This window comes from Chelon labrosus, assembly GCF_963514085.1.
Source record: "Chelon labrosus genome assembly, chromosome: 14".
In the NCBI taxonomy this organism is placed as follows: Eukaryota; Metazoa; Chordata; class Actinopteri; order Mugiliformes; family Mugilidae; genus Chelon; species Chelon labrosus.
In genome coordinates this window covers 4,158,242-4,405,622 of record NC_140347.1, presented here as the reverse complement: position 1 = coordinate 4,405,622, position 247,381 = coordinate 4,158,242, and the positions used below count along the sequence as shown (strand labels likewise).

The following is a 247,381-nucleotide window of genomic DNA, read 5'->3' as shown; positions in this document are numbered from 1 at the left end:
TTTCCCCTGTCGAAGTCAAAGTCGTCACTGTTTTGTATATTTTTTTTTGCCAAATTTCCGCGCTACTGTGACAAGGTAATTTCCCATACATGGGATCAATAAACATGTATTATGTCTTATTTCTTTTTTCATTATTACCAACACAATACAGATTAAAATATGTTTGTGTTACATTCAGTTTTATTTTTATTTAATTTTATTGCTTAAAAAAAAAAGAAGAAAAAAAGCTACAAATCCTCTAATTACACCTGGACTGTGGTGTGTATGCATATAACCAAAAACTACAGAATATTTAAGACATCTGTAAACAATTGTTTAATCTTTTTTTTTCTTTTTTGCATCTGTGCATAGCTGCTGTTGAGTTAATATTATTCTAACGTGCACTGCTGTTGAACGGCTTAAATGACGATAAATAATATAATATAAAAGAGTCCTTCTAGCAGCTGATCTCAGAGTTTTACCTGATTAAATAAAGGAAATAAAAGACAAGAATCATATAGTTTTTACTCTCCGTGGATCTTTGGACGTCATAAAATGTTAATAAGTTACATTTATTTTCCTCTACAGGGAGACACAGCTGCTCCTGGAGGTTTATTTATCTGATATCTTTATACGACAGCTCAGTTTGTTGTATTACTATTATTTAAAATCTAATTCTTCTTCTGACAAGTGGTTGCTTTGTAGGATGATGTTTGATGGAGGGATGAGGCTCTGATGCTGGAATGATGCAGTGTTGTTTCATCTCATTTAAACCAAACTATTCTACTTTGGTCTCATCTGTCCACTAAACATTGTCCCAACAGTCTTCTGTCTTGTCCACATGATGGTTCATTTTTGCACTTCTGGTTCAATGCCAAACTGTTTTTAGTTGCATCCACTGACAACAAAGTTGAATCTAATATCTTGACCCATCTTCACTTTCCCACTATCCAGCTGGATAACAAATGTCTTTTAATTATTATATTATGTTGTTTAATTATAGACCAAAAAAAAAAAAAAAACTTGTGCTGAACCTGCTGCCACGTTGCTGACCTCCGCTTAAAACGTCCAAGCAGGTCAGACAGTGGAGTGATAACACATCTGGTGATAGTGGCTCTTTGTTAAGGAGGCTGCAAACACAGAGCGAGCTACTGAACGTCCTGATCAAATAATCTGAGAGCGCGGCGGATAAAGCCGCATCCTCTGGGGTTAAATATTAAAGAAATCAATTAGTTTGTGTCCTGAAAGAGCTGGAAACATCACAGTCACACTACTTACTACATGAAGCCAAAAATCAAACCTGCTTCTTTTCTGTGAGAAACTTAAAAATGGAGTCTGGTGGTAAACTGGCATCCTGTGTCTTACAAGAGCAACGTTCAAGACAGAAATCAAGCTGTTGGCCTCAAAATGAGCCAAATATGATGAATTCTCTAACAATACTTGATCAAAATCAGCTGGCAAACACTGACAGAATCTGTTTTAGAGGAAAAAATATTCATAAAAACCTTTCCTAAAGAGCTGAGACTGGGTTTGGAGAGCAGGCGTGTTTTGCAGTTTGCAGCGTTTAATGAAATGGTGGCAGGCAAACAAAATAATGAGCAGAATCAGATAATATTTATGTGTAAAGTTAATTTCAAGGACAAATTATAGTCCATCTGTTCAGAGGTGTTTCCAATCAATGTAATGAGACTCAGGTGTTGTTGTCTTTGATGGACCAATGAATTCTGAATTCTACCTGTGAAAATGTCAGGACATCTGTCCATGAGCTGAATGTGAAGAGTAACTGGGTCATGCAGCAAGACAACGAGAACCAAGAACACAAGTGGTTCTACAAAAGAACGGTTAAAGAAGAACAAGATGAATGTTTAGGAACGGCCAAGTCAAAGTCCTGACCTTAATCCAATAGAAATGTTGTGGAAGGACCTAAAGCAGCAGTTGATGTGAGGAAACCCACCAACATCTCAGAACTGAACTGGTTCTGTTCTGAGGAATGGGCTAAAATTCCTCTAAGCTGCTGTAGACCACTGATCAGCAGTTACCGGAAACATTTAGTTACAAGGAGGTCACAGCATTAATAAATCCACAAGTCTAATTTTTCTGTTTAATTAATTTGATTGGGTCCTGTTTGTCTACTTACAGGACTTGTGTGAAAATGTTTTGAGTCATTTTTATGAAGAAATGTAGAAAATACTGAAGGATGGAACAACTTTGAAGCAGCTTTGTTTATATCAATAAACACATAGAACAGAGTGGAGCAACGCACTCCAGAACTTAAAAGCCTTCAACTGATGTTTCCTCTAAGATAAAATACTTTGGACTGAAACACTCCCCTGACTAACAGGTAAAACGACATTTATCAGAGAAATACAGGTAAAGCTCTGCCCCCTCACCTGATTTACCTGAGACAAACCAGGAAACAGTTTATTATTGTGTGAGACTAAAGAGTCTTCAATCTTGGGTGGCCACAGTTTTTGAGGTGCAGAGATAAAAAATACATAAAAACATAGGGATTTTTGTTGGCTTTCAGATTGTGTGGGATGTATGGTTTGGGCTGCAGTCTCCTCCGAGCGAGGAGTGCGCCGACCAGTTTTCGAATTTTTCCCTGTGTGTGTGTATGTGGAAAGCGAGAGCGATTTTTCTACGATTTTTCGTGTCGCATGATTTATTTCTAAAACGACTACAGCCACAATATTCGCATTGCGCACGTGGGAAAAACACTAAATTGTAGAGAACCCTTGTCTGATGCTCTCAATGTGTTCGTTTTCTCGATAGGACTTGTAGTTTTTGATTTATGAGCATTTGTTCAGAGGGCAAATCCTAGGGTGCAGGAGAGAAGGGAGTATAACATATAGAATATCATGTGCGGCGTGTAGTCGTGGCAACGGCCCCTGACGAGCAGACTCAGCACAGGTGTACACAGAAAGTGGAGGGAAAAGGGTTCTCAGTGGATAACAGGTTCTGCCAAAACATTATGACTCCTCACACCATTACTGCAGTACTGTAGGGGGGCAGAACCTGGTGGGGTTAGCCGACGGCTAATTCGCCGCGTTGCTAGCGGGAGCTTATCACAGTCATCAAACCGGCACTGAAGTTAAAACATAATGTTGAAGTTTTACAATTTAAAGGGAAGATATTTTTAAATTAAACTGTGTCAAACTGAAAAATATATTATTCCACCACATAAAGTAGGAAACGTTTATGGCTTGCAACAACATTAATGACAGTATATATATAATTGGAGTAATGTAATATAATATGATGATTTTAATTAATTATAATGGATCATTATGATTAATAATCAATTATTATGATTTGCTTGTTCTTTCAGTAGAAGCCATTTGATTTTACTTGTTGTACAGAATGTATTTTGTGGGTAATGTGAAGCTTTCTAGTAGATGAACTGTGTTGTTTGAAGTCTGGGGATCCTAGTGAGGACACCCCTCTTGAAGGTGGGGGTGTGACGATCCCTCCCACTCTCTTCCTTATTTGATGCTGGCTTTCAGGTGGAGCTGGGAGGGGTCTGCTGCCTGTACCTGCCCTTCAGTTTGTAGAAGGGCATAAAGGACGACCCTTCTCAGTGTCTCTCTCTCTCAGCCAGGCCTACTGCATCCTCATCATCCTGTTTGGTTTGTTGTACCCTGCATGACATCAAACTCACACCCATCCAGTCACTTTGTTGCCGAGTTGAGTGATGTGATATAGTGTGATGATATACCACGCACACTTTAAACTGGACGGCGGCATCATCGGCACAGTCAAACTTTCCACAGGAATTTTCTAGATTTAGTCTAATGTTTCTGTTCCATGTGTTTATTGGGTTCTATCTTTGTCTACTTTCAGGACTTGTGTGAAAATCTGTTGATGTTCATGGACATCAACAGATTTTTTTAAGCAGCTCTGTTTATATCAATATACACAAAACACACACTGAAGCAACTCACTCCACAATGAAACACCTTTGGACTGAAACACTCCTGACTGACAGGTCAAAGTTCTACATTTATCAGAACAGTTCAGGTAAAGCTCCGCCCCCTCACCTGATTTACCTGAGACAAACCAGGAAACAGTTTATTATTGTGTGAGACTAAAGAGAGACACAGACGATCAGATTCACCTTCAGACCAAACTAACACCTTCCTCTGAGTGAGTCCAGCTACAGGAGAGAAAAGTGGAAAACTACAACACTGCTGCTTCAAGCTGCTGACTCTCCACACACTGAAGGTGAGTTTGACCAAAAACAGGACTCAAAGTCAAAGGAAGCTTCAGGGAAGTTAGTAGAAGATGGAGGAGAGCCATGACTGACTGGACTTTGTGTCTGCTGTGTTTCAGCTTCACTCAGAGACTAAATGGCTTCCAGATTAGAGGAGGATCTCTGCTGTCCAGTCTGTCAGGAGGTCTTCAGAGATCCTGTTATTCTGTCATGTAGCCACAGCTTCTGTAAAGTCTGTCTGAAGAACTGGTGGAGAGAGAAACCAACACACCAGTGTCCAGTTTGTAAGAGAAGATCTTCAAGAGATGATCCACCTTCAAACTTGGTGTTGAGGAACCTGTGTGAGTCCTTCTTACAGGAGAGAGATCAGAGATCTTCAGAGTCTCTCTGCAGTCTGCACTCTGAGAAACTCAGACTCTTCTGTCTGGACCATCAGCAGCCAGTGTGTCTCGTCTGCAGAGATTCAGAAAAACACTCCAAACACACAATCAGACCCATCGACGAAGCTGCACGACAGCACAAGAAGAACCTTCAGGAAACTCTGGAGCCCTTAAAGGAGAAGTTAAAGGTTTGTGAACAAGTTAAAGTGAAGTTTGATGAAACAGAAAAACACATCAAGGTCCAGGCCCAACACACAGAGGCAGATTAAGGAGCAGTTCAAGAAGCTTCACCAGTTTCTAGACGAGGAAGAGGAGGCCAGGATGGCTGCACTGAGGGAGGAAGAGGAGCAGAAGAGTCAGATGATGAAGGAGAAGATGGAGACTCTGAGCAGAGAGATAGCAGCTCTTTCAGACACAGTCAGAGCCACAGAGGAGGAGCTGAGAGCTGAAGACGTCTCATTCCTCAACAACTACAAGGCTGCAGTGGAAAGAGTCCAGCGCTGCCTCCTGCTGGATGATCCACAGCTGCCCTCAGGAGCTCTGATAGACCAGGCCAAACATCTGGGCAACCTGACCTTCAACATCTGGAACAACACGAAGGACATGGTCTCCTACACTCCTGTCATTCTGGATCCAAACACTGCTCATCCAAAACTGATCCTGTCTGAAGATCTGACCAGTGTGAGACGAGGAGATGAACAACATCTTCCTGATAATCCAGAGAGGTTTAATTCTTACTGTTATGTCCTGGGCTCTGAGGGCTTTAACTCAGGGACTCACAGCTGGGATGTTGAGGTTGGAGATAACCCATGGTGGATACTGGGTGTGTTAGCAGAGTCTGTCCAGAGGAAGGGACGAATACCATCTGGATTGTGGAGAATAAGGTTCTATGAAGGTAAATACTCAACATGGTCACCACCAGATCCTTTCACTGTTCTCTCAGTAGAGAAGAAGCTCCAGAGGATCAGAGTGAATCTGGACTGGAACAGAGGAAATCTGTCGTTCTCTGATCTTGATACTAACAAACACATACACACCATCACACACACTTTCACTGAGAGGATGTTTCCATTCATTTTAACTGGGGATAAACTCCCTGTGAAGATATTACCAGTGAATCACATCAGTTAGAGATAAACATTATGATTATAAATGTGTATTGGGCTGTAACAACTAATCAATGTCAGTGATCATATAAATTGTAGTGTTGTCGTCATGGAGTTGGGTCAGTACGTCACTGCAACCAATGAAAACACTTTTAATATCTGGTGGTGGAAGTAGATCATTGTGTTTAGAGTTTAAGACACGTTGAAGCTAGAGATGATAACTTTCTTTATACAAGGACCTGAAGCAAGCAGTTGATGTGAGGAAACCCACCAACATCTCAGAACTGAAGTGGTTCTGTTCTGAGGAATGGGCTAAAGACGACTGATCAGCAGTTACCAGAAACATTTAGTTACAAGAGGTCACAGCAGATACTGGAAACAAGGAGGCTCTGATATGTAATATTGGCTCATTGGGTTCTATCTTTGTCTACTTTATGGACTTGTGTGAAAATCTGTTGATGTTCATGGACATCAACAGACGTTTTTTTTTTAAGCAGCTCTGTTTATATCAATATACACAAAACACACACAGAAGCAACTCAGTCCACAATAAAACACCTTTGGACTGAAACACTCCCCTGACTAACAGGTCCAACAACATGTGTAGCTCCGCCCCCTCACGTGATTCACCTGAGACAAACCAGGAAACAGTTTATTATTGTGTGAGACTAAAGAGAGACACAGACGATTTTTAAATCTAAAATTTCAGAGAGTCGGTTAGCATCTAGCATTTAGCATTTAGCATCAGCCGTTCTGGACCGAGGGCTGCTGTTTACTGAAGAGACAACGAATGTGAGAGGAGAAGAAGAAGAAGCCTCAACAAACAGTCTGTTTATCTGCTGCAGATCGTCTGACATTCATTATTCCGTCTCCCTGAACTTTAAATAATATAATAAATAAAATAATAAACCCAACATTTCATTATTTACCTTATCAGCATTTGTGTGTCTTTACTGAACGTTGGTGTGATTTTAATAAATTAAACTCACATTCTTAACAAACCATAGCTTGAAGGAGACTCATTTTCACCATCTTATAGTTTTTAAAAGTTTTAGCATTATTTATTTGTAAAGTTTTATTCCACCACCATTCTGTATATACAGAATGTCTTTATATTTCTCAAAATATTTTTTGAACCGTTGTTATTATTTGTATATATTTTTCAAATTAGTACTTGTGGGTTTTTTTCCCCTGTGGTAATTTTTCCCTTTTTTGCCAAATTCCCACACTACTGTGACAAGGTAATTTTCCATACGTGGGATCAATAAACATGTTTTATGTCTTATGTCTTTTTTCATTATTACCAACACAATAAAGATTAAAATATGTTTGTGTTACATTCAGTTTTATTATTTTTATTTTATTTTGTCGCTAAAAAAAAAAATCTACAAATCCTCTAAATACACCTGGACTGTGGTGTGTATGCATATAACCAAGAACTACAGAATATTAATGTTCAACATACATATATTGTTAATACACAGACATCTGTATACAGTTATTCTCCTGGAGGTTTATTTATCTGATATCTTTATACGACAGCTCAGTTTGTTGTATTACTATTATTTAAAATCTCATTCTTCTTCCAACAAGTGGTTGCTTTGTAGGATGATGTTTGATGAAGGGATGAGGTTCTGATGCTGGAATGATGCAGTGTTGTTTCATCTCATTTAAACCAAACTATTCTACTTTGGTCTCACCTGTCCACTCTTTGTTGAGGAGGCTGCAAACACTGAGCGAGCTACCGAAAGTCCTGAGCAAAGAATCTGAGAGTGCGGCGGATAAAGCTGCATCCTTGGGAGATAAATATTAAAGAAATCAATCAGTTTGTGTCCTCAAAGAGCCGGAAACATCACAGTCACACTATTACATGAACCCAGAAATGGATCGAGGATTCAAACCTGCTTCTTTTCTGGGAGAAACTTAAAAATGGAGTCTGGTGGTAAATTGGCATCCTGTATCTTACAAGAGCAACATTCATGACAGAAATCAAGCTGTCGGCCTCAAAATGAGCCAAATATGATGAATTCTCCAACAATACTTGATCAAAACCAGCTGGCAAACACTAACAGAATCTGTTTTAGAGGAAAAAATATTTATAAAAACCTTTCCTAAAGAGCTGAGACTGGGTTTGGAGAACAGCTGTGTTTTGCAGTCTGCAGTGTTTAATGAAATGGTGGCAGACAAACAAAAAAATGAGCAGAATCAGATAATATTTATCTATAAAGTTAATTTCAATGCCGAATTATAGTCCATCTGTTCAGAGGTGTTTCCAATCAATGTAATGAGACTCAGGTGTTGTTGTCTTTGATGGACCAATGAATTCTGAATTCTACCAGTGAACTCTAAAAGAAAATGTCAGGACATCTTGTCCATGAGCTGAATGTGAAGAGAAACTGGGTCATGCAGCAAGACAATGAGAACCAAGAACACAAGTGGTTCTACAAAAGAACGGTTAAAGAAGAACAAGATGAATGTTTAGTAATGGCCAAGTCAAAGTCCTGACCTTAATCCAATAGAAATGTTGTGGAAGGACCTGAAGCAAGCAGTTGATGTGAGGAAACCCACCAACATCTCAGAACTGAAGTGGTTCTGTTCTGAGGAATGGGCTAAAATTCATCCAAGCTGCTGTAGACCACTGATCAGCAGTTACCAAAAACATTTAGTTACAAGGAGGTCACAGCAGATACTGGAGATAAGGAGGACATGATATGTAATATTGGCTGATTTTAGTCTAATGTTTCTGTTCAGTGTGTTTTATTGGGTTCTAGCTTTGTCTACTTTCAGGACTTGTGTGAAAATCTGTTGATGTTCATGGACATCAACAGATTTTTTAAGCAGCTCTGTTTATATCAATATACACAAAACACACACTGAAGCAACTCACTCCATAATAAAACACTTTTGGACTGAAACACTCCCCTGACTAACAGGTCCAACAACATGTGTAGCTCCGCCCCCTCACCTGATTCACCTGAGACAAACCAGGAAACAGTTTATTATTGTGTGAGACTAAAGAGAGACACAGACGATCAGATTCACCTTCAGACCAAACTAACACCTTCCTCTGAGTGAGTCCAGCTACAGGAGAGAAAAGTGGAAAACTACAACACTGCTGCTTCAAGCTGCTGACTCTCCACACACTGAAGGTGAGTTTGACCAAAAACAGGACTCAAAGTCAAAGGAAGCTTCAGGGAAGTTAGTAGAAGATGGAGGAGAGCCATGACTGACTGTACTTTGTGTCTGCTGTGTTTCAGCTTTACTCAAGAGACTAAATGGCTTCCAGATTAGAGGAGGACCTCTGCTGTCCGGTCTGTCAGGACGTCTTCAGAGATCCTGTTATTCTGTCATGTAGCCACAGCTTCTGTAAAGTCTGTCTGAAGAACTGGTGGAGACAGAAACCAACACACCAGTGTCCAGTTTGTAAGAGAAGATCTTCAAAGGAACATCCACCTTTAAACTTGGCCTTGAGGAACCTGTGTGAGTCTTTCTTACAGGAGAGAGATCAGAGATCTTCAGAGTCTCGCTGCAGTCTGCACTCTGAGAAACTCAGATTCTTCTGTCTGAACCATCAGCAGCCAGTGTGTCTCGTCTGCAGAGATTCAGAAAAACACTCCAACCACAGATTCAGTCCCATCGAAGAAGCTGCACGACAGCACAAGAAGAACCTTCAGGAAACTCTGGAGCCCTTAAAGGAGAAGTTAAAGGTTTGTGAACGAGTTAAAGTGAAGTTTAATGAAACAGAAAAACACATCAAGGTCCAGGCCCAACACACAGAGAGGCAGATTAAGGAGCAGTTCAAGAAGCTTCACCAGTTTCTAGACGAGGAAGAGAAGGCCAGGATGGCTGCACTGAGGGAGGAAGAGGAGCAGAAGAGTCAGATGATGAAGGAGAAGATGGAGACTCTGAGCAGAGAGATAGCAGCTCTTTCAGACACAGTCAGAGCCACAGAGGAGGAGCTGAGAGCTGAAGACGTCTCATTCCTGAACAACTACAAGGCTGCAGTGGAAAGAGTCCAGCGCTGCCTCCTGCTGGATGATCCACAGCTGCCCTCAGGAGCTCTGATAGACCAGGCCAAACATCTGGGAAACCTGACCTTCAACATCTGGAACAACATGAAGGACATGGTCTCCTACACTCCTGTCATTCTGGATCCAAACACTGCTCATCCAGAACTGATCCTGTCTGAAGATCTGACCAGTGTGAGACTAGGAGATAAACAACATCTTCCTGATAATCCAGAGAGGTTTGATCATCACTGGTCTGTCCTGGGCTCTGAGGGCTTTAACTCAGGGACTCACAGCTGGGATGTTGAGGTTGGAGATAACATAGACTGGGCATTGGGTGTGGTAGCAGAGTCTGACCAGAGGAAGGGATACATACGATCTGGATTGTGGGGAATAAGGTTCTTTTTAAGTAGATACTCAACATGGTCACCACCAGATCATCTCACTTATCTCTCAGTAGAGAAGAAGCTCCAGAGGATCAGAGTGAATCTGGACTGGAACATAGGAAATCTGTCGTTCTCTGATCTTGATACTAACAAACACATACACACCTTCAGACACACTTTCACTGAGAGAATGTTTCCATTCCTTAACACTGTGGATAATAAACTCCCTGTGAAGATATTACCAGTGAATCAGATCAGTTAGAGATAAACATTATGATTATAAATGTGTATTGGGCTGTAACAACTAATCATTGTCAGTGATCATATAAATTGTAGTTTTGTCGTCATGGTGTTGGGTCAGTACGTCACTGCAACCAATGAAAACACATTTAATATCTGGTGGTGGAAGTAGATCATTGTGTTTAGAGTTTGAGACACGTTGAAGCTAGAGATGATAACTTTCTTTATACAAGGACCTGAAGCAAACAGTTGATGTGAGGAAACCCACCAACATCTCAGAACTGAAGTGGTTCTGTTCTGAGGAATGGACTAAAGACGACTGATCAGCAGTTACCAGAAATGTTCAGTTGATTTCTTGACTCAAAGCTTAATTTCTGTAATGACTATGTCATCGTATCAGAAGGAGAGTCACAGTGGACGATGGTGGAAATAAAAAATGTTCTTGCACAGCTCAGGTTTAACTTTAATGATCAGAATGAAGAACCTTTCTTTAATTAAAACCAGCATTAGCAGTTTATTTTTAAATCTAAAATTTCACAGAGTTGGTTAGCATTTAGCATTTAGCATCTGGCATCAGTCGTTCTGGACCGAGGGCTGCTGTTCACTGAAGTGACACAAAATGTGAGAGGAGGAGAAGAAGAAGCCTCAACAAACAGTCTGTTTATCTGCTGCAGATCGTCTGACATTCATCATTTCGTCTCCCTGAACTTTAAATAATATAATAAATAAAATAATAAACCCAACATTTAATTATTTACCTTATCAGCATTTGTGTGTCTTTACTGAACGTTGGTGTGATTTTAATAAATTAAACTCACATTCTTAACAAACCATAGCTTTAAGGAGACTCATTTCACCACCTTATACTTTTTTAAAAGTTTTTAGCAATTATTTATTTGTAAAGTTTTATTCCACCACTCCACTGTATATACAGAATGTCTTTATATTCCTCTATATATTTTTCGAAGCATTGTTATTATTTGTATATATTTTTTTTTGCCAAATTCCCGCGCTACTGTGACAAGGTAATTTCCCATACGTGGCATCAATAAACATGTTTTATGTCTTATTTATTTTTTTCATTATTACCAACACAATACAGATTAAAATATGTTTGTGTGACATTCAGTTTTATTATTTTTATTTCATTTTATTGCTAAAAAAAGCCACAAATCCTCTAAATACACCTGGACTGTGGTGTGTATGCATATAACCAAAAACTACAGAATATTTAAGTTCATCACACATATATTTTTAATACACAGACATCTGTAAATAATTATTTTATTATATATTTTTTGCATCAGTGCATAGCTGCTGTTGAGTTAATATTATTCCAACATGCACTGCTGGTGCACGGCTTAAATGACGATTAATAATATATTATAAAAGTGTCCTTCTAGCAGCTGATCTCAGAGTTTTACCTGATTAAATAAAGGAAATAAAAGACAAGAATCATAAAGTTTTTACTCTCCGTGGATGTTTGGACGTCATAAAATGTTAATAAGTTAGATTTATTTTCCTCTACAGGGAGATACAGCTGCTCCTGGAGGTTTATTTATCTGATATCTTTATACGACAGCTCAGTTTGTTGTATTACTATTATTTAAAATCTCATTCTTCTTCTGACAAGTGGTTTCTTTGTAATTTTAACTGAACAAAACTGTTACTGTAAGAAAAATATGAAAAATATAACTGCTTTGTTTTCATGAAGGAATACAGGACGAGGATTAGAACTTTTTACCAGCTAATTAAATCTGATTCACGTTGTGGGTTCAGATTTAAGTTGCGGTTGCGTGTGCAGAAGAATCTGAAGACTTGACGTCGGTCTGACTCTGATCAAACAGAGCTTTTCTCTGTGAGGCTGCATGGAGACGATGAGCAGACGAGTGGCTCCATCTAAAGGTCAGAATACAGAAACACAGTTCTGCTCTGAAGTTTGACTGTTTATGACTGAACCACTACAGAGTTAGAAGTTTAAAGCAGAAAAGTGTTGACTGAAGACAAATGAGAATGAGAGAAATTAACAAAACTGGGACGGTGATTGAATAACTATCTGTCTTTAAATTCACTTATAAACCAGTCTGTCAATTCATTCAATTAGTCGATTTAAAAGGGAGTGAATTTTTCTGCAGTCACTTATTTTACATGATACACTTTTAATTAATTGACTTTGCTTTGTTAAAAATCAGTTTTCACCTCAAAAGTAAAGAAAATTATTCAATTCTTAAAAGCTACAAAAGAGGAAAACATCCAAGTAAGTGAATGTGTTTGAGAGGAACTGTAAATCATTTGTCTGGTAACGACATCCTGAACTAAACCACTGATCCACACACAAGGTTTGTTCATGAGGCAGACTCTGTTGAACTTGTGACGCATCTGACAGATTTAAATGAAACTAAAGACAAAACGAGAGGTATGGATGCAGAACAGCTCCTCCTCTGAACAGCTGACAGAGAGGAACAAGAGTCCAGGACTGAATATTTGAATATTTAAATTTAAGTTAAGAGAAGATTTGTCACATGTGCAGTTATACAATGAACTGTACAGTGCACAGTGAAATGTATTTTTGTACCTGCAGCCAGTAGTAAAAATTACAAAGCCAGTAATTACACATAGTACACAAAGTAAACAATATATAAATGTATAGCTGAGAAAAATAGAAAACAGAAACTTGAATCTAATCTCAAAGTTGTCAGCCTTAGAAAAGCAAAGCTAAAGTATATATATTAAATGAAACTGTCATTCATAAAGAATGTGTACAACTCACAGCACATCATATTTAAAATAGTAAACCTCAGTTAGCATGTTAGCATGCTAACGTATCAAGTTTAGTGAACAGTCTTTAGTAAACTAACACACACTCTTTACTGAATCACTTGTTAGCATTCATACTGCTAGCTTGGTAACATGCTAACAGAGAAAATAGGGCTAGAAAACTGACTAAATGACTCTGTGTCATCCAAAGGAGAGGACACAAAGAGGAGAAAGGAGAATTTAATAAAAACTGACAAAGTAGGAAACAAAAGGAGCTGCTGGAGGAAAGACACAACATGGAAAATTAAAACCAAGACAAGAACATGAGGAACTAAACAGTGAGACAAACAAGAGCAACATTACAGACGATATGACAGAAGGCAAAGGGAAAAGTAGGGTTATATATATATGTATATATATATATATATATACACCTGGGCAGAGGAGCTAACGAGACACAGGTGAAACTAATGAGGGCAGAGCCACAAGGAGAATCAATAGGCGTGTTCGACTTCATGCAGATCTGTGAAGATCTGACTTGACGTGATGCATGCTGGGTTGAACAAGTTCATTTTAACCAATCATATTCGAGGTCTATGAGCATGAACAACCCAGCATTCATTACGTCAAGTCTGATCTGCACAGATCTGCATGAAGTTGAACAAGCCTAATCACTCAAAGGAGGGAAGAAACACAGACAGGAAGTAAAGAAACACCGAAGAACTTTACAAAATAAAAGCAGGTAACACAAGAAAAATCAAACAGAAAATACTTATTAGTGTACCAGTGTCCTTCCTTCCTTCATTCCTTCCTTAGCTTAGCTTTTCGTCCATTCATTCCCTCTCTTTCCTTCCCCTTCCTTTCTTCCTTCTTTTGTTCCTTCCTTCCTCCTCCCTTCCTTCGTTTTTCGTTCCTTCCTTCATTCCTTCGTTCCTTATTTTGTAGACCCACTTGTGTTCTTGGACGCGTTGTCTTGATGTACGACCCATTTTTCTTCCTTTGTTCTTTCGTTTGTTCGTTCCTTCATCGTTCCTTCCGTCCTTCTTTCCTTCCTTCGTTCTCTTTGTCGTTCTCTTTGTTTACTTTCAGGACTTGTGTGAAAACCTTCGCTAACATGAAGAATTTGCTAAGTAGTTTCCTGGAAGTGGCTAATGCTAACACGTCATTGTTTTTGTAGTGCACCCAAATGGTGTCACCACATTTATGTGAATTTAGTGAATGGGAAAAAAAAATGATTTCCTTCTTTTTTTATTTTTAAGGGTCGAGTAAATTCCCCTGTTTGTGTTAATCACATTTTATTTACATATCTTGTGAGATAGTGGAAAAAAAGGGATGCAAGCGGAACCTTTGTGGCCGGAGATGTTGCGGTTCGGGTGGTCTTAGGTGTGTATTTCCGCCCACATCTCAGATGCGACCTGTACGCAAGAGTGAATGCTCCGCGTCTTCATTACCGCTGCATTATATCTGTTCCAACAGAACTATAGGCCTATTTGATACGTGGTCAAACACTGTGGGACCCGTAACATTTTGGTGGACATACGTGTACATACAGGGGCTTTAATTATATATATTCAGAACGTGACTTCATCATAGAAACTTTGATTGGAAGAAAAAGAGATCTAACGCAACGTGTTGGAAGATTTGGTTGAACCGGCAAATTTACACCCGGATGTGGTTCTCCAAAATGGCCGCTCCAGGTGGCTGCTGTGTCTTTATGTTTATTTGGTGTCTGCAGGAAGCTTCTGCCTCTTGTCATCTGATCTGATTATGTCATTGTCTTGACTTCCCAGGATCTCTAAAATGACGCACTCATGGAAAACAGTCGAACCAAAACTTCCCTTGAATTCTTCTTCTGCATCTTTAAAAAAGCAAGCTGTAAAAAGTGAGAAGAAGACGACGAGGGATCACTGAAACTGATCTCGTCATCGGTCGGAGGTTTTACCCACCGTCTCATTTTGCATTCAGCAGCACGATGCTCCTGTCTGCCTTCCAAATGGGAATCTGCGAGAGAAATCCCTTTAAGTCGGAAAACCCTGAGAAGTGATTGTGGGCGCGGCGGCTCGTTGCGGCGACCAGCTGCTGTGTCAGACTTCCAAATCGAGTCTTAATGTTCGAAAGCCTGAGAGTGGGTTTTCTGCCAGAGAGAGTAAAGCTGCTGTAAAGCCGTCCGCCTCGGCTCTCGTCGCCACGCTAAGCTGCTGCGACCATATGTGCAGAACCCACAAACTAAACATGAAGATGGAGGTTTGACATCAGCAGCGCCGGAGCTGTCTGTACCCTGAGTCACCTGGAAAAGCTTTGATCAGACTGGAGGACAGTCAACAGGAAGACAAACAAGTTCACACTACTTTTACATTTATGTATTCAATAAAATGAGCCAATATTACATATCAGAGGCTCCTTGTTTCCAGTATCTGCTGTGACCTCCTTGTAACTAAATGTTTCTGGTAACTGCTGATCAGTGGTCTACAGCAGCTTGGAGGAATTTTAGCCCATTCCTCAGAACAGAACCACTTCAGTTCTGAGATGTTGGTGGGTTTCCTCACATCAACTGCTTGCTTCAGGTCCTTCCACAACATTTCTATTGGATTAAGGTCAGGACTTTGACTTGGCCGTTCCTAAACATTCATCTTGTTCTTCTTTAACCGTTCTTTTGTAGAACCACTTCTGTTCTTGGTTCTCGTTGTCTTGATGCATGACCCAGTTGCTTTCCTCTTCTCTTTCCTGACGGGTTCCTCCATATGAGCTGGGTTCTGCTCAAGGTTTCTTCCTGTTAAAAGGGAGTTTTTCCTGCCATCGTCGCCTTCAGGTTGCTCTGGGGGTTTCAGGCCGGGTTTTGTAAGGCGTCTTGAGACGATTTGTATTGTTATTGACACTATATAAATAAAATTGAATTGAATTGAATTCCTTCCTGTCCTTCTTTCCTTCTTTCTTTCCTTCCTTCCTTCCTTCCTTCCTTCTTTCCTTCATTCATTCATTCCTTCCTTCCTTCCTTCCTTCCTTCACTTTCCTTCATTCATTCCTTCCATCCTTCCTTCCTTCCTTTGCGATGTTTCCTTCCTTCACTTTCCTTTCTTCCTTCCTTCACTTTCCTTCCTTCCTTCCCTCACATTCCTTCCTTCCTTCCTTCCTTCCTTCGTGTTCCTTCCTTCCTTCTTTCACTTTCTTTCTTTCCTTCCTTCCTTCACTTTCCTTCCTTCCTTCCTTCCTTCCTTTGTCGTTCTCTTTGTCTACTTTCAGGACTTGTGTGAAAACCTGCTCATGTTTAGATTAAATCTTATGCAGAAAATAAAACATTATATTTTGTTGTGGCTGATCCATGTAGGTCTTTTTGGATTTCCTGATAAAACTGTTCCACAGCTGGTTGGCCAAATGTCAGACAGAGAGGATATACATCTCTGGTGGGTCGTCCAGTTTTGGGTTTGAATCCTCCACTTCGGTATTATGCATTTGTGAGCTTTGGAGTCAATGTATTAAATACTAGCAGAGGCAGCGAGCGATGCATTGCTCCCTCGGCACAAGGATCAGCCAAGGAAAACATCCAGTCGTGGGTGGTGTCGCCTCGCGGGTCTGAAGCGAGGATATTTGTGTCGATGAGTGGACCGTGTGGTCTGAATCTGGGTCTGAGTCCAGGAGTTTCCTCGTGAGTCATCGTCACGTATTTTTCTCTGGTCAAGAGGAGTCAGATAGAAGAGCAGATGTTCAACCGAGTTTATTTATGAAATTATGACAAATAAAATCTACAGGAGATTATAAAAGCTTTAGTTGAAACCCTTAAAAGATCTAAAGAGATGCTAAATTAGTGCAAGCCGTTAAATGTTATTGTGTAATTGCTGGGTAATCTGTTATATGCCTTTAAAACCCAATTACGGATTAGGTATCCCTTTTTGTCTTTACTTAATTTAAGGTTTAACTTGGATTTGAGTATTTTCTTATAATTTAGGTCTTCTGAAGACCACTACCTGGAAGTAGGCTAATGCTAACATGTCACTGGAATGGTTCAATTCAATCTATAAGGCGTCATAGTTACAATTATTATTAGATGATCTGTTTTAGAGTTAACTTGTAGACACCAGAAACAGATCATCAGCTGTAGTGATGGTCATTTACACTCTGTGTGTTGAGGCACTAGATGGCAGCAAGCTTCCACCTGTAGCCTCACGTTGAATATAAATATACAAACTCTCTCTTCAGTCCTCTTTATCTCTCGTAATATTTGTCTCAGCTTGAAAAGAAAAAAGAAGAATAAGTTAGATTTTAAAATTTAGATTTTATGTTCTGAATGTTCTTAGAGCAGCAGGTGAATATGCTGCAGCTAAACCGAGAGGTTTATAGAGAAAAGGGAGGAGGAAGAGGAGGTCAACAATGGTCCAGTGAAGGAGGAGAAACAGAGTCAGGGTCCAGGACCAAGGATCGTTGGTTCTGACCCGTGTGGTTCTGGTTCTGATAGAAAAGAGTCAGAACACTGATGGAAGCTCCTACAATGGACACATCAGAGCTGGACCAGGAGACACAGAGGAAGAAGGTGGTTCTGGTCTGATGATTCTTAACCTGGAGAACACATGGAACCAGGATGCATTATGGGTAGAAGACAAGCTGGAGGAGACAGTGTGGTGCTTTGGTCCTTGTTCTCCTGGGAGACCTTCGGCTCGTAGCTCCTACCTCAGCATCGCTGCAGATGTCTGCTCTTTCATGGAGACAGGATTCACTCATCTCAGATGGATGACATAACTGCTCCTCTAAAGTGAAGCCAAAGCAAGTAGAGCTCCCCCTGGTGTCTGGCTGCAGTATAGGTCATAAGCTCCACCCCCTCCATGTTAGTGGGCGGGACTTGGCCCAAACTAAAACACTAAAATACACGTCAAATAAATGTTTTTAAAGGGTGGTTTCAGTCATTTTAGGTAGTTAATATAATGTTGATGAATGTTCAAGTTGGATAAGGTTCGTTTTAGTTATTTGACGCTACAGAAACAGGATGTGACATAATGGCGACCACCAGTTGCCATGCCAACCGCTCCGTAAAGTGGTCCTGTGGGACCGTGAGAGTTGTAAAAACAATCTTACAGTCCAGTGTATAATCCAACATCTCCTTGTAACTGGTGGAGGTAGAGCAGAGCGTAGTATTAATTAAATGAAAACACGAGTGAGTCTGGAGAAAGTGTGGGAGGGGCATCAATATCACGGCTCCACGTGGCTCTGCCCTCAGACCGTACTGATCAGACTCTGGCTCCAAACTTACAAGATGGCGCCGCCCGTATCCCTGGGAAAATAGCATCAGTTTGACCAATGAGAGGAAGTGGAGACGTATTGTCCATATTTATATACAGTCTATGGTTCGATCCAGCATCTGTTGGACGTTCTGGATAAACTTCATTAACTTCATAACTTAAAGCATCATATTAATAATTTTAAGTCTTAATAAGTTTAAATCACGTTGTTGAAACCTGTTGCCTGAATCTTTTAAGAACATTTATCTGGTTCCGTTTGTGGCTGATTTCTTTTACTTAAATTATTGCATTTCACTATTTAACTGAACATTTTGTGTTTTGCAGCAACAATCTGAGAGAGTCTCCTCTCCATGAGCCTCTTTATTTTTTGTGCAGCAGAGAAGGAAAAGATTCCGATGTCCATTATTCCACCATGATGTAATGAAGTCAGCTCCGTTCATGTGTGTGTTATTACTTCTGCCCTGTTGTCTACAGCGAAGCAGCTCAGCCAGCGACCGACTCTCTTTGACGCCGTCTCTTTGGTTGAGTTCAGTCTTGGAGGCCTGCAACCGCCACGCCAACCCCCCCGCCCTCTGACGTCAAACCTAGACCGACCGGTCCGATGTGAATGTACACGAAGAGGACCGCAGACAAAACACAAGGCTCACCCCTAACACGTCTTTCACCGTTCGTCCTCCTCCGTCCTCCTGACGCCAGAGTCTCCGTCTCCTTCACACAACCTGATATTAGCACTGAAAAAGACAAAGTAGGACGGAGAATGGGCGGTTGGGCACGACGCTGTCCGATCATGCATCTCGTGACACCCCTTTCAAAAATGTGTTTTCCTTGGCGTCTCCTGCCCAGCGACGTCATAGCAAGTCGTAAAACACGAAAAGCTACGGATGAAGCTACGGCAAGAATTTATTAAATGCAGGCTGACAAAGCAGAGGCAAAATGTCAAAGGAATGGGTTTATAAGCATCAAGTTGAGCAGGACACAGTGCCAACAACACAAATCAGCAAATTCACTCATTCACTACAAAGATCACATCAGGGTTTTACGAATGAAATGGCTTCAGAGAAGAATAATGTGGTTTAAATGTCCAAAACAAGGCTAATCGTGCGAGCAACAAAGTTTACAACGCTTCATATCGTCGGCTTCCACTGATAATGTGTTGTAGCTTGTCACTCTCTCACTGCTAGCCTGGATGTAGCATCAGCCTCAAGATTAATTTAAAACTCACCAATGATTCCAGTTGTGTCATTTTATTCCTTAAACTCCTCGTTGTTCGTGTTCATGAGTTTGTTCTTGAAGTTAAGCAGAGAAGAGACTTGTTAAATAATGAACAACTGTACAACAGTTCTTCATAGCCTCCCAGCTAATAGTAGCGCTTCCTAGCTTCCTAGCCTTCCAGCTAATAGTAGCGCTTCCTAGCTTCCTAGCCTTCCAGCTAATAGTTGCTCTTCCTAGCTTCCTAGCCTCACAGCTAATAGTAGTTCATCCTAGCTTCCTAGCATCCCAATTAATAGTTGCTCTTCCTGTTTCCTGGTCTCTTGCGCAGGTGCAGAGTGTATGCACCAACTGGTCATTGGCTGTAGTCTTTGTGGTGCGTTCAGGTACTACATTTTTGGTCCAGACACAGGAGACATCACAGTGGTCCTTCATTGCCGGTAGTTCTTTGCGGTTGGTTTGTTGTGTCCAGCCCTGTAGACAGAGCTAGGCTAGCTGTTTCCCCTGGTTTCCTGCTGTTATGCTAAGTTAAGCTATGTTAACAACTGTTGGCCCTGAATCATCTGGAGCTGTATTTCTTTTTGCGAACACTGCGTCTACGAATCGCCAGGGTGTCTCATGTATTCAAGCCTGCGTCACGTGGTCGCAGATGTCAGAAAATCCTCGGCTGGACCATTTCTTCGCACGGCTGGATGTGTTCTTGGCTGTTTTCACATGGCGGCCCCCCTACCCAAACACCTGAGCGTCCCCGAGCTGCAGTAACTCAACTCAGAGGACGTTTAACAGCCGTCTCAAAGTCACAGTAAAAGGATTGAAAGTTAACCTGGTGAAGTTTGCCTGATCTAACTCTGTGTTTTAACTATTTTTTTTTCTGTCTGTACAGCTGATGTCTTCATCCAGCTGCTGCACCTCCTCCCTCCTGCTTCACAAATTTAACAAGTCGGACATGAGCGACCGGTGGAAACGGTGTAACGGCCCTCAGAGGACCCTGTTGTCAGCAGCGGCAGGGTGGGTGGTCCATGCACATTTCTGCAATATGGCTGATGAACGATGGAAGATGTCTGCAGATGAGTCTGACCCGAGGGCCGCTGGAGAGTTTTAACGTGAAAGATGTTCTTAAACTTTTCGTTTTAGAGTTTTAAATGATGTTTATATATAACGTGGATAAATCACCGTTTTCATAATAATCATCATCTGGTTCTGTGATTAGTGATGATGAGTCACGATAGACCAGAGAGGAGGAGCAACCCGGACAGTCATATGGTCTGAGAAGTACTACCATACTACTGTGACACATCAGTCCTGAAATATAACTAACGTACTACTGCAATGCTTCTGAAAAGGCTAACGCTAGCTGAGGAACAGTCCATATCCTGTCAGTTAACAACTTGACCAAACATCCTGTGTAACAGAGAGAAGGAGGCTGAACATCAACTATTTGGTAACGTTATTAGACCTTTAGCTGCTAGATTATCCCATCTAACAACACGCTGTGGAGTACCTATTAAATGCCATTGATGGTGCTGAGGTGCTGCCTGTTTTTATACAGGCTATACATATCTGCAGCTCAAGGTATGTAGCACATGATCTGTCTGTTCTCAGCATATGTATTCAGGTCATTACTTTCCTCAAACATACGGCCTGTGGACCAAAACCGGCCCACCAGAGGGTCCAATCTGGTCCATGGGATGAATTTGCAGAAAGTGTGAAGATTACATAGAAGATATTTTTCAGTAAAACTGGCACCCATTCCTAATTTGTCCACAAAGAGTTTGGCTGTTTCTGAAACCCAGAAAATTTTAGGTTGCTCATAAAATGTTTTGTAAAAGGATCAGTAAATGTTAACACTGCCACAATGCACTTGCACGTCTTAGCACTAAAACAAAGAGTTCGGGGGCTTTATGTTGCCCCCCTAACTAAAGTCAGTGTCCACTTGACTCTCATCACATAACAGTCGAATTTAAAAATTCATAACCCGTGCAATCCCTACTTTAGGATTTGGGTCCATGCATCGTACTGTAAATCCTGTCTCGTCTCAATCCATTGCTGAGATATTTGTCGGACCACCTGGACGGAAATTTTGCCAGAACTGGTTCTTAGAATATTTGTTCAGTTCCTGCATTTGGTGGAAGAAATCAGGGCGGCGTTGGGGATCCAACATTTAACAAACAAGTGTCAGCAGCTGAATGCAGAAAACCTTCTGATGATGTTCACTTACTGCACTGCGACCTTCCCAGTTTCTAATTTATTGTTTTGAGACGGCAGCTGTGCGTTTAATTCCTGGTCACACCAGACAGCCGTGACGTCCACCCACCGGTCCGGCGTTTAGTTTCCGTCCTGCTGATTTATGGGATGATCGGCGCCGTGTTTCTGGGATTCACTCGCCCCGTTTAAAACCACCGACATGCAACGTCAGATCACGGCATCCACGATCCTCATCTGCTGTTGATCAGTCGTCTCTTTGAATTTTTAATGTCGGACCTGCTGGCCGCCGCCCTGCAGAGCCTCAAGGAGTCGGGTTCGATGGGACTGTGGTTGTAAACGGCTTCAGGCTGCATCTGTGAAGATATATATAAAAAGAAGAGTTAAAAAAGCCTACAGTAGCAGGAGGTGTTCTGCATAAAATCAGTTGTTTTTCGAGTCCTTTATTATCAGAAACGCTGTGATAGAAAATCATTTTGTATACGTATTTGTCTATTAACGGTGTGTCATGAAACCACATGGAGCCTTAAAGAGACCTGTGATTAGTTGATTAAAGGCAGTTTTCCATCAGCAGACAGGACAGTAACGTTAGAGGAGAACAAAGAGCGACATACAGTACTCGACTTTTATTTCTGCTAACGAGCGCTACTGTAGCGCTTTGCTGCAGGTCAGGAATTTTTATTGTTTTTCCAGACTTTTAGATCAGGGTGTCGATATGTTCATGGCCGAGGAGAGCAGCGTTTGACCGGAATCACTTTGAATGGATAGACAGAAGAAGAACTATCTGGGTGATGTAAGTGATAAACTATCCAAACCAAATATTTTCACTATTAAATAATCAGCATGATTCACCAGACGGGAGCTCTGTACGATGGTTTGTAGCTCTTCCTAGCATCCCAGCTAATGTTAGCTCTTCTTAGCTTCCTAGCTAATAATAACTCATCCTAGCCTCCCAGCTAATAGTAGCTCTTTCTAGCTTCCCATCTAATAGTAGCTCTTCCTAGCTTCCAAGCTAATAGTAGGTCTTCCTAGCTTCTCAGCTAATAATAGCTCCTCCTAGCCTACCAGCTAATAGTAGCTTTTCCTAGCTTCTCGTCTAATAGTAGCTCTTCTTAGCTTCACAGCTAATAGTAGCTCTTCCTAGCTTCCTAGCTAATAGTAGCTCTTTCTAGCGTCCTAGCTTCCCAGCTAACAGTAGCCCAGCTCATCTCCCATCTGTGCTGTAGCTAAATTAAATAACAATAATGTTTGTGTGAAAGTTTAGACTCAAGATTATTTACAAACTCACCAACTATTCCAGTTGTTTCACTTTTGTTCCTTTTTGCTCCCGTTCATGAAGAAAAACAGTGTTCGTTCCTGATGCTAAGGACAGAAAAGACTTGTTCAGTAATATAAAGCTGCTGCTACTAAAAAGGCTTCAGTAAATATGTTTTTAGCGCAAATAAATACACATACATTTAATTTTTTCAACCAGCTCTAGTAAAAATGCTGGAAACACAACGTTAGCGGCTCGAACTAAAAGCTTCAGAAAACAAACAGCCGGTGTTAAACTGGAGCTCCGGGACTCTGTGTACATGAAGAAAGTCATAAAGAAAAACCTGTGACATCTGTTTCCTTCCTCTGGTGAGCCTGAGAGGTCACACCGGGGTCATGAGCATCCTCAGAGGTCACACGGAGGGGAAACCCTGCAAAACCAGTCCGATGGTAGAAACCTAAAAACCATGTAAAACATGTTTGATCTGCTGGAATGAAGCTGTTCTATCTGAGCGTGTCTGCTCCACGTGGGGTGAACATCAGGTGATGAGAAACATGGAGGTAGAAAAACAAGATGAACCAAGATGGAATCAATGTGGACAGAGACGATGGAGACGTGGAGACATCTTGGTGGTCTTCTAAGACATTCATGACTGGACATTAACATGGAGGAGATACTTCTTCTTTTTCTTCTATTCACTGGTACAAAAACATAAATACTGAAATTAAACGTCTATTCTGAAATGACGTAGTTTAACTCAGTTATTATCAGAATCAGAATTTGGTAACATCTGGATTTCATTATGGGACGTGTTTCAACCGATACAAAGAAAAAAAAAACTCTGAATCAACTGGATAGTCCTCCGACCAATCAGAGACATTTCTACCTGTCACCACATTAAGCCCCGCCCCTTTGCTGGAGCAGAATCAGTTCCCAATGGAGAGACTCCAGGCCAACTTTCCTACCCACTGGGTTTGGTCGGGCTTCCAAGTTAGAGCAAACCTACATGTCATGAATTGTTGTTTTACTGGAAATCTTCAACAATAAATACTTAGAAAGGGCCTTTTTTGGAATTATGTTTGACATCAACAAGAAAATAATACAAGATGTTAGTGTTGCTTTTAACATTGTGTAAAAAATGTCAACATGAAACCAGCCGTACAGAAGTACAGTAACGTAACGGGAGTCAGCATGATTTAGAAGAGGCAAGCTCTGTACACTGGTTTGTAGCTCTTCCTAGCCTCCAAGCTAATAATAACTCTTCTTAGTCTCCCAGCTAACAGTAACTCTTCCTAGCTTCCCAGCTAACAGTAACTCTTCCTAGACTACCAGCTAACAGTTGCTCTTCATTATGGGACGTGTTTCCACTGATACAAAGAGAAAAAATGCCTCTGCGTCAACTGGATTGTCCTCCGACCAATCAGAGACATTTTGTTATTACGTTATATCCGTCACCACATTAAGCCCCGCTCCTTTGCTGGAGCAGAATCAGTTCCCAATGGAGAGACTTCAGGCCAAGTTTCCTTCCCAGTGGGTTTGGTCGTGCTCCAGGTTCGATCAAACCTACATATATCATGAAAATCTTCAACAATAAATACTTAGAAAGTGCCTTTTTTGGAATGTTGCTTTAAACATTGTGTAAAAAATAAATTCAGCGTCTGTAGAAACCGGCCGTACAGTAGTACAGTAACGTAACGGGAGTCTGTTTTGGTTTGTGGAGGATATTTCTTGGCACGGTGAGTTATTTAGTGGTCAGCCGACTTCGTCTTCCTCCGCCGGGAGCTTTAAAACACCGGACAGACTGACACCAAGCGGAGAAGACATTTAGCTCTGACCTGTGTGGTCCAGACATGGGACGATGTGGGTGAAAGTTGAGGATCTTAAATGGCTTTGTTGTTTTATCTACAGACAAACCGACCAACCGATCTAACAGATGGAAAATATGCAATTAATAATGATTAATTTCTTATTAACGTCAATCACTGTTTATTGTGAACATGTCAAGACTTTGTCAGATTTCCCAGAGCAGGCCACGCCTTGACTTTGAACCTACTATTTAGTTATGCTGCTTTTGAAAAACACATCAAACGCACAAACATGAAGTTAAACTCAAAAAGAAATACCACGCTGCCACAAAGCTGCTCCATCGCAGCAGCACAGGTAGAGGAGATAAGTGGATCCCACTGTTGTTCACTTCGTCCCCGACCAGCTGCAACATGCCTGGAGTGAATCCGAGCACGGCGGCGGCTCAGCACGCTTCGCTGGACCTTTAAAGAGAAAACCTGTGCAGGTGGAATAAAAGTTTGACGTCCGCACATGAAATATGTCGACATAATTGGCAATCCGCTGCACAAAACACAACAACACCCTGTCTGTGACTACACACAGCACATTATTAGTCACCGAAACCGGACCACACATAACAGTTTATCACATGTCGGCAGCGTGTTGCCTTCAATGACCTGGGGAAAAGCTCCGTCACTTCACTTTTACTGTTAAACCAGAGAACTTCTTTGGGTCAGAAGTACGTCTCCATCGCCCCCTCACCCTTCTTCTTCCTCCTCTTCTTCCTTCTGCTCTAGTATTTTAAAAGTCTGTGTTTTAAAGGCAGAGGTCAAACACTGTGAGAGCCTCTGTTGATGTCTTCTAATCCCAGATCCTCCCATTAGATCTAAAGGAGGATTAACAGATCAGCAGCACAGGTAAAAGATGTGGTGATAGGAAGAGACCGACCTGGTTCTTCTAACGGTCACTTCAGCCTCTTATCTGTGACTCATATATTTGGATAAATGTTTATCGGGTCGAACCTCAGAGCAAAACAACTTGAAACGGCTTAAGATGGTGTCAAAACCTCGGCAGAATGGATTTAATCTTTATTAAAATAAAGAAAAAGTTTTACTATTTGTTGTGATACCAGGTATTAATTTACCCTGAATGAACATATGAGCAGAAAATTCGGATGCACCGAAAATGCACTTTTGGGCAATTTTCGGCCGAAAATGACTGCGGTTGTTGCTTGCATCATCACAACATCCTGTTTCGGCCGTGTTGTTTCAGCCATAAAATTTCGGCCCGAAAATGACCCGAAAGTGCATTTTCGGTTTTTCAACCGAAAATTTTCAGAATTTTATCGCCGAAACAACACACGCAAGCAGCAACCGCAGCAATTTCCGTCTGAAAATGGTCCGAAAGTGCATTTTCGGTTTTCGGCCGAAATTTTTTGGTGCATCCTTAGCAGTTGATCAGCCATCTTGTGTTTCTTCATGTGAGTAAGATCGACGAAAAGGAGGCATCTGTGTTGGATAAGCAAATAATGCCGTAATTGCAATAGTTGTATGTACGTCTGCAGCGTTGGTCAATGGTTTTATGAGAATACATGTCCTACATTTGGTTTAAATTAGTTGCTTTTAGTTAATTTATTTAAAATAGGGATTTTGTGACAAATTTGTTGAAAACATGACGAGATACAACAAAAGATCCAAAGACCTGCAGGACCAATCAGACCGTTTTTTGGGGGCGGGGCTTTACGTAGTGATGGAACGAAGAGTAACAGTGGTCATACTGAGAATATGTGGAGCTGAATTTGTTTACAATGAAATGTCTCTGGTTGGAGGACTAATTAGTTGCATCCAGAGGTTTTTCCGCTGTACATGGACGCCAAACTAGAACAGATTTAATTCAGTATTTATTGTTTTGGCAGTAGTGGCTTCTGTTGGTGAAATTTCATTATAGTTTGGTATGCGCACAAGTGGCTTACTCAGATCAGGCATAACATTATGACCACCTTCTTAATATTGTGCAGTTCTCCCTTATGGTGACTCATGAGAAAATGGACATAGGCCTTCTGAGGGTGTCCTGTGGTGTCTGGCAACACAATGTTGTTAGTGGGGGGGCCTTTGAGGGGAGGGGCCTCTGTGGATCATCCCACAGATACTTGATCAGTTTGGAATATAGTGAATTTGGAGGCCAAGTCAACACCTTGTGCTGTTCTTCATGTTTTTTTTTGAGTTGTTCCTAAAGCATCTGGAGCTGATTGCTGCCATCAAGGAGTGTCATTGCTATGGGGTGGGGGTGCCTGGTCTGGTCTAGGTGGGTGCTACATGTCTAGGTAACATCCACATAGTCATGCTAACTCCAAAAAACATCAATAAATAGCTGTATGAAGTTCTGTTACACATCGGCCTTATCCAAATCTTTTTGCATTCTAAACCTGTTCCAGAGACTCTTTCCCAACATCATTTTCATGTATGTCGGCCTGATAGAGATCTGTCCCAAGCACGTGGCAGTATCGCCGGCCGCCATCAACAACAACACCGCAAAACATTCACAGTAACACAAAGACGGGAGGAAAGTGTCGGCCAGAAAACCCTGGGTGGTAGCAGTCGACTGTGTTTGAGGTTAAAGGCGACGCTGGAAACACTGATGACAGTCGGATGATTAAGATGGATTTCAGATTGCCCGTAGAACATGAACCCGTTCCCTCGCACCTCGCCGCTTTGTTATGTCTGTCTGTCAACACCCTGCAGCGACAGAAACCATTCATTAGAGATGATATCAGACGGCCAAAGACAAAGGCTTTTTTTTTTTAGCAGGCCGATATCCAGGTAAGATCTGTGGGAACCACCTCAAATCTGTGTCTTTGTGCCAATTGTGGTTAAAGTACAAAGCTTCGCCGCCAGCGTTATCAGACGTGCATGTCGTTTTTTTTTATCCGCAGAAGGAATGCTTTCTGTTTTTGTTGTTTTTAAAGTGTGTTGTGTTATCTGCATTCTGTGGATGTGCTTGGATGGCAAGACAACAGAAATGAAATTCAAGTCGTGTATAAAATATTATCTAATGGTCTTTGTTCAGGTCTTTGTAGCAGTTTAATCTGCAGCAGCCGCAACAGACAATAGGCTGGAAACTGATCATTCAAAATCCCAGACATGCAAACAGTCATTCAGAGACATGTATTGTGGTTATTGTAGTTTCTTTAACCATGTTCTCCTCAAGCAGATGAGAAAACACAATGCATCTCGGTGACTATAAATGCCATCTGGATTAGATTCAAATGTTTAATCGTGATTAATCGCATGATATCCAGATTAAACATAAATTATTCTTATATATATTTTTAAAGATTTAATTGCTACCAGGAAGCTCCCTGCTGAGCACGGAAGTCTCCGCTATCAGCTGCGTGTTTGATCTGGTTGTGAATCTGTTCACGTCGACAGTAAATGCAGATCATTTTCATCTTAGCGAGAGAACCACCCAGGCAGGACTGTAAAGCGGAAATTTATGGTTAAAATCTTGTTTCTTTATGCACTTATGCTCTTTCGTTTCTGCTTACTGTCTTCTTCTGGGATATCTTATCAGTTTTGACGCTACAGGAACGCATCACCACCCACTGCAGTGAATAAACTTATTTACTAAGAGATTCTGCTTGCTTTCCACAGCGTTACTGCTGTGGAGAGATCGGGCATTAGCCAAGATTTGTAGTTATTTATTTTATGTGTGCCATAAACCAAAACCACAACCGTGTCCTTGTAGCGTCAAAATGTCTGCTTCCTCTTCGTTGGCTAGTGTCAGAGCTGCCAAAAAATAAAAAATAAAATAAAAAACAAGAAGACAGCGACGACGACTTCTTCTTCTTGTTTTAGTGGCGGTTGGTTACGGTCAAAGCTGCCAAACATCAACGTAGAGGAATCTTTCCATGACAGATTTCTGTGGAATGTGCAGTATTTGACAATCACAACAACTCACAACTTTCCAAAACATTAGGTACAGGTGTTTATTTAGATAGATTCATATACGGCGTCTCAAACTAAATCAAATCATTTTTCATTAATCATCTGCACGATATGTTTAATTTTCAGGTTTGTCTTCTGTCTCTTCATGTGACTGTACTTCCTGAGCATAAACACACGCTCACTTGCCAAAACATTAGGTACAGATGTCTCTTTGGATAAATGTCAAAATATTCCGAAATAAAACCAGAAAACGTTACAGAACTTCCTGAACACAAGAACCTCTGCACAGGACTGTTAGATTACATTCACCAGTGTACCTAATAAACTGCCAAGTGAGTCTCTAACGTAAATGGGTGAAACAGTAAAAACATAAATCAGTAAAAATCAAAGCTGGTCATAGAAGGCTGCCGTCACCTGAGAAAAAAAAATGAAAAGGGAAGACTCTCTGTCTGACAGGTTAAGCCGTCATAATTGCTACCTGAGTTGTGGTTTGGCCATAATTAGCCAGGGAGGCTAAGGTACAGTGCAAAAAGACTGCAGCTGAGCGTCCACACACAACCAAACAGCGTTCAGTCACGAATCTGTGTGAGGAGTCAACAAAGCAGGGAGATGAAGGGTTTATGGATTAAACTGTGAATCTAACCGTCTTTGAGGTGAAGCCTTTACCTCAGTCATCCAGGTCAGGGTACATCCAAGAAAAACAAAGACGGCGAGACTCGTTGGGTTTCTTCGTCCACCTTCCTCCAATCACAGTCAGTTTCAGGTTGAAAGCATCAGTAGCTACTGAACGTCAGATGTTTCCCATCCACACACAAATCTTAGAAGAGTTTGTTGAGGGAGTAACTTTCATAGAAATAAAACCGCCTTCAAACTCCTTCACATCCCTGCTCTAGGGCAGCGGGGTAAAATTCGTTTTGGTTCAGGGGCCACATACAGGGGCCCAATGTGATCTAAAGCGGGCCGGACCAGTAACATTATAGTATGATAACCTATAAATAACGACAACACCAAACGTTTCCCTTTGTTTTACTGCAAAGAAGAACAAGTACATTATGAAAACTACTACATTTAATTAGATATCCTTTTACAAAACATATGTGTAGTTTTCTGACGTTTAGTTCTGGATGGTTTGTTCTGTTCGCTACTCTGACTCTCACTTTCCTCCCGTCTTTACAGGAGGGTGGGTAAACCAGCTCAAAACTATTCTAAAGTTATCACTCTTTCCATGGGAGGTGAACAGATGACGGGTCTACTGTTAAATTTGGGATGTGTGTACAGCAGCAATTGGTACGGTGGCCCAGAAGGTCAAAACAACTTCCGGAAAGGGTAGGGACATCAGTTTCTGATTGGACAGAACCCAATATAAACCAATGTGATTGGTTGTTTTGCTGCCAGTCAAGAAATGACGCTTTGTGAATGGTCAACTACACGGAAGTGTAGACACTGTGATGAGCTTTGAAAGTAGACAACATGTACTGTCTACATTGTGGAAAGAAGTATGAGTCGTTGACACATTTCTGCATGTCTTGCGAAAAAAGACAAAAAGACAAAAAGACAAGGCATTATTTATAGAGGCCGAGGGGACGCACGACAAGGACGTAGTTACCCCGTCTCCTCAGTCCTAACTCGTTCAACCGACATGTTAATGTCATGATGGGTTGAAAGCATATCAAGAATAACATTATATCTATGTCCTCTTTCAAAATATTCCTCTTTTAAAGCCATCTTGTCCTTCATTCTTACCAACGCAGTTTAAAACTCGTGCACGGACACAACGGAGTAGAAACGTTATTTAAAATTACGTTACACTGTTGGGTTCTGTCCAATCACACTTTCCATAATCTAATGTTGTTGTGTTTTAACCTTCAGGGCCACCGTAACCATAGGCCCCTACTGGCTACCAGGAAATACATGATCACTAAGCTACTTCTAGAAGCACATTAAACTTATTTTTGTCCAGGTGTTGAATTTAATATTAAAATGTATTTTGAATAGATTCTTAGTTCATTAGTGTATGGTACCAAACCATTGGAGCATGTTGGAGCCCATCTGGATCCAGTTCTCAGTGTCTTAACAGTACTCACAGTTCCTGGGATCAGACTGCTGTTAGATATAGTTTGGTAAACCCTCCTTCATCAGTGTCCCATCCATGTTCAGAAGCACCCAGCAGGTTCTCAGCAGCTTGGTGCAGGAAGTGTTTCCCAAGAACAAATCTCCGATACTGCTACTACGAGGAGCTAACTAGCAACAGTCCACAATGTGCTCGTGGTTTAACATCTATTAAGTAGAAAAGGGTCCACTGAGTGTCTAGTCTCTCCAGCAAACAAACACTAAGTCGTTCAGACAGACACGTAACTAAATCACACTAACTTAAATAAATATAGATTACTGAACTAAGTTTTAGAGGTGAATTTCTTTATCGCTCTGTTTCCTCTCGATCCCGCACACCTGGTTAAACTTGAACATCACTAATTCGCTAATCAAACAGACTGACACCTGTCCAATGGTGTGTTTAGGAATCATGTTGAACATAGGACATTGCATAGACATTGCCCAGGTCAGAATTCAAACTCTGCAAACGTCCATTAAAATTAAAGTCTCCCTGAAGGGCCCCAACCTGATAAGACAATTTTCAGTGACGTTAGGAGACCTCTGTAAGGGGCCCCCTAACTGACATGACAAACTTTAAACTACAACAGTGGCAATGTGCTTAGTTTTTAATGAGAGTAGGAGACATTTTTAAGGGCCCCCCACTTGATACGACATATATAAACTACAGTAGTGGCAACGTTCTAAATTTTTAATGATAGTAGGGACCCCCACCTGACACAACAATCTTTAAACTACAGCAGAGGCAATGTGCTAAGTTCTCAATCCCACTCTGAGACGTTTTTAATGGGCCTCCACATGTTACAACATATCTAAACTACAGCAGTGGCAACGTTCTCAATTTTTAAGGATAGTAGGGGCCCCCACTTGACACAACAAATATTAAACTACAGCAGTGGCAATGTGCTATGTTTTCAATTACAGTACAGGACCTCCCTAACTCTCCATATACATCAGGCAGATACGATGTAAAATGTGTCCCAGGCCACCTCCACATGATCCGGGGTCGGCCCAGGACAAATGTGGGGGCCTGAGCGGCTCCAGGTGGATGTTTGTCCGACAGGAAGCGTCCGAATCCCTGAACAACACAAAGCAGGTAATGGAGACGGGGACCAGGACTTATCTGGCTTCCTAAACGACTTCCTAAAGAGACAGTCTGAGACAAAGAGCCGGTGTTTGCTCTGTCAGCCTGCGTCTCAGATGGTTCAGGTACGTTTACTCTGAGCTGTTTGCAGATGGATCATCTTACACCGTCTTCATCTGATCCCCAAACGTGAAACCGGACTTTGTTTTTGTTTGTTTTTTCAGGTTCCACCCTCTGCAAGAAAGTGAAGTTACACATCACATGCCGAGAACCATTTAGCTCTTATTTCTGACTATATTTATTGCACCCAACACCATGACAAATTCCTGGTCTGTGTATTAAAATAAATCTGATTTTGATTCCAATAAGAATTAGAGTTTGTTTCCAAACACTAAAAACAACGAGGACTCTTGAGCTGAAACAGTCAGTTGTTGATTCATTTAGATTTAAGGTTTGTTAAGTTTTAATATTTGTTAGTTTTCTGTTTTTCTGTGATTGATAACTCAAACTATGCATTTGGAAATAAAGGGTTAGAAAAACTTTAAACTGCACAGGTGGCAACATTCTCAATTTCTAATGATAGTAGTGGCCCCCACCTGAAATGGCAAATATTAAAATACAGCAGGGGCAATGTGCGCTGATTTCTTTGATATAAGGAGACTTATTTAAGGGGCCCGACCCAACTGGATTGGACAAACTTTAGACAAGAGCAGTGGCAATGTGCTAAGTTTACAATCACTGTAGGGGCCACCACCTGACACAACAAACTTTAAACCACAGCAGTGGCAATGAGCTGCATTTTCAATCACAGTAGAAGACATTTTTAAGGGCCCCCCACTTGATACAACAAATCTAAACTACAGCAGTGGCAACGTTCTTAATTTTTAATCATAGTATGGGCCCCATCCTGAAATGACCCGTATTAAAATACAGCAGTGACAATGTGTTAAGATTTCTTTGATGTAAGGAGACTTATTTAAAGGGCCTGTCCCAACTGGATTGGACAAACTTTAAACCACAGCAGTGGCAATGAGCTACATTTTCAATCACGGTAGAAGACTTTTTTAAGGGCCCCCCACTTGATACAACAAATCTAAACTACAGCAGTGGCAACGTTCTTAATTTTTAATGATAGTAGGGGCCCCATCCTACTATCATTAAACACATATTAAAATACAGCAGGGTCAATGTGCTAAGATTTCTTTGATGTAAGGAGACTTATTTAAGGGACCTGTCCCGACTGGATTGGACAAACTTTAAACCACAGCAGTGGCAATGAGCTAAGTTTCTTTTCCTCTCGATGCTCCAGTCACCACTGAGATAAAATCTTTTCAGAAGCATTTTTAAGTCTTTATTTAACACAATTATAGAAAAATATACTTACAGCTTTGCCAATATATTTTACAAGATTAATCCATTTCAATGCAAATTTAAAGTTTCCATTTTTTTGGGGCCAAAAAATATAAAATTATTTCAGGTTGAAAGACAAAAAAAAAAAAAGTTTTTCCTGTTTTTCTCGGTCCATTCCACGAGTTCCTCGTCTTCACTGAATCATGTCCCAGTTAGTTTGTTCCTCGTCTCCTCATCATGAGGCTGAAGATAATCTGTGAGCAGAGTAAAGTTGTCTGTTCAGGGGACTCTGGAGTTTCCGTTCGTCTGCAGAGAAAACAGAAAAAAAAAAGAAATTAGTCTCCAACAAAGTTTCCGAGTAGATATTTCTCAACAGCTCAGGAATAACAGAATTGCTGCCTTCCAGGAACCTTTGTTACTGACTAAAACTTCAGGGATTTTAATGCTTACAGGCATGGCTCCACTTTTTTCTACTAAAGAAGATTATAAGTCCAGAAACAACTAAATTTATTTATTTTTTATTTATTTAGTCGTAAAGATAAAAGTAAGAAAGGCAAAGATAGGAGAGGCAATTGTAAAAAAGGAAAAGCAAAAAAATAGAGAGTTTGTTTTTTATATTTTAAATGAGGTTTTATTTATTTATTTAAGTTGGTTTTAATCTCTATTTCTATAAAAACACATTAGTGGTTGAAAAGAAGAAGAAGAAGCAGCATTTAGCAGAAAACACATCCTCTCTTATTTATTTTCATGGCCTGAAACACCGCGGCTTGTTTTTTTGTTTTTTTTTTTCCACAGGATTATTTTCCTTTAGATTTGTGATTTTCATCCAGGCCACAAAAGTTCCAGCTTCAGAAAGACAGAAATACGACGAAGTATCAACAGAGAGCAGGAGGAGAGAAATGAGAAATGTGACGACTTCTCTTCGTTTACATTGAAAATCTTTTTATATCTGAATATTAATCAGATGTTATTATTCAGGTTATTATATTAGCTCCAGGACGGTGTCTCACCTTCTCTTCTTGGAGGTTTAAAAGACGCTGCGTGGTGGTGATGGTGGAAGTCTGGAGACTCCAGTGCTGCAGAGCTGGGATGACTCAGACTCTGAGGGGCCACACTGGGAGTCATGCTGGGGGCCACTCCGGGGGACTGGGGCTGCCACTGGTGCCCAGGGCTCATGTAGCTGGATGGGGGAGCGGTGAACACACCGTAGGGGTTCGATGGAGGGTATGGACAAGCTGGGACGTAACCGGAGAGACCAGAGGACGACTGAGGACAAGAGGGGACGTGAAAGATTTAAAACCAACAAGAACACATTAGAACGCTAGGGGCCCCTACCTGACAAACTACAGCAGTGGCAATGTGCTAAGTTCAAATGACAGTAGCCCCCCCCCCCCCCCCCCCCCCTTTTAATGACAGTAGGGGCCCCTATCTGACACAACAAACTTTAAACTACAGCAGTGGCAATGAGCTAAGGTTTCACTGACAGTAGGGGCCCCACCTGACACAAACAATATTAAACTACAGCAGTGGCAATGTTCTCCATTTTCAATAACAGTAGGGGCCTCACCTGACACGACCAATATTAAACTACAGCAGTGACAATGTTCTGTTGGAGACTTTCCTAAAGGGCCCCCACTTTATGTCACAAATCTAAACTACAACAGTGGCAATGTGATAAGATTTCTTTGACATAGGTGGCTTATTTAAGGGGCCCGTCCCAACTGGATTGGACACACTTTAAACAGCAGTTTAAAGTGGCAATGTGCTTAAATGACAGTAGGGGCCCCCACCTGACACAGCAAACTTTTTTTTAAGGTACAACAAATCTAATGTACAGCAGTGGCAATGTTCTCAATTTTCAATAACAGTAGGGGCCCCATTTCGACAAATATTAAACTACAGCAGTGGCAATGTGTTGAGATTTTAATGACAATCACAGTAGGAGACTTTTAAAGGTACAACTGATCAAATATTGCCACAGCAGTGGCAATGTTTGAAAACTGTTTCAAGGACCCCACATCTGACAAGGCAAGCTTTAAACTACAGCAGTGGTAATGTTTAACGTTTTCACGTTTTGACAGCAGAGTCTGTTCCTACGGTCAAATTAAATGTGATTTTTATTTATTTACCTGAGGTGAGAATTTGAGGTTCAGCTCGTTGTGGGTTTTGTCTCCGGCGTTGACTCCAGGAGGAAACGGTCTGGTCCATTCGTCCACTTTAGCTGAATGTCCATCAGGTCCAGTCAGAGCTGAAAAGACAGTTTATTATGATTTAACCCAAATTTAACAGCTTAGTAGAAAGTGACACAGAATAAAAAACAAAAAAACAAAAAAAAACGTTATTATGAGGAAAACATTTGAGCCTGGGGAATAAACAAACCTTAACATGATATTGACATAATAAAACAACTTTAAAGTGATTTATTTTCCTCTGTGAGTTCAGAAAGTTAAATTAAACTAGAAAACATTTCAAAGACTGAAGTTTACAGCTGAGAGGGGTTGAAAAATTAGAAATAACAAGGCCCCAAATTAATTAAACAAACCCAAACATACGGCTATAAAGAGATCTAAAGAAATGCACTGTCTGGCCATTTCATTAGGTACACCAGTGAACTCATTCTAATGTAACAGTCCTGCAGTAAATCCAGTCTTCAAGGAGGTTCTGGTTTTCAGCTTTAGTTTCTAATAACTCACAGAGATGTTGATTATTTCCTCAGTTGCATTAGCTCCTTTAATTTGTCCCATTTTTACACGAAAATGGCAAAAATAAAAGTTTGTTCGTTGGACTTTTAAAATAATTGATACTGTTTTAATCCTAAAGCTTTTTTATGAGTTTTAGACGGAGTTTGTTTTGACGTGATGCTAAATTTAAATCCATTCATCTGCACAATGGTTAATTTGAGAAGTTAAATTATTCAATCTCTTCATGTCATTCATCTTCTTCTGCCAAAACATTAGGTACAGTCGTTCATCGGGACAAATTCACATTAAAAAGTTGAGAACTGAGCGTCAACTGAGCCACTTAGCCACAATAAAACATAAAAATACTAAAGAATAAATCTAGTCTGACTCACACTCACTGGACACTTCATTAGGTACACCAGTGAACTCATTCTAATATAACAGTCCTGCTCTAAATCCTCCTTCATGACTGATCTGAAGATTAAAATGTCTCCTTCAACTCTGCATTAACTCGTTTCACTTTTGACAAGACATATAAACATTTAAATCAGGAGGTTTTAATGTTTATATAATTAGTTGTATTCCTATAAACCAACACATAGTCTAGATCTAAGGTTTTATTTATATTTCTAAGCAGAATATAGTTATTAAGACTGAACACTATTCACTGATGTATGTATATTTTTTAATATTTTTTTATATATTAAGTTAGGTTTATTATTTTTTCCACCAACCTGGCGGCTCCATGAAGCCTCGGAGGCCCAGGATGTTGGGCCAGGTCCGGGGCAGGCCGATATGTCCGGAGGGTCCGCTGCCGGTCCTGGTCCCGGTGGGGGCCCCGGGCCCGCCGTAGGACGGGTAGACGTGTCCGTACGGCATCTGGGCCGAAGGCTGGTGCTTGATGGTCTCGAACGGATTCCCGATCTTATTCCTGAGGATGCGGCTGATGGAGCTGACGGACGGGACGTTGTACTTGTCGCACACCCCGTCCGACAGCAGCCGGTCCCGGATCTCCCAGGCGAAGATGCCCGGATCCCCCTGCTTGTAGTCCCGGATGCTCTGGACCACGGCCGGGGTGGTGACGCGGGGCTTGCTGCCTCCGATGGCCCCGGGCAGGATGGAGCCGGTCTCGTTGTAGCGGGCCAGGATCTTGGACACGCAGCCGTGGGAGACCCGCAGCTGGCGGCTGATGTCGCAGGGCCGCATCCCGAGCTGCGCCAGCTCCACGATCCGCAGCCGCAGCGCGTTGGGCAGCGGGCGGCCGTTGACGAACACCCCGCCCAGCTGGTTCACCTCCCCGTAGCTCTGCTCTGCTCACACCGGAGGAGGAACCGGAGGAACCGTAGAGGAGAGACGGAACCGGAGGAGAAAGAGGAGGAGGAAAAGGATTTGAGTTTTTATATTAAAACAGAAAAATTATTAGGAGGCAGAATTTATTTAATTAAAACAGCATCAGGTTTTGATCTTTATTTTATTTAATTAATCTTCTGTTTTACTTTATGTTTTTAATATTTATAGTTAGTTAAATTATAAGGATAATTCAGGTGTTATTATTTAAATCATCACATAATTTGAACAATTTAATAAATTTGTAAATTAATTATTTTTTTAGATCATGAAGCTGATTTGCTTAAAAAATAATAATCGAATTAAATTAAAAGTAAATTTTTCTCTTTTTAAAGTTTTAGTTCCTCTTAATGTTTTTTTTTTATTTATTTGATTATAATTAAAAATGTGAGATTTAATTATTAAATGAGAAGATACTGTGTTTAAAGGCCTGTTAATGGGACTTAAACTTATAATAATAATAAATAGAATAAAGTTTTTTATTTAAACTATAATTATTTTTCTGGAGCAGCTGATGCTATTTTACTTTTTAAACATTATTCTTTCTAGACATGAAGGACATTTGTGGATTTAATTCACCTTTTTTTTCTTTTATTTTCTGTCCTTAAATAAAAACTAAACCTGAGTTAAAATCAGTTTCAGGTTTTTCTGGCTCCATTAAAGTTTCATGATGAGGCTGAATTTAACTTTATTTAAATGTTTTTAGGATCTATAAGATGTTTGTGGTTTAAAGTCTGATGTCATGAAGTCATGATGGGAATTATATTATTTAAATGAATTTAATCTTATTTATTTATTTATTATTTCTTGTCTGATAATTATCTGATATATTTTATTTATATTCCAGTAAATAAACATTATTTTCACTGATTAACTGTTTATTTAAACAGGAGAAGCGTCATCGTGCTGAGTTGTTTTATTTCATTTAAAAATGTTTGAATTTATCTTTTTTTACTTTAAATCAAATGTGATCGTCTCTGTTTCAATAAAATATAAATCATCAGTTTTAAAGTTTAGATCTTAAACTAAATATCTTCTAGTTTGTGTTTGAGGTAACTCATCAGATAAAATGTTCTATTTCCATACACTCACTGGCCAAAACATTAGGTACACCAGGTAAATGTAGAAGCTCCTATTTCCTGATGCGTCAACAAAGAAACTTTTCCTCCATTAAACACAAAATAAATCAATTCTAAAATAAATCTCCTTCCACTTGGACATGAACCCACCTGCCAAAACATTATGTACAGACGTGCACACTAAAATGGAAAGAGTTGTCAGCGGAGACACTTTAACACAATAAAACCTAAAACCATCCTGGCCACTTTATTAGGTACACTAGTGAACTCATACTAATCTAAATCCTCCTCAGTGACCGATCTGATGTTTAAACCTGGATCATCATGTTGTAGCCTCTGACCACTCTGCCATAATATTAGGAACACGCGTCAGTTCATAGTTCTACAGAATGAGAACAGATGAATCTACGTCTCTGTCAGATGTTAGAGACTAAACCATGAAGACCAGATACAGATCAGGACTGTTGTCACCGGTGTACCTAATGAAGTGGCCACTGAGTGTAAATCCACTCAGCTGTTCAGTGGAAAAGTCAACAAACTCACCCATCAGCTGCCGTCCACAGCGTCTCTCACCTCCACCATCCAAGCGACCGACTGCAGCGATCTGAGGGCAACATGGACTCCTCCTCCTCCTCCTCCTCCTCCTCCTCCTCTTGGTGGATCATCATTTCCTGTTTGCAGAGCAGGAGGTCAACCTGATGCTCAGATGAACGAGCGTCCCTGAAGGCCTCATAGCTGTGTTGACAATGAACGCATCCTGAGACTCTGACTTTTTAATGTCACCATCACAGTTAACTCAGGGATTTTTATTTTTTATTTGAATTTAAATTGTTCTATAGCTGCTCAGACAAAAACTATGATGGTATGAATATTTTTTTATTTTTATTTATTTTTACTTAACACCAAATGTATTAATGGAAACAAGCTTCGGTAATTAAATTAAAGTATTAATAAGGAAAAATAAAAATGTTGTTGTTGTTTTTCTGCAGTTTTTCATTTTGTTCAATGATTTAAATAAAGTTTGGATTCGAGAGAAGAGAGAACAGGAGAAACTGTGGCCCCTGGAGGTCTGAGGCCCCTGAGCTGATTATACATCCAGTCATAATAACAATAGATAAATATCAGATCAGTGACCAACACTCTCATCTAATTATTTCACATTAAAAATGAATAAATGGACAGAATTAAATCGACTCGTCTACGTTTTATTATTAAATATTAAATATTCATTAATAATTCAGTTAATATGGAGGCACCTTATTAATGCCTCCTATGTTTATAATATATATTTATATCTGTCTTTAATTCCATTTTTCATATGCTAATTGTGTACATTTTTGATTGTACTATTTTATTTTACGTTACTGGATTTTTATTTTTATTTTTTTTATCTTATTTTACAAGAATTTTACTCATATTTTATTTTATTTTATAATTTATTTATTTCATTTTTTATTTTATTATATTTTATTTCTCAAGATTAGAACTTAAATATTATTATTTTTATTTATTTTACTAGATTTTTACTTCGATTTTATTTTATTTCATTGATGTTCTCAATAGCGTTTTTTATGTGTGAATCAAACTTTTAGGGGAAATTATGTTTTTCTTTTTTTATTTATTTATTTGTAATTAAATAATTAAAGTGTCTCATTCATTTATTTCATATCAGTCTTTTTTATTTCTTGCAGGTTGATTTTTAATACAGTGGCGCCTCCTGCTGGACGGTTTCCTGCATTACAGCTGTTTCTTTTTCTTTTTAAGTTTATTTTTATTTTTTTCTAATAAAGACTCAATAATCAGTTTTTCATTTGGTGCTTTTATTTTCAGATAATTAACATTAAGACTCTACACTCACCTGCCACTTCATTAGGTACACTAGTGAATGTATTTGACCCTTTATGTCACTTATCTTATATAGGTAGTGATAGTTTAATCTAATCCTCACCTGCCAAAACATTAGGTACAGGTGTTTGTTTGGAGTTAATTCAGCGTCAACGAAGAAACTTTTTCACAATAAAACATTTAAGAAACTCAGGAATAAATCTCCGTCTAGTGTCGCCACTTCATTAGGAACATGACCACTCTGATGTTCAGTTTAAAGCTGGTGATTATGAATTTATATCTATTTCTCTGGTGTACCTAATGTTTTGGCTAATGAGTGTAAGTCAGAGTAGAAGGAGATTTAATCTTAATGTTTGTTTCTAGTTTTCTAGGTTTTATTGGTGCTTCGTCGAAACAATTAATAAAAAGTAAAACATTAAAAGTCTGATTTGATGATTGATGTGATGTAAATCTGGTGCTACAGGGGCCCCTGGAGGTCTGGGGCCCCTGGAGGTCTGGGGCCCCTGGAGGTCTGGGTCCCTGAGATGTTATCTGTTGGTTCTATGGTCAGCTGCAGTTCCTCTGTCAGACAGCAGGGGGCAGTCTGAGCTCAGAGTTGAACACAGAGACACTTCTTTAAATCTACTCTGCTTTTATTCTAAGGGACACGACTTCATCTACTGAGCATGCGCAGAAGGAGCTTTCTTATCTCAGTCTGGTGTCTCAGAAAAAGATAATTCAGTAATAATAATAAAAATAATAATACAGTCTGAGTTGTTTTATATTCTTTAATATTAATATTGTTTTTGAATAGTTCAGGGTAATTTATTCTTTTATTTCTTGTAGTGTTTATATATCTTCAGACTGTATTTACTGAATTTCAATATCTTCCCTTTTTCTACTTAAGTAGTTGTTTAAAAAATGTAATAGTATTTAAATATATTAACAATGCAGTTGATATTATATTTGAGAAATTAGGAAAATTAAGGAATTTATTCTAATGTTTTATTTTAAATTATTTCGGTAACATCTAAAAGTCAGTAAAAAATAAATAAACAAATATTTAAATAAATAAATGTTTAAGTTGATTCAAGTTAAACTAGTTCGTGCATGATTATTACATTTTTAAAAATGTAATTTATTGTTTGCATACACTATCAAAGCACATTATTTTTACATTTAATTATCTTCATATTGTGTTTCAACACAATTGTTATATATTTTTTAGTATTTTTTCTAATTTATTTGGTTTTATTATTATAAATTATTTCAATAATTAATTTACTATGATATTCTTTTACATTTATTAAATTAATATTTGTGTAAAAGAAACAACAATTGAGTTAAAACGATAATTTACTGTATGAATGTAGATTAAATAAACTGGAGGTGATTCAGTAGAGTCAGGTTAAACTGGTGTGTGTGTGTGTGTGTGTGTGTGTGTGTGTGTGTGGTCGTGAATATAGAGGAGCGTCTATTGAACACCATGACAACTCCCTGCAGCCTTACATGTATTCCCAGCAGTGTGTGTGTGTGTGTTCGGGGGATAAATGTGGAGGCGCTGGCTCTTTGTGGCCGTCGGCTCGTGGTGTGTTTGTTTGCAGAGCTCGACCACCCAGCAGGATCCAACACAACCCACCAGGAAAATAAAAAACAGAACCTCAGAAAAGAGGAAACAGCATTTATCTCATTTAGTCTTTTAAATGTCACAGTCTTTTATATAATTTACAACAAAAACTGATCATTTCAGGTTTAATTTAAGGTAAATAAGATATTTAGCTTCTCAAACTCAAACTGTATGTTGGGAATCTTTACCAACGTCAGAAATAAAGTCCTGCCTTCATTTAGTTTGACTAATGTCAAGGTTACGAAATTAAAACCTCCTGTGATTTACGTCTATCTGAGTCTGGAGGAGGTTTACTTATAATCATGAGAAAAGTCTACAGGGAGGAGGTCGGGGTAGATGGATGGGTGGGTAGTTTTTGATGGGCCTGGTCCAGGCTAAATGAAATGTCTAAAGGTTGAATTTTACCTTTCAAGAGGTAAGAACCAAAGTGGAACACCAGGGTTGTAGAGACCAGGATCCATAGAGACCAGGGTCGTAGAGACCAGGGTCTTAGAGACCAGAGTCGTAGAGACCAGGGTTGTAGACACCAGGGTCGTAGAGACCAGGATCTATAGAGACCAGGGTCGTAGAGACCAGGGTCCATAGAGACCAGGGTCCATAGAGACCAGGGTCGTAGACACCAGGGTCGTAGAGACCAGGGTTGTAGAGACCAGGGTTGTAGACACCAGGGTCGTAGAGACCAGGATCCATAGAGACCAGGGTCGTAGAGACCAGGATCCATAGAGACCAGGGTTATAGAGACCAGGGGTTATAGAGACCAGGGTCCATAGAAACCAGGGTCCATAGAGACCAGGGTCACAGAGACCAGAGTCGTAGAGACTAGGGTTGTAGACACCAGGGTCGTAGAGACCAGGATCCATAGAGACCAGGGTCGTAGAGACCAGGATCCATAGAGACCAGGGTCGTAGAGACCAGGGTCTTAGAGACCAGAGTCGTAGAGACCAGGATCCATAGAGACCAGGGTCGTAGAGACCAGGGTCTTAGAGACCAGAGTCGTAGAGACCAGGATCCATAGAGACCAGGGTCCATAGAGACCAGGGTTATAGAGACCAGGGTCCATAGAAACCAGAGTCATAGAGACCAGGGTCCATAGAGACCAGGGTCACAGAGACCACAGTCCATGGAGACCAGGGTTAAAGAAACCAGGGTCCATAGCAACCAGGGTCCATGGAGACCAGCGTCATGGAGACTAGTGTCTATGGAGACCAGGGTCCATGGAGACCAGGGTCTATAGAGACCAGGATCATAGAGACCAGGGTCAGGAACATGGACCTGATGGTCCTGGAACTGGTCCTGGTTTATTTGGTCTTTCTAGACTCGATTCAATAGAAACAGAAATAATTCACACTTTTTTTAATTCTTCTTCTATGGTTTTGTTCATTACAGGGCATCGCCCTCTAGAGGGTAAAACTATTTACTACTTTACGTCCACACTTCAGATTCTACTTACTTTCCACAGCGTTACTGCAGCTTTGATCACTTCCTGATTTCACCAAACTACGGTTTAGGTCATAATAACAGAACATGCAAACGTTAAACTGTATGTTAAACAAATTAATTTGCGTTAATTTTGACAGACGTGGTATTTTTCCTTACTTCCTGACGGTCGTTTTGGAGCCGTTGTGTTGCTCATACAGCGACCAAAAACAAAAACTACTCACTGCTGAGAATAAACGAATTAATATCACAAGCAAAATAACAAAAATAACAGCGCCCTCTAGTGGCCAAGTTAATTATGAACGGTGGAGGACGGGGTGGATGGACGGGTGGATAAGAACAGGGGACTGATTGTTCCTCATTTAAAAACAATACTCAGCATCATTTCTATTCAGTTTGTCATTGAGGTCATTTTTACAAAACACTTATTTTTAACAATCTTTTCAAACTGAGACAAAATTTGTTTCTCCAGCTGCTGATGCCAGGACCAGTTGTGTTTGAACGGTAGGAAGGCACAACAGAGTTTTATTTTAAATGAACTTTGTATATGTCGTCCTGTGACTGGCTTCAAAAATATCTGAGAGGTTCAGAGAAAAAAACAAACAAAAAAAACACATTTATGATAAGAATATGACTTTAAATAAACTGTCAAATAGCTGGACATATCTGTGGTTTAGATTCTGACCTGTGGATGTTTTCCAGCGGTCATAGATCACAGTCAGTGTGTTTGATGAGTCCATCAGCTGCTGAGGAAACACAGACGCTCTTCATCTGCTGCTTCTCTTCATCCCAACAACAAACACAGGAGACACTGACCAACTTCTTTGATCCTTAAACAATCATCTTAAATTGAACGATTTCTCAATGGACTCTGGTGTGGAGCCACACGATGCTGCTGCTGCTGCTAAGTGACCGTTTCATGTGAGTCAATTTAAACGTGAATAAGACACTGAGGCAGCATATTCTTTTTAGTTTCAGTTATTTATTTAAAATAAAATATATCATTTTTAAAGGGTATGGACTTCTATAGAGTTTTTTTTTATACAGTTTCACTAATTTAAGTTTCAGGATTTATTATCTTGGAATATTTTCACACTATTGCTGACAAATAAACATTTTTACTGACATGAAATGAAGAATATATAACTAATAAACACATAAATAAAGTTGAAGAATATATTGAACCGGAATAAATAAAATAAACTAAATAAAGATTCTTTAAGAACGTGTGTTTGTTTCCTGCTGATGGATCCAGTTTCAGTAAATATCAGTGAAATACAGGAAATGTCCGTTTGATTTAATTTATATTCTGTATTTATTTCTGTTTGATGCTTTAGATGAAATCAAACTCTTGTGCCAGTAAATAAAAATGATGTAGTCTAATATTCAGGTTATCTTCGTTTATTGTTCTGTTAATGGTTTGATCTAATCTGTCAATAATAATAATAATAATTATAATAATATTAAATCCTCTGCTGATCTCATGAATGTATCTGGGTTTTATTTCTTGGGTCAACAGGAAGCAGAGGATCAGTTTCTTTCTTTCTAATCCTCCATCATTAAACATTCATCTCCTCCTGAACCTCCAACATCTTAAAGCTGCTCCGGTTCTTTTTTTTTTTTTTTTTTCACACCATCAACCACTTGACTCTCGGGACCCGCCTCCGTCCTTTTCATCCGCTCACACACAAACCGGGAGGCCGTTAAAAGGCAGAGGATGTCCTCCCTCGTGTAGGTTTCATGCGGTCAAACCCTCTCCTCCTCCTCCTCCTCCTCCTCCTCCTCCTCCTCCTCTCCGGGCTGTCGCTCCCTTTAACGGCATTCATGGACCCCAACCCTCCGCTGCCTGCTCCTCTTTAACGGGCCACAGCTGCCGAACCAGCGCCGGTTACAAACCTGGAACTTCTTCTTCTTCTCTCCTCCTCCTCCTTTTCCTCTCTGCGTCATGTCTTTTGGCACCAGCGTAAAAACGGGATTCTCCGTACGAGACATCCTGGATCTCCCCGACTCCACCGGGAGATGCGGCTCCGGGACGGAGGAGATCGAGGAGGATGACACCGAGGAGGCCTCCGCCGGAGGTTCTCCAGGCTCGGGGAAGACGCGGAAGATGGAGTTTTCTGGCGGGAGTTTGTGCGAGCGCAGCGGCGGCGGCGGCGGGAGCCTGAGCAGGTGGAACCGCGCCTCCGGTAACCTGCATTTCTCATGTGAGGTCACTTTGATTTAAAAATTAAAATAGATCAGCTGCCAGAGCGTTTACACTCTCTGTTAATCTCGTTTCCTCGTGCGTAAAATCAGAAAAAGTATTCATCTGATAAAACATCTGCACCAGATTTCTTTCTTCTTCTTAAGAAGTTCATAAAATATAAACTCAGATTATTATTATTTAATCTATTTTCTGCCTCAACAACAACACAACCCTGTGTGTAACTGGTCCTGACTCATCCTCTGTTTAGTTTATTCTTATTTATTTGACATTTATTGAAGGAAACTTGAATTATTTGTCATTTTACAAACTGATTTCTGTAGGAACGAACTGAGTCTGAAGGAGGTTTAGTTCCATGGAGAGTAATCAGATTACTTCTGACTTGGTCCCGCAGTACACGGTCTGTCCATGGAGGCCCGGTCCGACCCCAAATCCCCCGAGCTCTCCACGGATGAGTCCCCGGACGCAGAGAAGCAGCAGCCGAGCCGCGGCAGGAAGCGGCGCGTCCTCTTCTCCAAGGCGCAGACCTTCGAGCTGGAGCGTCGCTTCCGGCAGCAGCGCTATCTGTCCGCCCCGGAGCGGGAGCACCTGGCCGGCCTCATCCGCCTCACCCCGAACCAGGTGAAGATCTGGTTCCAGAACCACCGCTACAAGATGAAGCGAGCCCGCAGCGAGCGCAGCCTGGACGCGCTGCAGCTGCTGCCGGCGGCGGCGGCGCGCCACGTCGCCATCCCGGTCCTGGTGCGGGACGGGAAGCCCTGCGAGCGGATCACGGTGCACGACCTGGAGGCGACGCTCCGGTCCGGCCTGAGCCTCCCTCTGTGCGCCTACTCCCCGCTGCTGCACCCCGCATACGGCCCGGAGCACCCGGGCCTGGCGCAGCAGCCGGGGGCGCAGCAGTTGGCGCACGTGTACCACTGGAGCTGGTGAAGGCCGGGAGTCCGGATGAAGACTGGTTTTAATCCACTGAGATCTAAGATCATTAAAGAGACGATTTAAAAAGAAGAAGAAAAAAATCGGTTTTCATTTTGAATCTTCATGAGAACACAAAGGTTTTGTTCTCAGTCTCTGACGCGCAACTCGTCTAAAACTAAACAGAAATCAAACCAAATGTTTTTTTGTTCTCGTTGATGTGTTTTGCTGCAGAATCGTCACTTTTACCGCGAGATTCAGTTTCCACGTGTTTTATATATAAAAAAAACTATTTATGAGTTGATTTGGAATAAACTGTGAGATATTTATGATGGGAAATAAAATCTGGAGAGTGTTTTCAGACTGATGCGCTTTTTATTTATTTCTGAGGAACCTGCTGATGTTGAACAGAAACGATTCATCTCAAAAACCCTGAAGAATAAAAGACTGAGTTTGTTTGTGTTGATAAAATTAATGTTTTAATATTTTATAATGACATTTAAAAGCAGAACTGAGAATAAACGCGTCTTAACTAAAGGGACATTTACGATCTTCCTTAAATGCTACATTATTTGAATGGAGTTTGGTTTATTTCGTTAAAGACGCTTTGTAATAAAACACATTTCACGCTGTGGTGATTTTATTAAGATTATTATTTCTGAGCAGTCCGAGGATCACAAGCTGCATTTAATTCAGCGGTTCTCAAACTGGGGATTAGGGCCCCCCGAGGGGCCCCGAGATAAATGTGATGGGTCACAAAACGATTAAAAAAAGAACAGAAAGAAGATTTTAATCTGCGTCCCTTTGACATGTTATGTTGTATTATCACTGGCTCACGTCTCTAAAATGAAACAGATCTGAGATAATTCAGAGACAAACTACAGGAGCCGCTGAGACAAAGAGTTTGAGTTCTTTAAAATAAATTAAAGCTGCATGAGACGATGAACGCTTTAAATCCTCCAGAGGTTTGCAGCTGATCTGATGTGAGGACTAAAGACTCGGAGGACGCAAAGAGTCTCAGCGTGGAGGTTCATGATTTAGTCTTGATAACAGCAACAGATTTACAGCTGTTTGACTTGATTCAAATTATTCAGATTAGAAGAAAAAGGACCGGACGGAAAGATGATCAGCACCGCTAATGTCTGAAGAAGCTATTTGCTTAGCTTAACATAAAGAATGGAAACCAGGAGAAACAGCTAGCCTAGAGCTGCTACTAAGAGCTACTATTAGTTGGGAGGATAGGAAGGTAGGAAGAGCTACTGTTAGCTAGGAAGCTAGGAAGAGCTACTATTAGCTAGGAAGCTAGGAAGAGCTACTGTTAGCTAGGAAGCTAGGAGGAGCTACTGTTAGCTAGGAAGCTAGGAATTAAAACATGATCATTAAGTTGTGTTGTTAGCGACAGATTCAGAGAGATCTTCTTCTTCCTGATGGATTTCCTTATTAAGAATCAACAGACGACTTCATTCAGAGAAAGAACAACAGCCCCCAGGTCAGAGGTCAGCTCATCTCAGAGGCATGATGTCCAGGAGGAGGAGGAGGAGGAGGAGGAGGTGGTGGTGAGATGGTTATAATGTGTCACCTGCTGCTATTAAACCACAGAAGAAGAAGTAGTCCACTGTTTGTTTCAGTTCTTTACTCTGAGATAAACTCTGGTCAAGACGTCAGCAGCATCTAAAACATCCCTCTGCCTCCACCGTATCCTACCCATAATGCATCATGGTCCCATGTGTTCTCCGGGTTAAGATCCAATCCTTCCATCAGAGGTCAGAGGTCAGCATGGACCCAGCAGTGTTCCGACTCTTTTCTATTAGAACCAATGATCCTTGATCCAGGACCCTGACTCTGGTTCTCCTCCTTTACTGGACCATCGTTGACCTCCTCTTCCTCTTCTGTCTCCTCCTCCTCTTCCCGTTCTCTTCCTCCTCCTCTCTTCATTCTCCTTCTCTACCTCCTCTTTCCCCCTCTCCACTTTCTCTCCTCCTTCCTTCTTCTTCTTTTTGTTGTCCTCCCCCTCCTCTCCTTATCTTCTTCCTTGTTTCTCCTCCTCTTCTTTTCATTTTTATCCTCCGCTTTATTCTTCTCATCTTCCCTTCTTTCTCCTCTTCCTCCCCTTCTCTTCATTCTCCTCCTCCTCCTCTTCATTCTCTTCATTCTCCTTCTCTTCCTCCTTCTTTCTCCTCTTCCTCCCTTTCTCTTCATTCTCCTTCTCTTCCTCCTTCTTTCTCCTCTTCCTCCCTTTCTCTTCATTCTCCTCCTCTCATCTTCATTCTCCTCCTCCTCCTCCTCTCTTCATTCTCCTCCTCCTCCTCTCTTCATTCTCCTCCTCTTCCTTCTTCCTCCTCCTCTCTCCTTCTAGTCTGAGTCTGACTCCCAGTTTGTGATAAATAAACCCTGTTGGTGTTTCTTCTATTTTTATTTCTAGTCTTCCTGCTCATTTAAACATATCTGGGATTATTTTATTTTATTTTATTTTACTAGAGTCCATTTAACTAACCGTAGTAAAATAAACTCCGCTGCAGTTCCTCCAACAACCAGCAGGTGGCAGCAGACGCTTGATCTTTACCTCAGTCTGGAAACATTAGACTTTAAAACAGTTTGTTCTTGTGACACAAAGAAATGTTGGGACTCATCTATTATCAATAGAAACAGAAGGATTTAAACTAAAATTATATTCTACTTTGTTTTATTCTTTATAAAATAAATGCTGCTGGCACCTGACGAACAAACTACATTTAATTATTTTATATCAAAACACTGACCATGTTTTACAGGAAGACATTATTAAAGCAGAGACTGTTCATCGCCCCCTACTGGTCGAATAAATATCGTCTTAGAGAGGATGAGAGATAGAAGGAAGAAAAAGAAATAATGAAAAGATGAAAGATAGAAGGAAAGGAAAAGAAATGATTAAAGAAGGTAAGAAAGGATGAGAAAGGACAAGAGAGAAGGAAAGAATTAAGAAAGAAAGAAAGAGAGATCAAAAGAAAGATAAAAAGAAAAAGAACAGATAAAAGAAGTAAAGAAAGGATGAAAAATGACATAAGATAGAAAGAAAGAAAGGATAGAGAAAGAGGTCAAAAGAAAGATAACAGGAAAGAAAAGGAAAAAGAAAGGATGAAAAGGACATAGCATTTTATATATTTTTTTTTAAAGGTAAAGCTCCACATGCTTTGGCTTCACTTTATGAGGAGGAGTTGTCATGGCGTCTACTTTATATACAGTCTGTGTCTGAAAGTAGATTCAAACAAGAAAGAACAAACATCACATAATGAAATAAAACTCACCTCATGTTCTCCAGCTCATGTGAAGTGAAGCGATGAACTCGACCTCATGGTGGCGCCAAAGAGTCACACCTCTTTATATTCATCTGTCCTTGTGAGGACGTTCCTGGACCTGGACCTGGACCTGGACCTGGTCTCAGAGGTGAGGCAGCCGGACTCAGATCAGTTCCGGTTCTGTCAATAAAACACAAAGAACTGAAAGAAAGTAAAGAAAATAAAACCTAACATTAATCCTCTTCTCCTCTGGCCACTTCATTAGGTACACTAGTGAACTCATTCATGCTTCTTTAACTGAAGATGAACTGACACGTGTTCCTAATGTTTTGACACTAAACTATTTAACAGAAAGTATTTTAATAAACAACTTGTCTCTTCTTCTTCCTCATCTCCCTCCTCTTTTTCCTCCTTCTGCTCCTCCTCCTTCTCTCTTCTTTCTCATCAGCTTCCTCTTCCTCTCCAAACCCCCTTCTTCCTCCTTCTCCCCTTCCTCCTCCTGATCCCCCTCCTTTCTCCTCCTTCTCTCTTCTTTTTCCTCCTCTTCTTCCCCACCTCCTTCCTCCTCATCTCTTCATCTCCATCCTCTTCTTCCTCTTTCCTCCTTCTCCTCCTGCGCCACCTCCTCCTATTCATATTTCTTCTTCCCGTTCATCCCTTCCTCTTCCTCATCTCACTCCTTTTCTTTCTCCTCCTCCAATTCTTCCTCATCTCTTCACCTCCCTCCTCTTTTTTCACATTCTCCTCCTTCTCACCTTCCTTCTCCTCCTGCACCTCCTCCTCCTTCTCCTCTTTGCACCTCCTCCTCCTCCTCCTAGGAGCCAGGTGGTCTGACCCCCCCCCCCCCCCCCCCCCCCCCGCCTTGGAGTGTTCCTCCTTTTCAAGAGGCGTTCAGGGCCCCCAGCTGCTTGCCTAATGCTCCTCCAGAGAGGCGAGGATTAAACTGAGGGAGACGCAGGGAGAGGAAATGAAAGGAGGAACGATGAGGCAGGAGAATACGACAAATAGAGGCTGTAGTTTAAGTGGCCGCCTCCTCCTCCTCCTCCCCCACCTCCAGCCTCAGTCAGAGACGAGTCGACCGCCACAGGTGGTTTGGATCGAAGCAAGAGACGACTGGAGGAGAAAAAAAAGAGAGAGAGTGAAAGAGTAGTGAACGTTTAATTAGTTTCATCATTAAAAAAAAAAGAAGAAGAAGAAGAAGTCGTGATGTTGAGTCCTGGTGTCTCTGGCTCAGTCTGGAGTTTTATTTTATTAGACAAATACAGGTCCATCCACTAACATAGAGGGGGCGGAGCTTATATGATGTAACTGCAGCCTCCAGCCACCAGGGGGAGCTCCTCATGCTTCACCTTTAGAGGAGGAGCTGTCATGGCGTCTACTTTATATACAGTCTGAACGTAGAAGATTCAAACAAATAGTTTCCAGTCAGACTGAGGAGGAGAGGAGGAGGAGGAGGAGGAGCAAGGAGGAGGAGGAGGAGGAGGAGTCCCGTAGAAACGTTTTCTTTTTCTTCGTCCATGTGACGAAAATGTTATCCTCCATATTCACCTTGTTCACCGATCAGCCATAACATTACGACCTCTGGTAGTAATTCGCCAGAACCAAAGGACTTCCTCCTCCTCCTCGCTTCCTCATCTTCACACCCCCTTCATTCTCCTTCTTCCTCTTCTCTCCTTCTACCTCCTCCTACACCTTCTCCTTCCTCATGCCCTCTACATCCTCCTCTTCCTCTTTCTCTTTCTCCTCCTACTTCTCCTTTTCATTTTCCTCTTCTTCCTTATCTCCCTCCTTTTTCCTTCTTCTCCCCTTCCTCCTCTTCCTGCTCATCTTTATCCCCCCTTTTCCTTCCTCCTGCACCTCCTCCTCCTATTTATTTCCTCCTCTTCTTCCTCCTCCTCCTATTTATTTCCTCCTCCTCCTCCTCGGAGTGTTCCAGTGATTTAAGTTTTTATTGACCTTGTTCCATTTCCAATGTTCAGGTTTTGAGTCACAAACCAAAACAACGTCGCTCCTGCTGCTGCCAGGAGGAGGCGCCACATTTACAAACTCAAAATGTTTATTTTCCTGGAGGAGCTCGGGGTGGATGGACGGGTCGCTTCATGTCTCAAAACAGACAGTTGAAGATCTTTTTTTTTTCAAACTTGATGACAAAGGTGACAAAAAGGACCTGGAAGAGGAACAAAGACAAACTTTCACCTCCACGAATATTTTAAGGACAAACTTGTTCTGGAGTCTCTCCAATCAGATCGCTTGTGGGCGGGGCTTAACGTGGTGATGGACAGAATAGTAACTAGTCATATTTGTTGTCTCAGCTCATAATGTGTCTCATAATGAAATAACTGTTTAAAAAAAGATGAAACGTATCTGAGGAACAAGTTAGAAACCTTCAACCAACAGTCACATTTAATCTTCTAGAAATGTTCTAAATAAATTCATCTCAACATAAACTGTCTATGACTACTGTTACAACTTTAAGCCCCGCCCCGAAAACGATCTGATTGGCCCAGCAGATCTTGCTGGAGCAGAATCAGTTCCCAACAGAGAGACTCCAGAACGAAACATTTTGTGGCGGGGTCAGTGGGTCTGGCGTCCAGGCTAGGACTGACCCGTCCATCAACCCTGAGCTCCTCCAGAGACGTCTGAAACCAGATCAGTGGATTCTGAAGACGCCTCAAATATTTTAATGTAAAACATTTAAAAGTGTTGAAACTTGAAGCAGCTTAACATTTAATATTTATCAGAACTTTATGGATAAAATATAAATATTTTACAATTAACATTTTTATTCCTATAGACTTAAACATTAAAATGATCTAAAGGTTTCTGAGGATATAACATTTTTAAAAAGTCTATTTAAAGTCAACTATAAAACCAATAAATATCACATTAACTCATTAAAAAACGAACACAGACACATTTTTCATTTGCTTTATCTCCAAACTGTCGTAAATCTTTGTGAACGAATGATTATTCTAAGAATTTATTCCCTTTAAACTATTTAAGAGCCGGACCACGCAGCAGGTCAACAACGTGACATATGAGGTCTATGAATATAAACCTGGAGGATGGTCACCTCTCACCACCATCGTAGCTCTGAGCCAGTCCTCCCTCCATCAGAAGCTTCTCTCTGCTCAGACTTTATTGTTCATTAGTGAGAAACAGAAAAAAACTTCTATGTTCATTTATCTCTGAGTTTAGATCTGAATCTAAATCAAGATTCAGATCAGAAAAAAGTTCCTGTTATTTATGTTTAATTCAAAGAAATCAGGAAAAAAGGTCTAAATAATTAAGAAATAAATAATTAGAAATTAATAACTTGTATTAAGGTTTAAAACGAGAATAAATTCAATTAAATAACAAAAAGCTATAAATCTGTATGTAGAACACATTCAGCTCATTACTTATTAAAGGTTTAGAGCTTTAATTAACTTTTTAAGTAATAACATCTGAAAATAATATTAAAATAGAAATGATTTTTCTTTTTTTAAATAAATTAATAAAACGTATTTTTCGATTTTTTTTGAAAAACTGCAACAAGCAAAAAATAAATAAATCAAAAAGTTCATAAAATTAAAATTTGAAGTGGAAAAAAAATACTTTGGATTTTTTGAAAATAATAAAAATTGATAAGATAAAAAATATCTCAGTTTTTTTTTGTTATGAAATTTTAAAAAGCAACACGATAAAAAAAACATTACAAATAAAAAAGTGAGATAAATAAAATTTTTGAAATTAATATGAATTTTAGAAATTAAGATAAAACTATAAGAGTAAATATATATTGAAGTTAAAGGAAATAACTCAATTTAATCAACTTAAATTAAAATGAATGATAGAAATATTTCAGGTTAATGTGATTAAATAATTATTCTAACTCTTGGATTTAAAGATGAAGTCAGTCTCCTCCTCCTCCTCCTCCTCTAACTCTGACAGGCTCTAAACAGAAGTAGTTTTCTCTCCTCACCTCTCTCGTGCCTCCTCTCCTCTCCTCGCCCCGCCCCCTCCATCCCTCCATCCCTCAATGTGGCTCCAGCGGATAAGGGACTCCGGTCTCCTCCTGCAGCCGACCAGCTGGACTTCTTCCCAGCGACGCGCACGGAGCCAGGAGCCGCCGGGAGGGAGGGAGGGGGACGCAGGCAGAGACCCGAGGACCACATCCATCCAGCCAGAGGACCAGAGAGGACCAGAGAGGACCAGAGGGCACCGGGGGTGACCGCACCATGTCCTTGAGCCCCAAGCACTCCACCCCCTTCTCGGTCACAGACATCTTGAGCCCCATGGAGGACAGCTACCGCAGGTTCGGAGGGATGGAGGGACCCCCGCTGGGCTCCTACCGGCAGCCGCAGGTCTCCCAGCCGGTACGCAGCTCCATCACCATCCGCCTCAGCAGCAGCAGCAGCAGCAGCAGCCGCCTCACCTCCACCACCATCACCACCACCACCACCATCACCACCTGTCCTCCTCCTCCTCTTCATCCTCATCGTCCTCTTCTTCCTCAGCAGCGGCGGCGGCGGCGGCAGCAGCGGCGGCTCTGGGACCCGGAGGCCCCTACCATGTGCCCCACGGGGTGCCACAGTTCTCCGGGCCGTCGGCGGCTTCTGCAACAGCGGCATCGGTAACGTCGGTGAGCTGCCGTCCTACCAGGAGACGGTGAGGAGCGGAGGACCGGCGGCGTGGTACGGCAGCCCGGAGCCCAGGTACCCGAGCAGTAAGTCACCTCAGACCCTTTAAACTTTATTCTGTTTTAAAGGCCGAGATTTAATCTGGAGATGTTAGATTAACTTTTAAAGTTTCTATTTCTGCTGAAACACTTTTAAATTTACGCTTATTTTAAATGTTAAAAGGTGGAATTTATTACTTTAATAATGCTTTCGTGGTTTTTAAAACGTTTAGAAACGAATCTGAATTTTAAAGACGTTTCTTGCTGCAAATTTAAAATTTTATATTATTGTTTTTAATCATAAATTGGTTTTAAAGGCCTTAAATTAGATTTGAAGGAGATTAATCCTTAAAAACTAAATTAAAATGAAGTTTCCTTCAGATGGAAACTGTTAATTTATTTATAATACTCTTAATTAACGATTATTTTAAATAAAAAATAATTTATTAACGTTTTATTTTTATTTTATTTGGTCTCGGAACTAATCCGCATTTTAAAAACTTCAGACATTTAATTTTATTTATTGTTTAATTTTAGCCAGAAGTAAATTTTCCGTGTCTCCAAGTCTCCAAGGTTCATGGGCCCCTCCGCCGGGATGAACATGCCCGGGATGGTGGGCGGCCTGTCCGGGATGGACCCCGAGCCAAGTCCGTGGTGTCGCTGCACGCGGCGCCGCGCAGGAAGCGGAGGGTCCTGTTCTCCCAGGCCCAGGTCTACGAGCTGGAGCGGCGCTTCAAGCAGCAGAAGTACCTGTCCGCCCCGGAGAGGGAGCACCTGGCCGGGCTCATCCACCTCAGCCCCACCAGGTCAAGATCTGGTTCCAGAACCACCGCTACAAGCTGAAGCGACAGGCCAAGGACAAGCCGCCGCCGCCGCAGCAGCAGGACGGACGGGAGCAGGAGGAGCAGGAGGAGGAGCAGGAGCAGGAGGAGGAGGACTGTGCGCGACGAGCCGCCGCTCCTCCTCCGTGTCTCCGGTTCTCTCAAGAACGGTAAAAGCTGCAGGAGCGACTCCACCGGGACCCGACAGAGCGGCGCGGGTGAGGCCATGGACCGTGACCCCCCTCCAGCTCCAGCAGCAGCAGCAGGTGAGTCACATCTCATCCGCCGAGGAGCTGGAGGACATGTCCCCGAGTCCTCCTCTGGGGCTGCACGCTCACATCAACATGACGCAGACGGACGCGGCGCTCATCGAGTACACCAACAGCATGATGGGCTCCAACCTGCTGTACGGCAGGACTTGGTAGGGCTACCCGGACATGAGGGAGGAGGAGGAGGGAGGGAGACTCGGGCCTGAAGGAGACTCGGGCCCGAGGGCCACCAGACCCCGGACCCCCACGGATCTTTACTTTAGAAAAGGCCGCAGGACAAAACCAGTTCTGGTTCCTTTACGGACACGAGGAGCAAAAATAAACTGAATCTGAGCCAAGAACCAGGACTGACTGGATGAAGATGATGATGATGATGATGTTTTTTGGGTTAAATGATGTGGTCGCTGCTGCTGGAGGCTCGAGGAGCTTCCACTAAATTATTTCAGACTGATCTGGTTTCACTTGTTCCAGCTGATGATTTTAATTTGTTTCCTTTTATTGAATAAATGATATTTTCATTTTGGATTTTCATCTTTTTATCATCACAGGATCAAGTGTTTGTTTTGGGACAGTTTGAGGGAACTAAGGGCAATAAAATAATAATAAAAGAACTTTTTAAGAACCAAAAATATTCACTCAGATTTCTAAATTAATATTCTGACAAAACAAATTAACCAAACTAAAAAGATCCTGATTCTTTTTAATTTAATAGTTTTATCTAAATCAGTTTTATTTAGAAGAATAATTTCCTTGCAGACACATTTATGACCGATATATTTTATTTTATTTGGGGTGAGACCTGAAGGAAAAATATTTAAAATTATTTTTTTTTTTTTTTTAAAGAAATATTTTAGTGAATTTCAGAAATTAAATCTGATATAAAAATAGACATTTTAACCTTTAAATTCACCAAAATATTCACTAAAAATTCCAAATTAATATTCTGCAAGAAAATTAAAAACTAAAAAGATTAACAAAGCTACCGTTTTTTTTTTATTTAAATAATTTTATCTCATTTATTTAGAAGAATTTATTTTCTGTTAAACAAACATAATATCAATATATCTATGACTATCATTTTATTTTATTTATTTTTTATTAGTGACACTTGATGAAAATGTCACAGGATGAATTGTTTTTAAAATTAACTGTTTTTGGGAACAACTGTGTGACTTAATATGGACATAAAAATAGAGACGTTTTAATTTTTAAAATGTTCCAAGAAGTAAATACGCTGCATTTTTTAAACTGAAACCATCTGAGTTTGAACAAATAATTTCCGTCCAGACAAATTAATACCAACATCAACGACTAATCTTTTATTTCATTTCATTTCATTTCTTTTTTTTTGGAGACTCCTCTCAAAGTAAACACAGCCGACGCTCGTGGTAAAAATCACAGGTTACACATCTGACGCTGAAGAACAAAAAAGGAAGTAGACAAGAAAATAAAAATAAAAATAAAGAAGAAGAAGAAGAAGAAGACGTCACATCATGACACGGTTTCCTCTAAAAATGTGTCGCCCCCCGTCCCATAAAATCCCAAAGTCCACCTTGTGCTTTGAGCTTTCAGTTCCAGTTGTACCTCCTGGACGGAGGAGGAGGGGGGTACCCTCGGCCCCCGCCGGACGGGTAGCTCTGAAACACAAGAGGAAGAAAAAGAAACATAAGAAAACGAGAAGAAGAAAACTTGGAAGAATTTAATTCAGTTGCTGCACACGTTTAAGATTCTGTAGAAAGTGTTTGGAGAAAACTGAGAACGTAATCCAGATTAAATCAGAATAAAAACAGAGACTTTTCATGGATCCGTTTAATTCTCAGCTTTGTTACAAACAATGTGAATGAAATGTTTTTATATTTTAACAGTGAATCTAATCTGAGTTTAATCTGAAGAGAACAGGACGAGATTATATTACTGGAGACGGAAAAATAAAAGATACTGACGTGAATTAAATCTCCTTAAAAGTTTAATCAGATGGTTTTTAATTCAAACGTCTGGAGAGAAAATGATTAACTGAACGACTGGTTAAATAATAATATTTGTTGTTTCTCGTCTTCAGTTTTAATTTAAAGGTTTTTAAGACGTTTGAGGATAAAAAATATCAGAACAGAGAAATGGATCCAGGAACTAGACGATACCGGACACAGACCAAGATAAAGATTTAATAAAAACAGGATAAATGACTCGATAATTAATTTAAAATAAAAAGTGACTTTATGCTAAATTAATTATCTTTTGTTCACTAATTAATTATAAAGAAGAAATTAATCAAATCAAAATGTGAAACGACTTTTTAGACCGGGATCAGTGTTAATGATTTATTTAGTTTTTATTCTTAAGAGATAAAAGAAAACAGTGATTTTAGTTTTTAATCATTTTAAATCTGTTGCTCATTTAAAGTTTTTAAACCGTTTTTAAAGAATAAACGACAAAGAATAAACGTTTTAACAATCAGACGTAAAAGAAGAAAAATAATTTGAAAACATTTTCATTCATTAAACGGTTTATTCATTTAAATTATGAATGAAACAAAAAGTGATTTTTTGTTAAATGTTTGAGTCTTTGTCGGTTTATTTTATTTCAGACTGATTCTATTATTCAGTCGTTTAAAGAGGAAACTTCTATTTTCAAACCTAAACTGATGATTGATTCTATTTAAAGCTGAAAGTGTTTGTGTTTCATTTAAAGATGAATCTGATCTTAAAGAATAAACGTCAACGTTCTCCCGTCTGTGTCTGAGACGCTGAGAGGACCTGGTCCTCCTCTAACCTGGAGCGTCCCGGTCTCTACCTGGTGCTGCTGGTGTCCTCGGTTGTCTCTACGATGATCTTGCCAGTCGTCTCTGCGTTGATCGTAGCGTTGCTGGTAGCCGCCGGGCCCCGGTGCCTGTCCCTGTCCCTGTCCCTGGACCTGTCCCTGGACCTGTCCCTGGACCGGTGCCTGTCCCTGGACCTGTCCCTGGACCTGTCCCTGGACCTGTCCCTGGACCTGTCCCTGTCCCGGCCCTGTCCCCGGCCCTCCACGGCTCATGTTCTGCTGGTACGCCGACTGCTGCGTCTGCATGGCCCGGTCCCAGCCGTGACCCCCTCTGCCTCCACCTCCTCCTCCTCCTCCTCCTCCTCCACCTCCTCCACCTCCTCCACCTCCTCCTCCGTACGACTGCTGCTGCCTGGAGATAAAATAAACGTGTCAGAGTTTCTGAGTGAAGACGACCTGGTTCAGACTGATCTCCACCTCCACACTGGATCATTAATGAGCTGCTCCACCTGCTTTAAAGGGCTGAACTTTATTAAACCTTTAATTAAAGCTTCATTTATTAAACTTTTCATCTTTTAAACTGAAGAATTAAATTAGAACGTAAAGAAGTGATTCAATAATCTGAAAACACGTTGACGTCACATCATTGATGCTGGAAACGAATCGTTTATAAAAACTATTTTAGTTTTATTTGAGCTTTTTCCTCCAGTAGATCTAAACAGACCCCCCCCCCCCCCCCCAAATCGTCTGTTGTTTAGAGTCCTCTCTAAAAACGTCCTCTTCCTCAGAGACGAGGACCATCAAACCCGTCCACGTCCACATGTCTGTCCCATCGGCCTCGTCCTGCAAGGAGCCGACGGGACGGACGCCGCTGTGACGAGGAACAATGATCCCATCCCTCATTACTGAACCAGATCACACTCTGACCACTGGAACCCATAGGACTCATCCACCACACGGCCTCCACTGATTCAGATCGACTCATGGAGGAGACGTGTTCAGAACTTCTTCTCAACTACATATTTGTTTGCAGCAGAACCAGGACGGTAGGGAGGCTTTGGACCGGTCCACTCACCTCGGAAACTGGGGCTGGTGGAAGGACGGAGGTCCGGCCTGGTAACTGTTCTGCCTGGAATCTGGAAAAAAAATAAAAATAGACAACGGTTAAAGGGGTTCCTGCGTTTACCTCGGAGGTTTAAAGACGAAGATGTTTCACCTGATAAAAAAAAAACCTGTAAATGTTTGAGTGTTTAGGAGACGGGACGCAGACGGTTTGACATTAACTGTGGATCCTAATTAACCTGAGCAACTAATTCACTCCGTCATGGTACAGAACGAATCGGCCGTCATGAGGAAATCAAGATTTAGTTATTTATTTATTTTTTGTGTGTGGAGGGAAGAAGGAGAAGAGGAGGAGGAGGGAGATGGGGAGGAGGAGGAGGAGGAGGAGGAGGAGGAGGAGGAGGAGGAGGAGGAGGAGGCCACATTTGCATGTTTTTGTTCAGAGAATGAAATAAGCATTCAGGCCGAGGCAGCTTTGTGGACGGCTCAAGTACCGCGGCTCCATCGCTGCAGGCCCTTCACAAAGACACACTTAAAGAAAAAAAAATAAAACCCCGGCTTCTTCCAGAGTCGCCGTTGCCAAGGCGATGACCAGCTGCGAGCCGCGGTGGACTTGTTTGTTTATAGGGGGCAGGCCCGCTGAGTGGGTGCTCGGGGGGGCGGGGGGGTGAAGGGCGCCGTGAAAAGGACCCGAAGGCTGAAACATGGAAGGAGTCGGAGTAAAATAAAATTATATAAATATAAAAAAATAATATAAATAAAAAGTTCAGCGCTCTCTGGATGAAGTGGAAATGATGGACGAGTATCGGCCACTTTATTAGGTACGCTAGCATAAGCATCCTAATACAAGTCCTGCTCTAGGTCTCGTCTTCATAAAGGTTCTGGTTTGTAGCATTAGCATTTAGCATTAGCATTGTGTAGAACTACTGAACTGACAGGTGTTCCTAATCAGGCATGCAAACTGGTCAGGGGTCAAAAAGGTGAGAAGAGTGTGAAGAGGGAAATGGCCACGAACACCCCCCCCCTTGGTAAACAGAGATTTACAAAGACAACAGACTACAAATTCACTAATTTTTACCAAAAAAAAAACTTTTGAGCCATTGAGCCTGAACAGCTCAATGGCTGTTTTTCCTCGGGCCTGAAGGGCATATTTCACTGCCGGGCCTTTATTTTACTCAAGCACATCGCGGTCCAGGCCTTTATTGGAAGGAGGCCAGAATTAGAGGCAGGCCTTAATTTCTATTTGAGCAAAACGAACTACGAGTAGAATGAATAAAAACAAGATTTTGTGTCTATTTGAACCTATAAAATACTAGGTTCATTTATTGAAAACGTACCGTTACCATAACATGGTATGCATACAGAATATTAACAACAAATGAGCGGCGCGACGCGGTCGGAGCGCACTGAGGACAGTGAGTCCGCTGCCGGTCGGCAGTCGCGCCGGGAGCGAGTGGGACCCGTCCCTCCCCGCACGGAGAGAGGGCGCAGTGAGCACTGATTCCACGACCCCAGGGACCCCAAGTGAGATGCGGGGGGTCGCTGTAAAGCTCGCGGCCGGAGCCGACGAGCCACCTTCGCCCCGAGCACTTCCAGGTCGACCCAGAGCCGGTCGCGGCGCACCGCCACGGAGGAAATGCGCCCGGCGGGGGCCGGCCGACGCCGGGGAGAGGTCCCGCTGAGGGGATCCTCCCACACCGTGCCGCCGAAACCCTGACCCGCCGAGATGACCGGCCTTTATTTACCTCCGCTGACAGCGAGACCGGCAAATGTTGGAGACCCGGCCGCTAATGGAATACAGGCCAATATTAGAGGATTTACGGTATATAGAACATTATATTATTATATTATTAAAATATATTAAAATAAAAGTCAACGAGTAGGCTACCCCCCCCCCCCCCCCCCCAAATATTTTCTCCTCGGATTTGCACGAATCACATAAGTCACCCAATTTGGATTGAAAACGGCGAATTTCGCCGAAAGGTGAGGAGTTTGCATGCCTGCTAATATTATGGCATTTTCCTCAGTATGCTATAGCCTTGATAAAACCCTCTGTGTCACTTATTTTACACGTTTAACTGATATTTCAGGTTAAACAGGTCTCTGTTGAGTGTCCAGTACCATGCCAAAACATTAGGTACTGGTGTTTATTTTGATAAAGTCACATTAAAAAACAAACAAACAAACAAAAAATAGAAGATGGAAATCAAGTGTCAAAGAAAAAACTTTTAGAGAATAAAATGGGGACGCACCAAAGATATCCGGCCGAAAACCAAAAATGCACTTTTGGACCATTTGCCTCGTGCCTATGGCACGAGGCCACTCCTCCCATAGCTTGCTATGGGAGGAGTGGCCTCGTGTCATAGGCACTCGGCAAATGGTCCAAAAGTGCATTTTCGGTTTTTGGCCAAAGATTTTCGGTGCATCCCTAGAATAAAACATAAAAACAATCAAGAGTGAATCTTCTTCTGGTCTTGCCACTTCATTAGGTACACTAGTCTTCATGAAGGTTCAGTTTCTAAATGTTGATTCAACTGTTTTTTCATTTTTTTCCAAAATACGCATCATCTCCTCACACCACAAACTCCATCCTCCACTATGATCATCCAGCTGAATTACTGGTTGTTAAGTTTGAAAATATGTTGAGCGTTAGTTTGAAATGGGACACCACCCACCTACCTACCCACTAGGGATGAGCGATATGGACTAAAAAAAATTTATCCCGATAATTTCTGGTATTTATCACGGTAACGATAAAAATGACGATAAATAAACACCAATTCAGCCTAATCTTTTTGACTATAATGCATCGGCAAGTTTTATCTGAGTTGTTGTTGTTTTTTTTTTTACCAGACTCTTAGGATGAAGTCAACGCTGCTTCTGCATCCTTGCCCATTTTCTGGCATTGTTCATATTCTGGTTTGTGCTTGTGTTTGAGGTGGCGGAACAAATTAGTGGTGTTACTGTCCTTTTTATGCACTATTTGTTTGCATTTTGTAATTTGCTGCTCCGCATCAGACTTTTTAAAACCAAACCAGTTCCAGATAATGGAGGTGGAGCCTCATTTAGGAACGAGCTCCTCACTACCCGACGTATCCATAGACATATATACATAGACCCCTCATTGAGCGCTGGACCGTACGTCAGCGTCGCCGCCATATTGGATCTGTCCCGCAAACTAATACGAGTCAATGGAATGAACTTTATTAAGCGTCTTCTACAAAGTACTATAAGCATTTGCACATTCACACAGAACGTAAGGAACCAAAAACAACGTCTGTAACATTAACTACTCAGAATGTAATCAGACGTTGTTTTTGGTTCGTATCAGTTTCCTCAATATATACGTTCGTGCGTGAATATGTAATGAGAGGCTTAACTTACAGCACTTTGTAGAAGACTCTTAATAAAGTTCACTCCATTCACTCATATTGGTTCTAGGGACAGAGCTGCCTCCTCCAATATGGACGTATCGCAACAACGGGCCAACCCGCTCAATGAGGCGTCTATGTATATAAGTCTATGGGCGTATCTGCTCCGCCTTCCGCCATCGTCAATTTGTCAATATTCCACACGTGTTGGGCTGCGAGTGTGTCGAGCACATATATACGTCATCTATGGGAATTTATCGTTTTTATCGCGGGATGACATATTCTTACCGTGGCGAATGTTTTTGACGATATATCGTAAACGATAAAATATCGCACATCCCTGGATTTACTTCTACACTCTGACACACAGCAGCAACGATCTGATTGGTCCAGCAGATCTTTGCAGGAGCAGAATCCAGATCAACTTTACCAAACTAAACCTTTGTAGGAGAGACTGGTTTCATGTTCTATGTTAGAAAGGTTTAAAGGTTCCTCTTAGAACATAGAAGCATTGAGACTAATCTGGCTGAGACTCAGATTATGTTTCATATCAACCAAAAAACTCAAAACTCTACATTGCAAATTAAATAAATAAATAATCTGGGAATAAATAATAACTGCAGGTTTACTGATCATGCTTTAGGACGTTGGACCATCTGATGACTGATATAAATAAGAAACCTTGATCCAGGACGATAAGAAGACGCAGATAAACTCTTCAACAACAGGAACGTCATTAAATAAAACTGAAATAATCTGCATTGGTCCATAAACTGAATCAAAGTCAAGTGGGGAAATATTTCAGCAGTTTCCCACTGACCGCTGCAAAAACACACAATTAGCCGCCAGCAGGCCGACTGCTGTTGGCACATTATCATTTTGTTTTTGTCATTCAGTTTTCATGTTTGATTATCTCCTCCGCCAACAAACCTTAAGTGGACCACCCAGCCGGGCTCCAATTATAACTCCACAACACTCTGGTCTTCTTTTTCTCTCGGCCCGGCGACGACTCAAAGGAGAGAATTACAAGTGGACACCTGTCAATCTCCTTAATTAACAATGATCTGAAAGTGTATAGACCTCCAGTCTGTGTCGGACAAAAGCCAACAAAGGATTACGCTTTAAATCCTCAGGACACGCTGTGTCCACTGTATTAATGCCCTGGATTACAACAGCGCTAAACAACTAAACGTCTCTCTCCACCTACGTTTCAATTAGTTGGGCGACTATTTGACTCAGATCCCGACCAGAAGGCTCAGCTCTCTCATCACAGAGGCAGGACAGTAACTTTTCTATCGGCCGGACAAAGCGGAGGCTTCACGGGACCAGAAAACCTCCAAACAAAAGACGTCCACGGGGACATGGCCTGAATCAGAATAAGAGTCTGATATATATGAACCATCAGCTGAGACGGGATCATTGTCTTTGTTCAATGCTCAAACGTACAGAGGTTTGTTGCTTTTGTTCTAAAGTAAAAGAATCAATCAATCAGTTGTGAGTCTGTAATTATACTGTACTTGAAGTCAGTGATTTGGAGAATCAGTAACTTTGATAGTAAGTTATAATTAGGGACGTCCTGAAAGGTATCAGGGACAATAACATTTTAAACATGATCAAATCTGAATTGGGCGCTTCAGTGAAGCAGCAAGAAGAAGACGACGACAAAGAAGAAGAAGATGATGAAGACAACAAAGAAGACGAAGACGATGACAAAGAAGAAGAAGACGACGACGACAAAAGAAGATGAATAAGACGACAAAGAAGACGAAGAAGAAGACCAAGACGACAAAGAAGACGATGAAGAAGACGACGACGACGACGACAAAGAAGAAGAAGACGACAAAGAAGACGACAAAGAAGACGATGATGACCGAAGAAGAAGGAGGAAGAATAAGACGACAAAGAAGAATAAGACTAAGTAGGAGGAGGAGGAAGATGAAGACGAAGATGATGACGACAAACCAATGAAGGTGAAAAACACAAGGAAGACGAAAAAGCTGAAGACAACGACAAAGAAGAATTAGAAGAAGAAGGAGGGGGAGGAGGAAGACGAAGATGATGAAAACGATGAAGACAAAGCAAAGAAGGTAAAAAAGACAAAGACTAGATCTGCCATAAAACAGAACCACGTCACTGTAGCACCACAAATTCTTCTTCTGTTTTAAATGTGGTTGGCCAACGTCAAATCTGACAAGAGCTGAAGAAGAATAATCCAGAGTGTAACTATGTCTGCTGTTTTAATGAAGGTAGTCCTCTGTTAGTCAGTAACTAGTGTGATGTGGATGTTTGATGAGGTGGTAGTAGTTGATCATCTAAACAGAATCCATGGAGTCCACTCAGTCAAAGGCTGCACCCAAACAACAACAACAACAAACACTGAACGTTTAAAAGAAGAGAAAAGTTTCCTGGAGACAGCGTTAAGGAGAAACATCTTCCAGAGAGGGTTAGGGAGTTTATGGCAGCGTTGGACGACCAGAACATTTCTGGAGTAGAGAACACAAGGTACCAGCTACCCTCTCCACACTACATTAACTCTGACAGAAAGATTTATTGGACTGAATCCAGTCGACTCTAGGAGAAGACAAGGAAGACAAGGAGAGACTTTAGGAAGCTACAGGAGACCAACTCTAGGAGAAGACAAGGAAGACAAGGAGAGACTTTAGGAAGACACAGGAGACCAACTCTAGGAGAAGACAAGGAAGACAAGGAGAGACTTTAGGAAGCTACAGGAGACCAACTCCAGGACATTTAGGATCAGATCAGGATTCAAACAGATCTATGTGCAGCTCAGGTCAGAGTTTCTAGAAGCCTCAAAGAAAAAGCTCTTATCACCAAGGCCATGAGAATCTGGTGACTTCTCTTGGTGACCAGCCAGCGAGAGCATCTATTATGTTCAGTTGTTACTCTGAAGAGGAGGTGGGAGATGGAGGGGGGAGTCTGGGGGGAGGGCTTACCCGTTACCGTTACTTTTCTGCCCTGGTTAAAATTTGGTGTCACTGTGTGTCAGGGCGATAATGGCCACCAGCAGAGACTCCCCCGGCGGGTTATTAAACACCAGCTGGTTGGACCGCGGAGCACAAAGCCCTGCAGCGTGTTGGGGAGGCGGCGCGTTGACACATCACGGCAGGAGGTAGCGGCGCCGTCAAAGGGGGAAGTTAACTTTGGTTTCAAGCCTCTTCAGAGCGCATCACACACCCAATCAAACCCGGATGCTTTTATCAGGGAGGGGGCTACTGTGTCCAGCGGAGCCACTCGACAGTCTCATTACCGGGCCTGGTCTCCCACAACGCTAATCAGCAACCCCCCCCAAACCCTCACCCACCCTCACCCACCCACCCATACACAAAAGCCCAGAGGACCAAAGCCTGCAGTGATTACTGGCCGAGCAGGGGATTGGATCTGAGAAAGTGTTATCTGGACAAAAGCGAGCGTCTGGCCTCCTGATGCAGAACAAGAACTACTTGTCTGACAATCACATTCCTGGAGTCGCTCCACATTCAGACCAGAGAACCTGAACCCCCCCAAGACCCCAGAGTCCTTCATGTTGACCCCAAACATCAAAGATCATAACTGAGCTTCGTCATTGCTTTGCACCAGGATTATAGATTTAGACAGTGGACCTACACCAATCAGCCACATCATTATGACCACTGACAGGAGAAGTGAATAACATTGACTTCATCTTGTGACAGTTCAGTGTTCTGCTGGGAAACTTCTGGACCTGGCATTCATTGGTGAGGGTGTTACTTAGACATGTAGCACCCACCTAGACCAGACCAGGCACCCCCACCCCATAGCAATGACACTCCTTGATGGCAGCAGCCATCCCCAGCAGGATGCAGCCACAAAAACACGAAGAACAGCACAAGGCAGAGGTTGCGCTAGACTTTTTCGTTGTCTGTCATTTTGACTGACAGGGTCATAAAAGTCCCGTCATAATCTGTAAGTCTTGTTAATTTTGAGATCCTGTTCGTGACGCCAGGTGTTAGGGAGGAATTTGTGTTGATGCCGATGAAGAAGAAGTAGTACCAGAGTCCTGTATGTCTTATGCTGAAGGAGTTTATTTAGGCTCGATCGTGGAGAACCGAAGCTTCGTCATCACAACATAAGTGCATGAGTCCACCTCAATTCTAAGGGACAAACAGTAAAGCTCAGATTCTTATACTAGAAAGGTGGGCCGAGGCAAAAAAGGGGAGATGTGTTAACATCCAATTGGCTATAGTGCATAAACATGAAGATAAGGATTCACACCAGCTAGGAAATACAAAGTGTCTTCCAGGGACGGAGGACGTTATCATCTAACTCTACAGCTATGTCTGTAATGCAAAGTATCCTCCAGAGAGTGAGATTGAAGACGCCAAAGAGGGACCTTGATATTGGCATGTTCCTCGGAGAGAAAATAGGGCAGATAACTGACACCAGCAGTAATCTAACATTAACCACACAAACTATCCATAGGGAAGAGAAATTATTCACTAACAAGTCTGGGCTGAAGACCGTGACTGCTAGCGTTAACAGCTCTTAGATGGTACCGTAGGGTTGAAGTGCTTCAGTGATATGCAAATTACATTTTGGTAGCCGTTAGCCAAGTTTTGATGTGTGCATCAATTAATAAGGTCACTCGCCACCAAGTGGTCAGGGGTGTGAATTGCAGTCTGTCAAAATGACGGATGGCCTTCAGATTTTTCCGTCACAGTTTTTCAAAAAAAAACGGTCAATGACGGAAAATATTCGGTTAACGCGACCCCTGGCACAAGGTGTTGACCTGGCCTCCAAATTCACTAGATCCCGAACTGATCAAGTATCTGTGGGATGATCCACAGAGGCCCCTCCCCTCAAAGACCCCCCACTAACAACATCCTGTTGCCAGACACCACAGGACACCCTCAGAAGGCCCATGTCCATTCTCTGATGAGTCACCACAAGGGAGAAAATATTAAGGTGGTCATAATGTTATGCCTGATCGGGAGGCCACAACAGTCTCTTGGGTTGTATCCTCAGCTACGTTCACGTCTCTCTGTGTTGGACAGTTTCATCTTTGACTGGTTTCGTTCTATGTAAAATAAAAAAGTCTATAAATAAAAAGTCGATGGTTCAACGGCTTCAGGCAAAGATCAGTGAAAATCTAATGTCATATAAACGCTCCGACTCATTTCTGTTCCAGGTACTTGAGCTGATAAAATAAAAATCATCCTCTTCAGAGCTCCAGTGATTCTCTTTTATTAAAACTATTAAATAGTAAAAAAATAAATAAAACTGAACCAGAGTCCTGGATTAATAATTACCAACTCTAACATCAAGAACGAGCGGCGGGGGCCAGGGGAAGGTACCGCTGCAATCCAGGAGCCCCCCCTCCACCCTCCACCCTCCACCCACCTCCCATCATTTGCATCAAGTGCCACCAGAATAGCAGCGACTCCCCCGCAGGTTATCAGTGGGCAGATGAGATTATTCATCTACTTGCAAATTGGCACATCAAAGTCAAACTGGAGAAGAGCCGGCAGAGAGGGCCCGGGGTCGGGGGCCGGGGTCGGGGCCCCGAGCACGGGCCGTGATTAGGAGCCGGGGGGGGGGGGGGAATCTGCCTCGATACACGACGAGGCGTTCAAGAACAGAAGAGAAACGTTTAAATCTGGATTATTTGTTTCAGCGACTGTTCTCGACTGAAATAAAGACGGATCAAAACATGATTTCACTACACTGAGAAACTAAATACTCGTTCATCAGAGCCTTGATTTGTTCTTAATTTTTAGAAGTTGACTCGGGAGAAGCACAGATGTTCTACAGCTCTACACCGTCCTGGGACCAGAGCTGGAGGAGGATGATGGAAAACTTATCAGTATTATTAACAGTACATGACAACGCCTGCTCACCACACTGGAGTCCAGTGTAGAGGAGGTGGAGAAGAAGAAGAAGGAGGACGAGGAGAAGAAGAACAAGGAGAAGGAGAAGGATGAGGAGAAGAAGGAGGAGAAGGACGAGGAGAAGAAGGAGGAGAAGGACGAGGAGAAGAAGAAGAAGAAGGACGCGGAGGAGAAGAAGAAGGACGAGGAGGACGACGACGAGAAGGACAAGGAGGAGGAGGAGAAGAAGGACGAGGAGGAGGACGACGAGAAGGACAAGGAGGGGGAGGAGAAGAAGGACGAGAAGAAGAAGGACGAGGAGGAGGAGAAGGACGAGGAGAAGAAGGACGAGGAGAAGAAGGGGGAAGAGGAGGAGGAGTCAAACGTACTGATAACCAGCTCGAGTATCAGCTGTAACTGGTCTGAAACACATTTCCTCGTCCTCGTTGATTCAAATCTGATTTAATATATAAACCTGATCTCAAACTATTCAACCGTGTTTATTATGTTTTAACTGAAGGTTGAACTGAAACTCAGTAGATGTGTTTAACTCTATCAGCACAAATAAAACGTTAAAAGAACCACTGTCAAATGTTAAAGTATTTTATACCAAACAGAAGAGATCAGGGAATGTTTCTGTGAAGCACTAAAATCATTTTCACCTTCTCATATTCTGGGTTTGAGGAAGCAAACAAACCCTCAGGTACATGAGAGCCTCGCCGTGACCTCGTGACCTCGGGGAGCGGCCATCTTTGAGAGAATACTGTGGTTGAATTAAACGGAGCTGTTTTATTGTGGTCTTCTATGAGCAGGTTCATTGTTCAGCTCAAGGTGACGACGGCTTCGACTTTCAACAATTCACTCCGTTTGTCAAAGTTCATTGACGACCTTGGAGGCAGCGGACGACGGCAGCAGCGTGTTTTTATTAAGTCAGACTGTGTTAACTTATTGTCTACATTTAAAGGAGTTTGACAGAGGAGAGCGTCTCAGCTCCTTAAACTGTGTCTGACACCAGAATCAACGTAACACTGGAAACTTTGTGAAGGAGAAGAACCGTCGAGGCTTTTCTTCCTTTCTTCGTCTGAATAGAACACCTTTATATTTTTCTGGCCTTGATTCACACCAACGACTGTGGTTTGAACTCGGAGCTTATTATGCTGCTCTGGGGGAAATGTTCAGTTATGTTGTAAAATGCAAACACCAACAGCTCACCTGTAAACCGGTTTACTGCCAGGGTTTAAAATTCAAGATGATCTCCATTTGAAATATCTAGAAATCTCGTTTTGGGGATTAATAAAGTTGTGATTCTGTGTCTGTGACGAAGGCTAAAAAGGTTCAGATCTAGTGGTTGAAGCTGGTGTTGCATCTGTTTTATATGAACGGAGGCAGAAAGCTGCATTCATCCAACGAGGATAATTAGAAAGACAGAGAGAAGAAGGTATATGAGGAAAGAAAAGGACGATAAAATAAAGATAAAGCCAGGTGCTGATCAGGTGTCTTACGTTGGAAAGGCTGGTGGCTGCTACGTGGAGGACGGTAGTTTCCTTGGTGGTAGTTTCCCGGTGGTGGGGTGTTGCTGTACTGTCCTCCATGTTGGTTTCTGTTCATGCTGTGACTGGAGGGAGACGAGAAATAAAACTAAATCATCATCATGGTCACAAATATAAATATAAACATATACACAGCTTTTTAAACCTCCAGGTGATCTCTGGTTACCTTTGCCCTGTCTGTATTAATCAGACCGGTATTCTACATGACAATAAATAAATAAATCGATTTTTCAGAACTGGGCTTTTTTCCAACTGTAGCGTTCTCCCATTGAAACATATGGGATATTCGCCAAGTTTTCCATTTCTAAATCTGCTCCTCTTTCTACACAAACCAACGAGCCAACAACGTGAGAGGACAGTGGCAGAGAGCATAGACTCTATATAAATATGGACAATACGTCTCCACTTCCTCTCATTGGTCAAAACTGACTCTATTTTCCCGGCTACACGGGCGGCGCCATCTTGCGACTTTGAAGCCCGAGTCTGATCAGTACGGTCTGGGGGCGGAGCCACGTGGAGCCGTGATTATTGATGCCCCGCCCACTTTTCCTCCAGACTCACTAACATTTTAATTAATACTACGCTCTGCTCTACCTCCACTAGTTACAATGAAATGTTGGATTATACACTGTACGGGACCTCTTTACGGAGGCGGTTGGCATGGCAACGATGTCACATCCGGTTTCTATAGCATCGAATTACCAAAACTAAACTTATACAAAAAAAACTGACACTTGAACATTCATCAACATTATATTAACTACCTAAAACGACTGAAAATATCCTTGAAAAAAATAAAATAAATTGTCGTGTATTTTAGTGTTTTAGTTTGGCCCAAGTCCCGCCCACTAACATGGAGGGGGTGGAGCTTATGACCTATACTGCAGCAAGATACCAGGGGGAGCTCTACTTGATTTGGCTTCACTTCAGAGGAGAAGTTCCATGGATCATCTTTATACAGTCTATGTTTGAGATGCATGTTCAATTAATAAGCCCCAAAACAAACATAGAGGGAGGATGTGTTTGTCAAAAAAAAATCTAACGCTGCTGCATGAAAACAGGAATATCAGTAGAATATAAATGTTCGTTAAACAGCTCAGCAGGAACCGGTGTTTCTCTAGATTATCTTTCAGTGGACAAAGAAGACGGTTTCCTCCAACTACAGGTAAATATCTGGTTGTTAACCTACAATAGTCATGTTTCATGTTTCTGTTTCTGAGAAGCATTCAGCTTTTTTTATTGGTACATTTCTTTTTCACAAGGGTACCTAATGAACTGATGAGTGTGTCTGTATGGATATCTTAGTGTAACAATCCTCTGCAGTGTCTAAAACACATCCTTAAAAAGAGATTACTTTCATCCCTGGTTGTCTTCTGCCCCTGCAGCGAGTCAGGACAGTGTTTTAAAACGAGGAATGTGTTTAAATGTTTGTGCGTCCCCATTAACCAGCCGTCCTTGATTATGATCTAAGCTCTCTTCTCCACGCCTCGATATTATCATTAAGGAAATGTGAATAATTGAACATCTGGCTCGGTCCGACTGCAGCGTGTTTGGGAATTAATTATGCGCAGATTTGAAGGAACACAATGAATTTCTGTTTTTTTCCTTCTTTCCTACAAAAACCAAACTCGTTAATTCAGTGATTCAGGCAGTTATGAGCTGTGATGGGGCCACATGGGCAGCTGCTGAGAGGATGGAGGGAGGGAGGGAGGAGGGAAACCTGGAGACAACCTTAAACTAGTCATTTAATGGTCACAGCCATCTACACCTCGACCGTCAGAGCCTCTGAAGGTTTCACCTTCCTTTACACTGAGACACAAATACACAATCAGTGGCCAGTTTATTAGGTACACTAGAGAAAACTGTGAAAAGATAGAAGATGAATAAAAGACGACGAAAGAAAGTCAGAAAGAGAGAGGAAGGAAGAAAATATGAAACAAAGGAATGAAAGGATGAAAGAAAGAAAATACACATTGACTAGTGTACCTAATAAAGTGGCCAGTGAGTATATTGGTTATTATTTTTCCAGTCCAATTAAATAATAAATATCACATGTTGCCATATGCTAGCCGTTAGCATCTGCATTAGCATCTGCTCTAGAGAGTCTTTGTTCTGAAACCCAACGACGTCTCTGAACTCTCTGCTGCTTTATATTTATTTATTTATTTATTTCAATCAGGTCCATGTTTCCAGATGTTTCCAAACCAGAACTCTGACGCTCAGACTCACCCCAGAGCCCTGAATCCAGACTGGTCCAGGTGAGCCTGGTTCCTGTTGGGGTTGAAGCCCAGCTGAGGTCTCCATTGTTGACGGTTCCCTCTCTCATAGTCCTCTGGTTTCAAGACCTTATTGGGCATCCTGATAAAATAAAGTAAAATTAAATTAAAAACAGTTTATTGTGTGAGAATAATTTACTTTTATTGACGAGGAGTTTAGACTCTGACATGACTGAACATAAAACCTCATGTAATCTGAACAGATCTATCAATTTAAAGAAACAGCAAAACGAGCATCTTAAAGGGTTATGGACCAATATTACTCTGTCATCATCGAAATAGTTAATGTAAACAGCTACTGAAATTACTAACACAAATAAATGTTAAGATAGTGATTGAAAATTATATAAAAAAATAAACAATGAAAGGAAAGGACAGGATGAACGAGAGAAAGAAAGAAAGAAAAATGGATGAAAGAAGCAAAGAAAGGATGAAAAAGGGAAAGAAAAAAGAAAAGGCATGAGAAACAAAGGAAGTTTCAACATGAACTGACCATTGGAGTCATGAAGGAGGATTTAGTTCAGGTTATATTAGAACAGAAACAGAACATCGTACCAAATCTTTTCATCGTCTTTATAAAACAACACCAGTGAATCCTCGTCTTTCTGTTTCTAGGAGTGATTTATTTACAGACTCATGACTTTTATCAACTGACTGGACGTCTGAGAGTAAAGAAGGAGGTTTCATTATATCGTCCCACATTTTATTAAAATACCAAACGATGGCCGACAGTAAAAACCAGTCGTGTCCTTCGCTAAGAACAAGGGCAGAAGAAAAAAAGAAGAAGAAGTCTCACTTTGCTCCAGACAGGAGGACGGCCTTGAACACAAAACCATCTGCATACAGAGGATCTTTGTACTTCACGCTGTGGAAGAAGAAGAAAAATATTTTAATCTCAGGTTTCATTAGATCACAGCTTTTATTTTTAGCAGGTTAAAACATAGACCATATATAAATATGGACGACACGTCTCCACTTCCTGTCTTTGGTCAAACTGACTCTATTTTAACACTTTATCATGTATCAATATTATATTAACTACCTAAAATGACTAAAACACACCTCAAATAAATTTTCAAGGATAGTTTCAGTGTTTTAGTTTGGCCCAAGTCCCGCCCACTAACATGGAGGGGGTGGAGCTTATGACCTATTCTGCAGCCAGACACCAGGGGGAGCTCTACTTGATCTGGCTTCACTTTAGAGGAGCTGTTCTGTCATCCATCTTTATATAGTCTATTGTTCATACCAAATGACAGAACCCATCTTTGATAAAACTTGATATGTAGTTCAGTGTTTCAGTTTGGAGGGGGCGGGGCTTAAATGACACCCAAACTCCTCCTCCTCCCTTTACTGAGTGTGTACGTGGATGTCAGACTCACCCCACGGCGCTGTTCTGTGAGATGTCACGCAGCGTGGGGATGGGCGACTTCACCGTCCTGGAGGATCAGAGAGAAAGTGAATAAAACAAAAACCGGCCGTCACCACTGGACGGTCCCTCCTCTGTTGGAGTTAGAGCGTTTAGAAACGGGACGAGATGTACGTAAGTGAGAGCGAAGCAGGCGTTTCTTACTTATCTGGTAGAATAGGGTCGTCATCAAGATTTAATGTACCTTGGATTCCATGGCACAGCTCTGCAGGGATCTCAGTGCCCTGATGGGAAACACAGCAGCAGTTTGTATCTAGACGGTGACTAGTCGTCTACATCTAACAAAATAACAGAACTACTTATTCGCGTTCGTCCTGATATCACAAAGAAAACATTAACCAAACCGCCATAAATTCATGTTGCACAGAGGATTTACATGCTTCTCCTCGTTAGCGTAAGAGCTCGTCTACATAGTCGCTGGTTTCATCTTTATAACACTGTCTAGACGCCCTTGTACCAGCAGAATCCAAGGAGACGTAAGTGTGAACCACTGGATGAAACAGGAAATACATTTATAACGTCCACATTAATGCATCGTCTCATCGGTGGAGCTCTTTAGGCTGCTAAGATGAGCAACTATTAGCTGAGAGGCTAGGAAGCTAATAGGAAGAGCAACTATTAGCTGGGGGGCTAGGAAGCTAGGAAGAGCTACCTTTAGCTGTGAGTGTGGGAGGTTAGGAAGAGCCACTGCTAGCTGGAAGGCTAGGAAGCTAGGAAGAGCTGCTATTAGTTGGGAGGCTAGTAAGCTAGGAAGAGCAACTATTAGCTGGGAGGCTAGGAAGAGCAACTATTAGCTGGGAGGCTAGGAAGCTAGGAAGAGCTACCTTTAGCTGTGAGTGTGGGAGGTTAGGAAGAGCCACTGCTAGCTGGAAGGCTAGGAAGCTAGGAAGAGCTGCTATTAGTTGGGAGGCTAGTAAGCTAGGAAGAGCAACTATTAGCTGGGAGGCTAGGAAGAGCAACTATTAGCTGGGAGGCTAGGAAGCTAGGAAGAGCTACCTTTAGCTGTGAGTGTGGGAGGTTAGGAAGAGCCACTGCTAGCTGGAAGGCTAGGAAGCTAGGAAGAGCTGCTATTAGTTGGGAGGCTAGTAAGCTAGGAAGAGCAACTATTAGCTGGGAGGCTAGGAAGAGCAACTATTAGCTTGGAGGCTAGGAAGCTAGGAAGAGCTACCTTTAGCTGTGAGTGTGGGAGGTTAGGAAGAGCCACTGCTAGCTGGAAGGCTAGGAAGCTAGGAAGAGCTGCTATTAGCTGGGGGACTAGTAAGCTAGGAAGAGCCATTATTAGCTGGGAAGCTAGGAAAAGCTACTGCTAGCTGGAGGGCTTGGAAGCTAGAAAGAGCAATTATTAGCTGGGAGGCTAGGAATCTATCATAACTCCTTTATTCATTGTAAATCACTGAACGTTTAGAAAAGATGAAGATGAAAACAGAGAGCTCCTCAAACTCTGATTCTCTAAAAGTGATCAACCAACCAGAGTGAACTCTCTGACGATTCTTTCACTTAAATCTCTTTTCCATGTAAACTTTCACAGAGACTTTTCTCTCTGAGTACAGTAACGTATCTGGTCTCACACTCATCAAGAAGAATTCACCCAGCGAACACAACATGAGCCTCGACAACAACAACAACAATCGCTTTGGTTTGCAAATGAATAATCAAGCAGACGACACCTGCACAGCCTCAGCTCACATCTGCAGCTCAGTGACGCAGCGCAACATTAAAGCCTGTTATTATAGACACACAGCAGCTGACTGGGTGGGTGTGTGTGTGTGTGTGTGTGTGTGTGTGTGTTACACTACAGCTACAAGTCAATGAGGAGCTCACTGCCTCGTCTTCTGTCTGATGTACAGTGAAACGTCGGTTCTGTGTTCGTTACCTCGTGAGATTCTGAGCGGTAGAGCTCGAGGATGAAGTCGCAGAGCGGGTGAGACTTCCCGAGGAACAACACGTCGCTTCCCAGACTGTTTCTTTTCACTGAAACGAGGAAAATAAAAAGAGAAATGAGGGTGTTAAGAGTTTTATCTAGAAATAAAAATAAAGCTCAGGTTTTTCTGTTTCATTTAAAAGATGGAGAACAAAGTTACACTAGTGTTTTATAGATTATAATCTGCAATATGAAAAAATAACTCATGAATTATACGGGATCTGCACTCAGTGGCCAGTTCATTAGGTACACTAGTGAACGTTACACACTGCACAAGAAGTTTGTTCTTGCAGCTTGTTCTCGACTCATCAGCAGGGCAGAACTTATTTCTCGTGTTGTGTCCGGCAACTATTCTGCGATTGGTCAGAAATGGGAAGTGGGCGTGGTTAATGTGGAAAAGCGAATATTGTCAGTGTGACCGCTAATCTCTCCTGGGTAGAGATCGTACTGTGTACATCTGAAAATAAAAATAAAAGTGCCTCTCGTTGTCCGTCTCCCACAATGCTTAGCGTGTGTGATGTATGCTGTAGTGGGCGGGGCCTATGAGGACTTCCCCGGAGTTCAGAACTTGAGTTTCTCGTGAAGTATAAATGACCAGAACAGAACAGAACGAACTTTGTTCTTGTTCTCTCGGCCTCCAGGAGCGAGAACAAACGTCTCAACACGCTGACTCACCTTCCTCGGACGTGAGGTCGGGGTAGACGTCAGCCAGCGCCGCCCTCAACCGACGTTCATCCACGAAAGGCAGCAAAGCAACACCTTGAAAGAGGAACATGAGGAGGTTTAGCTCTAGACGTTCACGTCCAGCCCTGAGGAACACTTTTGACTTTTTAACATCAAACTATAAAAAAAACAAAGCAAAGCTACAAAGGTTTTCAGATCCAAAGAATTAACTGTTTTAAATCACGTTCCCATAATAATAAAGGCCGTTTAAAGGGACAGACTCACCCTGCCAGGCGTATTTCTTGCCATTGAGATCGATGGCGAAGTCGTCGGGGTAGAAATCGATGATGGAGGATTCCTGAATGAAAGGAAACGAAGAAACTATAAGAAGACACGAGGCAGCAGCAGCAGCAGCTGATATATTATATGTTAGATAACTTTAGTCTTCTCTCTAGTGGAGGTTCATCTGTTACTGAGCCTCTTCCTGATCTCTACAACGTACCGGGCTGCTCATGAGGTTCCTCCACGTCAGGGGCAGGAAGTTCCCGCTGGCAGCAGGAAACACTCCCATCAGCTGCTCCAGAGGCTTGAACTGCACAGAACAGACGATAACACGAGTCACTTACAAACGTTTAGACTGAGACGCTGCTGTAATGATTATTATTCACATAGAGACGTGAGAACAAGGCTTTAGACCAATAACCTGCTGATGTTAACAGGTGTGTGATCCTACGTGTCGTTTATCTTTGCTGCTTATTTTTATTCTCATGAAATCTCTTTTAGATTTGTTTAGAGTTTCAATCTTTTAATTCAACAGATTTCTTGTTCTCCTTGTTTGTGTCGTCAGTAAAGTGAGGATTTTATTTAACTGTACGGTCTAAAGTGTTTTTACTGAAAATATGACAACGAACATCTTGAATAAAGATGTTGGGACTAAAAACTGAATCCTTCAAAGTCAGAACTGATCTGAAATCTGTTCCCATTTTTAGATGAGCTCCGTCTGGACGAAGAGTTACGACAGACAAACAGACGAGAAGGTTTTTATTATTTATTTTTTCTTACCGGTTTCGTGTCCTTCTCAAAATCTGTGAACATTTCTTTGATGTCCTTGAAGTCGGAGGCGAACGGAGCGTAGTGGAACGGGAAGTACCACTTCCAGGAGGCGCAGCCCTGAAACCAAACAAAACAAGAAAACAACCAGAAACTTTAAGAATAAGAATAAGAAAACCTTTATTTGTCCCACAATGGGGAAATTGAACTTTACATGTGGAGGAAAAAGGAGTTTAAAATAACGCCACGTCTGAGACAATATGGAGGTCGTATGTGTGCTAGTATCTTTGACTTTCAGACATTTAAATAGTTTAACATATACATATAACACAAAATATACAATATATGGTTACTTTTATAGATTTTAGATTTTATATTGTTAGACATCTGGATGAAAAGAAGAATCTCATTGTGGAGGGAACATGTTCGTATTCTGGGCCTGTGACAATAAACTCTTTGAATAAGTTTAACAGAATAAAAGCGGAAACAGACACAAAGAGATGATTTAATACAGGATGTGTTTACATTAGACTCAAGGCCGAGTCACGACTGAAGATCTAAAGAGTTATTGTTGAGGTTTAATGCTCTCGCTAGAGGAACGAATGAATCTCTAATAAAAGAATGAAAACGACCAGAGACGCAGCAGATTTCCTTCAAGCCTGAGAACAACGGTTATAAAACTAAACGTCAGAGAAAAACAGAAACTCGTCAAATCTGAGGCTGAAACCAGAGACGGCTTCAATGAACCAGATCAATCACTTGGTAGCACGATAAAATGGGACTTTATCTTTGTGTTTTCTAGTCACCTTAAAGTATTTTCCTTTTGTCTTTTTTCTATAAAAGTTCAACAAAATGAACAAGTAACATTTAGAGGAGACACTTGGGTTGGTTCTGATTTTATATTACGTTTCAATTAATTCTTCACTAAAACTCAGATATGCTAAGTTGTCAGCACAGTTTATTTTTACATAAGATAAGACTTTATTGATGGAGATATAGTCGTTAAAACGGACAGGAAAATACGGAGAAAAACAGAAAATGATCAGATCTGAGACTAAAACTAGAATCAGATGATAAACCAGTAGAATTATCTCAGAGGTAGATTTATTTTCTGATCCGTCTCTTTCCTCTACAGAACATTCCTACTACGTATAATTAAACCGTCTGACTCGCCGGCGCCCCAAAACGAAGGCAAAGAAAATGTGAAAACGTAAAAAGCTTTTCTTTGCCCTTTTTCTGTAAAAGTTCGGCGGCGACACGAAGCTTAAACTTCAATCTGACGAGACGAACCAACGCGGCGGCGCTGACATTTAAAAACCCGAATCCTCATCAGACTGGTGTGAAACACTCTCAGCTCTACGGAGTTTAATCCTCCACATTCAAACCGTGTGTGTGTTTGATTCTCACAGTCTCTAACTTCCTCACCGCTGGAGGCTTTTAGCTCTGGGAGGAGACACTTCCACCTAAAACATCCTCATCTCTCTCTCTCTGCGTTTACGGGTGAAATAATAAAATAAAAGTCCAACCCTGCAGACCTGGCGTTTGGACCACTTATCCTTCCTGAGCAAACACGCCTCACACCAGAGAGCGACCTTCACTCCCCGCCAACAAACCCAGCGCTCCTCACGCCGCGGCCCGTCTCCGCTTTAAAGCGGCGCCGCTGCGTTATTAGAAGATGCTCATTCACATGATAATACGGGGCCGTTACCATGACAAAGGGACGGCCGGGGCGACGATCGCCGCGTTCAAACGCCTCGCGCAGATCATTTATGGTAATGCGGCGAAATGTTTTGTCTCCGGGAGAATTTCATTTGTGGCCGAGGCCGGCGGGGTCAAAGACCAGCGAACCACCGCGGATAAAAATACACCGAGCGCCCCGCGACAGGTGAACGGAAGAAATAAAAAACATAGAAGAAGCTCTATTTGATTTGATCATATCATAAATTTGATTGTTTTCTGAACAAATCAGGACTCAGATTAACAAATACTCATTAACTCATGAGCTGAGTCAAGTCATTAGAACAGAAAAAACAACTAATCAACTATTTTATGACAGAATGTTTGTTCTTCATCAGTTTCTCTAAACAATAGTTTTTTTTTTTTTACACTGAAACTGAATATTTGGATCATTAATTTATATAAAATGAAAGTATTTTATAAAAGTCTTTTATACATTTTTTTAAGATATTAACTAAAAAAAAAAAAAAAAAAACTAATCCTGCCTTCAGCCACTCACTCGTCTTAAGTTTCAGACGAAAGATAAAACGACATTAATCACATTAATTTCAGTAACGATCATTTGGAAAGATTTAGAACAATTAAGGATCTTCATTTCTTTCTTTAAAAAAAATAAATAAATAAATAAAAAAATCGTACGAACCAACAATCTCAAAATAAACGAAACAATAACAGCTTTTCAATTATTAATATTATTCGTTTCAATCAGAAATATCCAGGGGAGATTCAAATTGAATTTTTTTAATTCATCTGAGCCTCAGTAAAGAAATAATAAAGAAAAACTTCACATAAAGTTATTCCTCAGGCTGTGTACGCTGACACCAGTTAAGATAATATAATATTAGACTTTACTGAATCCTAAGGGGAAAATTTTGTTTAGTAGGGATGCACCAAAAATTTTTGCCCGAAAACCGAAAGACAAAATTTTTGGTGCATCCCTACTAAACTAAATTTTGGGCAGAAAATTTGTCGCCGAAACAACGTGGCCGAAAACAGGATGTTGTGATGATGCAAGCAACAACCGCAGCAATTTTCAGCCGAAAATGGCCCAAAAGTGCATTTTCCGTTTTCGGCCAAAAATTTTTGGTGCATCCCAATAGTTTAGATTTAAATGTAAAAAAAAAAAAAAAAGTACATAAATCATTTCCATGTGCTGCATCAAGCTGAACTAACTACGGTTGAAGTGTTGGAAGGAGAATATAAAAGATGGACCTGATGAATATCATGAACACTGCACAAGAATTAAAAAAAAAACAAAAAAAAGCAAAATTGTTAATGAATCTAACTGTCTCTGAGGCATTCCTAATATTGTGTCCGCCACGTTAAGTAAACCGTGACACTGAACTCTCATAAACCTGTTTTTTCTTGGTGTTCCTAATAAACTGACGTCAGTGTTTCTAAAAGTTTTGAAGGAAAACAGGAAACAAAGGAACAAACTGTTGCTGCAGGTGGAACTAAAAGAATCCGTCTTTATTTCTATTCACTTTCTCATCTATTGATTAAAACATGTTGCGGCGTTGTCGTCTGCTGAAAGGAACAATTTTAAAAAGAGCGTAGTATTGATTGACGAGCAGGTAATAAAGACTAAACGCAGCCTTCATCAGAGCACCGACCAGTAAAAACAAAGGAAGTGAAAACTCTTCAGAGCTCTGGATGAGACCGGCTCCGTCTGGCCCGGCCGCCGGCTGAGGTGTGCGTGATCATAACTCTGCGGCGGCGTGAATGTGTGGCGGCGGAGAGCAGACACGTCCCCCCGTCCGCCGAGGGCCCGCTAATGAATTCATTCAGAGCGGCCCCCGGGGATCGGCCGTGGATTGGCGAGCGAGCGGAGTCGACGGCGAGCGTGCATACGCAGAGAGAACAATCAGCTCTGACAAATCCCCACCACCTCCACCACCACCACCCCCTCCTCCAAGGCTCTTCATGAAGACGGAGGATTATTTCATTCTGACATAAAGATCAATATTTTACATCAGAGCAGCATCAACAGGTCTTCACTGTTAAAGAAAGACACTGACGAACCATGAAGACGCCTTCTAAAGCTCTCTGGCCATTTCATTAGGTACACTAGTCAATGTATTCTCAATCTAAGGTGATTTGTGTTGAGTTACGTGTTGAGTTACGACCATCACGGCTTTGAGGACACATTGAGTAGACAATAGGTGAGGTGAGCTGGTGATTACCTGGTAGTAGTAGCGCAGCACCCAGCAGAGACCCTCCACGTACGACCGAACCACCTTCTTCCTGAAGTCCTCGTCCGTCACGTCCACGTCAAACTTGGTCTTGTAGTATCTCTGCTTCCAGCCGTCCTCCCACAACCTGCAGAGGACACGGCCATGGTTACACGATAGTCTGGTTTATAGTCAGGCTTCATTTCTACGCCTCCGATTTGACGTCTGGACGTAAACCTGATGGGCAACTACCCAGAAATGTAACCACTCGGGACGTCCAGATCTTTAAATATTGATCCTGATCTGATTGCTCTCCTGTGTCTTCCTAAAGTCTTCCCTTGTCTTCTCCCAGAGAAGACCCTGATACCGTTCAGGACGTCCCTAATTGACAATGACAATGTAATAGCATTTAAACAGGAGACGTGATTAGTAACATGATTCTGGTTCCTTGTCTTCTTCTTCTTTGATTTTTGGCAGCTTTGACACCAGCTAACTACCGTTAAAACAGAAGAAGAAGAAGTTTTGACGCCACAGGGACGTCAAGCCAACGAGGGTAAATTTTGACTGATCATAAGATAAGTTTGGGTTTAAGTTTGGTTTCAGGGTCCCGGGTCAACACATCGCTGCTAGTCTACTCCTAAAAACCAGCCTCAGTTTCTCTTTCTGTCTGAATCACCTCCAATGATCAAAAACACTTTAAAAGCTCCTCAGTTAACAATACGTCACCTTATTCTTGGCAGTAAACTGCCTTGACCTAGAAAACTAAACCCCCTGTTGATTACTGGATGATATAATCAGGTATTTATAGTATGAATAAACCTAAACATTAAATCAAATGGTTGTCAGGATGTCTGTTCATCTATAGGCTGAAATAAAATAAAATAAATAACTAAAACCTGCAGGGAGAGCTTAACAGCTTTGACTTGTTGGTAGATTTGTGGCGGCGATGCAGCTCTGCACACATAATCAAGGCCGTCCAGCATCTGCGTGGCGGATCCTCGGAGCGGCCCGCTGGGAGCGCCGGCTCCTGAGAGGAAAGCCTCCATGAATACCAATTTAGCCCGACGGATTTAGCGGCTCTGACGAGTGCGTCACAGAGGAATTTACTCCGACGCTCCTGCTTTCCATATTAATCACGTGCGGAGGGAAGTGGGAGCTGTTCAGCAGAAGGAGTGTGTGTGCTACAGCTATGTCTGTACTTGTGGGGTCCAAACACTTCAAGTCCACTGTGTTAGTTGGGTCTGACGACACGGTGTGGAATAAATGTGACTTGTGTTGAGGGTTGGGGGGTAGTGTAAGGGTCAGGTAAGGCCTTCTCTTAAGCTTTTTGACCAGGCAGCACCTCAGCACCATCAGTAGTATTTAATAGTACTTCACAGCGTGCATTTCTCTGAATCCATCTCCGTGTACAGAAGCTAAAGGTCTAATAACTTAAGATAAGAAAAACCTTTATTCGTCCCACAATGGGGAAATTGCAGTTTGCAACAGCATGCAGAAATGATATAATAATAGATATATTGCACATATTAGGAGTGCTCGTTGTGGAGCCTAACAGCAGCAGGAAGGAAAGACCTTCTGTATCTTTCCTTCACACATCGAGGGTGAAGCAGTCTGTCACTGAAGCTGCTCCTCAGTCCCGTCAGGTCACCGTGCAGGGGGTGGGACTCATTGTCCAGCACGGAGGACAGTCATATATTACTATTCATCAAATAGTTGATGTTCAGCCTCCTTCTCTCCGTTACCACAGGACGTTTGGTGAAGTTGTTAACTGACTGCTGTCCAGAGGATTTGAACAGTTCCTCTGCTAGCATTAGCATTAGCCTTTTCAGATGCATTGCAGTTGTACTTCCATGTTGTTATTGTCACATGTCTGTTTGTATCTAGGCCATGTGGAGAAACCCACAGTCCAATGTTCCACGAGTTACAAACCTTGTAGGTACCAATTAAAGGACCAGTGTGTAGGACTTTCTGCCATCTAGTGGTGAGGCTGCAGACTGCAACCATCCAAATGTACAAGAACCACCACTTTAAAACTGTACAAAACCCTGGTTTGGTGTATATATATATATATATATATATATATATATCTACTCTTATCCTATATTTTATGTGTACAGATTGAGATTTATTATTTATTTATAAGTTGTTTCTGTACAAGAGAGCAAAGTTGTCAGAGTCAAATTCCTTAAAGCTGATTCTGATTCTGATTTAAAGTAAAAAACATAAGAGGCCCTCGTGAGCAGGAGCTTGGTTTGTCCAATCATAGAAACAGCACCTGACTCATTGGACAACACTCCAGAAAGAGGCACTGTCAAAGAAATACTTGATAAACAAAATTAAACCCCCACCCGCCCAGCTTGTGAAGGCGTACCTGACGTTGTCTTCAGGCTCCGGCTCGCTGTCGCTGTCATCGGCCTTCCTCTTCATTCCTCTGCCGTCTGTGCCGTCACTGGGTCCTGCAGACGACTGAGCAGGGCCACGGAAACCCAAGACAAAGACAAAACAAACGTACCAATTAAAATAATACTTTTACCGCCGATATGTCAGTGACATCCAGCTGTGTCGTTGAGCTTTGACCACTCTGAGAACCAACAGACCACAACTACAGCAACACTGAGACATGAAGCTGAAGACCTCAGACTGATAGAAGTCAATAAAGAGTCAACAATGTTGGATTTATTTTATAGTTTGTTTCCTGTTTTCACTTAAAAACTGGACAAATATACCGTCAACAAATGTTACTGTAAATGGTTTGAAGTCATTGAGTTTGTTGCAGTATGTAAATAAACCTAAATAAGTATTTTTTTGAAGCAGCTTCAGACATCTAAGCGCCCCAGAACAACTCCTGCGAGGATTATACTTAATGCCACTACCAACTATTTTCTTCTGTAACAGCCTGAACGTCTACAATGACCAATAAAAACCTCACAAAGCTGAAAGCTGCAACGTTTCATCATCCAGATTCAGATTTAAAGTACCTGCTGATCGCTACACATTTTAATTCCTACTTGACTTTAAATTTCACATCACGTCATATTAATTAGAAAACCAATTAAAGGACATTTTAATCTTTGAATGCTACCACCGTCCTGCTACATGTCACAAAGCAGACGAGTTATAAAACCTTTAATTTCTGATGCGTCGGCCGTGTAGCTGCCATCTATACGCCGCGTCTGAAGGACCCCGCGGCACCGAGGGAAAATAATCACCGCCGTAGCTACTTAGCCTTCCCTTAAACCGCAGCCTTTGTGCTCTTCTCATTCATGTGCTAATCTATGGCCGCCTATTGTTGGTCCATAAAATTTCCAGCGCGGCAAGAGCAGGAAATTCACCGGCTCGAAAGAGACACTTTAGACGGAAGCAAGACCGTGAACCTCGATCACAGAACTATCAAGCGTTTTACGCTTTAAGTGACGTTTACATGACATAATATTATTTGCCCCCAGAGAAACATTCAAGATTTTATCGTTTGATATCATTCTTAAATATTAGGGATGCACCACAAAATTTTCGGCCGAAAATCGAAAATGGCCCAAAAGTGCGATACAAGTTTTGGACTTTTTGGACGGACGAAAGGTTTCGGACTTTTTGGACGGACGAAAAGTTTCGGACTTTTTGGACGGACGAAAAGTTTCGGACTTTTCCGACGGAAGAAAGGACTTTTTTTTTATATTCATGTGTTTGTGTTTACAGTTAAATGAATCAGAGACGACTTACGTTCCCTCCGTTCCTCATCATGGCCTTCAGTGACTGAGCTGCATCCTGGAGGAAAAACGTTAAAATAAAAAGACGGTTCATCGAGTCTCTAATGAGCGTTTATCACCATCAACATATCCTCCCCGTCTGAACCCCAAAACCTGACGCCTGGATATTAGTAAAGACTCATCATGGGCACCTTGTTGTGCTGCATCCTCATGTCGTAGGCCTGGTGCCGGGCGTTCTGGACGGCCTCCGGTCGGTCCCTCCGTCCCAGAGCCTGAGGGGCGAACTGACCCGTGGTGAGGTAGGCCGGGCCCTGCTGCTCCGCCTGAAACCAACACAGGATCAAAAACAAAACAAAAAAAACACTGAGACAACAAGAGGTCACTGGTTCTAAACTGAGAAAGTAAATCCATTGTTTCAGTGTGGGAGAAATATTTCAAAAGAATCCTCCTCCTCCTCCTCCATGTGATCCACTCACCTTCATCCTCTTTCGTTTCTCTTTATTTCTCCTCTTGAAGTTTTCCTAAAGAACGAAAATGTGACATATGATTATTTTATTCCTCATCTATCCGCCCTGACCCATCAAAGACCTCGGCTCCTTTACAGAGATTAAACTCAAAGCAGTGAAGTCTTACGTCGTCCTCTTTGCGTTTCTTGAAGATGTTGTCCTCGGCCACGCCCACCGCCTGCATGATCATCTCCACCCGCTCCAGGTTGACGTAGCCGTTCTCCGTCAGGTAGCCCTACGGAGAAACAAATAAAAATAACTACCCGTCCCAGAATGCTCCACCTCCAGGAAAATGTTTAAACCACAGTCTGTATATAAATATGGACACGGTCAGCGCCATACTACAACTTTGGAGCCAGAGTCTTTGCCGTGATATCGATGCCCCGCCCACATTTCCTCCAGACTCACTCTAGTTTTAGTTTAATTAATACTACGCCCCGCTCTACCTCCACCATCTTGAATTTCCCTTGGGATTAATAAAGTATCTATCTATCTATCTATCTGCTATAAGGAGATGATGGATTATACTCTGGATTTACACTATATTACCAAAAGTATTCGCTCACCCATTCAAATGATCAGAATCAGGTGTTCTAATCACTTGGCCTGGCCCCAGGTGTATAAATTCAAGCACTCAGGCATGCAGACTGTGAAACAAGACATTTGTGAAAGAATGGGCCGCTCTCAGGAGCTCAGTGAATTCCAGCGTGGAACTGTCATAGGATGCCACTAGTGCAACAAATCCAGTCGTGAAATTTCCTCGCTCCTAAATATTCCACAGTCAACTGTCAGCTCTATTATAACAAAATGGAAGCGTTTGGGAAAAACAGCAACTCAGCCACGAAGTGGTAGGCCACGTAAAGTGACGGAGAGGGGTCAGCGGATGCTGAAGCGCATAGTGCAAAGAGGTCGCCGACTTTCTGCACAGTCAATTGCTACAGAGCTACAAACTTCATGTGACCTTCAGATTAGCCCAAGTACAGTACGCAGAGAGCTTCATGGAATGGGTTTCCATGGCCGAGCAGCTGCAGCCAAGCCACACATCACCAAGTGCAATGCAAGGCGTCGGATGCAATGGTGTAAAGCACGCCGCCACTGGCCTCTAGAGCAGTGGAGACGCGTTCTCTGGAGTGATGAATCACGCTTTTCCATCTGGCAATCTGATGGACGAGTCTGGGTTTGGAGGTTGCCAGGAGAACGGTACATTTCAGATTGCATTGTGCCAACTGTGAAATTTGGTGGAGGAGGAATTATGGTATGGGGTTGTTTTTCAGGAGCTGGGCTTGGCCCCTTAGTTCCAGTGAAAGGAACATTGAATGCTTCAGGATACCAAAACATTTTGGACAATTCCATGCTCCCAACCTTGTGGGAACAGTTTGGAGCGGGCCCCTTCCTCTTCCAACATGACTGTGCACCAGTGCACAAAGCAAGGTCCATAAAGACGTGGATGACAGAGTCTGGTGTGGATGAACTTGACTGGCCTGCACAGAGTCCTGACCTGAACCCGATAGAACACCTTTGGGATGAATTAGAGCGGAGACTGAGAGCCAGGCCTTCTCGACCAACATCAGTGTGTGACCTCACCAATGCGCTTTTGGAAGAATGGTCAAAAATTCCTATAAACACTCTCCTCAACCTTGTGGACAGTCTTCCCAGAAGAGTTGAAGCTGTAATAGCTGCAAAAGGTGGACCGACATCATATTGAATTCTATGAGTTAGGAATGGGATGGCACTTCAGTTCATAGAATGAGTAAAGGCAGGTGAGCGAATACTTTTGGTAATATAGTGTATATATATTTATTTTCTTTACAACTCTCACGGTCGACGGGAGCAGTTGGCATGGCAACTGTTGGACGCCATTGTATCACATCCTGTTTCTATAGCATCAAATAACTAAAACAAAACCTATCCAAAAAACTGACCAACGTTATATTAACTACCTAAAACGACAGAAACCATTCTTGAAAAAAAATTATTTGTCATGTATTTTAGTGTTTTATTTCAGCCCAAGTCCCGCCCACGAACATGGAGGGGGTGGAGCTTATGACCTATACTGCAGCCAGACACCAGGGGGAGCTCTACTTGATTTGGCTTCACCACCATCTTCCACCGTCCATCTTTATACAGTTTATAGTCGAGATAAATGACGATACTCACTCCGGTTTTGTGGACGACGTCTTTGTAGATTCGGACCAGTCGATCGATGGCTCCCTCTCTGAGAGGAAACAAGACGATGATCAGTGAGTCAAAGATTCAGTTTGACATTTTACACATGAAAATTTAAACCCCAACTCCCCACCAGGCTTTAAGAACTGAAGACTCAGTTAAAGTCCAGTTCTCCTTGTTTTTATCTTGTTGTTTTTATGGATAAATACAAACGAGTGTTTCACGGTGATAGAAGAAGACCGAGGGGGCGGGATCTAACCTGATTTCTAAAGACGGAAGATGAGGCAGGAAGTCGTTCCCGACGAAGAAGCACATGAAGACCCAGTCGTCCACGCTCCTCTCAAAGTCAAAGGGGAACGGCAGACTGGCCATGGTCAGCTCTCTGGCCAGGTACTGAAAGAAGTCAGAGACGAGGAGACGATGGGTTTAGGAATGAAGGCACAGCTGGTATCTGACCAGACTGTGGTCCCGTAGAGACCAAATAAGACTGACTATCCATCTATAAGGAACATCTACTGAGTCATTTATCTTTGTTTGACCAGGTATCTTGAATTAAATTAGATTTCAGGCCAGTCACTGTCATTTTAAGAGACCACAGAGGAGTCAGGTTGTGCCAAATATTTCTGTAGAAACCACAATAATTTCAGCAGGTTTTCTAAACTTCTCTAAAGGTCTAGAACAAAGTCTGAATATTCAAGCTTATTCAAGTTTAACAGCGTGAACATAAACGACCGACCTCCCGCAGAACACAGAGTCTGATGAATATGAACTCCTGCTCAGACACCGGCACCTTGTCGGCAAACTCGTCGTGCTGGAAGTAAAGAAGATAAACGGTGTTTGAGTTTGTGACGCAGCAGCACACAGAAAGAATAAAACCCAGCTTCAGTAAAATGATTGGCTCCTCACCTGTCCCTGCTTCTCTCGGGCCATCCCCTGACAGTCCTTGATGTCGTGGCCCATCTGTCCACAGAGGGCGCAGGGCCGCGGCTTGTTGGGTTTGAACTCCTCCCTGATGATGGTGAAGTTCGGCTCGTGCGTGGCCAGGCCCAGCATGATCAGGTCGGCTGAGACGGGAACAAAAAAAAGAGGGGGATTTAAAACCCTGAGGTGGCTCAACGGGTCGGGGGTGGAGGAGGTCAAAGGTCAAAGACTCACCGTCGGCTCCACACAGGCAGTGGTGAGTGTTGGGGTCGTGGTTGGGCTGAGCTGTTACAGAGAATCAGACGAGTGAGAACTTCACAGCTTTACACATCTCATATTAGTCTGCAGTTGTGCACCGATCGGCCATAACATTACGACCGCCGAACACAGGTGAATAACTTTTTGTCCTGCTTCTAACATCAACTCTGAGCAATGAACCTAACCAGCATGACTTTGGAGGGTGGGAGGAACCTGGAGTACCTGGAGAGAACCCACGCAGACACAGGGAGAACATGCAGACTACACACAGAAAGGAACCAGAACCTAGAACCTTCTGGCTGTGAGGCATCAGTGCTAACCACCACTAAACACCACTGTACCGCTCAGGCCTGAGTGTGGCCGTCGTACCTCTCTGTCTCCGGATGAAGTCCATGATCTTGTGTTCACCTTCACCTGGAACGCTGGCGTCAGACAAGAACACCTGAGTAGAAACACAAACTAAACATCAGCACAAGACCCAAAAACTAAAAACGTCAAGCGTCGAACCAGAAACAGTTAAACTCACGATGATGTTCTTCCATCCTGGATCGTTGCTGAGTCTTTCTGACACGTAGTAGCGCAGGCAGCGGGCCAGGTTGTCCATGAACTCTGTTCCCTACACGGACAACGGCAAATCGTTTCAATCGGGTCGTTTCAAGTGGATTAAAATGAGCTAAAGTCACAGGAAAGCAGCTCTTACTGGAGTGATGCAGTTGCTGTCAAACCTCTCTTTGATCTCATCAGGTGGGAGATAACCTCCTGTAGAAGGAAACGACGAGAGAGGATGAGCATTTAATAGAAAACAGGACAGGTTATACATCAGATACAAGTGTGGCCCTGTCTCATTAATGACAGACCACCATTTAAATACACAGTGTAACGTGAAGGACGTGACCTCTCTGGATGACCTCCTCCCTCATCCGGTTCTTCTCCTCCGTCAGCTCCACTCCTTCCTTGGAGGCTCGAAACCGACGGGAGCGCTGCTGGTTCATCTTGGCGCGAGGAGCCTGAACAGAGTTGGACGAGTTGTTGTTGTTGTTTCATATTTTTGCCTCTTTCCATCACAACCCAGAACACACTGATGAAAGCAGCTTACCACGCCGTCGATGGCCATGTAGAGGACTCTCCTGGGACGCACGATGTTGAACAAGCGGTCGATGTACTCGAAAATGGCGACCATCATCTCGTCTTCGTTTTTGGGAGCAGGTCTGTGGGAGACAATATATTAGAGACATGATCTGAGCTGTGAATGAAGACTAAACAGAAGTGGGCTGAATCAAAGTCTCAGGCGTCCTCACTTGTCTTCTGGATGTGTACAGGGGTGAATGATCCCGTTCATGTCCAAGTACAAATTGTCAAACTCCACCTCGTTGGGGTTCGGCCTCATCGTGTCGACGGGAATACGGACTCCATTACACTCTTTACCCTGTGGAGACAAGAAAACGCAAACACATCAGATAAACAACCCAAGAAGACACTGAGACGGCACCAGGTAACAGCTTTAGTTCTTTTTCTGAAAGCATGGAGTCAATATAATAAAATAAAAACAAATGGAGCGATAAATACATAACTTAAAGAGTCTGTGTTTAGTCCTTTAGTAGTGCTGGATGTTTTGGGCCAAACTGAAATATGTGAATCACTATTTACGATTTTTTTCATATTCATGACCCCCAGGGGATGAATACTAACGACTGCAGTGATTCCTCTGACCCAGGCTGAGATGGTACAGACGTCATAGTGTGATTAGTAGCAGTGTTAATGTTGTGTGGTTGTTGAAACGGCGTCAGAACGGTGGTGATTCAACTGCAGGATCGTTTCAGAAGATGTTGTTAAACTGGATTAAATTAAACACTAAACTGTCGTCTCTGTAGAGCATCTACTACCGCTGCCTCCATCCATCCCGAAGCCGGGGCACAGGAGAGTAAGACTCAGGACATCCAGACTAAAGAACCCCTTCTGTCCCACTGCCATTAGACTCAAAGCTCATTTAAGACGACGTAACCTACGTCTGTATCCGAGCCACTCGTACGTGTACTTCATCCGTCTGTCTCACTCTGTAACAACTCCACCCAAACACTAGTCAGAGCTGTGTCCTTTTCTTCAGTCGGGTTAATTTTTTGCCTCTACTTCCTGCTTCACTTTCAACAATGGCGACTGAAACGTTTGCCAAAGTCGAGTCGTACAAATGTTTGTTTCTCTCTGAACCTCCTCAGTTAAGATAAAGTGCTTTACATCTCATTACACAACGAAATTACACGGTTGGATGGAGGGTTAGTCCTGAACCTCCATGCGCCTAGCACCTAGGTTTTTTTTGATGATGATGATGATGATGATGATGGGAGGAAACCAGAGTTGCGCGGGGAAAACCCACGCAAACACAGGAGAACATGTAAACTCCACACAGGAAGGCCGGGAGAATCAAACCCCTCCACCCCCCGGATTAAAAGCGTTCTTGTGTTGAGGTACTAGAGCTAGCTACCGGTAAACCATGTGTTCCATCTTTATTGATCCAAAACTATTTGAAAACTGCGGAGATGGAGAAACAGCTGGAAATACTAAAGAGGAAACATGCTACTACCAAGAGAACCAATCACAGCTCTGTCTAGGGGAACGTTGAACACTCATTGCCGACATCTGCAGATACAGCTCGTGTAGTTTTTGTTTATTATGCATTTGCCACATGCTGCTTTTTAAACATGTCTTTACATTTATTATTATTATTTATCTATTTTATACTTGATTGTGGACCGCGAAGGAAGAATATCACTGTTTCTTTACTGTGCACATGAGAATAAACACTCCGAACTTGAAGTGTGTCTGTTATTTAGTCTAGGCCACTGACTACTATGTCAAAATATTAGGAACATGTTAATTTAATAGTTCCACAAAAGAAAATCTCCATCTCTCAGTTATTATAAACTAAACTAGAACCTCAATAGAGACTAGCTGTAGAGCAGGACTGTTCTATTAGAACACATTAAACAGTGTACCTAATGAAGTGGCAGAGTGACTTTATTAAAACACTCAGGAATCACAAACAGTTGATTCTAATGAGCAGCTCTCAACAATGGCGGCTCCCTGAAGAGCTACACTGAGCTTCATAACACCGGTCTGAACCGTTAACGGGTTTAAAAGCCGCTGAACCCCGTTATAAACGTTAACGTTTAACGGTGCAGTTACCGACCTGAAGAAACGGAAAACTCGCGCCATTTTGTTTACAGTCTCACGAGAAGTAAACACAGGTAAACAAACTTCTGCTGCTTTCAGAGTCGTTCTGATACGAGCTTTAACAAAAAACGACCTTTAAAAAAACAAAGACGAGGATTTAACGGCTCCGTAGACTCTCAATCTACCGGTGACAGGAGTTAAATAAAAATAAGTTAGAAGACTAACGTGCGTTTAAAGCTTCCAGCTAATTTAAAACACAGCGGCACAGGCTGCTAGCTAACATGCTAACCACTTACCTTCTCCTCAACACAATGCACAATGATAGACGGATATTTCCGGCTCAGCCAACGGAAAAACGCCGGGACTCCCATCTCCGGTGAATAATCGCTTCTCTGTCAGCTTGTAAAAAAAAAATCTGAACTGGTAGGAAACGGTTAAAAATAGCTAAAACACGAGATCTGGTTGTTGATGAATGCAACACCCTGGCTACATGCTGTTCGCCATGGTAGTTATGTACCTTTTCCGGTTTATGACGGGGATTACTTCCGGGGTCGGTGGGAGAGCAGCGGCAGCCCACAGCGACACCAACGGCCAGAGGCGGAACTGCAGGCAGCAACCGGTAACGGCCATGGACTCGATGAATTTTAATTTTCATAAACAAATAAATTACTGAATTCTTTCATTTAGTAAGATTAGAATTATATATTAAAGGTCCTTAATTGTACATTTTTCTTTTTCAAATGATTCCAGACGCCATAGTTCGCCTGTCCAGTCTCAGGATATGCAGTTTTAATTTACCTCTTTATTATTATTACTTTATTACAGGTTATTATTTTATAATTTCATTTAAATATTTGCAGTTTTCAAACAAAAATAAGAAAGAATGGAATGGAATAAACTGCTTTATTTATCAGAGTACAGCATATTTTAAATTGCACTGAATATATAAAAAAACTACTGAACATTATTTTAATTATTATTATTATTAGTAGTAGTAGTAGTATTTGTATAATAATAATAATAATAATAATAATAATAATAATAACTACAAAGATTTGATGATCTAATGGCCCGGGGAAGAAAAACCTAAAATCGCTTAAAAATAAAAAATAAACTTCAAAATAACACAATAAATCTAATGTCTTCTTTCAGATTTAACTGGTATATTTTTTAAAATGAGTTAGTCCAAAATTAGTTGTTATCTGATTACAGTTACTTATAATAATAAGAAGAAGAATAACACATCTCATAATGTTGAATAATAATAATATTGAAGAATATTTCAAATTTTAGATTAAGGATTTTTAAAAAATAGCATAAAACATACAATTAAAAACAGGTACAATCAATAGAAAGAATAAAAAGAAAAATATTCAGATTAATCCAAATAATGAGACGTCAACAGTTACAGTTAAAATGTGTAGGCTACTCTTATTTATTTCTGTGTTTTCAGTTAAATGCTGCAGACGCTCCGTGGCGTCCATGTTGGCTCTGATTCCCTCTGGTTGATCTTCTCCTTTAATGGAGACTCTGGGAGCAGATGCCCTCTCGCTTCCCAGACCTGCAGGAACACATTTAAGGTGAATTAGATTTTTTTTTCTCCCCTCCTCTCCTCTCTGGGTTCATGCAGGAGGGAGGGAGGGAGGGAGGCAGAGAAAGGGGCCATTAGCCTCCCCTCTTCAGTCAGGGCGGGTCTGACATCAACACTGCAGTATTATTACTGCAAAGAGCCGCTGATGGAAAACACTTGGCCCGCTCCGATGAGCCATTTCCATAAACATTTACGCTGGAGTTGCAGGTATAATAGGACGACGCCGTCGGCCCAGAGGAGATGAAGGGAAATCTGATGCAAATAGCAGACGACAGACGGAGGTGTTACAGCTCAGGAATGTGACATGAAAACACATCGTGGCCCAACAGAGGAGCGCGGGCTGGATGCACACTCATTTAAATAAAAAAATACTGGGAATCGTTTCACACAAACAAAGAAAATAGATGCAAAAATACAGCAATGAGATGGTGAAGTGACAAAGAGACTCAAAGAATTATGAAATATGTAAAAAAGACTGAAAACAACCTCAGAGAGACACACACCAGTTCACCAGAGATTAAAACTCAACACAAAGACAAAAGAACGGGAACAAAGAGACTCAAAAACAACCACAGAGAGACATTTAAAGACCACGACAAGGTGCAATAAATGCGCAGAAACATGCAGAAGGAGCAGAAATAAATGCACAGCCGCTGCAAACAGAACCAAAACGACCAGAACCAGATGTTAAACACCAATAAGAAGAAGCAGAATGAGCAAAGAAGTTAATGAAACCAGGCGGATTCTTTGTCTCTGCCTCAGAACTTGATATTTCTCCACCGAGCAGACGACTGGAAGAGGGAGAGCGCCCTCAGCTGGTGGAGCATCGGTATCAGGACCAGACCTGAAACCACTGGGCAGCCTTCAGCTCCAGGTTTATCAGATGTCTGATGAACGAAGCTGCTGAATATTATTTCATATTGTTCCCAACCAAATGCACTCTACAAATATCTCTGCAAATATCTATGAGTTACATTGTTAGAGAGGGAAAGCAATGTGTCATTCCTCTTTTGCATCACTACAAAATCACGTAGGCTCAAAAGGAACGGGCCCAAGCCACCAATTTAAATGGATGGTTTGCTTTTCTGATTGGAAAGTCAATCAACTGATCACAACTATAAAGAGACCAGAGAAGGAAGAAAACCACCAACCTATGAAACACAGCCATAAAAAGAAGTAAAAGGAACACAAACAGAGAGTCGGAGAGGTAGAAGACCTGCAAAGATCAGCAAAAACGTGCAAAACATCCGCAAAGAGATGCACACCGACCAAAGTCAGACACCAGAGAAACAAAAACAGATGCAAATGAGGAGTCTAAAGAAGATATGAAACAAAAAAAATGTGCAAGAGACTTAAAACAACCACAGGAAGACATAAGAAGATCAAAACAAGGTGCAAATAAATGCAAAATGACAGAGAAGAGACGCAAAATGAGCATAAATAAATGTGAAACCACCACAAACAGACACAAAAAGACCAGATGTAGATGCAAAAACAAGAAGTAAAGGTGCAGAACCTGTGCACAAGACCTAATCTGTCTGGTTTTTGTCTTTAAATTAAGAGTTAGCAAAGAATTTAATGTTGTTGTAGGGCATGATGCAACGAAATTGCATGATACCCATCACAGACCATAATAAATGTTAATAATATATATACTGAGGAGCTGAGAGCCGCTGCACTCCCGCACGCCGCCTCCGTCTCGTTGTCGCGCACTTGTTTGAAAGTGAGTTTTGTTAATGAGCAACGTTCCCGAGACGAACGCGACGACGGTGAACCTCTCACTAAGGGATTCATCGTTTCTCACTCAAACACCCAAACTACATTTCATCCCCTTTAATCTCCGCCGCCGCCTCCGCGCCCAGCAGCTTCCAGTCAGATCCACGCTCCGGGCGCTCGGCCTCAGAAAGTATTTCACACATCATGACACGAATCATCTGATTACCGGGATAAAGGAGACGTCTCTCTCCCCGCCGCGTTCCCCCCAATTCAAATGACACTGTAGTTCTGAGCCAACAAAGGCGCCGGCTAAACGCGTTAGCGCTCTTTTGATTAGCTGATCCCTCCGGCCTGCACATGAAAAGCCCAGCAGGAATTCACATGGTATAATGGAGCAATTTGTGTCTCCAAGGTTGTGATGTGTCCTCTGCAGCTTTCAGAATGTCTTCACATCTGAGCCTCTTTGAGTCGCTTTCTGTTCATTGTGCCGCGGGAATAAAGACCTGCCTGGTTTGTTTTTTTATCTCTTATAAAACGCTCCGAGGCTTCTTTTACTTCTTTTACTTCTCATTTGTTCCTCTTTTAATTCAGAATTGAACCAAACGCTGTGACGTTTCTTTCAGGTGTCACAGAGGAGGACGTTGTGGTCGCTGCCGTTTTAACTTTGTTGAAAGAAGAAGAAAAACTCTTTAGTCAACGTGTTTGGGACCATTACTGTGTGACATAAGAAGCTAAAGAAGGTATTTGACCAACTTGACCAGCCGTTGCAGCTGTATTGTAATAACACGACATCTGCATCAGCTGGATGGTCCTCCAACCAATCAGAGACGTTTAAACTAACTCAGATGACGTGGATCTGTCCATCTCCGCATAAAGCCACGCCCCCAAATAATCTGACTGGCCCGGCAGATCATTGCAGGAGCAGAATCAACGGAGAGACTCCAGATAAACTTTCCACCGCAAAAGATTTGTGGGCGAGAAGAGTTTCACAGGTTAACAAGCTAGCTGTGTTGTTTCTGGAGGAGCTGGAAGAGAGCCAAACGGAGACAAAAGTGCTCCATGTCCGAGCATCCTCCGTCTTGGCCGTCTTGGACTGCTATGGACTGTATGCTGATTTCTTAGATGGAAATCATTAGTAAGTGTTAGCTGTTAGTAGCTATGGTAGCTAGTTACTGAAGAGTTGTCGTGCCGTCCATCTTTATGTACAGTCTGTGTTTTTACAACATCAGCTGAACATCAGATTGGGTCACAAAGGAGGATTTAAGCTTTAAGACATTTGTTCTCTCTCCTGGGGCTGCAAGAACAAGAACAAAGTTCGTTTTGGCCAGGTAATAATTTAAACTCAAGTGCCGAAGTCCTCATAGGCTCCTCCCACTGCAGAATACATCACAGGTGCTAAGCATTGCGGGAGACGGACGACGAAAGACACTTTTCTTATTATTTTCGGATGTCGGCCGGTCGTCATGACGACCGTGTCGGACCACGCCGTTCATTCAGCATCCACCCACACACAGTATGATCTCTACCCAGGAGAGATTAGAGGTCACACTGAGAATATTAGCATCTGGGAGCTAACAGTTGACCACGCCCCCTTTTCATTTCTGACCAATCACAGAATAGCGGTCGGACACATGCGAGAAAAAAGTTCTGCCCTGTTGATGTGTCGAGAACAAGCTGCTTTGGATTAGATTGGATTAGAATACATTCACTAGTGTACCTAATTAATTGGCCACTGAGTGCACCTTTTTAATAGGTAAAATGTAGTATAATAGAGTATATACCGCGTTAGCTTGGATCAGGAAATCGTTTTCTCGTGTTAAACGAGTTAAAATCACTATTATGATCATTACATCGACTTTCACTGTCTCTCAGTCACAAAACAGAATCAGGACCAGGATTAAGACCAGGACCGGTGTTGAATGTGCAGCTAATTGAAACGGACGCCGGTCCGCTTTGACAACGCTCTCGCTGGAGGTAAAACGGTTTAATTGAGCTAAATTTCTCTCAATTGCGTCGCTCACTTAAAAGCTGGAGCGACGGCCAGAGAGAGATGGCAGCGAGCCCAGAGATGAGCGCTGGTGAGGAGCCCTTACCTGCACATTAGAGGAGACGCCATTTTAATAACAACACCCCCCCACCACCACCCTCCTCCTGCCAGCGACTCACTGGAGTGGGACTCAATTATTGTTAATGGAAGTTCACCACGTTTTCTAAAAGAGAACCGTCCTCTGCTGCAGGACTGATCTATGAGCCGAGTCTGAAGCTGCATCTTATGGCTCTGTCGACACTTTCATGTCACTTTCAGCTCTACAGGGGAAAACTCCCCGACAATGAACCTTGTTAATTCTGGACATTGATTGCTTTTTGTTTTTTTGCAGAGTTTCAGTTTTATTGGGATCATCAGAAGCTGTCTGAGACCCAAAGGTCTGGTTAAATGATTTGTTCCTTAACACTCTTTTATAGTACCGCAGGACATAGACGCCTAACCTACGTACGTAGCTTACGCTGGTGTGAGACATTTATAGTTGTGCGCTCATCAGTCTGGATCGCTCTGTAACGACTCCACCCAAACACCGTGTCGTGCTGTGTCCGTAACATGACCAATCACAGCTGTCGTGGTCTACATCGTGTCGCGTAGTTACATTTCTGGGGAGGTGCACATCAGCTACAACGTTTAAGGCGGTTTAGGCTTTTGCGTCAATTTGTCGTTGTAGCTACGGCGACTGTCCAGACCCCTACATAGACCATAACGCTGTAGCCTGACGTTCACCTCCCCAGAAATGTAACTACGCGTCATGGCGACGTAGACCACAACAGCTGTGATTGGTTCATTTGGTAGTAGCATGTTTCTGCTTTAGTATTTCTCGGCTGCTTCTCCATCTCCGCAATTTTCTAATTGATTGTTTTGGATCAATAAAGATGGAACACATGGAGGAAAGATTAACTGAGGAGGTTCAGAGATACAAACCTTTGTACGAGTCGTGTTTGGCGAAATTTCAGCGAAAGTTTCAGTCTGCATTGTTGAAAGTGAAGACTGACAAGTGCACAAGTATAAATGACTCACACCGCCGTAGGCTACGTACATAGGTTGCATCATCAGTGTCCTTCAGAAGTATAAACTCTGCTTAACCTCCCCAGAAACCTAACTCTATCTTCTCTGCTGCAGTCCTCGGTTCATTGCTTCATTTATCAGCCTCCCAGCTGTATTCTCGCTGTCTGGTCGGGTGTAGGTTTAAATAGGAGCGCTTTAAACCTCTAGTGGACACTAGAGGAACTGCAGATAGCTTTATTTTCGTGGAGGGTATTGCTCTGGACATCTGCATAAAAAACTAATTATAACAATATCCCGAACTAAAACTGTAATCAGTGAGACATAACAAAAAAATAAAAAAATCCCTAAATTTGATTTGCCGGATCCAAAAAAATCTGTTCTGCCGTTGATATTTATGACGAATTAGTTTTTTTCAGACTCAGGAAACAGCTGAAGCTCGTATCTTTGTCAGTCAGGAATAAATAAATACACCAGACAGCAAATGACTGGGCTGCTTTATCTACGCTCTGTAGTCTGTAGCTTTTGGCAGCCTTTTCCAAAATGGCCACCTTAATAAATTTACTTTCTAGTATCTTACGTTGTGAAATATTTGTTACAGTAAGAATATAATTTATGTTGTTACTGATATATCAACATGAAAGTTCACTTTATTGATGCGACCTATAACATAATCTCACTTATGTTATAGGTTTGAGTAAAACTGTGTTTAAAAGTTGTGTATCATGAGGCTGAGAACATGAGCTTTTGTACCAGAACAACCACCGACAGCTCATATTATTGTTATTATCATGCAGTGAAATTTGTGCAGAAAAGTCCAAAGAAAGAAGGAGGAGGAGGAGGAGGAGGAAGTTTCAGATCCACGATGGAGAAGAATGTGTAGGAGGACGTAATGAGGAGGGAGCTGACAGGAAACTGAATTTATTTCATGACCCTGATCAGAAAAACATCCAGAGCTCGTTTCATGGATTTATCCTTGGAGACGACACAGTGAATCGCCTCCGATGTCCTTTTCTTTTCCTCCGTCTTTATCTGTTGGTATTGTTCAAAATAAAAAAAAACGTTTTGTGTGCATGACCTTGAGAACAGAGAGGAGGAAATGGCCCTCAAGACTAAACGCTTAATAAAACGCTTCAGACGATGATTTGATGTTTGTTTGTTGTGGCTCATTCTGCTGTGACCGGTTGTTGTGTTTGTTCAGCTGCTGGTTGTTACGAGAAACTAAAATCATGTCCATCAGCTGGACTGGTTGGCACACAGTCTCTGACATGCGTCTTCATCTTCTCCGTCTTCTGGACTCGTGCTGCCCCCTGGTGGAGAACAGAAACCCCCTGAGGCTGGATTCATCCCAGGACCCCTCGGGTCTAAAACCCTGAGCAGCTTGAAGTGGATCTGATGATCTGATGACGTGACTCTGTTTGATCAAGAGCTTAAAGACAAACGTCCTCAGACACTGATTCAACGCTTTGTGGCCAATTGTCACAGATCAGTAGCAGGATGGAGAGGTGAACAGTGAAAGTAAACATCTCAATTAAGAGATTTTTAAAGGGGTTTGAAATCTGGAGGAAGTTTTAAATATGATGAATGTGTTTTTTGATCAACTGGCTTTATGTGATTAACGTGATTAAGTGAGTTTTACAGTGAAGGACGGAACAAATGAATTAAATAAATACTGTAGATGCTGCACATGTTATGTTTTAGGTTATTTTAAGGATGTTGTTTCATCACAGTCATTTATTTAGTTGCTCTTAATTATTATTCATAACTTTAAGCCTTGATATGATTTAATGCAGCTAATCAGATTATACCTGCTGCCCCCTGGTGGATTTATCCACGCTCTGCAGTCAGTAGCTTTTGGCAGCCTTTTCCAAAATGGCCACCTTCATGAATTTACTTTCTAGTTTGTGAAATCTTTGTTACACTGAGAACATAATGTATGTTGTTACTAATATTTCAACATGAATATTCACCTTATTGAAGTGACCTATAAAGACACAGCGCCGACTAGTGTCTGGTGGCGTTTTTACCGACAGAGTCAGGAACGAGTATAAACAACTCGTACCGGTGTAGGCTACGTATGTAGGTTACGGCGTCTACGTCACTCAGAAGTATAAACTCTGCTTAACCTGACGTGAACCTATCCCAGTAATGTAACTAAGCAACGAGACAACGCAGACTGCAGCAGCTGTGATTGGTCTGCAGTCAGTCGCTTTGGCAGCCTTTTCTAAAATGGCCGCCTTTACGAGTTTACTTTCTAGTTTCTTATCATGTGAAATATTTGTTACAGTGAGAATATAATTTATGTTGTCATAAAAGTTAATTTCATTGACGCAACCTATAATAACACCTCACTTATGTTTGAGTAAAATTGTGATACAGAAGGTATATATGTTCATTTAGCTCAGTTGTTACTACAATAGATGCCCCAATGCCATGAACTTTTAATTTAAACAGATTATTTAAAAGACTGAAATATCAGTTTAACATGTGCGTTAATTTATTTCATATTAGTGGATTTTTTATATATTTATCTGTGATAATGTTCCAGAGGTATATTATTAATTCATAGTTTCTATAGTAAATTAGCACAGATTTCACTCAATGAGACTCAAAAGCAACCATTTTGGAAATGGCTGCCAAAAGCCACTGACTGCAGAGTATGGATAAATCCACCAGGGGGCAGAAGACAAGGGTCAACTTGTAGTACAACATTTTTTTGGAGGTTTTATTGATCAGGAACAAAAGATTATACGTTAGAAGTCACAGGAATAACTGGGACATTTGTGTCGAAGAGAAACTTTCACTCGTTATCAGAAGTTAAACTGTGTCTCTACAGGAGCCGCAAAATAAAAAGAAATATTCAAAAACATTTGTTGAGAAACTTGTTACAACTTCCTTCTTTAGCGACGGCGGCGGCAGCGTCTGGGAGGTTTTGATCTGTGATTGTTCGAGCCTCCGCCTCACGCTGCCACATTCAAACAGAGCTGAGCGCCATTAGCCGGAGGATCTTTATGCTGCTACATGAAAGATCAATGCCACCGATCAGCCGCCACAGCTCCCCAGGGGGGAGGCAGGGAGGGAGGCAGGGAGGAGGGGAGGGGAGGTCATAGCTTCTCTTGTCTCCCCCAAACGAGGGTCTGTTTTGCAGCCGACTTCAAAATGACTTCCCGACTGGTGTCGTTAGGATGGAGGCGGATTAACTGGGCTCATTACTCAGACACATGGAGAACATCAAAGATGGAGGCGACAGGGAGGAGAAGTCACTAATGAGAGGAGGAGTCACTAATGGGAGGAGGGGTCACGTAAGAGAGGAGGAGTCACTAATGGGAGGAGGAGTCACTAATGAGAGAGGAGGAGTCACTTACCTCCTCCACTGCTGCAGGAGGAGGTTCACCTGAGAGGAGGAAGTGAAAAGATAAAAGGTGGGGTTCAAAGATGAGATGATAACACGATGAGAGGATGAAAGGATCGATGAGATGATGAGAGGATGAGAGAATGAGATGAGAGGATGAGAGGATGAAAGGATGAGAGAATGAGATGAGAGGATGAGAGGATGAGAGGATGAGATGAGAAGATGAAAGGATCGATGAGATGATGAGAGGATGAGAGGATGAGATGATGAGAGGATGAGAGGATGAGATGATAAGAGAATGAGATGAGAGGATGAGAGGATGAAAGGATGAGATGATGAGGGAAGGGGAGGGTGAGAGGATGAAAGGATCAATGAAAGAATGAGAGGATGAAAGGATGAGAAGATGAAAGGATCAATGAGAGGATGAGAGGATGAAAGGATCGATGAGAGGATGAGATGATGAGAGGATGAGATGATAAGAGAATGAGATGAGAGGATGAGAGGATGAAAGGATGAAAGGATGAGATGATGAGAGGATGAGAGGTTTGATGAGAGGATTGATGAGATGATGAGATGATGAAAGGATGAGAGGTTTGATGAGAGGATGAGATGATGAGAGGATGAAAGGATTGATGAGAGGATGAGATGATGAGAGGATGAAAGGATTGATGATAGGATGAGATGATGAGAGGAAGAGAGGATTGATGAGAGATTGAGATGGTGAGAGGATGAGAGGATTGATGAGAGATTGAGATGATGAGATGATGAGAGGATTGATGAGAGGATGAGAGGTTTGATGATAGGATGAGATGATGAGAGGATGAGAGGTTTGATGAGAGGATGAGATGAGAGGATTGATGAGATGGGAGTTTAAAGGGAGTTTTTCCTTGCCACCGTTGCCTTCAGGCTTGCTCTGGGGGTTTCAGGCCGGGTTTTGTAAAGCGTCTTGAGACGATTTGTATTGTTATTGACGCTACATAAATAAAATTGAATTGAACTGAATTGAATAGATGATGAGAGGATTGATGAGAGATTGAGATGATGAGAGGATGAAAGGATTGGTGAGAGATTGAGATGATGAGAGGATGAGAGGATGAGATGATTGATGAGAGGATGAGATGATGAGAGGATGAGATGATGAGAGGATTGATGAGAGGATGAGATGATGAGAGGATGAAAGGATGAGAGGATGAGAGGATCAAAGTTAATTATCTTTAGTTCATCTCAGGTTAGAACTCATCAGATCTAAGACTCTAGGAAATGATTGTGCTCCAGAGTTGACATTTCTTTCTTTCTTGTCCTTCTTTCTTTCTCGGTTGTGCTCTTTTTCTTTCCTTCATCCTACTTTTTATCATCTTTCTTTCTTTCTTTCTTTCTTTCTTATTTTTCTTTCTTTTTTGTTGTCATCTCTTTGTTCATCTCTTCTTCCTTCCTTCCTTCCTTCATATAATCTGATGTTGTGTTTTCAGTGCCTCATGTTTTTTATTCCAGTGACTCTAAAGGACGGTGTTTCATGTCCGTCAGCTGTTTGTCAGGCGGCGGTCTGTAATTGGTGCCTCCATCACAGCGGGAGGCGACGGCAGGAACATGATGAATAAAGGAGGAGGAGGAGGAGGAGGAGGAGGAGGTGTGGTGTCGCTGGAGAAACGACACGGAGCCGTTTAATCGCCTCGGCCGCATTAAGAAGCGTTTAAGGGACAGAAAAGAGTCTCTACATGAAACGATGGGTTTCACATCCACAACATCCAGATCTGCTGCCGCCTGCTCCTCTCATTTAGCAGGAGCCCCCTCCTTCCTCCTCCTCCTCCTCCTCCTCCTCCTCCTTCCTCCTCAGGGGGATACAGGGCAGACCACCAACACTCCCCGGCCTCCATGCTGCGTCCACACGGCAAAACAAAGACTCAAAGCTGCAGCAGGGAACGCTTTGTACCCCGCTGCCCCGCTGACCACCACCACCATCATCATCATCATCATCATCATCATCATCATCATCATCATCATCATCCCTCCATCATCAGTGCTGCTTCATTTCACTTCCTGTCTTCTTCCTGTCTTTGTTTCTTTCTTTCCATTTCAGTCATAAATCTAGTATCTTCTTACTTTCTATTACTATAGATTTTATAATAGTACTATAATACTAGTGGTACTACTGATACTAGTGGTACTAGAGGTGTGTGTGTATAATGATGTTTTATCAGGACTGTACCTGTATGGGGGCGTGTCTCCCTCCTCTCATCGTTCCTCTCATCATTCCCCTCATCGTTCCTCAGGCTGGGCCCGGGGCCCAACCACCAGCTCGGGGAACCCCGTCCTGTGGTCCATCTCCCTGGTGAACGTCAGGTCCGGGGCGTCCCCCACCACCACCTCGGCCGTGGTGAACACCTCCAGGTCTCCGAGGACGTGGCCCCCCACCGTCCGGCCCTCGCCGTCCGACAGGCTGATGTGCAGGTGGGCGTGTCTGTTGAGCGTCCCGACCAGGGACACGATCTCAAACCGACCGTTGAGCCTCATCACCTGAGAGACGACACCCAGGGATCAGAGATCACACTTTAGTTAGGACGTCTACTTATTCTCTCATCTTCTCTTTCTTTCTTTCATCCATTCTTAATTTCCTTCTTTCCTTCTGTTATCTTTTCTTTTCGTTCATTGTTTATTTCTTTGGTCACTTTCATCCCTTCTTTCTTTCTTTTGTAATCTTTCCCTATCTTTCTCTATTCTCCATTTCTTGCATTCATTCTTTCTTTTATATCCTTCTTTTCTTTCCTTCATCCTTTCTTTCTCTCCTCCTGTTATCTTTTCATTTTGTTCATTGTTTATTTCTTTGGTTCTTTCTTCCCCTTTATCTTTTCTTTCTCTTTCCTTCTTTCTTTCTTTGACATATCTCCCCTCTTTCTTTCATAATTTCTTTCTTTTATGTCATCTTTCTGTCTTTTTCCATTTCTTGCATTTATTCTTTCTTTCTCTTTCTTTTGGTCGTTCTTTATTGTCATTTCATTTTTTCTTTCTTTCTTTCTTGCATTCATTCTTTCTTTTTCTTCCGTTCTTTCTTTTTTCTTTTAATTTCTTTCCTTCATTCTTTCAATCTTTGTTTCTCCTTTTGTTCTTTGTTTCTCCTTTCTTCCTTCCTTCTTTCTTTCAATTTCTTTCTTTCTTCTTTCTTTCTTTCTTTCTCCATTTCTTTTATTTTTCCTTTCTTCCTTTCTTTTCCTTTCTTTCTTTCTTTCTTTCCTCCTTTCCTCTAAAGACCACATAGACAGAGCTCTCTCTCTCTTCATCTTCACTCCACCTCGTTGGTGTTGGTCGCCGTGGCGTTGGCCAGCCTCAGCGTTGCCGTGGTGACGCTGCCCACACAGGTGATGATGAAGGGGGCCCTGAGCCTCCTCTCCTCCACGAAGGCCAGCAGAGACCCCAGCAGCTCCTGGCCCGGACCGAACCGGACCGCATGGACGCGCAGGGACGACCCGGCTTCCAGTGAACTCTGGGAAATAAAAAATGGTCAGGAGACAAACGTAAAGGACATGATTCTGAGATGTTAAAATCTCTGATGTTTTATTTTTAAAAAGAAACAGTGAAGTGAATAAAGAATAAACACTGCAGCGCTTTTATATCTAGACTTTAGTTCTGTCTGATTCAGCTTCAGTTTGTTTTTAACATTTATTTCAGATTCTGGTCTTTTCTTCTTTTGTCCTCTCTTTCCTTTTGAGGTTTACTCCTCTCTTTCTTTCTTTCTTTCTTTCTTCAACATTTATTTCTTTCATCCTTTCTTTAATTATTTATCTGTTTTCTTTCTTTCTTTCTTTCTTTCTTTGTCTCCTGTCTTTGTTTCCTTCATCCCTTCTTCCTTTCTTTCATACTTCCATATTTTATTTCTTTAATTCTCTTTCCTTTCATCGTTCATTGTTTTGGTTCTTTTTTTTGTCCTCTCTGTCTTTTTTTCCTTCATCCCGTCATCCTTTCTTTCTTTAATTTTCTCTTTCCTTTCATCGTATATTTCTTTGGTTCTTTCTTTCTATTTTTATTTTCTTTCTTTCTCTTTTTTGTCATCACTCTCTTTCTTTCCTTCATTTCTCTTTCTTTAATCATTTTGTCCTATCTTTATTTTTTTGTCCTCTGTCTTTGTTTCCTTCATCCCTTCTTCTTTTCTTTCATTCTTCCATAATTTATTTCTTTAATTCTCTCTTTCCTTTTGTCGTTTATGCTTTGGTTCTTTCTTTCTTTCTATATTCACCTATTTTCTTTTTCTTTCTTGTCATCTTTCTCTTTCTTTACTTAATCCCCTCCTTATTTCTTTAATTCTCTCATTCCTTTCATCATTTATTTCTATAGTTGTTTCTTTCCTCCATCTCTTCTTTCTTTTTCTTTCTTTTTCTCTAAAGGCAGTGATTTATCTAGATGATTATTTTGGAGGATGGAATTTTTGGTTCTGTTAAACTTGTGCTATGTTGAATTAAACTTTCTGTTATTTATCCTAAAATAATCTGGTACATGTTTCTTCTAGTTGTGAAGCCGTGAACACGACGTGGATCTGTGTAAAAAGGAAGGAGACACAAATGTGTTTTAGTCCAGAACGGACAAAGATCTGTCTTTTCTTTTTTTGTTCTGTGTGTGTGTGTGTGTGTGTGTGTGTGTGTGTGTGGTCCATTCAGATCTTTAACAGGATCACGGTGCTTAACCAAACACCAGCCTGACCTCTGACCTCTGCAGGGAGGAGGGGAGGAGTTACACACACACAGCTAAACTCTGAGACCTGGCTGTTAGACGACGATGAACATTATGGAACAAGATGTAAAGTCTCTGAATGTGAAGAGAAACTGGGTCATGCATCAAGACAACGAGAACCAAGAACACAAGTGGTTCTACAAAAGAACGGTTAAAGAAGAACAAGATGAATGTTTAGGAACGGCCAAGTCAAAGTCCTGACCTTAATCCAATAGAAATGTTGTGGAAGGACCTGAAGCAAGCAGTTGATGTGAGGAAACCCACCAACATCTCAGAACTGAAGTGGTTCTGTTCTGAGGAATGGGCTAAAATTCCTCCAAGCTGCTGTAGACCACTGATCAGCAGTTACCGGAAACCGGATACTAAAAACTAGGGTTAACTTTAAATTTTCTTCTGGTTTAGGTTTTGAAGTTGTTTAAGTCTCAAAGAAGTTTGTTTTTGTCACAGCTGCAGGAAGCAAATGCATAAGTATGTAAATGAGGCTGTAAACACTGCTGCTGCTGCTGCCGGTCATATTTTATCCTGTATAAATGGTAATATTATAATATTAAAGCTGATTAGTGTTAGATAATAATAAATCTGTAAAAAAAAAACTCATCTTTATAATAATTAACAGTTGTATATAATGTAGTTAAACGAGTGGTAATGATCCCAAATAGAAAAGAAACTATAAGAAGAAGAAGAAAAATGTACTGTCTTGCAGAAAAAATGCAGCTTTTTAACAATAAAACATTCAGCTGTTCAGCAGTTACCAGAAACGTTTGACAGTTGATGTTAATGCTGCACAAGGAGGTCACAGCAGATACTGGAAACAAGGGTTCACTTAGTTTTGCACTTTACAGATATGTAATATTGGCTCATTTTCCTGAATAAATAAATTCACAAGTCTAATATTTCAGTTTCATGTGTTTGATTAGGTTTTCTTTGAGTCATTTTTATGCAGAAATCTCTTAAATAAGATCTATATGCACATTGTGACTTAGCTTTTGTTAAATGATGGAGAATATTTGATGCACTCTGATTGTGTGAAAACAAAGCTTCATGTGTTCATGGTATAATCGTTTAGGACAATAAAAAACGTCCTGAACCTTAAACTGAGAGAGGATCCGTCTCCACCCGCTCGGCCTCAAGCAGCTGCTCAAGGTTTCTTCCCTTTATAAGAGTATTTTTTTTCCTTTCAATGCAGCTCTAGAGGTTTTAATCACTGAGTTCTGTGAAACATCTTAAGATGAAACTGAACTTTTTGATCTACTCATATTTTTAAATTAAGTTCATTAGTGAAGTGACAAAAACTAGAAACAAGAGAGAAAGAGTCAAATCTTTTGGACTAAAGACGGTTTAACGTTTAACAAATGCCTGTTTTTATAAACGCAGCACAAATTAAAACTAAAGAAGGTTTAAGGTCTCTGGGCTGAGTTGATTTTTAGATCCAGTTGAAGATCTGCTGCAGCTCAGGAAAGACTTTGTTTAACATTATTATTTTTATCAGTTCTTTGTGGAAATATAGGAATAAGAAGTTTTTATCTTCAAATGTTATCAAAGTCAAGTAAAAACTGAAGTGATTTAAAGTGAACTCACCATTCTGGCCCAGTCTGTGGCTCCTGAGGGACCAAACTCCAGGTAAACATTCAACGTCAACGCATGCGGGGTCGTCACAGTTTGGGTGAAACTGCGCATGCTCAGCAGACCATAAAGAATTGACGACTTCCTTCTTCTTCTTCTTCTTTGTTTATTGGCAGATTACATCTCTTTGGTGCATACCGCCACCAACTGTACAGGAGTGTGCAAAGGGACTTGGCATACTATCATGGTACTCTATGGTTGAAGAGGAAACGTTATATTTAAAAAAAAAAAAAAAAAAAAAGGATCCTAGATCCTTTTAATTAAACCTGTGTCATTCAGAAAAATGAATAAGGATTTGATCCTGTCTCTTTGCATTCCTTCTTCCTTAAGGATGTTCTCAATCCCATTTTCAGCCTCTCTTTCTTTCCATTGCTGCCTGTGTTCTGTGTATTTTTTGCACTTAAATAAAATATGGTCTACATCTTCTATAACATGACATTCAGAACATAAACCATTACTCTTCCCAATTAATCTTAGTGTACCATTAAGACCCGTGTGACCCAATCTTAGTCTACTATACACCACCTCTTCCCTTCTGTTGATACATACTGTTATTCTTTTCCTCCATACATGTTTTTGAATTGTGTGATAATGCCTTGCATTGTACTCTACCTCCCATTCATTTTGCCATTTCAGTATACCTTCTGATTTAATTTTAGATTTGGCTTCTCCCTTCCCCATTGAAATATTGATTCCTATATGTTCGTTTTTCAGCCCATCCTTAGCTATTTTGTCAGCCACTTCATTCCCCTTTATCCCAACATGTGCTGGAACCCAACAAAACTGAACCAATATTCCAAGGTTCTTTGACGACTTCCTCCTGAGGTTTCTGTATTCGTGGTGTTTGACTGCCACCTGCTGGTGGATCCAGAGCTCTGCAGCGGGAGTTCATTCATTTAAATTAAAATGGATTTAATAGAAAATAAGAGACGGATAAGCTCTACATTTATGAACATTTATATCAATCTAATAAGTTAGATACTGTGTATGTGTTTTTAATCATATAATATGTGATTATTAGAAATAAAAAAAATAATTTTGCTAAAATGAACTCACCCCAGTTAAAATAATGTTTAGTCTCCTGCTTCTTTACTTATAATAATTATTTATTTATGTCTTTAACTGTAATAAAAATTGATCAAACAAAACTTTTACTCCCAAAACATGCACAGAAGGTTTTAGTCAAATAAGGATCCTGAGATACATGCACAGTGAGGTACAAAATTATAATAAGAGAAAAAGAAATAGAAATAGACAAATAATATAAATATAACAATAAACCATGCTTTTGGGCAGTTAAATGGATGGCAATAAAAACAAGCACATTTTAGGTGAGTTAAAACAGTAATCTCGTCTTAAATATTATTGACTTCTTAGTAACTTCTTAGTTTCTTCCTGTAGATGGCGCTGTAGTTTAGTAAATGGATTCAGTTCCATCACATTTCAGCATCCAGGATGTTCACAGACTCACCAACACCTTCAGCTGTTAGTTTGACATTAGATTAAAGTTGTAACTTCTTTAATTTTCTTTGAGAATCTTTGAATATAATCATCATAATGTTCAAAGGTCACACGTCTCTGGACTGATGCATTAATTTCATCCACTGCCTTTGCTGTTTCAGACTCTGGCTACTGTAAAGAAGCATCTTGAGACAACTTAAATAGTTTCTGACGCCATGTATATAAATTTAATTGTCTTTATTCTTTCCATCTGGCCTCAAGCAGTTGGATCCCGCCACATTAGCTGCTCAAAGTTTCTTCCTGTTAAAAGGAAGTTTTTCTCTTACAAGTTACATTTCAAGTGTTTTCAAGCCTACATAAAAAATAAATAAATAAATTGAACTGTCTCTACCCGTCCAGCCTCAAGCAGTTGGGTCCCTACCATATGAACTGCTCAAGGTTTCTTTCTCTTAAAAGGGAAATTTTACTGTCATCTCAGTTTTTAATCTCAGTGTTGAAATGTATGAGTTCTATACAGAATAAAGAAACATTTTGAGACAATTTAAATTGGTTTTGACACATAAAATTAAAAAAATCAACAAAATTATCTTTTTTTATCTGCCTGGCCTCAAGCAGTTGGGTCACTCCATATGAAATGCACAATCTTTCATTCTCTTAAAAGAGAGTTTTGCTCGCCACTTCTGACCTTAGTGCTGCTCTGCAGGTCTAAAGAACTGTTTTGAGAATATTTAAATAGTTTTTGATGCTACATAAATAAAACTAAATTTAACCTGTCCACCCTCAAGCAGATACTCTGCTCAAGGTTTCCTCCTGGCCACCATCATCTTAATGTTTACTCTCATAGCTTCAGACTCTGGGTTCTGTAAAGAAGCATCTTGAAAAAAATTCAATAGCTTTTGACGCTACAAATATGAAATGAGTTTTTTTAATTCCTTCCGACCTCAAGCAGTTGGGACACCCACATGAAGTGCTCAAGGTTTCTTCCTTTTTAAAGGAAGTTTTTCTGCTACCATCACCTTAGCGCTGCTTTAAAGTGTCTTGAATTGTTTTTGACGCTACGTCAATAAAACTTAATTGTACTATCTCTACCCGTCCGGCCTCAAGCAGTTGGGTCTCTCCATATGAACGGCTCACGGTTTCTTTCATTTAAAATGAGATTTTTTTTCTTGACACCATCATCTTAGTGCTTACTCTCAGGGTTTCAGACACGGTTTTGACACTATAAAAATAAAAATTAATTTAATTTTCTCGCCTCAAGCAGTTGGGTTCTGCTCAATGTTTCTTCCTGTTAAAAGGGAGATTTTTCTTGGTGCTCGCTCTGGAGGTTTCAGTTTCTGGGTTCTGTACGGTGAAACAGTCTGGATTATATTTGATGCCGTATAAATAAAACTGAATGGAACATTCCAGCGCTGCAAACACAAAAACGAGAGCTGCAGACTACTTGTGGCAGCGATTCAGACTTTTACGATCCAAATGCCTTCACCATGAATCTTTAATAACAAAACAAAAAAACTCTCTTGATTCAATTCAAACACCTCGCTGTGATTGCTGAATCGATATCATGTGAAGCGTTTCTTTTCCAAAGTGGGGGGTTAACGAAGCAGAGTTCAGCCTCGTCCCACATCCACTCAGGCATTTCTCTGTGTTTTTCTGTGTAATAATGAGCAGATTAAATCAGGGTTGTGTTGTGTCGGGTGGGGGTGGGGTGGGGGTGGGGTGGGAGGGCCCCTGGGATCCAACGAGGCCACGCTCCGACGATTATTTCTAGTAGAGGTGCTCGCACGTATTCCCCCCTGTAAAGGCCTGATTACTATCGGGTTACAGCGTCCATGACAACAACCTGCAGCTTAAAGCAACAGGACGTCACAGTGACAGTGGAGTCATTTCTCTACGACTACTTCTAAGCTTTAAACTCTATTTCTAGCGCCTTCCAAACAAATCTTTAACACTGACTCATCAGGATCATCTCTGAAGAAACCACCTCCAAAAAATATCCATCGCCCCGTCTCAAAGCTCATGTTTATTCCCTGAATCATTGTTCCTACCAGACCCAGTATTGACTGTGTAGTTCCAGTTATAAGTTATAGCCATAAACATGAATATACAGTTATTCACCTTCTTCCAGTCTTCAACAGTCCATTCGCGGTGTTTCATGGTCCAGACAAGCCTCTTTTCTTATTCTGACGTCTTAGTGATGTCTTTCTTGCTGCAATTCGACCTGCCAAACCTGCAAGTCAAAGTATCAAACCAAGGGTAGAACTCATAGTTGCTGACCTGAAGTTTGCCCGACTGGGTCAGGCTAGCTAGCTCCTTTCCTCACAATATCCAGCTTTTCCTTCAAAGACCGCCATGAAAATGTCTTTCTAAGAAGATCTGCAACCAAATCGATAGCCTCTCCTCCTTCCTCTACGGTGGCTTCAACAAATAGCTATCAGAACGTTAGCGTTGTGCAGCTAGCTTAGCTTAAACAGACCAGCTCTCTGGCGCTACGGTAGGCCACAGAGAAGGACTAAGAATACCAACTAGAAATGTGATTGGTTAAAGGAACAGCGTCATTACAATGTGTTTCAGTTTTAATTGTGAAGGCCCAGGCAGATTTCTTTGACTACAGCAACACATGATGGCTGAAATATGATTGGATAAAAGCTCTAATGCTAAGCTACACTGCAGCTGAGAGACAGACAAGACATAACATGAAAAGAATAAACTATTGGGAATAATTTAATATAATTAATGGAAAATATTATAAATGTAAGTGATTTTGATAATGTTTAGGCCAACAGAGAAGGATTTACTGGCCCTGATGAACCACCACAGCCTTTGTACCACTTCAAACTATTTATTGACATTGACTGGTTGAATTTTCAATAAAACACTGTAAAAATATTGGGGGTGTCCTCAAACTTATGGCCGGTAGTGTATGTTCATATCTCAGAGTGGTATCAGGAGTCTTGTTATTCAGATCATAATGAACGGGGTCGCCCTCCGTTAGCAGCAGGGGCTGCTGGGAGCTGCTGGTGTCGTGGAACGTTGCCGGAGTCACCAGCAGCTCTCCTCCACTTCTTCTCCATCGGACACAAGCTGACCCCCCCCCCCAATGCCAACACACACCCTTTAAAAACACACGCCGGTCCAGCTTCGCCTTTGTCTGCAGTGTCCACATGCATCTGTCATGCATGGCAGCATTGGCAGTGACAGTCTGCTATTGTTGCCCCCCCCACCCCTCCAAACCAAACCTCCTCCCGTTGCCCCCCACCCCTCAAACCTCCCCCCGTTCAGCAGGAGACGCAGCCACAGTTTGGGGTAATTGCTGGTCCTAATTAGTTCACACACACACACACACACACTCGTAAACACGTACATTTGCCAAAAACACTGATTAAATATCCAAATCCAATTAAAGGGAAGCTTCACAAAACAACAATGACAAGTTGAGTTTTGTTTTGGAGCCATTGTTCACGTCTAAGCCGACACAGAAGGTTTGAGGTTTAATTCTACAGTTTTAACAATGACGGACGCGGGAGGACACCGGCGTGCTGGGGTCGGGTTTGTAGTTCTAAACAGGTCAGAGGATGTTTGTTGTGGCATCATTTTGACTTTCTAACGTTAAATAGAGACATGTTCAAATTAAGAGGACGTTCACCTGCCTCCAGGTGAGGTCAGAGAAACAACAGCTGATGTTTCATCCAAGTAGCTTCTTCATTTCACTGGAGGGGAGCTGGGTGGGCGGAGTCCACCTGAAACACGTTAGCCACGTTAGCCTGGAAACAACAACAACCTCCACCGCTCACTGTTCCTTTGAAGAGGAAAGTTTATCTGGAGTCTCTCTGTTGGGAACTGATTCTGCTCCCATAAAGATCTACTGGGCCAATCAGATCGTTTGGGGGCGGGGCTTAATGTGGTGATGGACATGCTTTGATTTAAAATTACCTGAAACCACTAGCAGTCTGAGGGGCCATGAAACCCTAACAGTAGGTCTTGCTAGCCTCTCAGCTAACAGCAGATCTTCCTAGCATCCCAGCAAAGAGTAGCTCTTTCTAGCTTCCTAGCCTAACAGTTATCAGTAGCTCTTCCTAGCCTCCCAGCTAACAGTAGCTCTTCCTAGCTTCCTAGCCTCTCAGTGAATAGTAGCTCTTCCTAGCCTCCCAGTTATCAGTAGCTCTTTCTAGCATCCCAGCTAACATTAGCTCTTCCTAGCCTCCTAGCCTCTCAGTCAATAGTGGCTCTTCCTAGCTCCCAGCTAACAGTAGCTCTTCCTAGCTTCCTAGCCTCCCAGCTAACAGTAGCTCTTCCTAGCTTACTAGCATCCCAGCTAATAGTAGCTCTTCCTTTCTCCTCTTTTGATTAACAAATACAAACTACTGCCACCTGCTCCTCGTCATATGTTCAGACCTTGTAAATTATTGAGAGGAAGACGTCCAGATGAGGTTTCATTAAAGAGTTTCTTAACGTTCATTTTATTTATTGTCTCTGTTGTGTTTTGCGAATGAGTTGTGTGGAGGGTTTCTGCTGACAAGGAAAGACTGAACTCTGATTAGATCAGAAATAATTAATCTGAACACGTGTGAAGCCTCAAAGGTCGTCGTCCCGTTCGCCCTCCAAACACACAGAGTCCATGAGGAAGTTGGAGCTAATTCAACGAGCTCATTAGCAGCTCTTGGCCGCCGCTCGTCCCCCTGCTGCTCCTCGTTAATTCAGCTCGTCCTGGCACAGCTCGTCCTCGGTCGTTAACTTTTCATCATCGTGCTGAATCACATCGGAGTGATCTAATTAAAAGGAGCGACGCTTTAACTGCAAGGTCACGCCATGAAACGCTGCTCTGCTCTCACGCTGTTGGACAGACACACAGAAATGTTGTTAAAGTCAGAACGAGGAGACGCTGATGATCTGTCTCCACGGTGTGTTTGAGGGATTCTGTTGGGTCGACACTCAGCAGCATGTTGGAATGACATGTATGAACACGTATGAGCCTCCGGCAGCTGCATGTGTCAGGTGGCTCCTGGGAAACGCAACAACAACAACAACAACAACACAATGCATCCATAGACCCTCGATTCAGAAACTTACAAACTCCCCAAGAGACTTGACTAGAGAAAGAAAAACACAAGTTACTACAGGACGGACAGACGGGACATGTGCAGAATAAACCGAGATCAACCAGAATCACCACCAGATCGAGAGCTGTGCCCTTCTGATTAAAACCACAGATCTGATAGATTTGTACGCTGCATTAATTTTAATTTGTCTGTAAATAAATTCTGTGACGCCATGCTAACCTTGTTTTTAAATAATCAGCACTATGTTTTGGATACGTTTAGGGATGTCTTGGAAAGTGAGGACATTTCCGGAGAAGGGGTTGATCTTTTAGACTGGGGACAAATTTTGGCGTTTTGTCTTTTGGGAAATTATAATGAGAAAGTTATTTTTGCAAAGTTAAGTCAAAATTTTTGAGTCAAATTATCAAAAACTGCCTGGTAACTAGGATTATCCTGGAAAACAAAGATATTTTATCTTAGTTAGATTTCAGTTTTTACAGTGTATTTTTCATTATATAGCTTTTAAAGACATTTTGGAAAGTTCATTTTCTATAATTTTCATAGTGGTGATCTTTTAGATTCAGGACAAAGTTTAGACGTTTTGTCTTTTGGTAAACTGTTAGGTCAAAGTTTTTGAGTCAAATGCTCAAAAACCGGTTGTAAGTAGGATTATCTTGTAAAACAAAAATATTTTATCTTAGTTAGATTTCAGTTTTTACAGTGTATTTTCTTTTATTATACATCAAGTAAAGACATTTTGGAAAGTTTAATTTTTCCAAAATTTTCAGTAAGTGATTATTTTTTTGGTAGTTTTGGGCACTTTCGCAAAGTGAAGTTTAAGGACGTCTTGGAAAGTGAGGACATTTCTGGAGAAGGGGTTGATCTTTTAGACTCAGGATGCAAGTTAATTTTAAAGTTAAAATAAAGAACAATTGTGGAGGTTGAATATTAAGAATCAATTGCTAAAGGTTTTATAAGAGGCACAAATATTATATTATTAATATAAAGAGAGTCAAATGTTGCGCTAAAACTGTCTTGTAGTAGGATTATCTTGGTAGACTGAAAATAAGCCTTGATTTAAGATATTTCATCTTAGTTAGATTTCAGTTTTTACACTGTAATTTTTTAAAAACATAAAGTAAAGACATTCTGGAAAGTTCCTTTTCCAAAATGTTTTTTGCCAAGTGAAGACATTTTGGAGAATTGGTGATCTTTAGACTCAGGACAGAGATGTTGTTGGGGAGTGACTTTTAGGAAGATTTAAATGAAAGAACATTTCTGGAGGTTGAATATATAAAATGATTCAGTTTATTGGTGATGTTTTTAAAAAAGGGCGGAGATGTTTTAGATTGTGTGTGCAGCGTTTCACCATCATCACGCGTCCTTGATGTGAATTTATCGCGTCGGTTCTTCACGCATCACGTGGCCCTGGGTTCTTTTGAAGAGGTCCCGGGGCGGCTGGACGGACCTCAGTTCTGATTAAAGACCAGGATTAAGGAGCGCTGACCTTTTTGTTATCAGGGTTTCATCCTCCACACCTCCTGGAATCAATAGAGAAGCTCTGCAGGCTTTCACACGTCCATCTACTCTCACAGATCAATCCTCTCCAGCCCTCAGCAGGAGCACCGGCGGCTTTTAGGGTGGAATTATGTAGTAGTGCTTCGCCTGCTGCCGCTGCTGTCGGCTTAGAGGAAGTAATGTGTCGACTTCAGGGCTTCTCTCGTCACATCCTAAATTGCTGCTCGCACTGATGCCACTATTAGCGCTACCCTCGGCAAAGACTCGAGCCATTAAAGCTTGCACAAGATTGGCTAAGATAATAGAGGCGCTGTGAGCCTGTTAGAGCTCAGTGTGGTTCAACCGCCTCCACTGCAGGTGAACCGAGCGCTGGAGAGCCAACACTGTAAAAAATATCCATCCTAGAGGCTCGTGAAGGATTGTACTGAAGGAAATGATGAGAGCAGGTAGACAGTAAAAGACATGAAGGACATGATGCCAGGGTGATCTATGACCATGATGAGACTTTGGTTTAATGTTAATGTTGATGAATCCACTGAACAACCATGGTGTGATGGACAAAGACATTTCAAAACATCATGTGGACAAGACAGAAGACTATTGGGACAATGTTTAGTGGACAGATGAGACCAAAGTAGAATAGTTTGGTTTAAATGAGATGAAACAACACTGAACTCCAGCATCAGAACCTCATCCCTCCATCAAACATGGGGGTGCTAATGTCCTGGTTTGGGCCTGTTTTGCTGCATCTGCACCAGGATGTCGTGAACATCATTGATGGACCAATGAATTCTGAATTCTACCAGTGAACTCTAAAAGAAAATGTCAGAACATCTGTCCAAGAGCTGAATGTGAAGAGAAACTTTGTCATGCAGCAAGACAACGAGTCCAAGAACACAAGTGGTTCTACAAAAGAACGGTTAAAGAAGAACAAGATGAATGTTTAGGAACGGCCAAGTCAAAGTCCTGACCTTAATCCAATAGAAATGTTGTGGAAGGACCTGAAGCAAGCAGTTGATGTGAGGAAACCCACCAACATCACAGAACTGAAGTGGTTCTGTTCTGAGGAATGGGCTAAAATTCCTCCAAGCTGCTGTAGACCACTGATCAGCAGTTACCAGAAACATTTAGTGACAAGGAGGTCACAGCAGATACTGGAAACAAGGAGGACATGATATGTAATATTGGCTGACTGGGTTCTATCTTTGTCTACTTTCAGGACTTGTGTGAAAATCTGTTGATGTTCATGGACATCAACAGATTTTTTAAGCAGCTCTGTTTATATCAATATACACAAAACACAAAATGAAGCAACTCACTCCACAATAAAACACCATTGGACTGAAACACTCCCCTGACTAACAGGTCAAAGTTTAACATTTATGAGAACAGTTCAGGTAAAGCTCCGCCCCCTCACCTGATTCACCTGAGACAAACCAGGAAACAGTTTATTATTGTGTGAGACTAAAGAGAGACACAGACGATCAGATTCACCTTCAGACCAAACTAACACCTTCCTCTGAGTGAGTCCAGCTACAGGAGAGAAAAGTGGAAAACTACAACACTGCTGCTTCAAGCTGCTGACTCTCCACACACTGAAGGTGAGTTTGACCAAAAACAGGACTCAAAGTCAAAGGAAGCTTCAGGGAAGTTAGTAGAAGATGGAGGAGAGCCATGACTGACTGGACTTTGTGTCTGCTGTGTTTCAGCTTCACTCAGACTAAATGGCTTCCAGATCAGAGGAGGATCTCTGCTGTCCGGTCTGTCAGGAGGTCTTCAGGGATCCTGTTGTTCTGTCATGTAGCCACAGCTTCTGTAAAGTCTGTCTGAAGAACTGGTGGAGACAGAAACCAACACACGAGTGTCCGGTTTGTAAGAGAAGATCTTCAAAGGAAAAACCACCTTCAAACTTGGCCTTGAGGAACCTGTGTGAGTCCTTCTTACAGGAGAGAGATCAGAGATCTTCAGAGTCTCTCTGCAGTCTGCACTCTGAGAAACTCAAACTCTTCTGTCTGGACCATCAGCAGCCAGTGTGTCTCGTCTGCAGAGATTCAGAAAAACACTCCAAGCACACATTCAGTCCCATCGATGAAGCTGCACGACAGCACAAGAAGAACCTTCAGGAAACTCTGGAGCCCTTAAAGGAGAAGTTAAAGGTTTGTGAAGAAGTTAAAGTGAAGTTTGATGAAACAGAAAAACACATCAAGGTCCAGGCCCGACACACAGAGAGGCAGATTAAGGAGCAGTTCAAGAAGCTTCACCAGTTTTTAACAGAGGAAGAGGAGGCCAGGATGGCTGCACTGAGGGAGGAAGAGGAGCAGAAGAGTCAGATGATGAAGGAGAAGATGGAGACTCTGAGCAGAGAGATAGCAGGTCTTTCAGACACAGTCAGAGCCACAGAGGAGGAGCTGAGAGCTGAAGACGTCTCATTCCTCAACAACTACAAGGCTGCAGTGAAAACAGTCCAGCGCTGCCCCCTGCTGGATGATCCACAGCTGCCCTCAGGAGCTCTGATAGACCAGGCCAAACATCTGGGCAACCTGACCTTCAACATCTGCAAGGACATGGTCTCTTACACTCCTGTCATTCTGGATCCAAATACTGCTGGAACAGCACTGATCCTGTCTGAAGATCTGACCAGTGTGAGACGAGGAGATGAACAACATCTTCCTGATAATCCAGAGAGGTATGATTCTTACAGTTCTGTCCTGGGCTCTGACGGCTTTAACTCAGGGACTCACAGCTGGGATGTTGAGGTTGGAGATAACACAGGATGGTTACTGGGTGTGTTAGCAGAGTCTGTCCAGAGGAAGGGAAAGATCATGTCTGGATTTTGGGGAATGGGGTTCAATAAAGGTGAATATTCAGCATGGTTCCCACCAGCTCCTCCCACTTATCTCTCAGTAAAGAAGAAGCTCCAGAGGATCAGAGTGAATCTGGACTGGAACAGAGGAAATCTGTCGTTCTCTGATCTTGATACTAACAAAACACATACACACCTTCAAACACACTTTCACTAAGAGGATGTTTCCATTCATTTTAACTGGGGATAAACTCCCTGTGAAGATATTACCAGTGAATCAGATCAGTTATAGATAAACATTATGATTATAAATGTGTATTGGGCTGTAACAAATAATCAATGTCAGTGATCATATAAATTGTAGTTTTGTCGTCATGGTGTTGGGTCAGTACGTCACTGCAACCAATGAAAACACATTTAATATCTGGTGGTGGAAGTAGATCATTGTGTTTAGAGTTTAAGACACGCTGAAGCTAGAGATGATAGCTTTCTTCATACAAAGCCCTGAAGCAAGCAGTTGATGTGAGGAAACCCACCAACATCTCAGAACTGAAGTGGTTCTGTTCTGAGGAATGGACTAAAATTCCTCCAAGCTGCTGTAGACGACTGATCAGCTGTTACCAGAAACATTTAGTTACAAGGAGGTCACAGTATTAATAAATCCACAAGTCTAATATTTCTGTTTAATTCATTTGATTGGGTCCTCTTTGTCTACTTACAGGACTTGTGTGAAAATGTTTTGAGTCATTTTTATGAATAAATGTATAAAATACTGAAGGATAGAACAACTTTGAAGCTTTGTTTATATCAATAAACACATTGAACAGAGTGGAGCAACTCACTCCAATTCTGTTGGTGCATCTTAATGTAGTTGGATTGAATCAACTTAATTTATTCTGGTTGATTCAATGTATTTACTAGGATTGAGTCCAACTTAATTTACTTGGGTTGGGTAAACTTAAGTTATTTGGGGTAGAACAACTTATTTATATAGGTTAGGTCCTACTTAGTATAATAGGTTTGGGCAAACTAAAATTATACTATTAAATGAAGTTAATCCAACCCAAGTAAAACAAGTTTGCTCAATAGAATTGCTTAATGCTGAAAGAAAGCCATTTAATCATATGGAAATACTTTCCATGAACAAGTTCAGTCAGAGAATTAAGTGTAGTGTAAATACTAAAAAAACATAAACAATAAAAATACAGTTACAGTGAACAGTAACTGTTTGGTGTCAAGGGTGAAAACAAATGGGTGATATTGCAATCAAATTGTATTTCCCAAAAGAGTCAACAATCAATTGGCAGTTGGCTTGCAAACATAAACATTTCACTCTTTTGTGAAAAGCTGACAACAAAATACAGCAAACTGCTTCTAGACAGGTGCTAATAGACAGATCACTGTACTTTGTTCTTTTTACATTTTTATAAAAGGCCGTCTGAAAACACAGTCCAATATCTGAACTCGAAGATGCTCCTGAGAAACACAGCTCTTTGTACTCAAATACCCCTTCAACATTTGCACAACATATTTTACATTTTTTTCAATGAACAGTCACCGAAACTCAACATCAACAAAGTCTACAGCATGCTGTTAAGGTTGTAACCATACCACAGCAGAGACTGGCATAAAACTGTCATCCAGCACTTATACCCCCTCCAGAATGATTCCAACGTCCTCAGGAGCATCACTGGGCTCTGCACCACTGTGTCGAATGACAACGATTCCAAAGAATGTCTCTGCCATGGCCTCTGGAATGCTCTGGTCATCGCTCTGTGACAAAACAATTTAAAAGAGCAATTATTTTTCACCACTGTGCCTTACTTTCCATTTTTTAGAGTATCATTGCAGAACAGCTATCACAAATTTAATTCACATAATCAAATGACCTTTTGATATCGAATTGTTTCACCAAGCCATTGTGCATGACTTCAACATCTAAGCCTGTCTGTTGTTCTCTTCAGTTCAGTGGTTGTTATTCCATCATTACTACTGTTGGGCCTGGACACAGTGGATACAGTCTGCGCATTGCACCTGTCATTCAGTAGTGAATTTATCTCATCCCTGTACTCACTGAAATTCAACTTGCTAATGAATTCAGGGTAGCTTGGGTTTAGACTCTGTGCAAGGGAGGAAATAAATTGCTCTACACAGGGGTTCTCCATTGTTATGTGGGATGGAGGTGTCAAAACAACAACAACAATGCAATGGGGTTAGCAATGCTATGCTACGTAGCTATGTAGCTTCTAAGGCTAGAAAGGTAGCTATGGCACCATCTAGTGGCTCTAGTGGGCACAACAAATTTGGTAACAGTAAATTCAGGTTAACAAATTTGCTTACCAAAAACTCAACATGCGTTAACTGAAATGCAGACAGTAACAGTTAGAGGCGTGATTCTTAAAGTTAACTTAGGCTGAAACACGTGTTAGTAATTAAGTATATAAGTATATAACGTATGTGTTTCACAGGGCTGGTAGCACACTGTGGCTCTATCTCAGACTCTTTATCTCACTTAGGCTGAAATGCATGGCAGTGACAGTCGGGCACAAGTTCTTTTTGTCACAGATGGCACGCTGTGGTTTAATTCAAGGGGGGAGCACTTAAATTAACAGGAAACAGCTTGACTGGATTGCATTGAATATGTGGTATTCAAATGCTGAACAGAAATTCCTACAATTAAGAAGATTAGGTTCAACTTGAGTTAGCTAGCAGCAAAAGAAACTCTTAGTGTAACACTATGGGACTGAAGACAGTAGTTAGTCTAGGGGCGGCTGTGGCTCAGTAGGTAGAGCGGGTTGTCCACGAACCAGAGGGTTAGCGGTTCGATCCCCGGAATGTGCCACATGCCGAAGTGTCCTTGAGCAAGACACTGAACCCCCAGTTGCTCCCAGTGCGTGGCACTGGTGTGTGAATGTGTGTGTGCTTGTGTGAACGAATGGGTAGATGCGTCCATGACTGTAAAGCGCTTTGAGTGCCAATTGGTAGAAAAGCGCTATATAAAAGCAAGGCCATTTACCATTTACCATTTATTAATTACGAATTATTAATAAATTATCAATTTATGAACACACTGATTATCACCACACTGCACCTGTTTTTAAGTACAACTGGACATCTACTCCTGTGGTAGACTAGTGGGATTGAATAGGAATACTTAAATGTAGAAGTTGTTCAATTTTTTTTTTTTTTTTTTTTGGCTTTGGCCAAAATTATGATGAAATTAATATTGCACAATGAATATGAATAATTGCCAACAGTACTCTGCCACACACGGGGCACCATTTATGTTGGGCCTGTGTACTAAGGCACTCAATATTGGGGTTTGGCTATCACGAATAATTAATAATTATCAAAATAATTATTTATTACTAAATTATCGGATCTGAATTACTAGACCACTCTTCGAAGAAGGGAAAAGATAGCCAATCTATCAAATCAGTCTCCTAAAATATACTAAATTGTCAATTTGGAATTCTGATTAATAATTAACTTAATAACTATAACCAAGATTACCACGTTAACAACTAGTCAAAATGGCTGCTAGGGCCTTGAGGCTTTGAACAAAGAGAAAACAAGATGGCTGCTGAGTAGGGACACTCAGACCATGTGCTGGCTGAGTTCCTGTGTGGAATGTGATAAGAGTTTTATGAGGTGCCAGGTTAGAGGAAAGATGGGATGGTTAGTTTAGCATGCAAGAGACCCTGAGTCTACATGTTGCATAATGTAAACTATCTAAACATCAACTTAACAATACTCTAAACTCACAACTGAACGATCACAACAACTAAATAAAAACAAATATCACCTCAAGTCAAATCTTAAGAGTTCAATGCTTAGCTTAGCTTAGCTTTGCTTGACTAGGCCCAGGTCATACTACCAGTTTTGGTGGAAAAGTCCATTTCCACCACGGTGTGTTACTCTTTTAGCTGGCGGTTCCTGATGCAAGGGCCGAGCTGGGAAAAGTTGGTCTTTGTGTGAGTTCCTGATGGCAGACTTTGGAGGGAAACCGACCGCTCCTTGAAATCCTTTGTAGTGGCTTGTTAGCAGCTCGGTGCTACTCGAGTAACCGGGTAATGATTTCTGGAAAGAGATATTGTTGTTAAGTTTTTAAAATTTTGGTGCTTTGAGCACCACAAGCCATCTTGTTACATTATATTGGAGAGAAGAGGTAATTTAAACGTGAACAAAAATAAACATTGAACATGTGCGTTTCCCTTCAGCCGAGTGCAACGTCTCTTCTCTGGGGGTCTTTTACTTCAGTAAAATTACCCATTTAACAAAATAAAAATGCAAAAAAGTACAAACTGACAAAACAACGTTACCATAACGGCGGTAAATATAATTCGTTACTTCCATCCCAAATAATTAGCCATAGCCATACACACATTGTCTTTAGAGTTTAAGACATGTTGAAGCGAGAGATGATAACTTTCTTTATAAAAGGACCTGAAGCAAGCAGTTGATGTGAGGAAACCCACCAACATCTCAGAAATGAAGTGGTTCTGTTCTGAGGAATGGGCTAAAATTCCTCCAAGCTGCTGTAGAACACTGATCAGCAGTTACTGGAAACATTTAGTTACAAGGAGGTCACAGAATATACTGGAAACGAGGAGGCTTTGATATGAAATATTGGCTGACTGGGTTCTATCTTTGTCTACTTTCAGGACTTGTGTGAAAATCTGTTGATGTTCACGGACATCAAAAGATTTTTTAAGCAGCTCTGTTTATATCAATATACACAAAACACACAATGAAGTAACTCACTCTGCAATAAAACACCATTGGACTGAAACACTCCTGACTGACAGGTCAAAGTTCAACATTTATGAGAACAGTTCAGGTAAAGCTCCGCCCCCTCACCTGATTTAACTGAGACAAATCAGGAAACAGTTTACTATTGTGTGAGACTAAAGAGAAGCACAGACGATCAGATTTACCTTCAGACCAAACTAACACCTTCCTCTGAGTGAGTCCAGCTACAGGAGAGAAAAGTGGAAAACTACAACACTGCTGCTTCAAGCTGCTGACTCTCCACACACTGAAGGTGAGTTTGACCAAAAACAGGACTCAAAGTCAAAGTAAGCTTCAGGGAAGTCAGTAGAAGATGGAGGAGAGACATGACTGACTGGACTTTGTGTCTGCTGTGTTTCAGCTTCACTCAGAGACTAAATGGCTTCCAGATCAGAGGAGGACCTCTGCTGTCCGGTCTGTCAGGACGTCTTCAGGGATCCTGTTATTCTGTCATGTAGCCACAGCTTCTGTAAAGTCTGTCTGAAGAACTGGTGGAGACAGAAACCAACACATGAGTGTCCGGTTTGTAAGAGAAGATCTTCAAAGGAAACACCACCTTTAAACTTGGCCTTGAGGAACCTGTGTGAGTCCTTCTTACAGGAGAGAGATCAGAGATCTTCAGAGGCTCGCTGCAGTCTGCACTCTGAGAAACTCAGACTCTTCTGTCTGGACCATCAGCAGCCAGTGTGTCTCGTCTGCAGAGATTCAGAAAAACACTCCAACCACAGATTCAGACCCATCGATGAAGCTGCACGACAGCACAAGAAGAACCTTCAGGAAACTCTGGAGCCCTTAAAGGAGAAGTTAAAGGTTTGTGAACAAGTTAAAGTGAAGTTTGATGAAACAGAAAAACACATCAAGGTCCAGGCCCGACACACAGAGAGGCAGATTAAGGAGCAGTTCAAGAAGCTTCACCAGTTTTTAACAGAGGAAGAGGAGGCCAGGATGGCTGCACTGAGGGAGGAAGAGGAGCAGAAGAGTCAGATGATGAAGGAGAAGATGGAGACTCTGAGCAGAGAGATAGCAGCTCTTTCAGACACAGTCAGAGCCACAGAGGAGGAGCTGAGAGCTGAAGACGTCTCATTCCTGAACAACTGCAAGGCTGCAGTGGAAAGAGTCCAGCGCTGCCCCCTGCTGGATGATCCACAGCTGCCCTCAGGAGCTCTGATAGACCAGGCCAAACATCTGGGCAACCTGACCTTCAACATCTGGAACAAGATGAAGGACATGGTCTCCTACACTCCTGTCATTCTGGATCCAAATACTGCTCATCCAAAACTGATCCTGTCTGAAGATCTGACCAGTGTGAGCAGAGGAGATAAACAACATTTTCCTGATAATCCAGAGAGGATTGATTCTTACAGGTCTGTCCTGGGCTCTGAGGGCATTAACTCAGGGACTCACAGCTGGGATGTTGAGGTTGGAGATACCACAGGATGGTTATTGGGTGTGTTAGCAGAGTCTGTCCAGAGGAAGGGAGATATAGAGTCTGGATTGTGGGGAATATTGTTCAATGGAGTTAAACACTCAACATGGTCACCACCAGATCCTCCCACTGATCTCTCAGTAGAGAAGAAGTTCCAGAGGATCAGAGTGAATCTGGACTGGAACAGAGGAAATCTGTCGTTCTCTGATCTTGATACTAACAAACACATACACACCTTCACACACACTTTCACTGAGAGGATGTTTCCATACATTAGATCTATGGATAATCTCCCAGTGAAGATATTACCAGTGAATCAGATCAGTTAGAGATAAACATTATGATTATAAATGTGTATTGGGCTGTAACAACTAATCAGTGTCAGTGATCATATAAATTGTAGTTTTGTCGTCATGGTGTTGGGTCAGTACGTCACTGCAACCAATGAAAACACATTTAATATCTGGTGGTGGAAGTAGATCATTGTGTTTAGAGTTTAAGACACGTTGAAGCTAGAGATGATAACTTTCTTTATACAAGGACCTGAAGCAAGCAGTTGATGTGAGGAAACCCATCAACATCTCAGAACTGAAGTGGTTCTGTTCTGAGGAATGGACTAAAATTCCTTAAAGCTGCTGTAGACCACTGATCAGCAGTTACCAGAAACATTTAGTTACAAGGAGGTCACAGCATTAATAACTCTACAAGTCTAATATTTCTGTTTAATTCATTTGATTGGGTCCTCTTTGTCTACTTACAGGACTTGTGTGAAAATGTTTTGACTCATTTTTATGAAGAAATGTATAAAATACTGAAGGATAGAACAACTTTGAAGCAGCTTTGTTTATATCTATAAACACATAGGACAGAGTGGAGCAACTCACTCCACAGCGTAAATGCCTTCAACTGATGTTTCCTCTAAGATTAAACACTGTGGCCTGAAACACTCCCCTGACTAACAGGTCAAAGTTCAACATTTATGAGAAGAGTTCGGGTAAAGTTCTCTCTCACCTGATTAACCTGAGACAAACCAGGAAACAGTTTATTATTGTGTGAGACTAAAGAGAGACACAGACGATCAGATTCACCTCCACACCAAACTAACACCTTCCTCTGAGTGAGTCTGTTAGTGAATAATTTCTCTTCCCTATGGATAGTTTGTGTAGTTAATGTTAGATTACTGCTGGGGTCAGTTATCTGCCCTATTTTCTCTCTGAGGAACATGCCAAGGCCATGGTCCCTATTTGGCGTCTTCAATCTCACTCTCTGGCTGTCTACAGACACAGCTGTAGAGTTAGATGATAACGTCCTCCGTTCCTGGAAGACACTTTGTATTTCCTAGCTGGTGTGAATCCTTATCTTCATGTTTATGTACTATAGCCAATTGGATGTTAACACATGTCCCCTTTGCTGCCTCGGCCCACCTTTCTAGTATAAGAATCCGAGCTTTACTCTTTGTCCCTTAGAACTGAGGTGGACTCATGCACTTATGTTGTGATGACGAATCTTCTGTTCTCCTCATATACGAGCCTAAATAAACTCCTTCAGCATAAGACATACAGGACTCTGGTACTACTTCTTCTTCATCAGCATACCCAGCGATCCTTAACAGGAATAAGCGGTTACTGATGGATAAATGAATGAATTAAATGGTTTTATTTAAGCATTAAACAATTCTGTTGGTCCATCTTAATGTACTTGGGTTGAATCAACTTAATTTATTATGGTTGATTCAATGTTTTTACTAGGATTGTGTCCAACTTAATTTACTTGGGTTGGGTAACTTAAGTAATTTGAGGCAGAACAACTTATTTATATATTTATATTTGTATACTCTGTATTGTCAAAGGTTGCATCTTTGTTCCACTTACTTCAGTTTTTATCTCTGTGTAAGACCGACGTCTGCAAGCAATGTTTCAGAGAGTGTGCTGGTTCGATCCAGGGCCCCGGCGGGAATCGTATATTTCACATATTTATGAGAATTAAAGCATGTAAAAGATACCAAACTGTAAAGGTACAACTTCATTGTTATTCTGTGCTGTCTTCAATTTGGAAGTACATGCCAGGTTTGTTTACAAATGCTATGCAGTGAGTAGGTAAATTAAAAAATTAAAAAAGTTTTAAGGCCTCATCTTTTCCAAAAATTTACCGTTAACGGGAATTTACCTTAATGAAGATAAAGGTAAATTTACATACCGTGTATTCCCTCACCAGCTTCTCTGGATATTCGTTCAAGTAGACACAAAGGCCTTTGAGGATGAACTCCCGTCGGACGTCAATGCTGTCAGTCTGCAGATCAGAGACTATCTTTATGATATACCTCCTCATATATGATACAATTACTTTTAAAGCATGACACGATCAAAGGAAATGATTATTTACTGCAATATCCATGTGTATGTTACTATTTGAACTCATGGAATCCAGCAGTATTATAACTATTGAAAACTGCTTGATGCCTCAAAAATCAGACATGATGCCTGAGAACTTTAAGGCCAGGGATTATCTTGAGTAATCGGGTCATGATTTCTGGAAAGAGACATTGTTGTTGAGTTTTTAAAATTTTGGCGCTTTGAGCACCACAAGCTGAGTGCCATGTTGTTCCATTATAATGGAGAGAAGACAGACATCTGTATGGCTGATATATCCAACACTCTGCAACTCACACCAAAACTATCTAGATGGATAAATAGAACAAGAGATAAGCTGAAAACTATGGAGTTTTGGTTTTGGGGTGAACTGAGATGAAGGAAACTGGCTTTTCAGTTCTGGAGAGAGAGGTAATTTAAACGTGAACAAACGGAAACATTAAACATGAGTGTTTGCCGTCAGCCGAGTGCAACGTCTCTTCTCTGGGGCTCTTTTACTTCGGTAAAATTACCCATTTAAAGAAATGAAAACTCAAAAAAGTACAAATTGACAAAACAACGTTACCATAACGACGGTAAATATAATTCGTTACTTCCACCCCTGATAATTAGCCATAGCCATACACACATACACACATACACACATACAAACAAAGTTTAACACACGTTGAAGCTAGAGATGATAACTTTCTTTATACAAGGACCTGAAGCAAGCAGTTGATGTGAGGAAACCCACCAACATCTCAGAACTGAAGTGGTTCTGTTCTGAGGAATGGGCTAAAATTCCTCCAGGCTGCTGTAGACCACTGATCAGCAGTTACCAGAAACATTTAGTTACAAGGAGGTCACAGCATTTATAAATCCACAAGTCTAATATTTCTGTTTAATTCATTTGATTGGGTCCTCTTTGTCTACTTACAGGACTTGTGTGAAATGTTTTGAGTAATTTTTATGAATAAATGTATAAAATACTGAAGGATGGAACAACTTTGAAGCAGCTTTGTTTATATCAATAAACACATAGAACAGAGTGGAGCAACTCACTCCACAACTTCAACCTAAGTTTCCTCTAAGATTAAACACTGTTGATTGAAACACTCCCCTGACTAACAGGTCCAACTATATTTATGAGAAGAGTTCAGGTAAAGCTCCGCCCCCTCACCTGATTTACCTGAGACAAACCAGGAAACAGTTTATTACTGTGTGAGACTAAAGAGAGACACAGACGATCAGATTCACCTTCAGACCAAACTAACACCTTCCTCTGAGTGAGTCCAGCTACAGGAGAGAAAAGTGTAAAACTACAACACTGCTGCTTCAAGCTGCTGACTCTCCACACACTGAAGGTGAGTTTGACCAAAAACAGGACTCAAAGTCAAAGGAAGCTTCAGGGAAGTTAGTAGAAGATGGAGGAGAGCCATGACTGACTGGACTTTGTGTCTGCTGTGTTTCAGCTTCACTCAGAGACTAAATGGCTTCCAGATCAGAGGAGGATCTCTGCTGTCCGGTCTGTCAGGAGGTCTTCAGAGATCCTGTTGTTCTGTCATGTAGCCACAGCTTCTGTAAAGTCTGTCTGAAGAACTGGTGGAGACAGAAACCAACACACCAGTGTCCAGTTTGTAAGAGAAGATCTTCAAAGGAAGATCCACCTTTAAACTTGGTGTTGAGGAACCTGTGTGAGTCCTTCTTACAGGAGAGAGATCAGAGATCTTCAGAGGCTCTCTGCAGTCTGCACTCTGAGAAACTCAAACTCTTCTGTCTGGACCATCAGCAGCCAGTGTGTGTCGTCTGCAGAGATTCAGAAAAACACTCCAAGCACACATTCAGACCCATCGATGAAGCTGCACGACAGCACAAGAAGAACCTTCAGGAAACTCTGGAGCCCTTAAAGGAGAAGTTAAAGGTTTGTGAACAAGTTAAAGTGAAGTTTGATGAAACAGAAAAACACATCAAGGTCCAGGCCCGACACACAGAGAGGCAGATTAAGGAGCAGTTCAAGAAGCTTCACCAGTTTCTAGACGAAGAAGAGGAGGCCAGGATGGCTGCACTGAGGGAGGAAGAGGAGCAGAAGAGTCAGATAATGAAGGAGAAGATGGAGACTCTGAGCAGAGAGATAGCAGCTCTTTCAGACACAGTCAGAGCCACAGAGGAGGAGCTGAGAGCTGAAGACGTCTCATTCCTGAACAACTACAAGGCTGCAGTGGAAAGAGTCCAGCGCTGCCCCCTGCGATTTTACTTTTGGAAACATCAGTTACAGGTATGTAAGTTGTGGAGTGAGTTGCTCCACTCTGTTCAATGTGTTTATAGATATAAACAAAGCTGCTTCAAAGTTGTTCCATCCTTCAGTATTTTATGCATTTCTTCATAAAAATGACTTAAAACATTTTCACACAAATTCTGTAAGTTGACAAAGAGGACCCAATCAAATGAATTAAACAGAAATATTAGACTAGTGGATTTATAAATGCTGTGACCTCCTTGTAACTAAATGTTTCTGGTAACTGCTGATCAGTGGTCTACAGCAGCTTGGAGGAATTTTAGTCCATTCCTCAGAACAGAACCACTTCAGTTCTGAGATGTTGGTGGGTTTCCTCACATCAACTGCTTGCTTCAGGTCCTTGTATAAAGAAAGTTATCATCTCTAGCTTCAACGTAAGAGGAATAAGAGGAAATCTGTCGTTCTCTGATCTTGATACTAACAAACACATACACACCATCACACACACTTTTACTGAGAGGATGTTTCCATTCATTGACACTGAGGATGATAAACTCCCAGTGAAGATATTACCAGTGAATCAGATCAGTTAGAGATAAACATTATGATTATAAATGTGTATTGGGCTGTAACAACTAATCAATGTCAGTGATCATATAAATTGTAGTTTTGTCGTCATGGTGTTGGGTCAGTACGTCACTGCAACCAATGAAAACACATTTAATATCTGGTGGTGGAAGTAGATCATTGTGTTTAGAGTTTAAGACACGTTGAAGCTAGAGATGATAACTTTCTTTATACAAGGACCTGAAGCAAGCAGTTGATGTCACATACCTGCAGTGTCCACTCCTTCAAGTTTGTAGTTCTGGGTTGCAGTGTGATGGTGGGTTTTTTAAGGGAAGTATTTTTTCTTTTTGATTATTATATTTTATTTTTGTGCATGGTGGCGACCCCCACCCTCACTCCATCCTCTGTGCTTTCCCTGATGCCTGGCTTAAGCTAATCCCATTATCAGTGAGGCGGCCTGACGCTGATGTGGCCTGCTAACTGACCAGCTGCTCCGAGTCTGGCCACCGCCAACACACATATGTACACTGAAAAAAATGTCAGTCGGCTAAAGTCACAAAGCTGGAAACATTCAAATGTTTTGAACTTTAGAGTTTTGTCTATAATTTTAAGAAAACGTCTGACTTCATGTCTCTATATTTCCTGACAGCTCGTATTAGCATGCGTTGCCACACATGCTAGCAGTCAGCAGCAAGCACAAAATCGCTGCAGCCTTTTCTGGGGGTGTTTAGGCTTCAGTTTTGTGAAGGAGGCAGGAAGTGTTGATCTTTATATTTACAGCTTTAACTTTGCGCTAACACAGCAATTTTGCTAGTTATTCTTTTTTAAAATGGAACCAGCCGTTTTATGCTAAGGTTATAATGTCATACTAATTTTAATGTTATAATAAAACAAGCTAACGCCTGCTGGATGCTAAACAAGTTGTTTTTCTGGCCATCTTTACTTCCACTGCTCACATTTCTTTCATGGTAGAGAGTTGTTCTGTACTCTCTCCATTGAGAACTGATTCTACTCCAGCAATCAGATCATGTGGGCGGGACTTTATGTAGTGATGTACAGAACAGTAGTCATGCATGCTAATTTAGCTGTTTTTTGAAATCTTAGAATCAGATTTTGCATATAGTGAGCCACCCACTGGCTCTGCTGCCTGATAGCCAGCACGCTAGCCCAGACGATGTAACAGAAACTGAATTGTTGTGAAGTTCTATCTACGACGCAACAGTCTAATGCAGAGAGAGTCACCCGGAGTGTCGCTAATCCAGACTCCCAAACAATGTGAGAGATAAAAGAAAGCAAGTAGAAGACAGTTGCTGCCACCTGGAGGCAATGGCGTGGATAACGAGCTGAGACAAAATCAACTTTTATTTGCAGGTTAAATCCTATGAGAGTTTGGTTTACGATGTCCGGTGGCTGTCGGGACAGAGATTTTAATCTCAGCTTTTTCTTTTCCCCAAACACTTCCTAAACTGGTGCTGTAGAAAATAATCCACATCATTCTTGGTGATTTCAAAGACTTCTTCAAATTCTAGCAACAGTATCTGGCAAATATCCAGTTTTCTCACAAACCCACTCAGCACCATTTAATTTTCAGTATCTTCAGCCACTTTTGATTGATTGGTTTTCACTCAGAGTTACTGTTAAAATCCATCCTGGTATCATCTAACAGTGGACCAGTAAGTATTTTGTGGTTTTGGTCGATGATGTCACGCTGTGTAATCTCAGTTAAAGGAACACCCACACTGCTGTCCTAAACCAGAACCTTAAAACTATTGTTTCTGTGATTTAATGCTGTCAAAAAAGAGCTTAAAATGTGTTGCTAGGCACAAAAACAAAAAACTCTGCAGGTAATATTAGCTTTTCCTGGCTTCCCCGTATCCCAGCTAACACTAGCTGTTCATAAATTCCTGGCCACTCATCTAATAGTAGCACTTCATAGCCCTCCAGCTATCAGTAGCTTTTCTTAGCCTCCCAGCTAAGAGCGGCTCTTCCTAGCTTCCTTGCCTACCAGCTATCAGTAGCACCTCCTAACTTGCCAGCTAACAGTAGCTCTTCCTAGCCTCCAAGCTAGTAGTAGCTTTTCCTTGCCTCCCAGCTAATAGTAGCTCTTCTTAGCCTCCCAGCTAATAGAAGCTCTTCCTAGCCTCCCAGCTAACATGATCTCTTCCTAGCCTCCCAGCTATAGCCTCCCAGCAGTCAGTAGCTTTCCCTAGCATCCCAGCTAATAGTATCTCTTCATAGCCACTCAGCTAACAGTAGCTCTTCCTGGCCTCGTAGCTATCAGTAGCTCTTCCTAGCTTACTAGCCTTGCAGCTAACAGTAGCTCTTGCTGTCTTCTATTTGTTAGTGAAATAGTGCTACACAGTTGAAACAACATCTCTCTTTGTGATTATAAACCAACGCTCAACACCAGAACATCCATGTAGACCAGATTTGGATCAGACATAATGACCTGACTGAACAATAATTGGTAATAATTGAGTTTTCTGGTGCAGCGTCAGGTGATGTCGACCGTCCTCTGGGTTCAGCTCTGAACCAACACTGATTAATAATTTATGGATGGCTCCATTATTCCACTTTACTCAGTTCAAAGGATGAACATTTGCATCCAATTTGTTCTCTCCGCTATAAAGACAAGCTGCTTCTTTTTTTTTTTGCATCAGTATTTCTCTCATAAATGGAATTTGGGACGGTCTGTCCTCACATCAGTGGATAAAGAAGATTAAAGTGGGAGCATCCTGCGTTCCCTCCCTCCCTGCCTCCTCCTTCTCCTCCTCCTCACCCCTCCTCCCTTTACCTCCCCCCTCCTTCCATCTCCAGCTCGGCCTCGGGGCTTTGATGTGTCTTCCCCGATGCTTCTGAGGAATAAAGTGGAGTCGTGCGTGTGTGTGTGTGTGTGTGTGTGTGTGTGGGGGGGGGGGTTCTGAAGAGGGTTTTATTCTGTTGACCAAACAGAAACAAACACTTTCAGTGTCTACACTGTAAAAAAATGAAATCTAACCAAGATGAAATGTCTTAAATCAAAGCAGAATCTGCTCATTGTATATATAATAAACTGTTTATTTTCAATAGTCACCTTCCATAAATGTTCTTTATCTTGACTTTATTTCTCATTTCATTTTTTTCTAAAAAGCACTCCTCAAAGACAAGCTGAACAGGTCTCTAAAAATGTCCCCACTTTCCAAGATGTCTTAAAATGTCCTCACTGTGCAAAAAATGCTCAAAAACTACCAAAAATAAAAATAAAAATATCTCTTTCTGAAAATGTTTACACTTTGGAAAATTACTTTATATTAAAGAAATTAAAAGAAAATACACTGTAAAAACTGAAATCGAACTAAGATGGAATATATTAAATCAAAGCTTGTTTTTCTGTGTATTTTATTCCTAAATGATCTTAATAATAAGCTTTTGTAACTTGTTATTGTAGTAAGTTGATGGTTAAAATGATTCTTAAGAGTTTAGATAAACAGACATATGCACGACTACTTTGATAAATTTAGAATTTCTTATTTCAAACATCTTAACACAATAAAAACAGATCAACACTAAATTTAATTCATTGTTTTATTGTGAGTACTGACTGTAAAGTCTGAACTATTGACACTGACTAAACTGTTGTGCTCATATTTTCCTCGAATCGACACAAATCTACTTGTTTTTAGTCTAAAAACACTAGTTTTCAGATATCTGTGGGTTCTCTGAGAATAGATAATACATTTGTTGACTATTTTACATATAAAACGTTTTTTTCTTGTTTTGTAAAGGTGAGCTTTTACAGTGTATGTATGGCATTAACCTGGTTCAGACTTCCTTTCTGTAAATGTTTATATGCTGATATAAAGAAAATGATTTTTTTTTAAGTATTTGCATGTGTGTTGTTAAAATGTGAGGCTACACTGATAAACATTTTATTCTCTGCATATAGTGGCTAAACATTGAGGATATTTGGGCTTCGATACGGAGCCAGAACAAGATGTGATGATTTTGTTTTGCTGGAAATAAAAAACAAATTTTCATTCATAAACTAAATTCTGTTTTTCTTTTTTTTCCCAACTCGTCATATCAGGTAAATCCCGTCCGATAACAACACTTAAAATAAAAAGCGCAGCTCATTCTTTGTCGCTGAACAAAGACTTCACTCCACAGAGTGACAGAAAAGAAAAGGAAACTTCTTCCAAAAATAAGAAAAAATTGACGACGACAACAAAGCAACAGGAGGCGAGTGGGGAAACGTACCATTAGCTCCCCGCTGAAAGGAGGCCGAGCGGCGTTAAATGTCACTGCATACATCTGGTTTCTGTGCTTACAAATGACTATTGATTCCGCTCCCTCGGCCCAAACTCCTTCATTTATTTACAGTTTTTTTTGTTTGTTTGTTTTTTTGGTTTGCAGGCTGGTTATAGTGCGATAACGCTTCCAACGACGGGCACAGACTAAAAGACGCTGCTGGCTGGCTCGCCGTTTTTCTCTGTTGAATCCCTGCACATCGCCAGTATCTGGGCAGATATGTACAGTCTCCCTGCCTGTCTCATTTCAATTGGCCTCCATCTGTTTTGTCCCTCCATGAAAAGGTCTATTATGATCCTCTGCTCTTTGTACAAATGGACTATAAGCGGATAGGGACCCCTCCACCCTCCACCCTCCTCACTCCACCCTCCCTGAAACGTTAGCCGTGGATTCCAAGGAGCTTGTCCTGCCGCTGCGTTAATTATCCAGCGCCGGCGGAGGATCTTAATTCTAACGAGTTTTAAAATGTCCAGATTTTCTGCTAAAAAAAGAAAGAAGAAGAAGAAGCTGAGAGGGATGGATGGATGGAGGGAGGGAGGGTTAGCGGGCTCTTTATTAACCCTACAGTGACTAGCTAATGTGATTGAAGTGGAACCACCTGGCAGGGGGAACTGTATAGTCAGCTGCCAGCGAAGGCCAGCGAATGGGGAGGACCAGGTGCTGCGCTCCAGCCTCTTAATTGTTGCCATGTAATAGCTTGCTTCAGTGCACAGTACGGCTTGGGGCTAGGATTAAAAAAAAAAAAAAGCTGTTGCTGCTAGGAAGCACACAGAAGTCCATTTTCTTTTGCAGCCCACCACCCCCACTGCACCCCTAATGCAAGACACACATACAGACAGAGAGACAGTCCTTCAGTTGTAATGAAAGAAAAAGGGAAGGGACTCTGGGACTGTGGGATGAAAGGAGGCCAGGAGTGCTGCTGTTATTTGGTCTAGGCGGCTGGAGGAGGCTATCGGAGGTGAACAGGCGCAGCGTCTCTATCTGCTCCTGGACTATGGCAAGAAGCTTAAAAGCTTCTGGATGAAGCACAATATCTGAGTCCTGAGTCCAGAGAGAGAGACAGCAGTGGACCGAACCGCTGAGAGGGGACACTGGACGAGTTATTCTGGACATCCGATCAGCTGAAAGAGAGATTAAATGTCCGGTGACCACAAAAATAAATCATGTCTAAAAAAATGTCCCTTTAGATTCTTTGGTGTAGAAGGTTGTTTTTTTTTGTCTTCTTGTGCGTTTGTTGGATCGTTGTGTAGAAGTAAAGGATCAATCCGTGGCAGCGAGGACTCGTTGAGAACAGAGAGGCACCAAAGCTACGAAATATTCTCCTTCATCATCAGAGATGTTTGTTTCTTCAGCAGTGACCTGGTTCCTCTGAGGATGGAAGCTTCCGGGGTTCAGGTCTAATCTGAGTCTTTGTCTCTAAAATAAATCAGATCTTATCATGTGAGAGTCTTTCCATCTTGTTCCAACATCTGGATGATGTCTCCAAGTCAACACCCAGCTGTTGATGGTTCTGATCCAGCGGTAGGTAGAGATCCATTAGAGACAGCAGCTGGTACAATATTCTACTGACCACATGATGGCGCTGCTGATTTACAGACACACAAACTGAGATCAGATCTCAAGTGCTGGCTGGGGACGCATGTGGAGACACATTTATATTAAGACCAGGTGGAGACACATTTATATTAAGACCAGGTGGAGACACAGGGACTCAGAGATGGACCAGGTTGGATGTTAACAAGGCTTTATCTTTACAAAAACGCCTGTAGCAACAGTTTGCTAAACACTTGTTGTGTTGTTGATGTCATAGATTTGAGGGCGGAGCTGGTGCTTTTTCTTTTATTTCACGTGTCTCTGTTATTTTGTCCCCTCATTCCCTTTCCAGGGGTTAAACCCACATCACCCGCTCTCCATGTCAACATAAAAACAAGTATCCGCCTCTGATTTCATCCTTCAGCTGACGTCCCGTTCGTCTCGTTTGTCTGTGACCGAGCTCCGACGGGCTCCAGACCAAACATAATCTCCTCAAGTGTGACTGTGGCCGCAGATGGAGCCGATGCCGTGATGAGGATCAGTGGAAGGAGGCTGAGTGCTGCTGCGTTCAGGGACCTCCAGACTCCCCGCTGCGCAGGCTGCCAGGTAACCGTCCACAGGGCCTGACCGCCTGATCTCCTCCGGGGCCCCGGGGCCGGGAGGAGCCAACAGGCAGCAGGAGCACGGCTGGGACTTTCAGCAGCAGCAGCAGCAGCAGCAGGAGTGTTGTTATTATGAACAGCAGCAATAGAGGGTTGATGAGTTGCATGAAATCAAGACTTTAATGATGAAATGATAAATTAAGAAAAGCACATTTGGCAAAGTGTCACATGTAGAAAATCTGGAACCAGAGACTATTTGGTATTTTTGTGTAAGATAAATAAAAAAATCTGCATAATCAACTAAAAAAACTGAATAAATATTTTGTATATTAGCGTCAGTTGGGACCAGATTGAACTGGAGAACTGGGTTAGTACTGAGTCATGTTGCTTTGAGGCAATCAAGATGGAAATCAAACCTACAAATAATAAATAAATGTACACAATGAGGAAGGAGGGAGTGACTGTGTGCTAACAGGAGGTGGAATCGGGTTTCAAAGGGCGATGTTTTATTGTAATTTAACGAACACTTGGAGCGCTACTGTATTTTTGCTTTTCAATGAACAGTGCAGATTATAAGTCTTTGCACCGATCAGAATTTTCCACATTTCTACCAAAAAAAAAACAAACAAACAAAAAAGCTAATTTCTCCAAGACGCAGACGACTGTTCAGCAGTTACTGAAAACGTTTAGTTGGGGTTCACATATTTTAACATCTCACTGATATTAAAAAATTATTATGTTCCTTAAATAAGTGAATGCACAAGTATAATATTGAGGAAACCCACCAACATCTCAGAACTGAAGCAGTGGGCTAAAATTCCTCCAAGCTGCTGTAGATGACAGATCAGCAGTTACCGGAAAAGTTTAGTTACGGGTAACTGCTGCACAAGGACGTCACTCCAGATATTGAAAACCGGGGTTCAGATAACAAATTATTACTTGTCTTAAATAAATGAGTGCACAAGTATAATATTTCTGTCTTATGTGTTTGAGTGGGTGAATATACGCTGATGTTTTGAATCATTTTTACGTAGAAAGTTTGGAATTAAGCAAAAAAACTTTTAATCTGTACTGTATACAAGGCGTGCAAGCATGAAGAAATGTCATCGACTTACATTCACTAATCTACATTTTGCTCTGGAACACAGTCAAGACTTTAACGCGGAAACATTTGTGGAGATAAATCTCCAATCTGCAGAAACCGTTGGTGCTTTTCGAATCACTCCTGTCATGTCGCGCCGAATAAGGAATCAATTTGTGTCTGTGTACGACACACATGGAAGCATTTAATCAGAAAGTGCACGAAGGAAGAAATAAAAGGAAGAGCAGCAAAGGACAAAATGAAATTGGACTTCAAATCCTCTGCCACGACCTTTGAGCCGTGCGTCAGTCACACTGTCGGCGTTTACAAATGGCTGAATGGAATATTTGCGGCTTTAATACTCTGCGAGTCCGCTTCATCCTGCCGGTGCTCAGCTGCCTTTGAGGGGGAATGTATCTATAAAATGTCTCAGGGAGCCGTCTCTCCATTTGACAGCCCTTCGGGAGAGAACAAAGGCTCAGCGCTAATGCAGCCCAGATCAACCGCCTGCTTTTCTATTGAGCAAGGTGCCAAGATGCGCAGGCTTTTAAAGCTGGAGCGCCCCGACGCCGGGCCGCAAGGGACCGCCTTCAAAGCCTAATGCAAAGTGAGTCATCCACCACCCGTCTCATAATAAGTCCCCCTTTAATACGGCTCCCTTTGGTTAATTGTTTGCTATTGTGTTTTACCCATCTGAGCCTGTGTCAACAATCAAAAAAATTAGTTGGGGAAAAGGGTGGTTTGGTGATTGGGGATGACCTAAAAGCACAGCAGCCTGGAAAAATGTGGGGCGGCGCAGGGGTCGAGCAGCCATCTGTGACCACCACACCCCCCTACCATCACCACCACCACCCCCTGCACCTCGCCAAACCCTAGCAGGTCCCATATGGTCCGCCGGGTTCTGCCGGGTGTCACCCTCTTGTTGCTATTTTGTTGTTGTTATTTATTTACAGAGGCAGTCAGACGAGGCGAGGGCTTCCAGGGCCGGGGGGCCGGGGGTGCCGGGGGGGCCGGGGAGCAGACAGGGCGTTGTTGGAGGAGAGTGTTTTGAGGTTTTGGCACCGATGGCGGCATCCAGCAGAGCGGCGGTCCAGCCAGCGGACAGAGGGCGAGCGAGGCCGGGGCCATCTGTGGGACAGACACGGTGGACGTCCCCCAGATTGTGTGCTCCTGTTTGAGACGGTGCCAGAGCGGTCGATTTCATCTCGACCGGATGTTTTGTCAAACGTCTGTTCACACCTTCGATCCGCCCCAAAAAACCTGGAACCAAAGATAATGGCCTGTAGTTATCAAACTAATAGAAGTACAACATATTAATCACCCATGCTTCATAGTTGGGATGTCCCGAGTCTGATACCAGTCCTTTGACATTAGGTATAGGCCGATCCAGAGTCCAGATCTGATCCTAAATGTCCTAGAGTTGGTCTCCTGTAGCTTCCTAAAGTCTTTCCTTGTCTTCTCCTAGAGTTGGTCTCCTGTAGCTTCCTAAAGTCTTTCCTTGTCTTCTCCTAGAGTTGGTCTCCTGTAGCTTCCTAAAGTCTTTCCTTGTCTTCCTTGTCTTCTCCTAGAGTGGACTGGATTCAGTCCAATAAATCTTTCTGTCAAAGTTAATGTAGTGTGGAGAGGGTAGCTGGTACCTTGTGTTCTCTACTCCAGAAATGTTCTGGTCATCCAACGCTGCCATAAACTCCCTAATCCTCTCTGGAAGATGTTTCTCCTTGACGCTGTCTCCAGGAAACTTTTCTCTTCTTTTAAACGTTCAGTGTTTGTTGTTGTTGTTTGGGTACAGCCTTTGACTGAGTGGACTCCATGGATTCTGACGGCTGACTCACTTCCCCAGTCAAACGTGTCCTGGGTGCGTTCACACCTGGACACTTGAGATCAGATCGCCAAGGACAGACGTTAATAGAAGGTCTGAAGGGGTCCTTGTTGTTGTCGTTGTGTAAATATAATTTCTAAAAAGATGCTCTGTGTCTGGGTTTTACTACAGCAGAAATGCCGACAAAAGGGAGCTGACCAACCTTTGTGTCACAGGTGTCTCTGCACACATTCACCCCCGCCCCCCAAACAAAAAAACAACCCAATGCCGCATTAAACAGTCCCTCAGCATCAGCAGCAGCAGCAGCAGCATAAAAGTGAGCGTAACTTCATGAGAGCAGAATGCTGATGTAGAGTGAGAGAATGTCCCAGAGGTTCAATTACCGAGCCACCACAGGTCCTCTCAGCCTTCATTAGCCGCCTGCTGGAGCAGACAATCCTTCCACAGGCCCCGGTTGTTGGTTGTCGTATTGTGCTCCGAACCTCGGGGAGATGCCTTTTCCCCTCCTCTCCGCTCTCTAATGATCGCACCAAAAGCTTTCTCAGAACTCGGAGAGGTGACGGCGTGTGCTGTTATGTGGTTTGTTAATGCAGCGGGGACGGCCCTCGTCTTCCCGACGCTCCAGCACGCACCGTTCCTGCCGTTCCCACCTGAGCCATTAACTCGGTGCCCGGGTGTCGGCATGCCCAGACAGGGTGGAGGCTGATCAGCGCTCAGCAGGAAGCAGAAAGGTCACCCACGCATAAGATTCACCACAAACTCAGTCTATACGACCGGTAATTCTGCGACACCAAACCGTGCGACTATCAGTTTTGTTTGGCAGTAGAGTGATGTACATTTCTGCCTCTTGCAGAGCTTCTAATTCGTGCATTTAACAGGTGATCCAACCTGCTTCTGCTTTGGCCAAGAGAACAGTAGGAGATGAGGACATTGTGGACATTATTAAAAATATGCAGGCTGCATGAAGGACTAGCATCTGAGCTACTGTAAATCTGGGCCCAGACGTTGGGAAATTAAAAGCTAAAATTTTGATCCTGAGCTTTGAAAGATGTTTCGTTGAGATGATTATAATAATATGGAATGATTTCTCAGAATATCTTTTTAAAAGTAGTCAATAAACATTTGACTGACTCATGAGTCCACGTTCTCTTTCTCTCTCCGTTTAGGCCACACCCCCCTGAATGCCAAATCAAGGCCAAAAAAATAAAATAAGAGCTGACATATTAAAATATAAATAAAAATGAAAATAAATAATTTATTCAAAAAGAATTTTGGCCCTGATATGACGCAGCTACTAAAATTCTTACATTTAAAATTCTTTTTTTAAAAGGGGAACTACTGTTTTTTACAACCTGGACCTTATTTCCAGCATAAAATACAACATATATGTCATTTGCACTTGTTCAGGAGATGTTTAGATCAGCGTATATCCATATAGTGGGAGTGACTGGGGCACCGAAACGCAGCCTCTAAATAACGCATTATCTGCCACGAAACTCGTTAATTTCACTAATATTTTATTATGATACGCTAGTGCTATTACCCGTTGAGTCCGTAGTTACCTTTTATCATCATCACCTGCGACGGTCGGCTTGTTTATCTGTAATAATCGGAAAAATATTCAGCCATGTTGCCAAACACTAGCAGTAGCTGCCTTTCGGTGCCCCAATCACTCCCACTATATGGATATACGCTTATCTGATTATCTCCTGAACGAGTTATATGGGTGAGTAAATGATCGTATTTTATAGCAAAAATAAGGTCCAGGTTGTAAAAACAGTAGTTCCCCTTTAACCCTAACTCCAACTCCAATGTCGCACTTTTAACAACATCGTCATTTCGCTCTTTTTTTTTTATTCTTTTCTCATCCGTCTTCCTCCAGAATATGAAACAAGAAACACTTTCCCCGTCATCACCGAACATCATCCAGGGGAAATGTGGCGCTGACAATCACATTTAGCAGCAATCAGGCCTCATCTCTGTTACAGCACCGTCTTAATTTCCCAAACCCTAGATGCAGATGAAAATTCAATCTGCTCACTTATTCGTGTAATGGAGATGGAATTTAGATTACGCCGCATCTCAGCCCCCCCTGAGCCATCTGGGACCAGACTGAGGCTTGTGAGCTTTTAGTCGCCTAAATTTGTTTCTGCACCACAGACTCTTCAAAAGAGAGAAACTTTAACGGCATTCTGGGATAGTTAGCGGAATAATAGCGTACATGCTAAAACTTCCCCGGCTGGTTGTCTAAATTTCTTGTAAACTGTACACAGCATATAAATACAAGCTGAACATGTTCCTTTTAAAGCTAATATGCCAAAGCTAGCTACGGTGGTAAACCTGTTAACTACAGATAAAAATTCGGCCTCTGTGTTTTCTTTGTCTGGAATCTGAAAGTATAGATTTTGCTAACTTAGCAGGCTAATGAGCGGCTAACTTAATGTATGAAACATGGAGACATGATGTAAAGATGAGGCCATTGGGAATGTCAATAGGAGGCTAGGAAGTGCTACTATTAGCTGGGAGGCTATGAAGCTAGAAAGAGCTACTGTTAGCAGGGAGGCTAGGAAGAACTACTATTAGCTGGGAGGCTAGAAAGAGTTACTGTTAGCAGGGAGGCTAGGAAGAGCTACTGTTAGCTGGGAGGCTCAGTGCTCATCTACAGCATTGAGGAAACACCTTAAACCCTAAAACGTCTTGGACGGGTTAAAAGCACAGAACTAGTTCCTTGTAAACAGATTTGATTCTGATTTGATCGTGCATAAACTTCTTCACCTCATCCAAGGAGTCTTTTGATTCCTTTGAATATGTCGATGCAGCTCTGTCGTTGTTTTAATGTGTAAAAACAAATAAAAATGGGTAGGAAAAAAACACTGTGATAAAACATAGGTAGTGGTTTCATCAAGACTCTGAGGTGGAGTCACACTGGTCCAAAGGATCTCTGCTGTCAACCTGGGACAATGACAGACATCGGTAATTGAAACATTACAGCCCCCCCAGTGCTGTAGCTGGAGGCTCTGGGCTCTTTGGAGACAGCATGTGATTGTGGGAGTGGGTGGTTGGGGAGTTGAAGAGGGCACAGTGCAGACCTGAATCAATAAGGGTCAGGGAGAAAAGGCCGTCTGAAGCCCCCCCATAAACTGACAGAGGTTTCAAAAGGTTTGGACGGTGGCAGCTGAGGCCAGATTAACCCCCTCCAACACCACAGTCAAACAACTTGTTTCATTGCCTAACGGAGCTGGGGGCAAAGGGATTACTGCGATGGCAGACCATGACGAGAAGTCCCTCACCTCAAAGATGCTGCAAGGACACGACACGTCCCGGCTCTTGACAGGTCATTATCTTCCCCCAGCGTTAGAGACAATCATCACATGGAGGAGGTGCTTCCTGTAACCTTGAGTCTCCAACACTTTCATCTGTAAACAAGAGCGGAGAAGAGAAGAGCCGCCAAGAAAAAGAAGGAGATTCCACCAGGGGCGGTTTGAAGTGGTTACCAAGCGGGTCAAGCACGCTCAAGGAACCGCCGCCGCCTTCAGAAGCAGAAACGTCCTTGAATTCAAGAAACGAGACATTCCTCTGATGGGTAAAGTAGCGGGGGACTCACACTCCACTGGCTCTTGAGCGACGGTTGCTTAATTAGCCCCCATCAGCGGCGGCTGACCTTCCTGTAACATGCTCGAGAGGCCTGCGGTCACGCCGACCCCCCCTCAGAGAGATAATTGGCCTGTAAATATGAAGCCGTTCACAGGGGGCTCCGTGTGGTGCAGCTGTAGCGACACACTCACTTCCTGCCGGAGTCGTTACACCTGGTTGTTGACGGCAGAATCTAAACATTAGTTAGATATATGAACATGTGGACCCGTCCTCTGCTTTAACAACGTTTTAAGAAATCGTTTTTGGAAAGATGCCGTGCTAAAGCCGTCGCTAGCAAAATAACACTCAACAAATGTCTGTGATTCAGAGCATAGTCTGTATATAAATATGGACTACACCTTCTGTCATTGACCAAACTGATGCTATTTTCCCATCTTGTGAGTTTGGAGCCAGAGTCTGATCAGTACAGTCTGAGGGTGGAGCCACATGGAACCGTGATATCAATGCCCCGCCCACACTTCCTCCAGACTCACTCATGTTTTAGTTTAATTAATACTACGCTCTGCTCTACCTCCACCAGTTACAAGGAAATGTTGGATTATACACTGGACTTGTTTTTTTTGTTCAACTGTCATGGTCCCACAGGACCACTTTACGGTATTTTAGTGTTTTAGTTTGGCCCAAGCCCCGCCCACTAACATGGAGGAGGTGGAATTTATTACCTGTACTGCAGCCAGACACCAGGGGGAGCTCTACTTGCTTTGGCTTCACTTTAGAGGAGCTGTTCCACCGTCCATCTTTATACCGTCTATGATTTAGATAAAAACTACAAATATCTCAACAACAACATGATGATCTAGAATGAATAAACTGTAGATCAGCTGATCCGCATCACTGATGGTTTGTAGCTTTTGCTAGCTTCTTAGCATCTCAGCTAATAGTAGCTCTTCCTGTTTTACCATTTAAATGACACCGCTGGTATTAAGAGTTATTTCCTCATCAGCTGATGGTTGGCTGTTGTCTTTGTGTTGCGTTCAAGTGCAACTTTTTGATCTCAACGTCATCACAGTTGGCTGGTAGTTCTTCTTTTAATCCTTTTATGACTTTCTGATAATAACAGATCTTTAATTTCTTAGTTTTCTCTCATTGAATGCATCTCTCTCCTTTTAAATCAGAGCCGTCTGTGGCGTTTTATTCCTCTGGAAGCTTCAGGAGGAGTTCAGTTATAACAACCTCGACCAGTTCAGCTGCTACAAACAAAAAAAACCCCAAAGCCTCGTCACACAATCACACATTTTACAACCAGTACAGTATCACAGCATTTTATACCAATTATATAAAAAGCCTTAATGACGACTTTACAAATGGCCGTTTTCAGAAAATTGACCCACTCCAAAGAAAATGATTGCTGGCATTAAACCGACACACATTACGGGAATGCTTTTATGTTCTGAGTCATGCTAAGAGCTCCGCAAAAAAAATAAAAAAAAGGCCTCAATTTTCAGCTCTGAACCATCTGTGTTTTAAAAATAACGACAGATAAACTTCAATTAGCAGAACAGTTTTCCCCAAATGCCTGAATGTAACTGCAGTAATTGGCTTTAAAACGAAGCCGGGTCCCTGATCTCTGAAGGATTGGAGCTTTGTCGGTTTGGTTTCACCAAAAATGTCATGTTTTGTTTGTGTTTTGGAACCATTTCTGTAATCCTGTTTGGTTTTCTCTGTGTTTGCTGTTTTCATTTGTGAACGGTTTCTTCCCTGTCTGTGTTTTCCATGTGACTGGTTTCTCCTCCCTCCAAATTTTCTAAGTTTCTGCATAAAATTGAGTCAAAACAGCAGAATTTCAAACAAATACTGAAAGTAGACAAAGATAGAACCCAATCCAACACATGAAAGAGAAAGATTATGACAGAAGACTATTGGGACAATGTTTAGTGGACAGATGAGACCAAAGTAGAGTAGTTTGGTTTAAATGAGATGAAACAACACTGAACTCCAGCATCAGAACCTCATCCCTCCATCAAACATGGGGGTGCTAATGTCCTGGTTTGGGCCTGTTCTGCTGCATCTGGACCAGGACATTCTTGAACCTCATTGATGGACCAATGAATTCTGAATTCTACCAGTGAATTCTAAAAGAAAATGTCAGGACATCTGTCCATGAGCTGAATGTGAAGAGAAACTGGGTCATGCAGCAAGACAACGAGCCCAAGAACACAAGTGGTTCTACAAAAGAACGGTTAAAGAAGAACAAGATGAATGTTTAGGAACGGCCAAGTCAAAGTCCTGACCTTAATCCAATAGAAATGTTGTGGAAGGACCTGAAGCAAGCAGTTGATGTGAGGAAACCCACCAACATCTCAGAACTGAAGTGGTTCTGCTCTGAGGAATGGGCTAAAATTCCTCTAAGCTGCTGTAGACCACTGATCGGCAGTTACCGGAAACCGGATACTAAAAACTAGGGTTCACTTCGTTTTTACAAATAATTCATTTTCTTGTGGTTTAGGTTTTTGGCTGTGCAGTTGTTTAAGTCACAGAACAGTTGAATAAAGGTCATCGGAGGTCAAAGCAGCTCCTTGTTGTCACGGCTGCAGGAAGCAAATGCATAATTATGTAAATGAGGCTGGAAACACTGCTGCTGCTGCTGCCGGTCATATGGTATCACATATAAATGATAATATTATAATATTAAAGCTGATTAGAGTAACACAAAGATAAAAGAAACTATGACAAGAAAAAATTTTGAAATTTTACATGAATCATTTTACACGTTTGAATTTAACCTGAGTTTTGTTCACTCCCTTTGTTTCATCGAGGTTAAACATGTGTCCATCAGAGTTAAATGTGTCAACAATTAAAATGTAGATTGATTAGATAAAATCATAATGAAGTTACAATGCATGAGTTCAAATCCCTCCACTAACCTGCTGATGACTGCAGCTCATGAAGAGCCAGCAGAAAGGAAAGAGGCCGGGGGTGAAGAGGGGGGTCGCTGCCTATTCTTGGCCCCAGTTTGGGCGGGGCCGGGGGCTGGTGACCGGTTGCCAGGGCCGACGGTGACAGGGGCAGCCTGTTGGGCCGAGGGTCCGTCTGGTGGTCGGGCCTGGACCGTCCTCCGAGTAGCTGGCACGCGACGGAGCAGCAGCCTGGCCGACCCGTGACGAATCCCTGAAAGAGACCTCCTCTAGGCCGAGCAGAGGAACACCTGAGCCACGGAGCAGAGGGAGGTGCTGGGGCGGAGGGAGGGGCCCACAGGGTGTGATGACAAAGACTCCAAGGTAACATTCAAGGCTGTGACACGGTTTATTCTTGATGTGTTTTAAGTTGGGTCCAAATCTGTCCACTGTGTCTTCTACTCTAGACCTGTCCTCGCAACGGACACAAAGATTTTATTATTATATTATATTTATGGGCTGAGGATAAAAAAAGGAAGTAGTCTCCACAGTGACCACTGGTTCAGGTCTCTCTGGTCCAGGAAGTAGTCTCCATGGTGAAGCCTGGTCCAAGAAGTAGTCTCGATGGTGAAGCCTGGTCCAGGTCTCTTTGGTCCATGATGTAGCCTCCATGGTGAACACTGGTCCAGGTCTCTCTGGTCCATGATGTAGCCTCCATGGTGACCACTGGTCCCAGTCTCCCTGGTCCAGGAAGTAGTCTCCATGGTGACCACTGGTCCAGGGCTCTCTGACCCAGGAAGTAGTCTCTATAGTGACCACAGGTCCAGGTCTCTCTGGTCCAGGAAGTAGTCTCTATAGTGACCACTGGTCCAGGTCTCTCTGGTCCAGGAAGTAGTCTCTATAGTGACCACAGGTCCAGGTCTCTCTGGTCCAGGAAGTAGTCTCTATGGTGACCACTGGTCCAGGTCTCTCTAGTCCAGGTCTTTCTGGTCCAGGAAGTAGTCTAATGCATTATTTATTAAAACCTTTTATATATTTATTTTCCAGTCTGTGAATATCTGCTGTTGAGACTTTCAAAGTAAATGTCTATTCTTGTTACTGACCCTGTGTCAGATTCTCTTGCGGGCCACACCCCCTCTATTTTTTTATTCATCTTTTTCTACCCGGTGCTATTTGATGGTCCATATTTGTGATGAAGTGGTAAAGCGTCCCGTGTTGTTTTCGTGGCTGACCGTGAAGCGTTTAGCGTCTCTGCTGAACCAGAATCACATTCCCAGCGCTCATTAGAAATTCATTCTGAACAGCTTGTTATTATCTTTGGCCCCTGGATGTGTGAATAGATTTACAAGCATTAGGGCCGGGGCCATTGTGTGGGGCATGTGTGGAGGAGGTCCTGGACCCCTTTGTGATGGCCAGGGCCCTCAAATCAGCTGTCCCCTCTGTCCCTCCCTCCCTCCCTCCCCTCGGCCCCACCCATTACCTCCACCCTCTGAACAAAAGCCTGCAGCAGATCACCCTGAGGATTCTAGGAATTACAGAACACACCGAGCTTTCAGCTGCAGCACATGATAAAAAACAGATGAAGCTCTGCTCAGGTTCCACCACAGCCACGTTTTCAGCCAGACTGAGATCTGATGTAGACACATGTGGACACACATTTTAATACCAAGTGTGAACACAGGACCTCAGACATGGACCAGGTCAGCAGTGGCCTCCAGTTGTTTTTAAACTAATTTCCAGTAACATGTTTTTTCTCTGTCTTTGTTTGTACAATGAGTCCAGTGGGACATGTGACATCATTTCCAAGGACAGGGTCTGCAGATGACTGCTGGTCGGCTTTAGGGACCAGGATACAGCTGGCCGTGATACCCATCTCCCCTCTGATTAGCAGAGCTCAAGTAAAACCTTAATCGCCTTGTTGAGTTGAAAGGCTCTTAAAGTGGGAAAGCTAATTAACTGCAGCCAGCAGCACAGACAGGGAGAGGAGGCTGATGAAATCTGTCCTCTCTCTTTGGTTTGGCATCTAAATTCATCATCTGGATACAAACAGAAGTATGTGGAACATGTGAAGGCACATAATGATGCTGCTAACAAGATGGCTGGAAATGGTTTGATTTCATTAATCTGCTCTAGGAGAACTAGTCACAGTGTCTTGTGTCTTCATGTAACCCAGACTGACTTTGTTCATGGAGAGTCTCTCTGATTGGTTGATCAGTTCAAAGAGCACACAGAAGACTTTTCTCTTTCTTTATCTTCATCTCAACATGATGGAATTAATAAACTATAGACCAGATGACTCAAGAGAGAACAGCTCTACCATGGTTTGTAGCTCTTCCCAGCTAACAGTATCTCTTACTAGCTTCTTAACATCCCAGCTAACAGTAGCTCCTACTAGCTTTCTAGCCTCCCGGCTAACAGCAGCTCTTCAGAGCCTCCGAGCTAACAGTAGCTTTTTCTAGAGTTCCAGCTAATAGTAGCTCTTCCTAGCCTCTTGGGTAATAGTAGCTCTTCCTAGACTCTCAGGTAATAGTAGCTCTTCCTAGCCTCCCAGCTAATAGAAGCTCTTCCTACCCTCCCAGCTAACAGTAGCTCTTCCTAGCATCCTTGCTAACAGTAGCTCTTCCTAGCCTCCCAGTTTATAGTAGCTCTTCCTAGCCTCCAAACTCATAATAGCTCTTCCTAGCCTCTCAGCTAATAGTAGCTCTTCCTAGCATCCTCGCTAACAGTAGCTCTTCCTAGCCTCTCAGCTAACAGTAGCTCTTGCTAGCCTCTCAGCTAACAGTGGTAGTAAACGAAAGTAGTTTCTTCTGTTTTCTTTGGATAGAGAAGAAGACTCTTCTGTCCTCTCCAGAGTTCAGGGACACAGGGACGAGTCAGAGGACAGTTGAAGACAAACCCTTTAACTTTAAGTCGACACCCACGCGTCTCTGCAGCTGAAGCCTGAGCAGGCAGCAAACACTTGATGTGCACTTAAAACACAATGTTCCCGTGTTTGTGTCGGCCTCTTGTTCCTGTCGACGCCACGCTCTCCTGCCTCTGACACCAACACCTGGCGGCCCGGAAAATAACCCCGAGGTTTGTTTGACTTGCCCCGGCCTACGCACACAGGCCCTGTTTACTCTGTCTGCTCCACACTCCCCTTTCTCCTTCTGCCTCTTTGTTTGAGAGCGATGGTGATAAGAGGAGGCGCGTGCAGGGGCAGGAGCAGCTGAGAGAGGTCAGCCATGATGGAGGGAGGAGGTGGAGGAGGTGGAGGAGGAAAGACGGCAGGTGACGGAAGACAGGCAGCTGGAGTGATGTCACTACACGTCTGTACTGGTGATAGAAAGAAGAAGAAGAAGCTTTTATACGTCAGTCATGATAGAAGGATGGACGGATGATAGATAGATGGGACACGTTGCAGGTAACGTCAGATACTGGTGGTGTCCCATGCCTCCTGTCCCGTCCTAACAGCGTTACAGACTCATTACATCTCATTAAACCCAACTAATCCAATCACATGGTGTCACTTTCCCGAGCTGAGGACGTGTGGACGTGTCCTGATAAAGTCTGGACATAGTTTCATGTCTTTACTGAACCGGTTGGTGTTTGTGGGCGGGGCTAAACGATGCTGTCAGTCATTAGATTAGATCCATGTGGACAGCAACGCTTGAGACGTGGAGATGTCTTGATCGTCTTCTAAGACTAAGACTTTCAGGACTGGAGGAGGACATGGAGGACAATATATTACTTCTCCTCAATGTTCTACTATCTATTTGGTCTTTTTTTCATCTTTCTTATTTGTCTTCCTACTCTTCATCTTTTTCTTTTTATCATTCTTCTTCCTCTTCCATCTTCTCCTCTTCCTTCACCTCCTTCTCCTCATTTTCCTCCTTTCTTTATCCCTTCTTTTTCTTCTCCTCCTTCATCTTATTTTTGTCCTCGTCCTCTCCTTTCTCCATCTAATCTTCCTACTACTCCTTCTTCTCTACCTTCTTCTTCACCATCTTGTTCTTCACTTTCTTCCTCGCCGTCTTCTTCTTCTCCATCTTCTTCTTCACCTTCTTGCTCTTCTTCTGTGCCTTCTTCACTGTCTTCTTCATCTCCTTTCTCCTTCTTCTTCTCCTGTTCTATTTCCAGTAGATGCGCTCTAGGTATTGATGTATTTTATTGGAGATGTTTCAGAATAAAAGCCTCAGATCATCTGACAGCTGCTCTCTCTCTCTCTCTCTCTCTCCATCTCCTATGTTCTCTCCATTTCACTGGAAACGCTCCATTATAGAGACAGTGTGTGTTATTGTTTGTGTGTTATTGTGCGTTATTGTGTGTGTTATCTGTAGCTCTTATCTCCAGCTGCTCTACACCTGTCAGAGCCACACAAGGAGAAAGACCAGCTGATGTTGGTGTGTATGTGTGCAGGTAAAGGTGAGAACATCCAGTTTATTTGTGTTGCTGCTTCAGTTTTATTGTTCTGCACCAAGAAATCTTCTCAATGCAACAACTGTAACAAGAGTAAAACGGTGCAAAAATAGTAGAAGACCAGAAAACAAACATAGCGCTCTCAGATGAACAGCTGTTGATGACGTACAGCTGATCTGTAAGGGTTAATAATTATTAGAATAACTGAGTAAGAGTCAGACAAGTAGAATAAAGAGCAGCTGATTGAGAAGAAGAGTCCGAGAAGGAGGAGGAGGAGGAGGGAGAGGAGGGAGAGGAGGGTGAGGAGGAGGAGATGAACTGTAGGAATGTCTTTCACATGCAGAAATGTTTTGTGTGTGTTGACCTGCCGCTGACCTCTGACCTTTTAATCCTCCTCTACTGTGTGGATGTTCTAGCAGGTTCTCCTCTGGTTTCATTCCTTCTCCAGAAAGTGTCCAGTCATTCATTGAGAACTGACTCATCATCGTCTCTAACATCCTCCTGGTGTTCAAATCTGAAGCATCATGTCCTCAGACACACTGACAGGTTTGTAGCTCTAGAGTCTGATAATGATTCACATGGTCTGAAGACTTTTTAATAATCCATCATTAGTCAAATAAAAGTGGCACCATTTTAAATACTAGATTAAAACCATGTTTTAACGGATTAAATCTTATTTGTTTAAAAATGTTTTTATTCTCTGTTTAAAATGGGAACAAACATCTTCAGGCTGGAAAAAGGTTGATCTGTTAACTGAAACATTTTGAGTCTTTGAGGTTGTTTTGTGTCTTTGTGGTTGTTTTGTGTCTCTTTGAGGTTGTTTTGAGTCTTTGTGGTTGTTATGAGTCTTTGAGGTTGTTTTGTGTATCTTTGAGGTTGTTATGAGTCTTTGAGGTTGTTTTGAGTCTTTGTGGTTGTTATGAGTCTTTGAGGTTGTTTTGTGTCTTTGTGGTTGTTATGAGTCTTTGAGGTTGTTTTGTGTCTTTGTGGTTGTTATGAGTCTTTGAGGTTGTTTTGAGTCTTTGTGGTTGTTATGAGTCTTTGAGGTTGTTTTGTGTCTCTTTGAGGTTGTTATGAGTCTTTGAGGTTGTTTTGTGTCTCTTTGAGGTTGTTATGAGTCTTTGAGGTGTTTTGTGTCCTTATGTCGTTGTTTTGTGTCTCTTTGAGGTTGTTTTGTGTCTCTTTGAGGTTGTTTTGAGTCTTAATGGTTGTTTTGTGTCCTTGTGTGGTTGTTTTGTGTCTCTTTGAGGTTGTTTTGAGTCTTTGTGGTTGTTTTGTGTCTCTTTGAGGTTGTTTTGAGTCTCTGAGGTTTTTTGAGTCTTTTTGGTTGTTTTGTGTCCTTATGTGGTTGTTTTGTGTCTCTTTGAGGTTGTTTTGAGTCTTTTTGGTTGTTTTGTGTCCTTGTGTAGTTGTTTTGTGTCTCTTTGAGGTTGTTATGAGTCTTTGAGGTTGTTTTGTGTCTCTTTGAGGTTGTTTTGAGTCTTAATGGTTGTTTTGTGTCCTTGTGTGGTTGTTTTTTGTCTCTTTGAGGTTGTTTTGAGTCTTTGTGGTTGTTTTGTGTGTCTCTGAGATTGTTTTGAGTCTTTGTGGTTGTTTTGTGTCTCTTTGAGTTTGTTTATGGTTGACTGGAGTTCCCTGTTATGTATTTTCATTGTAATGTGTCTTTCTGTTTGTTTTGAGTTGGACAAACCCAACCAGCTGATGAAACCATGAACCATGAGAACATGGAGTTTATACTGATACTGACAGTATTAACAACAAAACGACAAAACTGTGGCAAATATTTGTTTTTCTATTTTGAATTTGTTGTGAATCATTGAAAGAGTTTTTAAGAATATCTATTGTATTATTGAATATATCTTGTTAAGAATATCTGTAACGTTGACTGTTTACAACCACACATAGACACCAGCTGAAACAGTCTGTGTCTTTTTGTGGTGACTTTGCGTCACCTGTGGACGTTTGGAGTCTCTTAGTTGTTGTTTGGGGTCTCATTGTTGGTGGTTTGTATCTTTTTGTGGTTGTTTTATTCTGGACAAACCAAATCAGCTGATGAAATTGCTGCTAATTAGTTTTATCTGAATCATTTAAAAACTTTTGTTTCAGACAATATTTACATTTTCTTTTACAGCCCTAAAGTCTGGGTGAGAATTTAATAAGATAAAATACAGGTAGAGCGTCAAGATACTAAAACTGTGAATCTTATTTATTTCTCTTTTAAGACCTCCAGGAAACATCAGGACAAGACATCGACAAAAAAATCTGTTTCTCAGTTTGGTATTTTTTATTATTTTTTGGACATTTAGCAAAATACTGCAGAAACATCCAGAGCAGTATAAGAGCTAAGAGAAGAAGAATAAATAAAAACATGATTGCATTCAGTTCTTATGATCAAACTGGTCGATTGCTATAAAGGTCACACCAAAACACGCCGTCCTCTTCATAAATAAAACTATTTGGCTACAACACGGCACAGGTCGGAGCACACGGAGCAATAACTTACACAAATAATTTAATAAATACATAAATAAATAGAAAAAAAACCAACAGAGATTAGATATACTGTGTACTGATAATACAGGAGGCTCACATACCCAGCCAGTGAGAAATAAGAAAAAACAATCAGATCCGTTGAGTTTAAGGCAGTTTTACAGCAGAGTCTCTAATGAAAAGGCATTTACCGGCTACTCTAGTGTCACTCTCTTCTGTTTGCAGGCGACAGCTACTGATCCACAGATCCACAAAGCTACGTTAAAGCTAATCAGAGTGATGGGGTAAGGTCTGCTCAGGCCCGGGGGCGCCGGTGGCTACGGGCCGCCCCCTCTCTTAGGTCTAGGAGCTAATAGCACTTGTGCAGAGATGCTAGAAAAATAAAATGAACAGTCTAAACGCTTCTTAAAAGTGACGCCACAGATCCTTTTAGTGGAGGGAGGGAAGGCCGGGGGTTCACACACACACACACACCCAGAACCTGCTGAAGTGTCCTGGAGCAAGGCACCGAGTCCCTGCCAGCATCCTGAGGAGTTACACTGCAAAAATCTGCTTCATCTGAAAAACATTTGTGCTTTTTCTTCCAGATTAAAACAAAAAATGAGCAAATTATTTCATAAACGTGACAAAAAATTTGATTTTAAATCTTGAAATGTTTAAAATTGAGTGAATTTTGTTTTCATGAAGTGGATATTTTTGCAGTGTAACGTTCAAACCCCCTCCCACCCCTCCTCCCCTCCCCCAGGAACAAAGCTGGACTGTGAATCTCGTCGTGGAGCCCTAAGGTCCGGATCAGCAGGCGGGGCGCAGCGGCATCTGCAGCAGGATCACCTGCCGGTTCTCGGACGGGTGGCATTTGTTGATGTGTCTGGTGAGTCCCGGGGAGCTGTAGGAGACGGCGGGGCAGTATTTGCAGGGGTAGACCTGCGAGGAGTGCAGCAGGCGGATGTGCCGCTCCTGGCTGCACCTGCTAGTGAAGCTCTCCCCGCAGACGGGACACAGGTGGCAGGTGGAGGAGCTCAGGTTGAGGGGCGTCGCGCTCTGCTCGCAGCCCGGAGGAGGAGGAGGAGGAGCCGCCGCCTCCTCCACCACCGCCTCCTCCTCCTCTCCCTCCGCCGGCTTCGGGGAGCCGTGCTGTGCCGCCAGGTGTTTCCGCAGGTACGCTTGTCGCTTAAACCTTTTCCCACACTGGTGGCAGTCATACAGTCCGTCCTCTGAGCCGGACTCGGACGGCTCGGGGCTGGGTGTGTCTCTGTCACTAGAATCCTTCGCCTCCTCCGCCGCCGTCTTCCCGGACCCTGCCCCCTTGTCGCTCTCCAAATGCTGCGCTCCGCCCTGGGGCTTCGGTTTGTGCCACCGCCGGTGTGAGGCGAGGTTGGCCGGGCAGCTGAACACCTTGTCGCACTCGGGACACCTGTACTCGACCCGGACTATCCTGGAGCACTTGTGCTGCGCCAGAGCAAACGGGTCCGCGTACGCCTCCCGGCACAGCTGGCACACAAACTCCCCCAGCGGGACGTCGCCCCCGGCCGGCTGCGGCCTGAGAGGCTTCTGGTCCACCGGCGCCTCTTTAATTTTGAGCCCGAGAACCGGAGACGTGGTGACATCATCCTCAAAGTGCAGTTTCCGGATGGCTTTGGTCCTCTTGGAGGGCGGCTTGCTTTTGCGCTCCGCGTCGCCGGACGAGCGTTTGGTGCCGGCGGCGGGGAGCGTCCCGGAGGAAGCGGCGCTGGCGTCGGTGCGGCTGCTGTTGCTGGAGCCGATTTTCAGGTCCACGGGGGCGAAGAGGTGGTCCAGGGCGGTGAGCGAGGCAGGTGTGGGAAAGGACTCCGCGGAGACCGGGGACCCGAGGTTGAACCGCCTCTCGAAGTAGGAGCGGTCGTGGTCCTGGCTGACGGGGCGGGTGGGGCTGTACAGAGCCTGGTACACCGCCTCCGGGTTCCCGAACTGAACCGGTCTGGCGTGGCGCTCCGGAGCTGTGGCCGCCGCCCCGCAGGTGGGCGTCGGCGTCTGTGAGCGCACCGGGATGGAGGAGAGACGCGCGGAGCAGGAAGAAGAAGAAGAAGAAGAGGAGGAGGAGGAGGAGGAAGAGGGAGCATCAGGCGCTGCTTGCTCCGTCTCCTCATCGTCGGAGCGCACCCGGTAGGACACCGGGTTGGCCTTCTTGTTCCTTTTCACCAAAAATCCTCTGGGCATGTTGGCGCTGGACGGAGAGCTGAAGGCACTGTGGACGAGACAAGAGTCCTGGAGGACAGGGACATCTGACTCCGCGTCTTTGTGTCTTAGTTCCTGCTGCCGCTGATCCCGCTCTCTCCTCCCGAGGTGATTTCACCACAACAACATAGCTGCACTCTTTTTAAGGCGACAGGATGACATTGTTCCCGTCCCCCCCGCTCGTTGCCTTTTCCCCCGACCAATCAGAAGGAGCCGAGGTCCCCTGTGGATTTGGGGGAGTGGGTGTGGGAGGATGGAGAGGAGCTGGTGGAGGGGGAGGAGGAGGAGGGAGGATTTGCAGATTGCAAAGCAGATGTACCTGAGGGGTTTTATTGTATTTCACCCCCTCCTCCTCCCTCCTCCTCCCTACACAGACTCTCTCTCTGTCCACACACACTCTCTCCCCCCTCCTCTCCCCTCTCTCCCTCCTCGTCTCGACCCGGGCACACGCCAGGAGCCTCCTGCTTTTACGGTCTGATGAGTTTGTATAGAAATCTACACGTGCCTCGGCTTTACGTGTCTCCTTTGGGTGGAGGAGTAGGGTGGGTGTTGGGTGGTGGGTGGGGGCTCCGATTTGTCCAAAAAGGAGACATCCGTCCACATAACGGCCTAAAGTAGAAACTGTTTTTATTAAACCTGAATCCAGATCCAGATTTAAATCAGTTTTACGCGCCGAGCTTTGAGGTTTAAATCAGCTCAGACATCAGACCGATTAACTAAATATATATAATATCTGAATGATAAAATAATAAATGTGACAGATAAATACCTCCGCGGCCCTGCAGCCTGAGCGCTGCTGCCGTGACAGTTAACTCTCTGAACATATGAACCCGTCATTTCACGCATACATAATTAATAGCGAGAGGAGGGTTTCCTGCTTTGCATCACAATGGCCGCGCTTGTGCAAGCTGTAGACCCGCCGTGATTGAAAAGGAAATTGCACAGTTGAGGAAGGAGGGAAGGAGGAGGGGAAGAAGAAGAAGGAGAAGGAGAAGAACCCCCCCCCCCCCAAAAAAAAAAAGCAATCGGGCCCCTTGGATACCGACGACGCGTGCTGCTGTGCGTAATCAGTGCGCTCTTTTCTGCGTCTCCAAATGGAGCAAACCGAGATTATCAGACGGTTAAACACATCAAACCCAGAGTCCTGCGGGTCAAACGTGACCCGGTCAGTCACGGACACGAGCCGGTCCTCCACCGTGATGCATGCCGGGATGAAAACCAAACAAAAACCAGAAACTAGAGCAGGAATGAATCTGAGAGTGGAGGTTAAAGAAGAAGCAGCAGGTTTTACATTAATAACCTCAATTAATCTGGAACAACATCCCAGATCTGTAGATTTGATCTTTTAGAGATTAAAAATATCATTTATATGGTGTAAATTAATTCAATGTTAAGAATTAAACTAGAGTAAACATGTCTTCAGGAGGTCTGACTGAGTTTGAGTCGACAAATAAAATAAAACACAAATAAAACTGACTTTAATATCAACATGTTGGTGCAGCAGCTGGGCGCTGAGCAGACAGATATGACGACATCAGCTCTGCAGATGTAAAGAATTATAAATGATAAAATCTAATGTTTTTTTGTCGCACATGTCTGAATGTTTAAATTAGAACTGAGGGCACATCAGTAACAAGTCATTTTGATTTATTACCCAGAACCAAACTAAACCCTGACATGAGCAAAATCTGTTTATATTCAACAAATCTCAAAATAAATGAGTTATAAATCCTAAAAGTCTTGTTTCCTTCATATAAATGAACCAGTTTCTTGTGTTTTCTCGGTTTATTTTTAGTTTTTTGATGCTGCTGCTATTTTTTTCTTGACTATTTTTCAAGCCGTACACATCAGAGATTAAAAATGAAACAGTTTCAGTTTAAATAAATGACCTATCAACATCATAAGGACCCAGCAGCCGCGTCCTGCTCTGTTCTCTATCTGCCTCCATATCTGGACACCAGCAGTGTTTTCTCATCCTGCAGACATATGTCATAGTGTGAGTGTGCGGTTATTTTCCCGACAGGCCTCAGCTCAGCCTCATTAGCATACAGCTGTATAGTGACACCCTCCTCCTCCTCCTCCTCCTCACCCCTCCTTTACATCCACTTTCATCTGCCTCCATACGGGCCTTGTGATTGGTCACGCTGCTGCAGAGTCACAGTTACAGTTGGCTCATTGTGGAGGAGAAAGAGACTGAAATGTATAAGTATGTCAGGACATGAAGGGTAAGTTTTCTGAGAATTTAATTATTTAATTTAAAATAAATGAGCTCTGTGTTTTTAGTTTGATAATTAATATAAATAAAAACCTAGCTCAGTCACATGTCAGGCGTCAGGTTTAGTGCAGATTAAAAACCTGATGATGATAATAAATAATAAATTCAGAAGTGTGGAGGTTTAGTTTTAGGTTCATATTTTCACAAACAGAGCTGCTGATGAGTTCTACTAATCATCCAGTAATAAACTATTTTATTTAACTAAAAGCAGAGTGTGTGTTTTTAGCTTTGAGGCGTCACAGCTGTCCCGGGCTGGCGAACATGGGCAGGAGGCTTCTGTTGTAGGTCAGATATTTGACGGCGCTGCTCCTCACAGACGCTCCGCTCTCTGCATCCAGAAAACTGGAAACGCCCGAGTCGTCGTCGTCCTGCAGAGAGACACAGGGGTGGAGAATGAGACCTGATGAAGAGTGAATGTAAGGTAGAGAGAAAGATGAAGAGTGAAAGACAGAAAGAAAGAAGGAAAGAGAGAAAGACCAAGAAAAGACAAAGAGGGAAAGAACAAGAGAGAGAAAAGAGAATAATAGAAAAACTGAACAAAAAGACAGAAAGAAATAGAAATACAGTAGGAAAGGAAGAGAAGACACCAGGAGACAGAAATATATAAAAACAGAAGGAAAGGAAAGGATGAAAGAAAGAAAGAAAAAAGACAATGACAGAAATAGAGAAAGAGAAAGTCAGAAAGAATGGCTGAAAGGGAAAGAATAAGACAGACTGATAAAATATGAACAGAAATGGAAAGAAAGGAAGAGGAAAAGGCAAAGGAAAAAGGAGAGAAAGGCAAAGAGACAGACAGACAGAAACAGAGAAAGAAATAAAGAAAAAGACAGAACGGTAGAAAACCCGAATAAAAAAAGAAAGGAAAAAACTCAGAGTGACATAAAGAGAGAAAGCCATAGAAAGAGAGACAAGAAAGACAAAAAAAGAGAGAAAGAGTGACTGAAGGGAAGGAAGGAGGGAAGACAGAAAGATGGAGATAGAAGAAAGAATGAATGAGAGAGAGAAAAAAGTATAGGAAAACAGAAGGAAAGGCTGAAAGAAAGAAAGAAAGAAAGAAAGAAAACAGAGAAAGCATAGACAGAAAGAGTGTCTGGAAGAGAAAGAACAAGACAGAAGAAAAAAGATAGAAAGAGAAGACAAAAAGAAAGAAACCATGAATGAAAAGAAAGAAACACAGAGCGACATAAATAGAGAAAGACATAAAAGAGAGAAGATGGAAAGAAAGAAAAATAGAAAGACAAAAAAGAAAGACTGAAGGGAAAGAAAGAAAGAAAGAACAAACCTTGCGTCTGGTGGAGGTGATCTGCTGAAGTTCCTGCTGAAAGTCTGAGAATCTGTCGTGGAAAATGGCCAAACACCAGCTCTGTCTGAAGAAACTGTAGGAGACAACGTTCATTCATTCATTCATTCATTCATTCATTCATTCTTCCTTTATAAACCACATGACCCTCCACAGCCTTCATCAGTCTGCAGGAGAAGCTTCTACACAGAAACATATCAGTTTTACATTAGAACGTATTCAAAAGTGTTCCTAATAAACTGGCAACGTGAGTGTACGTTGTAAATTTTAAATTCTAATTTGTAAAAGCAGCTGTCATAATGTAGTAGAAGTACTACACTCATGTAGGACAGTAGTAGAGTAAATGTACTCGGTCACCACTGGAACTTTGACACGAAGCCTTTAAAGGACCCCCTCGACACGGGGCAGGGTTAAAGGACCCCCTCCACACGGGCCAGGATTAAAGGACCCCCTCCACACAGGGCAGGGTTAAAGGACCCCCTCCACACGGGGCAGGGTTAAAGGACCCCCTCCACACGGGCCAGGATTAAAGGACCCCCTCCACACAGGGCAGGGTTAAAGGACCCCCTCCACACGGGGCAGGGTTAAAGGACCCCCCTCCACACGGGCCAGGGTTAAAGGACCCCCCAGCTGCCACACAACAGATCAATTATTTTAACGGCTCCTGATGCGCCGTCAGCCACAATGACTTTACGAGGCGGCCCCGAGTGAGCGCCACGACGAGGAACCGGCCTCTGCGGCAGGGGAAGGCCCCGGCTTTGTCCTCGTCCCGTACCACAAAGACAGATTGGGGGGAGCTGCATAAACAGATTAGGAGACGGGGGGGGGGGACAATAGACGTCCATGTCTGGGGGGTCATTTGTGTTGAAACCTCAGAAGCAGGTCACCCGCTGTTTGACAAACAACACACAAATCACAAAGTCACACCGGCAAACGCACGGACGGCGGCGGGACACGAGGAGGAGGAGGAGGAGGAGGAGGAGGAGGTGGTCTTTGGCCGGTTTGCTCGTCTTCTGAGTCATTTTTTATTTTGGCGGAGTCGTCTTCCGCTACCTGCGGCGTCTCTGAAAACGTCTTCATCTCTAAAGTCGCTGCTGAAAGTGTCTGGTTTCTATTCAGACGTCGACCGCCTGCTGTCTGCCTCATTTCAAACCCAAATCTGATTTCCACAACTGGAAAACAACATCTATTCTTGTCGGACGAGGGCCGGACAAAATAATGGAAACACCATAAAACACAACAGCAATGTTTTTTTTATTTGTTGTTGTCGTCGAACCAAAAGCAGACATCACGCTCCAAACTGATCATTTCTTCCTCCGGTGGAAGTTGTTTGTTTCCTGATGCTAATACGACTTCGGTAAAAGATATTATTAAAGGAAAAAGTTTCTCCTTCCTCTGTTATTTGCGCCGCTTTCTTTTCTGATGAGGACTCGTTTGCCGGCGCCGGGGTTTGATTATGTTTCCTGGGAAGGACAGGAGGAGGAGGAGGAGGAATAAAAGTGTAGCACGACGAGGACGCGCCGCTCGCTTCCAAAAACATTGTTATAACCAGAGATTGTAATCAAGCCTCAAGGACGGTCAAACTCGTGTCTAGCAGCACAATTATGACCCAGTTTCCTCTTCAGGGAAAAGATTATAACAAACATTTCAAGAGCACTCACTTTTATTTTGACCTCCACATGAAGTGGTTTAGATCATCTGAGTCCGATCGACTCTGTTGTCGCTCTGAATGTACTTTCACTTTAAAGTTTTACTTCATCTCATCATTAACAATCTGATCTCAACTTTAAGTCTTGATCTAAATGTGTCTCCACCTGGTCTTAATATAAATGTGTCTCCACCTGGTCTTAATATGAATGTGTCTCCACATGCGTCCCCAGCCAGCACTTGAGATCTGGTCTCAGTTTGTGTGTCTGTAAATCAGCAGCGCCATCATGTGGTCAGTAGAATATTGTACCAGCTGCTGTCTCTAATGGATCTCTACCTACCACTGGATCAGAACCATCAACAGCTGGTTGTTGACTTGGAGACATGATCCAGATGTTGGAACCAGATGGAAAGACTCTCACATGATAAGATCTGATTTATTTATGAGAAGGAAGGAAGAAAGGAAGGAAAAGAAGGAAGAAAGGGAGGATGAAGGAAGTACTGAGGGAAGTAGGGAGGGAAAGAAAGATGGAACAATGGAAGGAAAGAAGGGAAGAAAGAAAACTAGGAAGGGAGGGAAGGATGGAAGGAAGGAAGGACGGAAAAGAAGGAAGAGATTGAAAGGAGGGAGGAAAGAGGGAAGTAAAACAGAAAGGAAGGAGGCAAGAAAGGAAACAAGGAAGGAAGAAATGAAGGAGGGGGAAAAAAAGGAAAGAAGGGAGGGAGGAAGAAAGGAAGTTAGGAGGGAAGGGGGCAAGGAAGGAAACCAGGAAGGAGGAAATGAAGGAGGGGAAGGAAAGACGGAAAGAAGGGAGAGAGGTAGGAAGGATAGAATGAAGGAAGGAAGGAAGCAGGCAAGAAAGAAAACAAAGAAGGAAGGGAGGACTGAGGGAAGTAGAAAGGGCAAGAAAGATGGAATGATGGAAGGAAGGAAGGAAGGAAGAAGGTAAGAAAGGAAACAAGGAAGGAAGGGAGGGGAAAAGAAAGAAAACTCAGAAGGAAGGAAATGAAACAAGACAGGAAGGAGGAAAAGAATGAAGAGAAGGAAGGGAGGAAGGAAGAAAGAAAAGAAGGAGGCAAGAAAGGAAAGAAGGAAAGAAGGAAACCAGGGAGGGAGGAAGGAATGATGGAATGATGAAAGGAAGCAAACAAGGAAGGAAGGAGGAATTGAAAGGAAAGACGGAAAGAAGGGAGGGATTAAGGAAGGAAGGGAGGAAAATGGGATGAAGGAGGGAAGCACGGGAGGGAGGAGGACAAGAAGGGAGGGAGGAAAGAGGGAAGGAAGGAACCAAACACCGATCCGTTTTTAGTCAACAGTCATTGTTCAGATTCGTTCCTTAGTTGAGTCAGTTAATGAGCTGTAAGCAAGCAGGATTTAAAGTGTGGTCGTAGTAGATGATTTTAGCCTGAGAAGGAGCAGCAAGAAGAACGTCTCTTAAGCTATGAGTTCAGTTTCAGTGTTCTGCAACAAATACGTCTGCATTTTACCTTCCTGGTGAACGAGGAGTCAGGAGCTTGTCTCAACTCTAACAGAACATATAAACAGATTTCTAAAGACATAATGCATACGACCAAAAAAATCAGTTGTTGCAGGTTTAAAGTTGTTTGACAAACTAGAAATGAGATAATCAACTCGTGGATCTTCTTCCCTGAACATATAAACAGAGAGGAGACATTAACTGTCCCGTGTCCCACCTGTACAGGTCGTGGATGAGGCCCTGGTGGTAGCGGTCTGACAGCTGGCCCAGCAGCTGCTGGTGTTTCCCGTACAGGCTCAGGTAATTGGAGACGGGGAGGGGCTTCAGGGACAAACAGGTGAGAGTCTCCACAAGCTCCAAGCCGTCCAGATGCAAACAGAAGTAGTTTCCCGTCTCCACTCGTCCCGTCACGATCCCGCTGTCCCGTAACTTGACACGGAAGAAACACGAGTTAATGAGATGACTCATTTAAATAATACGATTCTACACTAGGTTATGATCACTGTAGCGGCGGATTAATCCACATCTGGTTCTGTAGTGGTTGTAGACGGACTGAGTCACAACTAACTGCAAAAGTAATTGATTAAGAAAATTTTCATTTGTATTAAGAAAATGACAAGAAATCCAAAATCTAGACTCATATTTATTCATTAATAATCCTACTATACATTGGTGTTTGGTGTCATTGTTAATCAAGTGTCCCTGCAGGACAGTTGACCTGTTCAAAGTGGATCCTGGACATAAAATGTCCTAAATAAAGCTGTTTAAAGCAGACAGAGGATTAACTCACAGGTTTAACAGGAGGACCCGTCAGGCTGGCAGCAGATGGTTTGGTAACATGGAGGTAGTTATATCCTCCAGGAAGCTTCGCACCTGAGGGAGGAGCAACAACACGATGTCACATCAACACAGAGATTTCAGAACCAGGAGCGTTTGGTTCTGGTTGGTTTGTTCTGGTGTGAACACAATCTTTGTTCAGGAGCAAATGAAGTTCCTTCTAAAGACAGAACCAGGTAGTTCAGAGGAGTCTCATGACCAATCACAGAGCTGTTTGCTAGAACGTAGAGTTGAGACGAACTGAACCAAGGTTAAAAACAACTTTAAATTACTTCACATCCATCAGCAGATCTCAGGTGTGCCTATATTTTCATTTCGGTTCTCTCCTCTGTGTCCTCCCTCCTGCTTCTATCTGCCAGTATTTTTTATTTATTTATTTATTTTTTTTCCCATTATGCTTTTGTGAAACATTTTCCCAATCTTTCACCCGCCTACCCAGCCACCCACCCACCGCCCCGCGTTATTGTGGCGCGCACTCAAACCGCAGCCGGGCCGTAACAATGGCGCATTGTGCAGCGGCGCATTCACAGAGCGCCCAAGGCCACTCCACGGGTTACAGAAACACAACAGCCACTCTGCTTCGCCCTTCTCCCCGACATGAAACACACGTGAACTTTTCAACGTTCAGGGAGAGCAGAGATGCCACATCGCCGTCTGTTATCCGAGTTCATTGCCTCGGCTCCGTTTTACCCCAACGCCGTGGGTGGACGCCAGCGTGTTGTGGTGTTTTCTGCTCCTGTCCCGCTCATTTAATAGGGTGACACCTTTAAATGTCTTGTTTTGGATAAACAACAAATATCAAAACCACCAGTGATGATCTTGCTAATGTTCTTCTGGAGAAAACCTGGATCCTGGATTTAATCTGGATGTTCCTTTTGATTCGTACCAACACCTGAACCAAAACCCATGGCAATGGTAGAGGGGTTGTCCCTGAGCTTTCATCAGTGGACAGGGGTCAACATGGACACCCTGACTGGTCTGCAGCTACACAGTGTCATACCAAACACCTTTAAAACATTATTTCCACCAACACTGAACTGGTCAAACTTCCCCTGCCAGCAGAAAGTCCATTATTTGCCAACTGGATCATTTTGTGGGTGGGGCTTAACGTGGTGATGGACAGTAGAGTAACAGTAATCATAAACATCATCTGAGAAGATGTGGAGTTTAACAGCTAAATGAAAGTGATTGGTTGGAGGACTATCCAGTTGATATTGTAGTTTTAAAGGACCAGTGTGTATTGTTTAGTGACATCTAGTGGTGAGGATGTAGACTGCAACCAGCAGGAGGCCCCTGCAGAAAACACCCTAGAAATTCTTACTGTCAGGTAGTTATAGGCTAATGAAACAGAATTATGAATATTGTAGTCCTTTAGCAGGCTTTTATACGTTAGGCCTTTAAATGTAAAAATGTAGGAACAGAGGTTGGACTGTCTGGGAAGTTGGTTTAGTTTATAACGACATGTCTCTGATTGGTTGGAGGACTATCCAGATGATGTAGAGGTATTTTACTCATTTATCAGTTGAAACTCGCCTCATAATAAAATCCAGATGCTGAAACAACAGACTCTGATTGGTTGGAGGACTGTCCAGATGATGGAGATGTCCTTTTTTTTACTCTTTAGCGGTTGAGTTTAGCTACGACCGGCTAAATGCTTGGTAGAAAATCAAATAGTTTACTCTCAGATGTTTTGGAGGCGTTCCAACACATCCTGACACATGCTGGGATTTCTTTAAAAGTAAAGTTTAAGATTGGATGTTGAGAAAGTTCCCTCCACTCTAATTATCTCACACAGAAGATCAGACCAATCGTAGTTGTATGAAAGTGAGGAAATGTGGTGTTTGTAACGACATTAATTAATCATTTACTACGAGGTGAACTAACTACACCTCAGCTTGAGTCAGACCTTGAATCTTGGGCTGTTGGTACAGCGGCACGGGGAGTTCGATTCCCGGCGGAGCCTCGTCCTCAGGCTCCAGCGTCGGATCGAAGAGGGGAAGCAACGCCGCCGCCAGCTCCCGACCCACTTCCTTGGAGTTGAAGCTGGCGTGCGACCACTCGTCCGTGTGGTAGCGGGGAGAGAAACCAGTGAGAGGCCCGGCGGCGAAAATGGCCGAGTCGCTGGTTTGGAAGGTGGCGTTTATGATGAGTCTGTTGTCAAAGGGCAGGAAGGAGTTGTTGATGCTCTGGAGGGCGTCGTAGTCGACTCCTTTACCGGAGAGGTTGATGAACACCTGGATGGAGAAGACATGAAAATAAAAACACTTCTGGTCGATTTGTTTCTGCTCCAGAACCAACACTAACTACACGAGCCACAGACAGGAAGCAGTTAGCTTAGCTTAGCATGAAAACAAGAAGACGTTTGCTTGTGCACAGAATTAGTTTTACCTGGGGACGTCATAAATAATTAAACTCTACTTCCTGCTTCATTTTATTCCTCTACACAGCTTTAGTTACTTTTTCAGATTCTGATTAATTATAAATAAAAACTTGCTAAATAAAACAACAGAACAACTGTCAAATCCTCTTCTGTCCAACACAATGAAATGATGGAAATGGGAATAGTTTGGTCAAAAAAAAAAAAACCCGTTTTGCTTCCAGGAAGGAAATTAACATCCAACCAGCAGCCAGGAGCTGGTGAAATCATCCGGTCGAGCTTTTCCAGCTCCACCAGAAACCTTGGCCAGTCACCCACCATTGTTTGGACATCAGTTTGTGAAAAAGAGACAGCTGGCCGCGGTTTGACTGTTTAATTTATCGACTTACTCCACACTGCAGACGGAGAGGCTCGGCGGCGCTGGTGAATGACACCGAGGTGAGAGGGTCTGGCCGTCCGCCATCGTTCATCTGGGCCAGCACGCAGTCCTGGTGGACCTGGACGCCGGCCGTCTCCATGGCCGTCGCCACGGCTCTATGTACGCCCGGGTCCGAGAAGCAGGGGACGCAGGGAGGCTCGGGGGGAGGGAGGACGAGATGGATGCGAGACCCGCTGATGCCGAGGCCGAGCAGAGTCTGGACGGTGGTGTAGACGTCGATGCTGTTCCCGTAGACAATGGCATTATCTGGACGGATACAGAGAAGAAACTATCACAGAGTCTAAAACACAGACTTACAGAGTTACTGTAGGGGGACAAGTGTCCAGGATTCACATGTCGTCCCTTGCAGCAATCACTTCTATGATCAGACTGAGACTGAAAATTTGAGACGACGATGGTGCTGGATAAAAAATTTCAGGGCAATTGATATTTACGAGGACTAAAATGATCAGATCAGTGTCAGACTTCAACCGAGACCTCATGGTGTTTTATATTTTAGATCTGACATAAACCAGAAACACGTCCCTGTAGCATCAAAACATGAAAACATGTTCTTCCTCTTCTGTTTTAATTGGCTTTGGCGGTTGGCGTCAATGCTGCCAGAAGAAGAAGAAGAAGTAGAAGACAAAGACGAAGAAGAAGATGAAGAAGACAAAGAAAAACACGAAGACGAAGAACACGAAGAAGACAAAGAAGAAGAAGATGATGAAGAACATGAAGAAGATGAAGAAGACAAAGAAGACAAAGAAAAAGAACTAAACTTGTCTTCCGTGTGGAAAATATTTCTGGACTCAGATCGGACGGTACTGAACACTAAGAGATCGGTATGTGATCGGGACATCCTGAGCTAAAAGACACTATTAAAAACATATTGTCCTCAAGTTAAAACAGCAACAGTATCCACGACAGACAAATATATGAAACATTACACACAAATAAACTACCACAGTCATAAGTCCAGCTGATAAATGGAACCACTGTTGTATTCACTTTGTCTTATATTAGAATATTAAAAACACAAAAAAGGCTCCACAACTCAGGAACTGAAGAATGAACTCATGTAAACCCACCACTCTTGAAAATAATTCTGATATTCAGATATTTTCCAGTCACCAACAGCTCGATCTGCTCAGGCTTTTTTTTTTCTTTTTGTTTTTTAAGAGGCCCTCATCTTTCATGAACAATGAAGCACAGACGTAGGAAGACAAATAAGAAAATCAAAGCGGCTGAATGTCAGCATCCAGATGAGTGACTCCATGCTTTGATGCAAACTCTTCACCTCAGAGGAAACTCTCCATGTTCAGCAGAACGTACAAGATCCTACATACGGTGGTTATATGACATCAGTCAGTCAGGGGCTCAGAGGTCGACTCGTTCTGCTCAGATCGGCCGATACTCAATATTAAAAGACTGGGACAGAACAACTTGAATTAGGCGTCCCTATTCACAACTCTAAACCATGAACAGCTAACAAGAGTGAAGTCAGAGGACAGATCAGTGGGACCTCTGTCCATGGTGCTGAAGTAGAATGAGTTCTACTTCAGATGGGACGTCCAGGCCAAACTACTAAACCTGTGTTGTGGAGAGTTGCTCTAGAATCTCTCCGTTGGGAATTCATTCTGCTCCAGCAAATATCTGATGAGCCAATCAGATCGTCTGGGGTGCGTGGCTTAATGTGGTGATGGACAGAAGAGTAGCAGTAGTCGTACATTGGTGGGAGGAGCATCCAGTTGATGAAGAGGTATTTTATTCTCTGTATTTATTGAAACACGCCTCGTAATAAAATCTAAATGATAAAAAGTAAGTGTTGCGACACTAAGTTAGTATTTATGATCAAAAGAAGAAAAATTATCCCGAGCCGATAACGCCGAGACAGAACAGATTACGACTGATTTCATCTCAAATTTACATACGCTTTCTACTTTCTTTGGCTGTTGTTATTAAAATATGGAAATAAACACGGTATCAGCCGACGTCTGCCACCGCCGCAATTTGCATTTATTAATGGTTTTCCTTTATGGCTGGGATCAGCTAATTAGTATGTATAAAAGCCTCACTCCAGATCACTGCACAATTCCTTCAGAGAGCAGATTAATTTTGCTTAATGACACTGTGTGTTTGAAAAGCCTGGCTCTCAGAAAAGTGATATGATAATGGAAAATGGATGGAAGGGGCCGACCTGATTCGCCGAGATGAAAGATGTCTCTGCGGCTAATTAGCTTCTAATTACGCCGGGGCACTTGAGCGGTGACTGGCTGAGTAATGACATACTGCTACAGATTAATTTTAGGTGCTGGCCGGGTGAGTGAGTGGGTGAGTGGGTGGTGGGGGAGGTTTTTCACTTACCCTGCAGCTCCAGAAAGTTGGCAGTCAGCCAGCGGCGAGCGGAGACGCAGTCGTGGAGGTCGTTGAGGGTGAAGAGGTTGGACGGGACGGGGCCTGTGTATCTGGGGCGCGAGGGCCGAGGCTGCAACGGGATGTCTGCGACAGGAAGGCTCAGGTCCACACCGCTGGGACACGGCACCTACAGCACAGTCATGGTGCACATTAAGAGTCAATATTTAGCTCGTAGAATAGTTGAAACCTACAAGGAGACGGAGAAGACACCAACACAGACTGGTTGTCTCAGTCTTCTTCCATCTAAAATCACACGTACAGTCATAGAGGAGGAGAAGAAGTAAGAAGAGCAAGAAGAAGAACACGTAGGAGGATCAGAAGAAGTAAGAAGAGCAAGAAGAAGAACACGTAGGAGGAGAAGAAGATGTAAGAAGAGCAAGAAGAAGAACACGTAGGAGGAGAAGAAGATGTAAGAAGAGCAAGAAGAAGAAGATGTAGGAGGAGAAGAAGAAAAAGTAAGAAGAGCAAGAAGAAGAACATGTAGGAGGAGAAGAAGAGCAAGAAGAAGAACACATAGGAGGAGAAGAAGTAAGAAGAGTAAGAAGAAGAACACGTAGGAGAAGAAAAAGTAAGAAGAGCAAGAAGAAGAACACGTAGGAGGAGAAGAAGAAAAGAAGACGAAGAACAGAGAAAAAGAAGTACAGACAAGAGCAAGAAGGAGGCGAGAAGAATAACTTTATTGACAACTCTGAATGTTTCCATGGAGACCGAATCAAATGATGTGATCAGGAGGTTCTGGTGATGGAACGGAAATAGAACAGCCTGAAACGTTCTCACCTGGTGCTGGAGACCCGTACAGAGGACGAGGTGGTCGTAGGACACCTTCTGTCCTCCAGACACCCGGATGTATTTGGACTTCCTGTTGATGGCCACCATCTTCCCTGTCACAACACCGACACTGGACAACAGAGGGATCTGAGCCAAGTCTCTGCTGCTGTACGCATGACTGCAGAGAAGAAGAGAAGAAGACACAAGAAGGAACTAAAACCTCTGGTGGAACATAATATTAATTAGTAACGTAAGGCTAAGATGGTTACAGCTGATCATGGACATACAGATATCTTTGATGCTCAGAGGATGAATCTCTGGTGATTATTATGAACAACGTGATGCAAAAATCTGTGACTTTAACAGAAATGTCTCTAATATATGTTCAAATTCCTATAAAAATTTAATTTATATCTTCATGTTCAACCTCATGATGAATCCCAAAAACTCAGGTGATGTTTCTGTAGTTTCCTTTACGAGCTCAAACCTTTAAAAAACTACTAAATGAATCTGACTCCCATGAGCCTCGGCTTTAAAGGCCACATGCTAAGACGCTAAACTTGGTTGGTCGTAAGGATAACAAACTTCATACGTGTTAGCATGTTGCCTGTTACCTAGCCTGCTAGCAGCTCTCCAAGGCTGCTAGCATGTCTGCACCAGCATGCTAACAAGCTAGATGCTAACTCTGCAGACAGTTGGTGTCATTAAAGTCAAACAGAGAAAAAAATGATTTTCTGTAAAGTAAAATATTCCATTTCTTGTTGAAGCATTGTTTAAAACCCGTGTAGAGATATGAAACTGTATCTCAGTGTCTAACGATATGTTGACACGTGTTTGTGGAGACAGATGCCACTACTGGAGCTTCCGTTGTCACGCCTGACGTCGCTCCGCTCGTTCACCTTGTGGACAGAAATCCGACGTCCTCGTGGTTGTGGTCGCCGGGGAAACCGTGCGTCGATACGAGGGTCAGGTTGTTGAACCTCAGGTGAGGGCTGCAGGAGAGAACAAACAACAATGAAAGGCATGAGTGCTTCTCCACATAACACAGCAGAGCGCAGCGTGACGGGAATGTTTTCACTTCTGCAGCAGATACGTTCTTCAGCCAGAGATGTGTAAAAAGAAAAAAAAGGTTTAGATATTAGCCGTTGCTGCTGCTGCTGGTAATAAATTTCACACTGAAAATAAAAGAAAAAACCCAGAGATGTACGATCAAGGACCAGAGATACGAGGTTGACATTTCATCTGGGGGAATTTATTAGTGATAAAACCTCAGACCAGACTAGTTATTGCCTCTGGAAGGTGATTTCATTCACTCTGGGTAATTAGTGGAACGTCTACACAGACACTAACATCAGAATAAAGCTCGGTCAGAACAGACTGGACGGATCAGGACGAGTTTTCAGTCAGGAGTAGAGGTTCTGGTGGTGGTAACCATGGTAACCTTTACTAATCAACACCAGGTGTTGATAGAGGTGGAAAAACAAAGATGGACCAAGATGGAGTCCATGTGGACAGAGACGATGGAGACGTGGAGACATCTTGGTCGTCTTTCTAAGACTCCACACATTCAGGACTGGAGATAAAAATAAACTTCTTCTTCTTCTGTTCTATTTCCAGTAGATTTGACGCTACAGCAGCAGAACCACTTTGTTAATGAAGTGACTGATGGACATGCAGCACAGGACTAATCCACCAAAATACTGTTCTGGTCAGAAGAGTCCTGTAACTCTCTGTGTGGATTTGATTATGAGGCGAGTTTAAACCAATACAGAGAAGTAAACACCTCAACACCAGCTGGACAGTCCTCCAACCAATCAGAGACTTGTAAACTAATTTAACTCCACTGGCGCTCAGATGACGTGTATGACTACTGCTACTCTTCTGTCCATCACATAGACTGTATATAAATATGGACAACACGTCTCCACTTCCTCTCATTGGTCAAAATGACAATATTTTCCCGGGATATGGGCGGGGCCAGAGTCAATGTTATATTAACTACCTAAAATGACTAAAACCTTCCTTGATATAAAATAGTATTTTAGTGTTTTAGTTTGGCCCAAACCCCGCCCACTAACATGGAGGGGGTGGGGCTTATGACCTATACTGCAGCCAGACACCAGGGGGAGCTCTACTTATACAGTCTAAGGTCCATCACCACATTAAGCCCAGAAAGCAGATCTTTGCTGGAGCCCAATCATTTCCCAACGGATAGACTCCAGATCAACTTTCCTCCAATAAAAATCCGTAGATGGGGAAGTTCATCTGGCTTCCTGGTTAGTAAAACACTGTAAGTTAAATCATCTGAGGACACATGTTGGTAGTTTCAGCAGCTCAGGGGTTAATAACTGAAATATAATGACACATGCACTAAACACAAAACACTCTCCACGTTTGAAATAGTCTCAGATGTGATTTCTCCAGCCTCCCGATGGTCCGTGAGCATAAAACCCCGTCAACACACCTCCTGCCTCTTTACTGTCGACACCATAAACCATCTCTTGTGATGCAAATGCCCTCTTTTGTTGCGTCCTCGGGGACATCACACGGCAGATAACGGCAGCTCCAGCTCCTACGCCCACCGTGTACCTCGCAGCGTTGGGCCTTATCACACCGGCGCTCTGATCACCTCCTGCCCCGCTCTTATCTCGGCCTCCCGCTAAATTAACGCCCACCGGCGGCACATCTGCAGCACCAGACACCGAGAAGGCAGCTGAACCGTTTTATATGACTCACTGCTTGTATGACGCAGTCCAGCAGATACATTTAGCTTAACTCAACAGCTCTATTTCTGATATAAAACACAAACGTTAAGATGTGTACAGCAGTTACCGGCAACTAAACATTTCCAGTAACTGCTGACCAGTCGTCTACAGAAGCTTGGAGGAATTTTAGTCCATTATTCAGTTCTGAGATGAACTGCTTACAATTTTTGTCTCCAAACTGCCTGAAAATAAGGATATGAAATAAAAACTTGTGACGAGTTTCCTTTTTTTCCTTTTTTCAGTGATATAATAGGAAAAAATCTAATTTCAGAAGCTGAAAGCAGTGACATGTAGACATGTTTGCTTGGTAAATAATTTAAATAACACATTAAGACCACTGTTGAATGTTTAAAGGACTAATTGTCTATTACTTAGTTGTATTTAGTTGTAAAATGAAAATTTCCAGGATTTCATCAACACAAACTATTGTTTACAGCCCTATCATATTATAAATCATTAGCAGTTCCTTCTATTTCTCAATGTAATCAGTGTTTTGATCCTTGATCCTGACGTGAACATGTAAATCAGTGACAATCGCGACAACAATCAGACAATGACCGCCGTCAAACTTTCCTGTTAATCTGTGCCAGGAGATGGATTCATGTGGCAGCGCCGAGGCATTAAGGCCCATTATTGGGCGTCTGGACGTGACAGAATCAGCAGCTCTGGATTTTCTCCGTTATCAGCTGGTGACAGACGGCCGGGGGTGACCCTGAAGCCTGACCGCTGCAGAGCTCTTTATCTGTCTGACCCCGTCCCAGGCAGTAATGGAGTTGGGGAGGGAGGAGGGTGGTGGTGGGCTGGATTCAATGAGCACAAGGAAATCTGTGCAGGGGTGGAGGGGCGAGATGGAGGGGGTTGGACATTTGGGCAGGGCTGATAAGGGGAGGCCCCAGCCGGACGAAACTGACCCATCTTTCACCCTCTGAAAGTGGCGCCCGCCTCGCCATTAGTTCAGCGGACACTAACTGCCTCATTAGTGACAGCAAACACAGATCGCTGCAGCAGATCTCTGACGGGGGGGGGGGGGGACAGTGGAGTGGTTAATTAGTGGGGGCCAGCGCTGGCCCTGCTGAATGCCAGGCCTCAGACAGCTGCATGCGTCCGCCGCTGTGCCAGCCTTACCAGCCTCACCAGCTCTGAGACCTCATTCACACTAAACAACGACCCCGGTTGCCTGGCAGCTATCAGCCCCGGCTCTGAATCAGCAGCTTCTTCTTCCTCTTATTTGCTGGAGCAGTTAATCTCACAGAGAAAGGAAGACGCGCAAGATGTGTGACCCAGAGTCAAGTGACATTTCCAGAGGTTGGATTCCAGGAATAAAAGCCGATAAAGGAATGAAAGAGGAGCTTCAGTGTGATGCTCCTCTCCTCAAGGTTCAGGCTTCTACAGACACATCGTTCTGTGAAGAACATGAATAGTTTTCATCATAACAGACGCCTGCTGGTGTCTATTCCAGCTCCTACAGGATGCTCTGAGCGTCAACCTGCTCACCTGTGTTCACTGCTACCTGTCCTTCTTCTACCTGTCGACTGATTCAGACACAGTATTGAACTTCTGGTCGGGAACCACTTCAGTTCTTCTGTGTCTCTCTTTAGTCTCACACTGTAATAAACTGTTTCCTGGTTTGTTTCAGGTAAAGCTCCGCTCCCTCACCTGATTTACCTGAACTCTTCTGAAAAATGTTGAACTTTGACCTGTTAGTCAGGAGTGTTTCGGTCCAAAGGTGTTTAATTGTGGAGTGAGTTGCTTCATTGTGTGTTTTGTGTATATTGATATAAACAGAGCTGCTTAAAAAATCTGTTGATATCCATGAACATCAACAGATTTTCACACAAGTCCTGAAAGTAGACAAAGATAGAACCCAAGAAACACATGGAACAGAAACATTAGACTAAAATGAGCCAATATTACATATCATTTCCTCCTTATCTCCAGTATCCGCTGTGACCTCCTTGTCACTAAATGTTTCTGGTAACCGCTGATCAGTGGTCTACAGCAGCTTGGAGGAATTTTAGCCCATTCCTCAGAACAGAACCACTTCAGTTCTGAGATGTTGGTGGGTTTCCTCACATCAATTGCTTGCTTCAGGTCCTTCCACAACATTTCTATTAAGGTCAGGACTTTGACTTGGCTGTTCCTAAACATTCATCTTGTTCTTCTTTAACCGTTCTTTTGTAGAACCATTTGTGTTCTTGGTTCTCGTTGTCTTGCTGCATGACCCAGTTTCTCTTCACATTCAGCTCATGGACAGATGTCCTGACATTTTCTTTTAGAGATCACTAAATCATTACACTGTGTTGTGAAGATCAGTCTGAGATGAACCTTGAGATTTTTCAACTAAACGAGGCCCTGAACTTTACTTTAGCAAATCATCACTTTGTAATATTGGTACATTTTCTTGAATAAACCAATATTCTCTGTTTTTTTGGAACATTTGAACTGTCCACTACAAAGAGAGGGACCGTACTTATAAATTCTTAAAGGCTCAACATTTGACTAAAACAACGGAGGAAAGTGTTTTAAATGAAACGTTGCTGAAACAGGAAGTAGCACATTCAGTGACTGAGACAGTCTCTGTGCTCCTGGTAATGAAGGGACACGTCACTCCCTGAGACTCACTGAGGCGCCTTTAATTGTCTTTTGTCTTAATTAAATTCATTGACAGTCAGAAAAGCGAGCCTCGTCCTTCGGTCTAATCACCACAAAGTGTCTGATTAAAAGTAAATCTTGGGACGGGAGCAGGTGGAAACACTGATGCTGCCACGTTTAATCTGCTGTGGGCTCTGTCCTTGATGGGAACTTGGGAGATGAGGAGGTGCGTACACAACACACAGATGGTGAGAGGGTTTGTGTGTGAAGGGGGGTTAAATGGGGCAAATTTTTGCCCCGAGGGCAGCTAAAAGATAATCCAGCCGTGGAGAGAGAGGAAAAACATGGATTGTAACTGACGACATGAACTCATCAAAAAGATCAGAAGAACGGTACGACAGCATATAGATATATTTATACATTTATATGTATAGAGAGTGTGTTGACTCACCAGAAACAAAGCACCTCAAGGAAAGATAAAGCTACGTCTGACGCTCCCACCACCACGATCCTGGCATTAATCGTGACCTTTGGCTCCATGGTTAACTTTCGGCTGATGAGGCTGAGAGCAAACGGAGCCTGAGACAAACAGAGAGGAGGTCTGGTTTGAGTCATTCGTCCCTAATACAGTTAGAAACAGCACAGCAAATGTCCCCTTACTCGTTAGGACACTAGAAGAATTTACACAGCATCAATCTTTCAGGATGCTCTCATAGTCTGTGAGGAGAGGCCTTGTTAAAATCTCAAATCTGGAAGATCTGAGGCTAGATTCTTCTAAAACACGTCTAGGAGTCTGAGCAGGAAGAGTTTAACATGATTTATTTTGCTAGACTGTAGGAATGATGTGTTCAGAGGATGGTTCTAGATGTTTGATCTTTGCTTTCATTTAGACGTTTTTATTCTGCATTAAATTCAGGATGGTTTTATTTTAAAGACTTTCCTCATTTTAATTGAGGTTTTAATTGTATTTCATTGTTTTATTATTATATTATTATTATTATTATATCATTACTATGTGCTTAACACAGATAAAAATCTACATCATAAAAACAGGCAATAAAACAAAGTTAATTAAAACAATAAAACACATGAAAAATACAATTAAAACCAGTGAAGTCTCTCAGATAAAAGTGTGTTTTTAAATGGAGCTTTAAAGGAGGCCACAGAGTCTCTTTCCTCGGGGCCTGACTCCAAAAAGCCTGTCCCCTTTTGTTTTTAGCCAGGGCCCCTGGAACAGACAGTAGACCTCTGCCTGAGGATCTGAAGGTATGCTAAGAGCTTTAAAAGTCATCAGTAAGATCTTTAAATCAACTGGAAGGAGACAAACGGACATTATTTTATGTACAATTCATGTACAACACATGGTTTCTAGGAGACTTGGGTTGAAAAGCACGTTTAATGTAATAAGTCTTTTATATGTTCTTTGTATTTTTTGCACATTTTCTATCGTTCAACCAAGACAAATTCCTTAAGTGTGTGTGCGTGTGCATACTTGGTAATAAATATCAGATTATAATTTTCTTTGATGGAAACACGAGGATCAAACGTGTGATCCCCGTGTGAAAAGCTCTCTGGAAGCCTCTTCCACTGCGAACACAAAAGCGTCCGGCGGGAATTAGTCGAACACGGCGTTCTTAATTTCCCCAACTCCTCCAAAGCCAATCGTCTCCGGTCCTCTCGCCGTGATCCGCGGCGGCTAATGTCTCCTTTATTTCCTATAATTAGGCAGATTGGCCCCACAATGCACCTTGTTGGGTGAAAACAGCATCGAGAGAAACGGGAGGGGAAACCCAAGGGTGGAATTAACCTTTGTGTGATATTCAAATAATTTCCAACGAGGGCCGGCGTGCCCAACATCTGTCACATCCAGAAATGTTCTGGCTCTGGGTTTGACTCTGGCAGGACTATAAAGGAGGGAGTAGTGTATGATGAATGTGCTCTGCATGGTGAGATTTTAGCGTCTATGTTTGGTGAGTGACGACAGCTGTGACATGCTTATTTAAATTATGAATAGACAGGCTTTACGAGACAATTGGGAAATATATTTGCGCCTAATTGGACATCAAGAAGCCTCAAAGAGTCGACCAGGTAAGGAGAAACTCACAGGGCTACAGTGTAATCCTATAGATGCTTGTACTTTAGCACTTCACAGATATGTAATATTGGCTCATTTTCATATTAAGTCTAATATTTCTGTGTCATGTGTCTGCTTGGGTTCTATCTTTGTCTACATTCAGGACTTGTGTGATAATCAGCTGATGTTTTGAGTCATGTTTATGAAGAACGGTAGAAAATTCTGAAGGAAGAAAAACCTTTTGTGTTCTATGATTACAAGCTAATGTCAAAGCAGGAAAACGAGCTAATATTACATATCTGTGAGGTTCTAAAGCACAAGCATGTCTAGGATTACGACTGGCTAATGTTAATGTTGATGAATCTACTGAACAACCACAATGTGATAGACAAAGACACTGCTCTCCAGAAAGAACATTTCTAAACATGATGTGGACAAGACAGAAGACTATTGGGACAATGTAGGAAGGAAGGAAGGAATGAAACTGGGTCATGGATCAAGACAACGGGAACCAAGAACACAAGTGGTTCTACAAAAGAACGGTTAAAGAAGAACAAGATGAATGTTTAGGAACGGCCAAGTCAAAGTCCTGACCTTAATCCAATAGAAATGTTGTGGAAGGACCTGAAGCAAGCAGTTGATGTGAGGAAACCCACCAACATCTCAGAACTGAAGTGGTTCTGTTCTGAGGAATGGACTAAAATTCCTCCAAGCTGCTGTAGACCACTGATCAGCAGTTACCAGAAACATTTAGTTACAAGGAGGTCACAGCAGATACTGGAAACAAGGAGGACATGATATGTAATATTGGCTCATTTTAGTCTAATATTTCTGTTCCATGTGTTTTATTGGTTTCTATCTTTGTCTACTTTCAGGATTTGTGTGAAAATCTATTGATGTTCATGAACATCAACAGATTTTTTAAGCAGCTCTGTTTTTATCAATATACACAAAACACACACTGAAGCAACTCACTCCACAATAAAACTCCTTTGGACTGAAACACTCCCCTGACTAACAGGTCAAATTTCAACATTTCTGAGAACAGTTCAGGTAAAGCTCCGCCCCCTCACCTGATTTACCTGAGACAAACCAGGAAACAGTTTATTATTGTGTGAGACTAAAGAGAGACACAGACGATCAGATTCACCTTCAGACCAAACTAACACCTTCCTCTGAGTGAGTCCAGCTACAGGAGAGAAAAGTGGAAAACTACAACACTGCTGCTTCAAGCTGCTGACTCTCCACACACTGAAGGTGAGTTTGACCAAAAACAGGACTCAAACTCAAAGGAAGCTTCAGGGAAGTTAGTAGAAGATGGAGGAGAGCCATGACTGACTGGACTTTGTGTCTGCTGTGTTTCAGCTTCACTCAGAGACTAAATGGCTTCCAGATTAGAGGAGGATCTCTGCTGTCCGGTCTGTTGCGATGTCTTCAGAGATCCTGTTGTTCTGACATGTAGCCACAGCTTCTGTAAAGTCTGTCTGAAGAACTGGTGGAGAGAGAACCCAACACACCAGTGTCCAGTTTGTAAGAGAAGATCTTCAAGAGATGATCCACCTTTAAACTTGGCCTTGAGGAACCTGTGTGAGTCCTTCTTACAGGAGAGAGATCAGAGATCTTCAGAGGCTCGCTGCAATCTGCACTCTGAGAAACTCAGACTCTTCTGTCTGGACCATCAGCAGCCAGTGTGTGTCGTCTGCAGAGATTCAGAAAAACACTCCAACCACACAATCAGACCCATCGATGAAGCTGCACGACAGAACAAGAAGAACCTTCAGGAAACTCTGGAGCCCTTAAAGGAGAAGTTAAAGGTTTGTGAACAAGTTAAAGTGGAGTTTGATCAAACAGTAAAACACATCAAGGTCCAGGCCCGACACACAGAGAGGCAGATTAAGGAGCAGTTCAAGAAGCTTCACCAGTTTCTAGAAGAGGAAGAGGAGGCCAGGGTGGCTGCACTGAGGGAGGAAGAGGAGCAGAAGAGTCAGATGATGAAGGAGAAGATGGAGACTCTGAGCAGAGGGATAGCAGCTCTTTCAGACACAGTCAGAGCCACAGAGGAGGAGCTGAGAGCTGAAGACGTCTCATTCCTGAACAACTACAAGGCTGCAGTGGAAAGAGTCCAGCGCTGCCCCCTGCTGGATGATCCACAGCTGCCCTCAGGAGCTCTGATAGACCAGGCCAAACATCTGGGCAACCTGACCTTCAACATCTGGAACAACATGAAGGACATGGTCTCCTACACTCCTGTCATTCTGGATCCAAACACTGCTTATCCAAAATTGATCCTGTCTGAAGATCTGACCAGTGTGAGACGAGGAGATGAACAACATCTTCCTGATAATCCAGAGAGGTTTGATTATAACTGGTCTGTCCTGGGCTCTGAGGGCTTTAACTCAGGGACTCACAGCTGGGATGTTGATGTTGGAGATAACACAGGATGGACACTGGGTGTGGTAGCAGAGTCTGTCCAGAGGAAAGTAAACATAGAGTCTGGATTGTGGGGAATAGGCTTGAGTCGAGGTAAATACTCAGTATGTTTACCACCAGCTCCTCCCACTTATCTCTCAGTAAAGAAGAAGCTCCAGAGGATCAGAGTGAATCTGGACTGGAACAGAGGAAATCTGTCGTTCTCTGATCTTGATACTAACAAACAAATACACACCTTCAAACGCACTTTCACTGAGAGGATGTTTCCATACATTCACACTATGAACAAACTCCCAGTGAAGATATTACCAGTGAAACAGATCAGTTAGAGATAAACATTATGATTATAAATGTGTATTGGGCTGTAACAACTAATCAATGTCAGTGATCATATAAATTGTAGTTTTGTCGTCATGGTGTTGGGTCAGTACGTCACTGCAACCAATGAAAACACATTTAATATCTGGTGGTGGAAGTAGATCATTGTGTTTAGAGTTTAAGACACGTTGAAGCTAGAGATGATAACTTTCTTTATACAAGGACCTGAAGCAAACAGTTGATGTGAGGAAACCCACCAACATCTCAGAGCTGAAGTGTTTCTGTTCTGAGGAATGGACTAAAGACGACTGATCAGCAGTTACCAGAAATGTTCAGTTGATGTTATTGCTGATCAGATGTTGAAGTGTGTAAGGAGGGACAGTGAGTTCAAGAAACTCTTTTGGAAATAACTAATCGTCATTAACTCTGAGTAGAATCTGTCAGTAGATACTCGGCCTAGCTGTGTCTAGTCGTAGCTGTAGATGCTGCAAATCATATAAATATTTATCACACCTCTGGATGTAACTAAGACTGATTTTATCAATTCTTCTGAAGATTTTAAACGATCTTGTCATGTAGATGTTAGACATTTGTGGAACGTGACGTAAATGTTCCTCGGTGTGTTTAAACTAAATGTCTCCACGGCTCCGTCTGAACAATGCAGAAATTAAGCAGACGGAGGTAATGAGGTGAACAAAGCTGTCGTCTCATCTGCATGTCAGGTGGAGCAGGTGCAGCTGCTCTTATCGCTCTGGACGTGCCTCACCTTTCCCCCTTCGATTAATCGTCCCCGTTCTTATCTGAACGGTAGCACGGAAATCATGACTGCTGCCGCGTTGTTGGGCCTCGAGTCTAAATATTTGAAGTACGAGATGTGAGAATAAATCACAGCCACGTTAAGATCACACTGGTTTCCCAGGATTAAGGCAGAGTTGAGCTGAGAGCTGAGGAGAAAGATCATGACCTGATTAGTCCCTAAAACTAACGGGCCGTCCACACGGAGACGCTTTTTGATTTAAACGCAGATGTTTTGCATCGTTTTGGCCGATCGTCCACACGAATCCTGTAAACGCATTGCCTATTATGGTTACTAGGGCAAAATATCATTTCTCCTTCAGTTTGGTTTCTTCAAAAGCCGATTTGTAAACAGCACTCAAGCCTTATGCACATGCTCCGCCTCTTCCTCTCCATTTTTGGTGAATTTCTGAAACTGAAACTGCGCCACCTATAGGCCTGGAATATGAAGTAGCGTCTTGAGTCGTGTTGAGACGGATCCGTGTGGATGCAGATATTCTTGAAACGATGCCAGGCAAAACGGAGGGTGAAAAGATCGTTATCGTATGTGTGGACATGGCCTAACTCCTTGTTAACACAGCACTAGTTTAACCTCAAGCAACTCTTATCTTATTCCTGTGAAGTGAATCACTTACAGGACATTCAGGCCAGACTGGAGCAGGATTAATTTTAGCTGGAGACGTCATGTGGTTTATAAATAACCTGTGTTTCATTCATATTTTTGTTTATTTTTCGTTTGATTGCATGCTACCGTTGTTAAAACTACAGATTGATTTTGTTGCTGTGAAAAACTTTGTAAAGCTGATTTGAAGAAGTTCTATATACACTATATTACCAAAAGTATTCGCTCACCCATTCAAATGATCAGAATCAGGTGTTCTAATCACTTGGCCTGGCCCCAGGTGTATAAATTCAAGCACTCAGGCATGCAGACTGTGAAACAAGACATTTGTGAAAGAATGGGCCGCTCTCAGGAGCTCAGTGAATTCCAGCGTGGAACTGTCATAGGATGCCACTTGTGCAACAAATCCAGTCGTGAAATTTCCTCGCTCCTAAATATTCCACAGTCAACTGTCAGCTCTATTATAACAAAATGGAAGCGTTTGGGAAAAACAGCAACTCAGCCACGAAGTGGTAGGCCACGTAAAGTGACGGAGAGGGGTCAGCGGATGCTGAAGCGCATAGTGCAAAGAGGTCGCCGACTTTCTGCACAGTCAATTGCTACAGAGCTACAAACTTCATGTGACCTTCAGATTAGCCCAAGTACAGTACGCAGAGAGCTTCATGGAATGGGTTTCCATGGCCGAGCAGCTGCAGCCAAGCCACACATCACCAAGTGCAATGCAAGGAGTCGGATGCAATGGTGTAAAGCACGCCGCCACTGGCCTCTAGAGCAGTGGAGACGCGTTCTCTGGAGTGATGAATCACGCTTTTCCATCTGGCAATCTGATGGACGAGTCTGGGTTTGGAGGTTGCCAGGAGAACGGTACATTTCAGATTGCATTGTGCCAACTGTGAAATTTGGTGGAGGAGGAATTATGGTATGGGGTTGTTTTTCAGGAGCTGGGCTTGGCCCCTTAGTTCCAGTGAAAGGAACATTGAATGCTTCAGGATACCAAAACATTTTGGACAATTCCATGCTCCCAACCTTGTGGGAACAGTTTGGAGCGGGCCCCTTCCTCTTCCAACATGACTGTGCACCAGTGCACAAAGCAAGGTCCATAAAGACGTGGATGACAGAGTCTGGTGTGGATGAACTTGACTGGCCTGCACAGAGTCCTGACCTGAACCCGATAGAACACCTTTGGGATGAATTAGAGCGGAGACTGAGAGCCAGGCCTTCTCGACCAACATCAGTGTGTGACCTCACCAATGCGCTTTTGGAAGAATGGTCAAAAATTCCTATAAACACTCTCCTCAACCTTGTGGACAGTCTTCCCAGAAGAGTTGAAGCTGTAATAGCTGCAAAAGGTGGACCGACATCATATTGAATTCTATGAGTTAGGAATGGGATGGCACTTCAGTTCATAGAATGAGTAAAGGCAGGTGAGCGAATACTTTTGGTAATATAGTGTATATATACATATACATATATTTATGTGTGTGTTCATTTAAGGCTGAACTTAAGGTCTTAAACTTTTGATCAGCTGATGAACAGCCCATTTCAGTTTAATGGTTGTTTGCAATAAATTGCTTACTCAAATTTTTTTCTTGTCTCACTCCCATTTCTTCTTTTTGCATTTTGAAGCACTACTTAGAACCTTCTTAAGATCCAACAGTGCAAAATGTAAATTCTTGCAATTTTTCAACTGGTCTTAAAATTTTGATCAGGAGTGTATTTACTTCTATTTTTATTTCTTGTAGATTTGTACATATGTAAATCTTGTGTATATATATTTTTCTTCATGATTTATTTATTTAATGAGGGTTTTTCGTGACCAAACACATAAATAATTAAACTATAATAATTTACAGACTTTATCTCTGGTTCTGACGTCTCTGCTACTTTCTGCTTCTAGATAATTATAAACATTTCTGTGAGGGAGCTGTACTCACTCCCTCACCTGTCAGGTCAGCCCTTTCTTTATTTGAATATTTACTTTTATTTAGTATCTTTTTATTTAGTTAATATTTGTTAACTAAATATGGAGCTGTTTAGTTTAATACATTGACTTGGTTAATATGTTTTCTCCAGGGTTTATTTCATTGGTGTTTTGATTTTAACCATTTTCTCTTTTGGAGGTGTTCCGGTCAAGGTGGTGTTCAAGAAGCGCACTTGAACACCACATAGACACCAGGTGCTTCCAATACAGACCGGACCATCTAGGATTTGGAGGGGGAGAAAATGGGATTGCTTTCTTTTGTATTTTCTTTTTGCTAAGTCTAATATATATTTAAGATTAAAATATTTGTTTTGAAGTTAATGTATTTTTAAAAGGGTTTCATTTAAAAACTTGTTTACATTTGTAGTTTCTATGTTTGGTTGTTTTCATTTCTACCTTTGTCCCTTGATGGTTTAGTCTACACTTAAGAGAATAGGCGCGTTCGACTTCATGCAGATCTGTGCAGATCTGACTTGACGTGATGCATGCTGGGTTGTTATGCTCATAGATCTCGAATATGATTGGTTAAAATGAACTTGTTCTACCCAGCATGCATCACGTCAAGTCAGATCTGCACAGATCTGCATGAAGTCGAACGCGCCTGATGTGTTAAGTTAGCTGGGGGCCCTTTTCTTGTGGGGCTGGGCTTGGAACCAGATGGCTTCTGCTGCCAGGTTATATTTTTTTTGGTTGTTAATAAAGTGATGAGAGCTCTGAGTTCTGTGGCTTGGTCATCATTTTTGAAACACCTTATGCTTCTTCTGAAGGCTACTCTCATTCTGGGTGGGGGTGAAAACATCAATCCCTAACAATTTCATACCGTATACACACTTACTTTGCAGAGTTGTGTTGATGTGATGTGATGAGACTGTGTCGACCCTGGGGAGAAGCATTTATAATCAGCTGCACCTTTTACTGATGGGATGAACACATGAATGAATGCGCTACATGCACTTTGTAGCCTGACGTCTGTCCAGACTTTTTGGCTGAAGGCTGTGTTGCAAACAAAACTCTTTAACCCCCAAATCGTAGATTTTTCTGTTCCATGTGTTTATTGGGTTCTATCTTTGTCTACTTTCAGGACTTGTGTGAAAATCTGTTGATGTTCATGGACATCAACAGATTTTTTAAGCAGCTCTGTTTATATCAATATACACAAAACACACACTGAAGCAACTCACTCCACAATAAAACTCCTTTGGACTGAAACACTCCCCTGACTAACAGGTCAAAGTTCAACTTTTATGAGAGGAGTTCTGGTAAAGCTCCGCCCCCTCACGTGATTCACCTGAGACAAACCAGGAAACAGTTTATCATTGTGTGAGACTTAAGAGAGACACAGACGATCAGATTCACCTTCAGACCAAACTAACACCTTCCTCTGAGTGAGTCCAGCTACAGGAGAGAAAAGTGGAGAACTACAACACTGCTGCTTCAAGCTGCTGACTCTCCACACACTGAAGGTGAGTTTGACCAAAAACAGGACTCAAAGTCAAAGGAAGCTTCAGGGAAGTTAGTAGAAGATGGAGGAGAGCCATGACTGACTGGACTTTGTGTCTGCTGTGTTTCAGCTTCACTCAGAGACTAAATGGCTTCCAGATCAGAGGAGGATCTCTGCTGTCCGGTCTGTCAGGAGGTCTTCAGAGATCCTGTTATTCTGTCATGTAGCCACAGCTTCTGTAAAGTCTGTCTGAGGAACTGGTGGAGACAGAAACCAACACACCAGTGTCCAGTTTGTAAGAGAAGATCTTCAAAGGATGATCCACCTTCAAACTTGGTATTGAGGAACCTGTGTGAGTCCTTCTTACAGGAGAGAGATCAGAGATCTTCAGAGGCTCTCTGCAGTCTGCACTCTGAGAAACTCAAACTCTTCTGTCTGGACCATCAGCAGCCAGTGTGTCTCGTTTGCAGAGATTCAGAAAAACACTCCAAGCACACATTCAGACCCATTGATGAAGCTGCACGACAACACAAGAAGAACCTTCAGGAAACTCTGGAGCCCTTAAAGGACAAGTTAAAGGTTTGTGAACAAGTTAAAGTGGAGTTTGATGAAACAGAAAAACACATCAAGGTCCAGGCCCGACACACAGAGAGGCAGATTAAGGAGCAGTTCAAGAAGCTTCACCAGTTTCTAGACGAGGAAGAGGAGGCCATGATGGCTGCACTGAGGGAGGAAGAAGAGCAGAAGAGTCACATGATGAAGGAGAAGATGGAGACTCTGAGCAGAGAGATAGCAGCTCTTTCAGACACAGTCAGAGCCACAGAGGAGGAGCTGAGAGCTGAAGACGTCTCATTCCTGAACAACTACAAGGCTGCAGTGGAAAGAGTCCAGCGCTGCCTCCTGCTGGATGATCCACAGCTGCCCTCAGGAGCTCTGATAGACCAGGCCAAACATCTGGGCAACCTGACCTTCAACATCTGGGATAACATGGAGTACATGGTCTCCTACACTCCTGTCATTCTGGATCCAAACACTGCTGGAACAGATATGATCCTGTCTGAAGATCTGACCAGTGTGAGACGAGGAGATAAACAACATCTTCCTGATAATCCAGAGAGGTTTGATTCTTACAGTTCTGTCCTGGGATCTGGAGGCTTTAACTCAGGGACTCACAGTTGGGATGTTGAGGTTGGAGATAACACAGGATGGTTACTGGGTGTGGTAGCAGAGTCTGTCCAGAGGAAGGGACTCATACGATCTGGACTGTGGGGAATAGGGTTCAATGAAGGTAAATACTCAACATGGTCACCACCAGATCCTTCCACTGATCTCTCAGTAGAGAAGAAGCTCCAGAGGATCAGAGTGAATCTGGACCGGAATAGAGGAAATCTGTCGTTCTCTGATCTTAATACTAACAAACACATACACACCATCACACACACTTTCACTGAGAGGATGTTTCCATACATTGAAACTTGGGATAAACTCCAAGTGAAGATATTACCAGTGAAACAGATCAGTTAGAGATAAACATTATGATTATAAATGTGTATTGGGCTGTAACAACTAATCAATGTCAGTGATCATATAAATTGTAGTGTTGTCGTCATGGTGTTGGGTCAGTACGTCACTGCAACCAATAAAAACACATTTAATATCTGGTGGTGGAAGTAGATCATTGTGTTTAGAGTTTAAGACACGTTGAAGCTGGAGATGATAACTTTCTTTATACAAGGACCTGAAGCAAGCAGTTGATGTGAGGAAACCCACCAACATCTCAGAACTGAAGTGGTTCTGTTCTGAGGACGACTGATCAGCAGTTACCAGAAATGTTCAGTTGATGTTATTGCTGATCAGATGTTGAAGTGTGTAAGGAGGGACAGTGAGTTCAAGAAACTCTTTTGGAAATAACTAATTGTCATTAACTCTGAGTAGAATCTGTCAGTAGATACTCGGCCTAGCTGTGTCTAGTCGTAGTTTTAGATGCTGCAAATCGTATAAATATTTATCACACGTCTGGATGTAACTAATCCTGATTTTATTTATTCTTCTGAAGATTTTAAACGATCTTGTCATGTAGATGTTATATGTTAGACATTTGTGGATGTAAATGTTCCTCGGTGTGTTCAAATTAAATACCTCCACGGCTGGATTCATTTTAGCTGGAGACGTCATGTGGTTTATAAACATTCATACTTTTGAGTTGTTTTTTATTTTATAGTTTTTGTTTGATTGCATGCTCCTGTTGTTAAAACTGCAGATTTGTTTTTGTTGCTGTGAAAAACTTTGTAAAGCTGATTTGAAAAAGTTCTATAAAAAATAAGTTTTAATAAAATGAACAAATACCGTGAATATATATATATATGTGTGTTTATTTAAGGCCTCAAGCATGCAGGAAGTGAAACACAGCAGTAGAGTTTTCTTTATCTGAATCTAATCAAACTGTTCAGCCTTTAATTTTGATTTAAATTTTATTATTTATTTATTCATCAATATACAGGATTAGATGTAACAATCCCTTGTGCCAAAATCCCGGCAAAACACATTTAGAGGCCCTGTTCAACTGAGAAACCCTGATAAACCTATAGTCATGTGATATGACGCTTAACCTTCAATATAAATTAACTAAGTAAATGCTGCTATTGTATGGTCCGCTCAGCAGCAGACGCTAACTCAAACCTTGTGAAATATAAGCTAACCAAATACTGCTGGCTAGCTTAACCTACAATCTAAATAAACTAAGTAAATGCTGCTGGCTTGTATGGCCACAGAGCAGCAGAGGATCATGCAAACCTTGTGAAATATAAGCTAAGCTAACGCTGCTGGCTTGTATGGCCCGCTCAGCAGCTAACCATAGCTACCAAGCAACATGAAGACATCAGGAACCTGGCCATAACAACAGCAGTATGCAGCATGTCATTGGGGTTTTCAAGTGGGCACCTCCCTTCACTGATGTTTCGTTAAGTTAGGCTCACGACACCTCGAGAAGGCTTAACAGTGAATTCCAGCGTCCTGGTGTCACCCCCCTCCACGCTGCCACTGCACAACCCTGCTTTCCTCACCGTTCAATGTCTATCAACAACTAATATTTCAATCATTAGCCTAGTCCTTTTATGAACCACGAGCCAAACAAACAAATCTACCGTGATTCACCCGGTTGATGCGGACTGAACCACCTAACAAACAAACAAATCACGTAACAAACAAACAAATCTACCGCGATTCGCCCCGTTGATGCGGACTGAACGACGAACCAAACCGACCACATCTAACATGATTTGCAAGCATGCTAATGTTACACAGCCATCCTTACCTTTAGCTAGCTCCCCAGCTAGCATGCTTTCTACGTACCCATAGCCACTCGCTCATAGGGCTGAACGATTTTGGAAAATAATCTAATTGCGATTTTTCATGCCAATATTGCGATTGCGATGCGATATGCGATTTTAAAGGTCTTTGTCTTCTGTATTATTAAGCAAAGACAAGCAATACATCATATAGTATGGCCAACACTGTATTAGATTAAAAAGAAACGGTTCTTTCCTGGAAGCCAGACCTGTTATGATGACATGAGGTGATGCAAGAATTGATGACTGACATTTTTATTTGACTAATTCAATCACAATAGTATTTTGAACATACACAATAGTATACTGTCACGTGACCAGAGTGCAGCCTCTGTGATTAGACAATCTCGTTTGCTCACACGTTTTACACGCGCATGTCACGCGCATGCCACGTTGTAGCGGGTTTGACTCGTTTTAATGTTGGGGTGCCAGTCAGAGTCAAGTCTGACAACGTAAAATAAAACAGAACAAAAAAATAATTAGTCAACCCACACAAAATAATAACCACAATTATGATCATCAGTGCCAAAACAAACAAACAAAAAAGGGTGCGCCTTAGTCCGTCTCTTAATTTCAGTTCAGTCCGGTTGGAAAAGTCTGTTTCAGTGTTCCGCAAAATCACAGTTCAGTCCAGTACCTGCGCCCCCACAAAACAACAACTCAAAACACCGCTCCGGGTTTTACCGCGGGCTCCGACACAAAATAAGGAAATAACTCAAAATAACGAGCGCCTCTCGTCGCGGTGCAGCAAACGGCACATACAAAACAAAAATGCACACGAGTACTCACGGTACCGAAGTTTTTTAACGTAGTCAGTCAGTCAGTCAGAGTCGGACTTGCTCCACTGGAACGGTATCGGCGGGGGCTCACCGGTGACTTGCACTCATCATAAATGTCCTTCCTGGAGGACGGATTCAAACTACGCGGGAATCGGTGGATTATCTCCATTGGAGTAGGAGATGAATGTGGGTGGATGACGGAGGAAGCCATGAATGGAGGTGTGTTTTTGTGATTATGACTTTGCGGGCGCTACAACGTGAGCATGGTAGGCTATAATCGCAGCCGTAATCGCAGCCTTTGCGGTTAGAAAATTGCACTTGATCATATCGCGATATTATCGCAAATGCAATATATCGTTCAGCCCTACTCGCTCACTCTCTCTGCTGCCCGAGACTTGTTACATACCACAGTCCTTTGACTTTTTCCTCGTATGTCCAGCTCGCTCAGAAGAGCAATCGCCGACTTTGCCACAAATCCACGGCAACCCACTTCTAACGGGCAGAGATAAGCCTTCCATCCATTCTGCTCTGCGTCTGCTGCTATTTCTGCATACTTAGCTCTCTTGCGCTCGTTAGCCTCCTCAACTCTATCTTCCCACAAAATAGTCAGCTCTATGAAATAGACTACTTTCTCTGGCTCAGACCACAACAGCAGATCTGGCCGTAGTTGGGTGCTAGCTATCTCGGCTGGAATAACTAGATGTCCATTTAAATCTGCCCTCATCTCCCAGGCTCCTCCCACTCTTAGCTGTCCCGTGTTATGCCTGATGCCTGCTGGTCTAGCCTTTTCTCCCTCCCGTACAAACTTAATGAGTCTATTCTCCCTGTTAACAGCCATGGAATTTACATTCACCCGTTTTTTCTCTATTGCAACTCCTAAACATTTTAGTACCTGGTTGTGACACCAGGTGTAATGTCCTTGGGAAAGACTCACCTTACAACCTGTCAGAATATGGCTAAGCGTGCAAACACAAGTGCACAGTGGGCAGGCAGCATCCTCACCTACCCACTGGTTTAGGTTCTGGGGAGTTGGCAGCACATCATAAGTAGCCCCTATCATAAATCTAATTCTGCTAGCCTCCATGCTCCAAAGCTCTCTCCACTTCAACTTCCTTTTATTCACACTCTCCCAGTTCACCCATTGACCCTGCTTAGCCTGCGACACTGCCTTAGTGCATCTAACTGCTTCCTCTTGCTTCTGTACCTCTTCCACTACCATCTTTCTCCTTTCTACTGCTGATGCCTTTCTCCACAGAGGTTTCCCTGCACACAGCCCTAAGCCTCCACGCCCTTGCTGTACATTGCCTATGATATCCCTATGCCTAAGAGCTGCCTGTGCTTGCTGCACTGCCTCTTTTGGGTTCCACTTCCTCCCTGTCTTAACAGTGGGCGCTGCACTCCTAACCACTGGATCCTTTGACTGAGTAAGAGTCATTTCCAGTCTAACTTTAGCACACTTAAACTCCTCTGTTAAGCTGGTAACTGGGAGCTCCAATATGCCTTTCCCATACAAGGCTGTGTCACTTAAGCAGCGTGGGATACCAAGCCACTTTCTGATAGATAAATTAATCATCCTTTCTAACTTTTCTACCTTTGAAAGGGCAACCTCATACACTGTTAGCGGCCACATTAGCCGGGGCAGTAAACCAAATTGCAAGCACCATAATTTTAACTTCCCCGGTAGCCCTGACCGGTCTATGCTTGAAATACCTTGAACCGTTTCCTGCCTCAACCCTTCAAACTGCGCCTTATCACTGAGACTTGCATCATACCATCTTCCCAAACTCTTCACTGGCTTCTCCAGCACTGTGGGAACCACCTCATCATTTATAACAAACTTCTTATCTACTACCTTTCCTTTAACAATTGAAATACTCCTAGATTTAATAGGCTTCACTTTCAACCTAGCCCACTGCAGGTTGCTGTTTAGCTTATCCAGCAATCTTCTGGTACAAGGAGCGGTTGACGTAGTTGTCATGTCATCCATGTAGGCCCTAATTGGGGGGAGGCAAAGCCAGGGCATATTTTTGTTTATTATTCATTTGATTGCATGCAACCGTTGTTAAAACTACAGATTGGTTTCGTTGCTGTGAAAAACTTTGTAAAGCTGATTTGAAGAAGTTATTTATATATATATATATATATATATGTGTGTGTGTGTGTGTGTGTGTTCATTTAAGGCCTCAGCCATGCAGGAAGTAAAACACAGCAGTAGAGTTTTCTTTATCTGAATCTGACCAAACTGTTCAGCCTTTAATTATGATTTAAACTTTATTATTTATTTATAGATAGATAGATGAATAGATGGATAGATATACAGTATATTTAAGTTATATAATATTTTCCAGCTGTACAACTACTCCCTCATATTCACATCAATGCTTTTCCATCCATATTATTGAACCTCATCATTTATCCTTCCTTTATTTATAGTGTATACACTCCTGATCAAAATTTTAAGACCAGTTGAATAATTGCAAGAATTTACATTTTGCACTGTTGAATCTTAAGAAGGTTCTAAGTAGTGCTTCAAAATGCAAAAAGAAGAAATGGGAGTGAGACAAGAAAAAAAAATGAGTAAGCAATTTATTGCAAACAACCATTAAACTCAAATAGGCTGTTCATCAGCTGATCAAAAGTTTAAGACCACATCTCAAAAAAACGAGAATGAGTAGCTGCGCCAGTCGTGTTAATCACCTCAAAAATTCGTTTCTGCATGCTTGATGCTAGTGTTTCCAGGAGGCTAGTGGGAATGTTGCTCCAAGTGGTGAAGATGGCTTCACGGAGGGCATCCACTGTCTGGAACTGGCGTCCATTTTTGTAAACTTCCCTTGCCATCCAACCCCAAATGTTCTCAATTGGATTTAGATCAGGGGAACACGCAGGATGGTTCAAAGGAGTGATGTTATTTCTCTGGAAGAAGTCCTTTGTCAGGCGGGCATTGTGAACTGCAGCGTTGTCCTGTTGAAAAACCCAGTCATTACTACACAGACGATGGCCTTCAGTCATGAGGGATGCCCCCTGCAACATCTCCACATAGCCAGCTGCTGTTTGACGCCCCTGCACAACCTGAAGCTCCATTGTTCCATTGAAGGAAAAAGCCCCCCAGATCATGACGGCGCCCCCTCCACTGTGCCGTGTAGAAAACATCTCAGGTGGGATCTCCTTGTCATGCCAGTAACGTTGGAAGCCATCAGAACCATCAAGGTTAAAATTTTTCTCATCAGAGAATAAAACTTTCTTCCACCTTTCAATGTCCCATGTTTGGTGCTCTTGTGCAAACTCCAAACGGGCAATTTTGTGCCGTTGAAGGAGACGAGGTCTTTGAAGGCATTTTTTTGTTCTTAAAACCCTTCTCTCGCAGATGCCGTCTAATGGTTATGGGACTGCAGTTGGCACCAATGACAAGCTTAATTTGGGCCAAGGATCATCCCGTGTCTTGACGGACAGCCAATTGGATCCTCCGGCTCAGGGCCGGTGAAATTTTTTTGGGTCCACCCCTTGACCTTTTTTTCCCCATAACCCTCAGGATCTTTTAAGAAGTTTAAAATGACTGTCTTACTGCGTCCAACCTCAGCAGCAATGGCACACTGCGAGAGGCCTTGCTGATGCAGCTAAACAATCCAACCGTGTTCAAAGAGAGAAAGCTTTTTTGCCTTTGCCATCAGGAGGTCATGACAGTGTGGGTACCTGACAGAAAATGACACTGAATCCACATTTTTGCGAAGATTTGGGCTTTTAAAGGCTGTGGTCTTAAACTATTGATCAGCTGATGAACAGCCTATTTCAGTTTAATTTTTATTTTTTTTTTTTTCTTGTCTCACTCCCATTTCTTCTTTTTGCATTTTGAAGCTCCTCCTTGAACCGTCACCTTATCGTGGTGGAGGAGTTTGAGTGTCCTAATGACCCTAGGAGCTATGCTGTCCGGGGCAATTTGCCCCTGGTAGGGTCTCCCAAGGCAGACTGGTCTTAGGCGAAGGGCCAGACAAAGAACGGTTCAGATGACCTTTCATGAAGAAGACCAAGAGGAGAACGTGTACCCGGCCCGGAGGGTTACCGGGGCCCCACCCTGGAGCCAGGCCTGGGGCTGGGGCTCGTGGGCGAGCGCCTGGTGTCCGGGCTTTCGCCCATGGGGTCCGGCCGGGCCCAGCCCGAACGGGAGACATGGGCTCACCTCCCTGTAGGCCCACCACCCGCAGGAGGAATATGAAAGGTCCGGTGCAATGGGGATCGGGCAGCAGACCAAGGCGGGGGCCTTGGCGGTCTGATCCTCGGTTATGGAAGCTGGCTTTCGGAACATGGAACGTCACCTCTCTGGCGGGGAAGGAACCGGAGCTTGTGGAAGAGGTTGAGCGCTATCGACTAGATATAGTCGGCCTCACCTCGACACATAGCGTCGGCTCTGGAACCCAAGTCCTCGAGAGGGGTTGGACCCTCTTCTTTGCTGGAGTTGCTCCGGGTGAGAGGCGGAAGGCCGGGGTGGGCTTTTTGCTTGCCCCTGGACTATCGGCCTGTACGTTGGGATTCTCCCGGGTGGACGAAAGGGTTGCTTCCCTGCGCCTTCGGGTCGGGGAACGGGTCCTGACTGTTGTCTGCGCATATGCGCCAAACAGCAGTTCAGAGTACCCGCCCTTTTTGGAGTCCCTAGGACGGACGCTGGATGGCGCCCCGACTGGGGACTCCATTGTCGTGCTGGGAGACTTCAACGCTCATGTGGGCAATGACAGCGTGACCTGGAGGGGCGTGATTGGGAGGAACGGCCTGCCTGATCTGAACCCGAGTGGTGTTCAGTTATTGGACTTCTGTGCGAGTCGCAGTTTGTCCATAACTAACACCATGTTCGAACATAAGGTTGTTCATCGGTGCTCTTGGCACCATGACGGCCTAGGTCGTAGGTCGATGATTGACTTTGTAGTCGTATCATCTGACCTGCGACCGTATGTTCTGGACACTCGGGTAAAGAGAGGAGCAGAGCTGTCAACTGATCACCACCTGGTGGTGAGTTGGATCAGATGGCAGGGGAAGACGCCTCGCAGACCTGGTAGGCCCAAACGAGTAGTGAGGGTCTGCTGGGAACGCCTGGTGGAGGAACCTGTCAACATGGTCTTCAACTCCCACCTCCGGCAGAGCTTCAACCGCGTCCCGGGGGTGGTGGGGGACATTGAGTCCGAATGGGCCATGTTCCGCTCCGCCATTGTGGAGGCGGCTGTTGCAAGTTGCGGCTGCAAGGTCGCTGGTGCTGGTCGCGGCGGTAACCCCCGAACCTGCTGGTGGACACCGGAGGTGAGGGGAGCCGTCAGGCTGAAGAAGGAGGTCTACAGGGCATGGCTTGTCTGTGGGTCTCCTGAAGCAGCTGACCGGTACCGGATGGCCAGGCGGTCTGCGGCGAGGGCAGTCGCTGAGGCAAAAAGTCGGGCGTGGGAGGAGTTCGGTGAGGCTATGGAAGAAGACTATCGATCGGCTCCGAAGAGATTCTGGCAAACCGTCCGGCGCCTCAGGGGTGGTAGGCGGCAACACGCTCACACTGTTCTCAGTGGGGGTGGTGAGCTGCTGACATCAACTGAGGATATAGTCGGGCGGTGGAAGGAATACTTTGAGGAGCTCCTCAATCCCACCAACACGTATTCCATAGAGGAAACGGAGCCGGAGGGCCTGGGGTTGGACCATCCAATCTCTGGGGCAGAAGTCGCCGAGGTAGTAAAACAACTCCGCGGCGGTGGAGCTCCGGGAGCGGATGAGATCCGCCCTGGGTATCTCAAGGCTCTGGATGTTGTAGGGCTGTCTTGGTTGACACGCCTCTGCAACATTGCGTGGACATCGGGGGCAGTACCTCTGGAGTGGCAGACCGGGGTGGTGGTCCCCATTTTTAAAAAGGGGGACCAGAGGGTGTGTTCCAACTATAGGGGGATCACACTCCTCAGCCTCCCTGGCAAGGTCTATGCCAGGGTGCTGGAAAAGAGGGTCCGGTCGATGGTTGAACCTCAGATCGAGGAGGAACAATGCGGTTTTCGTCCCGGACGTGGAACCATGGACCAGCTCTTTACCCTCACTAGGGTGCTGGAGGGGAAATGGGAGTTTGCCCAACCAGTCCACATGTGTTTTGTGGATCTGGAGAAGGCTTACGACCGTGTCCCCAGGAGCATCCTGTGGGGGGTGCTCCGGGAGTATGGGGTGGATGGCTCCTTACTAAGGGCCATTCAGTCCCTGTACCAAAGGAGTGCGAGTTTGGTCCGTGTAGCCGGTAGTAAGTCGGACCTGTTCCCAGTGAGGATTGGACTCCGCCAGGGCTGCCCTTTGTCACCGGTTCTGTTCATAACTTTTATGGACAGAATTTCTAGGCGCAGCCGGGTGGGGGAGGGTGTTGTGTTCGGTGATCGGAGGATCCCGTCCCTGCTTTTTGCGGATGACGTGGTCCTCTTAGCTTCATCGAACAGCGACCTCCAGCTCCTGCTGGGGCGGTTCGCAGCCGAGTGTGAAGCGGCTGGGATGAAGATCAGCACCTCCAAGTCTGAGGCCATGGTCCTCAGTCGGAAAAGGGTGGATTGCCCACTCCGGGTCGGGGAGGAGGTCCTGCTTCAAGTGGAGGAGTTCAAGTATCTCGGGGTCTTGTTCACGAGTGAGGGTAAAAGGGAGCGAGAGATCGACAGGCGGATCGGAGCGGCATCTGCAGTGATGCGGATGCTTAACCGGTCGGTCGTGGTGAAGAGAGAGCTAAGCCGAAAGGCGAAGCTCTCAATTTACCGGTCGATCTACGTTCCAATCCTCACCTATGGTCATGAACTTTGGGTAATGACCGAAAGAACAAGATCACGAATACAAGCGGCCGAAATGAGTTTCCTTCGTAGGGTGGCCGGGCTCAGCCTTAGAGATAGGGTTAGGAGCTCGGACATACGGGAGGAGCTCAGAGTAGAACCGCTGCTCCTCCACGTCGAGAGGAGTCAGTTGAGGTGGCTAGGGCATCTGGTAAGGATGCCTCCCGGACGCCTCCCGGGAGAGGTGTTTCGGGCATGTCCCACCGGTAGGAGACCTCGAGGCCGACCCAGGACACGATGGAGGGATTATATCTCTCGTCTGGCCTGGGAACGCCTGGGGGTTCCTCCGGAGGAGCTGGCGGAAGTGGCTGGGGAGAGGGCTGTCTGGGCTTCCCTGCTGAAGCTGTTGCCCCCGCGACCCGGACCCGGATAAGCGGAAGACGACGACGACGACGCATTTTGAAGCACTACTTAGAACCTTCTTAAGATCCAACAGTGCAAAATGTAAATTCTTGCAATTTTTCAAAATTTTGATCAGGAGTGTATTTACTTCTATTTTTATTTCTTGTAGATTTGTACATATGTAAATCTTGTGTATATATAATTTTCTTCATGATTTATTTATTTAATGAGTGGTTTTCGTGACCAAACAGATAAATAATTAAACTATAATCATTTACAGACTTTATCTCTGGTTCTGACGTCTCTGCTACTTCCTGCTTCTAGATGATTATAAACCTTTTATACCGTATACACACTTTCTGACAGCTGTAGTTACTTTGCAGAGTCGTGTTAATAATAAAAAACATGAAGTGATGAGACTGTGTCGACCCTGGGGAGAAGCATTTATAATCAGCTGCACGTTTTACTGATGGGATGAACACATGAATGAATGAACTACATGCACTTTGTAGCCTGACGTCTGTCCAGACTTTTTGGCTGAAGGCTGTGTTGAAAATAAAACTCTTTAACCCCCAAACCTTAGATTTTTCTGTTCCATGTGTTTATTGGGTTCTATCTTTGTCTACTTTCAGGATTTGTGTGAAAATCTGTTGATGTTCATGGACATCAACAGATTTTTTAAGCAGCTCTGTTTATATCAATATACACAAAACACACACTGAAGCAACTCACTCCACAATAAAACACCTTTGGACTGAAACACTCCCCTGACTAACAGGTCCAACAACATGTGTAGCTCCGCCCCCTCACGTGATTTACCTGAGACAAACCAGGAAACAGTTTATCACTGTGTGAGACTAAAGAGAGACACAGACGATCAGATTCACCTTCAGACCAAACTAACACCTTCCTCTGAGTGAGTCCAGCTACAGGAGAGAAAAGTGGAAAACTACAACACTGCTGCTTCAAGCTGCTGACTCTCCACACACTGAAGGTGAGTTTAACCAAAAACAGGACTCAAAGTCAAAGGAAGCTTCAGGGAAGTTAGTAGAAGATGGAGGAGAGCCATGACTGACTGGACTTTGTGTCTGCTGTGTTTCAGCTTCACTCAGAGACTAAATGGCTTCCAGATTAGAGGAGGATCTCTGCTGTCCGGTCTGTCAGGAGGTCTTCAGAGATCCTGTTGTTCTGTCATGTAGCCACAGCTGCTGTAAAGTCTGTCTGGAGAACTGGTGGAGAGAGAAACCAACACACCAGTGTCCAGTTTGTAAGAGAAGATCTTCAAAGGAAAAACCACCTTTAAACTTGGCCTTGAAGAACCTGTGTGAGTCCTTCTTAAACGAGAGAGATCAGAGATCTCCAGAGTCTCGCTGCAGTCTGCACTCTAAGAAACTCAGACTCTTCTGTCTGGACCATCAGCAGCCAGTGTGTGTCGTCTGCAGAGATTCAAAAAAACACTCCAACCACAGATTCAGACCCATTGATGAAGCTGCACGACAGCACAAGAAGAACCTTCAGGAAACTCTGGAGCCCTTAAAGGACAAGTTAAAGGTTTGTGAACAAGTTAAAATGAAGTTTGATGAAACAGAAAAACACATCAAGGTCCAGGCCGAACACACAGAGAGGCAGATTAAGGAGCAGTTCAAGAAGCTTCACCAGTTTCTAGACGAGGAAGAGGAGGCCAGGCTGGCTGCACTGAGGGAGGAAGAGGAGCAGAAGAGTCAGATGATGAAGGAGAAGATGGAGACTCTGAGCAGAGAGATAGCAGCTCTTTCAGACACAGTCAGAGCCACAGAGGAGGAGCTGAGAGCTGAAGACGTCTCATTCCTGAACAACTACAAGGCTGCAGTGGAAAGAGTCCAGCGCTGCCCCCTGCTGGATGATCCACAGCTGCCCTCAGGAGCTCTGATACACCAGGCCAAACATCTGGGCAACCTGACCTTCAACATCTGGAACAAGATGAAGGACATGGTCTCCTACACTCCTGTCATTCTGGATCCAAACACTGCTGATCCAGAACTGATCCTGTCTGAAGATCTGACCAGTGTGAGACGAGGAGATGAACAACATCTTCCTCATAATCCAGAGAGGTTTGGTTATCACTGGTCTGTCCTGGGCTCTGAGGGCTTTAACTCAGGGACTCACAGCTGGGATGTTGAGGTTGGAGATAGCACAGGATGGGGACTGGGTGTGTCAGCAGAGTCTGAACAGAGGAAGAAAGACACAGGATCTGGATCGTGGGGAATATGGTTCAGTGAAGGTAAATACTCAGCATATTCACCACGAGATCCTTTCACTTATCTCTCAGTAAAGAAGAAGCTCCAGAGGATCAGAGTGAATCTGGACTGGAACAGAGGAAAACTGTCGTTCTCTGATCTTGATACTAACAAACACATACACACCTTCAAACGCACTTTCACTGAGAGGATCTTTCCATTCATTAACAATGGGGATAATAAACTCCCAGTGAAGATATTACCAGTGAATCAGATCAGTTAGAGATAAACATTATGATTAGAAATGTGTATTGGGCTGTAACAACTAATCAATGTCAGTGATCATATAAACTGTAGTGTTGTCGTCATGGTGTTGGGTCAGTACGTCACTGCAACCAATGAAAACACATTTAATATCTGGTGGTGGAAGTAGATCATTGTGTTTAGAGTTTAAGACACGTTGAAGCTAGAGATGATAACTTTCTTTATACAAGGACCTGAAGCAAGCAGTTGATGTGAGGAAACCCACCAACATCTCAGAACTGAAGTGGTTCTGTTCTGAGGAACGGACTAAAGACGACTGATCAGCAGTTACCAGAAATGTTCAGTTGATGTTATTGCTGATCAGATGTTGAAGTGTGTAAGGAGGGACAGTGAGTTCAAGAAACTCTTTTGGAAATAACTAATTGTCATTAACTCTCAGTAGAATCTGTCAGTAGATACTCGGTTTTTGTTTGATTTCATGCTCCTGTTGATAAAACTGCAGATTTGTTTTGTTGCTGTGAAAAACTTTGTAAAGCTGATTTGAAAAAGTTCTATAAAAAATAAGATTATTATTAATAAAATGAACAAATACCGTGAATATATGTTTATTTAAGGCCTCAGCCATGCAGGAAGTAAAACACAGCAGTAGAGTTTTCTTTATCTGAATCTGACCAAACTGTTCAGCCTTTAATTTTGATTTAAACTTTATTATTTATTTTTAGACAGATAGATGAATAGATGGATAGATAGACAGTATATTTAAGTTATATAATATTTTCCAGCTGTACAACTACTCCCTCATATTCATATCAATGCTTTTCCATCCATATTATTGAACCTCATCATTTATCTTTCCTTTATTTATAGTGTATATTTACTTCTATTTTTATTTCTTGTAGATTTGTACATATGTAAATCTTGTGTATATATATTTTTCTTCATGATTTATTTATTTAATGAGTGTATTATGTGACCAAACAGATAAATAATTAAACTATAATCATTTACAGACTTTATCTCTGGTTCTGACGTCTCTGCTACTTCCTGCTTCTAGATGATTATAAACCTTTTATACCGTATACACACTTTCTGACAGCTGTAGTTACTTTGCAGAGTCGTGTTAATAATAAAAACATGATGTGATGAGACTGTGTCGACCCTGGAGAGAAGCATTTATAATCAGCTGCACCTTTTACTGATGGGATGAACACATGAATGAATGCTCTACATGAACTTTGTAGCCTGACGTCTGTCCAGACGTTTTGACTGAAGGCTGTGTTGAAAATAAAACTCTTTAAACCCTAAATTGTAGAGATGCTGACTCACACTGGATTAGTTTCATCACAGGACCTCTGTGTTAGGAGAATATTTGATTGTTTTTATAGTTTGAGGTGTGATTAAGATCACAGACGACCTCTGATATTATTAGAAATAACTAGAGGTCCTCAGGTAGAACTAGTCCCATGTGAGTGGCGTTTAAGGCAGTTCATTGATTCATTCATTCATTCATTCATTCATTCATCTTCTATAACCAGGGGGCTGGAGCCTATCTCAGCTGTCATTGGTCTAGAGGTGGGGTCCCTCTAGCCCTGGACAGGTCTCCAGTCTATCACAGGGCTAACACAGAGAGACAGACAACCATTCACACTCACACCTACGGCCAATTTACATTCACCAATGAACCTAACCAGCATGTCTCTGGACGGTGGGAGGAAGCTGTAAAATCTTTGTTGTTCTCTCATTCCATCATCCTGAGTCTTTACTGCTTCAGTAGAGGGGTCTTTACACCCCTACCAGCTCTTCCCCTTTGAAACAGCGGCATCTAGAGGTCACGCCGCCACCCCGCCCCTGACACTGATCCACATTTTCCCCCGTCACCCACCTGATCGTCCGTGAGCCGCCTGGACGGGGCGTTGACACCGAGCTCCTCCAGCGGGTAGACGACCTGGCGCCGTGGGCGGACGGGGACGGCGCAGTTGAGGAGGACGTCCAGGTGGCGGACGCAGGAATTCTGGGTGCAGAAGAAGAGGGGACACCGGCCGGTGAGCTCAGAGTCTCCTTTAGAGGTTAAACAGCATCGGGGAGAGGAGTGGGGGGGCAACTGGAAGGATGTGCAGTGATAATGAGCTCTGGTGAAGAGGTCACATGGTGTAACGTTTACTCCACTGCTTGTGTTTGTGGAAGGTAATTAGCAGAGGAAGAGGAGGCCTCTACACGCTGAGGAGATGTCTTGTTACGGAGCAGAGAGGTGTCGACACCTGCTGCCGGCCCCTGGGACAACAGCCTGCCAGGGGCCACACTACGAAAGAGGACCGACACCCATCTCTGTGATTGTCTCCAACGTCTGAGACACTGATTAAAACGTGGTGAATCAGAGGAAATCATTTCTTACAGCGTGTGACCTGAGACTCATTACACTAATGACAATGTGTATCTGAGGGCTGGAAGGGGCCAGCCTGGTGGTGAAGGGCCAGTGAGGGCCCCCCTCCAACCCTCCAACCCCCTCGGACGTGTCCCTGTGCTCTCACCTCCTGGCTGTGGTAGGGGGGGTAGAGGCGGTGGTAGAGGCAGGACTTGTGAGCCAGCCGGAGCGCCTCTTTAAACAAGTGTCTGGCGGAGGGCTGGAAGGAGGTCTGGAGGAGGAAGTGGAGGACCCGGGCGTGCTCCTCGTAGCGATGGTGACTGAAGTAGACGAAGCTCTCGATGTTGTAGCGGGCGCGGATGTACTCGACGTCCTGACGGCAGATTCAGTCAGTGACACACCAAGAAGAATGTTTCATTTTCATAAAATTACTGCTGCAACGCTGTGATGTCCTCCGAGTCTAAATAAGGGAATGATGCAGGTGTGACTTTGCCTCAGCTGATCTCTCACCTGTTCATCTCTGATGATGAGGATCCCCACAACCTGACCGTCCACCTGGGCGACGAAGGCCTGCAGCGGGACCCCGTCCTGAGACACAAGACAGATTTAAAATAATAAATCTAAACACGTGTGTGGTGAAGTGAAGGCGAGCGGAGAGCGGCCGTGAATCCACATGAAGTGGCTGCATTCTGTTTTGAGGAGTAATTATGGGTGTTGGAGCGGCGGCGCTGACAGCTGGGGTGTCAGTCAGAGAGGAGGATCCGTTCAGCTCAGCTCTCACCAATCTGTTCCCTGGCATACGCGCCATGTTCCTTGTTATTCCAAGACGGTCGTCGCCCGCCAGCTCCAGTCACGCTCGACGGCCCGTGAAGATAATCATCTCGTTTTTTTAAAGCTGAACGCAGCAACGAGACACTTTGATATTTGATTTGTTTAAACACTTCTTTATAGGACGGTGTCTGTTATTTCAGCAATGGCAGCCAAATTATTATGTGGGGTTTTAGTGTAGCAGCTGACTGACTCATTGTCTGAAGTTTAATTTGGCTGCAAGAGACCTGTGTTTAGTTTTTAGTTTGGAAAGAAATTTACTGTCCCTGTGTCTCCACCTGGTCTTAATATAAATGTGTCTCCACATGCGTCCCCAGCCAGCACTTGAGATCTGATCTCAGTTTGTGTGTCTGTCAATCAGCAGCGCCATCATGTGGTCAGTAGAATATTGTACCAGCTGCTGTCTCTAATGGATCTCTACCTACCGCTGGATCAGAACCATCAACAGCTGGTTGTTGACTTGGAGACATGATCCAGATGTTGGAACCAGATGGAAAGACTCTCACATGTTAAGATCTGATTTGTTTTAGAGAAGGAAGGAAGGAAGGAAAGAAGGGAGGATGAAGGACGGAAAAGAAGGATGGGATTGAAGGGGGGGGGGGATAGAATGATGGAAGGAAAGAAAGAAAACAAGAAAGGAGGGAGGGTGGAAAGAGGGAAGGGAGGAAGTAAGAAAGAAAGGAAGGAGGCAAGAAAGGAAACAAGGAAGGAAGAAAGGGAGGAAGAACTGAGTGAAGTAGGGAGGGAAATAAAGATGGAACGATGGACGGAAAGAAGGAAGAAGGTAAGAGAGGAAACAAGAAAGAAAGGAGGAAAGAAAGAAAACTAGGAAGGGAGGGAACGAGGGAAGGAAGGAAAACAAGAAAGGAAGGAGGAAGAGAAAGAAGAGATGGAAGGGAGGGAGGAAGTAAAAAATAAAGGAAGGAGGGAAGAAAGGAAACAAGGAAGGAAGGAAGGAAGAAATGAAGGAGGGAAAAGGAAAGAAGGGAGGGAGGAAGAAAGGAAGGAAGGAGAGAAGGGGGCAAGGCAGTGTTCACACCTGGACTCTAGAGACCAGATCAGTGTTCACACCTGGACCTGTTTAACCTGGACTCTAGAGACCAGATCAACCAGGACAGGTGTTAATGGAAGGTCTGAGCCTGTGAGTGTGGTGACTGACCGGGTCACTGCGGGTCTCGTAGAACTGGTCCAGGTCCTGTAGCAGGGACTCGCTGTGACTCAGATCCTTCACCAGGTCACAGACAGCAGGTCGGTCTGTAGCTGAGGACAGTCTCACCTCCGGGCTCCTGCAGCGGGACAGAATACTGGTCCATAACACTGGAGACCCAACGTCAACACATGAGCAGGTAGAGGTTTTAGTCTTTAAGTGAAACGGAGATTTGTGGACCTCCTAGTGGTGTGGGACAGTATTGTAGGGTCTAATTTGAAGACTGTAGGGAACACAAACTACTAAACACCAGCAGAATAAAGCAGACCTTGTGAGAAGAAATAAAAGAAATAAAACTTAAACATATGGAAACTACTAGAAACTCCACCGACCCATACTGATGCTGTGTGTCTGTTAACAGGACGACCTACTTGAGTCCAGCTCGGTGACAGACGTAGAGCTCTTGGGGTGACGTGCTGGTGGGACCCAGAGGCGTCCTGACAAAGTTCTTCAACAAGGGGAACTCAGGAGACAGAGTAGGAACTGAGATGATGCAGACGTCCCGGTCCTGAGAGACACGAGGACACACACCAACATCGTCACGTTGATCTACTTTAAGGATCGACCGGTCACTGATCATTGTGGGACGTTACTCATCACCAGATGATTTCCTAAAACATCCTCCAGCTCTAGATACGTCTTCTGCTTTGTGACGTCCCAGACGCTGGACTGGACGGGTCCTACCTGAGTGAGTCCCACCAACTGGCCCCTTGCTAAGCTACGTATGAACATGTGCCAATCAGAGACAGTCGTCCCTCAAAGTGAAGGGACACTTGTTCTCTAATGGAATTGATGGAGACAAAACACACTATAGTGACTTTATTTAACCTCTTATTGTTAGAATAGAATCACTTTCAGACCCAGTGATCAGTGGAGCCTCCTGTGATCAGAGCGTCCCTTCAGACAAATCATTTTTTATTTGATTCCTGGTATAAATCTTGAACTAAACTATTTATTTCATGTCTTGCACTTATTTACCGTCAGTTATCTGCCAGAGAGTGAGAAGATGATACTCACGGGGAAAAGTTTGAACATGTATGGGATGAAGTCCACTGATCTGGAAGAGAAGAGGAGGAGGAAGAGGAGGAGGAGGAGGAGGAGGAGGAGAGGGGAAGTTAAGTGAAAACACGTGTCTGTGCCAAAGCTGCTGATCACCGCGGTGAAACAACTGGCCGACCAATCTGCCCGCCGCTCCCAGCTCGACTTCTCGCCTTCAGCTCTCTGTCACTTTAGGCGGCGCTCTCATTAATAACGTGCTCACTCTCGGCAGGAAGCGCCTCGGCTCCGCGCTCGGGAACAGCTGGGAGGTGAGGGCGGCGGGAGGAGGGGGGAGGAGGGGGGAGGGAGGAGCTCAGCGGGAGCCAACTAACAGTCAGTCTCCCGGCTTTAACGCAGCATATGACTGATGCAGCTCTGGACGGCTGCCACCGGAGCTGCAGCAGCCACCGCCTCCGAGGGACGAACATGTTTCAGCTGAGAACATGGAACTGGTTTAATTTATTAATGGAGGTGGAAGATGGATGGAGTTAGAGGAGGATACAACATGAGATTAAACAGTAGGAGACGGAAAATAAGTTTTAGAGGAGGGAGGAAGGGAGGAAGGAAGGAAGGAAGGAAGGAAGAGAAGGAAGAGAAGGAATGAAGGAAGGAAAGAAGGAGGAGAGGAGGAAGGAAGGACGGAAAAAAATAAGGAAGGGAGGAAGAGAAGGAAGGAAGGAAGGAAGAAAATATGGAAAGAAAGGAGGAAAGAAGGAACAAAGGAGGAAGGAAGGAAGGAAGGAAGAAAGAAAGGAAAGAGGAAGGAAGAGAAGGAAGGAAGGAAGGAAGGAAGGAAAAGGGAAAGAAGGAACAAAGGAGGAAGGAAGGAAGAGAAAGAATGATGGAAGGAAGGAAGGAAGGAAGGAAGGAAAGAGGGAGAGGAGGAGAGGAGGAAGGAAAAAATATAGAAAAGGAAGGGAGGTAGGTAGGAAGGAAGAGAAAGAAGGAAGAGAAGGAAGGAAGAGAAGGAAGAGAAGGAATGAAGGAAGGAAAGAAGGAGGAGAGGAGGAAGGAAGGACGGAAAAAAATAAGGAAGGGAGGAAGAGAAGGAAGGAAGGAAGGAAGGAAATATGGAAAGAAAGAAAGGAGGAAAGAAGGAACAAAGGAGGAAGGAAGGAAGAAAGAAAGGAAGGAGGAAGGAAGAGAAAGAAGGAAGGAAGGAAGGAAAAAAGAAAGAAGGAACAAAGGAGGAAGGAAGGAAGAGAAGGAATGATAGAAGGAAGGAAGGAAAGAGGGAGAGGAGGAGAGGAGGAAGGAAAAAAGATAGAAAAGGAAGGGAGGTAGGTAGGAAGGAAGAGAAAGAAGGAAGGAAAAAAGGAAACAAGGAAGGGAGGAAGGAAGGAAGGAAGAAAAGAAGGAAGGAATGAAGGAAGGAAAGAAGGAGGATAGGAGGAGAGGAGGAAGGAAGGAAGGAAAAAAATAAGGAAGGGAGGAAGAGAAGGAAGGAAGGAAGGAAGAAAATATGGAAAGAAAGGAGGAAAGAAGGAACAAAGGAGGAAGGAAGGAAGGAAGGAAGAAAGAAAGGAAAGAGGAAGGAAGAGAAGGAAGGAAGGAAGGAAGGAAGGAAAAGGGAAAGAAGGAACAAAGGAGGAAGGAAGGAAGAGAAAGAATGATGGAAGGAAGGAAGGAAGGAAGGAAAGAGGGAGAGGAGGAGAGGAGGAAGGAAAAAATATAGAAAAGGAAGGGAGGTAGGTAGGAAGGAAGAGAAAGAAGGAAGGAAAAAAGGAAACAAGGAAGGGAGGAAGGAAGGAAGGAAGAGAAAGAAGGAAGGAACAATGGGAAGAAGGTAACAAACACAGAATGTATTTCTATAACATATCATCTATAATATAATCATCACATCATCAGACTCTCACCTGGTTTCATAGTTCTTGTCGATAACAAACAGCTGAACACAGAACACGTTGGATCCAGTCAGCTTCAAATCCTCCTGACGACAATAAACACCAGAGGAGAAGGAGAGGCGACACTCACTGGCCAGTTTATTAGGTACACCAGAGAAAGCATTCACATATATCAGTCCTGCTCTAGATCTAGATGTTGACTCGACTGTGTTTTCAATGTGGAGGCTGTGGTTTGTTGGTTTGTTGAATATTCATTTACAGTTTGAACAAAAACATGTATCACCTCCACAGAGTTTAACACCACAGCCTCCATCCTCTACAGTGATCGTCACCACCTTTCTGACGCTGTTTCAACATCAACTCAACCTCTGTTTTGCACCAACATGTCCCCACATGTCTTCATGTGTCTGGTGTGAGGTCAGCTCAGTTACCTGCACCAAAGAGGAGTTTTGGGTTTGTTCCAGTTCTTCTTCTTCTTCATCTCCTCCTGAATCAGACTGAGCAGCAGGTTCATGTGGGTGAACTTCACACAAACCTTCAAACTCACTGAGCTCAAAGCTGCTTTGAAGACGCTTCACGTCAACGTCAGCGGTGACACTGACGAAGCCGACGACGGCTCCATCGGCCTGTTGAGGAAACAAACTGGACGGTCAGAAGTTACAGTGTACACGGTGCTGCTTGAAAGGTTTTGCGTCATAACAACGACTCAAAACATCAGCGGCTTTTCACACAAGTCCTGAAAGTGGATGAAGATAGAACCCAAACAAACAAATGAAGTACTGTGACCTCCTGGTAACTAGATGTTTCTGGTAACTGCTGATCAGTGGTCTACAGCAGCTTGGAGGAATTTTAGCCCATTCCTCAGAACAGAACCACTTCAGTTCTGAGATGCTGGTGGGTTTCCTCACATCAACTGCTTGCTTCAGGTCCTTCCACAACATTTCTATTGGATTAAGGTCAGGACTTTGACTTGGCCGTTCCTAAACATTCATCTTGTTCTTCTTTAACCGTTCTTTTGTAGAACCACTTGTGTTCTTGGTTCTCGTCGTCTTGCTGCATGACCCAGTTTCTCTTTTAGAGATCACCAAATCTTTACACTGTGTCATGAAGATCAGACTGAGACAAACGACTGGAAACACTTCTGAACAGATGGACTCTGATTTGGCTTTGAAAATAGCTTGTAATACTAGTGCACCTCACAAATATGAAATATTGGCTCATTTTCTTTAATATATTTCTGTTTCATGTGTCTGACTGGGTTCTCTTTGTCTGCTTTCAGGACTTGTGTGATGATCCATTGACGTTTTGAGTCATTTTTATTCAGAACTGTAGAGAAACAACAACTAAAGCGATATTTAATCTGAGGATCCACGTCTAAGTGTCTGGCGTGCTCAAAGCCCTCGGGGACGATGTCGGATTGTTTGTTCTCGGAGCGCTGAACATAATCGGACTAAAAAGCCAGAAATGCTTCAGATGTCTGGACACAATATGTTCAGTGAGAGCATGTCTTGGCCCGGCGTCAGCTCGTATCTGCCATATGCTGCTGAGAACACATGTCGGGCCGGCTGGTGGAGAGAGGGGAGAGGAGGCCTGTCGTCTCTCAGGGTCCCGGGGGAAACGGGCCCACGGCGAGGTCTCTGGTGACCGGTCAAAGCGCCACCGGGCGCCGGATCTTACATTTATACAGGAGCAGCAGGAGCCTAAACGATGTAGGTTATTATATGTGCAGCGTTTTTAACACGGATGTGATTAATGAGTCCTCAGAGAGTTGATCATCACAGTGTCAACATGAAGGAGGAGGAGGAACCAGAGTAACAGGAACCAAAGAGACACTGAACTGTCCCAAACTGAAATTAATTAGTTGTGTGTGTTTTTCAGAAACGACACCAAAACACGTTTACTCTTCCCAAGACAGTGTGTGTGAATCAGGACTGATCAGTTTAAGACATCATGTCCTCGTAGTATCTACCTGTGAGTAGCTGGATGATTTCTGTCTTGTTTTTATGAGCACAGGTGTCAAACACACGGCTCGGGGGCCAAAACTGGCCTGTGAAAGGGCCCAATCAGGCCCGCAGGAAGAATTTGCAAAGTTCCAAACTTACATTGAAGACATTAACTGCAGTTTTTCCCAGTAAAAGTAACTGCTATTCAAAGGGTCACACAGATTTAGTAAGAGTTGTGGACATAACACAAAACTGAGACCTGGAGCTAAACAGAAATTGCACCTTTTCTTAAAAAATGTCCAGTTGTCCATTAAACGTAAACACTTCCATAACGTTCTTCTTTGCACTAAACCAAAGGGAAACATCTGGAGTTGTCATTATTTTTAACACTCTGTTGTGTTACTGGTCTGACCTCCTTGAGATCAAACTGGTCTGTACGTGGCCCCTGAACTAAACTCAGTTTAAAATCACCGCTGCTCTAGAGGAGCTGATCTGTTTAGCTAGTGCTGCTGGGTTTTAATTAAATATCGATCTTCATTTCAAAGATCTGACATCGATTCATAAAATGCTTGGGTCGTTTTTAGTCGACTGAGAGGAAGACCCAGAACACGTCTGGAGCTCTGACTCTGAGAGCAGTGACAGGACTGAAATATGATCGGGTTTAAAAAGTCCGAGGACAGAAAAGAGCTGGACAACAGCAAGTAGACATGAAAGGTGACGGACTAGAGGGAGGACATGGAGGAGACACCACTAATTAGCTTTAGTTTGAAGTAAAACTTGTTCTGAAGCTGATGAAAGTACTTATATTTTGGGCGGTGTTGTGTGTTGTGTGTGTTGTGGTGTCAGTCGACTGGAGCAACACCGTCTCCTCGTCTCTTTTCTCTTCCAGGTATCTGTCTAATGAACAGCTGATCTGTTTAAACCTGTCTAGAAGTAAACTGGTCAGCTTCACAACGTGGTCCTGTGCGTTATTTCTGGGACTGAACCTCATCACCTTCATCAGCCCACACAACCCGGACGGTTGGATGAACTTTGCTTCAAACAAAAAAGCTTAAAGTCTGAACGAACCTCACAAACAGCCGCGTGATGGTCGTCCTTCCTCGTCTCGATGAGCTCTGACAGGAAGTACGGCCGGTCGATGATGGACAGCAGCTTCGTCTGCTCCTCAAATATGGGCATGACGTCGTCGTGATCTTCAACCCTGGAAAACACCAACAACCAACACACTGTGGTGGTCAGGCTGCACCTTAAAGGGCTGCTTCTGTTCTTCTTCTGTTTTAATAGCGGTTGGGAAACCAGCCTCGAGGCGCGTTACTGCCACCAGCTGGATATGAATTTGTGTAAAACTGAGATTAGATCTTCAAGCGCTGGCTGGAGACACATGTTAACGTCAGGTCTGAACACAGTCACTAGAAGATGGATGGCCACTTGTGTTCAGGTTGTTGAATAGATGTTAATACGAGGTCTGAGCAGAGCTTCAGTGCTTATAATCTCTAACCCTTTCCCTTTCGTGTTCACATCTTCCAAGGACAGTTTTATCCAGATCTTCTATAAGAAATGATCTGAATAATCACCTGGCCGGGCGAATGTGAAGCGGTGGACTGTGCTCATCTCTGCAGCAGATCAACGCCAGGCATGGAGGCCCGGCGTCGCTCACACACTGCATCGGCTCAAAGATCTCCTCCAGGGCCGGCTCTGTAAACACAATAGAATTCAGTGTGAGGGTCTTCAGAATGACTTTATTCAATTACGCTGAATTTGGAGACAATTTATTTATTTATTTTTACCTAAAGAACCAGCGTATGGGCTGAGCAGGCAGACGTACTCAAGCTCAGCGACGGCATTAAAGACAGCTCTGTGAAGAAGGAGAATAAAGTATTATATATATATATATATATACTGCGGCTGCTTCTAACCATTTTAACCATCGTAGTGTTCAAGCTGAACCCTGGGTTGCCGTTCAGTCGCCGTTCCAACAGTTAAACCCTGACAGTTTAGTGTCGTTTCACTTTAAAATGAGACCACACAGCTTCACCTCTTCATACCTCATTGTCTCCTTTACACACGCTGAAGCAAAATCTGTCTCCGCCACGAAAAGGTGGAGAAACAGCGTGTTCAGAGGCTGCAGAGAGAAGACGGCGCAGGTGTCAGTTCATTCTCATCTCAACATCACACTTATCCACGTGGTACAAACAGTGTTCATCTAAAATATAAACAGCACCAGCGACTCTTTGTAGCATCGTCTGGATTAGAGGAAGTTACAGACTGTGCATTTCTCAGCGCCGTAGTGTTTCTGCAGGAACGGTTCCCAGTGAGCCGGATCCACCAAGCCTCCGATGGGGTGGTCGAAGAAGGAGGCGTGAGCCAGGATGTCGTCTTTTTCATTGGCCAGAGTCACAGCCAGGTTGGCTTTCTCTCTGAAGAAGGTCCAGGGCAGCAGAGAGAATCATGTTTACGTGACATTAAAGCTCAGCGACGTCTTAAACAAAGGTTTTGGAAGAATACAACAACTGATTCCTCAAAGCTGGTAGTCTGGCATTTGGTCAATGTGTAAAAAATGAAACTTAAATGTCCACAAAAGTATTTCAAACGACTCTTGGCATAAATGTTCTGGTCATTATGTTTACATCTATAAGTGTTTGAAATTAAATCCAGATCCAAACAAGGATTGGATTATTATTTTTGACACAATCAAAACTTGAACAAGGGCAGCACAGTGGTGTGATGGTTAGCACCGATGCCTCACAGCTAGAAGGTTCTGGGTTCTAATCCAGGCCGACTGGTTCCTTTCTGTGTGTAGTTTGCATGTTCTCCTTGTGTCTGCGTGGGTTCTCTCCAGGTTCTCCAGCTTCCTCCCACCATCCAAAGACATGCTGGTCAGGTTCATTGGTGATTCTAAATTGGCCGTAGGTGTGAGTGTCTCTCTGTGTTAGTCCTGAGATAGACTGGAGACCTGTCCAGGGTGGACCCCCACCTCTAGACCAATTGTCCAATTGTTCCTGTGAAGGGTTGGGTCGGGGGGGGGTCTCCTAGAGCTTATCCCAGCTGTCATCGGGGGAGAGGTGGGGTCCACCCTGGACATGTCTCCAGTCTATCACAGGACTAACACAGAGACACAGACAACCATTCACACTCACATGCACAGGAAGCTGGAGAACCTGGAGAGAACCCACGCAGACACCGGGAGAACATGCAAACTCCACACAGAAAGGAACCAGCCAGCCATGATGGATTAGAACCCAGAACCTTCTGGCTGTGAGGCATCAGTGCTAACCACCACACCACTGTGCTGCTCTTTATCTTTTTATCTCATCTTTTAATGTCCTATACTTGTAGTTTGTTAATGCTTTTGATGTCTGCTATGTATTTTAAACCCTGTTCTACTTGTACAGTGACCTTGGCTGTTTTGAAAGGCTCCTTTAAATAAAACATATTATTATTATTACTATTATTAATAACAGCTGGGATAAGCTCCAGCTTGTGCAACTGAAATCCACTTTAAGACGTTAATGCAAAACACAACTGTTGTTTTTTCCCAGTCAAGTAAACAATGAATACTTTTTAAAGAATTAGATTACATTAGATTAAAATGAACCAATCCATTTAGTGTATACAGGAAGTGTGTACACCCTGCATAAATATGACTAAATTACAATAAGAAATGTAGTAAATGCAGTAAAAATATAACACATTATTATCACTATGTCCAGTGTCAGCAGTTAATGAATAACCTGATCAAACTTTCTTTAGTTCTGGTGTGTTTATCATTATTTATGTTGTTTTCAATCTTCACTAAGAGTTTAAATAATGATGGCATGTCAGTAATCAGTGTATTTCTGACTGGACTCTACAGTTAAGACATTTAAATAAAAAAAAAGAAGGTGTTTTTTTCTTACAGAAGGTGAATCACATTGACCTTCCCAAACACGCTCCTAGCTGAGGGGCTAATGAGGCTAATGAGGCTAATGAGGCCGTCGATCCCCTCAGCGTCCGCAGATTCACTCCTCCTCACGGCCACCGTCTCCTCTTGGCCGCTGGCTGAAGCTATGGTCCTCATCTTCACCTGGACTGATTTTAATGGAGGCACAAGGAACCATGTCAACCAACAACAACAACAACAATGATGTAGCTAACGTTAGCCAGCGAAAACAGAAATTAAAAACACAAGAGAAACCGTTTATAACGCGAGCTAGAACAATTAACACTCACCTTTCAAATATTTACTGATAATAAACTACACAGTTAGGTGTGTATTATTATTTTCTATCAAATGTGGTTGAACTTTAAGGATAAATTATCAGTCAGCAGCCAAATATAAAAAAAAGAAAACAGAAAAACTGCCAACTTTTGACGCCGTCTTCTTCTAGCTGGCCAGCTAGAAAGCGTTGCCATAGTAACAGAACGCCACCGGACTGCGAGGGGTTAACGGGCGAGTCGCAAGGCATTCTGGGTACTGTCATGGCGGCGCGCGCTGGATGAAACCAAAACGTTTCGCTGCCTTTTTGACGTCCAGTTGTTAAATTGTTAAGAATATATATATATAAAAGTTTAATAAAAGTAGTATTCGGTTTAACAAGGCAACAAAATGGCGTCCACCGCGGCGGGCAAGCAGCGGATACCGAAGGTGGCCAAGGTAAGCAGACAAAACAGGATATAAGGAGCCATGATGAGCAGACGGCGGCTAAGCTAATGCTAACAGTTAGCGCTGAAGTTTTACGGCAGCAAACTTGTGAAGGAGGCTCCTGGGAGCGCTCGTGTTTGGTTTCCAGCTAAATAAAAATCACATCTATGGCTATAAACTCGAATAAATGCGTAATTAAAAGTAGTATTTTAGATTTTAGCCGAAAGGAAAACCCCTATTATGCTAGCAGCTAGCTTTCTTGTCTAAACTTGTCTTCACCGTGCTGTGCTTTGTTTTGGTTTTCTGTGTTTACACTTTATAACTTATGTCCAATCAATCTTAATAAATATCCAAGGTTAACATGATAATATAACACATTTCTGATGTGATCACAGGCTTTCATACCCAACTATATATTCACACCTGTTCCACTGTGTGTAAACCTTCACACATGGATGGATGATGGACATAACGTATAAACCATCTCTTTGTGTGTTTCAGGTGAAGAACAAAGCTCCTGCTGAGGTTCAGATCACCGCTGAGCAGCTGCTGAGGGAAGCCAAAGAGAGGGAGCTCGAACTTCTGCCGCCGCCGCCGAAGCAGAAGATCACTGATCAGGAGGAGCTGAACGACTACAAACTGAAGAAGAGGAAGGTGAGTGTTTACCTCCGACTGTCTCCACCAGACACTCAGCGTTCAGTTAAATAAACACTTTAATGACTCATGTTGAAGCTCGGTTACCAGCAGCTGTAACTGTTGTTTCTTTCAGGGGTTTGAGGACAACATCAGGAAGAATCGTACGGTCATCAGCAACTGGATTAAATACGCACAATGGGAGGAAAGCCTGAACGAGGTCCAGAGGTAAATGTTTGAGTTTGAGGTAAAGAAAGTGATAAGTGTGCTGGCTCTTTCCCCCCTCACCACCTCACCTCCCTCTGCTCTCAGGGCTCGCTCCATCTACGAGCGAGCGCTGGACGTCGACCACCGCAACATCACCCTGTGGCTGAAGTACGCCGAGATGGAGATGAAGAGTCGCCAGGTGAACCACGCCCGCAACATCTGGGACAGAGCCATCACCATCCTGCCACGCGTCAACCAGTTCTGGTACGGGCCCCCCAGAGAGATCATGATCCGTTCTACGTTCTTTTCCGCGTCATGATTTCACCTTTTTATTAATGTTTTAATGATTGTTGGTCCCTTCTACTTACAGGTACAAGTACACCTACATGGAGGAGATGCTGGGGAACGTGGCCGGCTGCCGGCAGGCGTTTGAGCGCTGGATGGAGTGGGAGCCTGACGAGCAGGCCTGGCACTCCTACATCAACTTTGAGCTCCGCTACAAGGAAGTGGACAAGGCCCGCACCATCTATGAGCGATATATCCTTCTGTTGGTGTTCTGTTGAGCGACGTAGAAGGAGCACCGGTGCACAGGATGAGCTGTTAGTGTGGCATCATCAGAGTACCAACAATCCTTGACTGTCCTAATCTGAAAAGGTTTGATTAGAACCAGAAAAGACAGTTTTAATTGGACATAAAATGGAAAATTAAGCAAATTTCTTATTTAACTCAAGGTACCAGAGATGTAGCCTAGCGTAGTTGACGCTGCTGCGAACTGTTTCACTGCTACAACCAGAGGAAGTGATTAAAAATGATGAAAGGCTGATTTTCAGAAATAAAAAGATGCTTCAGCTGAAATGTTTCATGTCTGGATCAAGGAGCTTTGTCTGCGGCTCTAATCGATAACTTCTGTGAAGTTGACCGTGACTTGAAAGAGCAACAGCATCTGACATAAGTTGACTATTTAGGTTAGAAGTTCATTGCCTTATATTATAATTAGCAATCAATAAACATGATCTCGCTCCTTCATGTCCAACAGCGCCTTGAGATCTTTCATTCCAACCATAAAACAGCTTTTTTTATACTTTACAAATTCAGTTTTAATAATAAAATAACCACAGTAAATGAATATGTAATGATCCAGTCCAGTGCAGTCGTGTTTCAGCTCTAACAGACGCATCGGTAGCCGTGACTTCGTCCGTGTCAGGGTCTGTAGTTTGGTCAGACAATGTTTTGTCGGTTCCTTGACTTCCCTCTGCACTCGTCATCGTTCACCCCGAGGTCAAGAACTGGATCAAGTACGCTCGCTTCGAGGAGAAGCACGGCTACATCGCCCACAGCAGGAAGGTGTACGAGAGGGCGGTCGAGTTCTTCGGAGAGGAGTATGTGGACGAAAACCTCTTCGTGGCGTTCGCCAGGTTTGAGGAGACGCAGAAGGAGGCGAGTGGCCCTGATACTTAATCCTTTAAATTTAAATGAGATACTAGAACGCTTTTCTATATACTGATGTACAGTCACTGACCGTCCCTTCCTTCTACAGTTTGAGCGAGTTCGGGTCATCTATAAGTACGCTCTGGACAGGATCCCTAAACACCAGGCCCAGGAGCTCTTCAAGAACTACACCATGTTCGAGAAGAAGTTCGGAGACCGGAGGGGGATCGAGGACGTGATCGTCAGCAAGCGACGGTTCCAGTACGAAGAGGAAGTCAAAGTAAGAACCGTGGAGGAGCAAACGCTGATCATTTCCCAAACATAACAGGAGTGTTTTATAGTCCGACTGACTCTGAATTCTTCTCCTTCTTCGCTACCGTCCAGGCAAACCCACACAACTACGACGCCTGGTTCGATTACCTGCGCCTGGTGGAGAGCGACGCCGACCCCGACACGGTGAGGGAGGTCTACGAGAGAGCCATCGCCAACATCCCGCCCATCCAGGAGAAGAGGCACTGGAGACGATACATCTACCTGTGGATCAACTACTCCCTGTACGAGGAGCTGGAGGTCAAGGTCGGTCCGTCGTCCACCTCCTTCTTGTTCTTTTTTTTTTACCTCGACAGAAGCAGATTTAAGAAGCTGCGTAGTCTAGGAGGAGATGTAAGAACCTGAGTAGTAATGTTTTATGGTTTCTTTGTCAGGATCCTGAGAAAACGAGGCAGGTTTACAAGGCCTGTCTGGATCTCATCCCTCACAAAAAGGTTTTTATGTTTTTCTTTTATAGAGAATATAACTTCATCAGAAACCAGACAGTAAACACTAAAAGTCTTGTTTTTCGTTTCAGTTCACGTTTGCAAAGATTTGGCTGCTCTACGCTCAGTTTGAGATCCGACAGAAGAACCTGCAGGGAGCCAGAAAAGTCATGGTGAGATTCAGAGTCTTTTCCGTCTGTAACGAGGCAGAAGTGGAGATAACGATGTGTTGGTTCCCAGCAGTAAATCTAATGAAGCAGCGTCTCTCTGTCTCTCTCTCTGTCCTCAGGGCATGGCCATCGGTAAATGCCCCAAGAACAAACTCCTGAAGGGCTACATCGAGCTGGAGCTGCAGCTGAGAGAGTTCGACCGCTGCAGGAAGCTCTACGAGAAATACCTGGAGTTCAGCCCAGAGAACTGCACCACCTGGATCAAGTTCGCCGAGCTGGAGACCATCCTGGGAGACGTCGAGAGAGCTCGCGCCATCTTCGAGCTCGCCATCGGTCAGCCGCGACTGGACATGCCAGAGGTATCGGTTTATTTAGAGGAGCTGGATGTGGATTAAAACGTGACCAATGATGAATTAGATTAGTTTTAGCTTTTTGGAAAACCTCGGCTAATGGTAGCTAGCTTCCCAGCCAACATCAGCTCTTCCTAGCCTCCAGCTAACAGTAGCTCTTCCTAGCCTCCCAGCTAATAGTAGCTCTTCTTAGCCTCCCAGCTAATAGTAGCTCTTCCTAGCCTCCAAGCTAATAGTAGCTCTTCTTAGCCTCCAAGCTAATAGTAGCTCTTCTTAGCCTCCAAGCCAACAGCAGCTCTTCCTAGCCTCCCAGCTAATAGTAGCTCTTCCTAGCCTCCCAGCTAACAGTTGCTCTCCCAGTTGGTTGTAGGCTTCAGTCTCTGTGGTGCATTCAAGTGCAGTCGGTTCCTACGACCTCTCGTGACTCTAAACCAGTTCCATTTCAGCCGAACCACATTTACTTTGTTCCAGAGTTGATGCTTTTAGCTTCTTGTTCCACGAGACTCTTGAGATTATTATAAATGTTTGTGTCTTCCAGGTTCTGTGGAAGTCGTACATCGACTTTGAGATCGAGCAGGAGGAGTTTGGAAACACCAGAAACCTCTACAAGAGGCTGCTGCAGCGCACCCAGCACGTCAAGGTCAGACCTCCAGCTTCAAACTACAACTTACATCACAGCAGTTTAAAAAAAAAAAGAAACGACTGACGACAATTCACCTTCGTCTTCCTCCCGCAGGTCTGGATCAGCTACGCCAAGTTCGAGCTGTCGATCGACGACCCCGAGCGGCTGCAGAGGTGCCGGCAGATCTACGAGGAGGCCAACAAGGGCATGAGGAGCTGCGAGGAGAAGGAGGAGCGGCTGATGCTGCTGGAGTCCTGGAGGGACTTCGAGAGGGAGTTCGGCTCCGACTCCACCAGAGAGAGAGTCAGGAAGCTGCTGCCGGAGAAGGTGAAGAAGAGGAGGAAGCTGACGGCCGAGGACGGGGTAAGAGCTGCAGATGATCAGCTGGTTTCTGTTGTTATCACTGGTCGATACGATTTAAATGAAGGGGTTTGAAGAGCTCGTGATGAATCTCTTTCATCTGGTTTCTCTGCTCAGTCGGACGCCGGGTGGGAGGAGTACTACGACTACATCTTCCCAGAGGACGCCGCCAACCAGCCCAACCTCAAGCTGCTCGCCATGGCCAAGATGTGGAAGAGGCAGCAGATAAACGTGGACGACGAAGATGACGACGACGAAGATGGCGACGGCGGCGAGAGCGAGAAGCTTCCGGAAAAAGACTCGACGGTCGAAGAGACGGCGGCGGCGGCGGCAGCGTCGTCATCGTCTTCGTCTTCTGATGAACCGTCTGCTGCAGCGGAGCCGAACGAGTCCGACAGAAACACTGTGAGCGAAACGCACGACGACCGAGACGACGACGACGACAGCAGCAGCAGCAGTGAAAGTGATGATGACGATAAGGAGGAGAAGAAGAAGAGCAGTGAAGACGATAAAGATTAGACTTCCCACTCAGGAGGACGAGGAGCAGGAGGACGAGGAGGAGCAGGAGGACGAGGAGGAGCAGGAGGACGAGGACATCCATCCTGATTTTTCTAGTTTTATAAACAACAAAGCAGCTCATGTGAAATCTTTATTTTTGTTTTCATTACACGTCTGTTCAGCCGGCGGCTCTCTGAGCGAATGGTTTAAATATGTACAGAAAGTCACTGAGATCAGGTCTGGAGAGGATCAGGGTCTGAGGAGGATCAGGGTCTGGAGAGCCACCGGCTGCTCTTCTTATTCTATGTCCTCCGGTCGGACGGGGTGAGGCAGCGGGACGATGGACTTCTTCTCTGTGTCTCTGGACAGAGCCTTCCTCATGTCTGCAGGGAGACAGAAGGAGGAGTGTTAGTCCTGGAGGAGCAGCGCCCTCCTCTGGTGGATTCATGTCAGAGCAGAGGTTTTGGTTTTTTGTACTGGGGCCGGGTGATTTCCTGGATCGATCCTGATTTGATTGAATATCAACTGAAAACTGTTGTATTTAGTTAATAAAAGAGATTTGTGGTATCTCCCTGTAGCTTCTCTTTTCTCTCATTCAGACTTTTTAAATCTCTCACACGTCCTCTAAACTTGTTCTGAGATCTGGCAGCGAGACGAGAGGACGCAGGACATAGAATAGAAAGGGTTTGATGATTCTATCAAATCAGGATCGTTTGATTCAGATCATCACCCGGCCCTGATCTTTACACAGTCACTGTTCTCATGTTGAACTCAATAAAGAAGCAGACGTTCTCATTCATCTCTGCTGAGACTCAAACACTTCTGGTTTTTATTTTGTCCTGCGGTTTGAGAGATTTTACTTAAACGTCTCAAGACACAAGGACGTCTGTAAATCAGCAGCGCCATCATGTGGTCAGTAGAATATTGTACCAGCTGCTGTCTCTAATGGATCTCTACCTACCGCTGGATCAGAACCATCAACAGCTGGTTGTTGGCTTGGAGACATGATCCAGATGTTGGAACAAGATGGAAAGACTCTCACATGTTAAGATCTGATTTATTGAAGGAGGGAAGTTATTTTAGAGAAGGAAGGAAGGACTGAGGGAAGTAGGGAAGGAAAGAAAGGAAACAAGGAAGGGACGGAAGGAAGGAAGGAAGGGAGAATGGAAGAAACGAAGGGAGGAAGGAGGTAAAGAAGGAAGAAGGAGGGGGAGGAGGGAATGAAGGAACAAACGAATGAAGGAGGGAAGGAAGGACAAGGGAAGTAGGGAGGGAAAGAAAGATGGAACGATGGAAGGAAGGAAGAATGTAAGGAAGGGAGGAAAGGAAACAATACAGGAAGGAGAAAAGAAGGAATCGAAGAAAGGGAGAGAGGAAAGATGGAAGGGAGGAAGGAAGGAGACAAGAAAGTAAAGAAGGGAGGGAGAAAGAAAGGACGGAGGGAGGGATAGAGCCGAGGGAAGAAGGAAGGGAGAAAGGAGGGATGCCAGGGAGGGAATGATGGAAGGAGGCAAGAAAGGAAACAAGGAAGGAAGGGGGACAAGAAGTGAGGTAGGGAGGGAGGAAAGGGAGAAACGACGACACCACCTGCACTCACTTGCTGTTTCCTGTATCGGTTCACATTATAAATAAAAACAGCCCCGTTCCAGATTAAGTTATTAGAATAAACGGTCTCATCTCACCGTAGGCGTCCTCGTCCGGCTCTCCGTTGCTGGCTGAGTAATACTCTATGACCGTCCTGTAGACGCTGTAGCCCAGACGCTTGTACATGTTCACCGCCACCTGGTTGGAAACTCGCACGAACAGATCCACGAAGAATCCTCCCTTCCTACGAGAACAGGAAACATTCAGAGTCAGTACAGTTAAATAGTTCAACGCAGATAATCGCAGGATCTATGATGTTCTGAGACATTTTATGCAGAAGGTTATTTTAAATAATAGAATCAGATCCCCTCTACAGCAGCAGGTGTGTGGTCTCTGAGACACCAACCTCTCTGAGATCTCCTCCAGCATCTCCATGAGCTTGGCGGCCAGGCCGAGCCTCCTGAACTCCGGCGCCACGGACAGAGCCGTGACGTGACCGTGCCACTCCTCACGGGCCACGGATCCCTCCGCCTTCCCCATGACTGCCAGGAGATAAAGAAAATTATATTAGAATATTATCTGAACATCCAGTTTCTGTGCCGTGTGTTCAGTTTAGGAGGCAGGTGATAGATTTGTACTGCAAACAACTGTCTTCTCAATGTGTTGGGAAGTTTATGAATGAAAACTGGATTTACGTTTTAATAAATAAACTACAAAACAGACATAAACATAACTCACTGTAGCCCATCAGTTCACCACCAGGAGCCTCAGCCACGATGAAGTACTCGGGCCAGTGGGCCAGGTACTGCAGGTAAAAGGGGATCCCATACTGGAGGTCAGGGGTCAAAGAAAACTACAAGTTCCACTAAAATCTCGCAAGATTTGTCAGTTTATTATATGTTGAAACCTCAAGCACATCAACATGAAGGATACAGTTTCTGTCAAAGGATCCAAGTTTCTGTGACAAAAAAAAAACAAAGAAAAAAACATTACTTACTAATTTCACACTTTGTTCATCATAATTCCACGAATATTCTTCTGTTTAAGTTATTAAGAGAAGCAAGCTAACAGAACTCAATCAAATAATATCGCATTTAACATTTCAACGGTAATTTTATTATTATTATTACAACAAAACAGTAAATAAAAAACTATTTAATTTTCCTTTGGGTCTACCGGAAAATTCGGCGCAACTGTCTAAATCCATACATTTCGTATAAAACTACATATTAAACCCAGTTTGACAGCTGGCTAACTAGCTAACGGGCTAGCTAACTGGTCAGAGTGTTTATTAAAGTCTAGAACCGTTTTGACGCATTTACATTTAAATAAACAATATTAACATTTTCCTTTGAAACTACCGGAAAATTCGGCATACCCGTGGCCAGTCTAAATCAACAACATTTGCATAAAACTACATATTAAACGCTGTCAGTTAGCTGGCTAACTAGCTAGCTACATACCCAACTAGCTGGCTAACTGGTTAAATTATGTACTAAAGCACACACATAACGGTTTAGACTTACTAAAATTTGAATAAACAATATTAAAATTTTCCTTTGGGTCTGCTAGATAATTCGGCATATCAGGGCTCAATCTAAATCATTAACTTCCGTATGTAATAAATATAAAATACTGCAAGGTAGCTGGCTAAATGAGTAGCTACCCAAATGTTAAGTTTGTTTACTAAAACCCAAAACATTTTTGAGACATTAAATGTGCGCCGATTGGTTTTCCAGGCCAGGTTACTATGGACACCTTGTTCAAATTGTGTGTTAAAAGTGTCGCCTCCTGTCAATATCAACGAAATCACTAAATTGTACGATTTTTGTATAGAGTTTGGCGCAGCGTTCTCTCCATCCACATTGACCGGAGTGGTAGACACAGCTAAGCCCGCTAACGCTGCTGCTCACCGGGACACATGATGCGCAAACACATTTGTAAAATACAGACTATGAGACATCACCGACAAGACTCCACTCACATATTGTTGAATTTAAACAAATCGTCGCAGGTGAACGGTCGCAATGTTGTCATGTTGGCTTGATGCTGTGTGTGTCCTTTCACCTGATAGAGGAAGAGACATCGGCTCACGTTAAAAGGCTCGAGGAAAACGAGTAGCGCCACCTGGCGACACAATCAGATACTACTGTCTATTAACTGATGATTGTGTGTGTGTGGTTTGTGTTGCTGCTGTTTGGTTAAAATAACCAGGAATAAATGAGTGAATAAAATTTATATAATGACATTTCTGGCTGAGTCTATTTAACCTGAATTTAGAATCTGAATCTGAGCAGAACCACCCAGAAATGAAGCCTCCCCGTGGGGGGGACTGAGGTAACCTGACCCCGGCTCAGTCGATCAGGTGATACTGGCAGGGTGTGGTCACCTGAGTGCAGGTATGAGTGAAGAGGCTTTAATCATCTGCTCCCAGCACCGAGCGAAGCCCCGTGGAGTGAGGGTCATCCTTGTAAATGGAGCGTCTCCAGATGTTGGGACTCTTGGTCCTGATCGCCGTCTCCTCTGGACAGAACACGACGGACGGGTACAGGTAGAGGCTGGACTCACCTGGACAGCTTATTTACCATGATTCAGTAACGTTAATGCTCTTTACAGAAGAAAGTTAAAGGACTTCGGAGTTAATACATTCACATGTTTACATTTTCATTAGTATCTAAAGGGATTTTTACTTTCTTCTGTTTTTTTGTTACATTATTTCATTTAAAGTAAAACATATCATTTGCAACATTTCTATTGTTTTGCACAAATATGTCACATTAATCTTTATTTCTCTATTAATTATTTAGTATTTACTACTTTAATTTGTGTTGAGATTATTAGTTTGTAAGCCATGATGCTCTCTAGGCCGTCGACAACCTTTCTAATATATTATTTTTATTTATTAATCATCATTATTTTAGTCGGAGTATATTTGTTGCTTGCCTCCACCAGACTGCCTCGGTTCTTCTTACTTTTTTACTTACTTTTTTTTTCCTTCTCTTTGAAAAAAATAATTTTTATTTTTTTTATAATTTTTAAATTCATGATTTTTTTTGTGACTGGCTGAAAGATGACTGATGACAATATTATAAAATATTTAATATTATTATTATTAAGTTATTCCATGATTTGTTCATTAAATTGGTTTATTTAACAATTTATCCATGTTACAGTTTTGTTATATTTTACATATAAAATAGTCAACACAAGTAAACAAAACTAAAAATTATTTTATTTTATTTTATTTTATTTTATTTTAACCCTCACCCTAACCCTAACTAACTAACTAAAACACCAGTGTCGTAAAAAGCAAATCATTTCATTTCATTTCATTTCATCTTCCACTCTTGCTGCTCAGGCCCGGCCCCCAGCCCTCCTACCTGCTCCTGGCCCCCAGGTCCCTCAGGTCCGGGGTCCCAGCCTCGGTCTCCGTCACCATCCTGACCTCGTCGCCGGTCGTTGTTTCTGCTCAGATTCTTGTCGGTAACGAGACTCTGTCCTCAGACTCTGCTACGGTAGAAGGAGGTAAATCTGTTCACCTTCATCTGAACCGATGATTGATCCTCTAATCGTCTTCTAACGTTAAACTCTGTTTGTAAAGGTTCAACCAAGCTGCTGACGCTGCCGCCTGTAAGTACGACCACGTCAAAATAAACAGAGCAGAGTAGAACCTTCTCTCTTCTGCTCAGTTAAACCAGACCAAACCTCAGTTGTGTGTTAGAATCAGGGCTCTGAACCCATAACCTCAGACAGATCATGATCTCCTGCAGATCATCGGGAGTGACTCCACCAACTTTAACTCCTTGATCCTGGAGGTCAGAGGTCACACAGACGGAGTCCAGGTCTTCTCCAACTCCACGAAGCTGCTCTTCAGCCTCATCGGCCTCTCCACCATCATCCAGACCGACAAGCCCAAGTACCGTCCGGGGCAGGCGGTGAAGATCAGAGCCGTGTCCATCCGTCCCGACGGGAGGCCGGACGTCGGCCCGGTGGACGTCATCATCAGAGTGAGTCTCAAACGAATCACTGTCCCGTTCTCCTTTAAGACGTCAGATAATCCTCCGTCCGTTGTTCCTCTGTGTCCAGGATCCGAGGGGAAACCTGCTCCGCCAGTGGTTGGCCGCAGACGGCGTCGTCGGGGTCGTGTCCAAGGAGTTCGAGTTGTCTGAAAACCCTCCTCTGGGTGAATGGACCATCGTCGCCACGGTCAGAGTGAGTCGGCTGCACTTCCACCACATTAACTCTGAATAAACTCCTTTTAGAGAACGTCAAACACAGAAGGAAGTGTGGAAAGTGGAGGAACCGCCGTCTGAATATCACCAAGGAATCCTAAGGTTCAGTCAATGAGTTGCATTCACAGTAAATTAGTTTTATAAGTTCTGGGAGCTCACTGCTACAGAGCAGAGCAATCATCCACACTGTAGAACAGAGATCAGTTTATCTAAATTATCAGCTGCCATTTTAAGCTGAGAGCACTAATGTTTTAGTTTCTACTTTCTACTTGAACATTTATTTTATTTATTCTGTTTAGAGAGGAGCCACTTTGAGATTCACTTCTGGTGGAGAAACAGTTTTTAAAATCCACCGTCTTTTACACTTATGGTGCCAATATCTTTGCTGACGTTGAAATACCGTGATCGTAGAGCACGGGTGTCAAACACATGGCCCCCGGCCCGCCAGAAGGTCTAATTTTAGCATGAATTTGCAAAAAAAAAAACAATGAAGACTGCAATTTTTCAATGAAAATATCTGCTAGTCCTAATTTCTCCACTGTTTTAGAAAGAGAAGTGGACAGAACACAAACACTGAGACTCAGGACTAGACAGCAGACAGCAATCTGACAAAATTACACTTATTTCTCTTAAGAAATTCTTTTTTTTTAAAGGATAGTTTGTTAAATGAAAACATTATCGTAATTTACTTGTTATTCTTTGCACTAAAACAAATGGAAAAAATCTGAAGTTGTCTTTACTTATGGGTTATCATGCTGTTATCTTACTGGTCCGGCCCACTTGAGATCAATTTAGGCTGAATGTGGCCCACAACAACTAAAATGAGTTTGACACCCCTGTTGCAGAGGCTTGTTTCAAAGGTATCACCATTTTACAGTAATACTTCTGTCTAATTAAAATATACGAAAATTTCCCAGTATTTTCCCAGACTCAAAACTTAAAACATGAGTTAAATGAACATTGACCACAGAGACAAAACTCACAAGAAGTCAAGACAATGGATTACTTTAGGTTTGCATTTAAAGAAATTGTCAAATTGAGTTCAATATCAAAGCTGTTGGAGATAAAGAGAAGAAAAACATTCAAATAACTTAACTGTGATGTTTTACAGTGTATGAACCAGTACTGATGAAGGAGGAGCTGGGGGTGGAGGAGGGTTGGAAAGCTTGGTGAGATACAGAAAGGGAATCATCTCAGATAGAGAGAGAACTGTCCTCTGATATAGACTGGTTGGTTCATCCTCCTGCAGCTCATGTTGGAGTTCATTATTTTAGTTTTTCATGATTTACAGTGAAAAAGCTGCTTCGTTGACACTCGATTCACGACATTTTAACGTTAATTCATCCATATTCTCAGGTGTGAAACATGAAAACATGAAAGCTGATTGTTTCTGGAGCTTTTGGAGTTTGTCTAGAGATGCAGTTTTTAGAAAATTCTCCTTGACCACGTTTAAATATTTGAATCAAGACGAGCTTTGTTTGTCATCTTCTGTCTCTTCCAGGGCGTTTCCAGCGAGAAGACGTTCACTGTTGCTCATTATGGTATGCTTCCTTCTCTCTGACCCACATTATAACCAAACCATCGTCTTTGTCTCATCTTAACCCCTCCGTTGTTGTGCGTTTGTCGTCAGTGTTGCCAAAGTTTGAGGTTGTGATTAAAGCTCCGGACGTCATTTATCGCGAGGACATTCTGGACGGTGTCGTCACGGCAAAGTGAGCCTCTGGTTTCATCGTGTTTGAGCGGCTGAAGAAGAAGAATGAGGCTGGGGATGATTTAAAGTGTATTCTGTTTGCTATTTGTCCTCAGGTACATGTATGGTAAACCTGTTCGAGGACACATGAACATAACGTACATTCATCACTTTCATGGCATTGACGAAGCATTTGATGAAGACAGAGAGGTCTGTGGTTCAGTTTGAAGCTTCACACACATAAAACAAAGTGTAATCTGAATTTTATTAAGTTAAAATGATTTCCTAGTGACAAGAACAAACAGTTGGATACTTTTTTAATAAATACAACATTTTTGGATTTCTCGACTGTCGATCGAGACAAGCACAGATTTAGAAGAAATTTCTTTGCAAGTCAATCAGTCACCTAAAATTGGATGCTCACTTGCCAGTTTTAGGTACACTAGATAAAAAACAATAATCTTCTATAACAGTTCTGCTTTAAATCTGGGCCTCATGAAAGTTCTAGTATTTAGTGTTAGTTTAAAATAACTGATAGAGAAGTTTTTATTGTGTAGAACTATTGAATCGTGGCTTGTTCTCCCACCGGTGTACTTAATGTTTTGACCTTTGCCTTTTGGCTAAACGAGCGTTCTCTTTATTCAGATTGACGGGACAGATGTGTTCTCGTTTGACCTTCCGGACATGTACATGAACATGAGACCTTCCAGAATGATCTACTACGACGGATCCGTGGAGTTTGTAAAAGTCGTGGTTCACGTGACGGAACATCTCACAGGTGTTTCTTGTAGAAACCATCGCAGGGCCTTTGGTTTTGGATCCGTTGTGTTTTCTGTCAGGTGAATCATAATGTTGTGAATCCTCTGGTCTTTTCAGGTCTCACCTACAGCAGTACGACGAAGGTGACTTTGACAAGAAACAGATACAAACTCTCCTTTGAAGACTATCCTAAAACTCTGAAGCCCTTTTTAAACTTCACTGCCAGGGTAAGAAAAGTTATAGATTCAACATTTACTTTATCTACATCCATAAAAATCTATATTACTTTTTTCCCCTCAGAATTGGGACTTTATGACTTTTTCAGATTTTTGACCTTTTCCCTAAATTTTGACTTTGACTCAGGTTTCTGGATTTTATTTCTTTTATTAAAAAATATATATTGCTTTATTGAGTAATTGAGTATAATGTCCGTAAGAGGAGGAGGATTACTTAAAAAATAAATAAATAAATAAATCAGATTTTCTTCCTCAGAATTGGGACTTGAAGACTTTTTTTATTTCAGATGTTTGACTTTTCCCTAAATTTTGACCCTTTCACATTTCTTTAATTATCAAATTTTTCTCAGAAATTTTACTTTCTGAGACTTTTCTGACTTTTTCCAAGTTCTGACTTTTTTCCTCATTGTAGTGACTTAAAGAAAACTAAATGAACTTAAATAAGCCACTGAGGTGGTGTGTGGGTGAACTTGTTCGGACGTGTGTTCTGGGATAAACAATAAACAATGTTCGGTGCTTTCCATATGACATGGTCCAAAAACTGTTTGGTTCTCCACAAACACCTGATTTCCCCCACCTGTAGCTTAGCTATATGCACTTCCACATTGGTGCTCCCCCTAGGTAAAACATTAACATAGTGATTTAAATTAAAGATAACTGTGTGTATGTATATAGTACATGCTGCTTTACATACTGTGCTGAAATAAAAAAAAAGTAAAAAAGTTATTTTCTTTTATAGCTGAAAATATCCACATACAACAATCAGCCACTGTCGCTCGCGGATCAGCAAAAGATTGCCGAAGTGTCTGTGGTGCAGCGAAAACAAACTCCGTGGGTTTCGATAATGGAGGGAAAAGAGAAGCCTGAAAGTACCAACTCTTCAGAATCAGAGGAGATACCCCCTAAAGACATGGCGTTCACTGTCCCTGCAGATGGAATCATCCCTCTCCGCATTGAGATCATGAATGAAACAGAGTCGCTCTATATTGATGTAAGTAACGCTGGGTTTATAAAATCAGGGTCGCTGGAAATAAATCCTTCAAAATTAATACTTTATAGCCTGGTAGCTGTAAAAGTGGCAATTCACTTATTTTTTAGAATTGTCTGAACTGACGTTAATAAATTTGACTATATTAGTTTGATAACTAACATTGTTTACCAACATTTAACTTCTGTTGGAAGTTCTTTAAAGTCTTTTTCTATAATGTGCCAAGAATATTAAAACATTGAACACAGTGCTCTTATTATAATATATATATATCTATATATATATATATAGATATATATATATACTAACATAACATAAAGTGGCGTATCGTCGGCATATCGTCGGAACAAAAAGAGCCATAATGCCAGATTATTGAAAGATTATTGCTTATTGAAAGCTCATCAAGATATTTAACGACTGATTAAGATCATTTTTGTGCTATGATGACTAACGAGAGCAATAGGTTGCAGCTGCACAGTCAGATCTCTCCAAACACAACACAACCTACCTAAACTTTTAAAATTGCCGGTAAAATATCCTGGACCTGGCTGGAATGATCCCAGACTTACCCTGGATATTCTGGATGAGCCCCCATTAATGCTACAACCCAGTTCTGTTAGGGGCTGAGGGAAGCAACATTAAACCAGGTTGAATCGTTTTTTTTTTTTTTTTTGAAAGATCTGAAAGGTTACCAGAAAGCGCAGCACTAAGGCAGGACGAAGGGTGTCAAATAAAACAAAGCAAAGCACATCAATAAACACAGTTCGGTACACCAGTGTCAGGCAAACTGTTGGAGTTCAATTGCAGTCACTCCAGAGTGACGTCAGCACGATATTTAAATAGGAACCCCAACCAATCGGTCCTTCAAAGGGGCGTGCCCATGAGTCTCCAATGACAGACGAGGGACAGCAAAGGTAAAACTTGGCCTCATCCATTTTCAGCCCTTTTTTGATTCCAGTATCTTATAAGGTCTATTAAATGTGAACTACAAAGCTGTTTTAAGTTGTAAAATCAGACTCCATAGTATTACATGACCGGATATAAAGTGCAGCTTCATGTAGAACCAGAAGAAAACCTTTTTTTTTTCCACGTTTGTCTTCTTTTGACCTGATGGTTTGTTTTCAGGCTTCGTTTGAGGACAGCTCCAACACTCTACAGCTCTACAGAAGCTACACGTCCCCCAGTCAGTCATACCTACAGATCCAGCAACCCTCCAGACCTCCAGAGGTGAACGTAAAGCTTGGGCAGTGCTCTCTGAAATGTTGCCATCTGTGTCGCCAAGATGCAAAGTTAAATTTCCATCCATTTCCGGTCACATTTGTGTTGAGATTGAACAGATAGTGTTGGTCAAGAGTACAGATGTACAACTACCTGAATGACCTCTGCACACCTGCTACAGATAGTTATTCTAATACATAACATTAAACACGTTTAAACACATTTAGTCTACTTTGGAATAAAATCACCACTTTTCCTTCCTTCAGGTTGGCTCACCCCTCCATTTGCACATTGAGGGGAATTTTGCAACAGCAGCTGTTCACTACATGGTAAGAAACACAATGCAATACCATGCATCATAAACATCATAAACATCATATATAACATATATTGAAAGTCTTATTCTGTGTTGAGGTGATGTCCAGAGGTCGCCCGGTGGCTGCTGGGAGAAGCTCTGGAGGTCTGACTCTGGTTCCAGAAGTCTCCTGGGCTCCTCTGGCCTCCATCATCGTTTACTGCGTCAGTCCCAACGGAGAGGTCGTCAACGATGCGATCCAGCTGCCCATCCGAAAATTTTTACATAACCAGGTATTTATCATATCCGTAGCTTCAGCCTGACTAGTTTGGTGGTTGCGTCCTATATGTGACTGAACAGCCTGGGATCTGCAGGTCTCTCTGAGCTGGAGCAACTCCAAGAGGAGGCCGGCCGAGGGGGTCACCCTGAGGGTCAAGGTGGCTGAGCCCAAGTCGCTGGTCGGGCTTCTGGTGGTCGACAAGGCGGCACGCTGGGCAGGATCACACAACGACATCACAGAGGAGGCGGTGAGACTGATATATTCAGAGCCGTCTGTGGTTACATGAGGACGCCGTTTGTCACGATGGTGAAGCGTTACGCTGAAGTTTGTGTACAGTTTTTCAGCAAAATTAACATCAAACGAGGCTCCTGCAGGACCTCGGCAATGCAGCGGACACGAGAAACGACAATCTTTAAAACTAAATTTTTTACATTTCTGCATCAAAACGACTCAAAACAAGCAGATTTTCAAGTAAACAAGAGAAAACAATTAAACAAATGAAAACTGGTTCCTGCTTATTTGTTTATTCAGGAAAGTGAGCCTATATTACATAAGGTGCAAGAGTAAGCAAACCTTTTCCATTACTAGTTGATTTCAGGGTTAAATTAAAGTCCATCAGTTTAGAAGTGCTTTCAATCAACGTAAAATAACGATTCATTTACAAATAGCACAATTTAAGCAACGACTACTCATCCAAAGTAAATATTAAAACCCAACAAGTACAGTCGTCCTTGTTTCAGCTTTTTATACTTTTTGATAATTTGGTCTCATGTGAAGGAGCTGACAGTGACTCCAGTCTGACCCTCAGTTGCCTGTTTCCTGTTCTCTACCGATAAATAAGGGTTAGTAGTAAATATTCCACTCTCTGAAGCTTCCATGGCTCCCCGGAGTCCTCTCTAGTTCAATATTTTCCAACCGTTTCCAACTGGATCATGTCCCTGTCTCGTCTCATCCCTTGCAGCTACACCTATGAAACTCAATCCACCCCCTCCTTGCATCCCAGTTTCAGTCCAACTTGAGCTGAAGCAGCACAAACTGTTTTATCTCAGCTCGGCTGAACTGGTTTTAGACAATAAGTGCTGGCTTTGTCTCTTGTTGCTCTTTGTGAGCTGTAACTTTAGCAGCTCTGATACTCTGTTTCTTTCACAGGTGCTGAAGGAGATTCAACAGTTTGGAGTTTCCATGGTCAACGGCTACGCCGATGAAAACGCGCTCAGAGTAGGAGACCCGTACTCTGTCTTTAAGGTTAGCCCCCCTAGAGACACTTCTGCTGATGTTAGATGTTAGGAACAAAAATGGTTCAGTTTGGATTCAGCCTGGAGTTGTGCATTACCTGTGGAGCTCTATACTACATCTGTTGTCGTGGTCTCATCAGCCTGCCCAGTCTTCATGGAATCCTGCAGTTATCCACTCCTACCTGAATGAACAATTTTTCAACCTGCCTATTATTCTTCTTACATTTTCACATTTTCTTCTGTCTGTACCTGGCTGTAAATGTGATTTTTTTTTTTACCGTGCAGACCAGTGATCTTGTGCCGTTGACGGACGCCAGTTTACACATACCGACAAGGAAGTTGGAGTGGTTAATGTTCCGTAAGTGTTGAACTAAAGCTCTCCTCTAACGCCCATTTTAAGAACAGCTGCTAATGTGACTGACATTCCTTTTCTTAACAGCAGGGGAGGAAATGTTTGACATGACCCAGCCGCACAATCTACCCATCGAGCAACAACCGGAGCCACATGAGCGCACTAACTTTCCAGAGACCTGGATCTGGATGGACGTTAACACAGGGTGACGGATCGCAAACATCAAACTGGCATCAACTGAAAAAGAAATAACATGCGACCAGTTTATCCAAAAGAGGTTTAAAAAGGCAGCTCATCCGGATGAGTCGTGAAACGTCTTCTCAATAAAACTCTACAAGTCCAGTTGCCCTTTTTAAACCTTTTTTGGATATACCATGGCCTGGATGACTGAGAACCCTCACAGTTTGTTTTAAACAAAAAGATAAAGGGCTGCAACATCTCCCATAGATTTCTGAGGGAGTTTATCCACTCACATTTACAACAGATAATAAAAGAAAATCATGCTTTCTCAAAAAGTCTGAGGCTCGGGTCGAAAGGGAACTCAAAATTAGCCATGCAACGTAAATTGCCAGACATAAACATCCTGTTTCTACTAAAAGGAAGTCAGAAACTAGTAATGTATACAGTGAGTAAGTGGAGCACAACTATCAAACTGGTATGATGCTTTTAATTTAATTAACTATTTACTACAAACTCACACTGTACACAGACGATAACGCTCTTTATTTTAATACTTCTACAACGCAACAAACTATGAGGTTTCAGTATTGTTCAAATAAAATGTTCTGTATTTACTCTTCACCCAATTCAAGGCTTGTTATTGATATAATTTCCAGCCTGTTCATGTTCTTATGCCCCAGAGAACATTTAAACCCCAAAACCCAAATGTAACGCTTGTCATGGCGGTGTAAAGCAAAACCTGTCAAAACTCCCCTTCCCAATGAATAAGCATTAGTTGAAAACTCCGGCTACAACAGTCCTTTCAATCCAGTATTAGTTTTACTTAAATAAAGGAGGTGAAAACGTGCTTGTGTTTGGACAGAAACCTGAAACAGATGGTCCAGACCACAAGTGACTCATAGGTAGGGAAGTTTATCTGGCTTCCAGGCTACGCGATTATTAATGAATCAGAAACATTTTTAGTGCAAACACAGTTTGAGGGAAATGTTTTAGTTTAAGAATAACAATTTAACTTTTTGTTATTTTTTTGAGCAGTGATTCAACCACGAAGCAGATTCCTTTGACCGTGCCAGACAGCATCACAAGCTGGACGGCCACTGCTTTTGTCATGTCTGAGAAACTGGGCCTGGGCCTCGTAGAGCAGCCAGCAGAGGTACTAACATGCCGTCAATGCCTTTGTAATATTTCTCTTCCCTTTGTCAGTTATTTCTTTAAATGTTGAACAATTTAAAGCCTCATTAGCCCTCTGACTTCACTGCTGTTATATTAAATTAGAGCCACTTTGCTCTAGTCCCGACTGTTTTCAGTTGTCTGTACTAGCATCAGATGTGACAGAGTCTTCCATGTGCCCACGCTGCAGCTCACGGTCTTCCAGGATTTCTTCTTGTCCTTGAATCTTCCGGCCTACATCATCCGAGGAGAGGTGCTGGTGTTGGAGGTCATTCTGTTCAACTACCTCCAACGGGGCCAGCAGGTCAGTCGGCTCCACAACAAGTTAGAGATGTTTGTAGAAGTATACTGTATTTGTTTTAACTTTGATAGCCATACTACTCTCTGAAATCTTGAAATGTTTTGTTAATTCTTTATATTTTTAGTGAAGGAGAATTCACAAATAAATCTCCAAAAAAAACTAGCTCAAACAAAGACACCTGGACTTGTTGGGTTTCATCCAAGTCTTCAGATCCAAAAGACTGGTTTAAGTTTTTATCTATAGCAATAGAAATTCACGTTTTGTCAAAAACCAAACAAAAAACGAGGCCTGGGTTGAAATGAAATGTGAAATTAGACATAAACATCGTGTCAAGTATACAGTATTTCTGATAAGTAAGTGCAGTAAGACTATCAAACTAGTATTGTCCTTTAATTTAATTAACTGTAGACAGATGATACCGCTCTTTATTCTAATAATCAACAACTATGAGGTTTTTAGTTCTGTTCAAGAAGCTTCAGTGGGCTGTTTGAAAATGTTTTTGTTTGGTTGTGGTCCTGTTTGGTGAGTAAATACGGATTAGAGTGTGTTTGGAAGTTCTGACTTGTTGTGTTTGTTGAGCAGATTATACCAGCAGAGCAGGAGCAAGTTTCCCATTTGGGTTTTGGGGTTTAGAGATGTTGTGTGGGGCACAGGAGGCTATAGCAGTTCAAAACTATACAAGAAACCAGTTAACCTCATAGTTTATTGAGTTGTAGAAGTATTCAAATAAAGAGCGGTATCATCTGTGTACAGTGTGAGTTTGCAGTTTGATAGTTGTACCCAACTTGGTTACCAGAAATACTTTATACTTGACTAGTTTGTGACTTAATTTTAATACGAACTAGATCTTTCATTTTGACCCAGGCCTGTCTTTTTGACAAAGCAGGGATTTCTTTTGGAGAAACTTTTTGAGGACAGATCTTTAGACTGAGACGTAAATTGACAGATTATATCTCAGTCCACATCCCCTCTTCAGTCAGGGTTTTTTTCCAGTTTCACAGAGATGCTCATTGAGTTTTCAGAGCATCAAAAGTGATTTTTGACTTATTACCTGTTTCACTTAAATGACTTTAAGTACCTGGGGGGGTTCTTATTCACCAGCTAGGGTTAAATAGAAGCAGGAGATTGGTATCGTTTTGTTAAAGAAGAAGAATCCAGAAGGTAAACCTTCTGACTGATCAGCTGATGAGTCAAAGATGAGTCAGTGGAGGTGGTTTCTCATAATCTATACCTTAAAATTAACTACAAACTCTTGAACTACAACATCTCTTCTTGGATATGAGGCTGTGAGAGGTGATAAACGTTGCTGATGTAAATCCAGATTGATGTAGGTCACTGTGAACAGACTGATGAGACACATCTGCTTAGATAAGAAGTAAATGTCAGCGTGTACAAACAGTGGAACGCAGCAGGTGTTTGATTACACAGTTCTGAGGGTCATTGTGGTTGTTCCAGGCGTCAAGTTTCTATAATCCATCGTTTTTTAACATCAGCTCTGCAGTGAGGATTATAAACATGTCTCCTGTAGTTCTTCCTCTCCCTCTTTGTCATCCCGTTAAACCCGATCTGGGTGGACTCTCTCCGGCCTTTTGTCTTGTAGGTCACGGTGATTGTGGCAGAAAGCGAGACCTTCGAGTTCGTCTTCCCAGACAGCGAGGATCTCTCCATGGCCAGCGTTCGCCGGGTGTACGTGGAGAGTCAGAGCGGCGCCACCGTCCTCGTTCCCATCAGGCCGCTCGTCCTCGGAGAGATCCCCATCTCCGTGAAGGCCACGGCGGCGGCGGCGTCCGACTTCGTTCGCAAGACCGTTCTCGTCAAGGTGCTGTTGAAGTTATTTTAGAAACACTTTTATATGGATGTTCTTGTCTGGTCTGGTCTCATCTGTAGTTCCACAGATAAGTTCCCCTGATGTTGGGGACATAAAACAATAAAATTCCTCCAATAATCAGAATAAAATAAGTCATAGAACCACAATCAAATCGGATCAGACTGATCTGAAGGATCGTTTAAATGGACATGATCAGAGATGAGCCGTTTCCATGGAGACTGAATCAAATGATGTGATCAAGAGGTTCTGGTGATGAGGAGCGTCACATCTACTGAAAACAGAGCGGCAGAAGAAGAACGAGGAGGAGGAGGAGGCAGGGGAGGAGGTAGATGAGAAGGAGGAGGAAGAGGAGAAGGAGGAGGAGGAGGTGGAGGAGGAAAAGAAGAAGGATGATGAGTAGAAGGAAGAGAAGGAGGAAGGAAGAGGAGGAAGGAAGAGGAGGAACCGAGGAGGAGTGGAGGTTGTCTCCAGTCCTGAATGTGAAGAATATTAGAAGATGACCAAGATGTCTCCACATCTCCATCGTCTCTGTCCACATTGATTCCATCTTGGTTCATCTTTGTTTTTCTACCTCCATGTTTCTGTCCTTCCTGGAAACTCTTCAACCTGATTTTGACTTATTAGGAGATGATTAGGTGAGGTTACCATGGTTACCACCACCAGAGCTTCTACCCCTCATCCACCAGAAGGACCTGATTTTTTCGCGTCCATGTGAACACAGCCCTTTGAGTTCAGAATCATTCTAATCAGGCTGAAGAGACATCGTCCATGTGTGAAGTTTAATGAATCTCCATAATAAAGTGAATATTATGAACTTAGTAGAGGAGGATGTGTTACGGTGTAAATATATGGGATAGTGAAGAGCATATTTAGTCGTGTTGTTAATGAAATACTCCTGGATCAGTGTTTGATGAGGAGAAGCTTCGTCCAGGTCCTGAACTGGAAGCCGAGTTCAACATCTGTCAGCTTGAGTTTATCAGAGCGTTCGTTCATTAAAAACCTCCAGGAATCGTCCCTCACCAGCTCCCTCTCTCTACCCGTCCCACAGGCCGAAGGGCTGGAGCAGTCCTTCTCCTCTTCGCTGCTGATGGAGGTTTCTTCATCGAATCCACGTCTGTCCAGGACAGTCAGGTTCTCCTTCCCCCCAGATGTAGTGGAGGGCAGCGGGAGAGCTTCAGTGACGGCTGTGGGTAAGTAAACGCACCACAGATTCAGATTTAGTACAGTCTCTAATGTTAAAATGAGAGCTTCAGTCACAGCGGTCATGTTTACATGGAGTCTAGCAACTTTGGTTCATCTTCTTCTTCTACTCCCTCAATTCAGGACTGGACATTGACATGGAGGAGGGTATACTTCTTCTCCTCCTTCTTCCTCCTCCTCCTGCTCCTCTACCTTCTCCTCCACCTCTTCTTCCTTCTTCTCCACATCCTCTTCCTCCTGCTCCTCCATATTCTCCTCCTTTTCCTAGTCCTTCTTCTTCTACACTTTCTCCTCCTTATCATCATCCTTCTCCTCTGCCTCCCCCTCTTCCTCCCCTTCTCCTCTTCTTGCCTTCTCTTCCTTCCTCATTCTCCTCCTCCTCCCTCTTCTTCTCCTGTTCTATTTCCAGTTGATCAGTAAAGTTCCACAGTGACACATGTATTTGATTCTGTCTCCATGGTAATGGTCCATCTCACTGAACTCAATGAACCACATGAACCTGACCCTGAGGTCCTGCTCACTGAACGTTAAACTTGTCCTGGTTTCTGTGTTTGTTTGTTTGTTTGTTATTTTTCGGACCAAGGCGACATCCTGGGCCCGTCCATCAGCGGCCTGGACTCCCTGATCCAGATGCCCCACGGCTGCGGGGAACAGAACATGATCAACTTTGCACCGAACATCTACGTCCTCCAGTATCTGAGCGCTACCGGGCAGGCCAACCGGGACATCACCGACAGAGCCACGGGCTACATGATGAAAGGTCCAGCTCCACAAAACCAGTTCTTCTCCCCTCTACATCAGTCAGGGGTTCAGTCCACAAACATCTTCACAAAATATTGGATTTAAAAATGTTACTTAAGCCAAAGGACTGTTCACTATTTACATCATAATTAAAATCCACCGATTGAATGTTTCGTTACTCGCGGCTTGAATCACATGGTCCAAACCGGGAACCAAGACCTACTTCATAAATCCTTATTATTATTTATTTTATTTAAATTTGGAAAAAAGAATTAAAAACAGAAATAAATTAAAATGAATTTTAAAAAAAAAAATTTAATTATTTTTTAAAAATATTATATAAATATTTACTATATATATTTTCTACTTTTTCCTGCTCCTTGATTATTAGTTTATTTTTATTTTCTGACTATTACATATTGTGAGTTTATTACTTTATTATTTTTTATAGTTGTCTTTCTGTTAGTCTTTCTTATTATTTTTTACAAAACTGACTTGACTTAGCTATGGGGCAGCATGTTAAATTCAACAGGTTTCTGATATACAGTCATGGACGAAAGTATTGGCACCCCTTGAACTTTTCCAGAAAATGCACCATTTCTCCCAGAAAAAGTGTTGAAATTACAAATGTTTTGGTATACACGTTTATTTCCTTTAAGTGCATTGGGACAACACAAAAAAGCAGAAGAAAAAAGCCAAATTTGACATAATTTTACACAAAACTCAAAAATTGACTGGACAAAATCATTGGCACCCTATTAAAACTGTGGGTAAATAATTTCATTTCAAGCATGTGATCCTCATTTAAACTCACCTGTGGCAAGTAACAGGTGCTGGCAATATAGAAATCAAAACTGAAGCCAGTTGGAATGTATAAAAGTTGACTCAACCTTTATGTTGTTTGCCTGTGTATGCCACACCAAGCATGGAGAAGAGAAAGAAGAGGCGAGAATTGTCTGAGGACTTAAGAAGCAAAATTGTGGAAAAATATCAACAATCTCAAGGTTGCAAGTCAATCTCCAGAGATCTTAAAGTTCCTTTGTCAACTGTGCACAATATAATCAAGAAGTTTTTAACCCATGGAACTGTGGCAAATCTCCCTGGACGTGGACGAAAGAGAAAAATTGATGCAAGAATGCAACGCAGGATTGTTCGAATGGTGGATAAACAACCTCAGTCAACTTCCACACAAATTCAGGCTGTCTTGCAGACTCAGGGTGCAACGGTGTCAGCTCGAACAATACGTCGTCGTCTGAATGAGATGAAGCGCTATGGCAGGAGACCGAGGAGAACCCCACTTCTGACACAGAGGCATAAAAAAGCAAGACTGCAGTTTGCAAGAACATACCTGAGTAAGCCTCAATCCTTCTGGGACGATGTTTTGTGGACAGATGAGACTAAGGTAGAGCTTTTTAGCAAAGCACGTCATTCTACTGTTTACAGAAAACCGAATGAGGCCTACAAAGAAAAGAACACGGTACCTACAGTCAAATACGGTGGGGGTTCAAAGATGTTTTGGGATTGTTTTGCTGCCTCTGGGACTAGGTGCATTGATTGTGTGCAAGGAATCATGAAATCTGGAGACTATCAAAACATTCTGGCTCGTAATGTAGCCTAGTGTCAGAAAGCTGGGTCTGCATCAGAGGTCATGGGTGTTCCAGCAGGACAATGATCCAAAACACACCTCACAAAGCACCCAGAAATGGTTGGAGACAAAGCGCTGGAGAATTCTGAAGTGGCCAGCAATGAGTCCGGATCTAAATCCCATAGAACACCTATGGAAAGATCTAAAAATTGCTGTTGCGAGAAGGCACCCTTCAAATCTGAGAGACCTGGAACAGTTTGCAAAAGAAGAGTGGTCCAAAATTCCAGTTGAGAGGTGTAAGAAACTTGTTGATGGTTATAGGAAGCGATTGGTTTCAGTTATTTTGTCCAAAGGGTGTGCAACCAAATATTAAGTTGAGGGTGCCAATGATTTTGTCCAGTCAGTTTTTGAGTTTTGTGTAAAATTATGTCAAATTTGGCTTTTTTCTTCTGCTTTTTTGTGTTGTCCCAATGCACTTAAAGGAAATAAACGTGTATACCAAAACATTTGTAATTTCAACACTTTTTCTGGGAGAAATGGTGCATTTTCTGGAAAAGTTCCAGGGGTGCCAATACTTTCGTCCATGACTGTAAGCCACAGTTTGACATTAAAAACCACGGCCATCATCACATGATCCATCTAAATTTGTTCTTCTGCCTGTAACTCCACGGTTTAAACCATATGCCTGTAACACACTGATTTATTTGGACTGAACTAAGTTAAATAACCAGATTGCTCTTGTTTCTTGTTTGTTTTGACTTTCTTTTCAACCAGGTTATGAGCGGGAGCTGACCTTCCAGAGAGAAGACGGATCCTTCAGCGCCTTTGGAGACCAGGACTCATCTGGAAGCACCTGGTACGTCTCAAACACCCCGACGTCTTCCTTCAAAACCCAGGACTGATCTGATGGGAGGTCTCTCTGGTCTTGTGCAGGCTCTCCGCCTTTGTGTTAAGGTGTTTCCTGCAGGCGAGGCCGTTCATCGCCGTTGACGACCAAGTGCTGAGCAGGGTGGCGTACTGGATCGGGGAACGGCAGGGGCCCGACGGGAGGTTCGAGGAGCCCGGCCGGGTCATCCACACTGAGCTCCAGGGAGGCCTGGATGGGCCCGTGTCCCTCACGGCCTATGTCCTCCTCGCTCTGCTGGGGGACGCTGACATCAAGGTGAGAGGCACATGAAACCAGGAGAATGAAACAAGGAAAAGAAATAACTAAATACTCAAATATGATATGTTGCTTTATTTGTTTGATTGGGGGCTGAACCCTCCTGTTAGGAACCTGTGTATTTAATAATAAAGAAAAAAAGCCTCCAACCTTATATGTACTCATGGATTATAAGACTGAGGCTTCTACTTGGTTCTTATTGTCCATAACCAGTTGGGTTTTCCCCCTATAATTCTGTTATTCCATATAAACTCATCTCAAACAGTTTTGCCCTCTTCGTCGTCTGTTAGGCTCGCTACGACAGCCAGGTGTCCTCCGCCCTGATGTACCTGGAGACCCGCCTGGCACTGGGCATCTCCAGCAACTACAGCCTCAGCCTGCTCACCTACGCTCTGGCTCTGGCCGGACGCTCCAGCGCCAATACGGCACTCAGCAATCTGATTGGACGAGCTGAGATGAGAGGTACGATGGTGGCCAGGTCGACACAGATGCTGCTCTTGGGTGTTCATGATGTGTTTGACTCCATCCTTCTTTGGTGCTAAAAGACTGGAGGGGCGTTGAGAGTACTGTCCATTAGTCAATGGTCTTGTGTTTGCCTCCTTCTCGTACCAAAAAAAACAAACACAAACCATGGACAGGACTTGTGGGTTTTCTTTATTTTAGAACAAAAATAATCATTGTATTTAGAAGATTTCGCCTTGTGGTAGAGAAAAGAAAGCTGTTCCTGAAGGACGTCTTTGAATTTCTCTCCAGACGGCGTGCCGATGTGGTCGTCCCCGGGCGGCGGACTGTTGTCATCGTGGCAACCCCGCTCTGCAGACATAGAGATGGCGTCCTACGTCCTGCTGTCTCTCCACGAGCTGGACCGGGTCTCAGAGGGCGTTGGCCTAATGAAGTGGCTCAGCCGCCAGAGGAACCACGGCGGAGGATTTGGGAGCACTCAGGTCAGAAACCAGGGGGAAAAAAACATACATCACCCATAACATTATGACCACTGACCCATATCAGTGGATACGTCAGGCAGCAAGATGAACATTTTCTCCTCAGAGTTGATGGTAGAAAAAGGAAAAATAACTAAAAGAACCAAACTAACCCTAACCCTAACTCTGGTTCTCCTCCTTCCTTGGACCACTGTTGACCTCCTCTTCCACTTCTCCCACTTCCTCCTTCTCCTCCTTTTCTTCTTCTTCGTCCTCTTCATCCTCTCCCTCCTCCTCTTATTCATTTACTTTCTCTTCCTCATCTTCTACTTCCTCCTCCTCAAGGATCCTTGGCCCATGACTCTGTCTCTGGTTCTTCCCCTTACTTGGACCACTGTTGGCTTCCTCCTCCTCCTTTTCTTCCTCTTCCTCATTTTCTTCCTCCTGTCTCTGGTTGTTCTCCTTCCTCTTGATCACTTCAGACCAGGAACTAGAGCTCTAGTTGAGTTAGGGACCTGGACCAAGGATCATGATTCTGGTTCTGATAGAAAGAAGTCAGAACACTGCTGGGTCCGTGCTGACCTCGGACTTCTGATGGAAGATCAGAACTGGACCAGGAAACATGGAGGAAGGAGGTTCTGGTCTGATGGACCATGTTATGGCACCGTGGTGATGTTCTTGGTCTCCATCAGTGAAGGTTATTCTGGTCAATTCACATCACTGGTTGGTGGTTGTAATGTCGTGGCTGATTATTATATGTTTCTTTTCCAACACAACAAAGCAGCCGTATCAGACCCTACAGCCCAGAACCAGGAGATGATCGTGTGTAAATCCAGTCAAAGTCCAACGAGACAAAAACATTCTCATCTTCTCGTCTCACGTCTCGTTCTGTCTCTCAGGACACAGTTGTAGCTCTTCAGGCCTTGTCCACGTTCGCCGGCCTTGCCGGGACCCGGAACATCAGCGCCACCGTCAGAGTGAAGAGCGACGCTTCGACCACGGTCGCCACCTTCAGCATCAACGAGGAGAACCACCTGCTCCATCAGAGTCAGCGGGTACAACCCCCCCAACCCCATCAATAATGAAATCCAGGCTGTTTTTTATTTCTGATGCTTGAGCTCCATGTTTGTCATTTTTTCATTTCAGATTGAGCCAGAGAACGAGCTGAACCTCCAGGTGACGGCAGAAGGTCGTGGACTCATCCTGTTTCAGGTATCAGGATGAAGAAATATGCAAATATGTTCCTTATTTAAATTATTAATTTTTTACATCAACGTTTTAAAAGGATTCTAGTTCCTGGTGGATGATCTGTATCTTCTCCTCCTCCCTCAGCTGAACGTCTTTTATAACGTCAGGAATGAGGGGCTGATGAGGAGGAGACGGGACGCCGGCGAGCATGAAGCCTTTCACCTGTCCGTCGAGCTGTTTGACTCCGAACCCGACTCTGCTCACCTGTTCATCTGCAGCAGGTAAACACATCGGCCTCTGAGGTTCATTCACTCCACCTGCTTCATATCTGAGATCATTCTGGTGAAACGTGCTTGTGTCGTTCTCTGCAGTCTGTCCGAGGGTCTGGGCCTCAATGCGACCGGCATGGCCATCATGGAGGTGGGTCTGCTGAGCGGCCTCAGTCTGCAGCAGGATGGCATCGCGACTGACGAGGTGGTGAAGAGAGTGGAGACCCAGCCGGGGAAGGTGGTCTTGTACCTGGACTCCGTGAGCTGCACTCAGACACAAACCGTAGACGTCCTGAACTGAAGAGGCCAGTGTTTGAAAGTTGTTGACTATGTTTTCCAGGTGACCACACAGGAGATGTGTCTGGAGATCCCTCTGGTCATGGAGTACAAGGTCGCCAAAGTCCAGGACGCAACCGTTCTCATCTATGACTACTACGAACCCCGTGAGTATAAGGCGTCTGCTGGTGAATATGCAAAAGAAATGTACCAGGACCAGGCTGCATGTGGTAAAAGTAGATGTCCTGATTTATTTTAGGTCTGCCACAAACCAAATCATAAAAAGCTCTTCTTCCTCTGTGTTAATGGCAGTTGGCTAGCATCAAAGCTGTTCGTCAGTAACTACTGTAATGTGGATGTTTGTTGAGGTGGTAGTAGTTGATCATTTAAACAGAATCCATGGAGTCCACTCAGTCAAAGGCTGCACCCAAACAACAACAACAAACACTGAACGTTTAAAAGAAGAGAAAAGTTTCCTGGAGACAGCGTTAAGGAGAAACGTCTTCCAGAGAGGGTTAGGGAGTTTATGGCAGTGTTGGATGACCAGAACATTTCTGGAGTAGAGAACACAAGGTACCAGCTACCCTCTCCACACTACATTAACTTTGACAGAAAGATTTATTGGACTGAATCCAGTCCACTCTAGGAGAAGACAAGGAAGACAAGGAAGACAAGGAAAGACTTTAGGAAGACACAGGAGACCAACTCTAGGACATTTAACATCAGATTGGCCAATGCTTAATATTAAAAGAACAGATCGGGGGCAAAGAAACTTGATCGGGACATCTGCCAACAGCTTCAGTTTCTCTAACGTCTACTAGAGGCTCTAAAAGCCGACCTCCATGTTAAAATATCCGAAACGTTATTGGTCTCTAGAGATAATTTCTCTTTGCATGGAGATTATTTTATACAACCCACCTGTTTAAATTATATCAAGGATTCTAATTATGCAGAAATAAGGTCAGTGTCCATTTCAGTAAGAGATTTTTAGCCTGTGTGGACACGGCTGTCCTGGTCACGATCAAGTCTCCTGATTTCTGAAACCTGAATCTTCCAGCTCCTCCTCTGAAAGGAACCGTTCATGTATTCATCGTATTCAGGCGTGTGAATGTTTGTGACCTCCTGCACAGACAATGCTTCAGCTGAAGAGGAGTAACAGAAACACCAACAATGGAGTTAAATATCCGCGGCCATTCAGACGGAGAATGAGCTGGTATGAATGAGTGTGTAGTCATCAGGTTACAGGACATGTTCAAAGACAAAGAGACTGAAAGTGTTTGTCCGTCCATTAATAACAAAAAACAGACACTTTCTTCACTGTAAGACAAGATAACCCTTGATTTTATTTGATTTATATGATAGATAATATTATATTATTAAAAATAATAAAAAAGAATTGTATTAATTTGAAGTCAAATATATTAAATATAATTATATTTCAATTTAATTTAATTTAGTTTAATTTTAAATAAAGAGTTAATATTTTTAATGTTAATGGAAAAATTTTGCAATTATGCAATTTAATATATATTAATTTAAATTCAAATATATTTCATTGTGTTGTAATTATTTTATTTTCATTTTTATTTTCATTTTAATGTTTATTATATTATATTATGACCAATTTACAAGCTAAATTCACTAAATGTTCAATAAATACATGTACACATTTTTTTTTTAAATGATCAAAATTCACATGAATAATAATGACATGGTCGAATCAAATACAAAAAAAAAAAATGAAAATAATAAAAGAACAAGGTGCTGTCGGTTGCTTTTGTGTCAGAAATTTTACGCTAAAACAAAAGAAAAATTTAAAACCAGAAACAGGATATAAAACTCTGAGCTCTGACCCTCCTGCAGGGAGGAAGACGGCGGCGACGTATAATTCCTGGAGGATGAGCCAAACTGACACCTGCCAGCTCTGTGGCGACGACTGCAGCCTGTGTCAAGGGAAGTATGACGGTTATTTGCTGGACGCCGCCTCACGCTGCAGCCTCCACTTCCTGCTGACCGCTTTCCCCCCAGCTCTGCTCCTCCTCTTCATCATCTTCCCCATGTGAATACGATTAAACAAAAGTTAACTCAGTTTGAGGTGTAGACATCTGTCAGGTGTGTTGATCCCTTGTGTAGGAGGTGGATAGGATTGTTAAAATGTGTCCGATAAATTTAGATTCCTCAGATTTCCTGATTCCTTGTATTTTATTTTTTCATCAGTGATGGTGGTTACTTGGAGAACTGATTCGAAACAAATCTCACAGATTCCTAATTTAGTATCTATCGACATGAACAGCATGATTTCATTTTGCTGCTATCATTGAGCCACAGTAGTAAAATCCTGTCTCATGTTGCCCTGTCTGTGTTGACGCCTCCAGCAGTGGAAAACTGAAGCCTAAGTGTCACAGGAGTGGACGTCGCCATCTTGGTTTGGTGACATCATCATTTACAACCAGGAAATAGCGCTACATGTTTATGACGTGATCTCTTATGAACGCTGCTCACATTTGAGTTAAATCTGGACTGTGTGTGGAATTAGTTTGAACTGTGAAAGAGCTCAAAAACTGTATCTTAAAAAGTCAAACTGAGCATTAAGGTCTGTGAAGTTAACGTATCCCGTTATTGAATTTCATGCTGCCTTCAGATGGACCTAGTGAGCTTGTGGTCAGGACAAAGGAAAACATGTACACAAAATGCTTGTGCTAAAAGCTATAAGCTGTGAGAATACCGCTGTGAGTCTATAAGCCACTGAGGCTAACAGTTAGCAAGCTAACAACCAGGAAACATTTGCCGTACGTCCTCGTACACAAAATTCTTGTGGTTTAAATGGTTAGCTATAAGTCGTGAGCAACCTAGACTAGCAGTTAGCTAGCTAAGACCGGGCAACTCAATGTAGGTAATATGAAGCTGTGAAAAGATGAAGCTAACAACATTTTCGTCCCTCGTATGATCGATTTACAAACTATTACATTTCTCAAAACGTCCGCAAACATGTCACAACACATCAGCTCACTGTAAGTATCTAGAAGCCATGAGGCTAACGGTTAGCAAGCTAACAACCAGGAAATGGAATGCAGGAAAAGTAATAGTAGTTAATGTAGTTGTGTTTGTTTAGATTTGATTAAAGATTGAATATATTTATTTACTTAGACATCATCTGAAGCTGACCGATGATATTATAATACTAATTACTATGACGGTATGTCTGTAGCTGTACATTTGTTTCTGGATGAGCCAACTGGAACAAAGATGTAGAAAATAAGAGGAAGAGAAAACTTTTCATCTTGTGAATCTTAAATAAACGGATTTCTTTCATTATTCAGATTCTGCTTTCTTCTTTTGGCTTATACCGATATATAAAATAAATCAGATAAATCAAATTAACACACAGACCATCCCTTAATAAAGTTTTCTGCAGTCACAGTAATCCAGTGAGTGAGTCACAAACATGAGCTGCTAAATGCTAACTCAGCAACTTTTAATGGCGTCAGTTTGACAAAAAAAATCAGGACTCAAAGAGAACGAGATCATCAATGAGCCGACCGTCATTACACTGCATCTCCAACAGACATTTAAGTGGATTTGTAAAAAGTTCCAACGTGGAAAATATGTCTGTGCAACCTCTGTACCTGCAACCCTTCCATGAGCAAAAAATTTTTCAATCAAAAGCCAAATTTGCTCGACAAAGACAGAAGATCTTCCTGCAGGAAAAAAACTAATCACAATCAAAATAAGTCTTTGATTTGATTTGTGAGGGACTTTAAGTTTCCATGTGGTCACTGAAGTTTTGTAACGAGCTCCGGGGGGAAAAAGCTGATTCACTGCTGATTGTGGTGTTTGATAAAAAGCTGACCTCAGTTTGTTTAGAGAGCTGCAGGAAGTCCCCGTTAACCACCAGTCTGCAAAAAACCCAAACCCGCTTTCATGTAAACGAAGCAAAACATCACAGGAGTGGGCCGCGGTCGCCACCTAGGTCTGGTGACATCATGGACAACCACCAAATATGACGGGAGGTTTGGAAAAACCTCTTTATGAATGCGGCTCACACTGAAGTTTAATTTGGACCCAGGGTGGAGTTAGTTTGAACTTTAAGAAGCTCCGATTTTCTGCTGCCTTCAACTAGACGTAGTTAAACTTGGAAGATGCAAAATACTTAAAGCAATAAGAGAAATACAATCAAACAGGTCTTTAATTTCACATGTGATGCACTTCAGAGTTCATTCTTTAACCTGCAATCTGTGAACAGTAGCCGCCTCACAGCTCCTTCTTCTCTCTCGGCGAGATTAACGAGTGACAGGAAACAAAACCAGTTTTAAAGATTTACAGTGCGGACGTTCAGAGTCGCTTTAATCAAACTGCGACCGTGACGAGGCCAACGGCCAAACACAAGCCAGGGCAGGAGCAGCACCTGAGGGTCGCCCATAAATCTGCGCACTAAAGCAGGTATGCTGCCCGGCGGTACGGCGGCACGGTAAATCCCAGCGACAATCAAAGTGACGGCAGCATAAACATTACAACCCCCTCCCCGATGATGGACAGCTTGAACGGCTGAGTCGAGCTGAGAATATTTGACCCAGATGTGGAGGAGAGCAGCAGGTGGGATCGATGAGGATGGCTTTTATTTGTCCTCTGGCCTCTGATGTTCCGCCTCATTACAGCCGACCTCAAGTCAAGGCGTACGACATCCCCAGGTTCACATTCTTGGAGAAAGAAGCTCGGGTTGGACAACAAAGAAAAAAGCTGCACCTACGGCGTTTGATTCAAGGTTGTTTTAAAGCTGCATGAAGTCATTTCTGACCACAAGGGTGCAACAATACAGAAGTTGTAAACCAACTAATCAAAGCAAAACCCTCAAAACAAATAAAGTAACACAATGAACACGTCTGAGGCATCATCTGTGAAACGTTTAGTGGCAAGAAAAACGAAGCGAAGCTTAAAAATGATCTGAATCTGGTATGAAAGTGTTTTTGTGTTCAGTCACAACAATGAACAAACACAAATCACTGGGTTGTTATTTTAAATTATGTGAAACCCACTGAGAATGAAGTCATTACTGACTGGAGTCAAGACCATATTTACAGCCACAACATTATGACCACTAACAGAACATTGACCATTAATGTTCTGCTGGGAAACTTCTGGACCTGGCATTCATTGGTGTGGATGTTACTTAGACATGTAGCACCCACCTAGACCAGACCAGGCACCCCCACACCATAGCAATGACACTCCTTGATGGCAGCAGCCATCCCCAGCAGGATGCAGCCACAAAAACACTTTAACAACTAAAAAAACATGAAGAACAGCACAAGGTGTTGACCTGGCCTCCAAATTCACTAGATCCCAAACTGATCAAGTATCTGTGGGATGCACTGGTTTGATAAGTTTGTTTGATAGGTGGTGAACTTCTTGCAAAGCAAATGATGTCAATCGTCTTTTGTTACTCCTATGGCAGGAGTTTAAGAAGAGTCTTCCAGAGTGCTAAAGGTGAAGACTTCTACATCTGGTGATTGTTGATAAGTCTACCTTTTCTATCAGTTAGAGCAAACTGACGCCAACAATGCGGTGAAAGACACTCCAAGCCGTTCCAGTAAAGGAAGAAAGACAACCGTCACAAAACTGGTCAAACAACTGAATTCCACTGAGTCTCAATCCTTGTTTGCGCTCGTAATTATTAAAATATTTTCCTTTGTCTCACTCTGTTCCATTTTAAGATAAAACATAAACTTCTGCCGGGTTTAAAAGTCTGGCTTTCCCTGCAAGAAGGAGAGCATTTGGATTCCTATCACAGTGTAAAACTACCCTGCTGGACCGGCCGGCTCATCGCTCAGCCCTGAGACCGTTTATCAAACCCTGTCAGAATATAAACACGACCGCAGAGGCTAAATATTTCCTCCAAACACTGGCTCTTCCATGCATCATCTGCGCGGCCCGTTCGGTCAACACATGCACTCCAGACCGCGCTGTTCATTCCTGCGGACATCAAACAACGTAAGAATATCACAATCACACAGCGTGGCCGCTACCATATTTCAAGAGAGCGCTTCAGATGAAGGAGGTGAGTCATTTAAATGGGCAGCTGCAGCCATCTGGGTTCAATCAGGAGCCGAGGCCGGATCACGAGGTTGTTTCTATTGGACGAAAATCTGACAATACGCTCACATCCTCCTCTGAGTATTTGCTCCTAATCAGTGAGCAGAAAGTAGGGGGGATGTGGATTCATCTTGGTACTGATTACATGATAAAAATGACTAAAGATTGTTTGTATTAAATTCTCATGGTGCTTCTAATTCCCCTCAAATTTACATTAAACTGTCCTTAATTCATGTCAAACTCCTTCAAATTCAAGTTCCGCACGAAGGAGAGTCTGGTCTCCGTTGACTAAACCAACTGGATGCACTGCCACGCTAATGTAACTAAATTAATGATTGAAAGTTAAGTTGTCTAGTTTCTGACTTTTGTCTTACGTTGCAGTTTACCTAACTTAATTCATGTCAAACTCCTTTAAGTTCTACATTAGCTAGTTTCTAACTTTTGCTTCATTGCAGGGACAGGAGCTAAAACATTCAACTAATCAAAGTTAACAAATGATTTAATCCACTTAACGAGTGTCTGAATTTTTATTTCTGAAATATCTGTTATATCAGGTTATGTTAGCTAGTTTTAATCTTTGGCCTTAAGTTGCAGTTTAGATTCAAGACTCAAGATTCAAGTGTTTATTATCACTTACACAATACGTTAATAAAAACATACAGACGTGTGAAATGCCGTTTCTGCTGTTGCTACACATATGCTGACAAGACACACAAAACTAAAAACCACTATAACTGCAACTACTGCTGTAGCCTGTACTATAGCTATGACTCCACAACGTATGACGACACAGAATACAAATAAGCGAACTATTGTTAGCTAGCTAAAGCTTAAATTGACATTAAGTTAGCTAATTTGTAATTTTGCCCCAAATTGCACTTTAGCTAACCGATGTTAGCTAGCTAAAGCTTACATTTACATTATGCTAGCTAGTTTCATGCTTTTGCTTCATTGCAACAATGGGAGCTAAAACTTTCAACCAACTAATCAAAGTTGACAAATAATGTAATCCACTTTACAGGTGTCTGAAACATTTATGACATCAGGTTATGTTAGTTTCAAACTTTTGCCATAAGTTGCAGTTTTGCTAACTCATGGTAAATGGAAGCTTTAGCTAGCTAACATAAGTTAGCTAGTTTCTAACTGTTTCTACACCACAATGGTGGGAACTAGTCAAAGATAAGACATGCCTTAGTGCACTGCATACAGGATATTTTTATAATATTTACTGCTTCAGGTTATGTTAGCTAGTTAACTAACCTTTGCCTCAAGATGTAGTTTAGAAAAACTCCTTTAAATTCAAGTTCTGCACAGAGTAGAGTGTGAAACAGTTCAATAGAAGGTTTTTTAAGTTCAGTTTTCCTACGCAGGTG

The 247,381-nt window shown here is 42.8% G+C and overlaps 14 protein-coding genes across 18 annotated transcripts; 9 read left to right on the top strand and 5 right to left on the bottom strand.

The window, feature by feature from the left end:
* Nucleotides 1-4,325: 4,325 nt before the first annotated feature.
* Nucleotides 4,326-11,377, top strand: LOC311499646 (zinc-binding protein A33-like; the record flags this gene model as incomplete). The annotated part of the gene is made up of 2 exons (XM_084560718.1): nucleotides 4,326-4,628; nucleotides 9,254-11,377. 2 exons carry the CDS (start codon nucleotides 4,326-4,328, stop codon nucleotides 10,328-10,330), a joined length of 1,380 nt encoding a protein of 459 aa, XP_084416844.1. The 3' UTR covers nucleotides 10,331-11,377.
* A 22,089-nt stretch (nucleotides 11,378-33,466) lies between these two features.
* LOC311499386 (paired box protein Pax-9-like) lies at nucleotides 33,467-45,173 on the bottom strand (the record flags this gene model as incomplete). Its single annotated transcript, XM_084560341.1, has 7 exons — nucleotides 33,467-33,537; nucleotides 34,242-34,497; nucleotides 35,361-35,479; nucleotides 36,647-37,222; nucleotides 38,934-39,073; nucleotides 42,195-42,337; nucleotides 45,063-45,173. The coding sequence occupies 7 exons, from the start codon at nucleotides 45,171-45,173 to the stop codon at nucleotides 33,467-33,469; spliced, it is 1,416 nt and encodes a 471-aa protein (XP_084416467.1).
* Nucleotides 45,172-46,359, top strand: LOC311499653 (homeobox protein Nkx-2.2a-like; the record flags this gene model as incomplete). Its single annotated transcript, XM_084560725.1, has 2 exons — nucleotides 45,172-45,430; nucleotides 45,824-46,359. The coding sequence occupies 2 exons, from the start codon at nucleotides 45,172-45,174 to the stop codon at nucleotides 46,357-46,359; spliced, it is 795 nt and encodes a 264-aa protein (XP_084416851.1).
* A 7,477-nt stretch (nucleotides 46,360-53,836) lies between these two features.
* nkx2.4b (NK2 homeobox 4b) lies at nucleotides 53,837-55,522 on the top strand (the record flags this gene model as incomplete). Its single annotated transcript, XM_084560721.1, is given in 10 exon segments — nucleotides 53,837-53,972; nucleotides 53,975-54,199; nucleotides 54,202-54,324; nucleotides 54,842-54,846; nucleotides 54,848-54,911; nucleotides 54,914-55,075; nucleotides 55,078-55,199; nucleotides 55,202-55,256; nucleotides 55,259-55,343; nucleotides 55,345-55,522. Coding segments are annotated over 10 exon segments (1,155 nt in total).
* A 1,150-nt stretch (nucleotides 55,523-56,672) lies between these two features.
* Nucleotides 56,673-219,952, bottom strand: naa20 (N-alpha-acetyltransferase 20, NatB catalytic subunit). Of its 3 annotated transcripts, XM_084560708.1 has the most exons (32): nucleotides 92,213-92,413; nucleotides 90,047-90,174; nucleotides 89,845-89,956; nucleotides 89,644-89,755; nucleotides 89,449-89,507; nucleotides 89,275-89,364; nucleotides 89,118-89,190; nucleotides 88,725-88,775; nucleotides 88,476-88,633; nucleotides 88,306-88,380; nucleotides 87,829-87,962; nucleotides 87,561-87,618; nucleotides 85,531-85,638; nucleotides 85,374-85,418; nucleotides 85,089-85,220; nucleotides 84,911-84,955; nucleotides 83,565-83,659; nucleotides 81,206-81,341; nucleotides 77,298-77,405; nucleotides 76,738-76,827; nucleotides 76,521-76,593; nucleotides 76,248-76,331; nucleotides 75,525-75,622; nucleotides 73,796-73,875; nucleotides 73,605-73,661; nucleotides 73,022-73,090; nucleotides 72,179-72,307; nucleotides 69,902-70,014; nucleotides 59,199-59,259; nucleotides 58,510-58,535; nucleotides 58,157-58,479; nucleotides 56,673-57,003 (listed from the first exon to the last, which is right to left on the bottom strand). In XM_084560708.1, exons 1-32 carry the CDS (start codon nucleotides 92,285-92,287, stop codon nucleotides 56,935-56,937), a joined length of 3,066 nt encoding a protein of 1,021 aa, XP_084416834.1. In that variant the 5' UTR covers nucleotides 92,288-92,413; the 3' UTR covers nucleotides 56,673-56,934. The 3 variants fall into 3 exon arrangements, with proteins under 3 accessions (XP_084416834.1, XP_084416835.1, XP_084416836.1); XM_084560709.1 differs by lacking the exons at nucleotides 85,374-85,418; nucleotides 85,531-85,638; nucleotides 87,561-87,618; ... (9 more) ...; nucleotides 90,047-90,174; nucleotides 92,213-92,413 and adding exons at nucleotides 217,919-218,057; nucleotides 218,220-218,355; nucleotides 218,552-218,642; nucleotides 218,747-218,771; nucleotides 219,798-219,952 and having other exon boundaries at nucleotides 85,089-85,118; XM_084560710.1 differs by lacking the exons at nucleotides 56,673-57,003; nucleotides 58,157-58,479; nucleotides 58,510-58,535; ... (27 more) ...; nucleotides 90,047-90,174; nucleotides 92,213-92,413 and adding exons at nucleotides 216,471-216,612; nucleotides 217,912-218,057; nucleotides 218,220-218,355; ... (1 more) ...; nucleotides 218,747-218,771; nucleotides 219,798-219,952.
* LOC311499654 (bifunctional protein GlmU-like) lies at nucleotides 93,044-108,476 on the bottom strand. 2 transcript variants are annotated; one of them, XM_084560727.1, is made up of 5 exons: nucleotides 107,922-108,476; nucleotides 104,911-105,102; nucleotides 103,831-104,138; nucleotides 101,638-101,666; nucleotides 93,044-93,477 (listed from the first exon to the last, which is right to left on the bottom strand). In XM_084560727.1, exons 1-3 carry the CDS (start codon nucleotides 108,018-108,020, stop codon nucleotides 103,881-103,883), a joined length of 549 nt encoding a protein of 182 aa, XP_084416853.1. In that variant the 5' UTR covers nucleotides 108,021-108,476; the 3' UTR covers nucleotides 93,044-93,477; nucleotides 101,638-101,666; nucleotides 103,831-103,880. The 2 variants fall into 2 exon arrangements, with proteins under 2 accessions (XP_084416853.1, XP_084416852.1); XM_084560726.1 differs by lacking the exon at nucleotides 101,638-101,666 and having other exon boundaries at nucleotides 93,051-93,477; nucleotides 107,922-108,475.
* On the top strand, nucleotides 117,706-119,001 carry LOC311499648 (E3 ubiquitin-protein ligase TRIM35-like; the record flags this gene model as incomplete). Its single annotated transcript, XM_084560720.1, has 1 exon — nucleotides 117,706-119,001. The coding sequence occupies one exon, from the start codon at nucleotides 117,706-117,708 to the stop codon at nucleotides 118,999-119,001; it is 1,296 nt and encodes a 431-aa protein (XP_084416846.1).
* LOC311499651 (nuclear factor 7, ovary-like) lies at nucleotides 123,747-125,330 on the top strand (the record flags this gene model as incomplete). The annotated part of the gene is made up of 2 exons (XM_084560723.1): nucleotides 123,747-123,828; nucleotides 123,937-125,330. The coding sequence occupies exon 2, from the start codon at nucleotides 123,954-123,956 to the stop codon at nucleotides 125,328-125,330; it is 1,377 nt and encodes a 458-aa protein (XP_084416849.1). The 5' UTR covers nucleotides 123,747-123,828; nucleotides 123,937-123,953.
* On the bottom strand, nucleotides 153,646-155,049 carry insm1a (insulinoma-associated 1a; the record flags this gene model as incomplete). Its single annotated transcript, XM_084560713.1, has 1 exon — nucleotides 153,646-155,049. One exon carries the CDS (start codon nucleotides 155,047-155,049, stop codon nucleotides 153,646-153,648), a length of 1,404 nt encoding a protein of 467 aa, XP_084416839.1.
* On the bottom strand, nucleotides 156,489-210,682 carry cfap61 (cilia and flagella associated protein 61). The gene is made up of 24 exons (XM_084560729.1): nucleotides 210,482-210,682; nucleotides 208,852-209,002; nucleotides 208,631-208,707; nucleotides 208,373-208,440; nucleotides 208,160-208,280; nucleotides 207,654-207,786; nucleotides 205,074-205,268; nucleotides 204,655-204,728; nucleotides 202,778-202,817; nucleotides 202,132-202,268; nucleotides 201,713-201,839; nucleotides 200,236-200,313; nucleotides 199,892-200,098; nucleotides 199,246-199,374; nucleotides 174,394-174,521; nucleotides 169,485-169,577; nucleotides 168,595-168,763; nucleotides 167,767-167,944; nucleotides 165,371-165,666; nucleotides 164,511-164,838; nucleotides 162,558-162,640; nucleotides 161,985-162,196; nucleotides 158,625-158,718; nucleotides 156,489-157,710 (listed from the first exon to the last, which is right to left on the bottom strand). The coding sequence occupies exons 1-24, from the start codon at nucleotides 210,640-210,642 to the stop codon at nucleotides 157,579-157,581; spliced, it is 3,411 nt and encodes a 1,136-aa protein (XP_084416855.1). The 5' UTR covers nucleotides 210,643-210,682; the 3' UTR covers nucleotides 156,489-157,578.
* Nucleotides 177,384-178,775, top strand: LOC311499650 (zinc-binding protein A33-like; the record flags this gene model as incomplete). The annotated part of the gene is made up of 1 exon (XM_084560722.1): nucleotides 177,384-178,775. Exon 1 carries the CDS (start codon nucleotides 177,399-177,401, stop codon nucleotides 178,773-178,775), a length of 1,377 nt encoding a protein of 458 aa, XP_084416848.1. The 5' UTR covers nucleotides 177,384-177,398.
* LOC311499645 (E3 ubiquitin-protein ligase TRIM35-like) lies at nucleotides 183,751-198,244 on the top strand (the record flags this gene model as incomplete). The annotated part of the gene is made up of 2 exons (XM_084560717.1): nucleotides 183,751-184,065; nucleotides 196,318-198,244. The coding sequence occupies 2 exons, from the start codon at nucleotides 183,751-183,753 to the stop codon at nucleotides 197,380-197,382; spliced, it is 1,380 nt and encodes a 459-aa protein (XP_084416843.1). The 3' UTR covers nucleotides 197,383-198,244.
* Nucleotides 210,952-216,796, top strand: crnkl1 (crooked neck pre-mRNA splicing factor 1). The gene is made up of 14 exons (XM_084560712.1): nucleotides 210,952-211,218; nucleotides 211,708-211,860; nucleotides 211,976-212,067; nucleotides 212,152-212,310; nucleotides 212,417-212,583; nucleotides 213,305-213,483; nucleotides 213,584-213,754; nucleotides 213,859-214,050; nucleotides 214,179-214,238; nucleotides 214,322-214,402; nucleotides 214,519-214,758; nucleotides 215,288-215,389; nucleotides 215,486-215,734; nucleotides 215,849-216,796. The coding sequence occupies exons 1-14, from the start codon at nucleotides 211,171-211,173 to the stop codon at nucleotides 216,248-216,250; spliced, it is 2,295 nt and encodes a 764-aa protein (XP_084416838.1). The 5' UTR covers nucleotides 210,952-211,170; the 3' UTR covers nucleotides 216,251-216,796.
* Nucleotides 219,953-220,252: 300 nt separating the features above from the next.
* cd109 (CD109 molecule) lies at nucleotides 220,253-243,239 on the top strand. 2 transcript variants are annotated; one of them, XM_084559789.1, is made up of 33 exons: nucleotides 220,253-220,358; nucleotides 221,172-221,338; nucleotides 221,415-221,443; nucleotides 221,584-221,820; nucleotides 221,900-222,025; nucleotides 223,547-223,586; nucleotides 223,676-223,757; nucleotides 223,852-223,945; nucleotides 224,381-224,513; nucleotides 224,612-224,721; nucleotides 225,470-225,721; nucleotides 226,844-226,945; nucleotides 227,203-227,265; nucleotides 227,351-227,524; nucleotides 227,606-227,758; nucleotides 228,661-228,756; nucleotides 229,032-229,104; nucleotides 229,186-229,303; nucleotides 230,314-230,431; nucleotides 230,639-230,752; nucleotides 232,350-232,568; nucleotides 233,626-233,767; nucleotides 234,361-234,537; nucleotides 236,878-236,959; nucleotides 237,037-237,265; nucleotides 237,556-237,727; nucleotides 238,019-238,209; nucleotides 239,085-239,240; nucleotides 239,332-239,397; nucleotides 239,518-239,654; nucleotides 239,745-239,901; nucleotides 239,983-240,085; nucleotides 241,782-243,239. In XM_084559789.1, exons 1-33 carry the CDS (start codon nucleotides 220,288-220,290, stop codon nucleotides 241,979-241,981), a joined length of 4,383 nt encoding a protein of 1,460 aa, XP_084415915.1. In that variant the 5' UTR covers nucleotides 220,253-220,287; the 3' UTR covers nucleotides 241,982-243,239. The 2 variants fall into 2 exon arrangements, with proteins under 2 accessions (XP_084415915.1, XP_084415914.1); XM_084559788.1 differs by having other exon boundaries at nucleotides 220,255-220,364.
* Nucleotides 243,240-247,381: the final 4,142 nt, after the last annotated feature.

Coding starts and splice junctions, on each gene's coding strand:
- naa20 (XM_084560708.1), bottom strand. CDS start 92,287: ATGGGAGTCCCGGCGTTTTTCCGTTGGCTGAGCCGGAAATATCCGTCT. Junction 89,756..89,844: donor ACATGGCCATCGACGGCGTG/GTAAGCTGCTTT, acceptor AACTCTGTTCAG/GCTCCTCGCGCCAAGATGAA. Junction 85,419..85,530: donor AGAAACGCAAAGAGGACGAC/GTAAGACTTCAC, acceptor TTCGTTCTTTAG/GAAAACTTCAAGAGGAGAAA.
- LOC311499654 (XM_084560727.1), bottom strand. CDS start 108,020: ATGCGCAGTTTCACCCAAACTGTGACGACCCCGCATGCGTTGACGTTG. Junction 105,103..107,921: donor CCACAGACTGGGCCAGAATG/GTGAGTTCACTT, acceptor TTTATTTCCCAG/AGTTCACTGGAAGCCGGGTC. Junction 104,139..104,910: donor CGGCGACCAACACCAACGAG/GTGGAGTGAAGA, acceptor GTCGTCTCTCAG/GTGATGAGGCTCAACGGTCG.
- cfap61 (XM_084560729.1), bottom strand. CDS start 210,642: ATGAGGACCATAGCTTCAGCCAGCGGCCAAGAGGAGACGGTGGCCGTG. Junction 208,708..208,851: donor ACGGCGCTGAGAAATGCACA/GTCTGTAACTTC, acceptor TTCTCTCTGCAG/CCTCTGAACACGCTGTTTCT. Junction 201,840..202,131: donor TGTCACCGAGCTGGACTCAA/GTAGGTCGTCCT, acceptor GTCCCGCTGCAG/GAGCCCGGAGGTGAGACTGT.
- crnkl1 (XM_084560712.1), top strand. CDS start 211,171: ATGGCGTCCACCGCGGCGGGCAAGCAGCGGATACCGAAGGTGGCCAAG. Junction 213,484..213,583: donor TTGAGGAGACGCAGAAGGAG/GCGAGTGGCCCT, acceptor TTCCTTCTACAG/TTTGAGCGAGTTCGGGTCAT. Junction 214,403..214,518: donor AGGGAGCCAGAAAAGTCATG/GTGAGATTCAGA, acceptor CTCTGTCCTCAG/GGCATGGCCATCGGTAAATG.
- cd109 (XM_084559788.1), top strand. CDS start 220,288: ATGGAGCGTCTCCAGATGTTGGGACTCTTGGTCCTGATCGCCGTCTCC. Junction 222,026..223,546: donor CCATCGTCGCCACGGTCAGA/GTGAGTCGGCTG, acceptor TGTCTCTTCCAG/GGCGTTTCCAGCGAGAAGAC. Junction 227,525..227,605: donor GAAAATTTTTACATAACCAG/GTATTTATCATA, acceptor TGGGATCTGCAG/GTCTCTCTGAGCTGGAGCAA.